Below are 288,358 nucleotides of genomic sequence, written 5' to 3' on the forward strand. Positions count from 1 at the left end.
GGAGTATCACCTTACTCCTCTTGGCGGACATTCTGTCCCCAAGCCCGTTCTGCGTGGCTGCCGGTTCTTTTCTGCCACTATCTGAAATAATAATAAATGATCAATAGTTTTCTCTTTTTTTTTTTCTTTGCTATACAGTGACTCAATAATATTGAGATGCACTGTACAACGCTGTCGGAACGATACTTCCTTGCGAGTATCTTGCTATATCTGCAATTTCACTTTTCTCACTTTCGCACTTTTAATTCACAACTGGTGATTTGAGAAAATCACCTCGCACTGTAGAATGGAAATCTACACGTCTCGTCTGTTCGCTTCGATGTCTCGGAGCGAACTCTGAACTACAGCTTGTAAGCTTCTCCATATAAGACAGGTCAGACCAGTGCTATGTGTGTGTGTGTGTGTTTGAGGTGAGGGAGAGGCAAAGCCTCTGAGCTCTTAGACCTTAGTGGTCCATTGTACTCGATTCTCCCGTCTATCCCGGCTTCGTTTATGTATCGCAGGATTTCCGTTAGTGGATGTGATGCTACTCGTCGCAGTTAGAGCACATCAGCATCAAAAATCTGATGTTTGATGCGTCCGTAGGCGGTGCACTCACATAGAAAATGTTCTGTGGATTCCGCTTTCTCATTACAGGATGGACACGTATCATCTTGGATAATTCCTCTTCCTCTTTTTCTGCAACCTTTGTCCCGTTAACAAGCGGGGTCGGCTCGTCGTGATCGGTTTCGCCATTTGGCACTAAATCCCCATCCAGCATATCAAGCCACCGTTGTTTCTGCCTCCCTTTTGGTCGTTTACCATTGACTTCGACGTTCAGACCATCCTTCGAAAACGCCCGTCCCGCAATTTCTCCACGATGGTGCAACCCCATAATGATCGCGGATATCCTCATTTCAGGGCAGATCACTGCCACTGACAGTGATAATGCCTATTTCATGGGGATCGGTCGTCAAAAATTCAGTTTTGTTTAGATTCAATCTGAGACCGTGTTGCATGAGGCGATCATTCCAATTTTGGACAAGTTGCTCGCGATCATTTTTGCTATTAGATGCTAGGAAAACATCATCTGCATAAAGCAGTGTGTAGGGCGCTGGAAGTTCGATGTCCCGTGTGACGGTATCCATAACAAGAACAAAGAGGAGTGGTGAGAAGACGCTTCCTTCATAAACACCAACCGAGACACGAAGTGGTTTTGATACACCCGCCGTACTTCGGATTTTACTTTTCAGGTCGTGGTAGAGCAATCGAATCCAGCGCACGAGTTCTTCTGGCAATAAGCGTTGTCGTAAAGCATTCCAGATTAGTTCTTATGGTGCACGGTCAGACGCTTTTTCTAGACCCAGAAATGCAATGCAAAGAGGGCGATGCTTCTCACTGTGTTTCTTTATGAGTAACCGTGCAGCGCGTATTGCGTCAGTAGTTCCGTAGTTTTTGACAAATCTGGCTTGATTCACGGTTATTTCTACGATCTACGACTATCAAACTCCCACTAGTGGGCGAACCGCAAATAACCGAGCTGTACTCACATACAACGGGAGTTCACCCGAAGTATGAGAGTCTAGGGGCTATCTCGGTTCCCATGGTACCAGCATACTCCTGGTGAGGTTTCGTGACCAATTTGCCACTTCAGATGAGTCCCCGTGCGGATTCGGGTCTGATCGCCCTGATTAGGCCTTTGGAGCATTCGCCTATTGCATTACGGCCGGCAAGCCAAAGTAAATACAGCGTTTCTCGGTGCCACCACTATGGAGTTTCTCCCCGAACACTTGGTTTTTGGTTCGGCCGACAGGGTTACCGCCCCGTCTTCCCCACCGCCACCTCTGAGCAACAGTTGCGCAGACAGGTGTAACTGGTCATAATGTCGGCAATTATTGTGAAAGTGGAAGATGAGCAAATTCTTCAGTCGAAATCTGCTTGAAGTATTCTCGCCATCTATCCGTTGCGGCTCGACGGCTGGTAATCAAATTACCGTTGCTGTCATTAACTCAACAGAAGTGTTCGATATCCTGTGTACGTTCGTTACGACTTTTAGCAAGTGGATACAGACCTCTCTCACCATCCGGAATATCCAGTTTATTGTAAAAATTTTTGTAATGATCCGTTCGGGTGACAGCGACAGCTTCCCGGTCGGCATTCCTATAAATTTGTCAATTGGCCAGTGTTTTATCGTCGAGAAATTTGCGGTTGAGACGTTTTTTTCACGGACTTTCATTTTAACATTCATCCCAAGGCAAAGTATCTCGGTTGATGTACCGCTTACCGGGCTTGGTGACCCCGAGGGTTGCAGAGGCCGCGTTGTGGATCGTGTCTTTCATTTGGTTCCACGATTCTTCCAAATTCGTAATAGTCGATAATCGTGTGAGTGAGATCATTTCTTCTTTGTTCTCACGAAATCGCCACCATTTAATGCGCTGCGGTTCAGTGAGTTCCTCACGCTGTTTTATCGGTGGCTTAATTCACAGGACGGCAATCAATGGCCGATGTTGAGGTGGGACGGTCTCATAGCGAACGGCTTTGCAATCAGTGACATTGGTAAAATGTGGGTGTCTTATGAGAATATAGTCGATTTGCGTTTTACTTGTCCCACTATAAAATGTAGAAAGATGAGACAATCGTTTGTATTCATAAGCACAAAGTCATGAGTGTCCGCAAATCGATTATACGCTCGTCACTCTCATTGCGCGCTCCGAACACCTTTCACCTACATGACCATTAAGGTCGCCGGCAATGATTATATAATCTTCAGCAGGCACGTGACAAGTCTTTTCGTCGAGAAGTTGCCAGAAGGTATCTTTCTCGGCATCAGGTCGACCTGTCTGTGGTGCGTACGCGGTGAAGAAGTGAATAGTGCGATCAGCTGATATAATGGTGAGCTTTATCAGCCGATCATCAAATAGTTCGACTTCTTTAATGGCATCACGAAAACCCTCTTAGATGGCAATGCCAACACCATATTGAGTGTGTGGGTTACCAAAATAGGGAAGTTTGTGGCGCGATCGCGCGCTTTTGGCATCAGACTATCGAGTTTCTTGGATTCAGGGCGCCTTTTCCGAAGGGCTCTTGCGAGTTCCTCGGTGTTTCCAATTAAGCTACCAACATTTAGCGTGCACCAATCTGTTCACCTTGCTTGTAATGACATTGTATGTATTTTCTTGGTCGGCTTGTCGCGGGACCTGTCATCAGGAAAGAACAGGTAGGATTTATCATAGTGGAATAACTGCAACTATACTCTGTTTATCTCTTTCCGTGATCTCAGCATTTTATTTTTGTTTTACTGAGGGTAGTACAAAATACGCTGCCTCAAACCTTCCTCCTTTACCTGCGCTTGGAACCAGCATACTATGTTAATAGCAAAGCGGAGTTATCTTTTATAATTCCAATTCTGAACATATGCCTAGCTAGTGAATTATGACCAGTCAGAATGTCCACAATACTTCGGCAAGTCTTCCTGCTTTTCGACTGGATAAACTTTGCAGGTTGTTTGTTTGCCCCTGACAGAAAAAGTTTGGTCTGGCTGGCAGGGTTAACTCTTCGCCACCTGTCATTATGGGAAGCGTGTTCCCAGTTTTTGATAGCAGCATCTGCCAATGCTACCGACACCCCAATGGCTGGTTCCGGTCCGGTCAGGGGGAAAGTTGAAGCCTCTTTTGCTAAGGCATCAGAGATTTTATTTTCCTCTACGTCACAAAGGTCGGGTACGCAGAGTAAATCCACCGTATTGAATCTAGAAACAGAATTCAATCGGTTTTTACATTCCTGACTGGTTTTGGAAGTAATCAAAGTACTACCCAACGCCCCTAATGCAACTTGACTATCGCTACAGATAGCGATGCCCTTCAACCGCTCGTCAATCATCCAGGTTGCATCTCTTAGGATCGCATACACTTTAGCCTGCAAGACCGTTGTGTATTGTTCGAAAGGAATGCCCACCTCTCGTTTTATTCCAGAAGTAGACTCTTGCTCCAGAACCATTTTTTGTCTTGGAGTCATTGGTATAGAAAGCGTCTGTATATCCTGATACGTATCCTTCTGGTTCTCTCCCTTTCAAGATAACATCATGTCTTCTACCAAACAGATGGATGGGGATCTGACAATCGAAAGGCATTACGAATACTAGATTCAGTTCTCCCAATGACTCTTCCCATGCTCTGTGCCCAGTCCATCTTTATTGCTTTTGCAAGCACGATTTAGAAGTCGTTTGGTTGATTTCCTAAGTCTCTGCAATCTCGGTTCCACCATGGACAAGCCTCTTCAAAGCACTCTAAAACTGTGCGATTCAGAGTTTTCAATTGATCTTCAATCGCCAAAGGAGTCCTTAGTCGGCTAGGAAGCTCAACTTTGTCGCCAAGAAGTTCATTGAACTTCGTCTAATATGTTTTCCTAGGATTCCGTCTTGGTATTACAGGCTGCTTGCCTGCAATAGTTAGACTAAATTCTAAGTAACGGTGATCTGAGAGTGCGGCTTCATCTAGCATATGCTAGTTTCTAATCAACTCTAAGAACTTTGAAGTGCAAATTGTTAGGTCAATTACTCCACTTCTTATTGGCCACACGAACGTGGGGGCGCACCCATCGTTCGCGGCAATTAGACCAGGTGAAGTGATAAAATCAAACAGCTTCCTCCTCAAGGATGGCTACTGCCCCAACAAATATGCTGAGTGTTCGCATCACAGTCTATTAAAACGCAACAAGGTCCTGGGAACAGAATTGTCTCAGCGTGGTTGCCTTTAACAATTTTGACATCAGATCGTGATCCAGATATATATAAGGGCAGTCCTACAACTTCGCCAGCTTTGCCGCCAGTAGATAGGAAGAAGCTTTGGTATGCTGTGATTTGACTAACTCTTATGTTTGTAGCCATAAGTGCAGTTTAATATGAAAACCGCTGTTAACTGCTCGCTTTCTTTGGCAGTGCCTTCCGTTGTCGTCGGCTAGAAGCCCTCCCAGGTTCACGGAGTCCGGGCTGCATGGATCTGTTTTCACATACCGGCATTAAATCAATTGCGTAAACATTACCAACTTCCATTTCTTCCCTTTTTCCGGGTACAGGCGGAGGAGAAGGTTCTGACAGGCAATCCTGCAGTCCCTTCTCCATTGCTGCTAAAGTTTCCTTCTACCGAGCCTTCTTCCCCCATATTTTAGAAGAGTCAGGCAATAGTGTCACCGACAGATTTCCAGTTCCTCTCATAAAAGGAATTGCTGTACTATCCTTTTAGGCGAATTGGGCCGTAAACTTCGGGTGTAGGTTTTCTACTGAAATGGAGAGCCTGTCTTCCACAGATTTCTCCTTGGGAGAACATGAATTAGATGAGGGTCCAAAATTCGTGCCTCGGTCACGACCTGATTTCTCAGAGTCACGAATGGATTCGAAGTCTGTGACTTCTTACCACTTGAAAAGTTATAATCCTTTGTTTCCATCTTCATGTCTTTGGACACCCTACACACTGCTACTATTACTACACTAGTAACTACTACAAACTCCCCCACCACGACAAGGTGGTGGCCGATTGGGAGCTTCGGGTATACAGGTTTTGTTTTCATCTTAAGTGGGAAACTTCTACGCACATCTTTCCGTCCGTATATAACTACAAATCCAACATATTCCTTCATATTTTTCCAAACTACAAGATATGCGTACATATTACAGACAAAGATATTATTCTCACCCTAAACAAACAAACTTCCTATTACCGAATACTCTACGTACTGTGCATATGTAAATTGATCGTAATTATATTTCCGGTTTACTTCATGCACAAAAGTATACATATGTACGTATATAGTACGTATATTAAATAGCGCCACATATGTCTGTCTGGAATAATTAATATTGTTATAGAAAAGGCCCAAAAACTTAAAATAAATTGTCTCTTTGCGACTCCCTTTCCCTGTGAGCTGACTTTGCTGTGGTATGGAAGATTGATATGGGATGATGACGTCATACAGGTGGTAGAGTGCACGAAATTCATAAAAATGGCAAAGTTTCACCCCCTATAACTTTGTTAATAATAGTTGGATGTTCTTCAAACTTCACAAAATTGTGCACTATGTTATCCCCCCATCTTCTTGGATGGACATAAGGGGGGTTGCCGGGTAAATTTCTAAAATGTGGAAATATGCTATTGTTTTGCACCCTCGAATCACTTGTATGGGGAGCCCCCTTAAAATTAACACAAAATGGTACCAGTTGCTGTATGTAAAGCGAACAACAGATCACACGCTCCTACCAATTTTTGTGACAGTCGGTCTAGCCGTTCTTCTTTTTATTCGAATGGGGCCCCATCCTGGCGAAACCACATCCTGTTTCTTCTGCTGAGTGGCGCAAACCGTGTGAGATCTCCTGCAAAATAAGATTTGTACCCTTCACTTGGCAAACAGTTTTGAAGAATAAAAGTGTAAGTTGTAAGTTGATGTAATATAATGATACCTGCACAATCTTTTAAATCCATCCGTTTTGATAATATGCTTCACGATTCCTGATCCAATCCGTCGCTAGTTACTGTGATAATAAAAAGTTCGCTTTTGCGTAAAAGGACATTTCTTGAATAAATGAAATATATTTAGTGAATTTAGGATTTTTCCTAATTTGCTTTTCCACCGCATCACAGAAACGTACTCCACTATGGCCTTAAATGGTAATAATAAACTTTCCTACGTTTTAATGTTAAGATTATTCCCGAGTGTCCGGATAGCTCAGTGGTTAGGGCACAAGGCTGTCGTACGCAAGTTCGCGGTTCAAATCTCACTGTTGGCAATGAGATTTGCGTCGTAATTTGACGTCGAATACCAGTCGACTCAGCTGTGAATGAGTACCTGAGTCAAACCAGGGTAATAATCTCGGGCGAGCGCAATGCTGTCTACATTGCCTCCTACAGTGAACTGTAGTGTACTGTTACGGTCACAGTTAGATACTAGACAGCTACCTCACTCCCCCTTGCCCCTCAAGGGGGGAAATCAGTGCGAGTACACACGATTTCAAATTGTTTTGCCCTTGAGCATGAGCGAGATGTACCGAAAACCCGATCAGCTGTGTTTGACATACCGCCCGGACTTGCCAATGTATTGGTGAGATCCGCAAGTTTTTGCTTATGTATAAGTGAATATGTGAAACAACTTTTTGCTATATGGGTGAGCACGCCGTAGTACCAGAATAGCAAAAGCTCACCGATCTCTCCCTTACCAATACGATTTGACGAAGATTATGCCTTTTCCTTGTTTAGCGTCTCTGATGTGTACAGATAAGCTTCTGCAAGTACATTTGCAAGTGGGGTCATTTTTGTAAGGGTACTGCCTATAGTAGATCTACTGTGGTTACGGTCTTAAATGAAGCGCTCTAACACACTTCAAGGCCCTGATCCAATATGGATTGTTGCGCCAACGATTATTATTATTATTACTCCCGAGTTATGATGATTTTAATAAATTACAGTAACGTTGAGAATCGCAGCCGAAATAATTGGATTCGTTATTATAATATGATTATTGCAACTGCTCTTTCGAATTACTAATAACTAAAAACCAATTACATTCAAGTGTTAAGCAATATTTATCAAAAGATCGGACGTAGCCTGTCAGGCTACTATTATTGTTTTTTTATTTTCTAGTACAAAATGATACAAAAATGTATGTATGTAAATGAGTTTAGTTGAGCCATTGAAAAGATAACTGATGCGAATAAACAGTTCATTATTTGAAGAGGAAATCTGCAACCAAACTTTTAGGACACCATGGTAATGATCAAGATGAAAACTCAGAGAATAGTCCGATCATTCCCGTTGGTTCCGATTGTTCTCAAAATGAAGAAAACGTGCCTCTCGCGGAATTATAATAATAGTCGTTGGCGCAACAATCCCATTAGATCAGGGCCTTGAAGGGTGTCAGAGTCATTCATTCAAGACAGTAAGGATACTGTACAGGATTACCTTACCCTATAGAAGGCAGTGTGGTCGGCATTTCACTTACTCCAGCTTATTACCCTGATTTGATTCAGATACTCATACACGCCGTCAAATCATGATACAAATTCCACTCTCACCAGTGCGATTCGAACCGTGACCTTCCATACGATAGCTTCGCAATCTAACCACTATCCGGGCACAGGAATTACGACGGTCAAATTTTTACTACGGGAAAAATGGCCAAAGGCGCCTCATAATGGTAGGGTATGTACACGTTCACTAATAACCTGACAGCTCATAATGACAAAGACCCTTTTGCGCATGCCACAACAAACTTTGACTTGGAGAAACCACAAAATCTCTAGTTACAGGATAAAATTCGCCCGTTAAAATAACCGATAACAGCTACGATGATGAAATCTGATACTGTTCCGCTCGAAATGTCTCATCATAGAGTCAAAGCTCTTACTGTAGAAGACTATGATCTTGCCAGTCCTTATGTATTCCTCGGAAACTTGGGTTCTAAGCAAGAAAAATTTCGAACTCTTGGCCGCGTTCGAGAAACGGATCCTCGAAGAATTTTTGGCCCCTACATGAGGATGGACGATTCCGTAGCCGACACAATGACGAAATCTATGAGCGATACCATGACCGTCCGGTTCTGGATAAAATTCGACTCAATAAGTTACGGTGGACGGGTCACTTAATCCGGATGGATGAGGATGATCCCACCCGGAAAGTCTATAAGGGCAATATCTATGGTAGAGAAAGAAGACAAGGCAGACCCTGCCTAAGATGGAGCGATGGCGTAGGCCAGGACGCCAGACATCTTTTAGGGATATTGAATTGGTGGACCTCGGCGCAAAACCGGGATATCTGGAGTTCTTTATTAAGGCAGGCCTAGCTGTCTCCTTTATTTTCTAGAAGTTTGTCAACAATTCTCAACTTGTATACAAATTGAATGAGTGCGTTACCGTAGATGAAATGTTAGTGAAGTTTCGCGGAAGAAGTCACATGATTTCATACATCCCAAAGAAACCTGGTAAATACTTACAGAAGATGCTTATGTGATGCAAAAAAATGCTTATTTTTATTTTTATAATGGATGCGTTTATACTGGAAAAGACTCTGATGGGGTAGTATCTTCTGTAGTCGTTAAGAAACTTCTCGTGCCTACACAGTGTGACCTCCCGCTGGCAAAACCACTCGAAGGAAGTAACCAAAATGAGATAGCTTATAACTGGGTCTCTACTGAAAAATTCTTTGATAAACTAGCAAAACGGAAGCCCAATAATGTAGGTATCATGAAAAAAAAATAAACATGTTTTGTGTAAAACAAAACCTTATTAAAATCGATTCAATGTCTGTCTGTTTGTTTGTCTGTCTGTCACACGCACTTTTCTTCAAAACGGCTAAACCGATCCAAACGAAATTTGGTGGACAGATGGGAACTATGAAATCCCACGCATATAGTGAGTGGGATAAATTTAGGTGGAGTTTAGAGGGGGGCTCCCTATACATGCAAAGGGGAGATTCAAACATTTTTTTCACCGGATATAGTTGTGTAGGGTATCAAATGAAAGGTCTAGATTTGTACTTTCCGAAACTGACATTAGTTTTGTGCATGAATTGTAAAGCGCGTGAGTAAGGAGTCAAAATGTACGCACTTAAAGTGATAGAGGACTCATTTTCGGAAACTACCCAACCTAAAAATCCGAAAAAAATCAGGGTGGTGCGTTTAGATGAAATCTAGGCCTCAAAATATGTCCCACTCCGATATCTGCTCAAATAAACTTACTAATAGTATATTACTACTTTTTAGAAGTTTACTGGAAAGTCCCCATTAAATTCATCCTAGGACTTCCGAACCGTACCAGCATAGAGGACAATATTTCGTATATACATGCTCAATTTCGTATAAATCTGACCATTAACGCCAAAGTTATAGCAGTTCAAACTTAACAATTTCGCGCGAATTTTCTGCCTCCAAAGCCATGCAAATAAAATGCTGACGTCATAATTATACGGAATAATTGATATTCGCGTGAAGTATCAAAGTCGCATTTATGAAGAATCTATTTATCTGCAGCCCTTTTTAAGGTTTTGTGTAAAACACTTATGTGAAATCTAATTTTCGAGAGATGTCCTATTCCGGTATCTGCTTGAGTAAATTTACTAATAGTATATTATCAACTTTTAGAAATTGACTAAAAAACTCCCCTTAACTTCATCATAGGTGTACTACTCCATTGGCTGATAGCATTGACTCGAGATATTTAAATCGCTCAATTCTGGGCAAGTTACTGCCATTGCCAGAACTGGGCGATTTAAATATCTCGGGTCAATGCTATCAGCCAATGGAGAACTGCTTTGTGCGCCTCACAAAGGGAAACACAAAACCTTTTATACCTGAAGCGTCAAGCTTCCGGTTTCCCGACTTGTTTATGTTAGCATCGGATTTCTCCAACTAAAATGTATATTGGAAGCGAAAACAGCAACGAATACGTAGGCGTGTAGGGGTATCTTCTGTATTTGTTTTATGTGCTGATGTCATGCAGGCGACAAATACACGAGATTTGTCTGATGCAGAAAAGGATTTTCTCTGAAACCTTTCCGACGTCTGATGCCGACTTAGAGATTTGTATGACTGATGTGTGAGGCAGACATTTGTCAGTTTGTTGTCTGAAGCAGTCGGAGACATTTTTCAACAAACATCTTCTTCTTCTTATCTTACCTCTCTTATCTTTCTTGAATATACATATATGAAATATTGTGCGTTGAAATTGTATAACTCAAGTGTGTTCAAAGTAACTACTTGAGATTAGCGATGGCTAAATTGCAAGCGATTTAAATGACTTTATTACTTTACTACATAACTTTTGCGCAATTTTACTATCAAAAGAAGAACTAACTGAAATAATAAAAAATTTTTTTTTTCTTATTCGCCAGTTTTGATATTTTTATTTTGGCAAATACCGATATTTCGGGAACCACTTGTTCCGTTCATCAGTGCTAAAAAGTCTGCTCATCAGTGGATTTATTAGCTATATTTATACTAATCTAAATCTATACTATCTACTATACTGTTCTAATTATGGCTAAATTAGTTTTTAAGGACTTATATCTAAATCCTGTAAATTAAGAAATATTTAATTATATTTTAAAGACTTATTTGTCTGTCCTGAAAGGAAAAGAGGTTTTCGAATTAGTTCTTTTAAAAAGTTTTTTAAATAATGGTGAATAGCAACTGCCTGGATCTGAATTCAACGTAGTGTCTACCGACTGTTTGCTTATGAATAAGCTTTCGTAGGCATCCAGTTGGTTAATTTTCCTTACCTGTTTTAACACTTTCAAATCGTCGGCGTTTATTTTATCGCCGCATTCCTTGATATGTTTAGCTACCATAGATTTTGTTGGTTTTCGGGAGTATTTGATAGCCAACTCTGCGCCCTTCGTATGCTCCCTAAATCTAGTAGTTACCAGCCTTTTGGTTTGTCCGATATACACCTTCAGACAATCTGAGCGAGCGATTTTATATATACCGCTCATCTGCTCTACCATTTAGCTAGTAGATACGACTTGATTCTACCAGTTGTATATCAAACCTTTTCAATGTCTGTTTTATATCATTGGACAGATTTGAGAAGGTGAAACTTGATCTTTCCAGTGCGGTAGAGGTCGATTGTCGGGTGTACAGTGTAGTGAGATTACTACGTTCTAACTTTCGTGTGTGTCTCCTGATCATCGGTCCTGCACCGTGTCCTTCTTAGGGATAAGGTAGGCAATCCCCGCAATGAGGAACGGTGGAAATTCCTCCGGCCGATTTATGACCTGATTTATGCTGTGTGCTAACCGACCATGTATAATGGTGAACTTTTTGTATCTGGAGTTCTGCACCTGATCTGGCATTATCAGAGCTGAGTTGAGTCAGCCTAGCAATATACTGCCTTAGTGAGTCACGCCGACGTTCCAGACGAATTTTTCACTTAAACCAATAATGCAAAAGCGAATCTTAACTGCACCACAATACACGAGTAATTGTAGTTGCAGCAGTGACATATCAGCACACAGTCGACAGCAAAGGATCCATTTCTGAGAATTATATACACGCTCTTTGCAAACTTCAGCGGAAACCTCAGCTGAACGGTGGAGAAGGGTGCTTCGGCGTGTACTGAAACTGTTGCCTGCAGTGCGGTGTGGGGTTGTTGATGCCGCCGCCACTGCCCCCATCGACTCTCTCACCAGTTTCCGCGATGACCTCAAGTTGAAAACGCCCCCTGATGATGCTAGTGATCGTGTCGCTGCGAGTTATAAAGCGGTACTGGTCTGCGACTCGCTGCACAGTCACGTGCGTGAATTACGGGAAACGCTCGAAGAATCTCTGGTGCAACAAGAGGTGGTAAGAGGTTGTACCCATCCCCGCTGTTATTTCGCAGTAGGAGCGGATGATAAAGGCGTTCATTTTTTCAGTCCACTTCATCCGCTGCCTACGCGAACCTGCTGAACCGAAATAGCTGCAGCAGACGGAGCAATGCTATTGGTCGTTGTGGTGCCTAGACGTCGAACCACCCCACAACTGGCGGTTTCGACGCCGTACTTTGCATTACGGGAGCCCGATCCAATCCTCAAATTTCTCCTGCCTTCCATTTTTAATGGTGCATTTTATCCGTAGCTGCCAGGTGTGGTGATAACTTTCTCAGTGAGTAATCTGCAAGACTGCGAAGTTCCTGTACTTTCCTCACCTACCCCCTGAGACGCTGCTGTGGCGTACAGCCATTCAGACTGAAGCTTTTCATCCCTCCTCCTTTCACAACCGGGCTTGGAACCGGCTACGGAGTTTCATATTATATTATTATAATTATCGTAATATATTATTAACTTTATTTGAACAGATATCGGTAGGTACCATGTAGTGGCAGCCTCCACATTTTTTCCAGCTTTTTCGGTTGGGTCGTTTTTGCGAATGAGTCGGTGAAAGAAATCATCAATTTCAAGGTCCACCCTCTCCACCTATCCAAAATATCAAATCTAATACCGGCTTCGGTGCTACTAACCGAGACCTTTCATTCGATACCTCACATGACTATATTTGGTGATAAAAAAACTTACGCCCTCTTTTTAAAATGTATGGGGACCCCACCCTCCTTAAATTCTATGTAGAATTAGGACTCACTACATGGGTGAGCGTTCACAGCTCCCACCTCTTCACCAAATTTGGTGTCGATCACTATAACTATTTCCGTGCGTGCGACGGACAAACAGACAGTAAAGCCATTTTAATAAAGTCTTGTTTTACACACAACCTCAAAAAGGGCTTCGGGCAAAGTGAATTCTTCACGAATGGAATTTTATTATTTCATTCGAATGTCAATTAGTCTAGTTAATTATGACGTCAGCATCTTATTTGCATTACTTAGGATGCAGTTAATTCACACAAAATTGATAAGTTTGAACAGCTATAACTTTGACAGTAATAGCCGAATTTCTGTAAAACTTAGCATGCATATGCGCGATATTGTCCTCTATGCACGTGCATACTCCTAGGATGAAATTTTAGGGGGTTTTTCTGTCAATTTCTAAGAATTGGTGATATACTATTAGTAGCTTTATTTGAGCTGATATCGTGCACCTTATATATATACATAATATAATCGCACCTTCCCGATTTTTTTTTTTGATTTTTAGGTTGAGTAGTTTCCGAAAATGAGTCCTGTGAATTGGTGTTATACAAATCCATTGATACTGCTCAGAATGAAGAAGACGCAGTTAATTATTCGAATGCATTTTTCGGAACACGGAGTGTTCATCGGTCATACTTCCGGTGAATAAATCAATGGAAATTTGATCGAAAGAACAATTCTCACCGGCAAAGCAAAAGAATAAGTTTTACTGATACCACGCAGCCCATTAATACCAACAGATGTCATTTCACTTCAAGTGTCTTCCATTTCCCATGCGTTTATCCTTTGCTATGACGGTTAATAAAGCTTAAGGACAAAAGGTTCAAGTGTATGGTGGGAGTATGAACCGCGATTTTCTCATGGGCAATTATACGTAGCATGTTCCATAAATATAAATAAATTTGTCATGACACCAGAGACTCATTTTTTGTAAGAAAATTAGTACATTACGTATTCAAAGATTCAAGAAAAATTAGGTTAAACGTCAAAATTTTGTGGGAGAAAAACGCAATTGCTGCCTCTGCAAATTTATTACTTACTAACCTTACTTTATTTATGCAAGTTGAGCGAAGACTTTCCTACGATTCAGCGTTTATTTCGAAACCCCAGTTATAATAATTTTTGAGTTACCTTGATTTTAGTATTTTAAATATGAATTTTATTTGAAAAACTTAAAATGCTTCTGGCAGCTAGAGGGTTTAGGAATTGAAAAAATTTAGCGTGTATTTTTTGCTTAGAATTATATGAGGCGTACCAGTTATCCGGTTGACTTAAAAAATCGTGCATCCTCTTCAATCTTTGTCCCTTTCACAAAAGAGTCCGTTCGTCGTAATCGATTTCGCCATTTGGCTCTTTCAAATGCATGATCTGGATGTAATCGCGATGGTTTGGAAGCCTCGCGGCGTCGCCCATACAGCGTATCGAGCCACCGTTGTTTAGGCCCGCCTTTTGGTCGCATACCATAGACTTGATGTTTCAACCAATCTTGGCAATTGAATACTCGTTAGCACGAATTGCGTGACAATTTCATCGAAGATGCCTCCTCGCAATTTTTCCACGATCAGTGCAACCCCATAACGATCGTCATTTCGGATGTGATCAAAACGTGTCACACCACTAGTCCAACGCAACATCTTCGTCTCCATTATCGCAAGACGCCATTCATTGTCTTTTATAGTCGGCCAATACTCAGAACCATAGAGAGCGACAGGACGGACGACATTGCGGTAAATTTTAGATTTGAGTGGTGATGTTACTTCATAACGCTGTTTTGCACTGGCTGGTAGCATCGACCCGAGGTGTTTAAATCGCTCAGTTCTGGGCAGGTCAATGCCGCTGACAGTAATTGTGCTTGTTTCATGGGGATCGGCCGTCAAAAACTCAGTTTTATTCAGATTCAATCTGAGACCATGTTGAGGCGATCACTCCATTCTTGGACAAGTTGCTCGAGATTCGCTTTGCTTAATATGAAAGAAAACAGAATGTGGTGTGTTCTTATAATGAACCTAGGCAAGTTTAGCGGTAAATTTCTAATACGGTATTCTCACGTTCACCAAACCTCAACAATTCGTCGCAAATTCAAGCTTGTGGATAGAGCGCTTGAGTTGGTTGTTTGGCAGAAATCAAAGGGAATATGGTAGCTTGCCCAGAACACACTATTGCTCTTGCAAACTTGTGGATGGCGATGTTTGGTTCCAAAATTCATTTCTGCTATTAGACGCTAAGAAAACATAATCTGCATAAAGCGGTATATATGGCGCTGGACGTTGGAAATCCCGTGTGACAGTGTCCATAGCAAACACAAAGAGGAATGGTAAGAAGGCGCTTTCTTGATGAACACCAACAGAGATACGAAGAGGTTTCGATACATCCGCCACACTTCGAAATTTACTTTTCGAATCGTGGATGGGAAAATGAGCCCAGCGCGAGTTCTTGTGGCACTAGGTGTTGACGTAGAGCATACCAGATGAGTTCGTGTGGCAGACTGTCAAATGTTTTCTCCGGATCAAGAAATGCAATGTAAAGAGGGCGATGCTTCTCACTGTGTATCTCCATGAGTAGCCGCGTAGCGTGTATTGCGCCAGTAATTTCACAGTTCTTAACAAATCCAGTTTGATTCACAGTTATTTCAACGATTTCGTGAATACGGTTGTCAGGTTTGCGTTCAAAAACCTTCATGGAATGGAAAAGTAACCGAATCGGACGATATTTTGAACATTCTGCCTTAACTACCTTTCCTTTTCGGTACTGGAACTGTAATAGTTTCTTGCCAGTCAGATGGTGTTCTACCTTCCTCAATAAGCCGATTAAAGAATTCACTGAGCCACAGTGCTGGGTCCCAGCCCTTCTCTTTCCAGAGCTTAGATGCGATATCGTCAGGTCCTGTGGCTTTTCCCGATTACGTTTATTTTATTGCCTCATCGACTTCAGTCGCGCTTATAGGTTGAACTGCCCGTACGGCTTTTGGCAAGTCGATACGGATCTCTCTCACCATCCTGAGTGTCCAGTTTATCGTAAAGATTTTTTTAATGGGCTGCTCGGGTGACAGCGATTGCTTCCTTTGCTTCACGGTTGGAATTGTTATAAATTTGCCAATTGGCCGGCATTTTATCGTCGAGAAACTTGTGGTAGAGGCGTTTCTTTTCACGGACCTTCATTTCAACATCGTCATTCTAAAGCCAAGTATTTCGGTTGATGTACCGCTTACCCGGCTTGGTGACCCCGAGGGTTGCAGAGGCTGCTTTGTGGATCGTGTCTTTAACTTGGTTCCACGATTCTTCCACATTCGTACTGGTTGGTAATCGCGTAAGTGGGATCATTTCTTCTTTCTTCTCATGAAATCGCCACCATTTAATGCGCGGCAGGCCAGGGCGTTCCTCACGCTGTTTTATCGGATGCTTAATTCGCGGGACGGCAATCAACGGCCGATGTTAAAGTGCGATGGTCTCATAGGGGACGGCTTTGGAATCAGCGATGGTGGTTAAATGTCTGTGTCTTATGAGAATAGAGTCGATTTGCGTATTACTGTTCACACTATAAAATGTAGTATGAGAAAATGTTGGAAGAAACATGTATTGATAAGTACAAGGTCATGGGTAGCCGCAAAATCGATTATACACTCGCCACCCTCATTAAAAAAAATAGTAAACAAGTCGGAATACGGGAAGCTCTGCGCTTCATGTATAAAGTTTTGAGTTCATCTATGTGAGCAACTCTCTATGACGTTTTTCCATTTATACAGAACTAAGAATGCAAAATATTCCGTCATATATTGCCAAACAAAATATGCGTATGTAGATACAAATTAATAATAATAATAATAATCGTTGGCGCGACAATCCATATTGGATCAGGGCCTTGAAGTGTGTTAGATCACTTCATTCAAGACCGTAACGGTACACTACAGTACACTGTAGGAGGCAATGTGGTCAGCATTGCGCTTGCCCGAGATTAATACCGTGATTTGACTACTCAGTGGTACTCATTCACAGCTGAGTCGACTGGTATTCGATTTCAAATCGCGATACAAATCCCACTGCCACCAGTGAGATTTGAACTGCGACCTTCCGTTTGATAGCCTTGTGCATACAAATTAAAGCCGTAAATATTGTGGGGAAAATTGATCTAATGCATACTCAGGCATTTCCACACATACATACACGTCCATCTAATTGAAGACTACCCGCAAATTTCGTTAGCACATAAATATACACACACATGCCTGTCTCTAGCAATGGATACTGATATTCCAATAACTACAAAAAGCTTAAAAAGAAAAGCGAAAGGGTCTCCAGGGACCCTGCCATGTATATAAGTTCACTTTATACATATGATGATGACGTCATGCACTTCCCAGAATACAATAAATTTAGGTGAAAAACAGTACTTTGCCGTCCAATAACTTCGTCAATAATAGTTGAATTGCTTTAAAATTTCCCAAATTATGTCCTATATTATCGCCTATGCTGATGCCAAACTTTGTATTCCTATGATAAACTGAAGGGGGGTTTTTGGGTAAATTTCCAAAATATGGCAATATACTATTATTACTTTATTTGTAGGGGTACCGGAACGAGATGTATTTTGAGGCTTAGATTTTGTAGGGACGATTTTTCGGTTGGGTAGGTTCTGAGAACGATACCTGTTTCACTTTTTGGGACGCACATTTTGAGCCTTCACTCCCCTACTTTTCACCTAATGCCAGAAATAAGGTGAAGATAAAGTACTAATTGAACCCTTTCATTTAATGTACTACATGACCATATTCTGTAAAAAAAATGAGCACCCCCCTCCTACATGTGTGGGGAGCCCCCTTCAAATTCAACACAAAATTGTGCCACTCTCTCCATGTAAAGGGACATATAAACCACATCTTCTCACCAAATTTGGTTAGAATCTGTTCAGCCGTTTCCGAGTAAATGGGTTGTGACAGACAAAGGGACAGACGTTTCACATAAAACCTTAAATATTGCGGTCTGCTGTCGCATATTTGAATGCCTGGTGAATATAACTCAGTTAGCGGGTAGCTGCAGGTCGGGCCGCTGTTCATCATTCAACCGCCGCGTTATATCAAACAAGTCGGGAAACCGGAAGCTGGATGCTTCAGGTACGAAAGGTTTTGTGTATTTCTTAGTACGTAGCACGTAATATATCCATATATTATGTGAGAGTATCCACTTTCGGGTGATATTGACTATGAAGTCTTCAATTTTTAAAGAAGCAACGAATTTGAGGTATTATAACTTTGTTAGTAATAGTGTGATTTCCACCAAACTTGGAAAGATCATGCTCTATATTATAGCCTATATCACTGCAAAATTTCATGGTACTAGGATGAACTTAAGGGGGGTTTCTAATCAATTACAAAAAAATATAGTAATATACTATTATTAACTTTATTTAAACAGATATCGGCTTGGAAGGTATTTCGGAGCCCAGGCACCATATAGTGACAACCTCCTAATTTTTTTCAGATTTTTCGGTTGGGTAGTTTCTGAGAATAGCCCCCTTAAAGAAGTGATCACTTTCAACCCCCCGCGCTCCCCACCCTTTCAACGAATGTCAAAACTAAGATCGGCTTTGAAAAGTGCTAATTGAGACCTTTAATTTGATACCCCACATGACTATATTTGGAGAAAAAAAATTGTACACGCCCCTTTTGCATGTATGGGGACCCCCCCTTAAATTCGACGTAAAAGAATGTAATTCACTGTATGCGTGAGCGTTCACAGTTCCCACCTTTCTACCAAATTTGGTGTCAATCGCTGTAACCGCCTCCGAGAAAATTTGGTGTGACGGACAGACAGACAGACAGACAGACAGACGGACAGGCAGACAGACAGACAGACAGACAGACAGACAGACAGTAAACCGATTTTAATAAGGTTTTGTGTTTACACAAAACCTTAAAAACTCCACTTTGAGGGCTATTACTTTCTAAGGGTGGATGGACCCACGAATTTTTATCAGGTTCCCCTTCATAAACTTTTTCCGAGGATGTGGTTCAATATGCAACCTTTACCCAACATTTTATTAATACTCCTGTATTAATATTCCCTAAATACTAATTAACAAGTTCAACTTTCTGCTTCCCACGAGATTTGTGTAGTTTGCAGAAATCCAATATGTAATAATTCTAAATGAGCCGGTCTCACACAGTCCTGGATTGTGTTGAGTTGCAAGAATCAAATATCGTATAAATGAATTTTATAATTATATTTGGGATTCGATTTTATAATAGAAAGTTTTTTGCCTCTTTTTCATGACTTCCCCACATTCACTGGCGATTGGCCCCGAACTACAACCGCCTAGTGCGTGCAGTCAAGTTGGCAGCTAATCGGGCTCTCGATTCAACCGCCACGTTTCACATTTTGTTGGGATCTAGTGCGTATAAATATGCGCGGCTACATACTAAAATCAAAAAGCGTCTGACCGTGCGTCTAGCTGCCTACGTGGTTAACCGCAAGTACGTAATCCTGCATTGTGGTACGGGCTATAACTATAACCGTTACTTAATTCCCTAATACCCACTTTGATTTTTTTGTCATCATTTCGCAGTTGAGATATTACCACGATTAGAAAGGTCGTTTTTTAGGCAGCCTTATTACCATCATATTGGAGCCACAAAAACAAAGTTGTGTGAGTAATTAAAATCTTTAAAAAATTGTCAAAAGATACCAAACGACCTCTTTAAGATAGTTTCCGTCCTGAAACCCAAGGAGCCTCCGACAGGTCAACTTAATATTATTCATTTACTTGTCTGGCGTACCCATTAAATGGAGACCAACGTGCTTACCAGCGTGAAGAATCCTGTGAGTCTTCTATTCCTGCCGCGAGAAAGCATGGTACGAGTATCAATGAAACTTTGAATAAGTCAGTCTACACTATGCTACCCGCAGGTTGCTGTCCGCTGAAGTGGGTATTGATCGCAATTTGGCAACAAAAGCAACGAAAGGCCTCAGGCACGGACTTTCATTAAATCCAGATAAAACTACGCTGGTATTATTTCCAAAACGGGAACAAATAAATGGTCTTTGCCTTCCAAAGATGCGGGGTAAAATTCTTCAATTCTTCGAAGAAGAGGAAGTTATTGTAGATAAGAAGCTTCTTCTCTAAGCCTCCAACAGATATATACTTTGACTTTATATATAAACTACTTAATCGTGTGCAAGTGCATTACACTAGCCATAAACGTGTAACCAAGTTATCAAGCAAGTTGTTGGTTGGTGCAAGATTGGACGTGTGTGGGCAAGTTGCGGTTGTCGCAATCTTTGAGCGAATAGTGCTTCGAAATTCCTCTACAGGAAGCTTGGTTGAAATACATGCACACATACATTTTTATTTTTTTGTTTCTGTTTTCATGCATGAGCTTTTTGGAAAATTTTTGATTGATCTAAGCCACTTACTCAAGAGCAGTGAAACGAATAAAAGTTTTAAATACAACATTGCAGTGTTATAAATATGGACTTGATTACTAAACTATTATATTTTACAAGTACATTTTAGAAAAAACATAAGTTTCATTATTGAACCAACTAAAAAAAGTATTCTTTTTTAACCCCGTGCAGTAAAAATAATTCCTCCTGCTTAGAAACCCCAAACTCCCAGAAACGTGCGATGTGAGTCGCAACTCGCTTGTAACTTAAATGTAAAATGAACATTCCACGTCGGCGAAGTTCGTTCCAAGCCGGCAAGGTTCGTCCACAACCTGCATTTCACACCACTCCTTCATTTTGCACACACTCTTTGATTGGTACCAAAAATCGACACTTCATCGAATCGGCGGCAAGTGCTGGCTGGTCAAATACACTATCCACACGTTTGCCTTAAGATGGTTTTTTGAGGTTTGGCAAGTGTGGGGATGCGCATCATCGCCTACAAACGCTAACAACCACGCCAAACATTTATCCACAATTTTCGTTTGCGACTTTTTCTTAAGGCTTGCAAACATGTGGACCCGGCATAAGGTTAAGACGAAATGAGTTCTCACAACATATAGGCTGTGTAGGCGATTGCCTTGACATGGGGGCTAAGCTCTCCTGGTAATGTGGGTATATGTCGCAATAATTAAGCTGATGATCGTCCATCTGCCCCATCTACCAGCTGGGCCTATTGAGAAGAAAAAGGAATCTGAGAAAGTACCCCTAGAAAAGATCGCTTAATAAAGGGAGCGAGCCAAACTTCAGGATACGTTAGAAAGAAGATTGCAAGGGATAGCTTATGTGCTCAGAAACTAGCCAAAAAGCGACTTTCGACGGAAAAAGTGCGAGTCGAAATTTGGAATGGGCGGAAAAGTATGCATATTAGACGCAACTCGCCTCCAGCAGGATAACGACGAATCTGGATTTAATTTGTAGATCGGCGAACTCTTTTTGAAGATTTGTATTGATAGAACCGTTAGGCAACGAGGTAGCCGAATGATTTGAGAATGTTTTATTTATTTATTTATTTATTTAATGAGGACAATACACAGAAAGCAAATTTCTTATTACATATTGTCCTCAGAGGGAGGAGCAAGTAAATGGCATATTTTGCGCTTAAAGCTAGGCAGGGACATAGAGTCAAATGAACCAAGCTGTAGGGCATTGTAGGACCGGCAAAACCTCGGGATCGGAGAGTGAAAGTAAATCTCGAGCTCGGCGAAGGGCACATCAAAAATGTCCGCATTACGTGTGTCATGAGACGAGGCGATACGGGGAGCAATATCCGAGTTGGCGGAGCAGTCCATCAGACCATTGCAGAGTTTGAAAAGAGTACACATATCAAGGAAAATACGGCGTTGCTGTAGGGAAGGGAGATTGAGGGTGCGGAGTCGTGACGGATAATCAACCCGTGGAAGGTTCTTTTTGTAAAAGAGGGTCCGGGTGAATTTGCGTTGTACAGCTTCAAGAGCGCGGCCGTCACGGATGCGGTAGGGGGACCAGACTATACAGCAGTATTCAAGGATGTTTTTGACAAGGGAATTGAAGAGTGTTAAGGAGGGCTGGATTGAGGTAAAGTCGGACGAGGAACGTAGGATAAAACCAGACATTTTGGAAGCTCTATTGATGATGTCAACGAAGTGGGAATTGAAACGAAGTTTATCGTCGAATATTACACCCAGGTCTTTGAAGGAGGTCAGTAGTGAAAGGGGTTGACCACTGAGAGAATAGGAAAAGGATGATGGGGAGGGTTTCAGGGAATAGCGCATCCAGTGGCATTTGTTGACATTCAGTGTTAGCTTGTTGACCGAAACACCAACGGGCTAAATTATCAAGGTTGGATTGTAAGAGAGCACAGTCCAATGGAGACGAAACAGAGGCAAACAATTTAAGGTCGTCTGCGTAAAGCAAATACGGACAGGTGAGGATGGAGGCGAGGTCATTGATAAAAAACAGGAAGAGTAGCGGGCCAAGTATAGAGCCTTGGGAAACACCAGAGGAAGGAGAGAAGGAACGAGATGAGTGACCATGAAAAGAAACTTTGCAGGAACGGTATGAGAGATAGGAGGAAAGCCAGGAGATGACTGAGGGAGGGAACTCTAGCGAAGAAAGTTTAGAGAGGAGAATGTTATGGTCAACGGTGTCAAAAGCTTTGGAGAAATCAGTGTAAACAGCATGTACCTCCTGTCGTGAATTCAAGCGTTTAGCAACAAAGTTGGTAAAGACCAGAAGATTTGAAGCCGTAGATCTATGTTTCACGAAACCATGCTGCTCTTTGACAATGAGGTGACCGAAGTGCGCGGTCAACCAGTCGTTGACGTATCTTTCTAGGATTTTGGAGCAAGAGGAGAGAAGGGAAATGGCTCTTGAGGATAGGAATGATAAGGGCCTCTTTCCAGAGACGGGGAAAGTAGCATTCGTCTAGACTTTTGTTGTAGATTATACACAGGGGGAGGGAAATGTGTTTTCTACAGTTAAGGAGGAAGAGATTAGGAAGCCCATCGGGGCCAGGTCCGACATTGGGGTCAAGGTTACCAATGAGGAACTCAACCAAGGAAGGCGTAAGAAGAGGAATGGCTAGTGATTCAGAGGAGTCTGTGGTTATGAAAGGTGTAGAGGGGGAAGGGCTCGAGGAAGAAAACACTGAAGAGAAGTAGGTGCAAAGAAGGTCGCAGGATTGTTGTGGGGAGTTGGCAGTGGAATCAGCGAAGCTGATAGAAGAAGGGACAGAATGAGTTGGATTACGAGAGTTGCGAGCGTGAGACCAAAAGAGTTTTAAGTTACCGCGGGCAAGGGCGGCTTCGACGCTCAATAGGTACCTTTTACGCGCCTTTCTGACCATTGACTTCACAGTAGATCGTATAGCTTTAAAGGTCGACGTCATTTTTAGAAGCCCGAAACTTCTTCCTCAGTGTATGTTTCAAGCGAATGTTAATATGAAGTTCCGTTGTGAACCAAGTTGGGAAAGAACGTAGGCAGGGAGGGGAAGAAGGGACATAACAGGAGAGGAGATCAGAGAGGATATTGTAGAAGGTGTTAAGAGCTTGATCACACGATGAATTACTTAATAAATGAACCCAGTTGAAAGACGCTAAAGCTGAGTTCAGACCGTCAAAATTGGCTTTGCGGAAGTTGAACTTAGTGGGTTTACGCTTGGTTTTGGGTTTTGAACGAGGGAGCTCCGCTTCAAATTCAACCGCGGGATGGTGAGCGTCGGTTTCTACATACGGGGATGTGCCAGGAAATAAAGAGAGGTGGCGCTCGGGGAGGTTGGAAAGGAAGAGATCGAGAGTGCGGCCCAAGGAGTTTTTGGTGGTGTTGAAATTCAGGGCAGAGCAAGTATACATAAAGGAAGAAAGTGGGAGGGAAGAATGGGAGAGGTTGTTGGAAGGAATTGGAAGACTAGGATGATTAGGCCAGTTGAGCATGGGGAGGTTGAAATCTCCACAAAGGAAGAAAGGGAGGGAAGGGAATCTGACGGTAAGGAGTTCAGACAAACTGTCAAACAATTCTTCATACAGGTGAGAAGGGCTAGCACAGGGGACATAAACACAAGAAACAATGAACGGGGGGAAGTTGGGCGGGGAGATACGAAGAGCAACACAATTAAAAGGAAAGCCAGAGAAGGAGAAGAAGAGTTCAGCGGGGAGTGAATCTTTTATAGCAATTAGGACTCCACCGCCAGTGGACTTACGAGAAGCATCCCGGTCCCTGTCACAACGGAAAGTGGAGTACCCTTCGGGGAGCTCGGAGTATAATATGGCATCGTCTAGCCAGGTTTCGGAGATACAGATGGCATGGTGTTGCTGAGCCAGCGCGGATAAATTGAAGGCCCCCAGCTTGGTTCTTAAACCCCTGACGTTCTGATAAAACATACGGACAGTGAACATGGATCCAGTTATATAGCTCGGCGAGGCAGGCGGGTTGCCCTGAAATTTACCCGCGAATTGGGGCGCTTATACGGCTTTATGAATACACCTTCAGGCCAGAAAGAAGGGTTGCCGAGGACATCAACTTCGTGTGGGTAAGTAACCTTGAAAGATGCAATGACCCGGTCGGTGTTGTCGTCTTTTGTGAGTTTAATGCAGGACAGAGGAGAAAGTAAACCAACTTTGCTCCTTATATACTCCAGAACATCGTCCGTAGACGTTGTGAACGCAAGCCTGGAGATGAAGAGCTGTTTAGGTGGGGACCCCACCTTTAACTTGGGGCCACTGGTATGGATGGTTGAAGTGCCAGGATATATGGCGGTAGCGGGAAGCGGAGCTTCGTTTGCGACTGGAACGATGTCAGAAAGCGGGGCGGCTGTGTTCCGATTCAAAACTTGCTGAGGAGGCTGCGGATATTGTCCCCTCGTAGGCGCGATGGAGCGAGACAGGATCGGAGGCTCGGTGGACCGTAATTCGTCGCATGGGGGCCGCTGGATTGGGGGTGTAGAGCCAGTGGAAGCAACCCTGATGTAGGAGGGCATTGCAGGCGAATTCAATACAGAATGAGAGGCCTGGTGCATAGACTCCTGAGACGATGTTGAGGCTACATTATTATGCACAGTAGAAAGCGCCTTTTCGGAAGCCACAGTCCCGTCTAACGGATTCCTGAGCCGTCGGGAACATGCAGATGACGACGTAGAAGAAGCCGCCGGTAGAGGGAATCCAATTGACTTCGGTACCAAAGCGGAAGTCTCAACGGCACGCTGAATGGCGGCCAAGGTCGAGGACTGTTTATTGAGCAACTGTATTGCATCAGACAGCGTGGAGCCATGGCAAGTGTTGCAGCGATAAGATATGTTCTTAACGATCTTTGCTCGAATCTCTAAGAATACTGCAGGAATACCTAGACATTTGATGTGGTAAGATTTTAAGCAGTATCCGTCGCAATCGAGGAACTTAGAGCGCGCGGATTCAGGCTCGTTACACTGTGCGCATCGGATGTTGTAAATTGGAGGTGACGCCATTATTCAATAAAATAAAATATAAAATAATTGCCTACAAATATGCAAATCGCAGGTGAACTATTATGCACAGACAAAAAGTTGCGTCGATTAAAATGAAAATGTAAACGGAATAGCACGCCGAAGGCGGCAGGAAAGAGTAATTTGCCAAAGAGTAATTTGGATGACGGAATTACACACTGCGAGATTGTTTGAAAAATAGAAATAAACAAGTCGGAATACCGGAAGCTCGCGCTTCGGGTATAAAGGTTTTGTGTTCATCTTATGTAAGAGACGCACATTTTTCTGTCCGTATATAGTTACAAATCCAACATAATCCTTCATATTTTTCCAAACTACGAGACATACGTACATATTACAGCCGTAGATGTTAAGATCACCCTAAACAAACAAACTGCCTATTTCCGAATACTGTACACATATATGCACGTATCTAAATTTATCGTACCCATATTTCCGATTTACGTCTTATATCTAACTGAATTAGGCACTACCCGCAAAGTTCATTAGCACGCATATATTATATACCTACATACACACATGTCTGGTTGACAAATAACTAAAAAACTAAAACAAAATAATTGGCTGCGACCCAATTCATAAGAATTCATTTCGTTGTGGTATTGACGAATTGATATGTGATGATGACGTCATGCGGGTTGTAGAGTGCACGAAATTCACAAAAAATTGTAAAGTTTCACCCCCTATAACTTTGTTAATAATAGTTGGATTTTCTTCAAACTTGACCAAACTGTGCACTATATTCTTCATTACACGCATGCCAATTTTGTACTTCTAGGATGAACATAAGGGGGGGTGCCGGGTAAATTTCTAAAATGTGGAAATATACTATTATTAACTTTATTTGTGCAGATATCGGAACCGGATATATTGTGGGGCCTAGATTTCGTAGAGATGCACCACTGTGATTTTTTTCGGATTTTTCGGTTGGATAGGTTCTGAGAACGAGACCTGTTACACTTTTTGTGGGTCATATTTTGAACCCTCACTCCCCTATGTTTCATCTAATATCAAATATTGAACCAGATTCGAAGGTAGTAGAAGTACTAATTGATACCTTTCATTTGATACCCTACATCGCTACATTCTGTGAAAAAAAAATTTGCACCCTTCATTCACATGTACGGGGAGCCCCCCTTAAACTTAACACAAGATGGCGCCACTTACTGCATGTAAAGGGATCACCAGATTACATACTCTCACCAATTTTCGTGACAATCAGTCTAGCCGTTTCCGAATAAATCGGGTGTGACAGACAGACAGACAGACGGACAGACGGACAGACAGACACCGTCTCGATTCTAATAAGGTTTTGTTTCACACAAAACCTTAAAAAGTTCAGGGCAGATTTCCACAACTTCGAACCGACGGCTCCGCGATTGAAAGGCAGACGCTCTCGCACTGAGTTATATATAAATTGTTAATTCCAATGCTTGCTGCACTTTAAAAAATGTCAATACGCAAGATGAAAAAAACCAAAATAGTAAGTCAGTAGTTAGTCAGACCGTTAAAGCCACTATTCCGACTGTAATTTTCAATTGAATTCACCAAAAGAAAACACCTTCACTTTGTTAATTACAAACCCGAAGTAGTTAATACCACGAGGAAAGTAACGAGTATGGAAAAATGTAAATGATAATATCAAATGCAATCAGTAAATAATTCGGAAAAAAATTAAATTAATTCGGAAGGAAGAAAAATCACAAGCACTCAGTTCACAGTCGAGAGAGTAAGAATCTGTCATGGTGTTGAACAATTAGCACTGATAGAAGGAGTGGTAAATGGAAGTGGTTACAAAAACATTCTGGCGAACCACCTGATTCCATCAATGGAAGGGCTCAATTCTCGATGAATTGACCCAATTTTCGAATATGATTCCGGGGCGTATATCATATCACCACTACAAACTGGTTATTGTCTTTTTCTGTTCATAATTTATTAGATAATCAAAACCAATAGTAATAAGATCTAACATTTTTTTCGCCTTTGAAGGATTACTCAAGAAAAGTCGGCAGTTCCACGCTCCACTGGCGTGAAAACAGTCCTGGTATGAACCGCTTCGAGAAGTTTTTGTACATTATAAAAGTGAAGGTAATGAAGTGGAAACCCAAATCTCTTGCTGAGCTAGACAAAGTGATAAAATTACACTACAACTTTTGCAGAATTTCATCAAAGGACAAAGGATGCTTTCGTTTGAAAAATTACAGAGAAACATCATAAAATATAATTTCCCCCGGTGTTGATATTTCGATGTCCGCCATTGTATGTCTATGGGTATTACCGGTGTTATGAGCACTACATGCGGCGCAGTTCTAATTGCATTACTCAATTTGCATTACCATGAAGTACTAGAATGAGATCAGCTCACAGACTAATTCGTTTAGGTCTATGGCGAAGCATCGGATGGGAGGGTCACAGGGCGTTGGAAGATTTATTGGGACAACTGAATTCAGTTTTTGTGATGTGTTCAGATTTTAAGATTCCCATAAAACTGTTTAGTAGCAGATATCAAGTTTTCTTTAAATATAGAGGAAACTGGAACGATCCAGAAAACTGACATCGTTTAATCCGGTGGCTCAAAAACCAAAGGGGTTTCTGTAGTGGAAGTGTACTTTTCGAAAGAGAAGTGGGCTTTTCCCTCAGACGTTATGCAACGGTTGCTCAGGCTGAGGCGTATATAAGCCAAAGTGCAGTAACCTGGGTGGTTGACGAGCGATCGAAATAGAGGCGCATAGTAATGTACAGCCTTAGTCAAGCTGTAAAATAATTCAGGAATGTAGAAACCTAACCTCTATTCTCTACTGAATACGGTGGAACTACTCTGGGTACCTGGTTACTGTGGTATAGAGGGAAATAAAATCTCTAGTGCCTTAGCAGAAAAGGATTAAATTCCCCCACGCCAGGACCGGAACCAGCAATTGTCAATAGCATTGGCTAATGCTAATGCTAATGCTAATGTTAAATGATACAGCCTAAATGCTGCTAAGTATACCAAATTTTTTCTTAGTAGAGCAAAACGAATATACTGTAAAATGTATTCTGTTGAAAAGGAGAAAGACTTATAGAAGCATTTTGAACATTCTGACTGCCCATAATTCACCAGCTAGACGTATGGGATTGTACATCATTGGAAACCACAGAACATTGCCACGCGAGTGCCGTGCCTATGGGTGTATCAAACATCATGAGTACAATGGTCAACTGAGGTCTAAGTGCTCCGAAGTGAAGCTCCTCCCCCGGAAATGCAGCATTTTGGAAAAGATAAGTTACACCTTTCTAGGATATGTTCAAGCCATTGAAGGCAATAGCGGAATATTAAACGTTGGGGGCGCTCTTTCACTGGAAGTCAAGAAAGAGTTGGAATGTGATATTTTCCGCCGCCTCGAATAAACAATGGAGCGAGTCAGAGCACTATTTGCAGGACGTGAATAGTGACGAAAAGCTACGAAGATAATTGAGGTACCGATTTACACGAAAAGGTTAATAATTCGGGGAACAGAAGTTGGACGCTTGATTTATGGAAGGTTTTGGGTTTTGTTATTTGAGGAACCCTGACACTTGCACATAGTTCAAAATGCAATATATCTCTAGAGTCTTACATGTGGAAAGTACCGTAGTGAACTTTCATATAGCACTGTATGCCAACTATCCTCGTTAATTATTACTTCAGCATCGTATTTCCATGACTTCAGATGCAGTAGGTTTGCACGAAAGACCTGAACGAATCTGAAGCAACTTTGTTACTAGTGGCAACGCCAAACTTTCTATGTGAATATTTCACCCTTTTTATAGCTCTCTTTTGGCAATAAAAAACGTAATCTTTTTAAGTATTATTACTGGAGTCTTGAATTATAAAATTTTTAATTACCGAATTTGATAATCGCTTCTATTTGCTTTCTCCGTCAGAAAAGGGTATTAACATTTTAGCTCTTAGAAAAAGCGAAAGTTTGAACGTTGTTAATAATAGTAGAGTTTCCACCAAACTTTCCAACATGCTGCTTGATATTAAAACCTATATGGCGAAATTTCACGAATGTAGGATGAACTTAAGGGGGCATAGCAGTAAATTTTCAAAATATAATAATGTACTATCATTAACTTTATTTGAGTAGATTTTGTAATGGAGAATATTTCATCGCCAAGAAACTATGAGCACGGACCACCACAACTTTTTTCAAATTTTTCAATTGGGCAGCTTCTGTGAACGGTCCTTGAAGTAATTGACCCCTTCCGGATTCCTACTCCCTTTTGCTGTCAATGACAAAACATACATGAAAAGGGAGAGTGTAACATTTTTTTTTACCGAATTTGGTCACATGGTCACCAAATGAAAGGGCCCGATTAATACTTTTCGAAAACCTTCTTAATTTTGATATTGGATGAACCATAGGCAAGTCATCATCATCATCACCGGTATCTGCTCTAGGCCTTCCTTAATAAGGCACTCCAGGCACTCCGCTTTTGCGCCGAGGTTCACCAATTCGATGTCCCTAAAAGCTGTCTGGCGTTATGACCTATGCCATCGCTCCATCTCAGGCAGAGTCTGTCTCGTCTTCTTTTTCTACCCTAGATATTCCCCTTATAGACTTTCCGGGCTCATCCTCATCCATAATTAAATGACCCGCCCACCGTAATCTATTGAGCTGGATTTTATCCACTACTTGACGGTCATGGTATCGCTCATTGATTTCGTAGTTATGTAGGCTAAGGAATCATCCATCCTCATGTAGGTGTCCGAAAATTCTCGAACGCCGCCAAGAGTTTGTAATTTTCCTTGCTAAAAACCCAAGTCTTTGAGGAATATATGAGAACTGGCAAGATCCCGTCTTGTACAGTAAGAGCTTTGACCTTATGGTGAGACGTTTCGAGCGGGACAGTTTTTTGTGTTTTTGAGCCTACTTTTTACCTAATGCCAGAAATAAGATCAAGATAAATTGCTAATTGACCCCTTTCATTTGATGTACCACATGACCATATTCTGTAAAACAAGTCGGAATACCGGAAGCTCGCGCTTCGGGTAAAAAGGTTTTGTGTTCATCTTATATAAGAAATTTCAACGCACATTTTTCTATCCCTATATAGCCACAAATCCAACATACTCCTTCATATTTTTTCAAACTACGAGACATACGTCCATATTACAGCCGTAGATATTACGTTCACCCTAAACAAACAAACTGCCTATTTTCGAATACTGCACACATATAGGCAAGTATATAAATTGATCGTACCCATATTTCCGATTTACTTCTTCTATCTACAGGGTGTGGCAGCATAACTTCCTTTTTTCAAAACTCAATAAAAACTATTGTATGCATCGGAAAATATTTATTTATTTTTTATAATGTAGGTACATGTCTAAAGTTTTTATTTACATTGTTTTGAAGATCAAATCTGTTAGGTGACGTCCCCCATTCTCCATATATTACGTAAACCGATTTCTGGCGTTTGTCATTGTCTCTAATTGAGATAAGGCGCTCTGGAAAGTGTTCCCTCAAAACAGCCATCGATGCTCTTGAAGTGTGTGCTGTTGCACCGTCTTGATGGAACCAAGTGTCCCCCAAATCCAAATTTTCTAGCCCTGGGAAAAAAAGATTCTGTAACATGTTTACATACCGGTCCGAATTCACTGTCACTGTAACCTCATTTTCCTCAAAAAACCAGGGACCAATAATTCCAGCTGAGGAAATTGCACACCACACTGTGACTTTGGGTAAATGCAAAGGCTTTTGATGCAATTCTCGAGGGTTGGTGTCAGCCCAGTAGCGCATGTTTTGTTTGTTAACCGACCCACACAAATGAAAATGGGCTTCATCGCTAAAAAAAACAATGGCACCCTCGGGAACGACATCAAGGAGAAGCTCACACGCGTTCAATCGAGAATTGAAGTCACGTTCTGAAAGTTTCTGCACTATCGCCATCTTATAGGGATGAAAATGAAGATCATCACGAAGAATTCTTCTCTCAGAACGATCGGATAGCCCAAGGGCAGATGCGTGTTTGCGCGCAGAACGCCGTGGCGATCGCAACATTGACGCTCTCACTGCTTCAATGTTCTCAGGTGATCTAATGGGCCGAGGGACTCCAGTTCTTCCTTTTGTCGCACTTGCAGTTTGTCTGAGTGTAGTGACCCATGTAACAATTGATTTGCGGTCTGGGACGGGAGCCAACGGGGCTAAATTTAAGCGATTCCGAAATGCACGCTGTGTTGCAATAACCGAACATCCGCTTGAAAAGTAAACCTCAACGGCAAAGGCACGCTTCTCACTACAAAACTTTACAGTATCCCCTCTTGAACGAGACCACTAGCACTCCGCTATGACATCAACTAACTGAGTGGCGCGCATTTTAAAAAAGGAAGTAATGCTGCCGCACCCTGTATTATATCTGAATTAGGCACTACCCGCAAAGTCCGTTAGCACGCATGTACTATATACCTACATACCCACATGTCTCGTTGGAATAATTGATATTCATATGCAAATGACTAAAAAACTAAAACAAAATAATCCTTTTCCACTCAATTCATAGGAACTTACTGCGTTGTGGTATTGACGAATTGATATGTGATGATGACGTCATGCAGGTTGTAGAGTGCACAAATTCACAAAAACTGGTAAAGTTTTACCCCCTATAACTTTGTCAATAATAATTGGATTTTCTTCAAACTTGACCGAATTGTGCGCCTTGTTCTTCATTACACCTGCGCTAATTTTTGTACTGCTGCGATGAACATAAGGGGGGTGCCGGGTAAATTTCTAAAATGTGGAAATATACTATTATTAATTTTATTTCTGCAGATATCGGAACCGGATATATTTTGAGACCTAGCTTTCATAGAGATGCACTACTGTGATTTTTTTCGGATTTTTCGGTTGGATAGGTTCTGAGAACGGGACCTGTTACACTTTTTGATGGTCATATTTTGAGCCCTGCTGCATGTAAAGGGAACGGCTGATCACGTACTCTTACCAATTTTCATGGCAATCGGGCCAGCCGTTGCGGAATAAATCGGGTGTGACAGATAGACAGACGGACAGACAGACCTGTGCGGAGTTGCTAAGTCTCCCATCAGGCGCGTCCCTTCGTGCGGATAAGGGAATGCTCGGCGGATGCGTAGGAATACGCACATATACGCATTTGGAGGTGTGCGATAATGGGCATGCTTATGCGCAGGCCGGGTAGGTGGGAAGTAAACGCCCGCCCGTGGATAAAAATTGGCTATGGGAAGGATACCCAGAAATAAAACCAAACATGGAGGAACAGAAGGAGAATAAAGTTACGGTGTAGGGCTTCGGTAACCCAGTACCGGCGGCTTTTGGGACTGGGCAAGCAGGCTGCCGGCCGTCGACATCCCTCGACTGCAGTGCCTCGGTGGTGGATTACTTGGCCAGCGTTGCATCAAATACTACAAGTAGCCTGGAGAAAGAGGCATTTAAAAGGAGTACACCACTCCCGAGAACGCCTGTTCAAAACACAAGAAAAGATGGGGCACAAACTGGTCAGTTATTAGCCCATAGCGGGGTTACTACACCTGGTCGAAACATGCCGCAGGAATTAGTGTTTGATCCATTTAAAAGAAGCTCGACGATCGTGCGATCTCCTTCGAAATCAACCTTGATGAAGGAAGGAAATCAGGGAAGCTTCCGGAAGGCTAATAAGTACGTAAACGCCCAATGTGAAAACCAAGCGGAGGAGCTATGTCAGAGTTCGGATGAATCATCGTTTGCCCTACTCGGAGGCAAAATAGTAGAATTGTCTGAATTTATTAAAGACAAACCCAACGTGCACCACGCCATCAAAAACATGGTCCGTACCATTCGGGTACTATACAATGGTGCCAAGGAAGAAAGAAACGCCTCGAAGACATCAAGCGTCACCCAGGCAACACAAGTGACACCCCCTCAAAATCCAAAGGGCGGTATACTTCAAAAGAGGAGTAGAGAGGGCGCGAACGATTCTTTCGGATCCTCACAGGACGCGAAAAGGCAAAAAGGCATCTCACCGGCAAAAGGCAAGGGAAACAAAGTTACCAACATCGTGGAAACTGCGGCGCCGGCTCCAGTTGACCCAAGGGAGGCAAAGCCTCAAAAAGGGACCAAGGAGGCATGGACCAAGGTTGGCGGTAGGAAAAATATGACGCACAAAAGAAGATTACCGCCCGAATTAATCATCTTCTCCAAAAAAGGGGATATGACTTACGGTGATATCCTTAAGAAGAAATCCAATCCTGAGCTGATGGACCTTGGCGAAAACGTCAGCCGAATCAGACGCTCCCAAAAAGGAGACTTGATGCTGGAGCTGAAGAAGTCTCCGGGCAAAACGGTGGAAAATTTCCCCGGCAAGGTGGAGAAGTCCTTAGGAGAAGAAGCTCAAGTACGAGCCAGAAACCAGGAGATTGTCATAGAATGTAATGACATTGACGAAATCACGACCAAGGAGGATATCCGTGATGCCTTAGAAAAGCAGTTCGGACCACTTGGCTTGCAAGATTCCGCAATCAGGGGACTGAGGAAGGCATACGGAGGCAGGAAAATGGCAACCATAAGCTTACCAGCTGAAGCAGCGTTCAAACTGCTGGCGGCTGGGAAAGTAAAAATAGGTTGGGTCGTTTGCCGACTCAGGGAGCAGGTGTCCCTTAAGCGCTGCTTTAGATGCCTGGAATTCGGCCACATAGCGGCGAAATGCACCGGTGACTGTGACAGGTCAAAATGTTGCAGAAAATGTGGGGGAGAAGGCCATATGTTCAGGAAGTGCAAGGCTGAGCTTGAATGCATGCTCTGCAAGGAAAAAAAGGGCGTCGACTGTCGGCACGTTGCAGGCAGCAGCAGATGCCCAGTGTTTAGGCGAGCCTTGAATGCAGTAAAAAACTGAGGTTGATACAAATCAACCTCAACCACTGCGAGGTAGCACAAGACCTTCTCTCGCAGACCATCTATGAGAAGGGAATCGAAGCTGCCATAATCAGCGAGCCTTATCACAACAATAAGAGCGGTGCCTGGACTGCAGATGAAACTGGCAAGGCGGCAATATGGGCATGTGGAAATCAGGCCATTCAAGAAGTGATGGAGTTTCGAGAAGTTGGATTCGTCAGAGCAAAAATAGCTGGTATCTATATATATAGTTGCTATGCTCCACAAAACGCGACGATAACAGAATTCGAAGGAATGCTAGGTATGCTAGTCTCGGATGCAAGAAGTCGAAACCCCAAGATCATAGCTGGTGATTTCAACGCGTGGGCCGTGGATTGGGGCAGTCGCACTACGAACACCAAGGGCCATATCCTGCTCGAGGCTTTCGCGGAGCTAGATTTGGTGCTTGCCAACACGGGAAACGTTTCCACTTTTCGTGGGACAGGGTCGGGCCCAATAGTCGATCTGACATATCTCTGACTTCTCGCAAAAAGGCGCTCAAACTATTGGTGGAATGAAGAGATCGCGGTGTTACGGGATGCATGTTTTCGTGCTAGAATGCTGCCAACGATCTAGAGCAAGACCAGACTTTGACGAGAAACGGCTAGCATATGTGAACCTTCGAGGTAGGCTTAAGCAGGCTATACGCACCAGCAAGCGAGAATGCTTCAAGGAACTTTGCACAGAGGCAGACCAAAGCCCCTGGGGAACAGCGTACAGGATAGTTGTGAAGAAGATGAGAGGGCGAACACCACAATTGACCTGCCCGCATCTTCTGCTCGATATCGTGACGGCGCTCTTTCCCCCGGATAAAGCGGAACGCAAACAACCCAAGCGAGCACTGGACGTCTACACCATACCTGCGGTAACTGAGGAGGAACTTACGCAAATTTGCCGGAGAATTGGTGATAACAAAGCACCCGGTCTGGATACTGTTCCCAATAGAGCCCGTTGTTAAGACCAGACCCGACTGGTTTATCAGCGTGTTTGAAACATGCATGATAGAAGGAGTTTTCCCCGACCGGTGGAAGAGGCAAAAACTAGTTTTGCTCCCGAAGCCGAATAAACACCCAGGACACCCATCATCATACCGACCGATTTGCCTTATCGACACGGCAGGAAAGATGCTCGAAAGGGTCATCTACAACAGACTGCTCCCTTTCATCGAATATAAGGATGGACTATCGGCGCGACAATTTGGATTTCGTCTAGCCCACTCAACGATCGACGTCGTAGACGTTGTTTTGAAGCTGGCAAGAGACGCGATGTCGTCTAAAAAATGCTGTGCCGTAGTGACATTGGACATCAAAAATGCGTTCAATTCCGCAAGCTGGGAGTGGATAAAAAATTCACTGGCTAAAACGGGTGTCCCTAGTTAATTGACTAAGCTCCTCAACAGTTACCTTTCGGAGAGGACACTGTGGTACGACACGGATGAGGGGTCCAAGCAGTACACTGTCACCGCAGGAGTACGACAGGGCTCAGTGTTGGGTCTTCTCCTGTGGAACGTCATGTGCAATGGGGTCCTTGTCCTTCCAGTGCCAAAGGAGGCCACGATAATCGGTTTCGCAGATGATCTAGCTGCGGTTGTCGTCGCGAAAAAACCTGATGACGTTGAAATGTACGCTAACGAAACCATTAGCGCCATAAAAGCGTGGCTGGAGATGGTTCAGCGGCAAATACCAGGGTATCATTAGCGCGGATGATGCCTAACATTGGAGGTCCAAGGCCGGAGTGGTTCGCTCCACACTATTATACGCGGCACCAGTTTGGGAGGAAGCACTAGTGTGTGAGAGTAATCGTAGGATAGTGAATATGACTTACCGCTTAGTGGCCCTAAGGGTGTGCAGCGCCTTCAGAAGAATATCAGGCGACGCAGCGTGTGTTATTGCGGGAATGATCCCGATAGACATTCTGGCAAGTGAGACACGCTGCCTGTACGAGACAAGGAAAGTGAATCCTCTTGAAAAGGATGCAGAATGCCGAAAGGCGGCAAGGCGAGAGTCGCTGGAGAAGTGGCAGAAACGGTGGGATGACTCGCAGAGGGGTCGCTGGATCCACACTTTGATTCCCCGTATTGAAGAGTGGATCCAGCGACGACACGGTGAGATTAACTACCATCTGACGCAATTCCTGTCAGGACATGGCGGTTACAGGGAGTACCTGCACCAATTCAGGCTGGATGATTCTCCCTTGTGTCCTGAATGTGGTTGCACACCTGAGGACCCGGAGCATGTCATGTTCCATTGTCCACGATTTCTCTCAGAAAGGAGGAGTCTGGAAGACTCCCTGAAAACCACTCTAAGTCCGCAGAACATCGTCGGGGAAATGTTGAAATCGGAGGGAAACTTGTGTGCGGTGAACACCGCAATCAAACGAATACAAGAGGAACTTGTAAGAGCGGAGCGCGCAAGGAGGACGCGAAGAACGGAAGGCGTGGTCGCGTGAAGCGCAGTCCACCCCGCAAAGTAATGCTTTGCGGCAGTCCCGCGGGGAACGAAAAAGGAGAAAGTGGGGGTGGTTTTAGTGGGTGAGAATCCCACACGCTGCTGCAACCTGGCGCGGCAGTGTCTTTGTAAGATTTCCACCTCCATCCATAAAAAAAAAAGGACGGACAGACAGACAGACAGACGGACAGACAGACATCGAATCGATTCTAATAAGGTTTTGTTTAACACAAAACTTTAAAAAATGTGCAGCCCTCTTGCACATGTGTGGGGAGCCCCCTTCAAATTCAACACAAAATATAAAGGGACATATAGACTACATCTTCTCACCAAATTTGGTTACAATCTGTTCAGCCGTTTCCGAGTAAATCGGTTGTGACAGAAAAAGGGACAGACGTTTCACACAAAAACTTAAAAATTGCGGTCTGCTGTCGCATATTTGAACGCCTGGTGGATATAACCCAGTTAGCGGGTAGCCGCAGGTCGGGCCGCTGTTCATCATTCAACCGCCGCGTTATATAAAAAAAACCCACCTTTGAGGGGCTATTACTTTCTAAGGGTGGATGGACGTCGCGAATTTTTAGCGGGTTCCCCTTTCTCCGAGGATGTGGTTCAATATGCAAACTTTACCCAACATTTTATTAATACTCCTGTATTAATATTAATTACGACAGCCTTGTGCTCTAACCACTCAGCTATCCGGACCAGTATTAGAATCGCGAATCATTTCACCACTTCCATAAAATACTTGGGGATGGTGATAGACAGGAAGCTCAGCTATAAGCAACATGTGCAGTATGTTTGCGACAAATCATAAACTGTAAGTATGAAACTGGCAAAGCCGAACGTGGGAGGGCCACGGCATGCCTCTAGTTTGCTTATAGCCAGGGTGGTGACCTCGATCATGCTCTGTGCAACCCTAGTTTGGAGCGAGGCGTTGCGGATGTCAGTTAACACTAGCAAACTGAGTTCACTCTACAGGAAGATGGCCCTGAAGGTATGCCCTGCCTTCAGGACTGTCTCAGATGATACAGCATTCGTCATCTCCGGAATGATGATGATTGACATCTTGGCAGATGAGATGGCGAGCATATCAATCCGAAGAAAATCTCTCCTTCATCGCGAACGGAGAAGATTGAGATGGAGAGATCCATAAATAGATGGCAAGAACGGTGGGAACGCTCGGGAAAGGGTCGGTGGACTCACAGGCTCATTCGTGCCATCAAGGAGTGGTTGGAGAGGCGACACTGTGAGATTAATTATAATCTCACCCAGTTTCAACTGGGCCAAGGATATCACCAATACTTGCACAGATTTAAATTGGACACCTCTCCCTATTGTCCAAATTGCGATGGAGTCCTAGAGAACCCAGAGCATGTATTCTTCCACTGTCCGAGATTTGTGCAAGAAAGGAGGAATCTAGAGGAGACTCTAGGACAGGTGCTGGTACCAGAACCACATTCAGAGAATTGGGATGCGGTCAACTCCATGATCGCATCTATCCAAAATAAACTGCGAAAGGCAAAGGAGCGGAGAAAAGCGCATTCACGTGCGCCGCGTATAGAAACAAGTCGGAATACCGGAAGCTCGCGCTTCGGGTATAAAGGTTTTGTGTTCATCTTATGTAAGAATTTTCAACTAAGATTTTTCTATCCGTATAGAGCTACAAAACTACGAGACATACGTACATATTACAGCCGTAGATGTTACGTTCACCCTAAACAAACAAACTGTCTATTTTCGAATACTGTACACATATAGGCACGTATATAAATGGATCGTACCCATATTTCTGATTTACTTCTTATATCTATCTGAATTAGGCACTACCCGCGAAGTCCATTAGCACGCATATATTATATACCTACATACACACACGCCCCGTTGGAATAATTGATATTCACATACAAATGACTTAAAAACTAAAACAAAATAATCCTTTTCCACCCAATTCATTCGTGGTGGTATTGACGAATTGATATATGATGATGACGTCATGCAGGTTTTATAGTGCACGAAATTCGCAAAAAATTGTAAAGTTTTACACCCTATAACTTTGTTAATAATAGTTTGATTTTCTTCAAATTTCACCAAATTGTGCATTATGTTCTTCTTTATACGCATGCCAAATTTTGTACTTCTGCGATGAACATAAGGGGGGTGCCGGGTAAATTTCTAAAATGTGGAAATATACTATTATTCACTTTATTTGTGCAGATATCGGAACTGGATATATTTTGAGGCCTAGAATTGGTAGAGTTGCACTACTGTGATTTTTTTCAGATTTTTCAGTTGGATAGGTTCTGAGAACGAGACCTGTTACACTTTTTGTGGGTCATATTTTGAGCCCTCACTCCCCTATGTTTCACCCAACATCAAATATTGAACCTGTTTCGAAAAGTACTAATTGAGACCTTTCATTTGATACCCCACATGGCTACCTTCTGTGAAAAAAAATTTTGCACCCACCTTTCACATGTATGGGGAGCCCCCCCTTAAACTTAACACAAAATGGCGTCAGTTGCTGCATGTAAAGGGAACGGCAGATTACATACTCTTACCAATTTTCGTGACGATCGGTCCAGCCGTTTCCGAATAAATCGGCTGTGACAGACAGACAGACAGACAGACAGACAGACGGACGGACAGACAGACAGACAGACAGACAGACAGACGGACAGACAGACATCGAATCGATTCTAATAAGGTTTTGTTTCACACAAAACCTTAAAAAGGTGACTAAGTTAGAGTGAGCTGACTCCGACCCGTGATGGAATACCTTATGATGGTTCCGCGGGGCAGGGAGGGAGTCGGGGGTGGTTTTAGTGGGTAAAAATCCCACGCGCTAGTGTCGTTTGAAGATTTCTACCTGCTAAAAAAAAAAGATAGACAGACGGACTGAGAGACAGGCAGACAATAAACCGATTTTAATAACGTTTTGTTTTACGCAAAACCTTAAAAAACGAAACGATCTCCTAGAACACGCAATCATTGATTAAGAAATGAACTTAACCATTGGTAAAGTATAAAATCCGTCGAATTCACCGACGAAACATTTGTGTCAATAAAATTTCATTCAATGATTGAAAGCATGGGTCTCTTGTTTTCCAATCGCCCATTTTTGTTAATCACGATTAACTGTAGTAGTTTTCGACCGTTGTACCAATAATTTTAAGAAGTTCCTAAACGTAGTTCATTTTAATTAATGTAAACTCATTTTCATAATTAAACCCTCTATGAGGTTATTAGAACCATCGACAATTTACTTGATTTGCGTCTTTTCGGTTTTCTCACAAATAACGAAACTCCACATTTGAACTCTTAATCGCCTCGAGGTGATTTTTCTATTCGTCAATTTTCGCAATTAATTTTCCTTCTTTCGAAACTTTTTGAAATATTTTTATCGGAACCCTGCGAACTTGGGATTTTCAACTTTTGTTTGCTCGAATCAAAGGACGGACGGGATTCACGATTTTACAATATTTCACTCAGTAGAACTTTTGGAAACGTTTCAAAAAGAACACTTCATCTTGCCGTAATGCTTAGCATTCTCTATAGGGCCGTGAACCTTAAGGAGGCTTAGCTTTCTAAATTTCTCCTTTCGTTTATGTTTTCAAAGCCAATAACAGCAGGTTTCATTTTTTTACTGACTAAGAAACCCACTCCGAGCACATGGTTTACTGGATGGCGGCTATAATATATGGTGTAGCGACTCTTCTCCAGGTAGCCAATCCCTGTTCAACGCATCTCCTGTAACACTGTTACATCAGCCCTATATTGGGACAGGGTATCGGCTAGCTGCTCACCAGCATTCGGTCTGTACAGAGAGTGCACGTTCCAGGAGAAAATGTGCGAATCGTTATTCCTTTGTCATTGCCGGGTTCGTCGTTGTGTGATCCGTCCAGTCCGAAGCTCCTGTTATGGCTTCGTAACAAGTTGTTTTCCATGTAGGGTTGTCAGCCCTACCCAACCCCCAACCTGGAGGACCAGTTGATAGAATTTTTGCCGGTTTTAGGCGCGGGAGACTCGCCTTCATCCTTCTCCGTCTGCAGCTTTTCGTTAAGAAAGAGCTGGTAGTAGAGCTGTTTGGTATTGGTTCAGCAGGCGCGTTTTATGCTCCATCGTGGGTACCAATACACGTGTCGCCCTGGGACCTATACTACGTTTTGACCACATAGGGAAATGATGGTTCAACTTTGAGCCTCAAAATGTGAAGCATGTCTTGTTCTCAGAACCTATCCGATAAAGAGATCTGAAAAAAATCACAGTGACGTGCATCACACAATTCTAGGCCTCAAAATACACCCTGTTCCAATATCTGCACGAGTTAAGTTACTAATAGTAATTAAAAAAACTTCTGCATTTCACGTAAATTTATTGCACTCTAAGATGTGTATGACGTCATCATCATATAAAGTGAAATTATCTGAACGGAGGGGTCATTTTTGTTTTTCCTTTTTAGCCGTTTTTAAGGTTTTGTGTAAACACAAAACCTTATTAAAATCGGTTTACTGTCTGTCTGTCTGTCTGTCTGTCTGTCTGTCCGTCACACGCATTTTTCTCGGAGACGGTTATAGCGATTAACACCGAATTTGGTAGAAAGGTGGGAACTGTGAACGCTCACGCATACAGTGAATTACATACTTTTACGTCTAATTTAAGGGGGGGTCCCCATACATGCAAAAGGGGGGTGTAACATTTTTTTCATCAAATATAGTCATGTGGGGTATCAAATTAAAGGTCTCGATTAGTACTTTTCAAAGCCGATCTTAGTTTTGACATTCGTTGGAAGAGTGCGGAGCGCGGGGGGTTGAAAGTGATCACTTTTTTAAGAGGGCCATTCTCAGAAACTACCAAACCGAAAAATCTGAAAAAAATCAGGAGGCTATCACTATATGGTGCCTGGGCTCCGAAATACCTTCCATGCCGATATCTGTTTAAATAAAGTTAATAATAGTATATTACTACAATTTTTTGTAATTGGTTAGAAACCCCCCTTAAGTTCATCCTAGTATCATGAAATTCTACGGTCGTATAGGCTATAATATAGAGCATGATGTTACCAAGTTTGGTGGAAATCGCACTATTACTAACAAAGTTATAATACCTCAAATTTGCTGCGTCTTCGAAAATTGAAGACTATGAATGTCAATAACACCCGAAAGTGGATACTCTCACATAATATATGAATATATTACGTGCTACGTACTAAGAAATACACAAAACCTTTCGTACCTGAAGCGTCCAGCTTCCGGTTTCCCGACTTGTTTAATTATCTGAATGTCAGTATCAATTACTCGTGGCAGGCATGTGTATGTATACGTTTGCGCTAATGAATTTACAGGTAGTATTCAATAAGTGGGGCAAGTGTGTGACATATGTAACATATGCTTTCGTGCATAGAGTGAAAATGCGCCAAGATGCGATAGACAGTTAAATGGAATGTTTGTTTATTTACCATGAACACAATATTTACATGTACCTTTGTATACAATATTTTATATTTTTAGCTTTGTACGAATGGACAAACGTAAATAGAGTGTTGCTCACATAAGACGAACACAAAACCTTTTACCTGAAGCGTCAAACTTCCGGTTATCCGCAGGCGGGAAAAACATCAAAATTATCAAAAGTTTAACAAGGCACCAGAAATTGTTATAATATTTAATTTTTTTAAAATCCTATCTTATTTTGCGAACCGTGGTTTACTCCACACGTGAAAATGCCGTTTATTAATTCCTTTAATATGGGCACAGCACCCTCTGGCCCTCTTTTTTGGGAATGTGTGGATAAGCTGCTGTGTACTTCAATAATCAGCAATGATATCGATTTAAAAAAGGTTGTCACGTATGCTCAAGATATTACTAGTTATATGGTGAAAAATTCGCATTCGCATCTTTATTCAGTTCTTCTGAAAAAATTCAAAAAGAGCAAACAACTCGGAATACCGGAGGCTCGCGCTTCAGGTAAAAAGATTTTGTGTACGGGAGAAATTTCTACGCACATTTTTCCATTCCTATATAGCTACAAGGCCAACATATTCCTTCATATTTTTCTAAACAGGCATAGATATTATCGTCACCTTAAATAAACAAACGTTGCCTATTACCGAATTCTGTACATATACATGCACGTACATAAATTGGTAGTACCAATATTTTCGATTTACTTCGTACACAAAAGCATACATAAGTACATATATAGTACGTATATTGAATAGCACTGGTTTAATGTACAAACACATTACCTGCAAACTCCATTAACATGTATATATACCTACATATACAAAATGTTTCTTTGCGACCCCATTCATATCAGCTCAATTTGTTGTGGTATTGATAAATTGATATGTGCTGATGACGTCATACACGTTGTAGAATGCATAAAATTCACAAAAAAGTTTCCCCGTCTGAAACTTTATTAATAATAGTTGGATTTTCGTCAAACTTGACCAAATTGTGCCAATTATACCACTGGCAATCTTGGTACTGTTAGGATGACTTAACGGGAGATTGCCAGGTCAATTTCTAAAATATGGAAATATACTGTTATTAATTTTATTTATGCAGATATCGGAACCGGATGGATGTTGAAGCCTAGAATTCGTAAAGAAGCACCACTGTGATTTTTTCCAGATTTTTCGGTTGGATAGGTTCTGAAAACGAGAAGTCTACCAAATTTCATCTTAGCAGGTGTAGCCACCTCTGGGAAATCTCCGTGTGACAAAAGGACAGACCGAAAACCTTTTTTAAGGTTTTGTGTGAAACAAAATCTTATTAGAATCGACTCGATGTCTGTCTGTCCGTCTGTCTGACTGTCGGTCTGTCTGTCTGTCTTTTTTTTGTAAAGAGGTGGAAATCTTCAAAGGACTCTGGTCTGGGCACGCCGGAGTGTGGGATTTTTACCCACCAAAAACCACCCCCTTAAGCCTGTTCTTCTGTAAACCGCGCTCAGTTTATATACATTGCTTAAAACCTGCAGCGCATACAGCGTGATAGAACTTACCACCCTGGCTATGAGCAGCCTGCAAGTATGCCGCGGTCCTCCTACTTTCGGTATCATCCATGCCATAGCCATACTAGTAGTGAATGCTTTTCGCAAGTATGCTCTATGTGCTGTTTAAAATTGAGTTTTCCGTCTATCATCACCTCCAAGTATTTGTTGGCCGGCTTGGAAGTGGTCGCCAGGGACTTTCATATAAGATTCCAATTGGCCGAGTTAAATCCATTCCTTACATCCAGGATCACCACCACATAGTATTAGCTAGTACAACCTCTTCTGTAAATTGCATTTTCGGCCAAGCCAGCAATCAATTTGATGGTATCATTAGTTGATCTGGATCTACGGAACCAATACTGCCTAACAGAAAGGCCCCTTAGCACTCGACGAATTGCAGATGTCCATCAGATTGTCCCTGGTGACAGTTGGAATCGGCATCACATTTAGGGGACGCTGGAAAGTGTTAGTACCCTTCTCTTGCTGGGAAAATAACCCCTCGATTATTTTCAACAAGAGCATAGGCACGTGATCTGCGGAGATGATCAGCTTCTGAATCGTCTTGTCACGGCTTTATAGGCGCTACCCCACGGATTTATGTCCGCTTCCAAACAGAGCTCCTTAAAACATTCCCTCTTACTCCGCGGGATGGCGAACTTGAGGTTCTTGCGAGCTTCCCTATAGGCATGCTCCTTTTGCCCTTGATTTATCCTACCTTTTGCCCTCTGAGCAGTTTGTCTGGCTCTGTGGCGAATCGATCGAAGGCTGGCAAGTTTACTATTCCACCAATAATTGGGTCTTCTAATGGGGAATAAGCATCTCTTAGGCATCGACGCGTCACATGCTTTAGAGATACTTTGTGTAACATAGAGAGCTCTATCCGTGGAGGTGCCTGCTTTGCTAGGCAGGTCTAGCCATACTTCCATGAATGTCTGCTCATCCATCGCTTTCACAGACCATCCTGGTGTTCTTTTGGATTTCGGCTTACAGGATGGGGGGTCTCCTGCCATGTGGCTCCGTTATTAGTTCAAATGTGATTGCCTGGTGGTCGCCCTTTCCGATAAGTGCTTCTAATAAGCACCGATTTATTCGGAAATGGCTAGACCGATTGCAACGAAAATTGGAGAGAGCATGTGATCTGTTGTTTCCTTTACATACAGTAAGTGGCGCCATTTTGTGTTAAGAATGGAGAGTGCAAACTTTTTTTTCTCAGAATGTGGCCATGTGGGGTATCAAACGAAAGGGCTCAATTAGTACTTTTCGATATTGAATGAAATATAGGGAAGTGAGGGCTCAAAATATGACCCTCAAAAAGTGTAACAGGTCTCGTTCTCAGAACCTATCCAACCGAAAAATCTGAAAAAAATCACATTGGTGCATCTCTACGAGATCTATCCATCCATCCGGTTTCGATATCTGCACAAATAAAGTTAATAATAGTATATTACCATATTTTAGAAATGTATCCGGAAACCCTCCTTATGTCCATCCATCTATAGTGCACAATTCGGTCAAGTTTCAAGAAAATCCAACTATTATTAACAAAGTTACAAGGCGTGAAACTGTGACATTTTTTGAGAATTTCGTCCATTCTACAACGTGACGTCAATTCGTCAATACCACAGAAGTAACAAGTAAGTTTTTATGAATGGAGTCGCAAGGAATTATTTTGTTTTAGTTTTCTAGTCATTTGTATATGAATGTCAATTACTTCAAACAAGCATGTGTGTATGTAGGTATATAGCATATGTTTGCTAATGAAATTTGCGAGTAGTGTCTAATTCATATATTATAGATATATTTGTACATTAAACCTGGCGTATTTAGAATACGCACTATATATGTACATATGTATGTTTTTCTGCACGAAGTAAATCGAAAATATGGGTGAGGATAACATCTATGGCTGTAAGATGTACGTACGTCTTGTAGTTTGGAGAAATATGAACGTATGTCGAATTTGTAACTATGTACGGTCAGAAAAATGTCCGTTGAAGTTTCTTGCATAAGATGAACACAAAACCTTTATACCGGAAGTGCGAGCTCCCGGTATACCGACTTGCTATATTTGTCTTTGTCGAGCCGTTTGTCAACGAATAGATGCAATTTCCAAATCAAAATGTGACAACCTGACCTCATGTGTGCGGTTAGGTTTCAAATATAGATGATCAAAGATCAACTTTAAGAATATATGTTAAGCAGTTCGAATTTTACGTAATGTCTACATTGTTCCCTAATTTTTCTCGAACAATGTAAATTTACATAGTATCAAAGTCACTTGGGCCAAAAATTATGATTGCCATGTACGCCAGGAAAAGCCTTTTCTATTTGCATACAGGGTTTTGATTGACACTTCTTTCTTACACCGCAAATTTCATTTACCCTTTAATTCAAGCAATCATGAGGGATCATTTGTATGCAGTAATATATTTGGGCATGTAAACATGGATATTCTTTTCATCTTAGAATTACTTTCATGCGCACAATAATATTTATGTTTAAAGTACCCTCATTTCAAAATCAACGTTATTGAAAGGGGTTTAAGCATTCCAGTGCTACCGGCCCCTGTTCCTCACAGCCATTGCAATAGTAAAAGTAAAGGAATTGAGTGGCACAATTGATTACCGTATATTTGAATGAGTTTACATTTGTTAGGTTTATTTATCATCAAGGTATATGTATATGTCTTTGAGTATAAATTCAAAATTATTCATGTGTAAGCAAACATAAAATTTATTGCCTACTTACGTTGTCTTAATGTCTTTGCTATGGTAAAGAGGGCAAATTTCTTGGATTATTAATTCCAAATTCTTCACTTCAACACCTCAGCGAGTTCAGATAATTTGATTAATCGCTGTGTATTCTCCGATGCGAGAACCTTTGTTAATTAACGTTTTTTTTAAGTTTCATAAATCAAACTAAGCTGGAATTAATTCAAAGCAAATTCGAAACCAATAAAAGCTCCCAGAGTTGGACGAAATCATAATCATGATTTCGGAGTTCCAGCGTAAATTGTAGACATTTGATTTGCTGGCACACAGCATTGACAGGTAAAGATCATGCCAACCGCACTATAAGTATGCTGCTATTTAATTTTGAGTGACAGTGTTGGAACTTGTCAAAGGTTACCCCCGGGAACTGTTTTGAATTTACTATTCCTCAACATTCCCATATTTGTCTCATACAAATATTGAAATCAGTAATCATACAAGAAGGTCAAAACCAGTTATAAATTTGATATTATTCTTACAAAACGCTTTTGCGAAATGCAGCTTGCTCAGGTCTTCTTCACAAGGCTACACACCTCCTTCATTGCTCTGCGTTTTGTGTTTCTGAGGCTACTCATTCGCCGGTCATCTTAGGATAGTAGATAGCTTTCGTCCTTCTCAATGTGTGATACATCCACTGCCATTTCCGTCTTCTTCTTAATTTGTTATTGTCCTGCTGCAAATTACTCCGTGAATCGATGCAGACAAATATCGGCTTAAAGCTTTCGAGTGTTTCAGTGTTCAGGCAAACATTAGACACCATCAGCAGGACATCTTTCGATGCGTCTAAAGATTGTTTCCTGCTTCCTTCCTTTCAATCTAGGACTTGATGTGTGAAGCTTGATGACTTGCTATGAGAGGGAGCAGATACCATTAGTAAAGTCAAATATGTGATGGTCTATTGAAACGTTTCTCGTTCTTCGGGAGTGGAGGCATGAAGATCGTCACAGATATTGAGAATAGTATCCACAATAGAATATAACCTGCAAGAACATGTAAGCGGAATATAAATTTCGCACTGACCGTTCTTTTCTATGGAATCTAAACAACAAAAAAAAAACACCCGCCCGGACTCGCTGAACTTCGGAAATAGAATGTAACATTTTTGAAGTTTTGTGTAACACAAAGCCATAATAATTTCGATACAATGTCTGCCTGTGGTCAAAGGGCGAAACATGGATTGGTACCCACGATGGAGCGTAAAATCTGGGAAACGCCTGCTGCACCAATACCAATAGCTCTACTACCAAACTCTATCTTCACCTCCGCGTGGTGACCGCTGGGAGCTCTTTCTTAACGAAATGCTTCAGAAGGAAAAGGATAAGGCGAGTCTCCCGCGGCTAAAAACGGGACGAAATTGTACCAACTGGTCCTCCAGGTTGGGGGTTGGGTAGGGCTGACAACCCTACACGGAAAACCGAAGGTACGAAGCCACAACAGGAGCCTCGAACTATCCCTCAACGACGAACCCGGCATCGGCAAAGAAATAACAATTTGCGCATTTTCTCATGGCACTTGCGCTCCCTGTACAGAGGTAAAGCTGCCAAGCAGCTAGCCGATACCCTGCTCCAATATAGGGCTGACGCAATACCGTTGCAGGAGATGCGTTGGACAGGGACTGGATTCCTGGAGAAGACACACCATATATTATAGCCGCCATCCTGTAAACCATGTGGTCGGAGTAGGTCTCTTAGTCAGTGAAAAAATAAAATCTGCTGTTATCGGCTTTGAAAACATCAGCGAAAGGCTATGCACTCTGCGCTTGCGAGGCAAATTTAGAAATATAAGCCTCATTAACGTTCACGTCCCTATAGAGGAGACGGAGAAGGATACTTTCTACGAGGCAGTAGAACGAAAACTCGAAGCCTGTCCCAGATATGATATCAAATTCATACTTGCGAATTTTAACAGCCAAGCAGGGAAGAAGCCTGTGTTCAGGCGATACGTTGGCTCCCATAGTTTACATAGGGATACCAATGATAACGGACTGCGGATCATTCAATTAGCAGTACCACACGAAATGGTTGTTAGAAGTACCTGGTTTGCGCGGAAAGCGGTCCACAAACATACATGGGCCTCTCCAGATGGGATCACTTTCAATCAAATTCACCACGTGTTTATCGAACGCCGCCACTTCTCGCGTCACTATCTCCTTGGCATGGTGTTTCGAGCTCGAATAACAATACCACCCAGAATCCCCTCTGACAATCAGGTGAGAGTTAACACTGGAGCTATCCACAACACAACCCTCCGCGACACCTATAAGAGGCAAATGGACACTGCAGTAATCGCAGTCAAGAGAGATCCTGGAGATGACGCATCAACAAATGATCTTCACAAACATACTTGGCCCCAGCCGCAAAAAGAGTCGGAACGGCTGATTTGACGATGAATGTAAGCTAGCAACGGAACAAAATAATGCTGCATACCGAGTAACGTTGCATTCTCAAGGAACGCGGGGACGCGCGGAGACTTATAACGAACTCCATCGAGCGGGGAAGCGAGTTCATAGACGGAAATAGAAAGCCTGGGAGAATCAACAGGTCTGTGAATTCGAAAAGTAGAGGGAGCAACCGCACCGGCGCGCCTCCATGTTCATCCTGCGAAAGATCGAAATCTGATTTCCGATAGAAATGGCATATTCGAGCGATGGGTTGAGTACTTTGATAAACTACTGAACTACCAGAACATCGGCGAGTTGAAGAACCCGCCAACTAAAGACGACGGACAAATACTGCGACCACCAAGTATAGAAGAAACAGTCCGTGCAATTCATCGGCTCAAACATCATAAGTCGCCAGGAGCCGATGGAATTACAGCCGAATTGGTTAAATATGGAGGCGACCAATTACACCAAGTGGTTCATCAATTTGTACTCATAGTGTGGGACAGTGAACCAATGCCTCACGACTGGCAACAAGGCATTATCTGTCTCATACATCAAAATGGAGATATCACACAGTGCAGCAATTATAGAGGTGTCACGTTGCTGAGTACCATCCATAAGATATTCTCCTCTATCTTGCTAGGCCGGATAGCCCCATGCGCTCAGGACATCATTAGCCCATACCAAAGAGGCTTCACTCCAGGCAAATCAGCAACAGACCAGATTTTGTCTCTGCGGGAAGTAATGGAAAACTGTTGGAGTATGAACATTAGTTACACCATCTCTTCATCGACTTTAAAGCCGCCTATGATAGCATAGCCAGGGTAAAACTGTACACGGCCATGAGAAAATTCGATATCCCGACGAAATTGGTAAGACTGACTAGGCTGACCCTGGCCAATGTGCGAGGCCAGATAAAAGCAGCAGGATCACTCTCAAGACCATTCGACATAAAAAAAGGTCTATGACAAGAGGATTCCCTACCATGCGTCCACTTTAACTTGGCCCTCGAGAAAGTGATCCGTGATGCTGAGGTAAATCCGAGGGGTACGAACCTCTTTAAGTCCACCCAATTACTGGCCTACGCTGACGATATCGACATCATGGGAAGAACCACCCGAGACGTACAAACTGCCTGCAAGATCACAAGAGATTTTGGCCTGCCCATCAATGAACGCAAGCCAAAATATATGGTGGCAACGTCTGTACAAAAACCAACAACATCAAACCGCACTGGTCAACCGGGAAGAATAAAAATAGGAGACTACAACTTTGAGACCGTTGATAATTTCTCCTATCTAGGGTCGAAAATCACAACCGATAACAACTACGATGATGAAATCCGCGCACGGTTGTTGGCAGCCAAAAACTGTTCCGCTCAAAACGTCTCACCATAGAGTCAAAGCTCTTACTGAACAAGACAATTATCTTGCCAGTCCTCATGTATTCCTCGGAGATTTGGGTTCTTAGCAAGAAGAATTGCGAACTCTTGGTCGCGTTCGAGAGAAGAATCATCCAAAGAATTTTTGGTCCCCTACATTAGGATGGATGATTCTTTAGCCTGCATACGGACGAAATCTATGAACGAAACCATGACCGGCAGGTTGTGGATAAAATCCGGCTCAATAGGTTACGGTGGGCGGGTCACTTAATCCATATAGATGAGGATGATCCAGTCCAGAAAGTCTATAAGGGCAAAATCTAAGGTAGAAAAAGAAGACGAGGCAGACCCTGCCTAAGATGGAGCGATGACGTAGGTCAGGACGCGAGACAGCTTTTAGGGATATCGAATTGGTGGACCTCGGCGTAAAACCGGGATGTCTGGACTTCCTTATTAAGGAAGGCCTAGACAGTATGCCGGTTGTTGCACCGTTGATGATGATGAAAGTTTGCCTGTCCATCTTTTTACCTTTTTTTATCATGCCATGTCGTCCATATTCCCTCCATTCTCTACACAGGAGTGCTACAAAATATTTCGTCGCGGGGCAGGATCAGTTCTTAACTTTGAGTCATTGTTGTTCCATCCCTTTCTTGATTTTTCGTAATTCTTCCTGCCTGAGCTGTCCATGAATAGTTTTTAACTCCTTTACAACTTGGTTCTAAGCCTCCGTTAACTCTAGCCTTATTCCACAAAGTTTTCGGGTGTCAAGGGTCTGCCTGCGGGAGCCGCTTGTTCAGTGCACAGTAAAGCTGGGGCAATGAAATAGAACTTGAACCACATTCTCGGCCATGTTACCAGATCTTAGGCGACAGGGTGACTCGTCGTAACCAAATTGGTGTAGATAAATAACCTTCATATCGACTTAACAACTGTATTAGCTGATATTTTAATTTCCCGTGGCTTTGTCTGATTCATTTTCACATGTCCGGAATGATGCGATATGTTCAACAACCTGTTTGTGACCCTGCTTCTGTTTTATTTTCGGAATTTTTCAGTCAGAATTGATCTCTCATATCGCTTTTTTTGCCTAGATTTCGATCTCGTTATCCGGATATCTTCCACGTAGCCAATGTTAGTCACGCTATAAGAACACTCCGTCATACATAATTAACCACAATAAGGGACCTAGGGCAGAACCCTGATGCACCCTTTAAGTTGTGGGGAATATTTGCAGTCCATTGTACGATGAATTTCAGGGCCTGTGCTTTGACTAGGGCCACGACGATTTTCTTCCATTAGATTCTTCATAAATGGAATATTTCATTCAAATGTCAATTAGTCATTAGTCATAACATCTTATTAGGTTGTTGCATATGAAATGGCCGTTTTGGAAATCAAGTGAAGTTAGTTATGATTTTGGTGTATCAAACCACCACCAGTTGGCGCTGTTGGTGTTGAACATTGAAGTATAAATACCACATTTAATCAAGAAGTCATTACATTTTTGACCATTATTGGGATAACACGGAATAGAAAGAAAAAAAAGGATGGAAAAGAGCCAAGACCGTATACTTTTCCTCGGTCATAAAGCGCATTAACAGCGCGTTTGGAACTGATACGGTAACCGAACGAACCACACGGCGGTGGTTTGAAAAATTACGGTCAGGCGACGTAAACCTTCAAAGCGAGCCACGTGGACATCCAGGACCATCGATTGACAACGACGAGCTGCGTTTGTTAGTCGAATCGGACACACGTCAGTCTGTGAGGGACGTTGCAGAGAAACTGGGCGTACACTATTCGACAGTTTCCCGGTACTTGCAACAACTTCGCATGCCCTTTTAACTAAAATAGTCCATTTCTTTGCAAACCACAATTTTTAGGTACACCGGAACATAGACTAGTTTTTTTACAATCAATACTCGATAGATGTAATAATTAGAATTTATTAAATTTTAATGAATCAGTAAGAGCAAACGACTATTTACACGTTAGAGGCAGAAGAGAATGATCTCGCTTTATGTGTTTCTTTCTGCCCCTAACTCATGGCACACTTTCCTCGCTAGTCCTCCACTCCCGTGGCGAGCTCTACAAAGTGGATAGTTCCGCGCCATCTATTTGTTCGCATTCGCAACATTCGAAATAAATTTCGAATACTGCGAATCCTGCTGCGCCACACCCTTACGGAGCGAAACATGGTGCTTCGAATGGAAGTTTGCAGTTCTCTACTCACCCGCAACAGAACCGATCCCTTTTTGCACAGAATAGTGACATGTGATAAAAAGTGGACATTATACGACAATCGTCGCCAATCAGCACAATGGCTAGATGCTGATGAGCCACCGAAGCATATGCCGAAACCGAGCCTCTATCCGAAGAAGGTATTGGTGACTGTTTGGTGGTCTACAGCTGGAGTTATACACTATTCTTTTTTGGCACCTGGCGAAACGATAAATCCACAGAAATACTGTGCCCAACTCGGGGAAATGCACCAAAAATTGAGTATTCGACGGCCTAGATTAATCAACAGAGATGGTGTGATACTCCTTCACGACAATGTACGACCTCATGTTTCCAGAACAACGGTTCAATAGTTGAATGAATTGCAGTACGAGACTCTGCCTGATCCACCATATTCACCGGACCTTTCGCCAACCGACTACCACTTTTTTAAGCATTTGGATCATTTTTTGGCAAAAAAACAATTTAGGAACGAAGAGGCTGTCAAAATTGCGTTCGACGAATTTATCAACACCCATCAGTTGGACAGTGGAAACTGGCATAAATGCTCTTGAATCTGTCTGGGAGAAGTGTTTTGAATCGACTGGAACCTATTTTGATTAAATAAATTTTTGTAAGCTTTACAGTCGTTTAAAATTTTAGTACAAAAGCGGCCATTTCATTTGCAACAACCTAATATTTACGTGCCTTCAGATGCGGTGAATTCGCGGGAAATTGATAAGATTCAAGTGTAATAACCTTGATTTGGATTTTTTTGAAATTTGGCGAAATTATCCCTGATAATGTCCTCTATGCTGCTGCAGAATAATACTCCTGAGGAGAACTTAAAGGGGTTTTTTGTTCCAATTTTGAAAAATTGCTAATATACTATTACTAAATTAACTTAGCAGATATGGAACTGGGTTTTATTTTGAGGCCTCTCTCTCTCTCTGATTGTTATTCAGACTTTTGGGTTATTCTACCCTATCCTAATAAAGATTTGTTTTATACAAAAATACAAAACTTTAAAAATGTAGTATCTAATAGCACGATACTTTCTTTCGATAAAAATAACCATTTTATTATCCAAAGGCGAATAATAAAAAATCAAACCATTAAATTTAATTGTGCACCATTTTGTGAAAAATGCACATTTTCATAAAACCTTCGAGCAGACTAGTTTCTAGTGTTATTTAACTAAATCCATCGATTCTCTTTGGTTCCGATGATCCAGTTTGTAATAAATTTGGTACCCGAAAATATGAACATAAAAATTTAACGGCCATTTGTAACATCATCATCACCATGAACGGCGCAATAACCGGAATCCGGTCTAGGCCTGCCCTAATAAGGAACTCCAAACATCCCGGTTTTGCGCCAAGGTCCACCAATTCGATATCCCTTAAAGCTGTCTGGCGTCCTGACCTACGCCATCGCTCCATCTTAGGCAGGGTCTGCCTCGTCTTCTTTTTCTACCATAGATATTGCCCTTATAGACTTTCCGGGTGGGATCATCCTCATCCATACGGATTAAGTGACTCGCCCACCGTAACCTATTGACTCGGATTTTGTCCACAACCGGACGGTCATGGTATCGCTCATAGATTTGGTCATTGTGTAGGCTACGGAATCGTTCATCCTCATGTAGGGGGCCAAAAATTCTTCAGAGGATTCTTCTCTTGAACGCGACCAAGAGTTCGCAATTTTTCCTGCTAAGAACCCAAATCTCCGAGGAATACATGAGGACTGGCAAGATCATAGTCTTGTACAGTAAGAGCTTTGACCCTATGGTGAGACGTTTCGAGCGTAACAGTCTTTGTAAGCTGAAATAGGCTCTGTTGGCTGACAACAACCGTGCGCGGATTTCATGATCGTAGCTGTTACCGGTTGTGATTTTCGACCCTAGATAGAAGAAATTGTCAACGGTCTTAAAGCTGTATTCTCCCATCCTTATTCTTCCTGTTTGACCAGTGCGGTTTGATGTTGTTGGTTGATTCGTCTTCGGTGCTGACGTTGCCACCATATATTTTGTCTTGCCTTCATTGATGTGCAGCCCAAGATCTCGCGCCGCCTGCTCGATCTGAATGAAAGGATTTTGTACGTCTCGGGTGGTTCTTCCCATGATGTAGATATCGTCAGCATAGGCTAGTAGTTGGGTGGACTTAAAGAGGATCATACCTTTTGCATTTACCTCAGCATCACGGGTCACTTTCTCTAGGGCCAGGTTAAAGAGGACGCATGATAGGGCATCCCTTTTCGTAGACCGGTGTTGATGTCGAAAGCTGCTTTTATCTGGCCTCGCACATTGGTCAGGGTCAGCCTAGTCAGTCTTATTAATTTCGTCGGGGTACCGAATTCTCTCAAGGCCGTGTACAGTTTTACCCTGGCTATGCTCTCATAGGCGGCTTTAAAGTCGATGAACAGATGGTGCAACTGTTGTCCATTTTCCAACAGTTTTTCCATCGCTTGCCGCAGAGAGAAAATCTGATCTGTTGCTGATTTGCCTGGAGTGAAGCCTCTTTGGTATGGGCCAATGATGTTCTGAGCGTATGGGGCTATCCGGCCTAGCAAGATAGTGGAGAATATCTTATAGATGGTACTCAGCAACGTGATACCTGTATAATTGCTGCACTGTGTGATATCTCCCTTTTTATGTATGAGACAGATAATGCCTCGTTGCCAATCGTCAGGCATTGATTCGCTGTCCCACACCTTGAGCACAAGTTGATGAACCACTTGGTGTAACTGGTCGCCTCCATATTTAACCAATTCGGCTGTAATTCCATCGGCTCCTGGCGACTTATGATTTTTGAGCCGATGAATTGCACAGACTGTTTCTCCTAAACTTGGTGGTAGCAGTATTTGTCCGTCGTCTTCAGTTGGCGGGACGTCCAACTCGCCGATGTTCTGGTTGTTCAGTAGCTCATCAAAGTAGTCAACCCATCGCTCTAATATGCCCATTCTGTCGGAAATCTGATTTTCCTCTTTGTCTCGGCAAGATGAGCATCGAGGTGTATAAGGCTTCATCCTGCTGACTTGTTGGTAAAACTTCCGCGCCTGGTGCGGTTGCTCCCTGTACTTTTCTAGTTCATAGACTTGTTGGTTCTCCCAGGCTTCCTTTTTCCGTCTGTGAAGTCGCTTCTCCACTTGACGGAGTTCGTGATAAGTCTCTGCGCGTGCCCGCGTTCTTTGAGTGTGAAACATTACTCAGTGTACGGCATTCTTCCGTTCCGTTGCTAGCATACATTCATCGTCAAACCAGCTGTTCCGACTCCTTTTGCGGCTGAGGCCAAGTATGCTTGTGACCGTATCCATGATAATGTTCTTCAGGTGATTGTGAAGATCATTTGTTGATGCTTCATCTCCAGGTCCTCTGTTGACTGCGGTTATTGCGGCATCCATTTCCCTCTTATAGGTGTCGCGGAGGGTTGTGTTGTGGATGGCTTCAGTGTTCACTCTCACCTGATTGTCAGGGGGGATTCTAGATGGTATTGTTATTCGAGCTCGGAGCACCATGCCAACGAGATAATGATCCGAGTCTATATTGGCCACCCTATATGTTCTGACATTCATCAAGGCTGAGAGGTGGCGGCGTTCGATCAACACGTGGTCAATTTGGTTGAAAGTGGTCCCGTCTGGAGAGGCCCACGTATGCTTGTGGACCACTTTCCGCGCAAACCAGGTACTTCCAAAAACCATTTCGTGTGACCCTGCTAATTTAATAATCCGCAGTCCGTTATCATTTGTCTTTTCGTGTAAGCTATGGGAGTCAACGTATCACCTGAATAAGGGCTCCTTCCCTACTTGGTTGTTAAAATCCCCAAGTATGATTTTATTATCATATCTGGGACAAGCATCGAGGGTTCGTTCTACTGCCTCGTAGAAGGTATCCTTCTCCGACTCTGCAGTCCCCTCTGTAGGGGCGTGAACGTTTATGAGGCTTCTATTCCTAAACTTGCCTCGCAAGCACAGAGTGCATTGCCGTTCGCTTATGTTTTCAAAGCCGATAACAGCAGGTTCCATTTTCTGGCTGACTAAGAAACCTACTCCGAGCACATGGTTTACTGGATGACCGCTATAATATATAGTGTAATGGTTCTTCTCCAGGAAACCGGTCCCTATCCATCGCATCTCTTGCAACGCTGTTATATCATCCCTATATTGGGACAGGGTACCGGCTAGCTGCTCATCAGCTTCACGTTCCATGTGAAAATGCGCAAATCGTTTATCCGTTGTCGTTGCCGGGTCTGTTGTTTTAAAATCCGTCCTATCCGAGGCTCCTGTTGTGGCTTCGTAACAAATTGTTTTCCGTGTAGGGTTGTCCGCCCTAGCCAATCCCCAACCTGGAGGACCAGTTGGTACAGTTTTTCGCCTTCATCCTTCTCCGTCTGCAGCTTTTCGTTAAGAAAGAGCTCCCAGCGATCACCACGTGGAGGTGGAGATAGGGTTTGGTAGTAGAGCTGTTGGTGTTGGTTCAGCAGGCATTTCCCAGGTTTTATGCTCCATCGTGGGCACCAATCCACGTTTCGCCCTGGGACCTATACTACCCTTTGACATAACTGTAACATAACTGTGAAATATTTCATAATAAATAAATTACAGAAAGTAGTTTAATGTATGCACTTTACGATGATATAATGAGAGCTCGAAAAAAAATTTTGTAGTTTTCTTAAAAGAAATTCGGGAAAATGAGCTATTCACCAATTTGATCATTTTCGCCTGTTGATTTATACAGCGGTCACGATTCACGTCAGTTACTATCAACGTTCACTATCTGGCCCTTTATCTATCAGCGAACCAGCTGAACCTATTATCACAAAATTTGGTGTAAGTGATTCCTTTTGTTTACATATAGAAAGTGACGCCATTTTCGGTTGAGTGTAATGGGTACTAGTATTATTATATTTTAAGTTTATCAACAAGTCGGGAAACCAGAAGCTGGGCGCTTCAGGTATGAAATTTTTCCCATCAGTACGTAACATATATTATGTGAGAATATTCACTTTCGGGTGATATTAACATTCAAAACCTTGAATTTCCAAAGAAGTGACAAATTTGACCTTTTGTAACTTGGTAGGATGAAGCTCCATATGATAGCCTACATTGCTGCAATTTCGTGGTACTTTTTTTTTTTTTTTGGAGTAGGGTAGGTGAATGCGTTTACGCACAGAGTGTTGGACTCCCGCAAAAGCACGCTGGCGGACTACCAACTAAACACCTCCCTGTCATCAGAGAACTAGCCTGGAACCGTTTGACACATTACTTCGGGCTAGCCCTCCCGCTCTCCCGGCTTTGGGAGCCTTCAAGTCAGGGAATTCCTTTCACCAACGGGAGGGGAGGGGAGGAAGGGAGTTGTTAGTTCAGGGAACCCCTTACCGTCCGATCCCTCTGCCGGTCGAGTTCAATCTTCTTCGTAGTAAGAAGAGCCCGAACATAATGCGCAATACGATTCCAGCTGCCAGCGCTCTTCAGCATCTCTCTGACAATGTTGTCTGGAGAGAGCTCCCCTGTGTCTGCATAAAGCTGCTGGCGGAGGCCATCCCACCTCTCGCCAGAGAAAAAGGTGTGTTCAGCGTCATCCGGCACTCTATTGCAGAACACACAATCAGGAGATCGCGCCTTCCCAACCCTGTGCAGGTAAGACTGAAAACCTCCATGCCCACTTAGAAGTTGGGTAAGGAAGTAATCAATCTCACCGTGCTTTCTGTTCAACCATGGGTCTAATTTGTCGATGAGCCGCGCAGTCCACTTGCCCCTTGGCTCATTTTGCCAAGAAACTTGCCACTCGTTAAGGGTGCGTTGACGTTCTTCACGGGCAACCACTTCTCTTAAGTTTTCGCCCTTACGGCGATAGATAGCTTTGCGCTCCTTGGCAAGGAGGGCAACGGGGATCACTCCCGCAATCACCATCACAGCCGGTTCGGAGACAGTGCGATAAGCAGACGCCACTCGCAAAGCTCCCCGCAATTTCGTGGTACTAGGATGAACTTAAGGGAGGTTCTGCAGCCAATTACTGAAAATTATAGCAATATACTTTTATTAACTTTATTTGAAGGGAAATCGGTGTAGAAGGTATTTTGGAGCCTAGCCACCATATAGTGTCAACCCCTTGATTTTTTCAGATTTTTCGGTCGGGCAGTTTCTGAGAATGGCCCCGTTAAATAAATGACCACTTTCGACCCTCCGAACTCCCCGCCGTGCCATCAAATGTGAAAACTAACAACAGCTTTGGAAAGCGCTAACCGCGGTCTTGCACTTGATACCCCACATTACCATATTTGGTGAAAAAAAATGTACACCCCCCTTTTGCATGTAGTGAGACCCCCTTAAATTGGACTTAAAAGAAGTAACTCCCTGCATCCGTGAGCGTTCAAAGTTCTCACCTTTTCACCAAATTTGATGTCAACCGTTGCTACAGTTTCTGAGAAAAATGCGTGTGACGGACAGCAGACAGACAGACAGACAGTAAACCGATTTTAATAAGATTTTGTTTTAAATGAACCATTAAAAAGGTCGGAGTTTCCAATTTCGTTTGAATGTACTGCCTAAAAGACATCATACATAGGATATGTATAGCGATATACATCAGTATCCTAATAAAGTGAACGGGCTAATATACAAAAAGCTTGATACGAAGAAGACATGATAACATCTTTTTTTGACTTCTTTAGTTATTTGTATGTCAGTTTCAGTTTTTCGAGCCGAAACATACATATGTGCCTGCATATGCATAGGAAGCTTATCCTTAGTGCCCAGGTATAGCAAGCATATAAATACCAATGTATATTTTCAGTGTGAGTTATATTGCCTTTTGAAGGTTTTGTGTAACACAAAACCTTATTAAAATCGATTCAATGTCTGCCTGTCTGTCTATCACACGCACTTTTCTCCAAAACGGCTAAACCGAACTCTTGGCCGCGTTCGCGAGAAGAATCCTCCGAAAAATGTTTGACCCCCTACTTAAGGATGGACGATTCCGTAACCTACACAATAACGAAATCTATGAGCTATACCATGAATAAAATCCGGTTCAATAGGTTACGGTGGGCGGGTCACTTAATCCGTATGGATGAGAATGATCCCACCCGGAAAGTCTATAAGGGCAATATCTATGGTGGAAAAAGAAGAGGAGGCAGACTCTGCCTAAGTTGGAGCGACGGCGTAGGCCAGGACGCCAGACAGCTTTTAGGTATATAGAATTGGTGGACCTCGGCGCAAAACCGGGATGTCTGGAGTTCCTTATTAAGGCAGGCCTAGACCGGATACCGGTTATTGCGCCGTTGATGATGATGGTGGTTAAACCGATCCGAATGAAATTTGGTGGACAGACGGGAACTATGAAATCCTCCGCATTCAGCGAGTGGCATAAATTTAGGTGGCGTTTAAAGGGGCGCTCCCCATACATGCAAAGGGGGGATTCAAACATTTTTTTCACCAGATATAGTCGTGTAAGGTACCAAATGAAAGGTCTCGATTTGTACGAAACTGATATAAGTTTTGGCGTAAATTGCAAAGTCCGTGAAGAAGGAATCAAAATGTACGCACTTAAAGTGAGACAGGACTCATTTTCGCAAACTACATAACCTAAAAATCCGAAAAAAGTCAGGGTGGCGCACTTAGATGAAATTTAGGTCTCAAAATATATCCTATTCCGATACCTGCTCAAATAAACTTACTAATGGTATATTACCAACTTTTAGAAATTGACTAAAAAACCCTTCATCCTAGGAATACTAAATTTTGGACCAGCATAGAGGCATAGAGAGTATTGTGCATACGTGCAAGTTTCATGAAAATGCAACTATTAGTGCCAAAGTTATAGCAGTTCAAACTTGTCAATTTAGTGCTAATTAACAGCATCCGAAGCCATGCAAATAATATGATGACGTCATAATTAATGAAAATAATTGACATTCCAGTGAAATATTAAAATTCCATTCATTAAGAATCTACTTTTCCTTAGCCCTTTTTAAGGTTTTATGTGAAACAAAACGAGCGAGTTCTTATGAATGGGGTCGCAAAGAACTATTTTGTTTTAGTTTCTTAGTCATTTGTATATGAATATCAGACATGTGTGTATGTAGGTACATAGTATCCCACAAGGAAAAGTGGCAAGGAATTACATTGGTAACTAGTGCTAGAATTAATTCCATTGCTAAGCGCTAGTAATTACTTCCATTTTGCATTGAAATTACATTAAATGTAATGCAGTGGGTAATGAGTTCGATGTTAGAATATGCTGCATGCGCGTGCAGGAAGTGTTATGAAATTATTTTCCGTTAGAAACATTTCTTATGCAATAATTACATTTCACGCGTTATTATTTTTCAGAGCTTTGCAAGTTAACAATCAACGTCGTCTTTAATAACATATTTGAAGTTCTGACAAGTGCAGGAAAGAAAGAAAGAAAATTATTATCTATTGAACGTAAGAAGGTACCAATTTAATACAAAATTAATAATTAGCTAAAATATAGTAAGATAGTAATTAACAGCAATGAATCGATCTGGTCGAAGTAAAAGAACTATGTCCCGTTTGATTAAGGAAAAAAGGGAAAGACTGCAACAAAAATTAGTAAATGATGGAGCAAGTGATTTTTCACATTTTAGTGAAAATGACATTGAAATTCGGGAAAGAGTAAGGGTTATAGAAGAGATCTCGCAAATTAAAGATAATCTAGAAGAAACAGGAACAAAATCGTTGAAAGATAATTTAAGGAGCTGGTACATAAAGTATTCACCATCAAGGCAGGCTTTTGATGAGCTGTTAAAAATTCTCAGGATAGAAAATTTAGATGTACCTAAATCTACTAAAACCATAATAGGAAATTCAACCGAAATTGTGGTAAAAGATGTACCTCCTGGGGAGTACTGGCATTATGGAATATGTCAACAGCTTCAAAAAGTAAAAGAATTGCTTGAAGACCGGGAAAAAGTCGTTTTGGACATCGGAATCGATGAATTGCCCTTGTATAAAAGTTCGAATAAAGGTGTATGGCCTATTCTTGGGAAAGTGGTAAATGAAAATGCCATTAAAGTATTCCTCATCGGGACATATCTTGGACCAAGTAAACCAAATAGTCTGAAACACTATCTTCTTGACTTTGTTACCGAAGTAAATAATTTGACGCAAAACGGTGTAGAAATAAATGGGAGAACCTTAAGATTTGAAATTAGAGCATTTATTTGCGACGCTCCTGCCAAAGCATTTATTTGTGGTACAGTAGGTCACACAGCTTTAAACGGATGCATAAGATGTACACAAAAGGGGAAATCTATTGAAGGAGTAACAACCTTTCAGACAGAAGTTGGCGAGATAGTCACTGATAACCACTTTTCCGAGAGAATCTTTCCAGAAATTCACAAGAAATGCTTTCGAAACATAAAAACACCACTGGAAAAGATTGGGGTTCGTATGATATCGCAGTTCCCATTAGATGTCATGCATCTCTTAGACTTGGGAATAATCAGAAAAATATTGATCCGATTATTTGAGAACAAGACCGCTTACAAGATCTGCAAAGAAAAGAAAAAAAAGATATCGGATCACTTGGTCTCATTGCGGCCCTTTATTCCAAAGGAATTTTCCAGAAAACCGAGAAGTATCCTTTCTGAGCTTCAAAGATTCAAAGCAACAAAAGTTCAGACAGTTCGGTTTATACACTGGAATTGTGGTTTTAAAGGACAATGTGCATGTCGATTTATATTATCATTTTTTTATTACTTTACTGTTTTTACCGACTTTTACTATGTCCAAAGAATTATCGGCTAAATATCGCAAATATTCAGGAGATGATTAATTATTTCGTACAAAACTTTCCTGTGGTATACGGACAAAATAGTGTTACATACAATGTTCATAGTTTGCTCCATTTACCAGATAGCGTTAGAGAACATGGAATCGTTTCGGATTATTCGGCATACAATTTTGAAAATTATCTGCAGATTTTAAAGAAGTACATCAAAAAACCATCCGGAATATTGCAGCAAAGAAACAATAAACAGAGACATGAAATTCCTATTCTACATCCAACAACCCCGAATTTTAAAAGTAAAAATGGAAAAATTATAAGCTATAGTTGCAGCTTATATTATTTAAGCTTACATGAACCCAACTGCTATTGCGCTATAAATCCTTATATACCCATAAAACTAACGGGTTTCATAAAAGAAAATGGAATGATGATGCTTACTGGAAAACGCTTCAAAAACCTGAGTGATTTTTTTACGGAACCAGTATCATCGAAAAATATCTTTAGTGTATGTCTTGCAGATAAAGAATTAAGTAATGATGAAGAGAAATTTGAAATAAAAGATATAAATTGCAAGCTAATTATCCTACCATGGCATGAAGAAAATTGGTTAATCATGCCGTTGTTACACAGTTGCGATCAATAACTACACCACTATCTACGTTATTAATTGTTTCAGAAGATGAGTACAGCAAAGGAAAATTGTCCACCATCTCCAGGTAAAGTCAGAAAATGCAATGCAGCTTTTGGAGAAGAATTTTTTTCGCAATGTAGGTGGGAATATCTGTTATGGAATTTTACAAATTGATGGTTTTATGTTTTCAGATAACCAAAATACCTGCGAATGCATTAATTTAAAAATGCAGTTAAAAAAATTAGAAGGTAAGATTTCCCTATATTTGCAGGTCTTTATTGGATAACAAGACCTATCTTGTTTCAGAAAAAATCGTAAAACAAAATCAGGCAAATATGGACGTCTTGGCATCACATTCAGTATTGCTAAATAAAATCTATAAAAATGAAACGATGCCCACCGAAGTGTCAACTGTTTTCCCGATAAAAACGGTGGAAGAATTAGAGAAACTGAATAACGGTATATCTGAGGAGGATATTCCTTTTTATGTAAGAGTATTTTCTAGTTTCTATAGAAATCCTTATAATTATAATCTTATATTACTAGGTTGCAACTGTTAAAATGAAGATAAAAGCTAGCGGTTTAACTAAAAATTTCAGCAAACTGATTTCCGAAGACATTTGTCTGAAGTACAATTATAATGGAACACACGGCAAATTGCCATTTTGCCAGTATTTAAAAATTAACGGCATTTTTGAAGGTATATGATGCGAAAAATACAATAGTGGATTATTCTATAAAAAGTGTTATTTCCTTTCAGGGGCAGTTGGTGATGAAAATTATACTTCACTGATCAAACAAGCATTTAAAAGAGCAAAAAATAACTTTTTTAAAAAAGAATCCCTAAAAAGAAAATAAATTTTGTTTTATTATATATATATGAATTAATTACTGTTTTGTTTGTTGAAATAATTTTGTTTTTGCGAAAAACGCCGTTAAATGAAACATATATATTTTATGATGTCAATCCATAGAGAGTGATGAGATAAGAAAAAAGTTCGACTACGAACATACTCAATTACCCCCCACCCCCAGTGTCGCAAAAACTTTATAACACTTCAAAAAATACTATCTTCTGGCGGACTTTCGCTGCGCCAGAGTTTTTTCAGCTTGCATTTTCGTGGAGTTAAATAGAATTTTCATTTCTTTACCTTTGATGAAGTTTCAAGAGATTTTTTTCTCATTAAGGATGGTTGAAGATAATAAAAGTTAAAAAACCGATCTAAAATACTCGAATCACAGAAGTCTAGTGCAATTGTATCCAACTGTAATGAATTGAAGAATTAATTTCCGAACTAGTTACATTATTTAATAAGAAATCGATGATAAACTAGATTCGTAGTAACCGATTACGGAATGGCTTCTTGGTAATCGAGGCTGGATCAATTGGTTACCGCCTATGACACGCAATGCTAAATGTAATGCGCAAAACGCATTTAAGTAAGCCAAATTAGAACTGCTTTTTGGTTCCAGAGAATCGATTCCGCAATTGATTATGAACTACTTCCATTTCCTAGTGGGATGTACGCATGTCTCGTAGTTTGGGAAAATATCAAGGAATATGTTAGATTCGTAGCTATATACGGATAGAAAAATGTGCGTTGAAATTTATCACATAAGATGAACACAAAACCTTTATTCCTGAAGCGCGAGCTTCCGGTATTCTGACTTGTTTATGGTTTTGCGTGGGTGTGTGTTATTAGAATCGAGTCGGTGTCTGTCTGTACGTCTGCTGTCTGCCTGTTTGTCTGTCTGACACACCCAATTTATTCGGAAACGGCTGGACCGATTGTCATGAAAATTGGTGACAGAATGTGATCTGCTGTTACATGCAGCAACTGACACAATTTTATGTTAACTTTAAGGGGAAGCTCCCCATACATGTGAATAGAGGGTGCAAAATTAAACGAAAGGGTTCAATTAGTACTTTTCGAAACTGGTTCCACATTTGAAATCGGGTGAAACATAGCGGAGCGAGGGCTCAAAATATGACCATCAAAAAGTGTAACAGGTCGTCCAGAACCTATCCAAGCGAAAAATTTGAAAAAAATCACAGTGATGCATTTCTACGAAATCTAGGCCTCAAAATAGATCCGGTTCCAATATCTGCACAAATAAAGTTAACAATATTTACCCGGCAACCCCCCTCGCTCTTATGAATGTGGTCTCAAAGAATTATTTTAGTTTTTTAGTCGTTTGTATATAAATACCAATTACTCTAAACAAACATGTGTGTATGTAGGTGTATAGTATATGCGTGCTAATGAAGTTTGCGGGTAGTGTCTAAGTCAGATAGATATATTTATACATTAAACCAGACGTATTTAGTATGCATTCCATATATGTACATATGTACGCTTTTGTGCACGAAGTAAATCGGAAATATGGGTACAATTAATTTATATACGTGCATATATTGTATAGTATTCGGAAATAGGCAGTTCGTTTGTTTAGAGTGAGGATAATATCTATGGCGGTAAAATGTATGCATGCCTTCTAGTTTATAAAAATATGAAGGAATTATGTTCAATGTTGAGCTATATAAAAAAATGTGCGTTGAAGTTTCTTGCATAAGATGAACACAAAACCTTTATACCGGAAGTGCGAGCTTCCGGTATTCCAACTTGTTTTATAGGTATAGCGAGAACATTTAAATGTGCACTATCAATCTAGATGCATGTATGTGTATATACGCACCACTAAGTAGGAATGGGTAATATTTATTGGTTTAGGATCAGCATAATATTTAGGTACCACTGGGTGAACATATATTGAAAGCTCCTCTCATAGCGGAAACACAAAGCCTTTTATACCTAAACCGCCCAGCTTTTGGTTTTCCGACATGTTTTTACAATAATATTGACGTAAAAAGTTTCCTTGAGAGAGTCCAAACTTTTCTATTACTATATTTACTACGCTTCCATGTTTCTTTTTCTGTAACCTGCCAGAATTTTTGATTGATTGAATGATATTTTATCGCTTTTACTGTGGAGTGCTTTGACCACCACGAGATCGTTCGATTCAAAATGTTGTTACTAGACGATACCTCCTTAAAGTGTTCATTATGACATAATTGAAAAAATTGTGAACGGAATATTCTAGAAATCTTCTATTCGAAGCAACGAAGGCCAAAGGTCTATCATAGTCGCAACTCGTGGGAATTTGCATTGTTTTATTTTCGCTTGGTTTGTTTTAATTATTGCTTTTATCACCAAAATGAGTTCGTTCAAAGTATAAATATCAAACAATGCCCATTTCCATAACAGAATTGTTTGCTCAGTGCTTGTAAGACCTTTAATACTTCTCCTAAATGGAAGTAGAAACAATGTGCATCGCGTCTTACATAAATGCCGACGTGCTTCTTGATTTTTCTCACCGAGTCATAACAGTAATTGATTCAAGCTTCAATTGTCGTCAGTTCAAGAAAAGGGAAACAATTCAGGAAGTAAACACAGTAATCGCTACTAGAATATGATAATGCATTGATAATGTTTGGTGTAAAAATTATAACTTTTAGATGCTCGCTTCAGTTGATTATGATAGTGAATGCGAGTATCAGGTACCGCAGCAGTTTGCAATGTATCATCGCTCATAGTTGTACATTAAATCCCTGCAACCGTTTGACCATGGCCAATCTTGTTTTGAATATCTTTCTAATAATCGGATTGTAATAATTGCCACGTGACCATGACTGATGTGTTTTTATTGCAACTGCATTTAGGCAATCCAAAATAACTCCCCTCAAGTCAAATCATCCACCTCGCAATAACTAACCAACGAAGTGGTGTATATACGTCACCGACTTCAATCCTAGAACACAGGGAACAAACCTGAACCTGGGTGTGACGAATAACGCTATTGTCCTTTCCCTTTTAACTCCGACCGTAAGGGCAATCAGTTGAGGGAATTCACTAGTTAACTCTTCCGAATGAAGCGACAAATGTGACAATTGTATTGGATAGTAAGGAAAAAATTGAGCGTAGACGAAAGGAGCCGTGAAATTGATATCTATTATGGATGGAAATCAGATACAGCAGCCTTTGATTGATCTAATAGAAAGCAAATGACTCCAGGAAAATTGTATTAAGAATATAAACCAAGCCAGTGTACATACAATTATTTTGTATATATGTATGTGCAGCTATAAATCATGATATAATTTTATTACCGTACACAATCAGGGGCGAAGACTTGAATTGTGTCAACTGGAAATTCCTAGAGAATGTTACTGTCTTCAAACAGTTACATTATAACATAATGTATGTTATACAGTGGGAATCATATATGTGCAGTATAATTGAGTGGCATTAGTTGTTAAAAGAATCTAATATCATAGTAGTACTTTTTTGTTTTCATATGGTCACAATTTTCGCTTTAGCTGAGTATAGCGCGTTAACCGCGAATACGTGAAAAATCACTGCTAACTTCTGGAAGTGTGTTTCTGCTCTTTTAACGATTTTCAAGCATCCTTACATTGTTGCTGCACTCTCCTCCTCTCTTTCTTTGCTTTGTTCTGCACCACATATTTCTAAGGGGAATTATTTCTCGACTAAGCATAGTGTCCGGATAGCTGAGTGGTTAGAGTACAAGGCTATCGTATGGAAGGTCGCAGTTCAAAACTCACTGGTGGCAGTGGGATCTGTATCGTGATTTCACGTCGAATACCAGTCGACTCAGCTGTGAATGAGTACCTGAGTCAAATCAGGGTAATAATCTCGGGCGAGCATGATGCTGACCACAATGCCTCCTATAGTGCACTTTAATCTTGTAGTGTACGATCTTGAATAAAGTGCTCTAACATCATATGTCGCTGGGATAATAGCCATTAGTTTTCCCGGAATGCCTTCCTGAGTAGAACATTCTAGATACACCATTTCGAAATCAATGAAGAATAGGTGAAGCAGGTATCTAAACTCTATGCATTTCTTCATAATGATCCTCAATGTCCGTGACCGAAGTGGCTACAAAGTGGAATTTGCTCCCTTATAAAAATTTAAAAACAAGACATGTGTCTGAAATATAACCAGGGCAAAGCCTAGTGAAATTTAGGCCTAAGCCGGCCGAAGCTAAACCAGATTTTGTTTGGCAATCTGAGGCAGTCTACTTGGCATCCACTTGATGGCGGGCCGGCCCGTTTGGGAAATAACTTACTTCCAACTCACTTGCAACTTCGGCGCTTTCCCTAGGCTGGGGGTTGGTCGACCACAACCGTGTGAGTAGGTTGCTAACCATCTGGGCCAGTCCCCCATCAAGTCCACCCAGGACTCTTTCTAACATTCCGAAAACGACCATTAACCTTTTTGTTGTTGTTTGCACATAAATTAAATGTTGTTGCATATTACGAAATAACTTACTAACACTTGTTTGTGGCCAAAGCAAAATATTACACATACGGCTACTGGAATCTAGCGGTACCCCCGTTGGGTGGATGTCGGCTCGAAAAAGGTCCACTGAGCTGGTGCTGGGCGGTTGATTTGAATCATTAAGGCAAATCGCTGACACTTTATCTTTTGTGGCAGGCAAGTAATAACCTATTCGTCATATTTTTTTTATTGGCAAAATCAATTCATATATTTTTGGTGTAAAGTAAGCGGTTAAACGGTTCCGCGGGAATCAAGCATAACTTAGGCAGTGACTTTGACTAACAATCTTCTGAAAAATTTATGCGGAAATTTGAATTCCCCATCACTATCGGATTAGCTGCACGGATTTTGTGAAGGCATCGGCGAATCATTGGAATCTTCAGATTGGCAGTCGTAATGATTGTAATGACTGGATGTGGTTTGTCGGCGGCCAAGACCGGCAAGAGGGGAGAGCTGTCCAAAAATATAAAAAAAATTTGAAATTAACTGGGAAGGTCCACCTGGAAAAGGCTAAGAACACTTTGATCCCTCACGTGTCATTTAATAGCATCTCCCGTGTCCTTAAGGGAGCCTCCAAAGAAAGGGGTTTTCAGAATTTTTCTGCATGCACATTTTTACATCGTAGCCCACAAGTAATATACCAATCGGTTGAGCAACTCTTCAGGAATAAAACCAAAAAAAAAACAAGATTTTTTGAAAGTCCTTCGCGGCGAGCAGTTGAATCACCTTGGATTAATTAAACTTTCTTGAGGAACTACATTCACACGCTAGTGAAGTACGCACGATTATAATTTTAGATTTTTTTCGCGCAATGGCCCTTCCACAATCATATTTGCTCTTACAGCTCTTTTCTGGGTGCTGTAATGTTAGAAGATAATTCACCTCGATTTCTCTAACTTTTGTAATAGGGAAAATACGCACCTGTAGCACCGAAACTGTTCCCTTGTACCATACCAACTGGGCTCCCTGTTCATCTTCCTATTGCCGCCTAATACCCCACTAATTTTGCTATATTGACCTCGATATTGAACTCGACATTCGACGTCCGCCCCAGTGGACAATATCGAACAGGTCTTATTCCAACAACAAAATTAATTGGCGTTCCCATATATCTCACTCTAGCCAGAAATAAGCTTTAGCATTATATTTCACAATATGCAACATGATGTAAAATTGTGTGTAAACAACAACAAACGTTAATAAAGGTTTTCCTGAAATGTTAGAAATTTTATATGTTAACCTTGAAATATATAAATCAAAACTTCGGGTGTTGCCGGAAATTAGAAAGGCGAATGGGCTCAGTAGATAACGTTACTACATGACCACCAAGAAGGTTTTGTTCGTGGTGGCTTGAAAACTGGCAACAGCAAGATAACAAAGAGAATGGCTTTGATGGTGCCAATAAGGTTCTGGCTCAGAAGAGGGGTTAAATAGATTTTCCTATGCGACGGTTTCCGGAAATCAATTCTTAATTGTATATATATTTTAAACGCCGAATATGTTGGAGGTTTTAGAATAAAATTCAAAATATTTACCAAGGTAAAGCAAATAGAAGAACCCGCGTTGAGGTGCCTACAAAACGAAAACTTTAAGCGCTTTTTCCCGAAACCACATTTCTTCAACTCCTGCGAAGCATAACTCAAATTTTATTGAATCGATCGATCTGAAATTTTAATATGTCAGTAGCTCTCGTCCGTACCACGGTTATGTATTTTCGTTAATACTCTGGATTTTCAATAAAAAATAGATGCGCTTTACGAACATTTTTTTTCCAACTACCCCATTTTAATGTTTAATAACATAAAAGTATATACAAGTATACAGAATTTGAATTTTTGATTCCGACTTACTACTGCGGAGATGTGCTTCCACCAGCCACCGACCTTTTATAGATGATTTCACAAGTTCTGCAAAAAAAACAAATACAAGTCGCGAAACGGAAGCTGGACGCTTCAGGTATGAAAGGTTCTGTATATTCCTTTTATAAAAACATTTGAGTGGACATTTGCACCATTAGTGCGTAGCACAAATGCGTATGCTCGTTAGTGTCGTCAATGCCTGTGCAAAATTTAGTACTCCAGGGATGAACTCAAGGAGGGTTTTTCTGTTAATCTCTCAAAGTTGGTAATATACTATCAATAAGTTTATTTCAACAGACGTCGGAATGGGATATATTTTGAGGCCTTTATTTCGTATAAGCGCACCACCCTGATTTAATATCATTTGATACCCCGATGACTACATTGGTTGAAATTTTTTTACATCCTTCCTATGCATGTATGCGCGCCTTTCAATTCTAACTCACTGTATGCGTGGGATTTCATAGTTTCCATCTGTCTACCAAGTTCGGATCGGTTTAGTGATTTTGGAGAAAATTGCGTGTGACTGACAGACAGGCAGACAGTGAATCGATATTAATAAGGTTTTTTTCGCATAAAACCTTAAAAATTATTAAAAGAATTTATTAGCAATTTCGTACCATAATTCAAGGCACCAATAATAACAGATACAAAGATTGAAAAAATTAGATTCCTCTTTATTGTCAAAAAAGTCTAAAAACAGGTTGAAATAGCAAGCGTTACATAGGAAAGCACCATTAATTAAAGACTCAGGAAGAGTGAATTTGAGAATTTAGTTTCTATTAGACTCCAATTAGTTCGAGATGTTCTTAGGGTGGGTACGCGTTTAAATTGAGAAGTTTAGTTGGACAGCGAATAAGCCCGGATGGATGGCGATGCGACAAACCAACCATTAACTCAGTGTAGTGCGGCTACATGGCTGAAACGTGACCTCGTTACGGGTACTATTTTGGTACCCGTTAATTGCATAATCCACGTTAGAAAAAGATTTTGAAATATATTCTCATAGCGTTGAGATTGTGCCCGTCTTTGTATCGAGTGCTACGAAATATAACTTGCAATGCTCGGGATGCCGGAGCTGGGCGTTTCGGGTATAAAGGTTTTGTGTTCATCGTATGTGAGAAAATATCTATGTGCGATTTCCCATTCGTACATACATATCAACGACATAAATACTTGGTTCATCCTAAGTAAACAAGCGCTGTCTATTACCGCATGACGATGCATACACATATATGTGTGCATCAAAATTGATCTATGATTCACCCGATATCAGAAATAAGATCAGTGCCAATCAATCATCATTTGACACCCGACATGACAATATTCTGTGGGAATAAAATTACACCCCCCTTTCGCATCTATGGAGAGCCCCCCTTGAAACTCATCACAAAATGACGCGACTCGCTACATGTAAAGGAACACACAAACTACACGTTCTCACCGAATTTAGTAACATTCATCGATGGACAGACAGACATTGAACCGTTTTTAAAAGAATTTTGTTTCACACAAAGCCTTAAAAGGAACAGCAAAAGCGGATCTAGCGTTGTTCGATGCGCCGCATAACATGAAGCTTGGTGCCACCATCGACTGAAATTACACTCCCAGGGTAAACCAACCGAGCTGATGTAGATAGGTAGAGTGAAATGACCGCCCACACTTGTTTTGTTGCAGTGATATTCAGTTCAACTCTGTTAGCCTCTCCTTCGAAATTCAGAGCCATATTACCAAGGCCCATGACCCGATGAGGACATAGATTCCGGTATATTCAACCGGTAATCTAACATCATACTACATCACTTGACGTGTGATTCCTACTTTATCCTTCATTAGTCGATTGCTAACCTATATGAATTCAGTTTTATGCTTCGTCAACTCCAGTCCATGTGACCGCAGCCACCAACTAACAGAAACTGATGTTGCACATTCTCATGTTACAATGTCGAGACATAGGACCCAATTATGCCCTCCTTTAACTTGACCACTTCCAGTGTTTTCTGCCATAATTTTCACTGGAAAAATATGTCTAGCTGCCTTTCAGGTTCCAACTTGGTTTTTTTGTAAAGGGGTGTATGTTATATTATTAACCATTATGAGAATGGTTAGTACGGTACATTCTCGCTGTACCTAAAGATCTTGGCTGTATTGGTATTGCTGTTGTTGATGTAGTTGACAGTGTTTCGTGAACCCAAACTGCAAACCATCATCTCTGTCAGAATGTGCAGTCGCTTTAGTCTGGCAAGGGTTTCACAATTTGTAGGTTAGGTATCAGTCAAGAATCTATCGCAACTGTTCCTATGCCTTGCTGTCTTTTCACGTAAATGTGGCCCTATGAAAATAATTTTTGGGAGGTTGGCTGTGCGTAAGAGTCGTTTCGACGAAATTTCACTTTGATATACTAATATGATATTAGATTGTTGCACATGAAATGGCGTATTTGGCAATAAGTGAAGTTAGTTGCGATTTTGCTGTTTCAAACCACCACCAGTTGGCGCGGTTGGTGTCGGATAATGAAGTATAGATACTCCTACATTTAATTAAGGAGTCATTTCAGTTTTGACCATCGTTGTCATAACAGTGAATAAAAAGGAAAAAAGTATAGAAAAGAGCCAAGAACGTATAATTTTTCTGTATGAGTTCAACGCAATTGGAACTGATACGGTAAGCGAACGAACCACACGGCGGTGGTTTGAAAAATTCCGGTCAGGCGCCGTAAGCCTTCGAAGTGAGTCACGTGGACATCCAGGACCATCGATTGACAACGACGAGCTGCGCTTGCTAGTTGAATCCGACACACGTCATTGCAGAGAAACTGGGCGTATACTATTCGACAGTTTCCCAGCACTTGTAACAACTTGGAAAGATGAAAAAGCTCGACAAATGGGTTTCGCATGCCCTTACGGAGCAAAACAAGGCGCTTCGAATGGAAATTTGCAGTTCTTTACTCTCCCACAAGAGAAGCGATCCCTTTTTGCACAGAATAGTGACATGTGATGAAAAGTGGATATTATACGTTATACGACAATCGTCGCCGATCAGCGCAATGGCCAGATACTGCTGAGGCACCGAAGCATATGCTGAAACCGAGCCTCCATCCGAAAAAGGTAATGGGGACTGTTTGGTTGGCTACAGCTGGAGTTGCACCTGGCGAAACCATAAATGCACAGAAATACGGCACCCAGCTCTAGGAAATGCACCCAAATTGAGTATACAAAGATAGTGTAATAGTCCTTAACGACAATGCACGACCCCATGTATCCAGAACAACGGTTCAAAATTGAATGTATTGCAGTATGAGACTGCCTCATCCACCATATTCACCGGACCTTTCGCCAACCGACTACAACTTTTTTAAGCGTTTGGATCATTTTTTGGCGGAAAAAGAATTTAGGAACGAAGAGGTTGTCAAAATTGCCTTCGATGAATTTATGAACACCCGACAGTTAAACTTTTACGAAAATGGCATACATTCTCTTGAATCTCCCTGGGTGTTTTGAATCGACTGGCACCTACTTTGATTAAATATTTGATAAAATAAAATAAAATTGTAGGCTCATATGCTATATATGCTTAATCGCCAACTAAATCACAATTCATGTCGGGATGTCAATGTTGCCACTTGCATTAGTTCACCACTAGGCTGGCTGGTGTCTGTCTATAGCTAGCATCTCGAAACTGTGAATCACTCTCTTTAAGAGTCGTTGAACCAATGTACATGACTCCGTACGTACGGCAGCAAATACATGTCATCAGTGTAATTAAATTATTTGAGGAAAGCTGACGTCATCCATTGAACTTCTCTACGTCGTGCAACCAGCGCAATACGGAGAACATCATCGGTAACGACAAGAAATGAGGTGTCAAGTGTCTCAGGCCACATGTTCCAAAATTGTCGAAAATAAGTTAGCATGGTATTGGATAGTCCATTCAAAACTGCATAGAATGGTATAAAAGCTTTTTCCGCACGGCTCTCCTTCATCGTGAAGTTGGCTTTCAATGTCAGCCGGAATGTTCCCTGCCGGACCCCACTTTGCAATCCTCCGAAATGTTGCTTGGATGTAGCAGACGACAATCTGCGCAATCATATGTTGTGAAAACAGATGTTTTCCCCGATTGCAGCCCTTATGTAGAATAGATCAGATACACACGCTGTTCCGGCTGTCGAAAGTTTTTTTGAAATCGATATATATATAGATATATATATAGATAGATATATGAACACATTGCTCTGCATTGATCCAAAAGGCATCAATGTGGTCGAGGCAAGTCGACCCAGGACGGAAACCAGCCTCCTCTTTGTCGATCAAACTTTAGGGAGTTCTGTGATACATTCCGAAATGGTTTTAACAAATATCTTCGCGTCAACAGGAAGCAAACAAACAGCGGTCCAGCTGTCGCACTCAAGACGGGTGCCCGTTTTATAAATCGAAACGATCATCTCTTTTTTCCATTTCCCAGAATGAGTGACGTAACAATTCTGCAGAAACTGCAGGGGCTGCGATGAATGATTCCGGAAGGAGATCGTCGAAACTGGTCAGTCCCTCGTGGTGCTCACTGCGCATCTTCAGTTTTTCATCATCCTGAATGGGTAACCGATCGTTAACGTCCTTAACCAGGCAATTGAAAAATACATACAACCAAATGCAAATTCTTTCGTGGCGCTGTATACGGTTGTTAAAACGGTATTATTTGAGACAGATCCTGTTTCCTTGACCAGTGCAATAGTAAATTTCGTTTCGTACGAGCCACACTATATTGCGCTTTTCGAAATCCGAAAGGAACTTAAAACGCTTCGATAGTAGCGGATAAGAGAGGTCTAAATTTTCGACTTTTGGGGTATATATTTCTGTTCCAATTTTTTTTTGAATATTGTCAATACTAAGGTGCCGATTATTCGGCTTTAAGGGGTTCAGGAGTAAGCAGTGACTGTAACATAAATTGTATGAGATAAGTGCTACCAATATGTGTACATATGCCAAAAATCGTACTCATATCCATGTGTACATAACAAATCTTTCCTTCTATTTGTCCATATTTAGCCTCCCCGTTGAATTCATTTTTTGAGGCAGTCTCACTTCTGATGCCATTCAGATGTAACTTGAGAGACAGACCAAGCTATGATGTCAGCAGGGCATGTTATGTTGTGATTCACTGTCCGGTGCGAAGGAGCACGGTAAATCAATTATTTTACAAGGAACCTGTGCTCACATATCCCTAATATGCCCACTACTTCTACCCGTTTTATCCGGGTTTCGGCGATAGCGTGAGCAAAAAATATTCCAGCCAGTGAATGAATTCAGGTATTTTTTATAATGCCCGCATCAATGGGTGCATTCAATTTGCACAACAGTCTCCAGTCTCGATTCGGGATTCGATGTGGGCCCTCCATACAAATTTCTCTCAATCTGCAAACGGCAATATTCCTAGGATGAAGTCCAGCGAAAGGTTCAGTCCCTGCTGCTGTTGGTATTGCCACTGTTTTTATTTCGGTATTGTTGATGTTTTCCCTTAGCGAATGAATATGCATGGAAAAGTTGCTGCCATGTGTGAAATGGGAATTAATTTTTCCATTTAAAGTCATTACCGCGTATGTAGTGACGGTGTCTATTTTCTCGTTGATGAGAAGTTGAATAACATTTTGGCTGGACTTTTTAATTATATTCTGTGCAGACACTTGATTTCTGTTCCTCTCCCCATCACACGGAGATGATAGAATGTACGGCTGCGGATCATGAAGAGTGCCCATCACTGTCGTACTTCTGTGTACGGCATCTTATTTATCTTTTTTCAACTGCTAATGCTAAGGTTCTCCTACGCCAAGTCTCCATCAGAACTGCAACAAATCTATAATCCGCAAAGGTAACTCTCAACAGATATAGCGCTCAACTAATTTCTAAATTTCTAAACAGTAGGAGGAAAATTTGACAGCAAAATATACACACATTTGGAAAATGTCTATTTTTCTTAGTTTTGCTGTAGTGGCAATGTGATGCTAACACAGGAGCGTCGATTTAGTTATAAGATTCGTTCAGCGAGTTTATAAGAAACTTATTTGACATTGTTCGGGATTTGAAGGAATAAAAAACGAATTGGAATACCAGAGTTGAAAGTAGCTCAACTACTTTGTCGTCTACCGCATATTCAAATTCTGATTTTGGATTGATAAATGTGGGCGCTTAGTTTCCCAGAACTTGGCTCTTTTGGCTTTATGAACGCTAGTGATCATTTCTAGAGTAAAACGAATGATTTATCACGGGTTCTGTTCTCCCTGTAAAGAAGTCCTTCGGCGATAGCGTACCTCAACAGTTTTTCCTGTTCTGTGTTTCATTGAAAATTAATTCGAAATAGGCTCAATTTAACGAATGTGCATTTGTGCTGGCTATTGGTAGTTCGGCTCAATATGAGAGCTAGTTAGTTTCTGGAGATATCTAAATTTACACGCCGGTGAGCAAAACAAGTCGAAATAGGGGAAGCTGAGCGTTTCAGGTATAAAGGTTTTGTGTTCATCTCTACTCACGTTTTTCATTTCGTATATAGCTAACAAGTCTGCATATATTTCCAAACTTAAAGTATTTTGAGGCCTAGATACCACGCGCATGGGCACCTCATATTTCTTTTTAAATAGTTGGGCTTGGTAGTTTCTGAGAACGGGTTATTGAAGTAACTGACACATTTTAGACGCTCGCACTCCTGCCCTTTGAAATGAATGCGTGTATTGAGACTGTCGGGTCCCACCTTTCCACCTAACTTCGTATCAATAGGAGTAACCGTCTCTGAGATAGAAGGTGTGACGGACAGTGAACCGATTTCAATAAGGTAGGATAACTAAGATATTCACTTCTGACCGGCCACTCATATGAGTACAGTTTATTAGATGATGACGTCATCTTCAATGCGTCTACTTATTTCCTCCTCACTTCCTAGGAGAACCTACATGGATCTATTGCCGACAATGTTGTGCGTATTTGCTTCCACTAAGCTCAAGTATCATTCGCTCAGTGATTCCATTAAGATCTATTTCCATTAATCGGAAATGAATTTTTAAGGTAGCTCTGCCTTTCGTCTCCGCGGAGATGTAGGCGTACTTTATTTCTATTTTTTTCTCCGATACTATTTTTCATGAAATCGACAACGTCTTTCATACTGCTTTGTTCAAAGGCATTTTAAGAAAAGGTTACGTGTGAACCTCGGGTCAATGCTATCAGCCAATGGAGAACTGCGTTATGAAATTGCTTCACGCATTAACGAAACCTGGATGAAGTGGCATTCCACAACTAGTGTTCTTTATGATCGACGTATCAACGAACGTCTCAAATCTAAAATTTACCGCTATACCGTCCGTCCTGTCGCTCTCTATGGTTCTGAGTGTTGGCCGACTATAAAAGACAATGAACGGCATTTTGCGGTAATGAAGACGAAGATGTTGTTTTGGACTATTGGTGTGACACGTTTTGATCACATCCGAAACGACGATATCCGCGGTCGATATGGGGTTGCACCGATCATGGGAAAATTGCGAGAGAGAGTTGTCTTCGATGGTATGGTCACGCAATTCGCACCAACGAAAATTGACTTTCCAAGATTGGTCTGAACATCGAAGTCGATGGTAAACGACCACAAGGCCGGTCTAAACAACGATGGCTTGATACACTTGATGGTGATTTGAAAGCCTCGCTATTGGCTAATGGCGAAACCTATCACAATGAGCCAACCCCGCTTATGAACGGGACAAAGGCTGCAGAAAAAAAAAGTTACGTGTCTACCCGTTGTTTATGGAATTTGAAACCCAAAATTAGCGAAAATCACAAACTCGTTCTTATCAAGACTGAAAAAACAAAATAAGTTGTAAATGAAATGTTTTGTCAACTTTTTCTAATAGCTCGTGGTACGTATCCACGAAGTATCCCAGATGGATCAAAGTGATCCTGGCACATGTGATGTCTTAGGAGACAATAAATTTAGGCGAGGGAGATACCTTTGATCTAAAACAATCTTTCTTGAAATAACAGAAATAACTGGTATTCAATCAAATTTCGGCAACATATTGGTAATATTCAGAGAAACTTGTGAGAATTTTTTGACGCTTTTAGACTAAAGATAAAAAGTTATGGGACATTATTCCACTGAAGGTCGAGACTAGAGTTCTCAAACTGCAGCACGCGTAACGACTCCAATTTTCATCCAGAAGGTTTTTAATTTTACATTACTAGCTTACTTTCTAAGATATGAATCTCAATGCAGTTGAAAAAAGGCAAAACCAAAAATTTTGTAGGTGCTCAAAAAATATTTCTAAAAAAGGAATCTTTAAAAGTATTATATTATATCAAATGTTGTCTCATATTCTTCGTAATTTTATGAAGAATCATACCTCCAATTCTAATTTCATAATGATGGGTTTATTAGTTTTCAAGCTAGAATTCCTGCAAATGTGAAACACGTTATTTTGAGAAAAACGTGTTTGAAAAACACTATTTGAAAAACCCTCTTTCGGATATGAATACATTTGTCACTCTCGATTAAAATGTAAAGAAACATAAATTTCGCTTTGAAATTTTTAGAGCTTTATAAATATATACTAGACTTCATTGGGTAAGTGGAAATATCATAGTATATCTACCAAGTACGAGCAAAGTACAAATAAGTAAAGTATTGTTTTCTAACCCCGTGAAATCAAAATATTTTTGATGCTTTCGTTTCGTGCTGGGAAACGCCAAACCTTCTCAAACGTGCGATGTGAGCTGCAACTGAAATGTACATACAATGAATATTCCACCTCGGTGGAGTTTGTTCCAAGTTGACAAGGTTCATTTACTCACTGCATTTCACACTGCTCCTTCATCTCGCACACACACACGCACACACCTTTTGATTTTTCCCAAAAAGCCGACATTCCTCGGATCGGTGGTAAGCGGTAGCGAATGTACCAGTCCACACATTTGAGTTACGACGGTTTGTTGAGGTTTGGCAAGTGTGGGCGGGTCAGATCGCCAAGAAGTGCTGGCAACCAAAGCTAAACACCCCATCCCCACGCGAACTGGATCATCCTCATCCATACGGATTGAGTGATCCGCCGACCGCAACCTGTTTAGCCGGATTTGATCCACAACCAGGTAGTCGTGGTATTGCTCATAGATTTCGTCGTTATGTAGGTTACGGAATCGTCCATCCTCATGTAGGGGGCCAAAATTCTTCAGAGAATTTTTTTCTCGAACGAGGTCAAGAGTTCGCAGTTGTTTTGTTAAGAACCCAAGTCTCCAATGAACAAATAAGGCTTGGTAAGATCATAGTCTTGTATGGTAGGAGCTTTGACCCTATGGTGAGACGTTTGGAGCGAAACAGTTTTTGTAAGCTGAAATAGGATGTGTTGGCTGCCTACATTCGTGGGCGAATTTCATTGTCATAGCTGTTATCAGTTGTGATTTTCGACCCTAGATAGAAGAAATTTTCAACGGTCTTAAAGTTGTAGTCTCCTATCTTCATAGTTTTCGTTTGATCAGTGCGATTCGATGTTATTGGTTCTTTTGGCCTTGGTTTTGGCGCTGACGTTGCTACCATGTACTTCGTCTTGCCTTCATTAATGTGCAGCCCAAGATCTTACGCCGTCTGCCTGATCTGAAAGAAGGTAGAGTGTATATCTCGGGGTGTTCTTCCTTTGATATCAATGTAGTCAGCGTAGGCTCTCGCATTTACATCGGCATCGTGAATGACTATCTCCAGGGCCAGGTTGAAGAGGACGCATGATAGGGCATTCCTTGTCTTAGACCGTTGATGATGCTGAATAGTCTCGACAGTGATCCTGCTGCTTTTATCGGGCCTCGCAAATTGGTTAGTGTCAGCCTAGTCAGTCTTATCAATTTCATTAGGATACCGAATTCTCTCATGGCCGTAGACAGTTTTACCCTGGCTATGCTATCATAGGCGGATTTAAAGTCGATGAAAAGATGGTGCAACTGATCCAACAGTTTTTCCATCGCTTGCTGCAGACGGCAAATCTGATCTGTTGCTAATTTGCATGGAGTGAAGCCTCTTTGAAATGAGCCAATGACGTTTTGAGCGTATCTGGCTATCCAGCCCAACAAGACAGCGGAGATTATTTTATTGATGGTACTCAGTGACGTGATACCTCTATAATTGCTCCACTGCGTGATACCCCTTTTTATGTATGGAACAGATAATTCCCCGTTGCCAGTTGTCAGGCATTGATTCGCTGTCCCATACTTTCACCATCAGTTGATGAACCACTTGGTATAATTGGTCGTCTCCATACAGAACCAATTCGACTGTAATTCTATCGGTTCCTGACAACTTATGGTTTTTGAGCCGATGAATTGCATGGACTATTTTTTCTATGCTTGGTGGTGGCAGTATTTGCCGTCGACTTCAGTTGGCGTGACCTCCAAGTCGCCGATATTTTGGTTGTTGAGCAATCATCAAAATACTCAACCCATCGCTCCAATATGCCCATTCTGTCGCAAATCGGATTTCCCTCTTTATCTCTGCAGGATGAGCATCGAAGTGTATAGCTGTTGGTAAAATTTTGCTTGATGCGGTTGCTCCCTGTAATTTTCTAGTTCACAGACTTGTTGATTCTCCCAGGCTTCCTTTTCCGTCTGTGAGGTCGCTTCTCCACTCGACGCAATTCGTTATAAGTCTCCGCGTGTACCCGCATTCTTTGAGAATGCAACATTACTTGGTATGCGGTATTCTTCCGTTCCGCACCCAGCTTAGAGTCATCATCAAACCAGTCTTTTTACAATTTGTACCTACAGATCTTTAATTTTTTTTTTTTAAAAGGAAAAACTACCCAATGAGTTAGTAGCTTAAGTACTGAGGAAAAGAGTAAGTAGCTCTCGAAATGCGTATATACAAACTATTGAAATATATTGTTTATATTGTATTTCTAAACTTAAGATATTCAACGTGCATTTTTACACAAAAACCAACAAATCAACGAGCTTCTGGTTTCCGGACTTGTTTTTCATTGGCTGTTATTTACTAAATCTTTCATAATTTCGTTATCAGTAATTAATCAAGTCTTAACAACTAAAAGCACAATATTCTAAGCCAATGCTTCCGGGTTAAACTTTTATTAACGAAATTTTCTTTGTACTTTTGTTTGAATCTGGACACTTCTTCGTGTAACGTCGTGATCTTCCAATCAGCAGGAAAGTATCCCGGGTGTATAATTAAGTTCTAGGTATAATTAACTTGAACACCCCCCAACATTTTGGCGTTACTGAGTCGTTTCTTGCGGCTTATTTGTGTTGAATTCATCCCGCATGAATCGCACCACCTTAGTAAACCTGAAATATATAAGTTTCCGTAGTGAAGGCTGACAAAATGGCTCGTCATTTGGAAGCAGCTCGTCAAATTGTTAAGAATTGAACGTATTCCAGTTCCTAAGGCATTCTGCAAATGCAGTCTTCTTCTCTTTATCACTGCGTGCTCAGGTGCCGTCAGACAATCGTATCGGAAATGCACGTTATATAGATCTGTTCGCTTTCCAAAGTGAATAGTAGCTGCTTGCTGAATTACGTGATATATTATCGCGGTAGCGTCCTATGTAGAGAGAGTTGGCTGCCAGTCACGTTTTAGTATTCTTTTCTTGCCTGGCAAGTTGTCGGTTTTTGCGATTTTTGCGCCAACGATTATTATTATAATTGGCAGTCGTGTCTGCGAATTATGTAAAGGAACATTTAACATTTGCGAACCGCTTCGGTCACGCTGCTCGCAGGGCAGAGTTGAGCAGCGTCTGACCATATGCCTAATATTCTTTTACAAGAAATACACAAAAACTTTCCTATCAGAAGATTCGAGCCACCGGTTTTCGACTTGATTTTACTTAACTGATTTTCTATTTCTATCTTTTGAACTGAATTTCATGGGACAAAAGGAGGATTTTTCCGCACTGAAATTACATTCTGAACAACTGTAGGAGTTTAAGGATCCCTGTAAGCTATTGTTATGAATGCGAAAATGCTGGAAGCATGTCAAACTAGAAACCACACTTAATGCACAACCATCAAAGCGCGGTTGACTTCCGCCTTATTGACAGTTCGTTTTTTAAAGACAACAGCTTGACGCTTCAATCAGTTATTTATAATAAGAACGATACCAAAAGCACTTACGATTTTGCAAAGGTTTCCCAATCATAAAGACTGAAAACGGTTTGATATACATAATTTCATCAGTAAAAAACCTTTATTTCTTTATCTTTTATACATGTTGTAATGGGACTATTTTTGCTGATCTGCACAGGGTTCGCAGGTTCCAATCTAAAATTAGTTGGCGAGGTTGTTGCCGTTGAAGCAATCCAGTCCCAGTTCGCCTTGTTCCATGATGTTATAGTTGTCACATCGCCCAGTTTCTAACCTAACAGAGCAAGTCAATACTGTTGTCTACCTGCTTGCGCTGAAATACAACCTAGCAGAGTTCATTTTATGGAAACTTTCACGGAGAGCCTGTCCTAACCTCCGCTCTGCAGCGCCCACCTGCACACAGCTCTTCATAGATGCATAGTAACAAAAAGCTTCCTTCAAGTCAATGATACAATGATCATGTAATACACCCGCCTTATCCATATTAATCTGAATAGGAAGACCCAAATCAGGCTGCCTCGAACACTTTTGAAACTATTCCCTTTTGTGTTTTAATATGATTTTAGTCCAAATAACCATAAATGACTTTGCATTGATTATAGACAATCAGTGAGGACATCGGTGTAGATACGAAGCAGGATGTGATAGGAAAAGAAACTCTGAAACTTAGGGCCTAAATAAGTCATCCAATTAAATATTATAATCATTAAGTTAAATTCTTAGATACTGTTACAATAATATTGGCGAAATCTATTTATAGTACAGATAACAAAGTCTACATATTTTGTTGAAGTGAATCCTTCTTTGGTTGGAAACTGCTGACCAATTGGAAGGTCAACTCCGTGTTCATCTGTCTTGTTGGTAAATACGTATCTTAAAAATGTTGGCACTACACGCTGAACGAGATGTGAATATGTAGAATGGAAAGAAATGAGTCTTTCTGTGTGACACTTACAAACGCAACGATTCCAGAACAAACCACTACACTTTCACTCCCTGCGTTACTTACTGGGCGCGGCCGTTAAACTGAGGTTCAACTTATTTACCCTCTGATATAATCCTCTATAGTGCAATATAAAGGTAATATAACCGACTTCGTTTGCCCTATTCATTTACTATAAAAGAAACATTTTCACTTTTAATGAGAAGCCAAAAGACAGGGGGTCCGTAAGTGATAAACAAAACTGAGGCCTCTGAACTCTTCATCTAATTGCTACGAAAAAAACTGTCCAAACCAACAGACATGCATCTCTGAAATATTCTCTAAGTAAATTTGAGCTCTACGTAATTCACGAATTTTTCATCTTTCTTTCTTTTATTTCCAATGCAAATCCCATTATTCCAAATCATCCTTTTAATCATATTCTCCCCTTCTTTTCCTTCGTTTTAATAAAATCAAATAACAATAAAATCATTTCGCTTCCGTGAATATCCTGTTTTCATCTGGACGTAAATTATTTTATCACCCAACAAATAACAGGCACTAGGGTGATCAGAATACTCGGGTCCCTTTCCTGCGCGACTATCCGCAGGACTGAAAAAGTCATATTTGAAACAAATATCCTAATAAAGATGAAAATTTTATTAAAAGATGTCGTCAACAGATGTCGTCTCGGGCAGCGGCATATAATCTTTTATCATCCTCTTCCCACATCGTGACGCAAAGAGTATTTATGTCCTTCGCTTTCATCCGCTGCCTTCTCCAATATTAGAATGTTTATGTAAGCGTGTAAATGCTTTTGTTTCGCCATATTGAAGAAGCAAAGCCCTTCTCTTGCCACCCCTCACTTTATGAGTAATTTCGGATAATGTGGAAATTTGAGTTCACCTCTCTTGTAAAGTCGAATTGTGTACATACCTAGATAACGCCGAAAATACACTTATGCACATACAGATTATTTAAAAAAATGTCTTAAGTCAGAATTTCAGGAACAGTCATCCTCACAATGGGCATTTTGTAGGACCTTAAACCGCTTAATCTCGTTTTGCTTCGTGCTTCATGGGCCGTTTCGTATCACTCCCAAGGGAAAAAAAACATTGACTGCTATCATTTGTAAGAATGCATATATATGTAAATGCAAAAATAATAAGGTAGTATATATCTATATGGTATATAATAATAATAATCGTTGGCGCAACAATCCATATTGGATCAGGGCCTTGAAGTGTGTTAGAGCACTTCATTCAGGACCGTAACGGTGCACTATAGGATTACAGTACCCTGTAGGAGGCAAGGGGGTCAGAATTGCGCTTGCTCGAGGTTATTACGCTGATTTGACTCAGGTACTCATTCACAGCTGAGTCGACTGGTATCCGACGTCAAATCACGATACAAATTCCGCTGCCACCATTGAGATTTGAACCGCGACCTTTCGACAGCCTTGCGCTCTAACCACGCAGCTATTCGGACACATGTATATGACTTGAATATATGTACATCGTTCACATCAGATAAATACAGAAAATTAATTTCTTTTACTCTAAGTCATTCAAGTGCAGCGAAACAGACTGCATATATTGCAATTAATATATTGTTCCCCTCGGGGATTAAATTGGCTTGATAATTGGAAAGTTATTTGTGTCCTTACGTGCAAATAATGACTCATGAGGATAAAATCACTACTTGAAACATACATACATATAGTATAGTATCTAAGCACATCACCTCCATTCGGTAGTTTTTACTTCATCACTTTTCCTATTCTATTGCATTCGAAGATTTCGAAAGTAAACGAATACGTTCCATCTTTCAACTATGTGTGGATGATTTCCTTTATCGAAGGAGACTAACGTCACATGGTAGCGCAACATCCTGAAGAGCCTAGCTGTCCCCAAATAGCAAAATATTCGACATATTGATGCTGTGCGGCTATAAGGGAACCGAAATGTTTTATTGAAAACCCGTGTGAGAAGGATGTTTATGTTTTCATTATGAGCGAGAACGGCGACATGAACAGCCTCACTCCAGTTTACGTCTACTCCCAGGTTCGTGCGAATTTCCTAAGCTGTTAGCCTTTAATGGTTTTTTTGTGGGGTCGTAAATTTCCCTTTCTTTGGCTGCCTCTTTGGACCTTTTGAATTGTATAAATTCGCACAATATGTTGTCAGAGCATTGTTGTAGGCTATTTTGTATCACTCCTGTGCCGAGGAAAGGCAACAAATGATGCTTCTCGAATACAAAAGCAATAGACACAGGTAAATTGTCCTTTTAACGGAGCGGTGTAGTGAAGAGTGAAAAGACTGAAAAATCAAGTGTTGGTTTGACATTTGTCGGGCGAAAGGGTTGAAAGATGAGCCTGAAGGGTTAACGTTTCGTATTTTCGGTCTGTATGTGACACTTTCATGATTTGATTAATTCTGACTATTCATTGGTACAATGTGAAATATCAAAAAGTTCGCATTCAACATTCAAGAGGTTGTCGATGGAATGAGTCTGAGCTTGCCTAGGTAAAACTGCAAATAATTTCAAGTTCATTTGATTTCCACAATTATTCCACAGCTTATGTTGCATTTGTTCACACAATTATAACTGTTGATTTATATGTTTACGTCTTTTTGATTTATTTGAAGCGTTGGAAATCCACCCGAAGGGAAATTACTTCTTACTAGTAACAATTTCACCTTAAGCCTACCTTCGAAATTATTCTGCTATAGGCAGTTAGCTGCATTAGGTTTTATTAAAAATGAAAGAAAAGAAGTAACAATAACGAACAAAAGAGTGGGGATGCCTTATGCTCTATAAAGGAATAGACAAAATATATCAAGGAACCATAAGAACTGTAACAGTTGATGAGTTCAAATTCGCCGTGTCCAAAAACAAGTGTCTTTTTCACGTCTAATATCCTTGAATGAATTTGTTTGTGATAATCGAAGCTAAACTCAGTAAAGTATATCGAGAGTGTCCCTGCCTATGAACGGCAATGCACTTGAGGCTACAAATATATTCCCCCATAGTAGAAGTGTAGTTTATCACCTATAGGTTTGAGGGTTTTTACCGTCAGGAGAGTGGAACAGTCTTAGTTAGTCTACCTGTATAAGCAATAATCTACTATATGGGAAGAAATGGACATATTCAACGGAGGAACGGCAGTCGGGATATACCATTTCGTATCTAATATTAGAAAATAAAGATGTATGAAAGTGAATAATTAATTCAATTCATTTCTCAGAGTGAGTCGTTTGCGTTATCACAAGCTGTTGAGATGCGTTAAAGAAGTTCTCTCCAGTTTCAAAATTTTACATTTCCCATCAAATGGGTATGTTATGATTTTAGTATTTTAACAATTAACTGAGAAAACGTTTAAGGTTTGCTGTTCCGGAAAATGTCTCCAGAAGCAAATTGAAATTATTATGCAAACGTCCACCTTTTGACATAGACTGAACTGCGAATCGTGTAAATGACGCTGCTCTTAATGGCAAAAATTAACCTGCTCTCAATTATGCGCATGCAGATCCAAAATCTTCCAAGAATTATTTTTTGTCAAATGCCATATCAGATAAACAAGTACAGGGCAAAAATTATTCACTGATAAAATTGATAATTATAATCGTATCCGTGAATATTTAGTTTAGAAGAAAGCGCATTAAAAAAGTTCATTCGTCCGGGCTTTATAATTTGTTTTCCCACAGTTTTGAAAACGAGCTCAACGCTGACTTCACGGATTTCAAAAAATTCAGTTGTTCGCGCTATTCCAATCAAACGTCGCAGACAAGTGTTGACGAAGGCTCGGAGCTTTTGAGTAACAACGGTGATCATTTTCCGTGTGCTGGTTCCATATAGCAAGACAAAAAGGACATAAGTCCAGAACAGGATCACTTTGATCTTGTTGTTGAGATAACTACATTTCCAGATTATAGACAACGCAACTAAGGCGGATCTGCCGCTGATAATGTATCGAGCGACATCAAGTTCGGCGCTACCGACGTTAGATACCACGTTTTCTAGATATACAAATGAATATTCCACTGTTTGCCTTTTGAATTTGCTCCATATTAAAACCATGTTTTCTCCCATTTAACGCGTAATATTTCTAAATTTACCATAGTTAAGTCCATTCGTTTTACAAAGCTGCTTGGGATTCATTGTAATGAGGCAACTTTTATCAACTTTGTAGGTTTATAAATTAAAAGTACCGTTACAATAATAAATACCGGAATGTAGGTAAAATATCGATTTAGAAATTTCTTTAAAATTAATCAGTTATATTTTCGAAGTGATGATGGAAAAGTATCCATTTATGAGAAATTGTAGGTAGTTTCCGAAAATGATGTCAAATCTGGGATTAAATGTTTGAGAGAGTGGGAAATTGTAATATTTTTGAGAAGATCAAGCTTTTTGACACTGTTCATGAAAAACGTCAAACTCTTTAACGGTAAAAGATAGAGGGCGCATTCCATGGAAAAATTTTCCTCAAACAAAGCACGATCTCCTGATTGTGTGTTCTGCAATGGAGCTGCGGACGACGCCGATCACACCTTTTCTCTTGTGAAAGCTGACATGGATTTCGTCAGCAACATTATGCAGACAACGTTGTCAGAGAGATGCTGGGGAGCGCTGGCAGATGGGGTAGTGCCCAATTCTTGTTAGAAGGTCGTTTTCCAAATTTCACTGGTGGTAGTGGCATTTGTATTGTGACTGGACGACGGATAGTAGTCGAATCGGCAGTGAATGAGTCAGGTTAGGATAATAATCATGGGTGAGCAACACATATCTGTAGTATACCGTTACGGTTTTGAATAAAGTGATCTAGCACACTTCATGACCTAGATCCAATAGGATTGTCGTACCAACGATTATTATTATTATTCTTCCTGTTGAGAAGAAGGTTGAGCTCGACCACTGGAAGGACCCGGTGGCAAGGGGTTTCTTGAACTAACATTTCCGCTCCTCCTCTTCCCCCCGTTGGTTAAAGGAATTTCCGGACTTGAAGGGTCCATAACCCTGGAGAATGGGAAGGTTAGTGCAAAGTATAGTTGCAGACTAGTTCTTTGATGATGGCGAGGTATTTATTTGGGAGTCCAATACTCTCTGCGTAAAGTCATTAACCTACCTTACTCTAAAAGAGACACAGAAAAAAACAATTTCTGGGAAGCGCCTAAATCAAATGCGCTACTGATCGCAATATAATCAATCTGATACACATTTTGGTTTATTTCCAAATCACACTAGGTTTGGGTAATATTATTCAAAAAATAATCAGTACACAACGAAACAGTAATTTTGCCCGACATACACACTTTTACATAGCCCTTTACAGCAATTAAAAAACATTTTTTTTATTGTGTTGGTCAGGAAGCACAGATAAGCAAAAGTTATAAAATTGGCAAACTAGGTTCTGTATAAGATGGAGATCTTAAGGAAAATATGAAACAATGCGTCCTTCCAGAATTCACTTTAAACGAGCTAGAGATACTTGCTATAAAACTTGGGTCTTCGGATTCGCCAAAATCTGATCTGATCTCTTAGAATGAGAAGTTTGTTCTATTTGCAAACAAGGAGCTTTGTCAGGGTTAATCTTCCTGGAAATATTCCTCGTATGGTATATGCGAAGGGAATTTATTTTCCCGCACGAAATGAACCAACACTTGACTCCTCCCTGGACCTAATTATAAACAATGGTCGATTTAGTAATCAGTACTTTGTAATTACAGACTACCTTCCCATCTAGATATTGTATTTCATCAATATTCTTATGCTTATTTAGCCTTTTTTACCACTCAGTAGCGGAGTCGGCGCTTGCCGATCACGGACTTGATCTTGGTAGAGTCGAGGGCTTCTCAAAATACCACCTAGCGCAGCAAGCTATCATTATTTCGAACCACCTGCTTGTTGTTTTCCATCGGTTGTTTCATTTTCCTCCTTTTGGTTTGTCTACGATCCAGCAGCTAGCATATCCAGCAGCTAGCATATCCAGCAGTTCAATGAATTCGTACTATCCGGCAGGTAGGCACAAAGAAATTCCTGCGTCTACTATGATAGTATTCAAATTACCCAGTAACAACACGCATTCCGAATCCAGCACGGAGCGGTAGACACGGTAACGGTAGACCCCCTCTCTCTGCATTAATTGATATGGTGGGAAAAATTTATGGCGCCGTTCGCGCATCCTAGTGGGACTCAGCGCAAGTATTTCGTTCTTGTATCAATGATTTCATCGATGAAAACTAATCAACATGTCGGAATACCTGAAACTGGATCTAAAAAGGTTTTGTGTTCATATTGTGTGAGAAATTTCCTATGCGAATGGAAAAATTCCATTGCAATGATGGCGTTTGTTATCAATGGAAATTATATTGGAGTAGCAATACAACAAGTCGGGAAACCGAAAGCTAGACGCTTCAGGTATGACAGGTTTTGTATATTTCTTTTATAAAGACATTTGAGTGTGCATTTGTCCCATTAGCATGTAGCATGTAAAATATGCATATATTATGTGAAAATATCCACTTTCAAGGGATATTGACATTCATGGTTTTGAATTTGCAGAAGAGCGACAGTTTTGACCTAATATAACTTTGTTAGTAATAGTGCGATTTTCACCAAAGGCAGGATCATGCTTTATGCTGTAGTCTACATCACTGCAAAATTTCGCGATTCTAGGAGGAAAATAAGGGGGGTTTTCCTGTCAATTACAAAAATTATAGTATTGTGTTTTTTTTAACTTTATTTGAACAGGTATCGGATGTATCGGTATGGACGGTATTTCGGAGCCTAGGCACCATATAGTGGTATATGCATATATTACGTGAGAATATCCAATCTTGAATTTGCCCAGAAGCAACAGCTTTGACCTATTATAACCTTGTTACTAATAGTGACATTTTCACCAAATTTTGTAGGATCATGCTCTGCTGCTGCAGTCTACATCAATGCAAATTTCACGATTTTAGGAGGAAACTAAGGGGGGTTTATCTGCCAATTACTAAAAATTACAGTACTATTATTATTATTTTTATTTATTTATTATTTTATTTGAACAGGTATCGATATGGAGAGTATTTTATTGGATGGAACAACTTTGGTACCTCGGAAGGCAAGTCGGAAGATTATGCTGGATGTCACCATAATCTTAGTATCTTGACGTCATCATGGTCCTTGATGCTTAACGGTGAGTTCGCCTTCCTGACAAAGTCAGAGATGGATTCCAGCAAACTATCGTGGGTTGCTGCCCATTTCTGTAATTTGAACTCACCCCTTTGCATTACTTTCATGAAATCTTGCTGCAGGGACTGCGCGTCCTTAACCGCCAATTAGGACGCCATCTACATAGAAATTTTTCCTTGATAGCTCGGCACGCTTTTGGATGGTACAACATTTCATCATCTGATAGTTGATACAAAGTGCGCAAAGTGGCCTTGTCATATGTAACTGTCGTCATCTTAAAATGACTAATTTGTTCGGATGGATGACTTTCCCACATAATTCCTTGATAATCCTGATCTTGAAAATGCACCCTTATTTGTCGGTACATCTTTTCTTTTTTTTCTCTTTTCTATATCAGCTGTCATCATGTACCAATGCATTCTCCATTTCACCAGTACTCGAATGATACTCTCCTGAATGCTGGGACCGATGAACAAGGTATCCTTGAGCAATTTTCCTGTCGATGTTGGTTGAGACGCATTGAACACGACGGCGGTGAGCGTGATGAGCAAATAAAATATTTGACTCTTAAATTTATCTGGCACTTCCACCATGTGGCCTATCTTAAGGTACTCCTCAATGAATGCCATATATTTGTCCTTTAAAGCGTCATCGTTGTTTAATCGTTTCTCCAACTGTGAGAACTAAATATACGTTTTCCCCACCATGCTTAAATGTGTGTCGTATAATGTGTCCGCCAGACTCGTCCGGCTTGGTGGTCTGCTGATACAATTCTATAACTGCCAGCTCGTCCTTTGCTACCTACTGCTACTTGATAAATCATCATCATCAACGGTGCAACAACCGGTATCCGGTCTAGGCCTTAATAAGGAACACCAGACACCTCAGTTTTACGCCGAGGTCCACCAATTCGATATCCTTTAAAGCTCTCTGACGTCCTAACCTACGCCATCGCTCCATCTCAGGAAGGATCTGCCTCGTCTTGTTTATCTACCATAGATATTGCCCTTATAGACTCTTCAGGTTGGATTATCCTCATCCATACGAATTAAGTAACTCACTCACCGGAACCTATTGAGCCGGATTTTATGCATAACCAGACGGTCGTGGTATCGCTCATAGATATCGTCATCATGTAGGCTATGGAATCGTCCATCGTCATGTAGCTAAAAATTCTTCGGAGGATTCTTCTCTCGAACGCGGGGAATTTTTCTTACTAAGAACTCAAGTCTCCGAAAAATAAATGAGGACTGGTAAAATGATTGTCTTGTACAGTAAGAGCTTTGATTCTATGGTGAGAAGTTTCGAGCGGAACAGTTTCTGTATGCCAAAATAGGCTCTGTTGGCTGCCAACAACCGTGCGCTGATTTCATCGTCATAGCTGTTATCAGTTGTGATTTTCGACCATAGATAGAAGACGTTATCAAAGGTGTCAAAGTTGTAGTCTCCCATCTATGTTATTCTCGTTTGGCCAGTGCGATGTGATGTTGTTGGTTGGTTGGTTAATATATTTCATCTTTCCTTCATTGATGAGAGTAGCCCAAGATCTCACGCCCCCTGCTCGATCTGGATGAAGGCAGTTTGTTTGTCTCTGGATGTTCTTCCCGTAATATTGTCTTCATAGACCAGTAGTTTGATGAATTTAAAGGGGATGGTGCCTCTTGCATTTACCCCGGTAACACTGATTACTTTTTCTAGGGCCAGGTTGAAGATGATGCATCGTAAGGCATTCCCTTGTCTTAGACCGTTGTTGATGTCGCATGGTCTCGAAAGTAATCCTGCGGTTGTTTTCTGACCTCGCAACTGACCTCAACCTTGTAAGTCTTATTAATTTCGTCAGGATACTGAATTCTCTCCTTGCCGTGTAACGTTTTACCCTAGCTATGCTATCATAGGCGGCTTTAAATTCGATGAATAGAGGTCTAACTGATGTGCATATTCCAACAGTTTATCATCGCTTACCGCAGAGAGAAAATCTGATCTGTTACTGATGATGTTCTGGGCGAATGGGGCTATCCGACTTACAAAGTAGCGGAGAATATCTTATGGATGGTACTCAGCAACGTCATATTTTTGTAATTGCTGCACTGCGTGATATCTCCTTTTTTTGTACGGGACAGACAATACCTCGTTGCCAATCGTGAGGCATTGATTACCTATCTTACACCTTAAGCATGAGTTGATGAACCGATTCGGCTGTAATTCCATCGGTTCCTGGCGACATGATTGTACGGACTGATGCTTGGTGGTGGCAAAATTTGTCCATCGTTCAGTTGGCGGACCTCCAAATCGCCGGAACCAGCCATTCCGACATTTTTTGCGACTGAGGCGAAGTGTCTTTGAGGCGGTCTCGATGATAGCGCTCTTTAGGTGGTTATGGAGATCATTTGTTGCTTCACCTCCAGGGCCTCTGTTAACTGTTGCTATTGCGTCATCCATTTCCCTCTTAAATGTGTTATGAAAGGCTGTGCTGTGAATGACTTCTGTGCTAACTCTTGCGTGATTGTCAGTAGCGGTTTTATGTGATGTCGTAATTCGAGGTCGGAGTACTATACCAACGAGATAGTGATCCGAGTCTATATTGGACGTGGTCAATTTGATTGAAAGTGGTCCCGTCTGGAGAGGCCCACGTATGCTTGTGGACCGCTTTCGGAGCAAACTAGGTACTTCCAACAGCCATTTCGTGCGACACTGCTAATTGAATAGCCCGCAGCCCGAAGTTATCATTGGTATCCTTATGTAGGCTATGGGAGCCAACGCATCGAATGAACACGGGCTCCATCCTTACTTTGCTGTTAAAATACCCAAGTATGATTTTGATACCATACCTGAGATAGGCTTCATTCTACTGCCTCGCAGAAGGTATCCTTTTCCAACTCTGCAATCTCCCCTATGGTGGTGTGAGGTTCATATTTCTAAATTTGCCTCGCAAGCGTAGAATGCATAGCCTTTCGCTTATGCTTTCGAGGCGATGACAGCAGGTTTCATTTTTTGACTGACTAATAAACCTACTGTGAGCACGTCAGTTACTGGCCACTATAATATATGGTGAAGTGACTCTTCTCCAGGAAACGGATCCCTGTCCAACGCATTTCTTGTAATGTGATTGTATCATCACTATATGGGCATAGGTTACCAGCAGGAGCGCACGTTCCATGAGGATCGTAATTCCGTTTTCGTTGCCGGGTTCCTCGTTGTGTTGTTAATCCAGTCTGAGACTCCTTTTGTGGCTTCATAACAAGTGGTTTCCTGTGTAGGTTTGTCAGCCCTACGCAACCCCCGACCTGGAGAACCAGATGGTGCAATTTATGCCATTTTTAGGTGCAAAAGACTCGCCTTCATCCTTCCCCGTCTGCAGTTTTTCGTTAAGAAAGAGCTCTAAGCGTGGCTACTGTGGGTACCGTTTCGCCTTGGGACATATACTACCCTTTGACCAACCTTGGTACATCATTGATCTCCTAACACCTCTTGAGTAGCTGGTCCGTGTTGTATTGAGCCCTGGAAAATGCAGCCAAATCTGGGGTTCACTGCGAACAAAAATCCCTTTTTAAATCCTGCTAACATGGTATTGTTGTTGATGTCTGCTCCAAGTAGAATGTCGATTCGTCCTAGTGTTCCGCATTTGAGATCAGTAAGTTTTCTGACTGATAATCCCGCTGACAGCTTAGCTGAAGTTTCGGTTGACAGGCACATAAAGTTATGTACGCAATCGATCAAGCTTCTCAATATTTCCTCTTTCTGCCGTACATAAAAGCAAATGTATATATACATACTCCTATAACTGTACGTAAATTGAATCCAGCTGATAATGGCTTGCGCATAACAGTCATAACTTCAAACTTCATTAGCATATACAAATATATGTCTGTCTCCAATAATTGATACTGATGTACAAATAACTAAAAAGAAGTCGAGGAAGCTCGACGCAGGTATGAAAAATTTTGACTATTTCTTTCTTAAAAGCATTTGATTGGACATTTGTCCAATAAGTACCTAGCACGCATGCGTATGCGCGATACTGTCCTCTATACCGGTGCAAAATTTAGTACTCCAAGCATGAACTTAAGAAGGGTTTTCCTGTCAATTTCTATAAGTGTAAGTATAGTAAGTTTATTTGAGCAGATATCGGAATAGGACATATTTGAAGGCCTAGATTTCATATAAGTACACAAAACCTTCAAAAGGACTAGAGAGAAGTAGTTATTTTATAAACGGAACTCTACTAATATCATTTGATACCCCAGATGGCTACATTGGTTGAAAAGTTTTACATCTCCCCTTTGCGTGTATGGATAGCCTCCCCGTAAATTTGTGTCACTCACTGTATGCGTGGGAGTTCATAGTTCCCATCTGTCCATTAAGTTTCGTTTGGATCGGCTTAGCCGTTTTAGAGAAAAGTGCGTATGACAAACAGACAGACAGTCAGTAAATCAGTTTTGTCTTACACAAAACCTTCAAAAGGAAAATTCCTCCGTGATCCGCTGCTCATTTGAGATCACTTTATTTGCTAATGACATCATACACGGCTTTGAATAAAATAAATTCACGTGAAACAGCAAATTTTGATCATCTATAACTTTGTTAATAGTATTTTAATCACTTGAATTTACTTCATTTAATTTGCTTGAAATTCGTCAGAATGATGTCTTATCTTATCATGTATACTTCTGGGTTGAAATTTAGGGGGGAGGTTCGAGTAAATTTCTAAAATATGGTAATATGTTAATATTAACGTTATTTGAGCAGATATCGGAATGTAATGAATTTTGAGGCATTTTTCGATTGGATACGTTCTGAAAACGAGATCTGTTTCACTTTTTAAGGCACACATTTTGAGCCCTCACTCCCCTACGTGCCATCCAATATAAAAAATAGAACCGTTTTCGAAAGCACTAATCGAGCCCTTTCATTTGATACTCCACACAGCCATATTCAGTGAAAAAACATTTTGTTTGTTTCAGTCGCTCAGTCGTGGTAAGTTGTCCTGCACCTATTTTGTTGTGGAACTCCGCTAAGTCGCTCGCAGACGACAACACCTCCACACTACACCACCCCCAGCTGATACTGGGCTTCGGCGACAAAACCCGACTCTTTACCCGCCAGTTCCAGGGACGCAGGGACGAATCTCATGCACCGTGTTACTGCCTTCTCCGAGACTTTAGTTTCGAGACAAAAGGCTTTAACCTGGACGCGGACCCGTCGACGTTGACATCAAGCTTAAAGATAGAAAGCTTGTGTTTCCTGTTGCGTGAAATGAGGCTGAGCCAAGATTTAACCAAGCAACATGTTTGCAGTCTGAATTAGAGTTCCCCTCGTTGAGTAAGAATATTATTAACAAGACAGTGGCCGCAGCACGCACAAATACACGCGGCAGAACAGGACAAAAGGTTCAACGTGCGGTAAGGCGAAGTAAGACGAGCGTTTCTGTCAAATTTTGGCCGACGAGGCACGCACACACTTAATCCAGTTGGTCGCTGCTCCATAGTGCTGGAGGGAGGTCATTTAATGTATGATATATTGACGACATAAAATTTCATGTCATAGACGAAATCAATTTTGGCATGATCTCTGTGGACTCTGCAAAAATGAGGGTTCTATGACGCCTCGTGTTTTTCGGATCGCCTTTAGGCCTTTTAGAGATTTCAGTAACTGCGGGACACTACCATTGTATGCTGTAATTGGAGGAATTTTCTCCTTTTTGGGCTTTAAGGCACTAGCAGAGGAAGCACTGACACTTGGCATTTGGGGAGCACTTAGACTTTTAGCACTCGCCTGTTGCTTTTGGTGCTTTCCTCAGACAGACGCAGTTTAAAGGGTCTTCTTGTTGCTCTTCTTCGATGACGTCAACGTGCATCTTTTTCCTTCGGGTCCCTCCTTTGGCTCACTTGCGGGCTCTTCTCGCGTTGGACGGAATGACGAAGTTGCTGTTTGACGTGGCTCGCGCGGTCAAGGATAGTCAGCTAGTAGTGCCTTTTGCTTGGTCAGGGCAACAACCTACTGTCCCACATTCATAGCGAGGTCCTAACTTCGCTGACCGTTTTCGTCATCAGCTCGATTTGAGCACGCCAATTCTCATTTTGTGGAGCTCGAATGTTTCCGTAGGTATTTGTTGCTGTTTTTCGAAATCATTGTCATCGGATGACACGTGTTACTCCGTTCTCACGTCATCCTCCGAAACGTCGTTAATACGCTCAGCATTGCTGATGGTTTTGCGGCGCTTAGGGCCGCTTTTCTCCGTACTCATTACCAGGAATTGCTAAAATTTACTTTAAAAAAGCATTTTCTTAGTATCTAAGGAAGGAAAGTAAACTTAATTTTGAAAATTGGTCGGCACAGAGTACCTAAAACTTTGTTGACGAGTCACAACGCCCGCGTCATGGGTGCGCTTTGGTAGCAGTCCACTTTCTTTGCGCCTGAAAAAAAATATCTGTTGTCCACTGCAGTGAGATGCAGAGTAAACTGAGCGACTTAAATTTCTCGGGTCAATGTGATCAGACAATGGAGATCTGCGCTATGGAATTGCTTCACTGGTCTGGCTTAGTAAATATCTCTACACACCAATTTGATATCCCTAAAAGCTGTCTGGAGTCCTGACCTATGCTATTGCTCCACTTGAGATAGGATCTGCCTCGTTTTCTTTTTCTACTGTAGATATTGCCTTTGTAAAATTTCTGGGCTGGATCGTTTTCACTCATATGCATCAACTGAACCGTATACCGCAGTCTATTGAGCCGAATTTCATCCACAAACATGCGGTCGTGTAAGAGGGCCAAAAATTCTTTGGGGGATTCTTCTCTTGAACACAACTAGGAATTCGCAGTTTTTCTTGCTAAGATTCCAAGTCTCCTATTAATATATAAGGACTGGCAAGATCATTGTCTTGTACAGTAAAAACTTTGACCCTATTGTAAGATGTTTGACGCGAAACAGCTTTTGCTAGCTCAAATAGGATTTGTTGGCAGCCAACAACGGTGTGCAGATTTCATCATCGTAGCTGTTATCGGTTGAGATTTGCGACACGACTGCACCTGTTGTGATTGCTAACTATACTTTTCGTGTTCGCAAATTTGTTAGTTCTTCTAGGCATCCTTTTTCTGTCTGTGGAATCGCTTCTCCAGAGCCCCCTTTGAGAGCCCAGCATTGCCGGGCATGCAGCATTCTTCTGTTCCTTTGCTAGATTACATTCATCATCGAACCAGTGGTTGCACAATTGGAGCCAAATATATGTGTGGCCGTATCAAGGATAACGTTCTTCAGGTGATTGTGAAGATCATTTGTTGATGCTTTGTCTTCAGGACCTCTGTTAACTGCGGTTATTGGGACATCCATTTCCTCCTTATAAGTGTTACGGGCGACCCTGTTATTGATGGCTTCAGTGCTAAGTCTCACTCGGTTGTCCGAGGCGTTTCGGGGTGGTATTGCTATTGAAGCTCGGAGAGCCATGTCAACGAGAAAGTAATCTGAGTCAATTTTGGCCCCATATATGTTCTGATATTCATCCAAACCTAAATGTGGCGGCGTTCAAAAAGTGCACCATATTTATCAAGTAGAACACCGTTTTTAAGATTTTGTATAAAATAAAACTTGATTAAAATCGGTTTACTGTCTGACTGTCTGTCACACGCATTTTTCTCGGAGACGGTTATAGCGATTGACACCAAATTTGGCGGAAAGGTGGGAACTGTGAACATTCACGCATACGATGAGTTACATTATTCTACGTCGAACTTAAGGGGGAGTTCCAGCACATGCAAAAGGGAGTGTAAATTTTTTCACCAAATGTAGTCATGTGTGCTATCAATTGTAAGGTCGCGTTTAGTTCTTTCCAGAGTTTAGTTTTAACATTTGTTGGAAAGGTGGGAATGCGGGAGCCGAAATTGATCATTTCTTTAACGGAGCCAGAAACTACCCAACCGAAAAATCTACAAAAAACAAGAGGCTTCCACTATATATATAGTGCCAAGGCTCTGAAATAGAAATAGATCATGATCCTACCAAGTTTGGTGGAAATCGCACTATTATTGATAAAGTTATAATAGGTCAAAGTTGTCACTTCTTTGCAAATTCAAAACTTTGAATGTCAATATCACCCAAAAGTGTTCCCACATAATATGTGCATATATAGTACGTGCTACGTACTAATGAGACAAATGCACACTCAAATGTCCTTATAAAAGAAATACACAAAACCTTCCATACCTGAAGCGTTCAGCTTTCGGTCTACCGACTTGCTATTAGGGGGGGCGGTCATCAAGGGAGAAAGGCTTAAGCATTGATTCTGGCTAATAATTTTCTGTATAATTTGAAGAAAAATCAGAAGCCCCTATCTGCATTGAATTTACTACGCGGCGGTGGTGGCGGTATTGGCGGACACTGTTCGTGGTGACTCAAAAACTGCCAATCACCAAAGTGGCGACTCAGAATTTAAATTCTAACGTAATTTCATTAATTAAGCATTCGGGAGGCGTGAATTTGGGTAGCAAATAAACGAGGTTGATGCGGGATCTAGTTACGTGTGCTAATTTCATCTTCGCGAATTGCGCAGTCACTCCTCCTAGTTTTGAGATTGTATCAATCTCTGAAGTTCAATGTTTCTTGAGGTTTCGTTATTGGGCCTTTGCATTGGGGCTTCGGGAATCTTTTTACGTCCTCGAATAGCTAAATCCAAGGATTTGGAGCTATTAGGGGTGAGGTGAATTTTGTGTCGGGTTGTTCAGAATTGAATTGAATTTAAAAGAAAAGTGATCAGAAAATTCACTACTTCCCATTGTTAATAGAAAGCGTGCAAACTACAAACTACAACTCCAGATTTGCCACCATTTTCTGATACAACATAATCTTTTGCATAAATTGATATTTATTTAATTACAGAGTTCACCGTTATTTCGTAGATATTACTGTTCAAACTTTAAAGAAACTTCTAAACTGATTTTTCACCAAAATTTCAAAATGCAGTATTGTCAACTAACAAAGTTGCAAAGTTGATAAAAGTAGCCTCAGATAGGATTAATTATGGGAATTTTAGGAACAACATGCTTTCAATTGGGAAAAAGGTAGTCTTGATGTAGAACAAAACTGTGATATAAAGATCAGATCATTCACATGTTTTTCTTGCATATTAATTTCCCATTGTTCGCAATCAGAACTATCATTTCTCGTAGACAGTAACAGGCTTATAGGGGAAAAGCATTTGGAACACATAAGAAGGTGGCGACATTGTACTTGTCTATACATAGTTTGTCAAACGATTGTCTCATATTCATACCTTTTTAGTGGAAACAGTGTGGGAAGGATCAACCTCCCTGTATCCCATATCTAGTTGTTGAGAGGCTGTTTGACCGGAAGCTCTGTCACTGTTCATTACCACTTCTCTTTGTTCCTGTTATGGACATCGTCATAGGAGACATCCATCCTGCACCGCTCTACATACCGCTCTATGTGTTCCTAGCGTCTAATAGCATCCTTGATTTTGAGCGAATTGTCCAAAAGTGGAATGATCACCTCACACTGAACCTGAATAAAAAAAAAGATTGAACCCCTCTCGCTCTATCACTGTGAGTGGCGGCAATCTGCCGACAACTTATCGATTTAAATATCTCGGATCAATACTATAAGTCAATGGTGATGTGGCGTTCCAAAACGATTGCTCTGACGGCCTCGTGACTGTCATCCCGCTACCAACCGATAGACGAGCCATTCAGGCGGGTGAGTTTCACTTAACTCTTCACATTATAATATTCTGATGCTGAGCTCGGACGAGTCCTGGTTAATCAGCTCGCAACTCCAGACCATCTTAGCATTCACTTCTCCAACAGAAAGCCACATTGTTCATAGAAAGCATCCTTCTCCTCGATATTGCAAAATTGTCATGTCCGTTAGCTTGGAGCGAACTCAGCAAAAAATATTCAATACATATATTTAAATTAGTGCCCAAAAGGGGCACTAGGTAAGATCTTAGCTTCATATGAATTGACTGGATGAGGCAATTCTATGGAAATTACAATACTAGTAGCTATTGTAGGATTCCTTGTTTCTATACTTATTAAATTAGGCGATCGCCAGCCAAGCCCGTGGTAAACCACCATGCAAACTACAAAATGCTCTATACAATTCAACACATACAAAAGCTAGGCTTCTTTGAGAGACTAAAATTTTACAGGATTTCAAAGAAAAAGTAAGAAAAAATAATATCGGTGCTGGTATCCCTAGACTACCTAATTACTGACCAACTGCTATTTTCGGGATATACGATTTTCATCATATCTAATCAGTGAAACAGAATTATTATCAAAAGAGATAAGAGCTACTACAAGAATTGAAGTCCTTTTTCTAAGGTAACCCGATTTTGCTAACACTTTTTTGTGGATATTAACGATCCTTCCTAGTGTTATCCCAATCATTCGTTCCAATCAGCATCCCCATAAAATTGGATATATAAAATAATATAAATAAATTTGGATTTTTGATATTAGCGTAATTGGATGCCTTATTTTCTTGCTTTTCTGCCATTTCAAGGAGCAGTTTCCACTTGTGTTTATCGATTAGCCAATATACCATTTCCCACATATAGGAAAAACAAATTTGGCCTAGAAGGATGTTACAGTTTTTCAATGTTCCCGCGGCATATTGGTTCTCGCGATTGCCTTGCTAATTTTTAAATACACTCGATAGTGAAGTAAACTTTTGTTTGATTTTGGCTTTCGTTTTAGTTTTTTTGAATAATTAGCATATTTGTGGATTGGTGATCTGAATTTGCATATGATTCGATGGCAATCATTCCTTTTTATCAATGCGTTCTTCCATATTTGAATGAAGCTTCTCTTCCCAACTTCCGAAAGTTATTCTGCACTGGAGCGACATTTTATAACCCTGTTTCTCATGCAACCACCAAAAAAAAGTTTCCTGGAGATTAAGACGATAAAAATAATTTCCATCTATTATTAAGGACAAAAATTGCACCAAAGGCTACGAAATATACTAACTAGAGAGTCAACAAATCTATCTCACTCAGCAACTTCATCTTCCAGCTTTTCAGATTCTATTGTTCCCCAAAGCTTTACATAGAACTCTAACGAAAGCAATCATTCGGAGCCAGAATACAAAGACCGGGACCATCAAGATCACCACTAAAAGAAACTATGCCCCATGTAATAAAAATCTTAAGTGCAGACAATGTAGAGTAATAAATAAACATATAAACGGCCCCGATTCACGGCATATTGTCGAGAACGTGTTTTTTTAAACCACGCCTTCCTTGCTCGAATAACGAACCAGCACACAGGGAAAAAATCCTGTACCCATGCATATTTCTCTTGTACTCATGTCCACAGTACGAAAACATTCGAAACACATAAGGATTAAAATCTTCATCGTTATGAATCACAACGATTGCGAGCCTGTGCGAAGAAGAATGAAAGCGAAACATCGCAAAAAGGGCGGAAGGACGAGAGTAGTCCACTCGGCGGAAAGCCAATTGTTCGCTTTGTTTTGTTCGCGGAGCCATTCCCAGGGAATGCTTGTCGAATTAACACCCGTCGAAAGGTCCTTGCACATTCGTTAAGAAACCTTTTTTGTGTTTGTGACAATCAAGCCGCAACTGCTACAGTCTGTATGAAATGAAGGTTCCGAAAGCAGCAAAGAACCAGGATACCGGACGCAAAGGTACACGCATGTATTTTCATCACAATAAGTGCATGTATGTACGTATGTACATGGACATAAATCTCAACACACTATATGCTGTACCAGTGTGTGGGTGATGTGGAAACATACGTACATAAAACACAATTTAATATTGCGTTATTCCAGCGAAGTAATTTAACCTACTTAATGTCTCAATATTTACGGATGAATCTAAAACAGGATATGGGAACTCCCAAGCCAAACCAGAAGCGCATGAGAAAGAATTTTGGCTCAGAGAAAATCTGTTTTCTGAAACTAGGGAGACTAGCAAACCTTTCCATCAACTCAAACCAAACCCATATTTGTCTAAAAATGCCAGCAAAACCTTAAGATCTTGACACCTGGAAACAACTCCTCCACGGAACATGACAATCAAAAATAGAACGTTTTCGCAAGGCAATGATTTCTACCACTATTTATAGGACCAGAACCTGGACTTGAAATTTAAAAATACACAGCTGTGTAACCACGAGGGCCTAAGAGAAAAAACAAATAGTCAACTAGATGTACTACTGCGTCCAAAAAGACCAGTTTTCAATTTAAATTGCGCAAATAAACCGCACAGCAAAAAATTTGTTTTTCGGAGTTGGCAACATTTTGACAGACACCTATGACAAATTTCATGTCAAAACATTCGTGATTTTTTGTGCTATTCCTTTTGGTGCTTTCAAAGGATCTGTCAATACTATTTTAAGAAATATTTTAGGCCTGAATCGTGTAAAGGGTAGGCTAATGTCAAACCAACTCTACAATCACCGCATTTGCCAGGTTTGCTACCCTGTGATTTACTTAACTTAAAAGATCACTGTAGGCAAATCATTTTGAGGACATTGAGAGATACAACGCGAATCGTTTCGCTCTGAAAGCCATCCCGGAAGGCGACTTATGGAATAGAAATTTTAACGAATGAAAGGGATAATACGTGGGCCCAGATAATTTTGATACAAAATTATATTTTTCTAACCATCTACGTATTCGAAGGGTTGCTTTTCGAACAGCAGAGAAATTTATTCGTTCAAATCAGTGTTAAGCTCTGGCGCTTCACTTTGGGTACGGCGAGTATTTCAAAAATTGAGTGACCTCGCAAGCTCAATCGAGAATATTGTGGATGACCTGGGGCGTAGAGAAATTGGACATCCACGAAACCGGAACGTAGAAGGTAAATCAATTTTTCTGTGTGACGGTTTCTAGGAATCGATTTTTTCCTTTATCTTTCTTTATCTTTCTCCTTTCAAAGCAAAATGTGTTGCGAGTATGCTATAGAAATTTTAGACAGAAATTTAGTATCCTCGCCAGGTTACAATAAATAGAAAAGCACGTACCAAGCAGATGTGTCTACAAAACAAAAACTTTAAACGCGCTTTTCTCGAAACAAAATTTTTTGAATTTGTGGGACGAACACAACTAAAATTCTGCTAAGCCAATGTGGCCGAAATTCGCGCTTCGTGGTTCGTATTCCGGCAAAAATTGTTATTCTGGATTTCCATAGGTTGGACTTTTGAGGATTTTTTTTCAAAGCTCCACCATTTTAATGAAACTGTGACGTAAAATTATAATGACAGTTTGGACGATGGAGGCAAGTATACCGAATAAGAAAACGTTTTAATTTTTGGTTCCAGATGGAGATAGAGATATGCTTCCCACCAACCACTCAAAAGGCAAATACAACAACCCGTTAATTCAAAAATTGTGTATCATAATCCAACACTCCAATAATAACATAAAAAGATTGAAAAGATTTCATTTCCTGTATTTTGTAGAATTCCAAAGAGAAGGATGTCACATAGGAAAACCCTTAAATGTATTCCGGATTTCAAGTATAATATTTATGACATATACTTTCACAGTTTCCATATCTTAACCGAATTTGGCTTTAATCCATGCAGCCGTTTTTGGGAAAAAAGACGGAAAAATAGACAGTAAACCGATATACAAACCCCATGTCCCTCGTCTAAGAAGTTTCCACACCCTAGAACGTTTAACCTTGTTGACGACTCCTCGGCTCCGTCTGATTAGAGTTTGTTCAGTTCTCTGCCACTAAAATAATATTTTGCCATTGGTGTATGTCACTGATAATTTTGACACCGCTCAAAAAATAAATTTTAGTGTAGCGGAATTCTATAATGGTCCTCCAATATGGGTGTACATATGTATATAAGACTTTTGGTTTACATAATTTGATCGATAGCTCCTATTTTGTGCCCAGTGTCAAATCTAGCCATTGTTTTATTAGAAAACAGTTCTTAAGCGCTCTTTCGGGGAAACGTTCCTTCACTCTACAGTGTTCAAACGTCCTTTAAATTACGTATTGTGAAAAATGCGTATTGGAAAGATCCTTAACCTACTACAATTGTGTTAGTAATAGTAGGATTTCCACCAAACTTTGCAGAACGGAGCCTAGATACCATGTGAATGGACCACCATAATTTTTTTCAGATTTTTAGGTTGGGTAGTTTCTGAAAATGGGTTCTTGAAGTAATGGACGTCTTTTAGACTCCCGCACTCCTCTCCTTAGCTTTCAATGGCAAAAATAATATCTGCTTCGGAAGTATTCCTTTCATTTAATATTCCGTAAGGTTATATTCGGTGAAAACAAATTCGCCCCCTCTTTTAGCTGTATGGAGACCACGCACTTTGTGCACTTTACGATTGTATTTTTTCGTGGAAAATCTATCAGTTTTAAGTAGTCTTTAGAGTAATTCCTATTTGGTGCCTTGTTTACATACTATATATTTCCTCTCTCCTTGCATTCTCATTGGAGGTACATATCATTCCTAAGTTATTACCGAAGTGAGTATATGGTATGCAACATATTCCATTAAGTATGACTTGTGGAGCAGTTCAATTAAAATAATATGCCACTGCCCCTCTGAGATGCATACACACCTAATGCCATGATGTAAATAAACCTTCGATATAAATTCGTAAACTTGTTTCCAAATAATATACCTCAACAAATAATCATTCGCAGCATGCAGCCTGCATCTCTTTTAAGCAAAGACTGTACCCAAATGGTGATACGAAACTTGAGATGAGTTGAGGTACGGCTTTTCCTTGCGGGATTTTTCCAAGGGGCGGGCGCTTATCGGGGGATGGGTTTGAATAAATCGTAAACGCTCTATTTCAACCCTCACCGGAATTTTCGAATCAGCACATAGTGTTATGCCTCCCTATCATAATTCTGGGCATGTTCGAATCTTGGTGAATCAGGACCTCCAAGCATTCATCAGTTGAAAAGTGGCCGTTTCGCTGTTTGTACATTTTGTGCGATAATGAGCAGTTTGATTCCTTGAATTCGAGTGCGGTAGATTAGAACGCGAAGTTTATAGTAAGCGATTAGCGAATTAACCAGGTGGATGAGAGGGAAGTGTGTGGCGAGTGGCTAGTGACCAATTATTGGAGTAATATGTCAACGGCTTTTCTGGTCGAGAATATCCTTAGTCATAAGGAGGAGCACGATACTATTCTGTCAGATTGTGAGTCTGAAGCAAACTCGGATCTGAAGAACTCGATGTACGATTCGCCGCGTGATGAGATCCCTAGCCGACATTCCTCATTATCGTCCAGTGATGAACGTGACCGCGAACGGATCTTGTTGAACAATACGGAGGAGCGTCAATTCGTCAACCATACCTTCACTATGATTGGCGCGAGTGGTCCTAGTGGCGACCGTGAACGTGAAAGGGTCGAGATGTGTTGTACAAAATGCGGCAACTATTATCCGATCATAAATAGAGCACACATGTATACAAATAGTGATGGTGGTGTCCTGGATGACTTCAGGTGTGAAAAGTGTGGGGGAAATGGAGAAATTCGGATCGAAGATTCCAAAGAAACTATTTTAAAAGATAATTCTAAGCCGGTGCTAAAATTTAGTGTTTCAGCTATCCTAGGTGATACTAAGGAGTGTGTAAGAGTTAGAAATGGTAAGGCTGGAATTGATTCGACAACATCCGTACACAAGCCACTTATCAAAATTGAAAAGCACAAAACAGTGCAAACTCTTTACGGGATTGTGACATTAAATAAGCACATCCACTCGATATTTGTTTTAATTTTTTTTTACAAATGAAGTTATTTTTCAAAAAAATTAGATGACTGGATAAATGGTTTTAATTTTAGTCTCATTTAAGTACATCGCGCGTATGTATTTATTTTCGTTGTTACCAGTTCTTTGAGCCCTGTCCCTACCTAATGTGAGCCTTCATCATTCATATTAAGATATATTCACTTGATTTGAAAAAAGATATATGAGCTCAAATGAGGAGACACCTATAAACGTGTGCCGTCACATGTTCGAATTATGGTGTCCGAAAATCGCGTAAAACTAGGTTTTCAGTTCGACAGAGTGAGCATCGTTTCTGTACAAATTTTGGAATCTTGGAAGACTCAACTGTGGTCAGTAATTGTGACGATCAAAACAATTTGCTGACAAAACTCAGATCATAAAACAATATTTATTCCAAACAAATCACTCCACAAACAAACGGAGATACTTTTAGGCTAATCGGAAACCGAAAGTGGGGGGTTTCGCTGTGAAAGGCTTGTGGGTCTCTTATTTAGTAAACGTTTGTGCGACTTTTTCAAAAGATCAGTTGATAAAATTTATCAATTACTGTTAATGAAAAATGTTTTACTGATTTTCCACATTCAAATATGGACCCGTATTTCTTTTAGTGAGGGTAAGGGAGATAGATTTTCCAGCAAATTTTCAAAACGTAGAAACATACTACGATATTATTATATATAATAATAATGATTGAATATACTTTGAGGACTGCATTACATATCAGAAACATTATCGTGGCTCCACAAATTTTAGGTTGCGTAGTTTTTGAGAATAGGCTTAATCTGTTCTTTGAAACCAGTGCAAACCTAATACCTGTTTTTAACCGTTTTGATACCACATATAACTACATTTGGAAAAAATGTGTTCACATCAATCTTTCCCTTTAACCGTAAATAAAAAGATGCAATTCGTTGTATAGAGGTTCAGACTTTGAACAGTGGTGCAAAAATTCGTAACATTTACTATCACACACAAGCTTGTTCATTTCATTTTAAAGACATTTTACAACAAAACTCAAATGACTTGCCGGAACTGATTCACGCCGTTGCATCAACTTTGTCAATGTGTCGCCTCGGCAAGCAATATCCTACTCAGAATACTGAAAGACTGTTACTTATTTTACAAACGAACTTCACACACCTTTGACTTGACGCTTTTATTTGGATGCCCAGGTTTACTTCGTCATATATAATAATGATTGTAAAGACCATATACCACATTATCTACCTACTTGCTGTGTGAACTATTATCTCCGTCTTACACTCTTCAATTAAACAGTCTGTGGGCGTGTAACCCGTACGTGGACGCATTTTTATAGGAAATATTGTATCAGGACATTGTATAGGCTTTTGTACTCTGGAAAGTCTAATGGCGGCAGACATGAAACCGATGCCAAACAATTACTGACGACTATCGTAAAACGCAATCTTATATCCTGGAAGCCGGTGTCCGACAAGACCTTCACTGCAAGATCCTAGCCAGGACAATCTGTATTGGAATTGTGCAGTGCTACTAACCTATTGAAATTCCCGGTATATGGGGGAAGGGGGCTTTCTATGAGCAACTGCTAGAAGCTTAGGAGTAGTTTCATAAAGTGATGGTAATGAGTGGCCTGGATTACATTATTATGGATTTCAGCGACTTCCACCCGCTCCTTATAGGCGACACGGGTACAGGGCTTGCCAAAGGAGCAGTCGAGTTTCCACTGACCGACAACGAATATTTAATCAGGTCAACCAATTGTGAATGCACTTAAAAAAAGGTATACATCAGCCTGAAATAGGGTCTTCGTCTGAGGTTCATTTACCTGGCTTATGCGTGTAAGGAACTGAGATCTATGCTAATGAACGAGCTTTGGCATAAAGGCAACACTCTAAGCCCAGTTTCCGCGAAAACGTAAGAATCTGCCCTAATATAGTATAGGCACATCTTGACAAAAAGAATTCCACCATAGCGCTCTTGAGAGAAGTGGAAACTGCCACAAATAACAGTGATTTCGTAATCTTATACCACATCTTGAAAGGGTTTGCAGGTAGTTGTCAGCTTTTCGATTGTTCTATGGAAGGCATTATCGCTAGGCTTCTCATTCACTATAGTAAGTAGCCGAAGAATTGAAAAGAACACTTCATCACGACTTGGATTTGGTTAACATCCGGTAAAATTTTACCTATTTTCTGCTCCGCTAGATAGAAGCAAGGTAATCTTTACCATCAACGAGCGCAAGTGTGGTAAGTGAGCTCAGTTGCTCGCCGGGTACCCCAAAATCGACAGCCTCTATGATAGTCAGGCTAGGAAATCACTTTAGTCATTCTTATGTCATTAACAAAATTTCAGGTTCGTTAGCGATCCCGACACATGGGATATATGATACGCGTAATTTCGTTACTAATATACGAGGAGTAGAAGGGTCAAAGGACCCTCTCCCTCCACATTCCCGAGTGTGTGAGCGCATATCGACAGGAAATTCAGTATAACTGCACTTAGGTGCTGGCGAACTCGGACGCACCTGTCGTGAGTTTCTTTTTAGATTGATTATTTGACTGCATGGATGATGATCGTTTTATCGAGTTTATTCATTACAATTCCCCTTTAGTCCTCTCTTCTTCTTAATAATGAAGTTAAAAGTATTACGGAGCCAGAATGCAAAAATCTAGTTACTCATTTAGGTAAACTTCTCGTGTTGTTTCAATGATTCACCAGATATCAATTGCTGAGGTTGAGGTGTAATGATCTCATAGGATTCGGACTTGCCGTCAGCGATGTGAGATCGCGGAAGGGTGGGGGCTTCAAGAGGTCATCATCCATAATAGTGATATATCACACCGCAGGTTTTTTTCTAAAAATTATTAGAAAATGTCTTTTTCTGCCTGCTCGTTAGGTGTTGAGTAACTTTTCAGGGATATCAATTACGACAATATAACACTATACCTACAGGAACCACTAAAGCAAAGTATATAGTTTATAATTGTTTTTGCCATAGTCCCCTAGGATGTCGCTTATATTTTCGCTTAATTATTCCTCAAGAACATAGATACCGATGCATCAGTAGGATCTCGCAATTTAAACGACTTTGAGAATAGAGACGAGGATAAAATTGGTGTTCATAGTTTCCTTATTTTTAAGTTTTTGTGGAAAACAAAGTGTCTTTTTTTAAGGAGGTGAACATTTTCAATCTTCTACCTCGTCTTTGAGAGATTAATACTAGCAGCGGAAGCCTTTTCAACACGTGTTGCTTATAACTGAGTTTTGCGTCTAATATCACTCTGAACTATATAATTGAGTCTGTCTGTCCGTTTGTCTATCCGTTACACGCACAACGGTTGATATGAGATTTGGTGCAATGAATTCAACTCTCAAACCACACAATTGTAATAAATAATATTATTCTATGTTTTAAAGAGGGTGTCCTAAACCATTCAAAAGGAGGGTGGAAAATATGGGCATGTGAGATATCAATTAGTACTTTACAAACTTCTTATACTATTTGAAAGAAGGTCGGAAAGAAGCCTACGCGAATTATTCTTAAATTAAATTGAATTCTCAGAATCGTTGGCGCGCCAGTTTGAAATCTGGGCCTTGAAGCGTTTTAGAGCATTTCATTCAAGACTGTAACGGTCCACTAGAGGACCGCGATAGACTCGAGGAAACAAAGTGGACAATATAGCGCTTATCCGCTTTCGAGCCTTTCTCAGAAATTACTTACACAAAAAATCTGGGAAAAAAATATTGATTCACAATAACAGATATTTTTATATCCACTCAAATAAAGTTAATGATAGTATATTGCTATTTTTTGCGAAGGCTGACTAGAAATTCAACTATTATTAATAAATCTACAGTGAACGTTGTCTTCTCCGCCTTTTCCAGTATACTTACACAATCCTAAGATACCAAATGTATATATGTAGCATAGTAGCACTCTATTAAAACGGTTAGTCTGACGCAGTTAGTACACTATGAACTTAATACGAATCCAGACAAATCTCTCGTATCTGAAGCGCCAAGCTTCCGGTTTCCGATTGTATGGAGAACCATTTCGTCGATTCGTCGCTTATCGCAAATTCGAGGATAACCTAGCTTTCTTTCAGCACGTCTCCCCTATTAATGCTATTAAACTAAGAGCTTTAATTTTTAAGGTTTTGCGTGAAGGTCTGTCGGTCACACCTGATTTACCCGGAAGTGACTGAACCAATTGTCACGAAATCTGGTGAGAACATGTAGTCTTTGAACCCCCTTTACATACAGCAAGCGGTGCCATTTTCTATTGAGTTTAAAGGGGGGCTCCCCATACATGTGTAATCGATGTGTAAATTTTTTTCTTCACAAAATATGGTCGTGTAGCATATCAAATGAAAGGGCTCAATTAGTACTTCTCGAAACTGATTACGTTCCGAATGAAACATAGGGGAGTGGGGGTTTCAAATATGTACCCCAAAACTGTAACGCTCTCAAAACCTATTTAACCGAAAATTTGAAAAAATTACAATCTTCTTTTTCTTCAGCCTTTTTCCCGTTCACAAGCGGGGTCAAAATACATCCCATTCCGAGATCTAATTAAATATGTCAAATTATGGTATACTATTATACTATATTTTGGAAATTTACCCGGAACCCCTCCTGGTTATAAGTAATAACATAGTGTATAATCTTGGAAAGTTTGACAAAAATGTACATATTATAAACAAAGTTATAGAAAGTCAAATTGGGTATTTCACGGGAATTTGTTGCACTCTAAGACGTGTATGATGTCACCATCATATAAGGTGAACTCATGTCAACGGCGGGGTTGGAATTGGGAAATACATTTCTATATTAAGGGGGTCACCCCGTGTGTCGGATTCGCGGAATCGAATTTTTTTTGGCATCAATTATATCTATTATAGATATAGTGTAGAATATATGGGCAAAGTGATTTTTGATATTCGGAGTCGTTCGGAAATTATAGTGTTAAACACGTGATAAGTCACATGCCAGATTTAAGTCGATCGCCGTAATAAAGCTCGTATATATCGATCCGAATGACTTCACTAAAAGGGCAGAAATTGAAGCCAAGGCAGTACATGTGTTTCCTCAAGAAACCTAAGGTTTGTGGATTAGGTGTAGCAGATTAATGGCCAGTTAAGGTTTTATGGCTAAAAATCGCATTCTATTTCTTTCTACGGTCCGCAAACTAGGATAATTGCGATTCGTTCAGCAGTTTTTTTTTATTCATTGAAGAAGCCGTGAAAAACAAAAAGTTTAACACGGCACCAAAAATTTAGCTTTTAATATTTTTCAATAATCCTGTATAAAATTACCCTGTATTTCAATAACCAACTATGCGATCGGGGTGAAAAAATTACTATGCACGCTCAAGCTATTAATAAATCTATGGTGAAGATTCGTATTTATATCTTTATCCAGTTCTTCACAAAAAATTTCGAAAAAAAGCCGAAAAAACGGCCTTCACACGGGATGACCCTCTTAAGGAATATTTTGGATTGGAGATATACGCGAATGCCAACCTGTCAAATGCCAGAAAGCCTTTATTCCTGAAGCGTCTAGTTTCCGGTATTCCGACTTGTATCCAATCTGACAACTCGTGACTGATTTTCAAAACCCCGAGTACACGACCTGTAGGTAGGGCGAGTAGATGACATCAGCGAAATAGAGGTGTATAGGCAGTGATGTTGTCCACTGCACTCTCTAATATCCTCTCGCCTGCGGTAGATTACAAGAAGAAATATTGCTGGGAGATTTTACCTTAATGTAACACATAGCACTTTGTCGGATCATATGCCACTTTGGGAATAGTTTTTACTTTCACTAGATTGTCTTTCCTCGAAACCTTCGAAAACCAGAAAGAATTATAAGAATAAAACACTATTACCCGTTTGATTATTGAAATCCTTAGTTATACTACCTACCTTCATTCCTTATGGAAGATCTTGGCTTTGGAATATTTCAAAATATAATGAAGTAGTAATAATAATTTTAATAAAATTACCCTTTCTGAGAAAATCTTGAGTTCCTTCGTCTTCTGAGTTCTTTCGTCTTCTGAGTTCTTTCGTTGAGTGTCATTTATTTTTATTTAAATACAACTCGCTTCGTTTCTAAGAAAATGCGGAGTTATTTGGGTTTCATGTAATTTTATTTTCATTTAAATACAACTCATTACTTTTCTCCACTCTATTACTTAAAAGCTGACATTCCATAAAAAGACAATTCATTTTTTTTCTAAATTTGTCATTTTTGTCATGGCCTGCTCCGCCACTGAGAACACCGATGGTGGCCACTGTCAATCGAATTAACAACATTCGAATGTTGTTAACCCTGCTGCGCCATAATAATAATAAAAATCCAATTTGAACGTAGGCCTAGCGTTTAGAGCACTTCATTCCGAGGCCGTGACAGAACGCAAGGCAATATGGTCAGCATTGCGCTCAACCTTACTTACCAATGTGCCCTTGAAGATGAGATGGATAAAGTACAGTGTTATTGAGGCGTTAAAATTAGAAAGGATTTCTTAAACTGAACCTAAAATTCTAGTTTCTAGTACAAATTCAACACCAAAAATCTCCCTATCTTCCTTCATGTAGACCTGGGCAAAATTAGCATTATGAACGATTCGGCAGAGTTGTCGAGGATCAGGAAGTACGAGCATTGCAGGCATATTCGATACTATTGTAAAGATACACGGGCGTCATAATCACAGGAGACATATCTTGGAAATCCTGATCTGTGTATCATGGGGTGGTGCTCGTTTGCAATTAGACACTTGCAAGTTTGCAGATTACCTTCCCAGGAATTTTTTTAACATCTGACTTTCAACTTTTGACGGCAAACAGAGAGCACTGTCAATAAAGTTTAAATGTTTTGAATTAATGTCGTCGCCTATTAGTAGGAAATTGTATATATGCTCCCTATTCCCTGTGGCGTCTAAATGCATTCAAACTATGTACTTATATGTATATGTGGTATGTACGAGTATATTCACCATAACTTGGGCTTCTACGAAAAAAAAACAGAAATATTGCTGAGCGACCGCTTTTAGAAACTTTGTACAGTTGTCATCTATCTACAATAGTTATCTATGTGACCAACTATCTGTTTCTAGAAAATAATTGCACATTAGCTGCACAGCGTCAATGAAGCTGTCGTTTAAGTCTAACGCATTTCTGCACATAAATATATCATTATTCATGACATTTATATCTTTGCAAATTAAGGCAATACATTGCAAATAAACTTTTCTCACTCAATATTGCGAACATCTTTACTTGATTTGGCAAACTCCATGAATACACCCGAAAGCATATCCCTAAGAAAATCTATAATCTGCAGATGATACGCGACAGCTGGAGTCCCACTTAAGATCAAATTCTACTGGGAGCAACTTTCCTTTTTTGCCCACAAACATCCCCATTAAAATGGTCTCTGTATTTGGTGTTACATTGTACTTCACTCACACAAAGATACCCCAATGGGCTTAGGAATATGAACACCACGGAAAGAACTGTTGGTTCTATAGACAAGGACTGGAGTGCAATAATAGGAGCCTATATACATGAGTAGCATGTAGAAATATCTCGACTAGGATATTTTTGGGGGTCTATCGTTTATATATCATACATACGTACCAGTGTATATATGGGTGTGGATGTGCACACATGAGACATCTTTCCTTTGGAAAATCGATAAAAATCTTAGGTTCACAGCGCTCAACACTGCTGTTATCCTTTCAGAAAGTGACTGCTATTTATGTGAATGTAAATTGCAACAGCTATCCCTGGCAGACATTTGTAGCTGGCAAGAAAAGCATAAAATTTATTGCACATCCCAGTTGATTTTCACGATTTTTTGATATGAATGATTGAAAACTCGTTAATCGACAAGCACATGTGGACGCGATATAATATGTATTAATGTATAATGAAGATAGTATGTATCTATGCCTCTGCATTTTTCTGTGCAAAACCAATGTAGGGTATCAGCATTAAGCATTAAGCGGTACAACTCAATCGTAATTTATGGGTATATGTTAAACAATAGGATGGTACTTAGCACTTAGGAACACCCTACTATACTATCAATAAATTAAAAGTCAATTACGTGAAGATGTTTTACTCACCAAAATATTCAACTTTCATTTTAGCCGATCTTTTCAAGTAACACTTGATAATCTGAATATATATAAATGATCGGCTCGTCTAAACACGGTGCGCCACTTCCCTCAACCGTAAGCCACCCATCTTTCGATAGTTCTACTAATGTGAATTCCTATAAGTACTTATTATGTGAAGTAGTGTAGTAGATCACAGTTTAAAGATTCACTTGTCGGTGTGTAACTCGACAGATCCTTGTTCCTTAGCATAGATTCAATTTCAATTCCCTGTAACCCAGGGATATTTCGTTTATTTTAGTTAGTATGCTTGTTATGCAGGAAGCACGCAAATATTTGCACGTAAATATCTGCCCAAGAAGCGCATCCAAGAAAGATCTTATTTTCATGATCATGAACGGCGCAATAACCGGTATCCAGTCTAGGCTACCTTAGAAAGGAACTACAGTTTGGCGCCGAGGTCCACGAATCCGATAGCATTGGGGGGCATCGAACATCGGGGGACTTGACAGGTCATGACACCCTTCTTATCTTCATTAATAATAATAATCGTTGGCGCAATAATCCATATTGGACAGGGCCTTGGAGTGTGTTAGAGCACTTCGTTCAAAACCGTTACGGTACACTTCAGGATTAGTACCCTGTAGGAAGCAATGTGGTCAGCATTGCGCTCGGCCGAGATTATTACCCTGATTTGACTCAAGTACTCATTCACAGCTGAGTCGACTGGTATCCGACGTCAAATCACGATACAAATTCCACTGCGACCAGTGAGATTTGAACCATCCTTGTGCTCTAACCACTCAGCTATCCTATCTTCATTAATGGGGAAATAACCGGGGCGTTGAACAATGTGTACATCTTGGTAGTATCTTTGCTGAAGGCGCTGATGCTAACACCGAACCTGAGTAGCGCTGAATCTGTCTCCAATGTTTTCTCTAATATTTGGATGTCCAGCTATCTCAACAAAAACATCAAGCTCATCACACAAAATAGACACATCTACTGTCGCCTTGTTAATAACAGTAGTATTTCCAATAAACTTTCCAGTACCACAGAAATGGTCTACCTTGCTAAATCTGAAAGTGGTTATGCATTGTTGTTAGATTTATTTGAGCATCTCCTTTTTAAGATTTTTGAATTGCACCCCTTTTTTTCAATACCTCTAAAACAGCGAACTTGATTGCTAGAACACTAATTGAGAAATTAAATGAAATAGCCCGCCTTCTTGACCATATTCAGGGAACGAATGTTTACGGTATCTCTGCATCGAATTATGAACGCTGAAGTGTGTTGAGAAAATTGATTTTTGGTTGTGAGGATAAATAAAACTATGTTGTTACCTTGATTTGTTTTTTCAGTACCTAGGTTGAGATATTAGAATTTAATTAGAATCGTTATTTACCTGACAGTCACTTCATTATATGGAAAGTCGTATTTTATTCTCGTTTTCAATATTGTTGATATATGTGTTCTTTCTCGCCCAAATCGAGAACGGAAGTTTCGAATAGTTACTTGTGAGATTTGTGGACTGTTTAACGGTGCTCGTGAATAAAGAAATTGATTTTCTTTTTACATATACACTTCGGTTTTATAATAACTGTAAATCAACAGAAAATGGGTAAGAAAGGAAATATTGAGGTAGAAGAAGAGATACCCTGTTGAAGGAGGGAAGGCAAGACCATGCAGTGATCGCCCTAAATATCGGTGTTTCTAAATCATCAGTGTATGGAATTGCAAGAAAATTTAGTATTGTTCGTGATGAATCAGAAGTTTTCCAGAGAAGTCGAATAAACTCCAAGGGAAAACGGAAGACTAATCATAGGCAACACCGACTTATTTTACGGAAGAGTCTAGATGCTCAAATTACAACCACCCAGAGTATTTTGGCTGACATGAGAAACATCTGCGTTGAGGTATACTATCATGCACAACGCAGACGTTTGTATGAAAACGAATTGAAATCCAGCAGGCCAGCTTAAGAGCCGAAGTTGACAGGAACAATGCGGCGACAGCGGTTGCTATGGGGCCGCTGGTACAAGGATTACAATTCGAGCTATTGGAGGAAGTTGAATTGGTTAAAATACTTTTGCAGGCTTCATTTCCGAATTTCAAGTTCTGCTTTTAAGGTTTTGGGTAAAACAAAACCTTATTAAATTGGGTTGAATGTTTGTCTGTCCGTATGTCTGCCTGTCTGTCGCACCTGATTCACTCGGAAACGGCTGAATAGATTGTCACCAAATTTGGTGAGAAGATATGGTCTGTGCGTCGCTTTACATGTAGCGAGTGGCGGCATTTTGTGTTGACTTTAAAGGGGGGCTCCCCATACATGCGAAAGGAGCGTATATATATTTTTTTTACCGAATATGGTCATATGGGGTATCAAGTGAAAGATTAGTACTTTCCGAAACTGATCTTATTTCTGATAACGGGTGAAGCATAGGAGAGATAGGGCGCAAAATGTGTGCCCCAAAAATTGAAATCTAGGCCTGAAAACATATCCCGACATCTGTACAAATAAAGTTAATAATAGGATATTACATACATATTAAGTACATCCCAGAAATGAAAATCAGCATAGGCGGTAATATTGGCCATAATTCTGAAAAGTTTGAAGGCAATCCGGCTTTCATTAACAAAACAAACAAAACAAACAACAATTTAAAAGATCAAAGTCGAGCATTTCAAATAAATTTATGCCACTCTGCCACTGACGTCATTATTATGTAAGAGAACTTATATGAACCGCGGGGTCCATGGAGGCGTTTTAGCTTCCTTTGTCTGCCCTTTAAAATAGGTTCAATGTCAGTCTGTCTGCCCGCCTGTCTGTCTGTCCCACGCACCATTTCAAACTACCCAACCGAAAAATCCGAAAGAAATGGTGCAGGTCCTTCTATATGGTGTCTAGGCCTCAAAATACTCTCCATATCGACATCTACTCAAATTAAGATAATAATAGTATATTACCATATTTCTGGGGAAATTAAATAAAAACCCCCCTTAAGTTTATCCTAGAGTCATAAAGTGTACAGTATAGAATTATACGAATTATATTGAGCGCAAATCCGCCTTTGTGACCAGAGCTTGGCCAGAGCTGAAATATTTGTTTTGAGAATGATGGGGTCCTAAGTCCGCATCAACTTAATGCTGGACCGGACCAAATGGGGAGCAACTTACTCCCTCTTTCTTGGTCCAGGGACCCCTCGCTTAGGGCTTGCACCCAAACTTTTTAAAAAAAGTCAAGCGACGACGGCTTTACGGTTTCTCTGGTCACAAAGGCGGATTTGCGCTCAATATAATTCGTAGGCATGTCGTGTTCTACGAATTATATAAAGGAGCATTCAACATCTGCGAGCCGCTACAGTCACGCTGCTCCCAGGGCAGAGGTGAGGCAGCGTCGGACGATTTGCCTCTGCCCTGGTAAGAAACCGTAAAGCCGTCGTCGCTTGACTTTATTGTAATAATTGATACCAAATTGAGTTTTAGGGAACACCTAGAGTATGCATGCCAAAAGGCAGCCAGTGCTACCACGACGCTGGCAAAAATGTTGCCAAATATTGGTGGACCGAAACATTGCCGGAGGTTGGTGCTAGCCGGAGTGGTGCGCTCCATCCTGCTCTACTCGTCGCCTGTGTGGGCAGAGGCGCTTGCAAACTCTCAGAGACGGAAGCAGGTGAACTCGGTTTACCGGCGGATGGCTCTGAGGGTTTGCAGTGCTTTTAGAACCACATCAGATGAGGCAGTATTGGTGGTGGCAGGCATGATCCCGGTTGACATTCTGGCCAAAGAAATGAGTGTCCTGTACAATGAAAGACATATGGAGGGGCATGCACAGCGTAGAAATGCGGCAAGGTCAGAGTCGCTTGATCTCTGGCAACGCAGATGGGATGGGTCTACGTAAGGTCGGTGGACGCACAGGCTCATTCCTAACATTAGGGTGTGGCTTGAGCGAAAATATGGGGAGACCAACTACCACATTACCCAGTTCCTCACGGGCCACGGTGGCTGCTACAGGCAGTATCTGCACCGCTTTGGGTTGGATGATTCTCCGAACTGTCCCAGATGCGATGGCATACCGGAGGATCCAGAGCATGTGATGTTTCACTGCCCACGATTTGCGATGGAGAGAAGGAGCTTAAACCAGGTGCTGGGCAGGAGCGGGACCCCGGAGAGCTTGGTTACTGAGATGCTGGAGTCCGAGGAGAAGTCGCTTGCGGTTGGCTCTGCAATCATCCAAATGCAGGAAGAGTTGCTGAAGGAACAAAGAAGGAGGAAAGCCGGAAATGGGAGAAGGATGAGTGCCTAAGAGCAAACCTACCCCGCGAAGTAATACCTCAATGGTGGTCCCGCGGGGCTGGGGCTGGAGAGACCGGGGGTGGTTTTTAGTGGGTGTGAATCCCACACGCGCCCGCTGTAGGTCCGCCGTTCGGGCGGCGGACGTGTCTTTCTAAGATTTTCCACACGCACATAAAAAAAAAAGCATGTTATCCCCAAGTTTGATCAAAATTATACTATTACTGACAAAGTTACAGTACTTCAAAATTTATTTTTCCATGTAAATTTACTGCAACTAAATATTAATGTCACACTAAAGTTTGTAGTCTGACATACTGAATGCATATACATAGCGGGCTACCTACAAATTGAAGAAGAAACAAACAAAACCTTTCTTGCGTGAAAATGCGTTAGATCAATTTATATACATGTATGCATCGTCATGCGGTAATAGACAATGTTTGTTTCTTAAGGATGAATACAGTATTTATGTGGTTGATATGTATGTACATATGTGTATCTTGGAGTTTGGCAAAATATGACGAAATATTTTGTATTCTGAGATATGTGCGAAAGGAAAATCGTGCGTAGAGAGTTTCTCACAAAAGATTAACACAAAACCTTTATTTCATTTTTGTGGGTCATTTTTAGCAACGTAACTGAGGTGGCAAATTGTTCGGAGAAGAAAGGGTGAACGCTTTTCTGATGCCTGTATGGTTAAAAGAACAAATATCCGCCAGCAGCAATGTTTGGAATTACATTTATTGAAGGTAGAATGCGATCTGGCCAGCACATTAATTTAATACGTCTTTGTGTCATATAGTGTATCAATAATATGTAGCTTCCACTTACAGAATATACCTTAATGCAAAATGGCGCATCTTGCCATACATCCAGAATTTGCACGAATTATCTAAATTCACTGGATGTAGATCTATCGCTTTTGCCGGTAACTCTGGATTAAGTCTGACAGAGAATTGTTAGGCTCATCTGAAATCTGAGGTATATCAAGGACGAAACACTACGAACCTAAATTTAAAAGATAAGATATATACATAGTAGTACAATAACAGGACAATTATTAGAAATTTTATTCTCAGTGTACCTAATAGCAAAAAAGATTCTTTGCTCTTTTTTAAGGTTTTGTGTAAACACAAAACCTTATTAAAATCGGTTTACTGTCTGTCTGTCTGTCTGTCTGTCTGTCCGTCTGTCTGTCTGTCTGTCTGTCTATCTGTCTGTCCGTCACACGCATTTTTCTCGGAGACGGTTATAGCGATTGACACCAAATTTGGTAGAAAGGTGGGAACTGTAAACGCTCACGCATACAGTGAATTACATCCTTTTACGTTGAATTTAAGGGGGGGTCCCCATACATGCAAAAGGTGGGTGTAAAATTTTTTTTCATCAAATATAGTCATGTGGAGTATCAAATTAGAGGTCTCGATTAGTACTTTTCAAAGCCGTTCCTAGTTTTGACATTCGTTGGAAGAGTGGGGAGCGCGGGGGGTTGAAAGTGAGCACTTCTTTAAGGGGGCCATTCTCAGAAACTACTAAACCGACAAATCTGAAAAAAATCAGGAGGCTGCCACTATATGGTGCCTGGGCTCCGAAATACCTTCCATGCCCATATCTGTTTAAATAAAGTTAATAATATTATATTACTACAATTTTTTGTAATTAGTTAGAAACTCTCCTTAAGTTCATCCTAGTACCATGAAATTTTGCAATAATATAGGCTATAATATAGAGCATGATCTTACCAAGTTTGGTCGAAATCGCACTATTACTAACAAAGTTATAATACCTCAAATTTGTTGTTTCTTTGAAAATTGAAGACTATAAATGCCAATATCACCTGAAAGTGGATACTCTCACATAATATATGGATATATTACGTGCTACGTACTAAGAAATACACAAAACCTTTCGTACCTGAAGCGTCCAGCTTCCGGTTCCCCGACTTGTTTAGAAATTTTTTGTGAAGAACTGGATAAAGATACAAATACGAATTTTTACCATATATTTATTAATATCTTGAGCATGCGTAATAATTTTCCCAGCCCGATAGCATAGTTCATTATTGAAATACAGAGCAATTTATACACCCATCTACAAAAAAAGTGTTTTCCTGCTGCCACGCTAGAGGGCGCTACGATCATCTTAAAGAAAAGATGTAAACGGAATTTCGCAAAATAGGATTATTAAAAAATATTAAAAGGTAAATTTTTGGTGCCGTGTTAAACTCTTTTTTGTAAATTTTTGGTGTTTTTTAAGGATTCTTTAATGAATTAAAAAACTACTGAATGAATGGCAAATATCCGAGTTTGCGGACCGTAGAAATATGTGCTAAGTAAGTCGTAAGAATTTCGTTGGATAGATTTGGCATTAGATAGATTAGGTGGCAGGAGATTTTCAATATGCAGTTTCGAGAAAAACGCATTTAAAAAGTAGAACGCGATTTGTAGCCATAAAGTCTTAACTGATCATTAATTTGGTATAAGTACTCTATAAACCTTAGGTTCCTTAGAGAAATACATATATAGCCTTGACTTAAATTTTTGTCCTTTTAGCGAAGTCATTGGAACGTCATTCAGACCGGTAAATACGCGGTTTATTACGGCGATCGACATAAATCTGGCATGTGAATTATTACACGTTTAACACTATAATTTCCAAACGATTCCGAATATCAAAAAATCACTTTGCCCATATATTCTACACTATATCTAGATACAATTGATATAAAAAAATCGATTCCGCGGATCCGACACACGGATAACCCTCTTAATCGAAAATGGGGGCGGGGTTACAAATATTATCAAACGATAAAGTCATATTTTGTTAATCTATATTCAAAATTTTGGTTTTTATTCCTGCAAAGTAACAACTTTGGATAATTTCTTAGCGTTCATAATTCAATGGATAGTTATTGCGCACCCGCATGTATGATGAGTCTCACCTTAATATTGGAGGATGATATATGTTCCATGCGAATTTCCCACAGTTTCCAAATTTTTGCTAGGAGAATGTTTTGACCTCAGATCGTTAAGTTTTTCTTCTGAATCCACACTTATATGCTTTTCCCTTCCATTTACTTTTTCCTTCAGCTTTCAAATCAGCTAAATTAAAATTTATTTACAGAACATACCTGCTCTAGCAACCAATCAAATTTTATAATAAGGCCTTACTAACCTTATAACAATGCATAATAAAACAAATTGTAAAAATTGACAGGCTGATCTGCCAAAATAAGTTGAAAGTTATGTATATATATATATATGAACAGAGTACGATAAAACCTACAGTTTTCTATCTTCTAATTTAAACATTAGCAGCTTTGTTGAGACGGGTTCAAATCTTTCAAATGTTTTATATTTTAAGACATAAAATAGATATATTGATGGAACTTTGAATGCATGTTACTGTACTCCGAAAGTACATTCAAAAACATTCTTTTGGAATTTCCCAGTTTGCTTTTTGCCTGCTACAAATTTTCAATAAAATATGAAAACTGACGAAGTTCATAATTTTGAGCCACTGGAACGTTAAACAAGTTGGGAAACCGTAAGCTGGTCGCTTCAGGTATGAAAGGTTTGTGTATTTCCTTTATAAGGACATTTGATTGTGAATTTCCAAAAAAGTGACAACTTTCACCTATTATAACTTTGTTAGTAATAGAGCGATTTCCACCAAACTTGGTAGGATCAAGCTCTATATTATAACCTGGTGGTGCTTGAATGAACTTAAAAGGGGTTCTGCAGCAAATTACTGAAAATCATAGTAATGTACTATTATTAACTTTATTTGGATACTTTGATACTTGATACAGGAGGAGTGCGGCGACTGGAAAGGTATCTTTTACTTGATGGGTTGATTGTCAGAAACTACCCAACCGGAAAATCTGAAAAAATCACAAAGCTGTCCCAATATCCAAACACTTAGCACCAATGTACCCCTTGTAGCTCATTCTATTTTATACGCCAACTCAAAAAACATTCTATTGAGAAAAAGGATTTTAAATTTTATCACAATATTTAAAGGAAAAAAAACATTTTGAGAAAAAAGTACACTTAATCTACAATAATACAAAAATAATAATAATCGTTGGCGCAACAATCCATATCGGATCAGGGCCTTGAAGTGTATTAGAGCACTTCATTCAAGACCGTAACGGTACACTACAGTAGACTGTAGGAGGCAATGTGGTCAGCATTGCGCTACAAATTCCACTGCCACCAGCGAGATTTGAACCGTGACCTTCCGTACGACAGCCTTGTGCTCTAACCACTCAGCTATCCTTAATCTACAATACGTACATTATATAGCGTTTTCCTTTTCCATCATATGGCTCCGCTATGTATAACATACATGTATCAAGCATAAGAGCAAGATCTAGTTCTTTTGAAAAAGAACGATAGAAAAATTAAGAGAAATATACTGAAAATTCGGACTTGACGCGGTGCGTTATATATACATCGACTTTCATATTATTAAAAACATATTTTCAGCGGTATTCATTATAAACCGTCACTTTCCCTTAAAATTCAACGGGAAAGCTGGCGATAGTTAATACTACGAGTATATGTATATTTGGATTCATAGTTCCTTTTCTTGATGACTGACTTAAAACTGGAAAGCATATTTCCTTTCATTTTATATACCGTTCACGATTAAAAGTTCAATTATACTCGTACATAGCACCTCGTTCTCCTATAAACATACCCATATTCGCGAAAGCACACGGATATGACTTTATAATCAATTACACAAATTTACCCTCTAATTTTCAAACCTGAACTGAAATACACCCTCAAGCTTGACATGAGGCGTCTGACAACTTATTACGGCTCGTCTAATCGAGTTAAACATGGCTTTGTTTTCACACAAACTTATCCCAAATGGCGCTTTAGGTGTGCCACATAAAAGCCTCTGAAATAATTATCTCACAAGATAAATAAATACGCCCCCACCCCTAAGGAGTTACTTGCATGGAAGTTCCTGTCATGGATCGTTACCTCCGTCAGAAAATGTGTAGAGCCATTCCTCTCAACCGTACCGACAAGGGATAATGAGTATCATGTGTGCATATCTCTCACGTTAGCTTAACTCTTTGTTCTTACTGTTTCGTACATATAATTGTATGTTTAGGTACATATGTACACCTATGACACGTATTTTAGGGTAAAGATTTAAGGAGATTTCCAATACTGTGCAATAACTTTTGGAAAAAGCAATTTGAAAGATTTTGACCGAATGTGGCACTTTTTGTATATTCATTCATATTATACCCATGTTTATATGTATATTATGAAAGTGGTGCAATGAACACAAACAAATGATATTATAAGCGGAATAACTTTAAAGGATGATAATGTAATCGATGGCCCGGTTATCTAAATCTAAAAATTCTCACTAAATTGTGCTTTAAGTGCAACACTTAGGCCAAAAGTACCTGCGAGTTTTCGTTTGATTTGAGACTAAATTAAAAGCGTCCCTTAAAAACATCCGTCCGCCCGTCAGTCTATTTGTTACACGCACTTTCCTCAGAAACGGTTATGCCAATTAACACGAAATTTAGTGGGATGGTTGCAACTATGAACGCCGAAGTATACAGTGACCAGTGCGAAATATAACGAGGTCCCCAAAATGGAATAGCAATTTTCTTTTTAACAGATATAGGAATGTGGTACCCAAATTGGCTTTCCCAATAATGAGCAAATTTATTTTATGCGCACCGCTTGAATTTTGAAATTACCCTGAGTTCATTTTATTTTTGAAAAGGAGTGCTATGCATAAATGTTGGCAAGATCAACCAAAATAAAACACTTTCATCTTGATCAGCGAATAATGACGGTCAAAGATTTTCTTAGTCAAATTCAGAAGTCAATTACCAAAATATCTTTTTGGAACTTTTGACTACTGGCTGAACTTCTTGGCAAATTTAGCATCAGTTTAAGTGATAATATAAGACCCAATTATGAAAAATTTTAAGTCAATCCAGTTATCATTAACAAAGTTTTAGAAGGTCAAAGTTTTGTATTCCACGAGAATTGAGTTTTCTTCAAGGCATGTGTGAGCATTTAGTTTACCTTGCTTGGTTATTTTGAGATATTTGTATATAAGTATAAATTACTCGGACGTTTATAAAGTTTGCGGGTAATACAACTACGTCCAGCTTCCAGTATTCCGATTTGTTTTACTTATCGGATAATGCTGAAGTCACATAACTCACCATCACGATTTACATAACTTCTTTTGAAAACTGTACTTGGGGGAGCCATTTCGTGATGAAAGTGGACTCCTCTCGTTTGACTTTAGTTCCGGCTGAAGTTCTTCGCATCAACAATTATTTTATTTAGGTAGCAGAAACTTGTAGAGTAAAGCTTCCGACCAGTTTGCCTAATTGGCGTTTCCCTTCCGGAAGCTTTCATTATAGCAGGTTTAGAATATATATTGGAGAACTTGTGCAAGCACCACTAACTGATTTCATTTTTCTACTCAACTTAATTTCAAAGGAATATCGAAGAATGTGCTAATAGGTCTTTGGGTTTTTTATGTTATTTATAGCTGAAAACTTTAACAGCTAGAATCAGGGGTTCTAAATAAAAACTAACTAACTAAACTCAACAAGCTATTAACGGGGTTGCCTACTTTCCTAATTTCAACAAATCATTTCTTTCCTTTTGTATATTTCTAACCTCGATGTTCAAATTGAACTTCTGTACGCCATATAAAGGATGAATGAATGAAAGAAAGAGTATTATCCTTTGCAAGTATGTGGAACCTGAAATACAGCCAGCGCTTTAGTGGCGTATAGAAGCTTCCTCCGTATAGGTAGTTTTTCAGATGTATATAAATCCTTTCCCAGAAGGATTTACCCTCCAGTTGTTGACAAACCATAAACAACTTTCGAAACAAAGAAGAAAAGGTGTGCTGTCCAAATACACTGAATAAATCATGAATGCCTCCAATCAAGTTTTTGATTTCTCAAAAGATGCCTTTTTCAACATTTTGGTAAAACTTCTGTCATTGTGTAATTTCAACAGATTTCAAAATAAGAAAGTTTGTTTCCCGGATACATAGCGATCATCACACCAATTAAAAACATAATTCATTTTCTTGATTTGAGTCGACAAAGATGGCCAAAGTTTTCATATAAGGTCGTTTTTGAGACTTCTGTAATGTCGAGGGTAAACTGTCTCAAGGTCGCATGAGCGTTTACTACAAAAAATGTGCTTATAGGGCAGGGCATGCACATACAAAGTTCCTTTGCAATTAACTTTTAAAAATAGAATGATAAATAATAGAAAGTAAAATAATAATAATATAGAAAGAGTACTGCAATAATTGTACGTCACTTCTTCCTTATAGTAATTTCAAGGGACGCACGTGAAATGATACAACGGTCAAAAATCGCCCAATAGGCACTTTTGTCAATCCTGCATGCAAAACGATATCCCACTTTCGTTCGTCACGCTATTTTACAATCTTAGAGTCTTAGAGATCTACAACATAACTGACCGAACGAAATTATTTTATACAAACAATAACAAGTTTGGGGTATGAAGGATTTTGTTGATTTTCTATGTAAGAATATTTGTGAATATTCATAGCTAAATATACCCAATATCCTATTCGAAGTGGTACAGACACTTTATCACTTAGGGAGTAGTAATTTGATGCGAAAAAGACAATTTTTATCAACTGCAACTCTGTTAGTAATAGCAGGATTTCCATCAAATTTCCCAGTATAATTCCCCATGTTAAAACCTATATGTAATTGTGCGGATCTGGGATGAATAATATACTATTATTAACTTTATTTGAGCGGATATCGCCCATAGCCTAGACTGCCATACGGACTATCATAACTTTCTTCGAGTGGGTACTTGAAATTTTGGCCCTCTTCGGACCCCTGCACTCCCCCCTTTACACCCAATATCAGAAGTAAGATCTGATTAGAAAAGTACTTGTTGAGACATTCCAGCTGATACTGCACATGCTAATGTTCGGGAAAAAAATTGCATTCCCTTAAGAGGTCATCCCGTGAGGCCGTTTTTTTCGGCTTTCCTTACAACTTTTTTTAGAGAACTGAATAAACATATAAATGTGAATTTCCCACCTTATAAATCTTGAGCATACGTTAAAAATTTTTCAGACCGATATCTTCGGCAATAATTGCCCATTATAGTGCGCAGCAACTTATCCACTCATCGTTTATGTACTACAGAAATATATTCTAAGTGGTGAAAATTTCAAAGAATTTCGTTGAATAGGTTTTTTTATTATGATTGCATCCGATTTTCAACATGCACTTTCGAGAAAAACTCATTTAAAAATTTGAATTATTAACTATTGCATAAAATCTTAACTCACCTTTAATCTGCTATACATAGCCCATAAATTTTCGATTTCTTCAAAAAACGGATGTAAAGCCTTGACTTCAATTTTCGCACTTTTAGCAAAGTCATTCGACCATCATTCAGAACGGTGAATTCGCGCTTCATTGCGATGATCGAGGTAAATCTGTCCCTGTACTGTGGCAAATTTCCATTTCCAAGATGGGCTGCAAATGTTAAACCTCAATGAAGTTTCTCGATCACAATCGACTCTAGAATGAGATTTCGGGGGAAATTTATAACTTGTGAAATGTCACGTATGCAGTAAGCGATGTCATTGTGTATTTAGTTGAACGGAGGAAGGGGAAGTTCACATAATATGTATCAAATAAGATATAAACCGTAAGTGTAAACAGTCTTATTCTCAAAAATTCATAGTGACATTCTTGCAGAACAGTGGCAGCGTTAAATTTCCATTTCAGTTCAAAAACTTATTTTTTGAAAAACTACGTCTTTCTTGTTGATCGGACGATTTTTCTAACCACAAAGTGGGGAAAGCTGAGTCTCTTGTCTAATGTTTAAAAAATAAATCCTAGGCCTTATAATAAATATTTACTCAAATAAAACTATAAATAATATTTCTGAAATTTTTAAAGTCTAGAAGAAAATACATTTCGTCCATAATCACGGGAATGACGTAAAGGGCAATCGTGACATGGTAGAAGTGATATAAGAACCTCTCAACTCCGTCTAAATCGAGTATATCACTGCGGGAGGTAGCATGGTATAAAGGCTGAAGGAAGAGAACGGGGAAAAAATAGAAATGTGGTGCAATCTTTTGCAATATTAATAAATAAAAGGTTGCTCTGATTACGTGTATATCAAAGACTATATTCCCAAAGTTTCTACATAAAAATATCGCAAATACTTACTTAATACTACTTAGCACTGCAAGATAGCTCTTAATAAATTATTTTCGCAACGTTATAACGATTAAATCTGCTATGCCCTAAAAAACTAATTGTAATCAAAACACATCATATGAAATATATGCGCTATCAAAACAGGTTCCCTTTTCAGAGCCCATGAAATAAATCCAGTCCTTAGAAACCCAACCAAAACCTTACTCAGGACCTCATTGAACACACTCCCTAAAAACGAACTAAATCTCTAAGAAAAACACGGTCCAAATCTTCCAAACACTAAACATAAACACGGGCATAATAGCTACCATTGAAAATGTATATTATGGAACAAATGTACATGCATACATACATGAAGACCGCATGGTAACATTAACAAGAATGTTACAGGATTTATCATTGTGGATATGTGAAATGAATAAAAAGGATGAGTGAAGGCTGTAAAAACATCACCTCCTAATCATCTATAAATTATTGTTGTGGCAATGCCTATTGACTGGTTACTGTATTAACGTCATGCCAACATAGCTAACGGAGAATTGTATCCTTTATATTGTTTTATTCCCCGGAGGGAACTGGGTAGATCAATGCGTTTTTGCAAGTAGGAGGGCCATTTTTTACTAGCTGCGATTATTATTATTAGTGGGTTGAGCCACATTGTCGATAAATGGGCTTACGTTTTATTAATGCTTTTCACTCCCATGAAGCAGTAGGTTCTTTGATATATACGGCAAGAGATTTTATGGGAAAATTTCCTATAAAGGTTTGTCAACAATGAGACAATTGCTACAAATTTTAACCATGCTTTCCGTCATCCTATAAGTTATATTTTGTTGGGTATTCGTCTAAAGTTGCTCCAATATTTTTCATGCAGTTTATCAATTCCAGCATATTTTGTTTGATTTTGTAATCAATCAGGATGTGGTTGCATAAGAAATTCCTCTTTTCAGAAACTATACAACCCCAACATATCTGGCCTTATTTACAACATAATTTTCTTCATCACTCGCAAATGAACCATGCTGCGTTCTTCGCCAATGGTAATATTTGTCAGCCGCAGACCACGTCGTCACCTGGCAGCACAATTAGTGATAGTGACAATCATTCAAATGGTCTTCACAACAACAACAATAGCAATAGTCAAGGCGAGGTGGCAGACGAGAGATTGCAATGCCGGGAGAAACAGGTGATAGCCAAGCCTTTGCCCAGCCGACCAACGCCGTTTCTCCATCACACCTTGAACCACCCGCACCTACATTCGTTACTGGCGCACTGCAGGAACCCATATATTGGAGGTGATTGTAAAAAATTGTTCTGTGCAACCGCAAAATCATAACGAGTAGTATTTGTAGTAGGCCCACCTCAAGTATTCCCGCTGCCACCGGGTCAAGGATTTCCGTGGGCGCACTCGTCTAGGGGCAAGCCGCGGCGGGGGATGATGCGAAGAGCTGTATTTTCAGGTGAGTACCATATTGCATATGTAATTACATTCTATTTCCCTAAAAAAACTATTCAGTATTACTTGCAATACAGATAAAACTAAAATAACCGATAGTCCAGCTAATAACTACAACTTTTAACTTCTGGAATGCTAAATCTGCTGCTTGCAGTTATAATTAAAACCCAAACGATAATATCTATTCAAGTAAATTTTTCAGTCATAATTTTGAATGCACATACCCCATTTCATATTTATACACATTTGTTTTGAATGTGCATATGTTCATATTACATTTCTGAAAAGAACTTGTGCTGTCCTAACTTCAGTAGACAATTCAACAACAAGGAAAATAACATTTAGCAAATACCTGAAATATACTGAAAACCCAGCGAAAATGCCTATTATAACGGCATAATATATTTATCTTCCAGGAAATGTGATAAAATGTATGTATAACGAAAATGCTAATACATTCCCCTTTTTATCAGATTCACAACGCAAAGGCTTGGAAAAGCGGTTTCAAATGCAGAAATATATCAGCAAGCCTGACAGAAAAAAGTTAGCGGAACGACTGGGCCTCAAGGATTCACAGGTAAGTTGAAAATAGTATGGATGTCGATAAACTTCAACCTAAGTATGCCATAGTCATAAATAGCAAATGCCACTTAATTTATCCACCATAAAAATAAGTGTTTTTCTGACAATAAAGATGCCATGAAAAGTCCTGAATGATATAACAAGGAGCATGGCCCTCTCCTCCGACTTGTCCTCGCTATGGTTGCGCAGAAATCCTCTGCAGACGTCCTTCAACAATAAAACTCCGCCTCTACCTAATGATTTTCTCAATAAAGTATATGGCTGTGTGGGTTTTTTCCTCCGATGGTGCGCTAAAATCCTGCTGTCGTTAGGATTTCATTCGGAACTCGTTACCACCCAACGTCTTATGTGCGCAGACTCCTTTTATCCTTCGCCTTTGCTTCCCAGAGAATGGAACGAGCATGTAGAACAATTCCAGATAAGGAGTTCTTAAGAGCGACTCACGTGATATCCGTCGTTCCACGTGACATATACTGGTAACAGGGTAAAGTTTATATACTCTCGTGAATTATTGCATTCGTTTGATTTGTTGCACTACTGTCCTGCGCTTTATGGCTATGGGAAATGCATTTGAAGTGGATATACAGAAAAAAAATAATTGACGGCATCTATGGTGCATTTCGGAAGCAGTTAATAACAATTTATTCAATATTGCTGGCGCAACGCTTAACCTACTTGTTAATGCTTGCCTGAGTCGCTCTTGGGTTGCCTAAATCTAATTGAAACGTGCAGTCGGAATCAGAATAAATCGAATTCTGTTGAAGTTGTATTCCCTTGCAATTTCAGCAACTGACTAATAATTTACACATCTTTTCAAAAGAATGAAATTTTACTTACAATAAGATAATGAAAGGTTTTGTGCTCTTCTTATATGAGAGAGTTTGACACAGTCAAAAAATTGATAGTGCTGTTTTAGATAGTGCTGTTTTAGATAGTGCTCTATCTTGGAGAGCCCACATATTAACAGCATTCACGACGAAAGTTCAACATCTGATTTGCAATTAACTAGAAAAGCAAGGAAAACTTTTTTAATCAATTTTCTAATTAACTCATAAACAAGACTTGTCGCCTCATATATGCAAGGTTTCCTGTATCCTTCTGTAGGAACATATGGGTGTAGAATTGTTCGATTTGCATGTAGCGCAATAAGCATGTCAATATTATATTGATATTGAGTGGCTTGGGTTGCAGTTAAACACAAGAGACAACTTCGAGTTACTATAAACTTGTGAGTAATAGCGAAATTTTCGCCAATTTTGGTAATATCATGCTCTATGTCAAAGCCTATATGTATTATCACACAATTCTAATTTCCTGGAATGAATTCAACGGGGTTTGCACTAGTAATATACTACTATTAACTTCATTTGAAGATGTATTGCTATGAAGTGTATTTTGAGCGCTGGGCACCATAAAGGTTCCGCTTCGTGATTTTTTTCATATTTTTCGGTTTGGTAGCTTCTGAAAACGACCAGCCTCGCACTCTCCCTCCCCTTTAAAACTAGTTTCAAAACTAACGGCTTCGGTGAAAAAAAAAGTTACAATCGCTTTCTTGCATGTATAGACGTATAAAACTTGTAGAATGATGTTACTCTCCGCGTGTGTAGGCGTTCACACAAAGTTTCGACGGGTGCAACCGTTTCTGAAAATAATGCGACAGACAGACAGACGGACATAAAAGCAGACATACAGGTTGACTGATAGACAGATAGATAGGCAATGAACCAATTTTAATAAGGTTTTGTTTTAGAAAAAGCTTAAAAAGAAAAAAGTTAAAGTTCTCGTACGGTACCTCACGGAAATATTACCATTCCCGGCAATGCTTAACCTCAGTGATCAATTTGCGTTTCTGCTTTCAGCGGCCTCCATGATAAAACAGCCAATGCTGCGAATATTAAGTCAACCTTCAGCTAATCACACACTGAAACAGTTTCAGTAATTTGTAATTTAATTTCGTTAGGCAATGCGTACATGTAATTTTTAGTTATGATTTTACTTGATATACCATCGTCACTTGTGCGGTGTTCTAGAGTGATTGTCCATTAGTTTGTAGCTAGCAAAAATACTCTCATCTCATATATGAACTTTGGCATAGTGTATTTTATACTATTTACGTGCTAACATCACACAGCAACAGCGATTTTGTTATACTATAACAATGTTAATAATATTGGGATTTCCACAAAACTTTTTATATTGTATCCTATGCTATGAATCTATTTTATAATTAATTAGAACGTATAAAATAACAAAAAGGGTCAAATATCCCTGTGCCCCTCCCTAGAACGCTTTACGTCTTTAGTGACTCATGAAGCTCGGTTAATCAAAATCTCTGGTTCCAAGTTTCAAAATTCGTTTGTTAATATAACCCAATCAAATATGGAAATCTTCTTTAGTAATCCTTAATGCAATGCAGAATCATACATGCAAAGTAATTGATAGTGTCGACACTGCTCAATAAATGAATTATTTTAAATAATAATAATTTGCAGCTAACAAAAATTACTCCCGTTATGTGTACATGCATATATTGGGTCTCAGTACTATATATTAGCCTTTTTACTTCGATACGAAGATATCAAGTTCTATCTATGACATCAACTATGCCCAGTCGCCATCGCAATCATTTTTCGATGCTGTGTCTCCCACCAAATCTCTCCAACAGACTTGAACTCCACTGTTGTCCAATCCATAGTTGTATAACTAAGGTTCATAACCCGACAATGGCCCATTGGTCTGTATTTTTGGTACTTCTAGCGAAAGTAAGTACAATTGTAAACACGATTTCCGTCGTGAGCCGAACATTATTTGCTTGGCAATATAGCATTATTTTGGTAATAGTATGTTCCCGAAATTCACAGACATATTTTACTGGAGAAGGGAACAAGTTGTTAACAAACTACCTTTATTTGGAAAATAAAAAATATTCGCCTAGCGATGAAAATGGTCTTTAAGATCGTAATTGCATAGCTATTAGTTTTTCTAGAATCCTTTTTTTTTTTGGAGAACACTCCATTACTCTCTGCTAATGCCGTCGGAAGCCTTCTCAGTGACGGGTAAAATGGTTCGATACAATATAACCCCTTCTTTCAGGATTTTTCAAAAAGTAGAAATATTACATAAAAAAAAATTGCAAGGAAAACCCTGGAAGACGTGAAGCCCGTTTGTTATTATTTCATTTACTAAGAGTGTTTCACGATTGAAAACCATGATAAATGATGTTTTACAAACGAAACCTTAAAAACTGTTCTTCAATGTAGTGCTGAAAATCCCTTCATTCCAGCAAAATGCGGTGGCCACAATGTTAGATCTTATGGAACACGCTATGCACATCCATATAAGAAAATATTAAGATGTACCACACTAGTATTAGAGAACTAATAGCGGTTTTTTTATAATACAAATTACGTCTTTCTATTGTAATAAGAGGCGTACTTGAATTTAGATTGAAGCTGTCGTCGTCTTCTGGGAAGTTTGGACCTTCCAGCCATGTTCACAACTATGCAGCTTACAGAACAATTAGGGGCATTTCCTCGTTTTTGTTTTGTTTTTAAAATCATTTTTATTTTTAAGAAATAGGTAACAATAGTATATAGATTGGAAAGATGGCACAGCAGCAGCTGCATATATCACTTCATTAGTTACATAGTGCTCATGGTTTGACGAAGCAGTCCTATTAAGCCCCGTGCAAGCACGCAGACATTTCCTTTCAAAGATCCTTATTTTCTCCATTTGGCTAGCACTCAAATTAAACCAGATAGCACACCCGTAGGTGAGCACCGGTCTAACCAAAGTAAGATAGTAAATAATCTTAACCTTCCGGCTAAGATGTGGAGCATAAAAGAGTCTTCGAAGCGACATGAATGCTCTGCGAGCGCTTTCTAGCGCGACTTTAATGTGCTCGGTAAATTGGAGACACTCGTCAAGACGTACACCCAGGTATCTAACGCACTTCTTATTAGGAATGCGCTCAGAACTATCCTCGTTCGCGACAATGTGGAAATCTCTCCAATTCCTGTTCAAGTTCCTACTGGTATACGCCAAGGAATTTCGAAACAGAATCGTTTCACACTTTTGCTCATTGATTTTCATCCGCCAACTGTTCGTGAAAAACTTAATATCATTGAACATCTTCTGAAGTTCAACTTGCGTCTCAGTTACCTTCTTGTGTGTCGTGTAGACTATCAGATCGTCAGCAAAAGCAACCAACGACCTTTTAGAAGATTTATTAAAATCGAAAGAGTTTAGTAATTCGCCGGTAAATAACGCAAAAAGTGTAGGCGCAGTCACTTGTCCCTTGCTGTAATCCATTCAGAACATGAAATTCTCTGTTAGTAGTGAGATTTCCGTCCGTAATGACAAAGCACTTGCCATACAGCATACTAGCACATCGTCTTCTGGGAAGTTCGGACCTTCCAGCCATGTTCACAGCTATGCAGCTTACAGAACAATTAGGGGCATCTCCTCGTTACGCATCAGCTCTTGGACGTCCTGAGCTCTCACTGAGCTCTTCCTTAAAGTCCTCTGCCTACAGTATGCTTGCCTTTCACTATCCAACTACAATGCTCTTAGACTCTGTTTTCTGCTATTTTGCAAAAACGCTAATGAACCTAAGTAAAACTTTTACCACGTTATCGATTATTTAATATAATATTGCCTTGTTCACAATAGGAGGACAATACCATTGGCCATATCATTTCCGTGTTATCTTCAAACAAAAATTCAAACTAAACGGTCTGATCAACTTTCCACCAATAAAGAGAAACTTCCACCTTAATTGATAATAAATTCGAATCGTTTATTTCCCCCTAAAAACAAATTCGATATAATCTTTAGTACGTCGTAACATATGTTTTTGATGGCACCACCAATTCATTCCTCCAAGTTAAATAATATCTTACTGGATAAATTGATTACTCCACTCCCACAACTTTTTCCTTGCGAGCGAAGACTATATGTCGAACAGGCAGACGGTTGCAGGGACCACCCTAAAGCAGTAAACACTAAACTTCTCGTCGGTGATATAACGGTCCCTTCATATTCTCCCCTCATCGGCTCGGAACATTTAAGAGAACATATTGCAAAATCACTTTGCCCTTTCGACAAAGGATTCAAGAGGGATCCTGGTCCTCTGCTTGCTCCTTAAGTCCCTTCAGGACAAAAATAGTCGACTGTTTATGATACCACAGATAAAAGAATAGGGTGTCAGCCGAATTTGCCTCAGAGGACCATTTAACCACAATTGCACTACGACAATGATTTCGTTTTGACTTAGTAAATAAGGATTGAAAATTTAAGTAGTTTAGTTACCAACAATGAACAAAAGAGAATTAGGGATGATTTAGAGGAAACACTGAGAAAGCGATGTCTTTTATATTGATTGCACATTCGCTGAAGGGAAGCTAATAGAGAAGCCGAAATGAATTGTTGAATACTCCTCTTTTGTAAGTGGTAAATATTATTTTCAAAATTAAAACAATATTCTACCACTCTTCTTCTTACAGATATAGATTTGACCTCTTTAGAGAAAATTTCTTCAAAACTCGAAAATGCCTACCGGAATCCTTAAGAAAGTGGGTTCTTTCACAACAATTTCCCCTTTCAAATGATTTAATCGGAAAATATGTTTTTTATGGGATTGAATCGAATTCACCCCCTAAAACTACATCAAAGTAGAAATGTCAACTGCAGGCGGATTACAAATCAAATCGAGATTGTATGACTTTCGCTTTGCGCTTGGTTATGCAGAGTAAAAGTGAATGGGGAAGTTTTTCCGACTCCGATTTTTCTCGGTTGACGGAAACTCCAAGTGGGATTTTTGTATTTTATGTACTCAATAAAATTGAATAAGCTTTACGCGGTAACGACTGGTATTTATTGATTTGTGAATGTTAAACAGATGCTCGGAAAAGTGGAAAGAACTCGCTCACAGCTTGTCAATATCGTATTCCCATTTAGGAAAGGTAAAGGCGAATGAAACTGAATTAGGCGATTAAGATGTAATTTGTTTGCGCCTTCACCCCATTTTCAAATATTTCCTATAAAAATTGTAGAATTACTACTTTGTGATTGGATTTGTTCATCATATAATGAACAATATTTGGATAAATTGAACAATAACGTGGCAATTGTAAAATAATGAAATTAATGTTTTGGTAGTGTAACGTAATCCTTTAAAAACTTTCTCAGATGCCTTATTTCCTACCCTTACGAATATGTGTCAAATTTTCCCTTGTATTCCGTATTGTATTATGTTCTAAAAGACTCAAAATCTTTCAAACTTAAATTAAAAATTGAAGTTGAAGAAGCACCTCAATTATCATTTCAATTTTCTTAATTATTGACGAACATTTGTAGCAATTTGAGTGGTAAAAGCAACTTTCCTAAAAATCAGCGACTCTTGTAAATGCAACTGACTTCTGTACAAGTATCTAAAACTGCAATGACATGCTATGTATGTATCTTTTGTACAAGCTTTTCCTATTACCAAATAATTTCATGCATTTTTAAGGTTTTGTTTGCAAAACCAATGTTCAATGTCTGTCTGTCTGCCTGTCTTTTTTTTTATGTGTTGAAAGGTGGAAAGGTTCAAAACCTACCGCTGGCTCCCGCCATGCAGTTATGTGAGACTTTTACTCACTGAAACCACCTCCTTCTCCTTCGCATATCCCGCGGGACTGCCATTTCGGTATTACGTCGTGGGACAGGATCAGTTACGAACTGCGCCTCGTGTCGTTATTTGCAACTTTCCTCCGAAGCTCCTCTTTCCTCAGCAGATTGTGGATCGCCTTCATTAATTTCTCCACCGCCCTCCATCCTCAGAAATCATCACGCATGTCGGGCAATATGGGGAGTCGTTATGCCCGAAGCGATAAAGGTATGCACGGTACCGTCCGTGTCTGGTTAGGAATTGAGTTAGGTGGTAATTAACCTCACCGTGCCATCGTTTGATCCATTTTAAGACATCTGGAATAATCCTGTGTGTCTAGCGTCCGTTAGGATCATCCCACCTTTTTTGTCATTCCAAAATAGATTCACTTCGTGCTAGTTGCCGACGATAGGTATAGGACTCACCAATCGCATATGATGGGTTATAGAGGCGTCGACCCTCGTTCGCCAAGATGTCGATGGGGACCCTGCTTGCTATCACACAGACGGCTTCGTCCGATGTTGTACGGCAAGCGCATGACGTTCGCAATGCCCTCAATCGGTTTTATGCTCGGTAAGCGTCGGACCAGCTTCCTCTAGTCAAGACCTGATTTCAAAAATTGCCTCGTTTGTGAGTACCTCGATCTCATCAATATCTTGTGCCACGATAGTCACTCCGATGTCGTCTGCGAAGCCAATGATTGTGACTCCTTTGGGCAGTTGCAATTTTAAAATTCCGTTATACTTTATTATCCACAGGAGAGGACCGGGGACTAATCCGTGTGGAACCCCGCGGGTTGTTTTATGCGTCTTAGGTCCATCGTAACACAATATTCTCTCCCGGAGAAATTCCATGACCATGTGCACCAGGTATTTAGGAGCGCCCAGTTTGGATAAAGCTGCAATTATTTTGCTCCACTTTGCCGTGTTAAAGGCATTCTTCACGTCGAGAGTAACTACCGCGCAAGATTTATTGGCGTCCATTGCTTTTTCCGCAATTTCCGTCACCGTGCTAATGGCATTGAGAGTAGATCTTGCCTTTCGGAATCCGAACTGCCTGTCTGAGAGACGGCTATACCGATTGACACGAAATTTGGTGTGAAGGTGGAAACTGTGAAGCCCAGACGTGCAGTGAGTGCAATCCTTCTACATTGAGATTTAGGAGGGCTCCCATACATGTAAAAGGGGGATGTAAAAAATTTTTCACCGAATATAGTCATGTGGGGTATCAAATGAAAGATCTTGATTAGTACTTTTCGAAGCCGGTCTTAGTTTTGAGATTTGTTAGAAAAGCAAGGAGTGGGAGGGGTGGAAACTGATGATTTCTTTAACGAACCCACTCTTGGAAACTACCCAAAATGCGGAAAAATTCATGAAGCTGCCTCTATACAGTGCTCATGCCTCAAAATACTCTGCATATCGATATCTGGTTAATTAAGTTAATAATAGTATATTTCCTTTGCATATTATCCCCAAGTTTAATCAAAATCATACTATTAGTAACAAAGTTACAGTAGTTCAAAGTTGTCTTTACCGTCTAAATGTATAACCCGAAATCTGACATACTAAATGCATATACATAACGGGCTACGTAAAAATGGGATAGTTCTACACTCAAATATACTCATCGAAGAAGCAAACAAAACATTTCATACCTGAAGCGCCCAGCTTCCGGTTTCCCGACTTGTTGAATTTTACAGTACCTATACCGGTACGATAAATGCGTTTTTAAACTGTCGCAATTGATGGCTGTTTGCGTTCTTCCTCGTGTTTGTCTCGCTGCTGTAATGTTATCATTCGGCCAACACCATCCTTAGCGTAATCATAATGAAACTGAAGGAGAATATAAGTGAAAATAAAATAGAGGGATAACTATATGGAGGAAGATAGTGGACTAACGCAAACAAAATTGAAAGCAAATCAAAAACAGAATCTAAATCTTTCTAACATTTGTTGTTTTGGTTGACAATTCTTATTATATTATCATATTTATTCATATTTTTTAAATTAAGTTGTATGCTATTTCATTCAGATCATTTACATCCTTGATACAGTTGACTTCTCATGTTGCGTCGCGTAAAGATGCAGTTGATAAACTCAGAAGCACACTTGGAACTAATTACAGCTTTCTTAACAATAGTGGGATTAATATTTTTTTAAGAATGATGGGGTCCTAAGTCCGCATCAACTTAATGCTGGACCGGACCACATGGGGAGCAACTTACTCCCTCTTTCCTAGTCCACGGAACCCTCGCTTAGGGCTTGCACCCAAACTTTTCAAAAATGTCAAGCTATGACGGCTTTACGGTTTCTTACCAGGGCAGAGGCGTCTGACGATTTGCTTCTGCCCTGGTAAGAAACTGTAAAGCCGTCATAGCTTGACATTTTTGAATAATGGGAATTTTTGCGAACTTTCTCGTATTAAATATTAAATATATTTCTTCTTTGGAATCGAGGCAGCCCTGAGTCCGCCATCCACTTGATGGCAGATCAGACCAATTGGAGAGAAAATGCATCTCACTTTTCTATCCATGGGCTCCTCGTTTAGGGCTTACACTCAAAGTTAAAAAAATTAACAGAAATGAAAGCAAAAATGCACATTTCCACATAACATACAATAAATGTGAGCGAAGTTAACTTTGCTCTGGATTTGACGAAACCTTAGTTTAGAGCGTTTTAGTAAAGTTCAATTACTAAAAATAACAAATCCAAAACAGTTTCCTCCTTTACTCAATATTTTTATTGTCTGCAAATATGTATATTTCGGCGACAACTTGCCGTTACATCAGTGCTTGGGTTTGAATGGATAAAGAAATCCAGAATAGTCCTATTTATTAATAATTTACCTTCTTTGGTATTGAGGAAGGGGGTAATTAAACCCTCAATCTCTCATTCCCCCTGATTACTTGTCTTGCCGATGGAACGGATATTATAATTGTGTTCCGGCCCGTCTCCTAATGAATTTAAAAGTCAGAAGTGTCTCTTGCCTCAGTTCCTGTTCAAAAGTTCGTCTTTCGGTGTTCTATAAATTTCCAGCCTTTGGCCCATGTCTAACTTCTTTGCCATCTCTTGCATGGTTCACTAACCTTACGTGCTCCCTGGAAACGATATAGTTATTTACGACAATATGTTCTTCTACCTTCGATCTGATGACCGTCATACCCTTTTTTCCGCAAACTCTGCTTCCTTCAGGTGATCTTCAATAGGTGTTTCTACGTTCCTTTTGGTTTATCTTATGTGTTCTTTCAGGTTTTGAGCCTGCTATTTTTTGTTGCTGAAAACGATATCCAAACCAGGTTTCCGCAGTTTTGGGAATGAAAATGGTACGGCGACTGTGTATAGGGACAGAAATAGCAAGAATGGGAAGAATTATAGTATAAGAATACTTCATATATTTGAAGATTTAGAGATGGATAAGGATGGCACAAAACTCTTGGTAAGCATTTCCGATATATAATCCTACATATATTCAAACCTCTAATTCAATTTCTATTCAATAATAAAATTTCGATTATGAAACTCATTCATATATTTGATTATCCAAATTCATTTAAATTTAATTTTCTGTACTTCTCGTGTAGTAGTACTATTCAATTCTTGCAACTCAACACAAATCCAGGTCTGTGCGAAACTAATCCATTTCTATTTTCAAGGTTTTGTGTACAACAAAACCTTATTAAAATCGATTCAATATCTGCCTGTCTCTCTATTACACCCGATTTGCTCGACTTCATCGCAGAAGATAAACACAAAATCTTTATACCTGATGCTCCCAGCTTTCGGAATCTCGGCTTAATTTCATTGTCGTGTATATCGCTAGTAAATATAGTATTTCCTCTTCACCGCTTGGTGGAGTATAGATCAACCACAGATGAAATTTGTAAGCTCACAGTAGCGAGGCAAACACAAGACGAGCACAGACACCCATGCCGGCTGGGGTTCGAACCCAGAGCAACGAGATTGGGAGGCTGACTCTCTACCTTTCAACCATCGCCCCATAAGCAGACAAGTCAAAAAAAGTACAGTCAAAACAACCCATTTTCGACAGTAAGCATTTTGAATATGGCGATTATATATAATGGAAGCGTCCATTCCATTTGTGACTAGCATGTGCATTGTTCGACAATCTAACGCCGGCACCCAATCACGTTTGGCAGTTTGCCGAGGCAATTGTGTATGAACCCTAAGACTGCTTTCCTCGATTCCCCCAATCAATTCGAGAACCGTCAGGCCCCACTTGAATTCTTGAGCCGATCTAGTGTCAAACAAATTTTACATATTCTGGAACTCCTTCACTAACTATTTGTTTAACTGACGCGTAGAAAACAATTTCTCTCATCTTCTTGCATGGTTTATGATTTTTTGGTTTGATGGGAGGAAGCATTGTGTTTGAGACGTTTAGCTCCGTCGACCTGTTTGTGGTAGAGGATCGGTTCTGGGTCCTCTGTATGATCAATTCTCCAACTTCCCTTTGATCCGGTTTTCTTAGTCCTCTTTGTCCAATAGTAAGTTCCTTTTTTACGCTTTGATGTGCGAACGTAAAAGGAAGAGGAAACTCCTCGAGAATCAATGCTTATTCTCCACCCTTACCAATCATTCCAGAACAAAAAGAATGCATGAGGGCAGCAACCGCGAGCGCCGCCAAGAAAAATAACATAAGGAAGACCACGAACATCAATAAAAAGAGGAAAATAATCAAGGAGCTCAGAGAGAAACTCGTTTATTTCATCAAAGTGTGCTATTTTCGCTAGAAACTACCTGCATTGGAAATATATACCACAGGCTTTCCCTTCGGCGTTTGCAGATTTTCAATGGTTAGCATGTCATTAGAAGGTTGCGATTGCCAATGAAGATTTCAACATATTTACCCATGCAAATTGCGCTTGCATGGCGCAACCAATTTTTTTACTTAATTTCCAACCCGTTTTTGTGGATTCAAATCATTCAAGATCTACCATCCTCCAAATGCTGTGACTATAGGTTTTAAAGCTTTTATCATGGGGTCATGAACATTCGTCACCCGTCCTTGCGGTATTAACCCTTATCTCGTTCACAGTAGGAGGAATGAGCAAAGTGAAATCCACATAGCCGAAAAGCCATTGAGTTCCTGAAAGGTGCTTCGTAAGGCTTATGTTCATCTACTCATTCGCTACTACTTTGCTTGAAAACATCTGACTCTCTCCATGATCTCCTGAGCTTTTCGCAAAACGTATCTCCTTTAAAAGCCCTCGCCGACCCGACGCACTTTAGTTCGACATAGAGGAGTACGGCCCCTGTCGGTAAAGTTCTGACTAATGCGTCAAATGGTTCACCCTGCTAACAAGCCATTCATGCTTAAGAGGTCCACTATAGAACCTAACCCTCTTCCTTGCGAAATATTCACCGAATTGACCAATATTCACCTTGAATATTTCCAACAGGAAAAGCTGTCTGACATACTTTACTCGTCTATACATGTTAGAATCCCCAAAAGCGAGTACTAGACTGCTCAAAGTCTTCTCATATTCTAAGAATATAACTTCAAGAATTCGAGCTTCCGTAGTGACAGGCCGCTGTTCCTGTGGCAGAGGAATTTGTATTGTGACTTAACTATACCAGACAACTCATCTGTGAATGAGTTCCTGCATCAAATTAGGGTAATAACCACAGGGGAGCGCAACGCTGACCATCTTGGCTCCTACATTGTACTGTATTATACTGTTATGGTCTTGAATGAAGTGTTGTAACAAACTTCAAGGCCCTGATCCAATTGGACTGTCGCACCAACGATTATTTTTGAATATGGTCTCAATCCCTCGGCAAGTTTTAAATAGGAATTTCAGAAATCTGTACACGCTACTCAACGACGATTTGGAGGAATGATTGCTTTTTCCAACTAGAGCAAGAATTCGGGCGATATCAAATGGATATAGTAAGCTTGATCTGGGACTCTGGAAAGTAATTTTGTGTCGGTAATGGGCTAATGCTGACAGCTACAACAAAGCATGTTCTTTTGAGCTGGACGCCGATTCCAGACAGGACTTTGAATGTGAGATTCCGATCTAGACTATGAAACAACACAATTATACGGTACTATTTACCAAAGTAGGTACAGAGGAGATAGATGATCTAAGTGCCAAGGTAGGCTCTGAAAAGTCTCGCTTACATGCATGATTGGGAAGCATGATGTTGAAGATCGTATTAGTGTCAATGAAAAGTTTGCTGACTTCTTCAAGTTTTACCACTCCGTCAACGGACATTTAATCCGGCAGACCATATTGAGATCAGAAATAAATTTGAAGGGCTGTCAACTGAATGTGTGTAAAAATGTGGTGCTGATATCGCCTCCGAAATGGACCATCACCATATGGTCGTAAACTTTCGCTTATGTGTCGCAGCTGCGCTACTTAAAGACAGAGCGAACAGCACGTTGCTTTCCGATTTAGTACAGACTGTTTTCACGATTTGATTATCATCCAGTGGTGGGAAACGGGAAGAGAAAAATCACACAATCCGCCCGAAAATACTGCTGAGCAGTGGATCACCATGAAAGGCGCTTTTATCTCTCACGTGGTTGAAATTGTCGGCCCTAAAAGTGGTGGCGGCTCGATATACATAAAATGCGACAGTGGAGCACTCTCATCAATCCATACATCTTGGCTAGACTGAAAATAAATACCAAAAATAACAAGGTTCTTAGTCTGATGGGTCTGTCATACTACTCTTATCTGCATTAATGAACAGAATATGCAGGGCAGTCGATCAATTCCGATACATCTTTCAGTGTTTCCAATATGAAAATCGGGTACCTTAATAAGCGCATGGAAAGTGACCGCCAATACTACACGAAAGCACGATAGCGCACCATGCTTCTCTCAATAGCGTATAGTAACCATATTGTGGAAGCCTTGAAAACCTCTCCCTTCGTAGTGACCACAACGATGTTTAAATATTCAGCCGTCTAATGTCTTCTAGCCCTAATATTCGGCTCCTGTGCTAAGAAATTTTGTATTTACATTAGGTGTATTAATGAGACACTTAACACTAGAAAAAGTATCTCAGTTTGTTTTTCATGTATGTCTTATTTATTATGGATGTAAATGAGTAATTCGTAATGTAATCCAATTCTTCCAGAAACGAAACCAACAAAGGGAGTGTTTTATTAAATTTTGTAAAGGTTGGAGGATGGGAGCATTGCATAAGTTTATTATGGTCAATTACACTGTGTAGACAATAATTAAAGCGAAATAGACAATAATTAAAAGTGAAATCCATTTGTCTGTTCTATTCTTGGAAAAATTGAGTAATGAAACTCGTTTTACTGATAATATACTACAGGTTGTATAAGTTCGTTATAGTTAACAATAATCTGTATTATGTAAATATACTTTATTCAGTTCCATTGATTAGTAGACTACAATAGTATTTGCTACGAAACGCGATACGTGAGTCCTGCAATCTCGAAACTGGAATAGTTTAAGAATCAAACCTATACATGCTATATGTATGTACAAGTTTCAGTAGCGAGGTGCCAATATTCGTGAAGTTGGTTGCATCCATTCTAAAGATGTGGGCTTTGGTCCAATGGCATCTATAGGTAAAATATTGTGGAGGTTTATAAACTTCTTTATCTAGGTAGCGTTGTTCCTATGATCAATATCACTGAATGTTTAAGAATTTCATCTTATTTCTTTTCTCTGAAGAACTAAAGAGTGTAACGATTCTTGAATCAGCAACTGAATACCATATATGAAAGTTGAATAAGCGATGCACTGAGGAAAAGCACTCAGATAAGTAAACAGTACATGCGGAAATACGACCCTTTCTAGGGGTTAACTGACTCCACCGCATGTATCAATCAAGTTTCTGAATTATGAACAAATAATGTAATTGAATAGGTTTGCGAATTTTCACATGTGCGCTAATTTGCCGAACCCGCCCCTTACACGTATCGAACAAGTTGCCTTGAGAGGCCATATGCGAACGGTGTCCTGTGCTAATAGTTGGATTGCATTGAAATCGGCTTCGGTTGCAATGCAAATAAAAATCGAATCATAGTGCATTTTATACGAATTAAAAGTTCCGCGTTGATTACTCTGTGCCAACGACTGTTGTTATAAATATAATGTCTATTAAAACAATAATAAAATTGAATTAAATTATTTATTTACAATTGCTGACAATTCAAATAAGGTGCATTACATTTCACTGCCTGCATTGTGTACCTTTTCTCCTACGCACTCATGCCTAACAATTAACTGGGTAAAATTCCATTGAAAGAGTCCATTTGTTAGTCCCAGCACTGTGAACTTTCCAACGGACTTTAAAGTTTGGTTCTATTAACATTCGAAACTAATTGCACATTCTACTTGACTGCAATGCACGTCACTTGATAGACTTACATATTCATCGAAGATTTAATCTTGCAGCCGATTTTCATCATTTGCAAACAAAAGCTTGACGATAGCCGTCATATTCCAGTAGTAATAATAATAGTATCAAAGGCAACTGCACTGCGTCCTAAAGAACTATTGTGCCCCTTTGTGGGTCATAGTGTATCTAATAACTATAGGGCATCGATTAACACTATCCCCAGCAAGAATTTTAGGATGTTTCGCACTTATGCATGTTTTAGCTTTGCGTCTGATAATAAAGCGTTATATCTGTTCACATTTTTTTTGTTTTTATTTTATTTGCTTAAAATACCCTAGAACATCCCCAAAATTCATAATCAATAACGTCCTTCTATAAAAACAGCAACAGATATTTTTAAAATAAAGTTATCTGCTGCAACTCCTAGGAAAATAACCGCATCTGAGCGGCTAAGCATTCGATACAGTAAAAACGTTGGATTCCATCCAAGATATGGCTGTTGAAGGGCAATGGTATGATGCTGCTTCTACAGTCCCAATTTTGTAAAAAAATGGTAACATAAAATTTTCCTTATTCCTGAAGAGGCGCTTATTCGGTTGGTACATTAGTTGGGGACTGTAATTTAATAGGAATTCAGAGGAAAATCTTGAACAGAAAACCTTTGTTATATTTTTCCAGGTGCATTAACCTATATTGTACAAGTGGCGAGCAATGCCTGAGGTATGAATGCAGGCTTCATTGATCTTCCCACAAAATATCATATGTAGGCAGTGTCCGCAGATATACCCAGCTTCCTTCCTTTAGCCTGCAGTGACCCATTAGTACGCCATTATGATACTAAGGCACACTCGATTGTTCCACTCCTGGTCGAAACTGTTCTTATCAGAACCAGACAAATATATTGCAAAGTTCATCCTGTCGGAAAACTGGTAGACTGGAGCTGGACATATGTTCAGAACAGGAATTTTCCGTAATGATATGTATCCATCCTGTAATGAGCAATCAGAATCCACGGAACATTTTCTATTTGGGTGTCTCTGTCTATCATCATTTTCCAATTGCAGTGGATAGCAGCATTTCCACTAACGTAAATCTTGCGATACATAAACGAATCCGGAATATTCCGTTTGACGGGGGAGTCTGAGTGCCCAGAACCTTAGCCTTTTCCTAACCCACTCACACATACTAGGCATTCCCATACCAGTCTAGAATTTCCCTGTCTGGAGCTAGGAGCCTCGATAGTTGCCTGGATGTTGGTTAGAATCGCAATATTCTGTTTCCTATATTTTCTATAATTCCTTTAGGTATCGGGATGGCCTAGTGGTTTGAAATATGTTTTATTTAGACCAGTTACACCTGCGCTCGCTCCTTCTGTTATGACGGACTTGTTACTGTGCTACGTAATTAAGTAGTAGGTCCCTTCCACGTTGTCCCATTCCGCCTTATTATGCAATCGTCTTCTAATTTTTAAATTGAGGTGAAACTTTATTGTCATAGGAGTTTTTGGTAACTATTATTCGGGATAATAACAATAATTGTTGACGAAATAATCCATATTGGATCAGGGCCTCGAAGTGTGTTAGAGCACTTCATTCAAGACCGTAAAGGTACACTACAGAATAGCCAGTAGGAGGCAATGTGGTCAGCATTGCGCTCGACCGAGATTATTACCCTGATTTGACTCAGGTACTCATTCGCAGCTGAGTCGACTGGTATCCGACGTCAAATCACGATACAAATTCCACTGCCACCAGTGAGATTTGAACCGTGACCTTCTGTACGACAGACTTGTGCTCTAACCACTCAGCTACCCGGACATTATTCAGGATACCATTTTGAAAGAACGCCAATTTTCTCCCTATTTAGGTAATTCCCGTTATTAGCTGCAAATGTGTTAACGATTACGCTCCTTGCCTACAACTGCATATGAAGAAGAATCAATGCCAGAGGGACCAGCAAGTTCAACATCTTCTCATTGCCCAACCGACACTCATATATTTCGTGGGCAATGATACACACAGAAGCCACATAGGTAAACATTGGCCTTATTTTTCCTTGATATGGACGCTGATATGTGATTTTCCTAAATATATCGTGGTGGTGTTTTCCAAAGTACCTCACCATCATCATCAACGGCGCAACAACCGGTATTTGGTCTAGGCCTGCCTTAATAAGGAACTCCAGACATCCCGGTTTTGCGCCGAGGTCCACCAATTCGATATCCCCTAAAAGTTGTCTGGCGTCCTGACCTACGCCATCGCTCCATCTTAGGCAGGGTCTGCCTCGTCTTCTTTTTCTACCATAGATATTGCCCTTATAGACTTTCTGGCCTGGATCATTCTCATCCATACGGATTAAGTGGCTCGCCCACCGTAGCCTATTGAGCCGGATTTTATCCACAACCGTTATGTAGGCTACGGAATCGTCCATCCTCATGTAGGGGCCCAAAAATTCTTCGGAGGAAGTCTCTCTCAAACGCGAACAGGGGTTCGCAGTTTTTTTTGCTAAGAACCCAGGTTTCCGAGGAATACATAAGAGCTGGCATAATCATAGTTTTGTACAGTAGACCTTATGGTGAGGCGTTTCGAGCGGAACAGTTTTTGTAAGCTGAAATAGGCTCTGTTGGCTGACAACAACCGTGTGCGGATTTCTTCGTCATAGCTGTTATCGGTTGTGATTTTCGACCCTAGATAGGAGAAATTTTCAACGGTCTCAAAGTTGTAGTCTCCTATTTTCATTGTTTTCGTTTGACCAGTGCGATTCGATGTTGTTCGTTCTTTTGGTTTTGGCGTTGACATTGCCACCATGTACATCGCTTGCCTTCATTAATGTGCAGCGCAAGAGCTCGCGCTGCCTGTAGATGAAGGTAGACTGCACATCTCGAGTGATTTTTCCCATGATGTCGATATCGTCAGCATAGGCCAGTAGTTGGGTGGACTTGAAGAGAATGGTGCCTCTCGCATTTACATCGGCATCGCGAATCACTTTCTCGAGAGCCAGGTTAAAAAGGACGCATGATGGGGTATACCTTGTCTTAGACCGTTGTTGATGCCGAATGGTCTTGAGAGTGATCCTGCTGCCTTTATCTGGCCTCGCACATTGGTCAGGGTCAGCCTAATCAATCTTATCAATTTCGTCGGGATACCGAATCTCTCATGGCCGTGTACAGTTTTACCCTCGCTATGCTATCATAGGCGGATTTAAACTCGATGAGAAGTTGGTGTAACTGATATCCACATTCCGGCAGTTTTTCCGTCACTTGCTGTAGAAAATCTGATTTGTCTGGAGTGAAGCCTCTTTGGTGTGAGCCATTGATATTCTGGGCGTATAGGGCTATCCGGCCTAGCAAGATACCGGAGAAAAACTTATAGATGGTACTCAGCAACATGATACCTCTATAATTGCTCCACTGCGTGATGTCTCCCTTTTTATGTATGAGACATATTATGCCTCGTTGCCAGTCGGCTGGCATTGATTCGCTGTCCCATACTATAGGCATCAGTTGAGGAACCATTTGGTATAATTGGTCGCCTCCATATTTAATCAATTCGGCTGTAATTCCATCGGCTTCTGGCAACTTAGGGTTTTTAAACCGACGAGTTGCACTGTTTCTTCTATATTTGGTGGTGACTGCATGCGTGACCTCCAACTCACCGATATTTTGGTTGTTGAGCAGTTAATCAGAATACTCAACCCATCGCTCCCATATCCCATTCTGTCGGAAATCAGATTTCCCTCTTTGTCTCGGCAGGATGAGCATCGAGGTGTATAGGGCTTCATCCTGCTGACTTGGTGGTAAAACTTCCACGCCTGGTGTGGTTGCTCCCTGTGCTCTTCTAGTTCACAGACTTGTTGGTTCTCCCAGGCTTCCATTTTTCTTCTTTAAGAATGCAACATTACTCGGTATGCAGCATTCTTTCGTTCCGTAGCTAGCTTACATTCATTGTCAAACCAGCGGCTGTGGCCAAGTATCTTTGACTGCGGTTATTGTGGCATCCATTTCTCCTTATAGGTGTTGCGGAGTAGTAGCTCGTGTCCGAGTATAATTCCACAGTATTTGGCCTTTGTTCCCTGTTTAACCAAGACAAGCAATCTGATACCTCTCAAGTCCTCAAGCTTGCGCTTGTCAGGGGAACTATCCACTACGGATACCGTTGCCGGATTGTTGCTTAGCTCTTCCTTCCTGCATATATCATCAATGTAACCCTGGGACTTTATTTTACTATTAATCAGCTGTTCAAGGAATTCGTCAACCACTATGCTTCACATTAGTGGTGAACTCGGGTTGTGTTCATGACAACAGAATTGTACCCGCTAGAAGTACCAACAGTACTCACTTGTTTTCTAATAGGTATTCTCTACATCCAGAAGATCAGAGTGTTCTTTTCGGATTAGGAAATTTTGTACTTCTTCTTACGTTGTGTTGCTGAAAGCGCCTTCGATGCCCAAAAACTTTCAGATCCTTCGAATGACATAGGGCAGTAAGGCATTACGCGTTAGAGCGCTAGTTCCCACATAATTGTCCAAAATCTTCTTCGCTACATATTTTCTGTACGAATGATGTCTGAGGGATTTACGATAAAAGGGTTATTTTTACCCGCTTTTCGAATGAAGATCACCTCCGCGCCTTTGGTACGTGTTGCAAGCCTATACTGCCCCTTATGCTGTCTAAGGGGCTGATTTCAACTGCTCCCCTTCTTCAGATAACGTAGGTACAATTTGGCCGTGCCTATTTTCTTTTGACATCTCATAGACTAACTTTAAGCGTACTTTTGTTTGCCGCGAGAGCAGGGGCCCAAAGGTTCGTATGCCGCAGACCCAGTAGTGCTTAAGGTCTGGTTTATTCAGGGCTCTATAGAGAAAATTCGAAAATTGTGCGTATCCCTTCATTATCCCTTAGCTTTAGTTATTTAATTGTATGTGTATCTCTATTCCAAACACTCATGTTTAGAAAATTACCTCCTTCTCTCCCCCAGGCCAAGTAACTTAAAAGTATGCACATTCTCCATGCATTTGGCATCATTCTCGCTCGAACTTAATATCGCTGGATATATTTTCTAAGTTGGAGGTGAATCCAATGTTGTGTTTATCATCACTCCCACATATCAGCCTGCTTAAAAGTGATGGTATGATGATGATGCCCATCATCAGTACTGTTCGACTCTGGAACTGCCGGAAAGAATAAACATCATGTCCAGGACTCTCCTGGCAATTTGGAAAGTTTCCGGACCCTGTATTAACCAGAGCAATTATTATCGGGTTCACAACTTGCTCCATAGGGTTAAACAGATGTACGGAACAGTAAGACGTTGGTTCACCTAAAGTTTTACTAGCTCTATGTACCAACATGTTCCTACCACAGCTAGAGTACTGGAAGCTCCCATCGGTAATGCTGCATGTTTCACACGACTTTATAAACGTGCCCCCTAGTTTTTACCGCAAGCTTATCAGGCTTACTCTCCGGACCTGAAGTTTTGTTTTCTCATATCCTCCTATAAATTTTCAGAGGTCTTTCCTTGATTAATGCGGTTGCTACTGTCATCTATCAAATCCCTCATACAAGTCGGGATCCCTGCTTTGGAAGGGGAACGTCCCTAAATGATCGTAAAATGAATGCAATTGATTGCTCTTATGGCTCTTAGGTAAACCGATTACAAGCAACTTCGAATTCGTCCACTGCTTTCAAGAATCCTTCTCAGTTTCTTTAGGCTAGTAATAAATTTACGAAATAAGGTAATATGCTATTCTTGACTTTAGTTGAGGAAATATCGGAGGTCTAAATGTCGCACGTGGTTATCACCATGGTTTTGTTCAATTTTGGGATGAATTAGTTTCATTTCATTTTTGTTTTCTCAAAACTAAGCCTAAGAGAAATGTACACCCTCCTCTCGCCCTCCGACCTCATGAACCCATGTGTAAGGTTGACATTTTCGCAAAAATTTCGTGTTCAAACGTGCAATCGCTTTTCGTTCAATAAATTGCATCACAAGTAGGGATTTTTGAATAAAAAGCAAGCTGGGAAACCGGAAGCTGGGCTTTTCAGGTATAAAAGTTTTTGTGAATTTCTTTCTTAAAAACATTTGAGTAAACATTGGTTCCATATGTACCTAGCACGTAATATTATGTGGAATACCCACTTTCGCATGATACCGACATTCAAAGTCTTGAATTTGCACAGAAGCAACAATTTTGAACAATTATAACTTTGTTAATAATAATGCGATTTCCGCCATACTTGAGAGGATTATGCTCTATGTTATTGCCTATATAGGTGCAATTTCATGGTCCTGGGATGAACTTAAGGGGGTTTTGCAATCAATTACAAAAAATTAAAGTAATATACTATTATCAACTTTATTCAAAAGATATCGATATGAAAGTTATTTAAAAGTCTAGGAAGCATATAGTGCCAGCTTCTTGATTTTTTCAGATTTTGCAGCTGGGTAATTTCTGGTAATTTGTCCGTGAAAGAAATAATCACTTTCGCCCACCGCGTTGCACACTTTTCCAACAAATGCCAGAACTAAGACTACTACTACTAAACGAGACCTTTCATTTGACTATATTTGGTGAAAGAAAATTCCCCCTTAAATTCGACGTTGAAAGATGTAACTCACTGTATTGTGAGCGTTTACAGTTCTCACATTTCCCCAAATTGGTGTCAATCCTTTTCGAGCAAAATGCGTGTAACAGGCAGACAGACAGAGCATACAGAGAGACAGGTGGGCAGCCAGACAAAAAGATAGTAAACCGACTTTAATAAGGTTTTATTTTATATCTATATGCGCATATGGTAAAAGGTAATTAAATTTGATGTTATTAGCGCTATTGTTGCAGTCGGCCGATATGGCCGATAGGCTAGTATGCGATTCATGTGGCTCCTCCTAATTTGCTACTACATCTGTGAAGCAGAAAAATGTTCTAAATGAGTATGTATGTATGCGTACTATGTTCATAAGTATATTGAGCTTGATTATTTCCACCACAAAAACTTAATTCGAAATTTTCCACAATTCTATTATCAAATTAAAAGAAGAAAACTTATTTATGCTGTCTATTCTTGGAAAAGAATACTCACCCCTTTCGAATAATTCTATGCAAATTAAAACTTTTCCAATTATAGCTTCTTCATAATGGGCCACATTCTGTGCCACTTCTGCCCTTGGTTTGCATGCAGGAATAAACGGCTTTGTCAATCGCATCCGGATGACTGAATAGAGCAGGAAAACTCCATTTAGAAATTTTCTCATCAACTATGCTCCTGCATAGAGTGAAATGGATTCAATCACTTCGATGCAGATCTCATTCAAGTATACATATCAGAATAACGCATTAAATGGGACAAATTTGCGTGAAAAATTCTGGAAGAACTTCAAATAAGAAGTCTGTCAAAATTCATCGATCATGTTTGCACTTAGCGGACAGAAACGGTTGCGAATGAATCGTTACTAGTGACGTGTAAATAGCCGAAGGTAGTCATCCTTTATTACAATGTGACACTATATCATCGATCATAATGGCCAATTGCAGTGAATCTCCGATGGTACTTTAATTTGCGTGAAGAAAAGGTAAACCGCCCCAATTTCGAATACCCATGCGTAGCCGAGCCAACTGCACAGCAAGCTACAAAAGTTTTTCATAATTGATCTATCATCTCGTGTACAAATCAGAAAAGTGATGAGGTCATAATTGTTGCAAGCGGAACCAGCACACCATCCATAATTTTAAAGATGTCATCTGGCGTTCATCCGCAGAGAAAATTTGAAAAATGACGAAATTTAAGTATATATTTTGATCATCGACTTTTAAAACTTGTGGTCAAAATACATGCATTTGCGGAGTAGGATTAAGGTAAATAAATTGGGTTGTTCATGAATAACCTGAAATTTTAAAAAGCCAGCCTCTTGAGGACTTTTGTCATGGTTCCTACCAACCATAATATTATATATCTTGAAATTCACAGGAGCTCGAACGATGCCACGTTTATATCACCGTTCATCATAATGGGTCAGTAAGGTCAGGTGCATTTTAAATAAGTCGGGAAACCGGAAGCTGGACGCTTCAGGTACGAAAGGTTTTGTGTATTTCTTAGTACGTAGCACGTAATATATCCATATTTTATGTGAGAGTATCCACTTTCGGGCGATATTGACATTCATAGTCTTCAATTTTCAAAGAAGCAACAAATTTGAGGTATTATAACTTCGTTAGTAATAATGCGATTTCCAAACTTGGTACGATCATGCTCTATATTATAGCTTATATCCTTGCAAAATTTCATGGTACTAGGATGAACTTAAGGGGGGTTTCTAATCAATTACAAAAAATTGTAGTAATATACTATTATTAACTTTATTTAAACAGATATCGGCATGGAAGGTATTTCGGAGCCCAGGCACCATATAGTGGCAGCCTCCTAATTTTTTTCAAATTTTTCGGTTTGGTAGTTTCTGAGAATGGTCCCCTTAAAGAAGTGATCACTTTCAACCCCCGCGCTCCCCACCCTTCCAACGGATGTCAAAACTAAGATCGGTTTTGAAAAGTACTAATTGAGACCTTTAATTTGATACCCCACATGACTATATTTGATGAAAAAAAATTGTACACCCCCGTTTTGCATGTATGGGGACCCCCCCTTAAATTGGACGTAAAAGGATGTAATTCACTGTATGCGTGAGCGTTCACAGTTCCCACCTTTCCACCAAATTTGGTGTCAATCGCCATAACCGTCTCCGAGAAAAACGCGTGTGACGGACAGACAGACAGACAGACAAACAGACAGACGGACAGACAGACAGTAAACCGATTTTAATAAGGTTTTGTGTTTACACAAAACCTTAAAAAGGAATTTGAGAATTTTTAGCAACTTTAATTAACGATAATAGATATGGGTTGCGGGCAATTACCATCGTTCACTTTGCTTAATAAATTATGTGAAAATGGCCTAGTTATGCAAAAAAAAAGGGAATACCAATTGTCCTAAGGCCTTAATGTGAAGGTATCAGGATCTCTATAAAAGCTACACTTAAACAAATTAATCAGATTTCCGACTGAGTTAGTTTTCATTTTCAAAGTAAATAGATATGTAAATCATAACATCCTTTTTGACAACTCTGGCCATATTTATTCTGCTACTGATTTCAAATATAAATCGTGTTTTTTAACATGAGAAGCTTTGGCATCCATTTGTATCTATTATGTATGTGGTTGAAAATTTCAATTGTGCACTACTTTCCAAGACCCTTTTACACAACTTATTCGTTCTAGATAGCTCTATATCTATAATTTGCGTTAGTATCTGATTCCAGCACGGGAATTAATGATTGTTGTACGTCGCTAGTAGGTAATACTGTATACGAACTTATTATGTCAGAAAAATGTATGTACATATTATACTTTAACACAAAAAGAGAACCAGGTGCCGTTGTCACAACCTATTCAACCGAAAAATCTGAAAAAGTTTAAATCCAGGCTTCAAAACACATCCCATTGCGTCCCCGTCTGTTCGTCCGTCCGTCTATATGTCTGTCTGTCCGTCTGTCCGCCGTCTTTTTTGCTGATGGAAGGGGGCAAGCTTAAAAAGCTACCGCTGGCTCCTGCCACCTGGTTATGCGGGACTCTTACCCATTATAACCACCTCCTTCTCTCCCACTCTCCCTGTGGTACCCCCATTTGGTATTACGTCGCGTGGCTAGATCACAATTTATTTTGCGCTCGTGTTGACATTCGCGTTTCTTTCGCGTTCATTCTTCCGGCTGGCTTCTTCCTGCCTTATAGTTCGGTTCATATCCCCTCTGTTTTCACCATTTTTTCCATTATATAATATTAAAACGCCCTCCGGTTGTAGTTTTCAATGTGAATCTCGTGCAATGAAAAATCATGTGTTCTGTGTCCTCTACAATATTTGGGCAGTTTGGGCAATATGGCGAATCTTCATGCCCAAAATCGAAACAGATAGGCTATGTGTCCGCTCAAGAATTGTGTTAGATCGAAACCTACTTCGCTGTGAGGTCGCTCGATCCATTTTCGGATATCCCATATGATTCTGTGAGTCCAGCGCATACTCGTTCCACTTCTTCTGCCATCCCGCAATAGTTTCTGTTCGTGTAAACTGGCGCCGACGGGCAGGAGTTTCTCCGATAAGATACGCTGTTGTTATTTTTCTTTCTCCAGAATCTAAATCAGGACCCTTTTCTATTACCACGCAAGCTGCTTCATTGGATATTGTTCTATAAGCGCAGCATGTTTGGATTACACTTATACGATACGAAACTCCAATCTTTCTCTTATTTGCTGTATTTTTCAGTGAATCTACCCATACTGAGGCTGCATACTGTAGGATCGAAATAACCACCTTCGAAATAAGGAGTCAATGGCTCAGCCTTGGGTCACCTATATTTGGTACCATTCTCGCAATCAGCGCTCTTATGCTATATGCCTTGGTCGTTGCACCCTTCACATGCAATCACAAGTTTAGCCTCTGGTCAATCATTACGCCTAAGTACTTAAGGGCAGGCTTGGAATGAATTGCTTGTGATCCAACTTTAATCTTTAGGGACATGCACTTTCTCCGCTTAGCAATTAGTACTACTTTCGCCTTATATTCTGTGAGCTGTAGACCAGCATTCTCTAACCAGGATTTAGACTTCTTCGAGAAGGCATGCAACAACCGCCACACCAATACCGTTCGCGAAACCAGTGGAGGCCAGTAGGAAAGTCTAACGTAAGTACTCTGTTATTCATAATAATCAACAAGAGTGGCCCTAGGATGGACCCTTGTGAAACTCCGCATGTCGTTTGGTATAATTCCATTCCTTCATCTGATTCGCAATATAGAAGCCTATCGATTAGGAAATCGGCAACGATACGCACCAGGTACTTCGGCACGCCTAAGTTGATTAGGGACTCAAGTACGCTGAGCCATCTAGCGGGATTTAAGGCGCTTCACATCGAGGGTGACCACTGTACAACATTTGTCCTCGTCAAGTACGGTCTTAGCTGTACTAGTCACTCGCACAACTGCATCCTTGTTGACCTTTTGAAAACCGAATTGATTCTCAAAGAGACTGCCGTCCTTTTCGCCAGTTAGAAGTAATCTGTTATAGATTACTCGTTCGAATAGTTTGCCAGTATTATTTGGAAGACATATCGGCCTCTAGGACGAAGCTTCATCCAAAAATTTGTTTGACTTAGGGACTATATTAATTTCTGCTTTTTCCATTGTGTAGGAAATGCCCCTTCTTTGGGGCATGTGCCGAACGCCCCGGCAAACATATTTGGAGCTGCTGCCTTGAGAGCTTTATTGGGGATGCTATTCAAGCTAGGTGCTTTATTTTGAACAACTTCGAGGACCTCCTTTTCACTTACTTCGGCGGTATCTATCTCGACAGTGGGATGGTTAGTGTTTTGATTAATGGTTAATGGTTATTCCATTAAGCGAGAGGCAGTAGTCGGGCAAGAAATTGGTGGAGAGCGTTTGCCTTTGACTTCCGATATTATTGTCTTATAGGCGCCATCCGAGGGGTCCGTGTCAGCTTTCTTACACAGTCGCTTGAAATGTTCATTTTTACTTTTTATTATGGCCACATGTAATTTCTTCCGAGCGTTTTTATCTTCTTCATGAAGCTGTTCGTATCCAGGTCGGTTTCTATTTCGCTGACTACGCCTTCTGCTTTGAGGCTGGCCTTGCGGCATTCTTCGATTTCAAAGTTCCATCAAAGGTTCCGAGCACGCTTCTGGGATACAACTAACTTTTCGCGAATCTGTAAAGCTTTATCTTCTGTGCTTCCTTCAAGTGCTGCAGAACTTCTTTGAAAATCTCCTCGTCAAACTTATGAGCTGCCCACCTTTTAGCTCTCGTCCAGGACCACTTCATTAGTGTACCATGTATGATTTCAAAAATGTTGGCCTGGCCGTCGTTATTTGTATATTCTCCACAGACGTACCCCTGGAGATCCTTAGCCAAAACATCGCTAACAAATGTGATATCTATCGGGGACTCCATTTCTCTCTTTCGGAAAGTGCTCACGCATCAGTGAAGAGTCAGACGAAAAAGAGCTTCGAGTAATATACGTCCTCTTGGGTTCATTTCTTGGCTTCCTCAGCCCATGCGTTGAAATCGCCAGCCACTATCTTAGGGCTATAGTCGTTTGCATCCAAAGCTAGCCTCTCCACCAAAGAACGGAACCCCTCTCTCGTAAGGCTTGGTGTCGCATGGCAGCTGTAAACAGATATTCCGGCTATTTTTGCTCTATTGAAGCCACTTTCCAGAATCTTCGCGGTTCTTTCTATGGTTCAATTTCTGCATGTCCATATCGCAACTTTCCGCTCTTATCCGTAACCCAAACTCCACTGTCTAGATTTGTGTACTGCTCGCAGACAATAGCAACGTCGATTTTGTTTTCCAATACCGTCTGGGAGAATAGGTCCCGAGCCGCTTGGCAATGGTTCAGGTTTAGGTGGAGGAACCTCATTTGCGCATAGTGTCGATCGTCTTCCTAAACACCGGACAGGTGCTGCTGCCTGTGATTTGGGCGCTGTCAACGTCATTTATTTCCCTGCGGTACAGACAATTGGGTTTTTCTTCACAGACTTTTGCAATGTGGTTTTTTCCCGCACTTAAGGCACAGGTCGGACGTATCGTATACGCTAGTACATTTTTTCGCCACGTGCCCAAATTTCAAACACCTGAAGGATCATTTCAGAGTTATCTGTTCTGGTAGTCGGCAGCCGAACCAACCAATCCGAACTTTACTCTTTTGGGCCGCTTCAAGTGTTAGACTTATGGATGCAGTTTGTGTGCCGTATCGTAGGTCATGGCAAATTTCTTCCTTCGTTTTAATCTCCTCCAAGTTACTCAATAAGTACCCTCAATAACCACGCGATTTTTACTTAGCTTTACTTCTGCAGCCTCGCCCAGTGACGACTGGATTTTTCTGACTTGTTTCCGCTTGGTTTAAATCCCAGCAATAGGTCACCGTTCTGCGTTCGGCTTATGCGGTTCACACTTTCACTTATCTCTATAACCGAGGTGTTTGTTTTGACCTTGCGCAGAATATCAACGTACGTAAGTTCACTTTTTTCGTTATTATTAGCGCATTGGGCCGGCTTCTCTTCTGCAGCTTTTTCTTCTTTTCCACTTTAGTCCAAGTGGAACCTTGGACGCAATTACCATCTTTCGGCGTAGGGACTGGTGACTTCGTGTGATTGGTTACTTATTTGCCACGGCATGCGTGCGTTTTCTGTATTCTCCGATTTTGGCTGCGTTGAGGAGATTCCGTTTCCCCGTTATATTCCCTCAGTCTTTTACGGAGCTCCGGAGTTTCCTTTGTGCCCAGTATACACCGTGCTGGTGCATTCATAATAGTGAAGCTCTTGGCGTTGACTGCAGTGCTGCAGTTTCTCCCTGTTTTTTATCATCACTACTTTCTTCTAATCCCTCTCGTACTTCAAGATACGCAGTTCTGCAGCGCAGCAAGATTCGCGGCATTCGAATGTTGCGAATGCGAGCGGTTAGATGACGCCACTAGCGCTCTCCACACATTTTAGAACTCGCCACAGGAGTGGAGTGCAGGCGGTGAAAAAATGCCGTGAGTTGGCGGCAGAGTGATGGAAGAAAAAGTAATTGCCATCTTCTGCCTCCAGCTTTTACTGCGGTCAGAAGTGTGTTTTTCCTCGTTATAATAGAAGGTTGTAATATAAAATTTCTTTGAAAAGCGAGTGTATTCCAATTTGAATTACGAGTTGTTGAAACTTACGTTTAAGTTATAAAACGTATTTATAAAAGTTTGAAAAGAAGCAAACGAAATAAACACGAGTTATATCCTAAATTTTGAGGGGTTTATTCTGTGTGACAGCTATTCAAGAGGACGATTACGGGGGCGCTTTTCGAGGCCCTTTTGGCATAACAGTTTACTCGGTTTGGTTGTGCGATTGTGGACGTCTTACAGTTTCCATTCAAAGTACAAGCAGCGTGATAGTTTCTAGGAACATCTTGAATCGTAACTAAGTCATGAAACTACAGTTCTAGTAGCACTCACCTGGTCCTTAATTGCGTGATAGATATTATGTCGAGCAGTGACATACTCCATAAGGTTTTCTGGCACCGTCCCTAGCTTTCGTATCCTCTCAAGCTCACTACTCGTGTCATACGCCGAGGCCCGTTGGCTGATTTTGTCAGCATTATTAGGCTTTGCTGTCGAGTATCGTATTACTTTATTACTTCTTTCAAATGCGTTGCTTCCAATATTTACTAGTGGTGTCTTCTCGCGAACCTGCTTGCTAGTGGGAACCAGGCTGGATGTCGTGTTGCCATCCGACGTTCGGACGGATGTCTCTTCTCCGGGTTAATTAATTTACCTTCCATTGTTTGTTCAAATAATCTACGTCTACAAATCAAGCTAGTTACCTACCGCTACACTGCATTCCATGGTGTTTGTGAAAATAATAAGCTGTAATTTTTTGACGAACAGAAGATTTAATTTATAATCTATTTTTCGTTTTGAGTGGGATCCAAACTCGGGGTGGAAATCGATTCACGAGAATGAGTGTCAACATAAGTGATACGCAGCACTAAACGAACAAAGCCTAGATTTAAGATGTTTATAAATATCTAACTCGGGGTCGAAACAGTCCTTGTGATTCACGGGCAAACATTCTTGCACCGCTCCACTTAAGCCACTAATCACTAATCCAGTTTGTAGCCGCCAACACATTCAATGAAGGGTAAGTTAATGTCCAGCTCAATACAGAGCGCAAACAAAGGAAATGAAAAGTGGACAAAGGAAAATTATTACTAAAGAGTGAATGATAAATTTCTTGAAAGGTATTCAGTCAACTGTACCCGTTTATTTGTCACTTTCGCTTTATTCACAAATTTTCACTTTGTGTAAAACAAAACCTTATTAAAGTCGATCCAATGTCTGTCTGTCTGTCTGTCTGTCACACGCATTTTTCTCCAAACCGGCTAAACCGATCCGAACGAAATTTGGTGGACAGATGGGAACTATGAAATCCCACGCATACAGCGAGTGGCATAAATTTAAGTGGAGTTTAAAGGGGGGCCCCCATACATGCAAAGGAGGGATTCAAAAATTTTTTTCACCGGGTATAGTTGTGTAGGGTATCAACTGAAAGGTGTCGATTTGTACTTTCCGAAACTGATATTAGTTTTGGCATAAATTGCAAAGTGCGTGAGTAATGAGTCAAAATGTACGCACTTGAAGTGAGACAGGACTCATTTTCGGAAACTACCCAACCTAAAAATCCGAAAAAAATCGGAGTGGTGCGCCTGGATGAAATCTAGGCCTCAAAATATGTCCCATTCCGATATCTGCTCAAATAAACTTACTAATAGTATATTACTACTTTTTAGAAATTTACTGAAAAAACCCCCTTAAATTCTTCCTAGGACTTCCGAATTGTACTAGCATAGGGGACAATATTTCGTATATACGTGCTAAATTTCATGGCAATCAGGCAATTAACGCCAAAGTTATAGCAGTTCAAACTTAGCAATTTCGCGGGAGTTTACTGCTTCCAAAGCCATGCAAATCACATGCTGACGTCATAATTACCCAGAATAATTGACATTCGCGTGGAATATTAAAGTCGCATTTATGAAGAATCTATTTATCTGCAGACCTTTTTAAGGTTTTGTGTAAAACACTTATGTGAAATCTAATCTTCGAGAGATGTCCCATTCCGGTATCTGCTCAAAAAATTTACTAATAGTATATTATCAGCTTTTACAAATAGACTAAAAAACTCCCCTTAAGTTCATCCTAGGTGTACTAAATGCACCGACATAGAGGACAGCCTTGTGCATACACATGCCAGGTTTCATGAAAATCCAACTATTAGTGGGAAAGTTATAGCAGTTCAAACTTATCAATTTCATGCTAGTTAACAGCATTCTAAGCCATACAAATAAGATGCTGACGTCATAATTAACGAGAATAATTGAAATTCGAGTGAAATATTAAAATACCATTCAAGAAGAATCTAATTCTCCCTAGCCCTTTCTTATATTTGATGTTGGTTAAATTGTTTTCATTCGCTAATAATATTAAACTGAGAGCGTGAAGCGTATGAGGTTGACTATTATCAACATAGGGCTTTCCATCAAATGATTTATTTAAATGTCTTTCTAGAAAATAGAGAGCAATGGAATTTTTAGCTATATTACACGGAGCTGCCGTGCACTCGTCGTTCCTCACATCTTTTTCTTTTTCTTCAGCCTTCAGTTCACAAGCGGGATCGGCTCGTGATGATCGGTTTCGTCATTTTATTTTATCAAATGAATGATCAGGATGTAATCGCGAGACCTTTAAATCCCCATCCAGCGTATCAAGTCACCATTGTTTTGGCTGGCTTTTTGATTGCTTACCGTTGCTTTCGATGTTCTGACCAATACTGGTTGTTGAATTCTCGTTAGCGTGGATTACGTGACCACACCATCGAAAACGCCTCTCTTGCAGTTTTTCCACGATCGATGCAAACCCATATCGATCGCGGATATTCTCATTTCAGACGTAATCAAAACGTGTCACGCCACCAGTGCAATGCAACATTTTCGTCCCCAATACCGCAAGACGGCGTTCATTTCCCTTTATAGTCGGCCAACACTCAGAACTATAGAGAGTGGCAGACGGACGACATTACAGTAAATTTTAGATTTGGGACGTGCGCTGATACGTCGATCACAAAGAACACCAGTTGGGGAATGCCACTTCATCAAGGTTGCATTAATGCGTGAAACAATTTCATTACACAGTTCTCCATTGGCTGATAGCGTTGACTCGAGATTTTTAAATCGCTGAGTTCTGGCAACGGCAGTAACCTGCCCTTCGAGATACTTAAATCGCTCAGTTCTGGCAATGGCAGTAACCTGCCCAGAACTGAACGATTTCAATATCTCGGGTCAATGATATAAGCCAATGGAGAACTACGTTATGCTCCTCACATAGGGAAACACAAAACCTTTTATACCTGAAGCGTCAAGCTTCCGGTTTCCCGACTTGTTTCTTTCTTCGCCTTCTTTTTTTGGACCCACGAAACTACTTCGATATAGTCTCCTTCAGGCATGTCGTCCTCTTTCCGCTTTTTCCCCAGTTCGCTTTGCAGTGGGTTATTTGCGGTCCATTTGACACAAGCAACGTTCTCAGCCGGGAGTGCGGCGGTTTCTGCTCTCCAATCGTCTTCCGCTGCTCTTCACGTTCGCCTATGGAAGGAGATGCGGTCCAATAGTTCCTCCGGTTCCATAAGCTCCTTTTTGACGCCTATCCTGACGTTCTTCTGGAGAAACGTTGCCGACCCCATACGCTTTACCAGTGCTGCGTATTTCCTGATGAGCCTTTCCTCTTGAATCCATCTGCTCAGGACTAGCGATTCTGACTGAGGTTTCTTCCAGAACAAGGGCGCAAAAAGATATTGGAGTTGTCATCTCCGCAGTCGCGCCACTTGATAAGGCTTCCTCTTTATTTGGGCGCCCCGGTATCACATCGGGTATGTCAGCCTTCGCTGCCTTTTTCGCTGATCGCTGCGGTGAACGACACATTTTTGTGCTCTGCCCAAACACACTCAGCTCTTCCTCCTTCCCTGTTGTTTTGTCGATGTTTATTCTCCATAAAAACTACCCAGCGCATGGAGAGTATTTTGGAGCCTAAGCACCATACAGTGGCAGCCTCCTGATTTTTTTTTTCAAATTTTTCGATTGAGAAGTTTCTGAGAATGGGTCCGTTAAAGAAATGATTATTTTTGATCCCGCGCACCTTTACAACAAATGTCAAAACTAAGACCGGCTTCGGAAAGTACTAATCGAGACCCATGACTATATTTGGTGAAAAAAAAAATGTACACCCCTGTTTTTCTTACATGGGTACCCAATTCGATATAGGATATAACTCACAGTATGCGTGAGCGTTCGCAGTTCCCCCCTTTTCACCAAATTTAGTATCAACCGCTATAACCGTCTTCGAGAAAAATGCGCGTGACAGGCAGAACGGACAGACAGTAAACCGATTTGAAAAGGGTTTTGGGCTGGTTAAAGGGCTGCGGAGAAATAAGTTCGTCATATATGGGACTTTAATATTTCACCTGAATATGAGTTATTCTGGTTAATTATGACGTCTACAGTTTGTTTGCATGATTCAGCGATTTCGCGCGAAATTGATAAGTTTGAACTGGTATAACTTTGGCGCGAAAGGTCGGATTTGCATGGAATTTGACATGCATATGCGAGGTATTCCTCTTTATGTTAGTACTCCTAGAATGGACTTAAGGGAGGTTTGCATCCAATTCCTAAACGTTGGCAATATACTATTAGTCGGTTTATTTGAACAGATATCGAAATAGGACATATTTGGATGCTTAGATTTTATATAAGCGATTTTTCAGATTTTTGCGTTAGCTGGCTTCCGATAATGACTCTTGCCTCACTTTAAGTGCGCATATTTTAACTTATTACTCGCGCACTTTACAATTCACGTCAAAACTAATGTCAGACTCGGAAAGTACTAATCAAGATTTTTCCTCTGATATCCCACGTGACTATAATTGATGAAAAAGTTTTGTACATTCCTCCTGTACATATATTTAGAGCCCCCTTTAAACTCCACCTAAATTTATGTCATCCACTGTATGCGTGGAATTTCATAGTTCCCAGATATCCGCCAAATTTCGTTCGGATCGGTTTAATCATTTTGAAAAAAAGTGCGTATGACAGAGAGACAGACAGACAGTTAATCTATTTTAATAAGTTTCTGTTTTAAACGAAACCTTAAAAATGGTTAAGTGTTGTTAAGGAATGAGAAATGACAGCTGTTCTGAGAAGCGTTTCAGTCTTTTACCCGCCACTTGGATCTGGCGTCGACTTTCGTTAGCGTTTTGCACAGTCAAAAAAAACTTGGATGCCAATAATTGGGTAAATTAGTATTTGGTGTGGTGACCATTAGCTTTTAAAACTGTGAGAAGTCTTCTTTTCATCGGTCCTACAGGTTTTTCGGTAACTTCCGTAAGAAAAGAGTTCCAAACATCCTTTATGTTATATTGTAAATCTTTTTTGTTCCTTATCTTCCTTTTTCGTAGCTCATTTTCGGCGTGTACCCACAAGTGCTCTTTCGGATTTAAATCCTGGCTCTGAGGTGGATGTGGAAGGGTTTTTAGACATGATAGAAAAGCCATTCCTTAACGACCATGGCTGTGTGTTATGGGTCGTTGTCGTGAATTAACATGATATCTGATGGCAACCCCAGCATCGCTATCGTAGCTGGTATGTGCTGTCTTAATATATTAAGGTTGCCCATTTTAGTGAGGTTTACCAAATCAGGGTAATAATCTCGGGCGAGCGCAATGCTGATCACATTGCCTCCTACAGTCTACTGTAGTGTACCGTCACGGTCTTGAATGAAGTGCTCTAACACACTTCAAGGCCCTGATTCAACATAGATTGTTGCGCCAACGATTATTATTTTCCGAGTTATCACAATCTCGGCAGATGCCGGATTTTACCTAATACTAGCACTAAGTGCCAAGCATTTAGGTTCGGACGATCCTACCTACTTAAAAACTAAAGGGGCACTGGTGGTGGCGGACGGTGGTAGGTCAGTGGGAGAATCCGTCGAGTACTCCCCGCAACATCGAGCACGTATGCAGAATGGTGTACTTGTGCATGGTTTGAACCAGACTGTGCGAAAGTCCCAGGACATCAAGGGAAGCCGTCAGGGATTTAGGTACAATACCTGTAGCTGACAATATTATGGGAACTACAACCACCCGCTCGTGACGCCAAATTTCTTTGATTTCCCGAGGAAATGGCTCATAGTTCACCTTCTTCTCCACGTATTTCCGTTCAATGTTGCTATTATGGGGGATAGCAACATCAATAATATACGCGGAGCGACCCGTCTTGTCAACTAACAGTACGTCAGGCTTGTTGTGTGCGGTATGGCGATCAATCAGAACTTGCCGGTCCCAATGCATGCTGTAAGCAGAACTATCAAGTACTGCTTGCGGCTCATATCATAAACCGGACATGTTCCCGTGATCAGCCCATGCTTATATGCAAGGTTTTGATGGATAACCTTACGTACAGCATTATGCCTGGTGATGTATTGCACCGGTACCATAACAGTACAGCCAGAAATGAGATGGTCCAACGTCTCTAACGCTGAACCACACATTCTGCTCTGGTCGTTCTCCACCCGTTCTTTCATGATGAGCTTTTTATAAGCTCGGGTGGCGACCGCGCTGTCCTGAATGGCACACATGAACCCCTCCGTCTCAGCAAAGAGCTCCGCAGTACACAGCCATCTGTTCGACAAATGCAAATCGACAAACGGCTGCCAAAGGCAATTCACATGTTTACCGTGCATTGCCTTCGACTTCCATTCATCGATCCGCTCTTGGTCCAACTTCACCCCACTCAGAGGATTGAAAGATCGATCCTTCAAGTTAAGTGGAGTCAGTCCACAGTCTGCCTTACAGACAGCCGCATGCAAGGGACTCGCCTGCTCTTTGCTGTAAAAATAAGCGCGCAGCGAGTCGACTTGGCGATGATGTTGTGCCGCCACGTCAACCACGCCCCTACCTCCGGACTTTGGATGATACATTCGAAATTGGGACATAGTTGTCCGTATCCGCCGTTGGACGTTTTCCAGATCGGTCTTCGTTCACGGCAATATTCCGAATGCATAAGCCAGTGAAGGAATAGCGAATGCATTCAACGCGCTCATTTTATTCTTCCCCGAGAGATGCGATTTCAGCACCAGCTTTACACATCGCAGGAATTCGGAATTATTATTATTATTATGGGAACCGAAAATGTTAAATTTTGACTCGTTGAAAAAGTAATTGTTTTCCAAAGCTGTTCTGGCTTATAAACCAATTCCTGAGTATATTTAAGCGCGATAATTGAAAGGAACTAATCATTGTAGTAGATACTAGGAAGCCCAGTACTTCTACACACGAAACATAACGGTTCTACATACGAAACATAACGGTACTCTTTATATGAAATGATAACTCGAAGTTTTTGTTTAGTTACGACAAAAGCTAACTTTTTTGTTTTTTAGAGACTTTTCTGTACAACATAAAATAATAAACGGTAGAAAAAACACATGAAATGTTGTTTTCTCTTCCATTGTGCGGCAGTATAACTTCCTTTTTTCAAAACTCAATAAAAACTATTATATGCATCGGAAAATATTTATTTATTTTTTATAATGTAGGTACATGTCTAAAGTTTTTATTTACATTGTTTTGAAGATCAAATCTGTTAGGTGACGTCCCCCATTCTCCATATATTGCGTAAACCGATTTTTGGCGTTTGCCATGACTCTTGTTAGCAGGTGTTATGTTGGCAATTTCTTCTTGGATGTTGGTCTTCAAATCTTGTAGGGTTCTTGGACGGTGCACATAAACACGGGATTTCAAAAAACCCTATAGAAAAAAAATCACAAGGGACAGATCGGGAGAGCGTACCGGTCATTCCAAATCGCCTCTAATTGAGATAAGGTGCTCTGGAAAGTGTTCCCTCAAAACAGTCATCGATGCTCTTGAAGTGTGTGCTGTTGCACCGTCTTGTTGGAACCAAATGTCCCCCAAATCCAAATTTTCTAGTCGTGGGAAAAAAAAATTCTGCAGCTTGTTTACATACCGGTCCGAATTCACTGTCACTGTAACCTCATTTTCCTCAAAAAACCAGGGACCAATAATTCCAGCTGAGGAAATTGCACACCACACTGTGACTTTGGGTGAATGCAAAGCCTTTTGATGCAATTCTCGAGGGTTGGTGTCAGCCCAGTAGCGCATGTTTTGTTTGTTAACTGACCCACACAAATGAAAATCGCTGAAAAAAACAATAGCACCCTCGGGAACGACATCAAGAAGAAGCACACACGCGTTTATCCCAGAATTGAAGTCACGTTCTGAAAGTTCTTGCACTATCGCCATCTTATAGGGATGAAAATGAAGATCATCACGAAGAATTCTTCTCACAGAACGATCGGATAGTCCAAGGGCAGATGCGTGTTTGCGCGCAGAATGCCGTGGCGATCGCAACATTGACGCTCTCACTGCTTCAATGTTCTCAGGTGATCTAACGGGCCGAGGGACTCCAGTTTTTCCTTTTGTCGCACTTGCAGTTTGTCTGAATGTAGTGACCCATGTAACAATTGATTTGCGATCTGGTACGGGAGCCAACGGGGCTAAATTAAAGCACGCACGCTGTGTTGCAATAACCGAACATCCGCTTGAAAAGTAAACCTCAACGGCAAAGGCACGCTCCTCACTATTCCAACGCATGATGGCGACTGAACTGTGTCGGGACAAAACTTTACAGTATCCCCTCTTGAACGAGACCACTAGCGCTCCGCTATGACATCAACTAACTGAGTGGCGTGCATTTTAAAAAAGGAAGTTATGCTGCCGCACCCTGTACTATTATTCACTTTATTTGTGCAGATATCGGACTGGGATTTTGAAGTTTTGATTTCATATAGTTGCATCACTGTAACTTTTTTTAAATTTTTTGGTTTGGGTAGGTTTTGAGAACAGGACCGGTTTCAATTTCTCGGGGCACACATGTTAGACACTATCTCCCTTCACCCAATATTAATGAAAAGACCAGTTTGCGAAAGTATTAATCGCCCTTTCATTTGACACCTCACATGACTATGTTCTGTGAAAAAAGAATTACACCCTCTTTTCGAATGTATACGGAACCTCCCCTTAAAATTAAACACAAAATGGTCCCACGTGCTACATATAAAGGGGCACACAGACCACTAAATTTAGTAACAATCGGTTCAGCCTTTTCTGAGTAAATCGGGTCTGACAGACGGGCAGATGGACACGCAAAACCTTACAAATTAGAATAAGTAAATAAGGAAATCGACCTTCTCCTTGATTTTACGATCCAACGCTGAGGTGTAGCCTAGAAAAAATAGTTCCTGGGAATTTTTTTTTTAACTAATGTATCGAATGTTTTGAAATTTTGAGGGTATAGTTTTGGATAAATAATGTATACATGGTGAAGTTTTGGATGGAAATATCTGACCCTCTACAAACTATCCGCGATCTTCGGAGCCTCTAAAAAGGAAAGTGCACCCTGCTGCATTGTTTGTGACTTTCACAGTACGTAAAACCTACGAAATAAAAAAAGTTGATTAATCTAAAAGGTATTGTTAAAATTGTGAAAAATAAATTAAATTTAACAAAATTGCCGAGTTGCAAAAAAAAATTAAAATTTTGAGCGGAAAATTTTTTGATTTTGGCATGGTAAAATTATATTTTTCATCCAATCAAAAAAATGGATAGTCATCGTATGGAGAAAGATATACCAATTATACGAAAACAAATGAAAATAATCGTGTTAGAACCGCAGCAAATTTGAAAATGTAATTTTGAGAAACTAAACAACCAGAACATCGGCGAGTTGGAGGTCCCGCCAACTGAAGACGACGGACAAATACTGCCACCACCAGGTATAGAAGAAACAGTCCCTACAACTCATCGGCTAAAAAATCATAAGTCGCCAGGAGCCGATGGAAATGCAGCCGAATTGGATAAATATGGGGGCGACCAGTTACACCAAGTGGTTCATAAACTTGTGCTCAAGGTATGGGACAGCGAATCAATGCCTGACGATTGTCAACAAGGCATTATCTGTTTCATCCATAAAAAGGGAGATATCACACAGTGCAGCAATTATAGAGGTATCACGTTGCTGAGTACCATCTATAAGATATCCTCCACTATCTTGCTAGGCCGGATAGCCCCATACGCCCAGAACATCATTGGCCCATACCAAAGAGGCTTCACTCCAGGCAAATCAGCAACAGATCAGATTTTCTCTCTGCAGCAAGCGATGGAAAAACTGCTGGAATATGGACATCAGTTGCACCACCTATTCATCGAATTTAAAGCCGCCTATGATAGCATAGCCAGGGTAAAACTGTACACGGCCTTGAGAGAATTCGGTACCCCGACGAAATTAATAAGACTGATTAGGCTGACCCTGACCAATGTGCGAGGCCAGATAAAAGCAGCAGGATCACTCTTAAGACCATTCGACATCATCACCGGTCTACGACAAGGCGATGCCCTATCATGCGTCCTCTTTAACCTGGCCCTCGAGAAAGTGATCCGTGATGCTGAGGTAAATGCAAAAGGTACGATCCTCTTTAAGTCCACCCAACTACTAGCCTATGCTGACGATATCTACATCATGGGAAGAACCACCCGAGACGTACACTTCATCCAGATCGAGCAGGCGGCGCGAGATCTTGGGCAGCACATCAGTGAAGCCAAGACAAAATATATGGTGGCAACGTCAGCACCAAAAACCAACCAACCAACAACATCAAACCGCACTGGTCAAACAGGAAGAATAAGGATAGGAGAATACAACTTTGAGACCGTTGACAATTTCTCCTATCTAGGGTTGAAAATCACAACCGATAACAGCTACGATGATGAAATCCGCGCGCGGTTGTTGTCAGCCAACAGAGCCTATTTCAGCTTACGAAAACTGTTCCGCTCGAAACGTCTCACCATAGGGTCAAAGCTCTCACTGTAGACTACAATCTTGCCAGTCCTCATGTATTCCTCGGAGACTTGGGTTCTTAGCAAGGAGAGCTGCGAACTCTTGGCCGCGTTCGAGAGAAGAATCCTCCGAAGAATTTTTGGCCCCCTACATGAGGATGGACGATTCCGTAGCCTACATAACGACGAAATTTATGAGCGATGCCATGACCGTCCAGTTGTGGATAAAATCCGGCTGAATAGGTTACGGTGGGCGAGCCACTTAATCCGTATGGATGAGGATGATCCCACCCGGAAAGTCTATAAGGGCAATATCTATAGTAGGAAAAGAAGACGGGGCACACCCTGCTTGAGATGGAGCGATGGCGTAGGCCAGGACGTCAGATAGCTTTTAGGGATATCGAATTGGTGGACCTCGGCGCAAAACCGGGGTGTCTGCAGTTCCTTATTAAGGGAGGCCTAGACCGGATACCGGTTGTTGCGCCATTGATGATGAATTTTGAGAAAAATGCGATTATGGATAAAATTATTTCATTGTTGTGAATCGATAAATATAAAATAACATACAATATAAGTAATATTAATATAATTACCTACTCATACATATCTGTGTATGAGGTCCCTAACCCAATTATGATTATTCATAAGGCCCGCATAGCCAGAGTTATTTAGCTTTCGACGGCCCCTCAAGTGGCCCACATTTATACCCGACGAGTAGCTGCTCTTAGGAGGCTCTAACTCAAAAACTATTTGAGATACAAATTTGAAAATGTTATGTTATAATCGATATTCTCGATATTCTCTGAAAATTTCACACTGGTTGTGTCTCTGACGGAAATTTTCCAGTAAATTTGAGCAAATATAAGAATATATTATTAGTAACATTATTTGAGCAGGCATCGATATGGAAGTTATCTTGTGGTCTAGATATTATATAGAGTCATCATCATGTTTTTTCTGGTTCAGAACTGACACTTGAAGTCAAAGGTACCTTGGAAAGTTGTAATCAAAACCTTTCATTTGATACCTCACACAACTATATTAGGTGAAAAAAAATAAGAACAAAACATTAGGTGAAAAAACACCCTCTATCTGCATGTACATATATATGTACGTATAACATTAACACATAGAGGGTAACTACAATTAAGTTGATTAGCGGGTAACGTATTCAGGATTTGATTGCATATTATAAGTGCAGAAGCATTATCTATTGAAATGATTATCCAATGTATTTTACCATAGTGAAGAAAATAACAAAAGCAGATTATGGAAGGCTGGCAATGGAGCTAATTCAACGAATGAGACGTACAAAAGTATAAAAACCCAATGATAAGTATAATATATATAACAAACCGCAAAGTGGACACTCCGGTTCTCATGAAAATGATGAATCACCTGAATTTACACTACACATAAAATCAAGTGCACAAGCCTCTTCGCGCGGATTGCATTTGCATTCCATAAAAACTGCTCATAAGTGCAGTTTGAAAATATGACTATATCCGGTTGTCGAAATGGATAGGTCATTTTATTTTTTAACCGATTGCAGTCCTCCATTCCTATGAGTGTAAATTTTACCGTCAGTTCAGTTTGATTTGCGTTGTTTTGGCTGTACGAACGAAGGAGTGTTGGGAGGGTTGCAAATTGTCCTGTAGCCCTAAAATCATTGTGCTTTTGTCAGCTCGGAATTTGAATTGACAACCGCAAATGCATTTGACAAATCACCTTCAAAAATTCTTTTATTTTCGGATGCACTACCTTGAAATGGGGATTGCAGTAACGTAAAATAAATGCCTTTTTCGATGCTGCACCCGGGCAGGATTCATTGCTTCAATGAGTTATTCTCAACTGGAAGATTCATAGCCCTTGGACATAGTACTTTGCGTTCAGTTTATTGGAGTTGTTAAATGACATTTCCAGGATGCTCGTAACTTAGGGCATGAATGATAAGTGAGTTGAGTTCAGTTGTCGATAATACTTGGAGTTTAAAATTCACTTCTATATTGAAACTTGAGAAATTTTCCAGTTCTTTCTTGTGAACTCCATGTGTTAAACATAAACATATCTGGTCAAAAACGTTCCGATTTTATCTAGTTTATTAAAAACGTCAAAAGGAAGTAGAGATGAATAATATTTTCGCGAATGTGAATATGTCAAAATATTCCGCAGTTACATTACGTGACATGAGTAATTAGAGTTTTTGAAGAAAATATACCTAAAAATGATCTAAGATTGAAGATCGGTTTCTTTCTTTGATATGAAATTATATACACTTGTGAGTTTTGCACACTTGTGCGGTTTTACCGCTGAACAAACTCGTAATTGCAAACAATCTTATGCAAATGCTGTGATTCCCAGTGGGATTGCCAATTCTACGCAGGTATTTCATGAAAATATTATGTACACTTAAATATGTATTTTGTAACTTCTCTGTTATGACGTATTTTCAAGATAGATGGTTCAGATGACTTCACAGATTGCGTGAGTGAAAAATGCTATATACGTCTACAGAACTATTCATTCTTTCCTGGAACTATTTGTCAACTTTTCTTTCTGTTTTCCACATTGTAATGCTTAGTTAAAATTTATTATTGGATTCAGGTTTCAAGGAAAAGAGTATGTTTAATTTCTGATGTCGAATCTACACAATCTTAATAAAGCACCGCAAATTCAAACGTGTGGATAGAGTGGCTTGGCTTGTTTATACATTGACACATATACGTTTAAACGCCCATTTGGAAAATTACATTTTAGTGCAAGTTTTAAATATTATAAAAAATAGAGTTTCCTGTATATTGTTAGGTTTTTCACAAAAAAAAAAAAAATTTTAAATAATTTTTATAACATCAAATTTTGCCACTAATACGTTTAAATGATTTCAAAGTTATTAATAATAAGTAGGGCTATCATATTTTGGGACAAATTCGAACATTCAGCTCCAATAGTGGCATTTTGTGTTTTCTGTCTCTTTTTTGCTGTTTTCTTAGAAGCGTATGAGAAGGTATTTTCGTGCTGATAAATACAGGCTTCACCCATTTTCTCATCCATAAAAGAGATAGGAGCTTCCTCCGGCATTTCATTGCACATAAGGGAGTTCATTTTTGGAGGAATGAAGCAATGAGACGTTTTTCCAGACGCTGGAAATGGTGGCCAAACCATAACAGTTCCCTCTCCAAGATTGTTTTTTTAATGTTTGAACACGTTTCTTTCTTATTTCATGGAAATAATAGCAGAAAGAGCCAGAATCGTCTGAACTAATTTATTTTCCATTTGAAGGAACAAATTTTCCCAGTCAATAGTCTACCTTATCGCTTCTTGTGAAATTTCAATTTGGGGTCCTTACGGTGCCTCCACTTAAGTTTTTTCTATTTCACGTGAGGAGTTTATTCGAAGGCATGTGCAATGTGTTGGGCTGTCACAGGAAGTTTCAATTTTTCTCGTTTTTGAATTGCGTTCAAATTATTGTCATTAGCTTCATACCTTACGACATTTATTAGGTTGTTGCACATGAAATGGTCGATTTGGTAATCAAGTCTGCGATTATGATGTATCAAACTACCACCAGTTGCGCTGTTACGTAGTTACCACTGTCAGATAATGAAGTATCAATACTCCTACATATAAGCAAGCAGTCAATTCAGTTTTTACCATCGTTGTGATAACAGTGAATATGAAGGGAACAAGTCGGGAAACCGGAAGCTTGATGCTTCAGGTATAAAAGGTTTTGTGTTTCCCTATCTGAGGAGCATAACGTTGGCTTATAGCATTATATTGAAATCGTTGAGTTCTGGGCAGGTTACTGCCATTGCAGAACTAAGCGATTTAAATATCTCGAGGGGCAGGTTACTACGATTGTCAGAACTCAGCGATTTAAATTTTTCGAGCCAATGCCATCAGTCAATGGAGAACTGCGTAATGAAATTGTTTCACGCATTAACGCAACCTGGAAGAAGTGGTATTCCACAACTGGTGTTCTTTGTGATCAACGTATCAGCGCATGTCCCAAATCTAAAATTTACTGCAATGTCGTCCGTCTGTCGCTCTCTATAGTTCTGAGTGTTGGCCGACTATAAATGACAATGAACGGCGTCTTGCAGTAACGGGGACGAAGATGTTGCATTGCACTGGTGGCGTGACACGTTTTGGGTTTCTTGGGTTTGCACCGATCAGTTTTGGAAAGTACAAATCGAGACCTTTCATTTGATACCCTACACGACTATAGTCGGTGAAAAAATTTTTGAATCCCCCATTTGCATGTATGGGGAGCCCCCTTAAACTCCACCTAAATTTATACCACTCGCTGTATACGTGGGATTTCATAGTTCCCATCTGTTCACCAAATTTCGTTCGGATAGGTTTACCTATTTTGGAGAAAAGTGCGTGTGACAGACAGACAGACAGACATTGAATCGATTTTAATAAGGTTTTGTTTTACACAAAACCTTAAAAAGGGCTAGGGAGAATTAGATTCTTCTTGAATGGAATTTTAATATTTCATTCGAATTTCAATTATTCTCGTTAATTATGACGTCAGCATCTTATTTGTATGGCTTAGGATGCTGTTAATTAGCACGAAATTGATAAGTTTGAACTGCTATAACTTTCCCAATAATAGTTGGATTTTCATGAAACTTGGCATTTGTATGCATGAGGCTGTCCTCTATGTTGGTGCAAAATTTAGTAGACTTAGGATGAACTTAAAGGGAGTTTTTTAGTCAATTTCTAAAAGTTGATAATATACTATTAGTAAATTTTTTGAGCAGATACCGGAATAGGACACTTGTAAGTGGCAGCTTCCGGTATGCCGACTTGTTAGATTTGCGCTTCATACAGTCCAATCCATTATTTGGGCCCCGTTTTTTTTTTGAGCACATAACCTGTCGAGTTATCTTTGCCCAATATTAGAAAGAAGATCATTTTCAAAAAGTGACCATATTCTCTGAAAAAAATATTTGCTCTCCCTTTTCGTATATATGGGGAGTCCCCTTAAATCCACCAAAGAATGGTTTACAGGCCATATATTCTCACCAAATTTGGTGAAGATTGCTTCAGTCGACAGACAGGCAAAGAGTAAAACGATTTTAAAAAGTCTTGCTTCATATAAAATCCTAAAAACAACAAACAAGAAATTCGATATTTTAGGTATTAAAGGTTTTATGCTTCCTTTAAGTAAGGATCTTTCTGTGTCAAAACAAAGCTCATGTAGTTGATCCAGACCGAAAAATATAAAAGGGCAATGCCTATACTAAAAAAAGGAGACGTAACAAATCGACCCGCACTTCCACGCCTCTAACCCGCTCAATTTGTAATGACTCGCAAGATTGAGGATTGATTGTCAAAATGACCTTCAAGGTTAACTATAGTCAACAAACATCCGGGTTAACCATAGACAACCAGCAAAATGGTTATTTTGGCTACCCGTGATTGATCATGGTCAACTGGAGTAGGCATGTATATAAATCCTCCCTAAATTTAATGTAGAACGATGTTACTCACCGCATAAGTGGTTGCTCATAGTTCCAAACTTCCTACGAAGTTTTGTGTCAATCAGTACAGCTATTTTCGTGTCAATCAGTACAGTTATTTTTTTGATAAAAATGCTTGCGTCAGTCAGGTAAATTGACAGAACCCAGAACAGGAAACTACTACGGGAGATCCGAGAAGGAGGAAACTTATGCAGCTGGGGCTAAGATTCCCAGTACCGGTGGCTTTTGGAATGAGCAAGCGGGCTCTCAGTCGTCGCTATCCCTCGACCGCAATACCTGGATGGTGGATAACTTGGCCACCGTTGCATCAAATGCTACAAGTGTATTAGATTTGGGGAAGGAGGTGTTCAAGCAAAGTACCACTTTATCGAGAACACCAGTAACAAAATCAAAGAAAGATGGGTTGAAGCAGATACCTATTCAAGGGTAGCGACAGCAGGAGACGGTCGCTAACTTTGAGTCATTTGCCAATGGCAAAGATAGTGAAAGATAAAACGTAATCAAGGGCAACTAACCCCAACGGTGAAGGGTTGTTTAAAAACCGCAATACGGGCGGTACTCATGGAGAACCAACAGATTTTCAGCAAGTTTCGAAGGATCCAGGGTGACCACATGTTTAAACCGACAAAATCCAGCTTGGGTGAAATTCATGGCTGTGACCAAATTAAGAAATCAATTACGGAGAATATCACAATACGGCTCAGAAATAAGAGATCTATATACACTGCAAGGATCTCAATGAAGAGACTTCCAAAGGAAAATTGCCGTGAAAGAATAGTTTACGTTGAAGGAACTTACCGAGGCGGAAGTTCTCCTCCACTCTTCGATTCTACTATCACATCCAACAAGATCTTAATATTCGAAGCCTAGAGACCCAATGAATTACGTGGTTTGAGTAATTTGAAATGTTTTATTGGTGTAATATTATATGCTAAGTTATGCGTGCATGCGATTGGCAATTATGACGTTGCTCAATATATGGATTTCACTTGCACGTAATTCTAGAATGACTGTCCAGTTGTTATTATTATTATGTACGGTGTATGTATGCGTGACTGCTTTAATGTGACATAAACATTCTAAAATGGCTTTTGATATAGAAAAGCATAGTTTTGGTGTACTATAAGTTTGTTAATAATAGTAGTATCTCCACACACATTCGGTAGAGCCGTGGACTTGAAATTAACTACAAATCGAGAAACCACAAGCAAGACGCGTCTGGTACGAAATGTTGGATGCATTTCTTTTATAAAAGCATTTAGGTAACATTTGTCCCATTAGTACTTAGCGCGTAATGTATGTCCAAGTTTATATCAGAATATCCACCCTCGCGTGCGCGTACTAATATTCAAAGAATTAAAATTTATGTTAAAGCAACAATTTTGACCTATTATCACTTTGTTAGTAATAATGTGATTTCTACCAATTTTGGTAAGTTCATGCTCTATATTATAGCCATATTGCTGCGAAATTTCGGCAGGAAGGATGAAATTGAAATGGGTGTTGCAGTCAATTACCAAAAATTGCAGTAATACTATTATTATTAAGTTTATTTGAACAGATATAGCTACGGAGGGTATTTCGAAGTCCAGCCACCATATAGTAGCTTCATGTTTTTGGGTTGGGTAAGTTTTGAGAATGGGCCCGTGCAAGAAATGACCACTTTTGTCTATTTATACGTCTGTCGGTCGTTCTGTCTGTTCGTTATACGCATTTGTCTCAGAGACGGTTGAAGGCTCCAAAAAGTGTAAGCAGAATCTATCCAACCGAAAAATCTGAAAGAAATCTCAATGATGTATCTATTTGGAATCTGTAAGGCCTAGATTTCGACATCTGCTCAATTGTAATATTAGCAAACTATTTGCCCAAAAACCCTCAAAGTTGCTTCTAGAAGTGCAAATTTTAGCACCAATATAGGTAATAATAAAAGACACAATTCCTGAAGAAAATCCAACTATTATTAACCAAGTTATGGAAGGTCCAAATTTTGTCTTTACGGTAAATTCATTGTACTCGAGGACGTGTGCGACGTCATCATCATATAAAGTGAATTCATATGAACGGGGGGTTGAAGTGTGGAAATTTATCAAGGAATATTTTGTATTTTTAGTCATGTACGAAGGAAAAAAGTGCGTAGGAAGTTTCTCGCACAAAATGAACATAAAACCTTTATTCCCGAATCGCCCAGTTTCGGTATTCCCACTTGTTTATGTTTCAAAATTCATTTATTGAGCCGACTAATTAGAGCTCTTTTAGTAATTGTTATTGCAATATAATGCCATGAGTATAGAAATGATAATTTCAACGTAAAATTATCGTCCGATAGTAGAAGTTAGTAAGAATGTGCTTATCATATATACATATAAGGGCAATATTTATTTATTATTTCTAATCCAATCAGCAGTCGTTGTTCCATTGCACTCGAAGTTTTTGTTTTTAAATAGGAAAAACACAACACATAAATATTTTAACGAAACTGACTTATTTTTCATTATCCTCTCACCTAAAGTGAGCAATTTTAATTGGGGCTACTTTGACAATTAATTACGTTAGGAAGATCGTGCTGGGAGAAATTAAGAAGTTTGATTTGCACTATGTAGTTTCCCCGCAAACACTCAGCAAGGTACACATACTTTTTACGTAGATGTTTTATTCAACGCTATTAAATGTATGACTTTTCCTATTTCACTTGAGCGAGTAACGAAGAAAATTTCGTAAAAATCGCCTAATACCCTTAAGTGGGGAAAGTAATTAATTCGCTTCATAAACAGACTTCGCGAACCTCATAATCATTAATCTAATCGCCGCCCTTTTAAGAGAAATCAATGACCGGGAATAAATGGGATTAAAAGTGGGCACGTGCTTATTTGAGTGGGGGAAGAATAACCGCGGGGCAAGCCACCTCTTGTATTGAGTCAGATGCATTTACTTTCAAACATTCTTCAGGCGACTAACGGAATTGTTGTTGCTTCCTTAATTATTATTTCGCTTTTCCCTCCAGAGCTGCACTGTGATTCCACAATTTCTTTCATTTTGCTTGGTAAGTGTGTATGTGCAGACCTACTGGAAATTGGTTGTTCCATTCCGGAGTCCTTACATTTAGCAATAACTCAAAAACAGTTCACGAGGATAATGCCCGCCTTTTCTCGTATCTGTCAGGAACAGACCTTTCTGCTACACTGTGATTATGTGCTGGCCCAGCACTCTCGAGCGTAGCTCTGAATATTGAAACTGTGGGATAATTGCTTCGTTCCTTATTCGCATCCGCTTTGAGGTTGTGCGTTGGAGATCTTCGGCAAAGTGGGCATTCATTTATCCAATGGATGTTATTTTAAAGCGTGTATGTATGTGAAATAACAGACATGGAGTGGACAATTCAAAGATGTACTAGCATCTAACATTCCACCTACATACGAGTATCTATCATTCAAAATTCACGATTTAAATGACGTTCATTCTTCTGAATTTATAATGAAACGTTCTAATTTCTTCGTGAGGTTTTTTCGGTGAACGATAACTGTTACATTTTTGACTATGTCATTTATCGATAAATTAAATCATTTGATAACATAGTTGATAGTGGCCTCGATGTTCATCGAGAATAGATCAAAGTCGTTACAGGTTTCACTGAGGAGGATATAATGTTGAAGAAAACAAAATCAGTTACATCTAGTCAAAGGGTAGTATAGGTCCCAGGATGGAGCAAAAAACTTGCGAAACGCCTGCTGAACCAACACCAACAGCTCTACTACCAAACCTTATCTCCACCTCCACGTGGTGACCGCTGGGAGCTCTTTCTTAACGAAAAGCTGCAGACGAAGAAGGATGAAGGCGGGTCTCCCGCGCCTAAAAACGGGACGAATTGCACCAACTGGTCCCCCAAGTTGGAAGTCGGGTAGGGCTGACAACCCTACACGGAAAAAACTTGTTACGAAGCCACAACAGCAGCCTCGGACTGGGCGGATTACACAACGAAAAACCCGGCAACGACAACGGAATAACGACTTGCGCTTCCTGTACAGAGATGAAGCTGTTGAGCAGCTAGCCGATACCTTCTCCCAATATAGGGCTGATGTAACAGCGTTAGCCAAAAAATGAAACCCTGCTGTCATCGGCTTTGAAAACATAAGCGAACGGCTATGCACTCTGCGTTTCTGAGGCATGTTTAGAAATATAAGACTCATTAAAGTTCGCGCCGCTACAGAGGAAACTGCAGAGTCGGAGAAGTATACCTTCCACGAGGCAGTAGAACGAACCCTCAAAGCCTGTCCCAGATATGATATCAAAATCATACTTGGCATTTTAACAGCCAAGTAGGGATGCAGTCCGTATTCAGGTGATACGTTGGCTCCCATAGCTTACAACAAAATACAAATGATAACGGACTGCAGATCATTCAATTAGCAGTATCACACGAAATGGTTGCTGGAAGTACCTGGTTTGCGCGGAAAGCCGTCCACGTGGGCCTCTTCAGACGGGACTACTTTCAACCAAATTGATCACGCCACCACCTCTCAGCCTTGATGAATGTGAGAACATATAGGGGAGTCAATATAGACTCGGATCACTATCTCGTTGGCATGGTCTTTCGAGCTCGAATAACAATACCACCCAGAATCCCCACTGACAATCAGGTGAGAGTTAACACTGAAGCCATCCACAACACAGCCCTCCGCAACACCTATAAGAGGGAAATGGATGCTGCTATAGCCGCAGTCAATAGAGATCCTGGAGATGAAGCATCAACAAAAGATCATCACACTCACCTGAAGAACGTTATCATAAATACGGCCACAAACATACTTGGCCCCAACCGCAAAAAGAATCGGAACGGCTGGTTTGACGATGAATGTAAGCTAGCAACGAAATGGAAGAATGCTGCATACCGAGTAATGTTACATTCTCAAAGAACGCGGGCACGCACGGATACTTATCACGAACTCCACGCGCGGAAGTTTTACCAACAAGTCAGCAGGATGAAGCCTTATACACCCCGATGATCATCCTGTCGAGACAAAAAGGGAAATCTAATTTCCGAAAGAAGGGGAATATTGGAGTGATGGGTTGAGAACTTTGATGAACTTCTGAACAACTAGAACATCGGCGAGTTGGAGGTCCCGCCAATTGAAGACGACGGACAAATGCTGCCACCACCAAGTATAGAAGAAACAGTCCCTACAACTCATCGGCTTAAAAATCATAAGTCGCCAGGAGCCGATGGAATTACAGCCGAATTAGTTAAATATGGAGGCGATATTACACCAAGTGGTTCATCAACTTGTGCTCAAGGTATGGGACAGCGAATCACTGGCAAAGAGGCATTATCTGTTTCATACATAAAAAGGGAGATATGGCACAGTGCAGCAATTATTGAGGTATCACGTAGCTGAGTACCATCTATAAGATATTCTCCGCTATCTTGCTAGGTCGGATAGCCCCATACGCGCAGAACATCATTGGCCCATACTAAAGAAACTTCACTCCAGGCAAATCAGCAACAGATAAGATTTTCTCTGTGCGGAAAGCCATGGAGAAACTGTTGGAATATGGACATCAGTTGCATCATCTCTCCATCGAATTTAAAGTCGCCTATGATAGCATAGCCAGGGTAAAACTGTACACGGCCATGAGAGAATTCGGTATCCCAACGAAACTAATAAGACTGACTAGGCTGACCCTGACCAATGTGCGAGGCCAGATAAAAGCAGCAGGATCACTCTCGAGACCATTCGGTATCAACAACGGTCTACGACAAGTGGGTACCCTATCATGCGTCCTCTTGAACCTGGCCTTGAAGAAAGTGATCCGTGATGCTGAGGTAAATGCAAGAGGTACGATCCTCTTTAAGTCCACCCAACTACTGGCCTATGCTGACGATATCAACATCATGGGAAGAACCAACCAAGACGTACAAACTGCCTTCATCCAGATCGAGCAGGCGGCGCGAGATCTTGGGCTGCAAATTAATGAAGGCAAGACAAAATATATGGTGGCAACGTCAGCACCAATAACTATCCAACCAATAACATCAAACCGCACTGGTCAGACGGGAAGAATAAAGATGGGAGAATACAACTTTGAGACCGTTGATAATTTCTCCTATGTACGGTCGAAAATCACAACCGATAACATCTACGATGATGAAATCTGCGCACGGTTGTTGTCAGCCAACAGAGCCTATTTCAGCTTACAAAAACTGTTCCCCTCGAAACGTCTCATCATAGGGTCATAGCTTTTACTGTACAAGACAATGATCTTACCAGTCCTCATGTATGTAAGGAGAATTGCAAATTCTTGGCCGCATTCGAGAGAAGAATCCTCCGAAGAATTTTTGGCCCCTTACATGAGGATGGAGTATTCCGTAACCTACATGATGACGAAAATCGAGGAGTCCATGGACTACAAAAGAGGAAGTAAGTTCCTTCCCAAGTTGTCCGCTCCAATAATTAAATAGTTGCTGACTATTAGAGGTCAATTTTTGTAGTAATCTTTCTTATATTTTTATTATTATTTACTCAATTTAGTGTTTGTGATACTGCCGGCTTGTCACAATTTTCGCTAATATCGGATTTTCCTTACTACTAGCACTAAGTGCCAAGAAATTAGTGACGGACTATACTACATATCCCAAAGAAAAGAAAACGTAGTAATTGGTGGTAGGTTATAAATCCACTGAGTCCTACAACAACTAAAGAAGCCGTAACAGATTTAAGTACAATATCTATAACTGATAATATGATGAGAACTGCAACTACTCTCTACAGAAGACAAATTTGTCAGATCTTCCCAACCAGCGGTTCACATTTCATCTTCATCTCCACGAATTTTCGCCCACTGTTGCTAATTTGAGGAGTGGCAACACCAATAATATATGCAGAGCGGCCTATCTTCCTCTACTTTTTTTGTACCCGTAAACGCGAATCTGCTGCCATTGTGAAATTATTACTGACAACTGCCGCCAGGCTTGCTTTCATGACTCGATTTCAATCTGGTCTAAGGAGCATCACAATTGCGCAGTACTACGTACTAGCGGTAATTTCCTTGACAAGAGGTGTCTTTAATGAGATATTTTGGTTTCTTGCTCCCCCATTTTGCAAAGTACGTTAATACTAGATGTCATTGTGGAAGACCTCATCGATACCTTTCATTGACCCCATCTGCTTTTTTAGATGGGGAGCTCCCTTTTAGCTCCACGCAAACTACAAACAATAAAATGAAAATAAAACTCGTTATCTGAATCCCCAACTCAGTGCTACATTCCCAAAAACGCTTAACTTCGGTATCCTTTCAACAATTGATAATGTAATATAATGTTATACGAAATAATGTTATCCAGGGTTTACAAAATGTATATAATTGGTAATTTTGATATTGGCTAATAAATGAACATCACTTGCTTGCGGTTCTAGAGCGCTTGTCTCCTTTTCCGCGCTCGTTGGGAGTTGGGGTTGTTTGGGGCTGGATAAAATTCTCAAAATTAGTAAAATTTACTGAAATAAGATAGCAGTCCAAGCAAACAATCCATTCAGAATCAGAATAACTTCTACGTGAAACCCATTCCTGTAATGACGCTTCCGCATTCACTGGCCAGTTAATATGGTTGATTAAATTTTGAAAATTCATAGATTCCAATGAAACCTACACTTCGCCAATGGGCATCAGTCAATACCGTAAACTGCACTTTACAGGTTTGGACAGAGAAAAGTTTGAATTGTGCTTGCGTCAAAACAACTTCATTACGATGAAATATTTGTATTTATGGACGTGGGCTAGAAACGAAATTTCCATTGCGAGTCATCAGATTTTACTGACAGTATTCCGAGTTCTCGGTTTTGCTCGGGAAAAGTTGCCTCCAAGCTACGTTTGGACTATGCCCGCATTAATTTAATTAAAATTGTATTCTTTTGTAGTGATAGGACGGGGTTGAAGGAGGTATTGTGTGTTTCTGAAAAGTTCTGATTGGTTTCGAAGAAGAGTTGTACTTGACGATTATCGGGTGTCATGAGCAGATCGGACGGGATTCTGCCAAATTCGGTTACGTTACGTTAAAAACTACGTCGTTTTCCATGATTAATTATAAAGTTGGAACGGATATGTGGCTATAATTTATGATTTATTTCAGAGGAATTGCTTCAGGGTAAGTTGGATTGACGTTGTAAGCTAGGCTGCGAGCTTTATGTGCAAACGTGGTTTGAAAACATAAATTAGACATAAACTAGAACAAGGTTTTGTGGGCATCTTATGTGAAAGACTCTATGCACTATTTTCCATTCGCTAAGGATACGAAATATTCCGTTATATCTTGCCAAACTCCAAGATACACATATTTGTGGCGCGGCAGGATCCGCAGCATTTGAAATTATTTTAGAACTCGCCACGGGAGTGGAGGATTAGCGGTGAGAAAGTGCCGTTGGTTGGGACAGTAAGGACCCCATGGAAATAAGCCGGGTCTTCGGTCTCCAACCTCGGCATAGAACAGATCGGGCCTGTGTTCTTCTAGAAACCAAATTGTTTAAGTGAAAATTAGAATACTTGAAGATACCTTGTATTTTTTCGTTTAAATCAAAAGAGTTACACTTCGGATATTTGCAGAATTGAATTGGTACATATTTGGTTGATGAATCGTTTTAAAACTAATCCATGAAATTTTGAGTGGAAGAATACTAAATTGGTGACCCGTGAACACGACCCGCAGCCACGCTCGTCGTCGCAGCCACACTCGCCGCCGCAGCCACGCTCTCCGCCGCAGCCACCAGAGACGCCGCAGCCATTCCAGTACGCCTAAATAAATCGAGGCAGCGCAGCCAAGACTTGAGCGACAGACGACATCATCAGGTGTTCCGCTCGTTGCGTATAGTGGCTAAACCGTGCCCCAGAAAGAACCAGACGCAGTGCTAATTATGTGGACGTGGCACCACGTAGTTGAATTCTGCCGAGGACGTCACGTGTCAGCGCCGACCGAAACAGGATAGTGCCATCGAAATTGCAAGCGCGAACTCCTCCGTGGTGCAACTCAGACCAGAAACGCCGCCGTTCCCAACATTAACAAGTGTGTGGATAGCCAGAGAGCATGGAACAAGTTTAGCGCAGAGCTGGTCTCACAACGTGTCTTTGGTTATGCATCTGCCTGGAGGTGCACGGGAACCACAGCAGGCGACTCAACAACCTCTGACGACATAGCAGCAAGCTATTCAACGTCATCTCCAATAGCAACAACAGAACTTAACACAGCAGTAGTTCGATCACCAGCCATCAAGAAGTGAAAGCTGACTTCGACGACGTCACCGTAGGGAGCCGGAGCAGCCAAGTTGGATCATCTGCACGCTCAGGAGCCCCAACCTCAAAAACGCCGTCAGCGCAGGCCGCCGCAGGAAAATTTTCTTTTCAAAATTCTCAATTTCAAAAATTTCAATTTTTATTTTCTTTTATTTATGATAATTATATAACGACTAATAATAAGAAACATCCGCTGCAAGAGACGGCGTCAAGGTGTTATCTCATCGCGGGTTCTCCATTTTCTGGGCGAGTTATTTATTTTCGGTCTGCGCTAGCGAGCGTCCGCTTCGGTCGTGTTATCCACTTTGTTCGCGCGGTCATTTGTGGGTGCGGCCTGCCGTGTCGGAGCAAATTCACCACGTTTTCATTATAAACTCACCGCGTGTTCATTGCAAACTCCTACTTTTTGTTACTCAAGATGTTCGACAGCAAAGACGCGGCAGGCCCATCGGACCCGCAAGTGACCGCCCTCGCCGTACGCGTTCCTCCGTTTTGGCGGCGGAACCCGGAACTGTGGTTCGTACATTTGGAAGCGCAATTCCAAATGTCCGGCATCACATCGGACGCGACCCGCTTCAACTACGCGGTGGTCAGCCTGGACGAAGAGTCTATTCTTCTGGTGTCCGACGTAGTGAAGTCGGCATCGTACTCGCAGCTCAAGAGCGAGTTGATCAGGCGCCTGTCGGCAAGCGAGTCGGCAAAATTAGACCACTTGCTGGCGGGTTTAACGTTGGGTGATCGAACTCCCAGCCAATTGCTTCGCGAAATGAGGCAATTGGGTGGGAGCAAGATCGGCGCAGACCTGATCAAGTCGCTCTGGCTGCGACGGCTCCCGGAGGGCACCCAGGCGATCCTAGCTTGCGTCTCCGGTTCCCTGGAGGAACTGGCAGCGACGGCCGACCAGGTGCAGAAGGTGTACGTTCGCCCAACCATAGCGGCCGTTCAACCACAGTCGGATGAGGTGGACGACTTAAGGCGCGAGATAGCCACTTTAACGGCCAGCGTGGCCGAGATGCGGGCGACGTTGGACGCTCAGCGTTCGGGTGCCAGATCGCGAGCTCACTCACGGTCTGCCACACGAAAAGGGCGTTCGGGTAGCAGGTCGTCAAGACAGCCGACGGACAAAGGTATTTGCTGGTACCATCGTAACTTCGGAGATAAAGCGACAAGATGTACGCTACCTTGTAAATTCGCGCCTACCGCAAAAAACTAGGTCCGCGGAGGGTCTTGGCGACAATTACCCAGAGCGCAGCGCCACGTCGCCTAACTATTTTCGACCCCCTCAGCAGGCGCAACTACCTCGTCGACACGGGTACGGAGGTTTCGGTTCTTCCCGTATCCCGGCATCATAAACTTTATCCACAGCCCCTGAAACTGGCGGCAGCAGATTCTTCCCGCATCAACACATACGGGTACAGGCAAGTGGACGTGAGTCTTGGCTTACGTAAGACGTTTTCGTGGCGTTTCATCCTGGCGGATGTCAGCTTCCCCATATTAGGCGCAGACTTCTTGTGTCACTATGGGTTGCTGGTGGACTTGCAAAATAAGTCCCTTATAGACCCCACGACCAACCTTAATTCGTCGGGCGAAATGGTATCTCACGCTGACAATAACCTTTCCGTTCTTTTGGAAGACATCACCGACTCTCGTGTTCGGACACTCCTCCAAAAGTTCAGCCAGATTACTACCGAGTGTAGTCTCTCGAAACCAGTGAAGCACAATGTGCAGCACCACATTGATACTACTGGTTCCCCGATTTTCTCGAAGGTGCGTCCTCTACCACCCCAGAAACTGGCTATTGCGCGGAAAGAATTTGAACAACTTGTTCAACAGGGTATCTGCAGGCCCTCAAACAGCTGTTGGTCTTCCCCATTACATATGGTACCTAAGCCTAATGGCGAATGGCGCCCCTGGGGGATTACAGAAGGTTAAATGCACAGACTTTTCCTGACCGATATCCAATTCCACTCATCCACGACTTTGCGCATCACCTCGCGAATTGCCGTATCTTTTTGACCTTGGACTTAGCCAAGGCTTACCACCAAATCCCAGCAGCTCCTGAAGAAATTCCAAAGACGGCAATATGCACACCCTTTGGACTCTTCGAGTTCACCCGAATGACTTTCGGATTGTGCAATGCGGCGCAAACCCTTCAAAGGTTCATTCACTCAGTCCTGCGAAACCTCGATTTTTGTTTCGTCTATTTGGATGATGTATTGGTCGCTTCTTCCACTGAGTCTGAGTACCCAGACAAGGTGGAAGCAATTACAAGCTTCCCACGTCCGAAGAAAGTGAGGGAGTTGAGGAGGTTCTTGGGTATGCTAAACTTCTAGCGTCGTTTCCTGCCCAAGGCCGCCCATCACCAGTCCGTCTTCAACGCGTACTTGTCTGGCCCCAAAACAAAAGACACACGAGAGATTGTGTGGTCTGAAGAGGCTGTCCGCGTGTTCGAAAAATCCCGAGAGCAACTGGCTGAAGCTGCACTCTTGGCATTTCCTCTGCAAGATGCACCCCTAGCCGTTTTTGTTGATGCCTCTGACATCGCAGTAGGTGCTGCCCTTCACCAAAAGGTGGATCAAGTTTTGCAGCCGTTGAGCTTCTTCTCGAAACAGTTGAATCCCGCTCAACGGAACTACAGTACATACGATCGCGAACTGCTCGCCGCGTACTTGAGCATCAAATACTTCCGTTTCTCCCTAGAAGGCAGGCCGTTCACAGTGTTCACGGACCATAAGCCTCTCACGTATGCTTTGAAACAAAAGCCCGACAAAGCGTCCCCTCGTCAGCTTCGACACCTGAGCTTCATAAGCCAGTTTACGTCAGACATCCAGCACGTGTCCGGCAAGGAGAACATAGTTGCTGACGCTTTGTCTCGTGTCTCCGAGGTTAACACCCCCGCCTCACTCGATTTCTCGGCTATTGCCAAGGCGCAGGAGGATGACGCAGCACTTGAGAGCCTCAAATCCAACCCCAAATACAAATTTCGGGAGTTGCCCATCTTCGGCTCAAACCTCTCGCTCGGCTGCGAAGACTCGGAAAAGGGACCTCGGCGATACATTCCGGCCACATTTCGCAAGGAAGTGTTCCACGCAGTTGACGACTTGGCGCATCCCGGCATCAGGACAACAAACCGGTTAGTCACCGGAAAATACTTCTGGTCCTCCATGAACAAGGAAGTCAATTCCTGGGCCAGAGAGTGCATCGCATGTCAGAAGTGTAAAATCTCCAGGCATGAAAGGTAAGAAGTGGGCTCATTCCCCCGCACTACCAAGCGTTTCCACACGATACACCTCGACATAATAGGGCCTTTGCGAGACTCGCACGGTTACAAGTATTGCCTCACAATCATCGACAGGTTCACGCGGTGGCCTGAGGCAATACCTCTGAAAGACATTACTGCGCAATCTTGTGTCGAAGCCCTCTGCCGAGAGTGGATACCTCGCTTTGGAGTTCCTGCAGTGGTCATCACTGACCAGGGAATGCGATTTGAATCCACCCTTTTTTCGGAGTTAGGCAAACTCCTGGGTTTTAAACGCCAGCGGACTACTGCATACCACCCGCAATCCAATGGGATGCTAGAACGTGGGCACCGGACGCTGAAAGCCGCCATTATGGCACCCGACGACCCGTCCTGGTCCCAAGTCTTGCCTCTCGTCCTACTCGGCCTACGTACAACCCGCCGAGAAGAATTTGCCGCGGAGCTGGTACACGGGGAGAGCCCAAGCCTCCCAAGCGATCCGGTCTTCGACAAGAGATCGGGTCTCACGGAGTCGGGATTGGTGCGCCTGCTGAGGGACAATCTCCGACGCATCAAAGCGCCACCACCCACTCGACACTCGTCCACACCTGCCTGTTCGCCCAAGGAACTGGACACATGCACGCACATTCTGGTCAGGACGGATGCCGTCCGGAAGCCGCTGCAGGCTCCATATGAGGGCCCGTACCGCGTTCTCGAGAGGGGAGAACATTTCTTCCAGCTCGAGATCGGTGGACACAAAAAGGCGGTCTCTTTGTCCAGACTGAAACCCGTGTGGGCCCCGAAGCAGCGTCGTGTCCGTTTTGTGGATTATCGGGGAACGGAGTTCCGGGATCGGTCACCGAAACCCCCTAGGTTCCGTCTGGGGGCGGAGTGATGTGGCGCGGCAGTATCCGCAGTATTTGAAATTTATTTCGAATGTTGCGGATGCGGACGGGTAGATGGCGCTGAACTCTCCACTAAATCATTTTATTATAGAACTCGCCACGGGAGTGGAGGATTAGCGGTGAGAAAGTGCCGTTGGTTGGGACAGTAAGGACCCCATGGAAATAAGCCGGGTCTTCAGTCTTCAACCTCGGCATAGAACAGATCGGGCCTGTGTTCTTCTAGAAAGCAAATTGTTTAAGTGAAAATTAGAATACTTGAAGATACCTTGTAATTTTTCGTTTAAATCAAAAGAGTTACACTTCGGATATTTGCAGAATTGAATTGGTACACATTTGGTTGATGAATCGTTTTAAAACTAATCCATGAAATTTTGAGTGGAAGAATACTAAATATGTGCATACATATTAACGACATAATTACTGTGTCCATCTTAAATAAACCAACATTGGCATGATGATGCATGCATACGCATGTATGTGGTCAGCAATTGATGTGTGAAAGCATGCATATATATGTTATGTACGTAAATTAAAAACCGTTGGTAACAAGGTACACGCATGTCTATTATATTCATTACTACCCCCAAACTTTATTAGCACATATACATGACTACCTGTAATAATTGACACCGATATGCAAATAACTAATAAAAAGGCAGGAAAGGGATACTAAAACGTCTTCATGGGCCTCCCTGTTCATATAAGTTCACTTTATATGATGATGACGTCATAAACGTCTTACAGTAGCATCAATTTACCTGAAATGCGAAATTATGTCCTATATCATCGCCTATGCTCATGCCAAATTTCGGGATGAACTTAAGGGGGGTGTTCCGGTAAATTTAAAAAAAATGATAATATACCATTATTCACTTTATTTTTGCAGATATCGGAATGAGACGCATTTTGAAGCCTAGATTTCATGTAGTCGAATCACTGCGGTTTTTTTTTTCATATTTTTCGAGACCTGTTTCATTTTTGGCGCACACATTTTGTACCCTACCTCCTCTACTTTTCACCCAATATCAGAAATGAGATATCATATATATCATTTGATACCCCACATTTTGTTTATTTTATTTTTTGATTTATTTAATGAAGGCAATACACAAAACAAATTCTTTAGTACACATCCTCCGATATTACATCCTTAGAGGAGGAGACACAGTCAAAGGACTTAAGCTTTAGGGCGTTGTAGGACCGGCATAGGCTCGGGACCGGGGAGTGGAAGTAAATCTCGATCTCGACAAAGGGTACTTAAAAAATGTCCACACTACTTGTGTTATGAGAGGCGGTGCGGAAAGTAATACTTGAGTTGGCAGAGCAGTCCATCAGGCAAATGCAGAGTTTGAAAAGAGTACACATATCAAGGAAGACACGCCGTTGCTGCAGGGAGGGGAAATTGAGGGTGCGAAGGCGTGACGGATAGTCAACCAGTGGAAGGTCGGTTTTATAAAAGATGGTCCGGGTGAATTTGCGTTGTATAACTTCAAGAGCGCGACAGTCACGAATATAGAAGGGGGGGGGGCTCAATTGAGGTAATCTCGGAGGAGGAACATAGGATAAAACTAGACATTTTGGAAGCTCTGTTGACGATGCCGACGAAGTGGGAATTGAAACGAAGTTTGTCATCCAAGGAGGTCAGTAGTGAAAGTGGTTGCCCACTAAAAGAATAGGAAAAGGATGATGGGGAGGGTTTCAGTGAATAGCATATCTAGTGGCATTTGCTGACATGCAGTGTTAGGTTTTTGACCGAACACTAACGGGCCAAATTATCAAAGTTTGACTGCAAGAGAGTCCAGCGGAGACGAAACAGTGGCAAATAATTTAAGGTCGTCTGCGCAAAGCAAAGACAGGTGAGGATGGAGGCGAGGTCATTGATAAAAAACTAGAAGAGTAGCGCCAAGTATAGAGCCTTGGGGAACACCAAAGGAAGGGGAGAAGAAACGAGAAGCGTAACCATGAAAAGAAACTTTGGAGGGGTGATGTGAGAGATAGGAGGAAAGCCAGGAGATGACTGTGGGAGGGAAGTCTAACTAGTAATCAAGTTTAGAGAGGAAAATGTTATGGTCAACGGTATGAAAGGCTTTGGAGAAATCGGTATAAATAGCATGTAAAGCTGGTAAAGGCCAGAAGGTTTGAATCCGTTGATCTATGTTTCACGAAACTATGCTGCTCTTTGACAATGAGGTGACCGAAGTGCGCGGTCAACCAGTCGTTGATGGATCTTTCCAGGATTTTGGAGCAAAAGGAGAGAAGATAAATGGGGCGGTAGTTCACAGCAAGGGAAGGGTTGCCTCTTGAGGAATGTTAAGGGCATCTTTCCAGAGACGGGGAAAATAGCATTCATCTAGACTTTTCTTGTAGATTATACTCAGGGAGAGGGAAATGTGTTTTCTACAGTTAAGGAGGAAGAGATTAGGAAGCCCATAGGGGCCAGGTCCGACATTGGGGTCAAGATTACTAATGAGGAACACAACCAAGAAAGGCGCAAGGAGAGGAATGGCCAGAGATTCGGACGAGTCTGCAGTTATGAGAGGTGTAGAGGGTGGAAGGCCCGAGGGAGAAAACACTGAAGAGAAGTAGGTTCAGAGAAGGTCGCAGGATTGTTATGGAGAGTTGGCAGTGAAGTCAGCGAAGCTGATAGAAGAAGGGAGAGGTTGAGTGGGTTTACGCGAAATGCAATCGTGAGAAAAGGGTTTCAATTTATCCGCCGACAAGGGCGACTTCAACGCTCAATCTTAAAATCTCCGCAAAGGAAGAAAGAAAGAGAACAGACAGGAGTTCAGACAAACTGTCAAACAATTCTTCATACAGGTGAGAGGGACAAGTAGAGGGGCGTATACACAAGATGCAATGAACGGGAGGAAGTTGGATCGGGAGACACGAAGAGCAACACAATCAAAAGGAAAGCCAGTGGATGAGAAGACAAGTTAGTCCGGGAGTGTGTCTTTTATTTCAATTAGGACCCCACCGCCGGTGGACTTACGAGATGCATCCCAGTCCCTGTCTCCCCTTCGGGGAGCTCGGAATTCAATATGGCATCGTCGAGCCAGGCTTCGAAGATACAGATGGTATGGTGTTGCTGAGCCAGCGCGGAAAATTTCAAGGCCCCCAGCTTGATTCTTAAACCCCTAACGTTCTGATAAAACAGACGGACAGTAAACATGGATCCAGTTATATAGCTCGGCGAGGCAGGCGAAATATACCCGCGAATTGGGGCGCTTGTATGGCTTGATGAATACACCTTCAGGCCAGAAAGCAACTTCGTGAGGATAAGCCACCTAGAAAGCCGCAATCACCCGGTGGTTGATGTTGTCTTTTGTCAGTCTGACGCAGGACAGAGAAAAAAGTAAACCTACTTTGCTCTTCATATACTTCCAATACATCGTCCGTAGAAGTTGCGAACGCTAGCTTGGAGATAAGAGCTGTCTAGGTGGGGATGCCACCTTCAGCCCGCGGCCGCTGGTATGGGAGGATGAAGTGCCAGGATATATGGCAGCGGCGGGAAGTGGAGCTTCGTTGGCGACGGGAACGATGTCAAAATGTGGAGCGGCTGTGTTCGGATTCGTGACCTGCTGAGGAGGTTGCGGATATTGTCCCGTTGACGGCCCAATAGAGCGAGACAGGACCGGAGGCTCGATGGGCCGTAGCTCGTCGCATAAGGGCTACTGAATCAGGGGTGTAGAATTAGTTGAAGCATTTCTAAGAGGTTAGATATTGTCTTCTATTTGTAGTCAAGTCTAAAATTGATAGACCAGTAGCTTACGCCAAACTACATTAGGGTAGATATATATTTCGGGAGCAACTTACCCCCCTCATCAGTACGAAGCTTTGTACTGATGAATGATGATGATGTTGCTGGAATATGTATCTACACTGTAAAATAAAAATTGTAGTTTGGAGTAAACTACTGGTCTATCAATTTTAGTTGAAGCAACCGTGATGTAGGAAGACATTGCAGTTGAAATCAACTCAGATTGAGATGCCTGGTGCACAGACTCCTGAGAAGGTGTTGAGGCTACATTGTTAGTCACAGTAGGAAGCGCCTTTTCAGAGGTAAAAGTCTCGTCGAACGAATTCCTAAGCCGCAGGGAACACGTAAATAGCGACGACTTAGTAGATCGTTGCATTTTTGGCACTGCACCAGCGTTGCGATTCATGTTTTCGGCGGAATTCTGTGATTCTGCTGAGTCACTGTGCTTGGTTAAGTCATCCTTGGCAGAAGGAGAAGTATAAATAGCTGAAAATGTAGTTTTAGAAGCCTCAACGGCGGAAGTAGAAGCCTCAACGGCGCGCTGAATGACTGGCAAGGTCGCAGACTGTGTATTAAGCAGCTATATCGCATCCGGCAGCGTGGAGCCATGGCAGGTGTTGCAGCGATAGGATATGTTGTTGACAAACTTTGCTCGCATCTCCAAAAATACCCAGGCATTTGATGTGGTAAGATTTCTCGTAGCAACCGTCGCAATCCAGGAACATAGAGCGCGCCGATTCAGGTTTGTTACACTGCGCGCATCGGATAAAATAAATTGGATGTGACGCCATATTCAGAAAACAAAATGCAACCGAGAATCAATAAAATATCTGCTTACAAATATGCAAATCGCAGGTGGACGATTATGTACAGATAAAATGTCTCGATTAACACGTAAACGTAATAGCACGCCAAAGTGGGCGAAAAAGAGTAATTTGGATGTCTGTTTCACACTGCGAGATTATTCGAAAAATAAAAACTAACTTGGAATGAAAAATAAAGACTAACTTCGAACCGCATTGAGCTACAAACAGCTCGTCAAGTGAAAACGCCCTGCTGCAGTATAAAGATATTTATACGCAAGAGGAAAAATTCAAAAAGACCCACCTACTGCTACATGCACCGACCAAGTTCTTTGTTTGTAATAGCATCAAGTTAGTATACTTAAATGATACGTCGCAAACAGGTGTTGATGAAGGTTCGGAGACTTCTAGGCACGGTGGCGGTCACTTCCCATTTGCTACTCCCATGTAGCAACAGAGAACATTGATCTTGGTACTAAGGTAACTGCATTTAAGGCAAGGCAGCAAAAGCGAATCTAGTGCTGTTAACGCATTGGACAACATCCAATTGGATGTCATCCTTAGTAGAACTACGCTTCCTAAATGTACCAACTGATCGATGTCTTCGATGCGTTGTCCATTAATGTTAGACTGAAAACCTTGATTTTGTTGGTGTTCATCTTCAGTCCAGCTCTACTTGCCGTTCTTTCCAATCCGAAGCTATTTGGTCTAGCTTCATGACCCGATGAGAGAGCAAGCGAATGCCGACAGCATAGCTATGATGTTCGAGGAAAGATGTCCATTGTTTCGCCATTTTGTCTGAACAAGGAAGCATGAAGAACAAGAAGAAATAATATCGGTGGCAGGATGCAACCCTGGCAGACTTCACTTTATACCTCAAATTCTCTGCGATTTTCCTCGATGAAGCACATGCTGGGCCATATGTCGCTTTGACAGTGGCTATTAGTTTCTCGGGAAGCCCCTCTTGCTAAAAGCATCCCATATATATTTCCTGTCAACATTGTCGAAAGCCTTCTCAAAGTTAGTGAATTAATTTCTTTTGCTATTTGCTCACGCTTCTTTCAAGAACGCAATTACGATACGTCGTAGTTTTGGGTTCGAAAATTTATGCTGTAACACATGTCCGTCGACTTTTGTGTCAAGTTACATTTAAGTGCGAATAGACTTCCACACCTATACCATTCAATAAATCATCATCAACGGCGCAACAACCGGTATCCGGTCTAGGCCTGCCTTAATAAGGAACTCCAGACATCCCGGTTTTGCGCCGAGGTCCACCAATTCGATATCCCTAAAAGCTGTCTGGCGTCCTGGCCCACGCCATCGCTCCATCTTAGGCAGGGTCTGCCTCGTCTTCTTTTCCTACCATAGATATTGCCCTTATAGACTTTCCGGGTGGGATCATCTTCATCCATACGGATTAAGTGACCCGCCCACCGTAACCTATTGAGCCGGATTTTATCCACAACCGGACGGTCATGGTATCGCTCATAGATTTCGTCATTGTGTAGGCTACGGAATCGTCCATCCTCATGTAGGGGGCCAAAAATTCTTCGGAGGATTCTTCTCTCGAACGCGGCCAAGAGTTCGCAATTTTTCTTGCTAAGAACCCAAGTTTCCGAGGAATACATGAGGACTGGCAAGATCATAGTCTTGTACAGTAAGAGCTTTGACCCTATGGTGAGACGTTTCGAGCGGAACAGTCTTTGTAAGCTGAAATAGGCTCTGTTGGTTGACAACAACCGTGTGCGGATTTCATCATCGTAGTTGTTATCGGTTGTGATTTTTGACCCTAGATAGGAGAAATTGTCAACGGTCTCAAAGTTGTATTCCCCTATCGTTATTCTTGTTCGTGTTTGTGTTTGACCAGTGCGGTTTGATGTTGTTGGTTGATTCGTCTTCGGTGCTGACGTTGCCACCATGTATTTTGTCTTGCCTTCATTGATGTGCAGCCCAAGATCTCGCGCCGCCTGCTCGATCTGGATGAAGGCGTGGCGTCTTCTGTAATCCGGCTACTCGGAGGTCGGGTTGTAGGATGACTTGAGGTCAGGAGTCTCTACTTAATGTGCCAAATTGTGTTGATAGGAGCATCCGCGCAAATACTTGCCATCAATATGGGTGCGGCGCAGGAGTTTCACGAGCACTCATGTTGGTGGTAACCAGAAATGTGGATAACGCTCCAGAATGAGATGTCATTCAATAAATATCACAATGAAAAGAGCTCTACTTTCCTGATTACCAAAAATCAACTCGCGGAATGTGTTAACATTAAACGAGAATTATAGGGTCATGTTATCACTCCAACCTAATTACTGAGCTCTACACAACATTTTAAGAATGGTGGATAAAAAAGGGGGACTTGTGAATCTCGCAAACAATAACTTTCTGGTAAATTTAGTCCACCACTTGAACATTTGAAGCTTGGATAAAATATATATACCTTGTTAAACTGAATAAGCTTCTATCTTTTCAGGTGAAAATTTGGTTTCAAAATCGTCGGATGAAGTGGCGCAACTCAAAAGAGCGAGAACTTCTAGCTAGTGGTGGATCTCGAGACCAAACATTACCAACGAAAAACAATCCAAATCCAGATTTGTCCGATGCACGTTGTGATCGACCGGCATCAATATCCCCACCTGCGTCTCCCACAGACCTCACGTCAACCGGTCTCCAATCTATTCAGCAGCAAAAAAGTTCATCGGCGCACCCATTGCCTGGACTGCAACAACAAACCCACTCAATGCAACTGCTTCCACAGCTAACAAGGGTTGATCCATCCAAATTCTCCCCAGAAGCTAACACAGATATCAAAAAGGACCCGTCTCAGGGAATCTTCAAAGCGGAATTGGATGAATCACGGCATAGAAGACTTTTCGGCAGTTTGTATGAGTCCGAAAGGGACTCCGGAGCTTTCGATTTTGATCAAGGACCACCGGATTCACATGACAACGGGAAAATGTATTACGACGATTACGACTCTAATTCGGACAGTGATGAAGAAATCAGTGTAACATGACTAGATAAAGTTGTATTAGAATAAAGACGATAACTTGTAAATATATTCCCGCTTGCTATAATTTCGCTTGTATAGACTTAGCTGCTAACTAATCGAACATTTTGAATTCTTTTGTATAAAGACCTTGGGCATATGTAACCTTAAATACAATAAGATAAATGTAAGTCCACTTGAAAAGTAAAACTTAATGTGAAGTCTGCTATCGTCTCTTTTTACTATCTCCATCTTCCATAGAAACTTTCCCGTCACCATTTTTGCTTTCACGCAGCCTACCAAAAAGGAGGAGTTTTCAAATACGAATCAGAAAGTTTATTTGTAGATTCCATTCTAAACTTGAATGCCATCCCTATGAAAAAAAAAATATTCCTTATTTTTATTGATAAGACTGTTAAATAACATTTCACAATCGGATGTTCAAATGTATTGCTTATATAATGTCCACCCGAATTGAAATGGTGCGTAAATTATCCTGTATTAGATCATAACAAAAATAGTGGAATATGCATGCGCCTCCGCCCACAATTTAGATTGAATGCGATCTATAACGGCATTTTCCAAATAAAGGGGGTGACCTCAGAGGTGGACATACACTTTAGGAACCGAATTTTTTATATTCTCATAATTTTGTAGGCCTTTTTGAGGCCATTCCCCGCTTGAAACAAAGGACAGAGAGAATTTTTCAAACTTTTGGAAGTTTATTGTCTAATTTTTTGTTTTTTTTTTAATAGAAAGCGTGGAAAACATCACACCAGTTTGAACAAGTTGGAGTACTGATAGCTGGACGCTTCGGGTACAAATGTTTTGTGTTAAGCTTGTGTGAGAAATTCTCTATGCATGCTTTCCCTTTCGTACCTAACTAGAAATTCAAAATATTCCTAGATATATTCAACTCTGCCCTTCATTTGAGTTTATATGATGGTGACGGTTTATACGTTTTAAATTGCAACAAATTCAGGTGACATACAAAATTTTAATTCTGTATAACTTTGTTGATAATAGTTGGATTTGCTTCCAACTTTCTTCCTTGTACCTCTGGAATGAATTTAGGGGTGGTTTTCGTTTAAATTTTCTAAATTATTGTAATTCGATATTATTAACTTTATTTGGCAGGTATCGGAATGGGATATATTTTGAGGCCTAGATTTTCTATAGGTGGATTTTCCGATTGGGTAAGTTCGGTTAGACTTTTCGGGGCTTACAATTTCAGCCCTGTGTTTTACACAATAAAATCAGTGATAATCAAACTGTTTTATTTGATGTCCACATGACCATATTCTGTGAAAAAAAGAAATGCACCACACTTGGCATGTATGGGGAGCGCCTACCCCCTTAAACACAATAGAAAATGGCGCCACTTACACTTACACCCAGGCGACATGTTCTTACCAATTTTTGCGACAATAGCTTTAGTGTCCGAATAAATTGGGTTTGATAGATGGACAGATATTGAATAATTCTAATAAGGTTTTGTTTCCCATAAAACTTTAAAAACATAATTTTGGGAAAACCGCGTTTAAAGTCGTTTTTATAAAAATTTTACCGCAAAAAATGTTAATAATTTTCTAATTATTTTCGGTCATTCTTGATGAATATTGAATCGGCCAAAGCTTTTACTTCGAGGATTTGACCCCCTTTCAATTGCGCTTGTGCAATGCGGCATTCATCGATTTGCGACAACCAGGCAGCTGCTGTTGCGACAATTTTGATTCCAATTGGATCTATTATTGCTCGCTGTATTCTCGATCCTTCATTGGATGCTATTCCCAACATCTTTGCCCGACGGTGCTTAATTTTTTTGTTTTCCAAATTTTGATGCAATTTTCAACGAAAGTTACAACAGATGAATTCTCTCTTAGATGGAACGATGGCGTAGACCTGGGCGCCAGCCACCTTTTAGGGATATCGAAATGGTGGACCTCGGCGCAAAACCGGCATGCATGGAGTTACTTATTAAAGCGGGCTTGGACCGGATACCACTTCTTGCGCCATTGATGATGATGATACAGTCTGAGAAGGAACGCTTTGCGTGTCGTGCACCGGTTTGAATAGAAACCGATTTCTATTCTTCTAGGTACAAGAATAGGTAAAATATAACTATTTATTCCCTCGGAATTTCTAAATTAAATCTTAGGAGGTAAAAAAAAGAAATATATAATCAAGTTGAATACCGGAATTTGAATTTTATGTAAAAATATTTGGCTACACGATGGTTCTACTCATATATAGCACGTAGTGATCATACCTGGAATATATCCGATATTCAATTCGATGTGGTACATTTTATCTCTTATGAACTGTAAAAGTAATTTGGCGCGAAAGGAAAAACTTTGACTTACTGTAACTTCATTTATAATATTAGGATTTCCACCGAACCTTCCAGAATACTGCTACTTACGAAAACCTGTATTAATACATTTTACGGATGTAGGCTGAATTTAAGGGACTTCGCACTAAACTTTCGAAATTTAATAATATACAATCGTTAGTATTTTCTGGGTAGACATTCCAAAGAAGAGTGTTTCGGATCCTGTATACCATGCACATGGACCACTTTTTTTCAGATTTTTCGGTTGGGATATAGGGGTAATGAAATCGGTGTAACAGACACAAAAGTCAGATGCTATGTGTCTAAGTTCTGCAATGACTTTACAAGCTTCAGAAACGCTAACTATCGTACAATAGCTTGACCCGAACAATTTCCAAGATTCTCTGTGGAGTATACTTATAATAAGCATAGTAATTTGCCCCTAAGTTGTAATTAAACATCATCATCATCATCATCATCATCAACGGCGCAACAACCGGTATCCGGTCTAGGCCTGCCTTAATAAGGAACTCCAGACATCCCGGTTCTGCGCCGAGGTCCACCAATTCGATATCCCTAAAAGCTGTCTGGCGTCCTGGCCCACGCCATCGCTCCATCTGAGGCAGGGTCTGCCTCGTCTTCTTTTCCTACCATAGATATTGCCCTTATAGACTTTCCGGGTGGGATCATCTTCATCCATACGGATTAAGTGACCCGCCCACCGTAACCTATTGAGCCGGATTTTATCCACAACCGGACGGTCATGGTATCGCTCATAGATTTCGTCATTGTGTAGGCTACGGAATCGTCCATCCTCATGTAGGGGGCCAAAAATTCTTCGGAGGATTCTTCTCTCGAACGCGGCCAAGAGTTCGCAATTTTTCTTGCTAAGAACCCAAGTTTCCGAGGAATACATGAGGACTGGCAAGATCATAGTCTTGTACAGTAAGAGCTTTGACCCTATGGTGAGATGTTTCGAGCGGAACAGTCTTTGTAAGCTGAAGTAGGCTCTGTTGGCTGACAACAACCGTGCGCGGATTTCATCATCGTAGTTGTTATCGGTTGTGATTTTCGACCCTAGATAGGAGAAATTGTCAACGGTCTCAAAGTTGTATTCCCCTATCCTTATTCTTGTTCGTGTTTGTGTTTGACCAGTGCGGTTTGATGTTGTTGGTTGATTCGTCTTCGGTGCTGACGTTGCCACCATGTATTTTGTCTTGCCTTCATCGATGTGCAGCCCAAGATCTCGCGCCGCCTGCTCGATCTGGATGAAGGCAGTTTGAACGTCTCGGGTGGTTCTTCCCATGATGTCGATATCGTCAGCATAGGCCAGTAGTTGGGTGGACTTGAAGAGGATCGTACCTCTTGCATTCACCTCAGCATCACGGATCACCTTCTCGAGGGCCAGGTTAAAGAGGACGCATGATAGCGCATCCCCTTGTCGTAGACCGTTGTTGATGTCGAATGGTCTTGAGAGTGATCCTGCTGCTTTTATCTGGCCTCGCACATTGGTCAGGGTCAGCCTAGTCAGTCTTATTAATTTCGTCGGGATACCGAATTCCCTCATGGCCGTGTACAGTTTTACCCTGGCTATGCTATCATAGGCGGCTTTAAAGTCGATGAACAGATGGTGCAACTGTTGTCCATATTCCAACAGTTTTTCCATCGCTTGCCGCAGAGAGAAAATCTGATCTGTTGCTGATTTGCCTGGAGTGAAGCCTCTTTGGTATGGGCCAATGATGTTCTGGGCGTATGGGGCTATCCGGCCTAGCAAGATAGTGGAGAATATCTTACTCAGCAACGTGATACCTCTATAATTGCTGCACTGTGTGATATCTCCCTTTTTATGTATGAGACAGATTATGCCTCGCTGCCAATCGTCAGGCATTGATTCGCTGTCCCATACCTTGAGCACAAGTTGATGAACCATTTTTTGTAACTGGTCGCCTCCGTATTTAACGCAAGGTTTTAATGGAGAATCTTGCAGACGACACAGATGTTATGTACTGGAGGATCTCCTCTTCACAGTTGCATAACCTAAAACGATGAACGATGATGAACGAAGCAACCTGAATTCAAATCAGTCTCATAAAATAGTAAAGCGTTAGTCAACTATTTGTTGGAGGCTTCGATGTCAATGCCTAGCAACAACAAATTTTTCATTTGACCTACGTGAATCGGTTTCTATTTTCCCATGTCGATCTTCTGTTGAACTGAAGTAACATTCTACATTCTTCTCAAGTTCAAAGGAGACAATTTATTATCTGCCATGACGGTAACCTGATGTGATTGGCTAGAGGATTTTTTCTTGACAAAAAACACACGAAGAGAATGCATTTGAACGCAGTGTAATGTTTTTAAGTTAAGTACCCCCTTCCTCCCTGATGACGTGGGATAGTAATCCTCAATTCTACATTAAATTTGTTGTGCATTTTTTTGTTTGCAAGGACTACCTATACCAGTCCATTGACAGATTCTAAATCCGTATCACACCGAGAGTATATAGAAGGACGGGAATGGCGAAGGTGTTATTGCCAAAGCTCAGCTTTCACGACAATACATATAGACGCCGTTCGAATTCCCCCAGCAACTTGGATATAATTATTGCGACAGCAATATGCCAAGGTATCTGTAGACGCCTTTCGAATCTACCAATCCCACAATTTGGATGTTACTATGGCTGTATCTTTCGTTTTTGGTGTGTTTCCCCGAACAATTGTTTTGATGCGACATTTCTCCAAATCCAACGATTGTTAGAAGAGACGATATAGACATGGTCATCTCCTCTATAAACAAAATTCATCATAAAATCGAGTTTAAACTAGAGGTAGAAAAGGATGAGTTTCTACCCTTCCTGGATCTAAATATCGTCAACTCTAATGGATAGCTTAAGTTCGAGATATACCGTAAGCCTACAGCAACGCAGAGAACGATATCAGTAACTTCACATCACACATTTTCCCAAAAAATGGCTGCCTATAATTGCATGATTCACCGACTGATCACATACCCTTTTCAAAACACGGTTTCAATAAGGAACGACAGTATATTATTGACACCGCTATTTAGAATGGGTACAAACCTCAGACTATTGAGAAATTGATCGGAAGGAAAATCAAGCAACACAATAGGCATGCCTATACAACACTATTTTCGCAGCAAAAGGAGGTAACCATTAGACGAATAAGTATCCCATATTCCTACCTATTTAACAACATCAGGAATTGGGTAAAAAAGTACCAACTGGAAGTCGTAGGTTCGAGTCGATCGTCCACCTTGCGGAATTTACTGGGAAGCGTCAAGGACCCTTTGGCAGCGGAGGAAAAAGCGGGATTTAGCGACTGTAATAAAATATAGGACCGACGAAACTGATGACTGATAACGACTAGATTTAATGAACACATCGGAAACAAAAGTCGTACATAAGATCATCAGTAGCAGCGCACATAGTCGAGGAAGCCCATACCATTCAACGCGAAAATCTATAACTCATGCGTCATACAAACCGAACGACAACTTTGGACCCTTGGGAAAGTCTAGAAATTCTGAAAGAAGACGCGACGCGGTTATTAAACACAGATTCTGGTAATTGCCCCTTAGTAATGTAATTAATAGATAATTAGGTTAATAATTGAATGTTTTTTACTTTTTTTCATTAAAAAGTAATTTAGGTAATTAGTGTTTTTAGTGTAAATAGAACCGTAGGACCGCAATTGTTTTCAGTAGCTTTGTACTGATGAAGGGGATAAGTTGCTCCCGAAATATATATATACATAATAAATTAAAATTGTAGTTTAGAGTAAGCTTAGTTAGTTAGTTTAGTTAACTGAGGGGAGCCGCAGCTCCGAGCACTCAGGCCATTATTAGGCTCATTGTACTATCCCCATAAATTGCCTATTCAATGGCTTCCCGCCTACGGTGTTCACAGGCTTTAGCGAATCTGAGAACATTCTCAAGAGGCAGAGAGTGTGCAGATTCTTCATTGAAGAAAACCTTGCCAAGGTGTCTTCGTCTAAGATCTGAGGATGCCGGGCAGCTGCATAAAAAGTGCAGGTTGTTCTGTACACAACCTGTTCTGTTCCAGAACCCCGACACCATTTCGCTCTTCTTCTGGAAGCCAGAGAAAGCACTTTTTGATCGATGGTAGCTCAGAAACCCTTTTTAAGGTTAGTCGCTCACCCTCCCACACATCGTTAAGGGAGGAGCAGTACTGCCTGAGCCACACGTTCGTGTCTTCGTCGGCAAAGTTCAGCCGTAACATTTTACGGTATACACCTACCGACTCAAAGCAAAGCTTAGTGCCCTGCGCGCACGCAGCCCTTACAGCTAGGAGGAGTTTCCTCCTAAGCTGTTCGCACTGCTCAGTATCGTAGCCGGATGGATTAGAGTCGTCATACAGGACCCATCCATCGGCTTCGATAGCCTTGACTGCAAATGAAGGCCTAGCCGTTGCCGGCCGAGCCCTCTTTGCCGCCTTTTGTGTCGGAGAGTTAGGATCGTCCGAGGACCGCTGCCGCTTCGGTTTCCCCTTAGCCGCAGGTGCCCCGAACGCTCCTTTCCCCTCAACCTCGGCACAGCTCTTTGGTTGTGCGTTGCCCGGAGGCGGTTTGCCCGAAGGCGGTTTTTCCGAAGGCTGTTTGCCCGAAGGCGGTTTGTCACTTGAATAAGTGGGGAATATGAGTCTGGACTCAGGTTCTCCATCGATGAGCTCAGGGTTGCCCCTTCACTCGGGGGCGTATGGGGCTATCCGGCCTAGCAAGATAGTGGAGAATATCTTATAGATGGTACTCAGCAACGTGATAGCTCTATAATTGCTGCACTGTGTGATATCTCCCTTTTTATGTATGAGACAGATTATGCCTCGCTGCCAATCGTCAGGCATTGATTCGCTGTCCCATACCTTGAGCACAAGTTGATGAACCACTTGGTGTAACTGGTCGCCTCCATATTTAACCAATTCGGCTGTAATTCCATCGGCTCCTGGCGACTTATGATTTTTTAGCCGATGAATTGCACGGACTGTTTCTCCTAAACTTGGTGGTGGCAGTATTTGTCCGTCGTCTTCAGTTGGCGGGACCTCCAACTCGCCGATGTTCTGGTTGTTCAGTAGCTCATCAAAGTACTCAACCCATCGCTCTAATATGCCCATTCTGTCGGAAATCAGATTTCCCTCTTTGTCTCGGCAGGATGAGCATCGAGGTGTATAAGGCTTCATCCTGCTGACTTGTTGGTAAAACTTCCGCGCCTGGTGCGGTTGCTCCCTGTACTTTTCTAGTTCACAGACTTGTTGGTTCTCCCAGGCTTCCTTTTTCCGTCTGTGAAGTCGCTTCTCCGCTCGACGGAGTTCGTGATAAGTCTCTGTGCGTGCCCGCGTTCTTTGAGAATGCAACATTACTCGGTATGCGGCATTCTTCCGTTCCGTTGCTAGCTTACATTCATCGTCAAACCAGCCGTTCCGACTCCTTTTGCGGCTGGGGCCAAGTATATTTGTGGCCGTATTCATGATAACGTTCTTCAGGTGGTTGTGAAGATCATTAGTTGATGCTTCATCTCCAGGTCCTCTATTGACTGCGGTTATTGCGGCATCCATTTCCCTCTTATAGGTGTCGCGGAGGGTTGTGTTGTGGATGGCTTCAGTGTTCACTCTCACCTGATTGTCAGAGGGGATTCTAGGTGGTATTGTTATTCGAGCTCGGAGCACCATGCCAACGAGATAGTGATCCGAGTCTATATTGGCCCCCCTATATGTTCTGACATTCATCAAGGCTGAGAGGTGGCGGCGTTCGATCAACACGTGGTCAATTTGGTTGAAAGTGGTCCCGTCTGGAGAGGCCCACGTATGTTTGTGGACCGCTTTCCGCGCAAACCAGGTACTTCCAACAACCATTTCGTGTGACCCTGCTAATTGAATAGTCCGCAGTCCGTTATCATTTGTTTTTTCGTGTAAGCTATGGGAGCCAACGTATCGCCTGAATACGGGCTCCTTCCCTACTTGGCTGTTAAAATCCCCAAGTATGATTTTGATATCATATCTGGGACAGGCTTCGAGGGCTCTTTCTACTGCCTCGTAGAAGGTATCCTTCTCCGACTCTGCAGTCTCCTCTGTAGGGGCGTGAACGTTTATGAGGCTTATATTTCTAAACTTGCCTCGCAAGCGCAGAGTGCATAGCCGTTCGCTTATACTTTCAAAGCCGATAACAGCAGGTTTCATTTTTTGGCTGACTAAGAAACCTACTCCGAGCACATGGTTTACTGGATGGCCGCTATAATATATGGTGTAGTGGCTCTTCTCCAGGAAACCGGTCCCTGTCCATCGCATCTCTTGCAACGCTGTTACATCAGCCCTATATTGGGACAGGGTATCGGCTAGCTGCTTATCAGCTTCATCTCTGTACAGGGAGCGCACGTTCCATGAGAAAATGCGCAAATCGTTGTTCCTTTGTCGTTGCCGGGTCCGTCGTTTTAACATCCGTCCTATCCGAGGCTCCTGTTGTGGCTTCGTAACAGGTTGTTTTCCGTGTAGTGTTGTCAGCCCTACCCAACCCCCAACCTGGAGGACCAGTTGGTACAATTTGTCCCGTTTTTAGGCGCACATCTTAACCCCTGTGACTATTCAGCCTTCGGCACGGTAGTCACACCTTGGCTTGGGGTTTTGATTACCGCTTGGCTTCAGGTGTCACCTCCCGTTTCCTGGAGGATCTTCCTTACTGAGCTCCCTCACCACGTCAAGGTAGGTAATCGTCGAGGGAGTTAGAGTAAGCTACTGGTCCAGGAGTAGAGATCAACCAGTAGCTTAGAGGAAGCTACTGGTCTATCTCCTTTCTCGACTTTTCGATCCCTTGGTTCTGGGAAACCAAAGGACTCCTCATTTCGATTCAGGATGCTTTGCGCATTGCTAGGTGCTATTGGAACATATGTCCACACAGATGTTTTTATATAAGAAATACTACTATAATAAAGACAGGGCGGGATAAATCCCGTAAATTGTACGTAAAGCACCGAAAACTCTCGATCTAAGGGCCTGCCACCCTAGAAACCTGTGCCCGAGGAGCCTGCAAGGTAACAGTCTGGCCAAGTGGACTCTGGTCTAAAATCACATTGTCTTCTTTTTACGATCAATATATCTTTGTAGCGGAGAACCGCCGCGTCACTGCTTGATGTGTTTGCGAGAGTCAGGGGTGCAGTAAATCATTTTCGCATGGTTGCGTTGAAACATATCATTGCTGTGATATGGAGTTTTGGACGTTGCTTTCAGTCCATGCTTAAGTTGGTCCCCCCACCTATTTTATAGTTTTTGTTATGGAGAAAAATTAAGATGCTTCTCCGTGAACAATGTTTGAGATAAAAAAACCGAAAAACTTTTGGTAACGAAATAGATGGGAGGCTGAAAACCATTGGAATACAAAGAATTCACGTGGAACACAAAACTTTGCCCTTCTATAACTATAGAAAGATAGAATAGTTGCATTCCCATCAAACTTTTCAGAATTAACTCTTATATTATCGCTTATAGTTTCATACTTCTAGCATGAACCTATATTATATGCTATTATAAACCTTATTTGCGTTGGTATCGTAATGGAATGTACTTTGATAGGCTGGGTTCTGAGAGAGAGACTTGTTGATAGCAATCGTTGATGATCGTTCAAGAGGGGATACTGTAAAGTTTTGTCCCGACACAGTTCAGTCGCCATCATGCGTTGGAATAGAGAGGAGCGAGCCTTTGCCGTTGAGGTTTACTTTTCAAGCGGATGTTCGGTTATTGCAACACAGCGTGCATTTCGGAATCGCTTTAATTTAGCTCCGTTGGCTCCCGTCCCAGACCGCAAATGAATTGTTACATAGGTCACCACATTCATACAAACTGCAAGTGCGACAAAAGGAAGAACTGGACCCCCTCGGCCCGTTAGATCACCTGAGAACATTGAAGCTGTGAGAGTGTCAATATTGCGATCGCCACGGCGTTCTGCGCGCAAACACGCATCTGCCCTTGGACTATCCGATCGTTCTATGAGAAGAATTCTTCGTGATGATCTTCATTTTCATCCCTGTAAGATGGCGATAGTGCAGGAACTTTCAGAACGTGACTTCAATTCTCGGATGAACGCGTGTGAGCTTCTTCTTGATGTCGTTCCCGAGGGTGCTATTGGTTTTTTTAACGATGAAGCCCATTTTCATTTGTGTGGGTCGGTTAACAAACAAAACATGCGCTACTGGGCTGACACCAACCCTCGAGAATTGCATCCAAAGCCTTTGCATTCACCCAATGGAATTATTGGTCCCTGGTTTTTTGAGGAAAATGAGGTTACAGTGACAGTGAATTCGGACCGGTATGTAAACATGCTACAGAATTTTTTTTTCCCACGACTAGAAAATTTGGATTTGGGGGACACTTGGTTCCAACAAGACGGTGCAACAGCACACACTTCAAGAACGTCGATGGCTGTTTTGAGGGAACACTTTCCAGAGCGCCTTATCTCAATTAGAGGCGATTTGGAATGGCCGGCACGCTCTCCCGATCTGTCCCCTTGTGATTTTTTTCTATGGGGTTTTTTGAAATCCCGTGTTTATGTGAACCGTCCAAGAAGCCTACAAGATTTGAAGACCAACATCCAAAAAGAAATTGCCAACATAACACCTGCTATGCTAACAAGAGTCATGACAAACGCCAGAAATCGGTTTACGCAATATATGGAGAATGGGGGACGTCACCTAACAGATTTGATCTTCAAAACAATGTAAATAAAAACTTTAGACACGTACCTACATTATAAAAAATAAATAAATATTTTCCGATGCATACAATAGTTTTTATTGAGTTTTGAAAAAAGTTATGCTGCCGAACCCTGTACAGTTTTGCACGATCCGGGTCACCAGGAGGCTTACGGGGGGGTTTGTAGTTTCCAACAGTGGGATGAATAGTTGTTAGTGTTATTGTCACTTTATTATGGATGCTCAAACTGTACGCTGTGTAATATTCAAGTCGAGTATTTTACAAATAATTCGTCATCATTTATAAAAATTAAGAATTGCCAAAAGTGAAACATCGATATCATCATCATCATCAACGGCGCAACAACCGGTATCATGTCTAGGCCTGCCTTAATGTCAGACATTCAAGCAACTCTACTGATTGGCAGTTGCCGTGCATATCTGGTTGATCTTTTTTTTGAGTGGCATTTGCCATAATTTTCAGAATTTAACGTCTCACCAATAACAATCATCATTTTTCGTGACAACTGGTTGAAATTTGGGGGAAGTTTGGGGCAGCACTAATTCACCGCTAGTTCGCGCTTCCTAAGGTAGATAGCCAACGTCCAGTTGGAGTTTTCCTTTCGCCATATGCTGCATCGTTTTCTTAGCCGGCTGCTGTTAGAAGTAATTTTGTTGAATAAAACCCTTGAATAAACCTCTTGTAATGATTCATTGCAAATCTTGGAGGTTTTTTATAAGAATTAATGTAGTGACGTGTGAGAAGCCACCAGAAGTTGATTCATTGCACTGCCATCTGCAGGAAAGTTACCACAACGTGGACAGCACCAAAATACTTCCTATCAAAAATTTGATACATATTGTAATATTCATGATGATCAGGTAAACGAGGCAGAAGTTGATCTGTCACAGCGTCATCTAGTGGCGAGCTACAACATCGTGGGTGCGACCAATATATATTCCATGGAATTTATATACATAAATTTTCATGGTAAACGGGTGAACGGTGTAAAAGTTTAAAAGTATCATAGTGCCACCTAGTGGCCTGTTACGGCAACTTATATAACGTAAAAGCTCAATTTACACGAAAGCGGCTGAACTTATTGTCATGAAATTTGGTGACAACATTTGATCTGAGAATCCCCTTACATCTGGAAAATTTCTCGAATTCAGCGAGGTAGCTCCCCATACATGCGAAGGGGGTGCATAACATTTTTTTCAAAGAATATGGTGATGTGGAGTATCAAATGAAAGAGATCGATTAGTACTTTAAGAAATTGATATTACTTCTGACGCTGAGTGAAACATAGAAAAGTGGGGCTCAAAATATGTACCCCAAAATGAGAAACAGGTATTGTTCTCAGAATCTATCCATCCGGAAAAATTTGAAGGAAATTAGCTTCTTCACCACTATTGAGCTTCTTCACCGCTCTCCAATGGGAATAATTCGTGGTTAGAAAAGCTGCTAAATTTTCAAGGAAGCACATTACATTCTTATGTTCTCCCTTTTCAATGCTTCCTGTAGCTTCTTTCTAACCGCTACCAGATTCTTTTTTGAATTTGGCCATTTAAACTGCTGCCATTCAGCTGTCGTTTTTAAAGCTATCCAACCGAAAAATCTGTAAAAATCATTGTGCTCTTTGAAATCTAGCAATCAAAATTTACCGCGTTCTGATATCTGCATAGTAATTACCATATTTTCGAAATTTGTCCGGAATGCGTTTACGCACAGAGCGTTGGACTCCACCAGCAGTACATCGCCGCACTATCAACGAGGCACCCCCTGTCTTCAGAGAATTAACTTGTAATCGCTAGAGACATTCATTTTGCTGAGGAGTTGTTAGTTCAGGGAACCATTTGCCATCGGGTTCCTTCGCAGATTAAGGTCAATCTTCTTCGCAATAAGTAGAGCGCGAACATAATGCGCAACACGACTCCATCTGCCAGCGCTCCTCAGTATCTTTCTGACAAGATTGCCTAGAGAGAGATCCCCTGTGTCTACGTAAAGCTGCTGACGAAAGCCGTCCCACCTTTCACAAAAGAAAAAAATGTGTGTTTGGCGTCGTCCGTCACTCCACTGCAGTACACACAATCAGGAGATCGTGCCTTTCCCATCTTGTACAAGTAAGGCTGAATATCTCTATGCCCATTTAGAAGTGCGATAAGCAGACGCCACTCGCAAAGTTTCCAGTCTCTGCAATTGAAGAAGGCGTTTACGATGTACCTTCTTGTCAAGGTCATCAGACCACTCCTTCGCGCCATGGAACAGCACGGACTACGTTTATCCTATAAGACGACGTCTCCAAGTAGATATAGGGCCCCTTACATTGGCGATTAACCGATTCAAGGTCGAGACTTTAGCTGAAGCCCCGCCCGCTGCTTTAATTCGCTCGAAGAAACTCATCTTCGAGTCGAGCATTAAACCAAGGTATTTAATCACTTTATAGTCAACTCGTCGATCGATATAGCAATCAGGATTGGGATTTTCTTTCTTGTCAAGATGGCTACTTCGGCTTTTTCAAGCGCACATCAATATACCAAATCTGGTTTGCTCCTGATCAACTGTGCGCCCGGCAACATGTGTCCCAACGTTGTCCGTATAACCAACCAGGCCAACTCTACCGGCAAGTAGAGTTTTACCAGACTATCGTAGAAAGGTCTCCAGAGATTGCGCCCTAGGAGTTGGACGTGATCTCCATACAATGGCAAGCAAAAATGCTCTCCTTCAAGTAAGCGTTGAACGCCCTGAGTAGCAAGTTTGGCTTTCGCCGGGATAACATTTGAACTTGGCGCCTTCTTATTTTTCATGATGAGAACCGTTGCTTCGAGCTCCCTTGTTATGAAAAGGAGGCAATCCTTGATACTCTCCGCGACAGTGTTAACTGCAACGCTTCCATCCACGAAGCGCCCTTCAGCGCAACTCTGACTGTTCCAAGAGCTCCAATGATCTTTCCGGTGTTCACCCTTGCGATAGTCCAGACGCAAAGGAAGCGCCGGGTTGGTGCACGCCGGCAAGTAACGTCAACCACTTCGAACGCGATGTACTGGAGATCACTTGTTGAAAAGCCTTCCAGGACTCCCTACCCGTCTACCGATGGTGCCAGAGATTTCGACGCAAAGGTAATATAAGGGGTGCTTCCTTCGCAGCCTGGGCACCAAAATGTGCGATGTTTAAAACTACGAAACCGGTTCTTGCCGCCATTTCCAGGATCCATTTCCCTCTGTAGTATAGCATTAAAATTTCCGCCTGCAGGATTCCCCTATCCGTATGCGAAACGGCGTCCTCCAAAACATCAAGCCGACGTCAGGTAAACGCTAAAAAACATTATCCCTAAACACCAAATCCGGACAAACTCATTCCCTCAGCTTTGGGCAAGAACACAGTCGAACGTCGTCCCAAAGCCAGATGGTAGTGATACTCGATAAGTCGAGATACCACAGATAGGGCCCCTGTTTCGGTATTGCCCCCTGAGTAGGACTAGATCAGTTTCTATAATACCTCCTCAGCGAACTGCGCTAGCAGCTGGGGGGCGGTGCATGTTAATTTGTAGGGCACGGATCATGCTAGTTGCGTGCCAGCCCTTTTTAGTTCCGCCCTAAATATTGGACACCGCCCCGAACCTGCAGTGCGCCTTCACCACGCGCCACGATCCCTGCAGAGAACGCAACTTTCGGTCTGATTGCAGGTCTTCAGTTGGTGACCTACTTGACCGCATCTGCTTCATGCTGTCCTCCTGTCGGGTCCCTAGCAAGATCCTGACGTGTGTCCATAGTTCAGACACCTATAGCACATAATGGAGATTATGCGCATTGGTGCCCTACATACTACCCATTTTCCCGCTGCTAAAGAGTTTCTTCGCATATTGCTTTCGGACTTCCACCACAGCGAGTTTTTGGTCCCAAGCATTTTCAGAGGCGATACCTATGCGGGCATTGGTTACCTCTGGGCATTCACGCTTTATGGCCTCCTCCCCTTCGACCTTTCGTGTAAGGTGATCAAGACCTCAGAGAGAACATAAGCTCTAGACAAGAAACCATAGCCTTCTTCCTCAGTAACCCCTTGACAGCTTCGCAGAACATACTCTTGTAAGTTGTCTTCGAGTCTAGTTCGACGAGGACCCCACCACCCTTCGTTTTTCGTCTGGAAGACACTTCTATTCCGTTGTTTTCCGGTTTTACCTTGTATCGGATTTCACTAAGGACTTCCGCAAAAGTCTTGCAAAGCCCACGGTCTAGTCCTTCTTCGTTTCTTCGCTTTTTATTATTGGTTTTTTGGTTTGTAGCCTCCCTGTTTTTGGATAGAAGGGTTTCTGGTGGCCCAGCCAGTTGCTTCCTAGTATCCTTCTTTGCCTTCTTTTTTTGAGCCCTATAAACTACTTGATAAAGTCCCCACCAGGTACGTTTTCCTCTTTTCGCTTTTTTACCAGTTCGATTTTCAGTGGGCTATCTGTGATCCGGTTGGCGCTTACAGTGTTTTCAGCTGGATGTACGGCTGTTTCTGCTTTCCATGCATCTTCCACTGCTCTCCACGTGAAGATGTGGTCCAGAAGGTCCTACAGTACCATTAGCTCGTTTTTGATGCCTTTGCTGACGTTCTTCTGGAGGAACATTGCCGACTGCATACGCTTCACCACTGCCGCGCATTTCCCGATGAGTCTTTTCTCTTCGGCTCCAGCCAGGACGTGTCTGACTCCACCTACACAGGACTAGAGTTTTTTTCCGAAATAAGATCACCACAGGGTATTGGAAAAGAATGGTCTACATCAACAACGCTCTACGACATGGGGATACCCTATCATCTGCTCTCTTAAACCTGGCCCTCGAAAAAGCGATCCGTGATGCCGAGGTAAATGCAAGAGGTATGATCCTCTCTAAGTCCCCCCAACTACTGGCTATGCTGACGATATCGACATCATGGGAAGAACCACCCGAGATGTACAAACTGCCTTCATCCAGATCGAGTTGGCGGCGCGAGATCTTGAGCTGCACATCAATGAAGGCAAGACAAAATATATGACGGCAACGTCAGCACCGAAAACCAACCGACCAACAACATCAAACGGGAAGAATAAAGATGGTAGAACACAACTTTGAGACCGTTGATAATATCTCCTATCTAGGGTCGAAAATCACAACCGACAACAGCTATGATGATGAAATCCGCGCACGGTTGTTGTCAGTCAACAGAGCCTATTTTAGCATTTCAGCTTATAAAAACTGTTCCGCTCGAAACGTCTCACCATCGGTTCAAAGCTCTTACTATACGAGACTATGATCTTACCAGCCCTCATGTATTCTTCGGAGACTTGAATTCTTAGCAAGAAAAATTACGAACTCCTGGCGGCGTTCGAGACAAGAATCCTCTGAAGAATTTTTGGCCCCCTACATGAGAATGGACGATTCCGTAGCCTACACAATGACGAAATCTATGAGCGATACCATGACCGTCAGGTTGTGGATAAAATCCGGCTCAATAAGTTACGGTGGGCGGGTCACTTAATCCGTATGGGTGAGGAGGAAAGTCTATAAGGGCAATATCTATGGTAGAAAAAGAAGACGAGACAGACCCTGCCTAAGATGGAGCGATGGCGTAGACCAGGACCCCAGACAGCTTTTAGGGTTATCGGTGGAATTGGTGGACCTTGGCGCAAAACCGGGATGTCTATTTTCTAGAAGTTTGTCAACAATTCTCAACATGTATACGAATTGAATGAGTGCGTTACCGTAGGTGAAATGTTAGTGAAGTTTTGCGGAAGAAGTCACATGATTTCATACAAGTCAAAGAAACCTGGTAAATACCTATGCTTATGTGATGCAAAAAAATGTTTATTTTTATAATTAATGCGTTTATACTGGAAAAGGCTCCGATGGGGTAGTATCTTCTGTAGTCGTTAAGAAACTTCTCGTGCCTACAAAGTGTGTCCTGCCGTTGGCAAAACCACTCGAAGGAAGTAACCAAAATGAGATAGTTTATAACTGGGTCTCTACTGAAGAATTCTTTGATAAACTAGCAAAACGGAATTCCAATAATGTAGGTACCATGAAAAACAATAAACATGCATGCATGCAAAATGTGTCCAACAAAATGGCACAGAATGACAATGTATGTGAGTGTCGGGTGTTGTGATTCGGTATGCTTGCAATGTTTTCACCCGCTGTGCAAAACCTTATTAAAATCGATTCAATGTTTGTCTGTCTGTCACACGCACTTTTCTACCAAACAGCTAAAACGATCCGAACGAAATTTGGTGGACAGATGGGAACTATGAAATCCCACGCATATAGCGAGTGGCATACATTTAGGTGGAGTTTAAAGGGGGGATTCAAAAATTTTTTCAACGGATATAGCTGCGTAGGGTATCAAATGAAAAGTCTCAATTTGTATTTTCCGAAACTGGCATTAGTTTTGGCATAAATTGCAAAGTGCCTAAGTAAGGAGTCAAAATGTACGCACTTGAAGTGAGGCAGGACTCATTTTCGGAAACTACAAAACTTAAAAATTCGAAAAAAAACAGGCCGGTGGCCTCAAAATATGCCCCATTCCGATATCTGCTCAAATAAACTTACTAATAGTATATTACTACTTTTTGGTGGTCAAAGGGTAGTATAGGTCCCAGGGTGAAACGCGAATTGGTACCCACGAGGGAGCATAAAACCTTGGAAATGCCTGCTGAACCAACACCAACAGCTCTACTACCAAACCCTATCTCCACCTCCACGTGGTGACCGCTGGGAGCTCTTTCTTAACGAAAAGCTGCAGACGAAGAAGGATGAAGGCGAGTCTCCCGCGCCTAAAAACGGGACAAATTGTACCAACTGATCCTCCAGGTTGGGGGCTGGGTAGGGCTGACAACACTACACGGAAAACAACTTGTTACGAAGCCACAACAGGAGCCTCGGACAGGACGGATTTTAAAACGACGGACCCGGCAAAGAACACGGAATAACGATTTGCGCATTTTCTCATGGAACGTGCGCTCCCTGTACAGAAATGAAGCTGACGAGCAGCTAGCCGATACCCTGTCCCAATATAGGGCTGATATAACAGCGTTGCAAGAGATGCGATGGACAGGGACCGGTTTCCTAGAGAAGACCATATATTACTACACCATATATTATAGCGGTCATCCAGTAAACCATGTGCTCGGAGTATGTTTCTTAGTCAGCCAAAAAATGAAACCTGCTGTTATCGGCTTTGAAAACATAAGCGAACGGCTATGCACTCTGCGCTTGCGAGGCAAGTTTAGAAATAGAAGCCCCATAAACGTTCACGCCCCTACAGAGGAGACTGCAGAGTCGGAGAAGGATACCTTCTACGAGGCAGTAGAACGAACCCTCGAAGCCTGTCCCAGATATGATATCAAAATCATACTTCGGGATTTTAACAGCCAAGTAGGGAAGGAGCCCGTATTCAGGCGATACGTTGGCTCCCATAGCTTACACGAAAAAACAAATGATAACGGACTGCGGACTATTCAATTAGCAGGGTCACACGAAATGGTTGTTGCAAGTACCTGGTTTGCGCGGAAAGCGGTCCACAAACATACGTGGGTCTCTCCAGATGGGACCACTTTCAACCAAATTGACCACGTGTTGATCGAACGCCGCCACCTCTCAGCCTTGATGAATGTCAGAACATATAGGGGGGCCAATATAGACTCGGATCACTATCTCGTTGGCATGGTGCTCCGAGCTCAAATAACAATACCACCTACAATCCCCTCTGACAATCAGGTGAGAGTGAACACTGAAACCATCCACAACACAACCCTCTGCGACACCTATAAGAGGGAAGTGCATCCCGCAATAACCGCAGTCAACAGAGGACCTGGAGATGAAGCATCAACAAATGATCTTCACAATCACCTGAAGAATGTTATCATGGATACGGCCACAAACATACTTGGCCCCAACCACAAAAAGAATCGGAACGGCTGGTTTGACGATGAATGTAAGCTAGCAACGGAACGGAAGAATGCCCCATACCGAGTAATGTTGCATTCTCAAAGAACGCGGGCACGCGCAGAGACTTATCACGAACTCCATCGAGCGGAGAAGCGACTTCACAGACGGAAAAAGGAAGCCTGGGAGAACCAACAAGTCTATGAACTAGAAAAGTACAGGGAGCAACCGCACCAGGCGCGGAAGTTTTACCAACAAGTCAGCAGGATGAAACCTTATACACCTCGATGCTCATCCTGCCGAGACAAAGAGGGAAATGTGATTTCCGACAGAATGGGCATATTAGAGCGATGGGTTGAGTACTTTGATGAGCCATTAAACAACCAGAACATCGGCGAGTTGGAGGTCCCGCCATCTGAAGACGACGGACGAATACTGCCACCACCAAATTTAGGAGAAACAGTCCGTGCAATTCATCGGCTAAAAAATCATAAGTCGCCAGGAGCGGATGGAATTACAGCCGAATTGGTTAAATATGGATTCGACCAGTTACACCAAGTGGTTCATCAACTTGTGCTCAAGGTATGGGACAGCGAATCAATGCCTGACGATTGGCAACGAGGCATAATCTGTCTCATACATAAAAAGGGAGATATCACACAGTGCAGCAATTATAGAGCTATCACGTTGCTGAGTACCATCTATAAGATATTCTCCACTATCTTGCTAGGCCGGATAGCCCCATACGCCCGGAACATCATTGGCCCATACCAAAGAGGCTTCACTCCAGGCAAATCAGCAACAGATCAGATTTTCTCTCTGCGGCAAGCGATGGAAAAACTGTTGGAATATGGACAACAGTTGCACCATCTGTTCATCGACTTTAAAGCCGCCTATGATAGCATAGCCAGGGTAAAACTGTACACGGGCATGGGAGAATTCGGTATCCCGACGAAATTAATAAGACTGACTAGGCTGACCCTGACCAATGTGCGAGGCCAGATAAAAGCAGCAGGATCACTCTCAAGACCATTCGACATCAACAACGGTCTACGACAAGGGGATGCGCTATCATGCGTCCTCTTGAACCTGGCCCTCGAGAAAGTGATCCGTGATGCTGAGGTAAATGCAAGAGGTACGATCCTCTTCATGTCCACCCAACTACTGGCCTATGCTGACGATATCGACATCATGGGAAGAACCACCCGAGATGTACAAACTGCCTTCATCCAGATTGAGCAGGCGGCGCGAGATCTTGGGCTGCACATCAATGAAGGCAAGACAAAATATATGGTGGCAACGTCAGCACCGAAGACGAATCAACCAACAACATCAAACCGCACTGGTCAAACACAAACACGAACAAGAATAAGGATAGGAGAATACAACTTTGAGACCGTTGACAATTTCTCCTATCTAGGGTCGAAAATCACAACCGATAACAACTACGATGATGGAATCCGCGCACGGTTGTTGTCAGCCAACAGAGCCTATTTCAGCTTACAAAGACTGTTCCGCTCGAAACGTCTCACCATAGGATCAAAGCTCTTACTGTACAAGACTATGATCTTGCCAGTCCTCATGTATTCCTCGGAAACTTGGGTTCTTAGCAAGAAAAATTGCGAACTCTTGGCCGCGTTCGAGAGAAGAATCCTCCGAAGAATTTTTGGCCCCCTACATGAGGATGGACGATTCCGTAGCCTACACAATGACGAAATCTATGAGCGATACCATGACCGTCCGGTTGTGGATAAAATCCGGCTCAATAGGTTACGGTGGGCGGGTCACTTAATCCGTATGGATGAGAATGATCCCGCCCGGAAAGTCTATAAGGGCAATATCTATGGTAGAAAAAGAAGACGAGGCAGACCCTGCCTAAGATGGAGCGATGGCGTGGGTCAGGACGCCAGACAGCTTTTAGGGATATCGAATTGGTGGACCTCGGCGCAAAACCGGGATGTCTGGAGTTCCTTATTAAGACAGGCCTAGACCGGATACCGGTTGTTGCGCCGTTGATGATGATGAAGATTACTACTTTTTAGAAATTTACTGGAAAGCTGGATACGTGCATACGGCAATTAACGCCAAAGTTATAGAAGTTCAACCTGCGCATTTACCGCTTCCAATGCCATGCAAATCAGATGCTGACGTCATAATTACCCGGGATAATTGACATTCGCCTGAAATATTAAAGTCGTATTTATGAAGTATCTATTGATCTACAGCCCTTTTTAAGGTTTTGTGTTAAACACTTATGTGAAATCTAATCTTCGAGAGATGTCCCATTCCGGTATCTGTTCAAACAAATTTACTAATAGTATATTATCAACTTTCAGAAATTGACTAAAAAACTCCCCTTAAGTTTATCCTAGGTATACTAAATTTTGCACCGGCATAGAGGACAATCTCGTGCATACATACGCAAGTTCCATGAAAATCCAACTATTAGTGCGGAAGTTATAGAAGTTCAAACTTATCAATTTCGTGCTAATTAACAGCATCCTAAGCCATACAAATAAGATGTTGACGTCATAATTAACGAGAATAATTGAAATTCGAGTGAAATATTAAAATTCCATTCAAGAAGAATCTAATTCTCCCTAGCCCTTTTTAAGGTTTTGTGTGAAACAAAACCTTATTAGAATCGAGACGGTGTCTGTCTGTCTGTCTGTCTGTCACACCCGATTTATTCGGAAACGGCTAAACCGATTGTCACGAAAATTGGTGAGAGTATGTAATCTAGTGTTCCCTTTACATGCAGTAAGTGGCGCTATCTTGTGTTACGTTTAAGGGGCGCCTCCCCATATATGTGAATGGAGGGTGCAAATTTTTTTTTATAGAATGTTGCCATGTAGGGTATAAAATGAAAGGTCTCAATTAGTACTTTTCGAAACTGGTTCCATATTTGATACCATGTTAGATATCGCCTTCTGTTTGTAGTTAAGTCCAAAATTAATAGACCATTAGCTTAATCCCAACTACAATTTTATTTTATTAAGTATATATATATTTCGGGAGCAACTTACTCCCTTCATCAGTACAAAGCTAAAGCTAATTATTAGCTTTGTACTGATGAAGGGAGTAAGTTGCTCCCGAAATATATATATACTTAATAAAATAAAATTGTAGTTGGGATTAAGCTAATGGTCTATTAATTCCATATTTGATATTGGGTGAAACATAGGGGAGTGAGGGCTCAAAATATGACCCCCAAAAAGTGTAACAGGTCTCGTTCTCAGAACCTATCCAACCGAAAAATCTGAAAAAAATCACAGTGGTGCTTCTCTACGAAATCTAGGCCTCAAAATATATCCGGTTCCGATATCTGCACAAATAAAGTTAATAATAGTATATTTCCACATTTTAGAAATTTACCCGGCACCCCCCTTATGTTCATCCCAGAAGTGCAAAATTTGGCATGCGTGTAATCAAGAACATAATGCACAGTTTGGTCAAGCTTGAAGAAAATCCAATTATTATTAACAAAGTTATAGGGGGTAAAACTGTACAATTTTTTGTGAATTTCGTGAACTCTTCAACCTGCATGACGTCATCATCACATATCAATTCGTCAATACCACAACGAAATGAGTTCTTATGAATTGGGTCGCAGAGAATTATATTATTTGTCAACCAGACATGTGTGTATGAAGGTATATAATGTATGCGTGCTAATGAACTTTGCAGGTAGTGCCTAATTCAAATAGATATAAGAAGTAAATGGGAAATATGGATACGATCAGTTTATATAAGTGCATATATGTGTACGGTATTCGGAAATAGGCAGTTTGTTTGTTTAGGGTGAGCGTAATATCTATGGCTGTAATATGTACGTATGTCTCGTACGTTGGAAAAATATGAAGGAATATGTTGGGTTTGTAGCTATATACGGATAGAAAAATGTGCCTTGAAATTTCTTACATAAGATGAACACAAAACCTTTATACCCGAAGCGCGAGCTTCCGGTATTCCGACTTGTTTATATTTGATGTTGGTTAAATTGTTGGCATTTGCTAATAATATTAAACTCAGAGTGTGAGGCGTATGAGGTTGACCATTATCAACACAGGGCTTTCCATCAAAGGATTTATTTAAATCGCTTTCTAGAAAATAGAGGGCATTGGAATTTTTAGCTATGTGACACGGAGCTGTCGTGCACTCGTCGCTCTTCACATCTTTTTCTTTTTCTTCAGCCTTCAGTTCACAAGCGGGGTCGGCTCGTGGTGATCGGTTTTGTCATTTTATTTTATGAAATGCCTGATCAGGGTATCAAGCCACCATTTTTTTGGCCGGCTTTTTGGTTGCTTACCATTGCTTTCGATGTTCTGATTGGTCCTTGAATTCTCGTTAGCGTGAATTACGTGACCACACCATCGAAAATGCCTCTCTTGCAGTTTTTCTACGATCGATGCAAACCCATATCGATCGCGGGTATTCTCATTTCAGACGTAATCAAAACATGTCACGCCACCAGTGCAATGCAACATCTTCGTCCCCATTACCGCAAGACGCCGTTCATTATCCTTTATAGTCGGCCAATATTCAGAACTTTAGAGAGCGGCAGACGGACGACATTGCACTAAATTTTAGATTTGGGACGTGCGCTGTTACGTCGATCACAAAGAACACCAGTTGTGGAATGCCACTTCATCCAGGTTGCGTTAATGCGTGAAACAATTTCATTAAGCAGTTCTTCATTGGCTGATAGCATTGACTTGACGGTCTTGAATGAAGTGCTCTAACACACTTCAAGGCTCTGATCCAATATGGATTGTTGCGCCAACGATTATTATTATTATTGACTTGAGATATTTGAATCGCTGAGTTCTGGCAATGGCAGTAACCTACCCTTCGAGATACTTAAATCGCTCAGTTCTGGCAATGGCAGTAACCTGCCCAGAACTGAGCGATTTCAATATCTCGGGTTAATGCTATAAGCCAATGGAGAACTACGTTATGCTCCTCACGTAGGGAAACACAAAACCTTTTATACCTGAAGCGTCAAGCTTCCAGTTTCCCTATTTGTTTAGTCATTTGTATATGAATATCAATTAAATGAAACAGGCATGTGTGTATATTAGGATATAGTATATGCATGCTAATGAAGTTTGCGGGTAGTGTCTAATTCAGATAGATATATTTGTACATTAAACCAACCGTTTTTAATATATGTACTATATATGTACATAAGTATGCTTTTGTGCACGAAGTAAATCGGAAAAATATGTTCAGAATTCGGTAATAGGCAGTTTGTTTGTTTAGGGTGAGGATAATATCTATAGCTGTAATATGTACGTACGTATTCCGACTTGTTTAAATTTTTGGGTAAAACAGAACTCTATTAGAATTGATTCAATGTATGTCTGTTCGTCTGTCTGCTTTTTTTCCGGAGATGGAAATCTTTCAAAGATACTGGTACACATTTTCCAGCGGCTGGGATTTTCAACCAATAAAACCACCCCCTAACTACAGGCCTCTTCCTCGTGGAACCGCCGCAAAATATTTCTTCGTAGGGTGGACATGGGTCTACCTTATTACTTTACCAATCGATTGCATTCGTGACAGGGCCTCTTTCGTCTCCTCTACCTCTTTCAACCTGCACTGGGTCAGCCCCACCATGTCGTTAACTGAATTTCAATTCCCCTGGTACGCAATTATATTTTGCCGGTGCTACAGTTCCTCTCAATATCTCCTCTGGACTCTTCCTTTCCTCCGTGAATCTAGGATAATGAAAGAAAACATGCTCCTGGTTTTCCGGAATTTCGTCGCAAATGGGTGAGCTTTCCTGTTTAGACCTATACAGGTATTTATGGCATGCACCATGTCCCGTGAGATCATAGTTTATATCACAATGTGGAATCAATCTGTGGAACCATTAACCCTTTTTCGCTTGCCCTGAGGAAAAATCGGATCCATCACAGATGCGCGTCATCTCATCGGCCAAAATGTCAGTCGGCATCACTCTGGCTACCGCGTAGGATGCTTCGTCTAAGATGCCCGTACAATCACAACATAATCTTACGGCGGTCATTCTACAGACGGTACTCATCTTTTGAGCATTGCACTCTATCTATCAGCCGCCTACATATGTTTCGCGAGCGCCCAACAATTGACATCATCCTTTCCAGGGTCATGCTAAAATTGGACGTCTTGGTGCAAACATGTTGTAAGTGCTGCCTGAAATTCAGTCTGGTATCTATCACACGCCAAGGTATTTGATTGCTGATTTGAAAGTAATGCTTCCCCATTCTGATTCGAGTGGTGGTTTCTTACCACCGCTTCGTGATAAGCCACGCCTCTGCTTTATTCTCCGCGAGTGCAAAACTTACGTCTTTCAGCCACTTCTTTATAGCAGTGATTTCTTCGGATGAATATAATTCCACATCCGCCAGATGTTTTGCAACAACAATCGCCGCTATATCATCGTCGTAACCCACTACTGTTGCCTCGCTGGCAACTGGTATGTTGGAGATAACATTATGCATGATGTTCCACAATAGCCGTCCAAGAACAGAGCCCTGTGGAACACCGGGGGAAACAATGTATTCTTTGGTTCCATTGTCTGTGTCGTACCAGAGTCTTAACCCCCCAAGCCTCCAAATGCTTCCTTATAAGGTTTCGTTAATTAATTAATATTTATTAGTTTGATTAGTATTTATTAAATTAAAACAAAACATTATTAAATTTAATTTTTAATGACAGTTTTCTTTTGCTTCCGGGAAAAAAATATTTTCTTTTTTTTTGTTTTTTTCCACGGCTTACGGCCCACTCCAATTTCCCGTCAACAGGTGGGCGAACCATTCAAGCGGGTGAGTTTCCAATCATGGTAAGTCTCGCTAACCTGCTGTCGAGCTCAGACGAATTTCCGCTAACCGGCTCCACACTACAACGCCTTCACCCCACCCCCAGTTGATACTGGGTTTCAGCGATAAAACCCGGCTATTGACCAACCAATTTTAAGGGCGCAAATCAAATTTCACCTGCGTGCAATTTTCTTCTCCGAGACTTCAGCACCGGGGACAAAAAGCTTTAGCCTGGACACGGAAATGTTCTTTGGCCAGCCGTCGACGTTAAGCCTAAAGAAGTGCTCCCTTTGTTCAACACTTCATAAGGACTCTCATATGGTGGTTGCGAGAACTTCTGGAAAACATCTACGCGACCTAGACGTGTATGCAGACGTCCAGGTGTTAGCCTTCATCTCACAATGGCGGGATGGCGGAGGTGATTTTAATTTGGCCACGGTGTCCCAGGGCAAGCGTAAAGTCCCAGTGGTGGAAAGGACTGATCTGGTATCGAACACAGGATCGCTGGGGTGCCTCAAATTCCCTCCGTATACCAACTCTGTGAAGCTGGCGACAAACTCCTCACGATGGGCTAAAACGAAAGGCAGGACTTGCGACCACGAAGAGTCAACGTGTGCCATTATAGTGACCTTCGGAGTCCTATACCAGCGATCCGGCATCCCATTGGATTGTGGGTTCTGCACAGTCGTTCGATGGCCTTTGAAAACAGGGTAGACTCTAACTGAATTCCATGGTCAGTAACGACTTCGACTAGAACTCCAAAACGTGGGATCCATTCCCGACAAAGGGCCTCGGCGCACGATTGTGCGGAAGTGTAGGCCAGAGGTATTGCTTCAGGCCACCGCGTGAACCTATCGATGATTGTGAAGCAATACTTGAAGCCATACGAATTTCGCAAGGCGCCAACAATGACGATATGGATCGTATGAAAATGCTTTCTAAACCGAGGGAATGAGCTTACTTTTTTCTGTACGTGCTTGGTGGGCTTACACTTCTGGCGTGCTCTATTCATTGAAGATCAGAAATATTTGCTTGTGACCAGCTGATTTGTTGTCCGAATGCTTAGATGTGCAAGATCGTGTACTGCGTGGAATACTTCCTTGCGAAAAACGGCCGGAATATATGGAGGATTTCGGAGGTTGAGCCAAAGAGGGGAAACTCCGGAAATTTATGTTTGGAGTTGTCACTGAGACTCTGAAGCATTGCGTCATCCTTCTGTGCCACGATTGCCGAAAAATAGTCATTGGCAGGGATTTAAGCTCTGAAATGCTGTATAATGCGTCTGCATGTCGGATGCGTCTGCATGACGGAATATCGGATGTGTGGTACGCGGCTATTAACTCACGATCATAGGTGCTGTAGTTCCGTTGAGCGGGAACGGGGGAAAAAGAAGCTCAACGGCTGCCAAATTAAGTTCACCTTTTGGTACATTGCAGCACCTACCGCAATGTCTGAGGAATCGATGAAAACTTCTAGGGGTGCATCTGATTAAGGGAATGCCAGGAATATAGCTCCCGCCGGCTGCCGTTTGGTTAGCTCAAATGCCTGGACGGCCACTGTAGATTACGCATTCACGCTTGAGTCTTCTGCCTTGGGTCCAGACAAGTTGGCATTGAGGATCACTTGATATTGTGCAGCTTTGATTAAAAAACGACGATTGAAGTTTAACATACTCAAAAAGATTCCCAGATCCTTGACCGTTTTAAGTTGTGGCAAATCTGAACCGTTGTCTGGATCCGGTTCAAGCTTCAACTACTTTTAAAGTAATTTGCACTGCCTCAAGGAGACGTTGAAAATGAATTCGAGATGTTGCAAATGCTCAGACTCTGAAGAAGAGACGACCAGAATATCATTCAAGTACACGAAACTAAAGTTAAGGTTTCATAGGACAGTGTGGATGAACCTCCGAAAAGTTTGCCGCATTGCCCATACCAAAAGGCATCCGTGGGAACTTGAAGAATCTGAAAAGTGTGCATATTACCGTTTTCGGAATATCTTCTGGAACTTCAACGCCGTGGCTTAGTCCAGGATCGTGAAAACACGGCGGTTAGCAAGGTTGTGCGCGAAGTCGTGGATGAGTGGTATGGGATAGCGGCCTGAAACGTTGTGAGCATTCAGATGTCTGTAATCGCCACATGGCTTCCATTCCGGGGTAATGGACGCCCCTTCGAGATGATATGAAAGCCAGTAGTGCGGGTGTGGTGCTGAACATCATGTTTAACTAGCTGCTAGGGTAGTTATGCTGCTGTTTTTCGAAGGAGCGCGCGAATGTGAGGGTCGGCTACTTCTTGAAAAATGATTGAAATATTGACAGTAGAGCAGGTGGCAAATTTTCCTGAAGGCCTGAGCGAAGTTATGGGATCTATAAGAGACCTATTCTGTAGATCCACTAGCAAGCCATAGTGGCCTAGAAAGCCTGCACCTAATATGAAATTACTGATATACGCTACAACACTACAACTACTAAATACCTGACATGCTAAATACAAATATAGATTACGGGTTACGTACAAATGGGATACTTCTGCATTCAAATATAATTTGAAACAAACAAAACTACTCATAGCTGAAGCGCCGAACTTTCAAACTCGTTTGTGTATGTCGTAAGTTAACTTTTTCGCATTTGCTAATAATATTGAACTTCTAGTCTTAAGCGTATGGGGTTAACTATTGTCAATACAGTGCTTTCCTGATCAAAGTATTTGTGTAAATGGTTTTTTAAAAAATAGAGGGCAATTGATTTTTTAACTATGCACATACGGAGCTATCATGCACTCATCGTTCTTCACATAGGGAAACACAAAAGATATTATGCCTGAAGCGTCTAGCCGACTTGTTATAGAATAGAATAACTGAATCAGGCAGACCTTGTTCTGCGTGTGAATATATAATAGATTTAAATCAGGTACTGGAATAAGTAAACCAATTTGATGATACTCTTGTGTTGTGTTTCCTTCGAATATGTGTATGAAATTATTATATTTTATAATATAATATATTGAAAGTATGCATTATATTTTCGAATGTACTGTAAAAAGTGATTTGATTCTTGAGGAGCTCCAATAATATGAGTTAGAAGTGGCTCAGGCGGCTCTGACTAATTGACCTTGTCAATTGAGGAACACATACTAGATATTTTTTAATGAAACTGGCAGTTGCCCTGCATTTCTGATTGATTTTCATATGTTGGAGAGGTTGAAAACTTTATAGTGGGGAGGAGGACAGCATTCGCACCGCAACCTATTAACAGTTCGAGACCATTTGATTCACCATACCTTACCAGATCCCTTAGTTCTTGCGTCGGTGGAGGATATAAAGGATCATAAGGTAAATAAACGAAGGCAACTATGATGTTTTTCCTCACGTCATTAATCTGGTATTTTACGATGACCATAAATGCTGGGAACAAAACTGTCTCATCTGGTTGCCTCTAACCGTGTTGACATCAGGACACAACCTCTCGGTCTTATGAATCTTTCATCGTAGAATATCCTAGCCATGCGACAGATTCTATTAAATCAAACCCAGGGCTCTTGCAATATAGGGGCAATCCTACAGCTTTGTCAGCCACGCTGATTTGACCAATCGTTATGTTTTTCGACATAAACTAATATGTAATGGAAAACTATTTGAAGCGTATGCCGTACACCGTATCGCCAGAAACTCGATCCCCTCGTGTTTGATTTCTCTGAGAAAAGAAGCATTTGGAAGTACAGCAGTTCCCATGTCCTCATCCATGAAAGGTCTCATCTCATCCCGCAGAGCATTCATCTGTTTTCCACTTAGCCTCTTGACTGGTTTGCGGTGTCTGGTTTGCATAGATTCGATTACTCAAACTGGTATCAAGTCAGTTCCGTTCACGTCTCTGGCTTCCCTTTCTTCCGCCTGTTCCATAAAAGGTCTAGGAGTTACTAGCAAGTAGGATTCTATAGTCTCTTCACCAGTGCGACCCCCATACGGGGGTCCACTGTATGCACTATCCTCCCCACGCAGCTCCATTGTGGGAGAGCGCACCGAATATGATGCAATTTGCTCTATATTGTGTGAGTCGAAGACCATTATTGTTCTTCGGTCTCAAAATGGAGGTGATGCTCTACTGTTTCCTGAACTGACTGACTGATTGAATTTCAGTCTATCTAGGAAAAAGTGGAGAACCATATGGTGACTTCCCCTGAGCACATTCAGACTCTTTTGGTTCAGTTCGAATACCAAGTTGAAACCCTCCACGTTTGTACATTTGTCCTTCCTGGCATTCATGAACTTTACCCATCAGTGTCCAAAGTCCATGCCCGGGTTCTGTTTACCCAACATGCGGATGATGTCATCTGAATTCCTTCGAAGGCCCAGTAACCAACATCCGACCATCAGACTCAAAGCCGGGATTACCTGCTGGAGCCACTTTAAGGCAACTTCATGAGTGCACTCCATATGGAAAATCCCATCGCAGAAACCTTGATTGTTAAATCTTGGCTTCGTTCCAGGTTCCAGCAATTTTTTCCACAGGCATTCTCTGAGGATAGTAAATTATCCCTCTGACATTTTGCCATGGAGGAAACTCCCACGGTAGCAGTCAGAACGGAGGCTGCAGCTTGCGTATACGTACTCCTTTCTCCCCCCTTTGTGTCCGTATTTCTATGGGAGGGACCAACTTCATTGATATTTCTCGCTGATTTGAGCAGCTCCCGGCCTATTAACCCCCGCAGGGGGCGTGGATGTATGCCCTGGCGCGGAGTATACTAAAACGTTGGCCACCACAGATGTTACCAGTTCATCCCCACTTTTCGCCGGAGATTCCGCTTTCTTGCGTCCGATTTCTCTGGACATATGGGGTATCAAATGAAAGGTATCGATTAGTAGAAATCTGATACTGGTTTTGACGTGAATTGTAAAGTGCGTGAGTAAGGAACCAAAATTTACACACTTAAAGTCAGGCAGGACTCATTTTCGGAAAATACCCAACCTAAAAATCTGAATCTGCTTATATGAAATCTAGGCTTCAAAATATGTCCCAGTCCGATACCTGCTTAAAAAACTTACTTAAAGTATTTTACCAACTTTTAGAAATTGATATCACATACAAATCCCTCTGCCACCAGTGACAAGGAGTACTCATGAAAAGTATAAGTATAGCTAACGTAGGTAAATAGGGCGATGTGCAGTTACAATTAGCTAGCTAGTAAGATAGTACATAGATATTAAGAATTAATAAAGTATTTTTTTTCTAAAAATGAAGTGGTTTTTCTTAATTGCTGTTACAACAATCGGTGAGTGATCCCCTTGATAATAACTTTTTCAGTCAGTTCAGGAAGACGCGAGTGGCAATTGTATTCAGGCAGGAATCCGTGCAGACTTTTTCCAACTAGCTGTTTCGTCCATCATAAGCGGGTCGTCGAGCCGGATCCGCTCACTGAGAATACAATTACGTAAGTCTTGTTTTTTCCTTTTTTCCATTCATTTCGTTAATTTTACATCTAATAAAAATAAATAAATCTGCGATATAGAATAATTCGTTTTCATAAAAATTGTCTGTAATTAAATAGCTAATTACTTCGGTGCTCTTTACATTCGTTATTGTGCAATCAAGTGTTGTGAATTGTGCAATTCTCGCTTCTGGCGCTAGTCCTTCCGATTAGTTTTGTGGCTGCAACGCTCAGCGTTGAAGGATAGTTCCCGTGCCAAGCTTTTTCAAAAAAGTATATTTTGCGCATTCTACTAGAGACGTTATTCTTTTAATTGACTGATGGTTTTCCAAAGTTAGTTGACGCCCAACAGAAAAGGGTGTTCAGGATAGAGGAGATCAGAGAATCACTTTGCAAGTGAAGGCTTGAGAAGCGTAGCTTTGAGCGATTCGAGGGCGCGTGGCACGAAATCCAGCAAAATTTTGCTGAGTTTCTCGAAAGGAATAAAAAACTGGCGCAGAATCCACCTTGGAATCTGGTGTATTTCCAGGAGGATAAACTGACGCTAATGCAAAGTGCCTTTTCAAGTGTCAGTACGGAACATGCGCAGTTAGTAACCGATGAACCTTCACTCCCTTTCGAATAGCATCTCCGGCCACTGGAAAGTGCTCTCAGAAGAGTACACACATCCCCTGTGGCAGGGTCCTTCCAGCCGTAGTATAAAAATAGGCGGTGAAAGTACTTCGAAGGAGGGGACAAAAGAGAAAGAGAATACCACAGGTGTGGAAAGCGAGGTGCCTAGGCTAGGAGCCCGGAAGAAGCTTCCTGGACAATATTGGTGTCAACTGGAGGTAATTGGGGAGCTCGCAGCCATTCGCCGAGGCACGATGGGTCGAGACCTTTAAATTATGGGGACTCAAGTAGATATCCGCCAATGAAAGCCTGGCTCCTTGTTTGCTTCAAGGAGATATTAGCTATTACGAATCTTTTAAGAGTTTATTAAATTCGGTCTACGGTGGTTCCAATTTTGGCTACGCGGAGCAAAATAAACTAAGGGGCGATGCAAAACGAGTAATTGACCACTTACGGGTCTATGGAGAAAATTATGCGCAAGTTTCGGATCTCCTGGATCGACGTTATAGGAATCGATGGGCCCTAGTAGAAAAGAAGATTCAAACGCTTATTTACCACCCTCAGATTTCGCAAAAGGATCCAAAAATGTTTGGGACGGCACTGGTTACAATGCGTTCTGTGGTCCAGAACCTTCGCAAGGCAGTATGTAGCGCAATTGAAGGCGTTCCATTCATCCCCTTTGTTCTTACACGGAAGATGGATATTTCGACATGCAGGGAGTTCGATACATCGTTGGGGAACTCCGAAATGCCCGTCACCCTCGTCAATTCCTTGAAAATAGATTCGTGTCTCCCTGTTGGGATGGAATAAGTTGTATGCAGTGAAGTGATGCCTTCAGCAGCAGAAAGAACGTGCAGAAGAGGTAACTCTTCTCGCCAATTCAAGCGGGGAGAAAACGTCGTTTTTAAAATGCTTCATAGGCGTGGGTCCCAAGATGGCAGAGAGCAACGAAAAAAAAAATCCTCCGTTACCATTCCGTATGCATTTTCTTGCTTCACATAAATACGAGAAAGGGGAGCCTTGCGAAAGCACAAGTATCCTAAATGTGACATTTTCAAAGGCAGTGGAACCCATCACGCCGAGAATTCCACGAATGTGTCAAGTTTGCGGCGAAAGATGGTCATGGAATCCCAGTTCGCTGTCTCATTGGCCAGGGAAGTCAAAGTAATTATATTACCGTAGATTTGATCCAAAGGCTTCGCCTGAAGAAGAGGAAAACAAATGAAGAAGTTTCTGGAGTGGGCGAGGTGTCAGCTGAAAAGGTCTCAGCAGTGGCTTGCGTCACTATCCAGGTGGAAAATGGGACCGACGTAAACACAAAAGCCCTGGTAGTAAAAAGTGTAACCAAGGGCTGATTTCCGCAAGTTCCACAACGAATAAAGTGTCTATTACGATGCAAAAACTGGCTGATCCTGAAAAAACTGCCTCCCATATCCCTGCGCTATTAGGATCGAATGTTCTGCCTCAACTGATTGTGGACGGAGTAGAAACCGTGCAGAGTTTCTTGCACCAAATTACGAGGCTGGGCAGATACTTCCACCCATGTATCAATGGAGGAGTTGGAACAGCGTTTGAAAGCCTTTTGGGACATACCTTTGGATAAAGAGGATTTTAGTTTTTTAGACGGTAGGGTTTGCAAGGAGTTGTTCAGGAGTAATCTTTACCGGACAAAGAAAGGTTGGTACGTAGTTCCGGCTCCCTGGAGCCAAGATGGTATAAAATTAGGAATATCGTACCATAAAGCGGTATACCAATTTCTCGCCCAAGAAAATAGGTGGTCCAAAAACGTCCAACTGAAGCGCTTGTCGTATGATTTCATGCGTGAATATTCAACTCTGAATTACATGGCGGAAGTTCCAAGTGAGTTGCAACCGGATACAAGCGGAGAGGTGTATTATATTCAGTACCTCAGTGTATTATGGCAAAATGCACATCAAGGAAGTTGTGAAATATATTCAATGCGTTGTGTCCGTCATCGAATAGGACCAGCCTTAATAATGTAATCCACCCCGGTCGAAAACTGCAGAAGAATATCTTTAATATTTTCACTCGAATACGGAAGTTTCAATTTGTATTCTCGGGTGACATTACGAAAATATTTAAGCAAATTCTGCTGAGACCGGAGGACCAGATCAAATTTAGAATTTTGTGGAAGTCGAGTTGCGAGGAGCCGATCAAGGAATACTTCTTGAGAACCGTCACCTACGGGATTGACTGCGCTCCATGAAAGGCCATTCCAAGGCTGCATCAAGCAGCAGAGGAAATCCAGTGGATTATAAAGAATGCTTTTTATATAGATGCTCTATTATATGGGGCATTCAGTGTGGAATAGGCCCAGGATACTATTCACAGAATTTCTGAGGCCTTAGGGAAGGCAAAGCGTCCAATGAATCTGAGGTTCTTTGATATATTGGCGAAAGTAGACAAATTGAATCATTTATGGAGCTTGAGAAATCGGAAAGAAACATTAAAATCCTAGTGTTGCTTTATAGGCCTAGAGAGGATTCTTTTTGCTAGAGCATGAAATATGAATCTGTGTGAAAAAATTGTCTAAACAAACGAAGAGTGTTGAGTTTGATGGCGTTAATATACGATCGAATTGACTGGTTGTTACTTGTAGTAATGAAGGTGAGGATCAAAATTCAGCGATAATGGCAGGCGGGTTACGACTGGGGTGACGTCATCACTGGAAACAATGACCCATTTAGCCGAGGAAACTACAGACCCAATAGCTCCAGCAGACTTCATCCAACGGTTTTCAAGCCTGTCGCGACTAACGAACGTTATCGCAAGTTGTTTTCGATAGAGCAGGGCCTATTCGGCCCTATTCGGTGCAGGAGCTGAATCGGGTAGAATGCGCTATAATCGGGTGTCAGCAAGCCCAACTCTTCGAGAAGCAACGAGATACGGATATTGAACAGTAGGTCGTTGTATACATTGGTGGACAACAATGACAGTTTAAAAACGCCAGTTGATATGCAAGCTGCTGAAACTATTAGGGAGTTGATAGCATTATATCAAGTTAAGAGGCTTCGAAGAACTCCATTAGTAGTGGGCGTGCTTCCTAGGAGCCTTCTGAAGCTGGGTACCAAATATTTCACAGGGTTGACAACAACCAGTGCAATATGGTACTTGAGTTATCTTGACATTGCCATTCGCAACGACTTAGAGGCAATGAAGCGTAATCACGCAAATATTGCTGCTTTAACGCTTAACGTGACAAAACTTGAGTATCACCAAGTTGAAGGACAAATCAATAGGTAATGGAGTGAGTAGCAAGGTGAATCAATGTTTAAAGAGGAGGTGGCAGAATCTTCGACAGGTGTCAAAGAAATATTGGAACAGATTGCAGCAAAGCACCGCCAATTGCTAAAGCTTCGGCCTATAAGCAGAGTTACCAGAGTATGTGAGTAAGATCAACAACAAAGTTTTCAATGTAATATTGCCAGAATTAGGGGAATCAGAGAAAATATTCGACGTTTACTTAATGACCGCATGGATTCAGGATGGGATGGCAAGTATCGATTATAAAATTTAAACGTGTAGCAGTCATTGCAACTCCTGATCGAGAAAGTAAGACTTGGGATCTTGGGGTACCGATTCCCTAACGAATATCATTTGTGGGTCCTGAAGAGGTTAAACTCTCCTTCGAGGAAGAAGCAGTGGAAATACTGCGCAAATCTATGAGCCTAGGCTGATGCGCACCGGCCATCTTGAGACGATACGCAGGATTGGTGTTCCCGAAAGGAATGGGACAGAAGAATTTTCTCAGAAGAATATCTCGGAACCTGTAGCTTTGTTTGAAAGGATATCTGTACCCTTGATGTCGCTTCCTTCGACGAAATTGCTTGTAATATGACGGAGAATTGGACTGAAATTTATGAGACAGTGACGCCGCATTTTAATTATTTATCAATGAACATCAGTTTGCTCAATTTTGGCGGGTCAGTTATCGAAGGCCTAAAGCCCCCTAAAGGGGGGTTATTGCTGGGTATTCTTCTGGGGGGAACACTGGGTTACCTGGCCAAGTAGAAAACAAGGAAAAATGGGGAGTCTTCCACGTTCGTAACCCACTTGTCTGCCGAAGACCGGCGACCGGGACATTGGTGGGAAGTAGGGCCAGAACCTCTGCCCTAATCTTGGTTGTCGAGGAAATGTACAGAGATCGGCAATAAGGTTGTTGGTTACTTGGTTACTTGTTGTAAAATAATATACTAAACGGCCTTGTATATATGTACATTTGAGATAGTTGGTGGTAGTAGATGGTAGAAAGTTATAATTAACAATAACCCATCTACAGTCCACATGAAATAAATACTTAACCGGTTTAGTCTTTTACTAGCAAGTCGTGCATGAGTATAGAATCATAAGCCACAAGGTCGTACAAAGTAAATCATCTAAATACACCTATCGTTCGGGGGCTGGTTCTTTAACACTGCATTTGGTTTTGGAAACACCAAAAACAACATACAAAATACATATATGTGATATGATGGTCATAGCTTAATATAAATAAATTTTGTAAAGGATTGTAACTAGGACAAAAAATAATAATAATAAATCTTGTAAACGATCGTAGTCAAAAACAACAACTGAGACTTATTAATATCTTGAATATACTATAAAAATGTGTCCCTATGGTGACCTAAAAATCTGAATTGCATTTTCAGAGATTTATTAATATCTTGAGCGTTCATAGTAATTATTCCAGCCCGATCGCATAGTTCGTTATTAAAATACAGAGCAATTTGTACACCCATCTCCAAAAAAAGGTGTTTTTCTGGTGCCACGCAAACTAGGATTATTTAAAAATATTAAAAGCTAAATTTTTGGTGCCCTGTTAAATTTCTTTTTGTGAATTTTGGTGTTTTTCAAGGCTTCTTCAATGGATCGCAATTATCCTAGTTTGCGGACCGTAAAAATATGTTCTCAATAAGTCGTGAAAATTTTAAAAGAATTTCGTTGGATAGATTTTGAGCTATGGTGGCAGCCAATTTTCAACATGCAGTTTCGAGAAAAACACATTTAAAATTAGAATGTGATTTTTAGCCATAAAAGCTTAACTGACCATTAATCTGCTATACCTAATCCATGAACCTTAGGTTTCTTGAAGAAACACATGTACAGGGTTGGCTTCAATTCTTGTCCTTTTAGCGAAGTCATTCGGACCGATAAATACGAACTTTATTACGGCGATCGACATAAATCTGGCATGTGACTTATCACGTGTTTAACACTATCATTTCCGAACGACTCTGAATATCGAATGGATCCGACAAACGGGATGACCCCCCTAACTTGGACCGGAATCTTGCAGCCAGAATCATGGCAGAAACTGGCCCCCAGGTCAAGAGAGCGCGTCCTGCGTTAGACTAAAATGGCAATATGATACTGGGTTCGCATCTGCTACAACTTGGCTTTCCGGTGTTCGAAACCTTGCCGGAACAGGGAGAGGTGAACTTTTTACAGTTTCGTCATCTTACTTCGCTTAAGTGCAGACTGTCCAACGTGCATCACTGGAATTCTCGTTCACACAGTGTAACCTAAGTAAATTTAAACTATAGTTCCCTCGAGCTCTTATTATACCCCAGTAAGAAAAAACGATCTTCTGTTTCTGTAGCCTTTATCGCGCCTGATAGCGGCGTCGGCTCAAATAAGGAGGAACTATACTGAAAAGCATTTTTGCAACGTAAATATTATAGTTACGGCGTATAAATGGTTAATATCATATCAATCACCTGTACAATCGATGGTTTACGTCTAATCCATCAACCTGCCGATACGTATTTCATTTGCGTACTGTTATTTTTGGGCAACATAAATAAGATTTGTACACTTTGATGTACGAACTATCAATAAAGGCAAAAGGCAAAAGCGTCTCCTTATTACTTCTCAGGAGGGCGAGTGCTGTGAAATGCCGAACGTATTTCGGTTCATTCGCTCTCCTATGAATTTTCTATTAATTACTGCATCCAGGGATGCCTTATGTATTTTCTACAGTAGATTATTTGCCGAACCCTAAAGAAGTAGCGCAGACAATAACCAAGAAGCTTTGTGGAAACGCTATCCTGGGTAGCCACCCAACGAATACAACCACCGAAGCCAATGGGACACAATCCATATTTCGCACGAGACTTCACTCAGGAGTGAACTTCGTCATGTTTGTGGATTTAAAGTGGACACTTCACGTCCCAATGATGGCGATGATTGGGAAGATGAATGTGGAATGTATACGAAGCCGTTTGTCCATGAGCCCAGTACACAGTGTATGATGTATTTATCACTCATCGAAAATTAAGCCTTTCGGATACAACTAGCAATGGGACATAAGTACATACATTAGGAATCTAGTTTTAGAGCAATATGGCGCAAAGTATTGCCCACTGAAGCTGATAGTGTTCAATATACCTGTTCTAACCATAAAACAATTGATTTTCATATCAGGTTTGTCAGTACTTGGACTTTTATATCATCGCTCATGTCGACGAATTATTGTGAGGTGTTCTGTAGTGGTATTGAACTAACATGAGTCAGAAACTGGAAAATAAACGCTTCTGGTATGAGGGGTTTTGTAATTTCTTTGTGGTGAACGACTGCTTCACTTGTAGATAGTTATATATTCAATTGTGCACCGTTTTCCAAGAACCATTTACGCAACTAGTGTGTTCTAGGAGGTACTGTATTGATGATTATCAGCTCCCGTTGATATCTTACTACACAGTTGAGCATTATTCAGTTAGTAATTAGAAGCGCACTTGAAACGGATACAATCATGTCGGGTGTGAAGAGTTTTGTGTTCCATTTTCATTTCATTTATTTTCAAAAAATAGTGTCCTCTAATACATTTTACTTACAAGTAGCTTAGAATAACCGTAGCTAGCTTAGAGTTATTGCAATGGGTGGCTATACATTGTTTGGCCTACCTGACCTTCTCTGTATTTAACCTTATTGCGTAAAAATCCTATAATTTTACAAAGTTCTTTATCTTTTCTATTTTAGCAAAATATTACTTAACCTGTTTGCAAAATGGCGTCCGCGCTAATGACGCGAGAAGGTTTATATTACTTACTCACATCTACCTTATTACTACTTATTTCTACTTACACAAATGCATAATCCTACTATTTACAATTGCACTTTACATTCATAAAGTACAGCCTCTTTGCACTCCTACCAGGCAAGGTGCGTCGAAGAGGGACAGGATTATTGGTTTTAAGTCAGAGTTAAGTATCTGGCACGGCCGAAGGAAAGTCGCTAGTGCAATTGTTTTTCCCTGTTCATACAGTGTTCTAATTTTTGGGTTTGGATGTTCTTCGAGTTTATTGACAAATCGCTCCGTAATGTTGAGAGTATATTCTCTAATGGGTTCTATCTTTGCTTGCCGGTATACTTCGGAGTTCTTGCCGCACTTCTTAGTCTTCCAGTTGTAAGACAATCCAGTGCAATGTCTCAGTACACGGCGTTCGAACGACATGCATTTATCCACGGCTTTCAAAGAGCAAGTGATCCATGCAGGGGCCCAAGTATATAGATTTCCTCCTGAAAATGCAGACTTTTGTCTTGGCTGAATTAATTTTATTATCCCAGCTATGGTAGTAGTAGCAGAGGTCAACCAAGCAATCCTCTATTTCGCTAATTGCCTTGTCTGTTCGAAAGTTGGTGAAGTAAACGATCGTATCGTCGGCATATTGCATAAGTTCTGTACCGACCTCAGGGGAGGGGGACATCAGCAGTGAAAATGTTGTACAGAGTGGGATCAGAAATGGATCCCTGCGGCACTCCAGACGTTACCAGCAAGAGATCGGAAATCTCATTTCCAACACTGACGTAGAAATGTTTATCCTCCAAGAAACAAGTCTGAACGTCAGGATTGAGAATTCATACTTGATTAGTCCAGGGCGCAGGCTACCGTAGGTTTATTGTTGACATTAAGTCTGCTAGCCACAGTATCGTGTAGGTAGCTCAGGGCGTGCTGTGTTCCTTGTTTAGCACGGAAACCGAACTGGTGGTCTGGAATGATATTATTAAGACTGCAATGTTTGACTAGCCCAATTGTCCATGCTCTCTCAAAAAGTTTCCCTAAGTTAGATAAAAGTGAAACGGTCTGAAGTTACCAGGTTCGTAGGAGGCGCCCCTTTTCCGAATGACTATGATTTTGGCTATTTTCCAGGTGGATGAGAAGTAGCCATTATTAATGTAGTTGTTGAAAACCGCGAGTAGGAACTTCGTAATTCCGTCTGGGCCTGCTGACTTCTTAAAGTTAAGATTATGGGTAATAGCTGTGAGTTGTGATAAACTCAAAAATTTGCCCGAATCAGTAAGCTTGTTGGAAGGGTTCTGCACAGAAAAAGAAGTGATTCTGTAGCAGTTCCTGACTGTTGAATCAACAGTTTCAGTGAGAGCCGTTCTGTTACTAGAATTCCGCAAGTGTTTTTGCTTTTTCGGCATCACTGCGGACTTGTACTTCGTCGTTTTGCGTTAGAACAAAGTTGCGAAATTTGTGTTTCCCCGTTAGCCTGTTGATATTTTGGAACATAGCAGCGCCAGGCTTAATGTTTGCAAATTTGTGGGTCAATTTCTTGCTACGGAAAGTCGCCACCTTACCACGGATTAACGTACTGAGACAGTTAATTTGAGAGAGTAATGCTCTATATCTCGCATTGATTTTATTCCCGTGTTCGCGAAATTAGCGTTTCAGATTGCACCTCCAAATCTGCCTAACTTTCAAGTGGAGCATTCTCTCATGTGGAAGAGAATTGAACTCGAACTTATCGACTTTCGTCAGCTTTGAGTTCTGCGTATAGCAGCGGCAGACGCCAAGTAAATAACCTCGTCGATTTCTTTTTCCGACTGATTGTGATTAGTTGTGAGCCTTTTCAAGTTGAGTTTCGGTGTTAATTCAGCCCTGAATGTATCCCAGTCAGTGTAGGCGAAAGACCTAATTATGGTCATTACTCTGTTTTTCAGAGAAGTTTAAGATTGACCGCGAAGTGGTCGGACATGTCTGGTAAGGTATCACATGGTATTACTTGAGAGCTTTGCTTCATTTCCATAGACAGAAGGAAGTAGTCTATTATAGATTGACTACTGGGCCTTGACGGTGAATCCAGTAAGACCATTATGAGAATGGTTGGCGAGAAAGGGTCGTGGATCCATTTGAGCAGGGGCAAGGTAATTAGATTTCAACTGAATATCCCTAAAGGCTTAAGTTATAGCTCAGTTCCTCATTTTTTGATTGGCATCTTATATAAACGGAGACTATGAATATCCGCTTACTATCTGCCGTTTTAATAAAACCCGCCGCAGCGGAACAAGTTAGAAGGTTATCTATGGCAACTTTCTCGAATTCATAAATTATTTTATTAATAGGGCGGCGCCGGTGTTGTTGTCCTCCCGGATGCTGTTATATCCGGTGAAGTTCACGTTATGCTTGCTTTAAAGATGAGCCTCCGAAACCAATAAATGTCTGCTTTCAGAGAGTCGACAAACACGTGGGCAGTGGCACGTTAAGTGTGAGATACAAGGGACGTGGAGTTAAAAGTAACGATATTCTCCATATCTTAAGAATGAGTTTGATGGCGGCGAATTGCCGCTGCTCGTTTGTGGTGGCTGAAGCGAGAACTTCAACCAATTTACGGAATGCAGCAGGATGGTTTGAGAAAGACGGTGTTGCTGGAGGTGCAGGAGCCACCCGGGGCAGTGAATGTTTCGTGGCTTGGGCGTAAGATACACCTGGTTTGGCCAAACCTTGAGACAGTTGTGCTACTGCCTGTTTGGTCTGCTGTGCCTCTTTAGTTTTGCGGGCTTTGGCAGCCTCTTTTCGGGTCAGCATATCTTTGATAAGAGCGATGATTTTGCCGTGATTCTCGATAGATTCGGCGAAAATGAGGGTCTTATGCACCCTCGTATTTTTTAGCATTGTTTTTATCTCTTTTGCCCTTAAGGCAATAGAGGGACGTTTATTAAGAATTCCGGTATCTTAGTTTCTTCGGTTTCTGAGCGAAGGTTGGGGTGATATTGGCTTGGGGAGTGCTTCCAGTAATCTTAACATTTTTTGCACTAACCTTAGATTTTCTCGGTCCCCGTCCTCCAAAGTTGCGGCTTCGATGTTGCTGACTTCAATGTTGCTGGCTTCCATGTTGCCGGCTTCCATGTTGCCGGCTTCGATGTTGCTGGTTTCTACTAATACGGCTTCGGTTGTCCGGTTTGCTGTTGCAGGTTTTCAATTTGTTGTCGTTCTTGTCTCGAGTCTCGCCTTCGAAAAATATAAAAATTTATGCTAACGTCGGTCGGCAAAATAGATCTTGAAAAGAAAATTTGTTTGTTCTGCTCGTCCGTCTCAGCTGACTGCCGACCGAAGTCGGTGTAAAAAGTTCCTGATATTGAAGTATCTTCTCATTGCTGCTTGCCACGTCCGATCGTGACCGCTGTCCCGACTGAATTAATGATGTGTTCCATTTAGAAGTAGTTCATATTATATGCATTTTGTATGTTAGGCCATGCGCTAACACCGCCAGCACGCTGCTCAGAAGTTGTGAAGAAGTGTACTTTTTACTAAACTAAGTAAAAATAAAATAAATGGCTGACATCAGAGAAAGAGATAAGAGAGTATAGTTGACTACAAAGTCTCGGACTAATGCTAAGGCGTTTACCACAGTCAACCTGCACTGAAGGGCCCTGGTCTCTTTATCAATGATTCTTGACGAAAGACGTAATCAAATTTATTCCTGACAAGTAAATACGTGCCTACGCGCGAAATATTGGTACCGTCACTGGTAAGACGGAGGAACTCGCAAGGGCTGTTCGATAGAGGCGTACTGATATTTGCGCTCGATAAGAATCTCGATTGAGCGGTACTGGAGCCTCCGACAAAAGCAAGAACGTGGTAAAAATGGTTATAAACTTCTAGCGCATGCACTCAATATGGTGCTGGTGTTGCCATATTTGAGGGTTTCTTTCATGTTACTAAAGAAGTCGAGCAATCTGATGGCCAGCTGATGAAACTCACCATTATATCAGCTGATCATACGATTCATTTCTCCACCAACTGTTGCTATGGGTTAGAAGTGTTTGGAGCACTCAATAAGGATGGCAAGAATGTAGTCAATTTTGTGGACACTTACGACCTTGTACTTATTAATACATGGTTTATCAAATGATTGTCTCATTTTTCTACATTTTCTAGTGGGAATAGTAAAACGACTGGAGATATCTTCATAAATTGCAGATATTTTATGGCCATCGCTCACTACAAAGTGACTTATGAGACGTTTTCCAAATCAAGCCAACGGAAAAACAGTGTGAGAAACTCATTAGTCTGTCGCAAACTAAATGGTGCTTACCAATCGACGAGCTGCGAAGGATAGGTGGCCCATCTGTCGGCGTTTATGAAGTTAAGGAAGCACTGTGGCTCAGTAAGTTCTTCAATCAGGTTATTGAGAAAGGTAGAATACAATCTGACCTGTAAGAAAACACGGCCGTTCCAATATGGAAAAAGAAAGGCAGACCATCAGAATGTGCGATCTGGTTGCCGTTCCATACCGTGAAGGTTTTTGAACGCATTCTTCATTAACCAAGCCAGCTTTGTCAAGGAGTGCGGAACTAGCGACTCAGAGCACGTTTCGCAGTTGGTCATGGAGAAATTCTATGAGAAGCATTGACTGCTCTACATCGGGGTGGGCTGGGTTATATTGCTCTACCGTGATCCAAAAAGTAAAGTTGGAGGTGTGAATGGGATATTAAAACCGCTTCGCATCTCTATCGGTGTTCATTAAGGAGGTGCCCTCACTTTTACTCTTTGTTCTTGTTATGGACAATGTCACCTGGGACATTCAACATCCGGCACCCTACACACTTCTTTCTGCAGATAGTGTTCTCCTAGGATCTCAAAGCAAAACTGATGTTGACTAACTTGAGCACCTCATGTAACACGGTCTGAGACTAAATCTGAATGAATCCGAATTGACGGTCAATTCCAATGAAACAGGCACTATCATTGTCAGTGGCATTGGGAAATTGCGAGAGAAGCATCTTGGTCTGGACATGCAATTCGGGTTAACGGGAACTCACTTACATTATACATCAAAGTTGATGGGACTAAAAGGACTATGGAGCATAGGGCAAGTGTGAATCTCAAAACCTGACCTGACCTGTGCCTGAATTTAACCAAAAAAATACCCGAACAAAAATGCGAATTTAAAAAACGAATTATCATTAACATTGAAGGACAAAGAGGATACTGTTTGAATAATATAGATGTTGATCTGGGGTGCTACTCTGACTGACTATGAAATCACCGGAATAGATAATATAGAAAGTGATAAGGAGGAGGTGGCGGACCTGACTCCCTTTACGCGAAGTTGTAAAATGCTACGCTTTTCACTAAAACACGTGTGGACCAACGGAAGACAGCTAAGATCAACGGCTGTTCCAGATACAGCAAGAATGAAGTGATGCGTCCCAACGTCGAGAGAATTGATGCAGTACTAGTGAAAGTGCGAATACAGGACGGTTACAGACTCCTACGCATTGCAGCAGGTACCTATTGTTACCAAAAAGATGAATCGAGCCACTCAAAAGAAGTAGGGAAGGAATGGACGATATGTGCGAAAAGTTACCAACAACAGAAAAAGTTGAAGATCCATAGAGCGAACAGAGACGGGAATGAAATATCTGTATAGCCAATCGGGTCCACAAATGAAATCCCATAATTGAGAAATCAAAGAACTACCATAACTTGGTAAGTTTATCCTTAGGTAAAGAAATCACAGTGAGACAATTGGCCCACGTCGAAATTACGACGAAGGAAGCATATTCAAATTCCGAACGGGAGTGTTGACAAAATAAAGAATTTGCGGAAAGCACGGGGCAGCGCCCAAAATGTAATCTTCAGCTTGCCATCTGTTTTTATTTGATTTTACTCCTACAAAAATCTCACCAATTTAGATTGGGAAAGTTACCTTGCTTTGGATCAGGCAAGGGGGGAAGCGCTTCGAGCCAACCGAGCCGCTGCAATTTAAAAACAGCATAGCTCCCAAAATCTTATGCAGTCATGCAAGGACCTCAACGAAATGATCACGCCTGATATTTATAAAATTGGAAGATCATCGTAATGGTATAACGAATTGGAGTTTGAGCGATATCTGGATCTTTGCTTGAAAACGGAGCTAGTCGGGAAAAATAAACTCATGACAATCAACACCCTCGTCATTTCTATCCTGCTAATTTATAGTCTGTCAACAAGAACATGCACAATAGAGCTGCAGAAGAATTGTGGATCATTATTCCATGTCATCAGAGTGGAAGCGAGCGTGAAAGCATTGCATTACAATCAAGTTCATTGTCTCCCTGAGTTTTCTAAGAGGAAGAATCATCTAGCCAATAACATCAGGCTACTGTCATTAAATTGTCTCCTTTGAACTTGAGAAGCATAGAATGGGATCCCATGTGGAATGTTGATTCAGGTCAGGATACTTTGCTCCCAACAAGTACCTTTAACTCCTCCATTAAGAAGTCTAGCTGATTTAGTAGCAAGCTACCGTCCTTATTTTAAGTATACTCCGCAGAGAATTTTGAAAAAGATTGGATCAAACTATTATAAGGTCACACCATTACCCTCGACTGCACAAGAAGATTGATCTAGTTCTGCTTCTCAAGCAGCTGTACAGCAATCAAAAATCCAGAACTGCTGAGAGTTTTACATAAAGCCATGAAAACATTTGGTGTAAGGCCGGACTATCTATGGAGATGCATAGTATAGTTCAACTAGTCCTGCCTGATAACACTCTGGGACAGCGGGCTCTATTTTCAATCTGTAATATGTACTACTTCGCATACGCCTTTAAAGGTTTCAACTGCCGCGTCACTGGTTAGACTGGTCGCAACAAAGTGGTGTTAGCAATACATTTTCATACGCGTTCAAACCATTCTTAATTTGTCGCCCCGCGGTCCAGTTGCCGGTTCTCTAGTCAAACTCATCTTTGTACAGAATTGGAAACGGTGATCCGCAGGATAAAGGGACTGAATTAGTGGCATAATACAAGCCATGAATAGCTTGGTCGTACAGTTGCTGTTTGCGTAGAGTTGTAAGCCTAGCTACTTAAAGAATATCGTTAAAATACGCTACATTCATTTATTTCAATCCAGAAAGAAAAATTGAATTTAAGAAAAATATACGCTTGTCTTAAGTTGATAATTCATATAGACGTCATCCCCATGGGTTACTTCAAGAGTAAAGTTTATTCAGCCAATCCAGTGAGAGAATATTATCGGAAAAGTAAACAGATTCTGGCAGATGTTTTTTTAAATAAGTTATGAAAGAAGAAACAATAATTTTGTACTAAAGCAGGACATTGGTAGACTGATTCAGATCAGCACTAGCAATTCCAGCAGACGTGTGAGAAATAAATTGCAGAGGGTTTACAGAAACTATGCTGTCCCCAGTGAGATACCTGTAGTTGAAATTCTGGACACACTTAAGCAGAAACTTCCTGTCGTATGCAGTCGGTTACGATGGTATGGTGAAAGTCACTCCAGATGGGTCCAGAATGCAACATACATGAGGAACCAGCGGAGCTTTTTGAGATCTCTTAACGTACTCCAACAGAGCGTCCAAACGGCACAGTTTTCGGTAACGGAAGCGTAAGAATACGGAAGTGGATTTTGGGGCTTACTAACCCAGCATGCTGAGCGGATCATCGCCGAAGGTGCTAGCCATGCCAATACGCCTCGCATGAATTTTGCGAATGTTACCGAAGAGGAAGTTCGACGAGCCATAAACAGCTCGAAGAAGGGGCCCAGGTCTGGATCGGTGCAGAACTTCTGGTACAAAAAGGTCACCAGAATATACCAGTCGCCGGAGGAATTTCCACGCAAAGAGCAACTCATTATCGACTCGGTAGTTGTAAAACAAACAGCTAGAGGCCAAAGAAACCTATTTAGTTGCTATATGGATTATGCCAAGGCTTTCGATGGCGTCCCGCATACCTGAATCGATGTCCTACATCTGTATCGCATCGATCCGAAATAAGGTTTTTGGCGACAGTCATGGAAGGGTGGCATACCACCTTATCAGTCCGTACATCTGAGGGTGCTAATACCTCAGAGCCCATCCGTATACGGAGGGGCATCTTCCAGGGGGATTCATTGAGTCCTCTTTGGTTTTGTATTGCACTGAACCTCCTTTTATGGCTACTGAATGATGCTAGAGGGCATGGTTTTGCAATAAAGTATGGCCTACGTGCTAAGTGCGAACTGACACACTTGATGTACTTAGATGACATCACGCTGTATGCTGGTACTGACGACCATCTTAGAAGTCTGTTGCGAATAATAGACATGTTCAGCCGCGATATTCGGATGGAGTTTGGATTAGACAAGTGTCGAATCCAAGCCATCCGTAAAGGTCATCACGAGCCGCATGCCGGACATAGCATTGGTGACCTCCACATCGAAGCTACAACCGAGATAGATTTCTGCAAGTACCTAGGAATTCTGCAAGGAACCCATGCTCGAGTTGATGATCTGAAGGATGCTCTGCTGTCCGAACTCCTATCACGTGTAAAGTTGGTGCTGAAATCGCATCTCTCGGGGAAGAATAAAATAAGCGCGTTGAATGTATTCGCTATCCCTTTACTGATTTATACATTCGGAATATTACCGTGGACGAAGGCTGATCTGAAAACGTCCAGCGGCGGATACGGACAACTTTCTCCAAATTCCGCATACGCATGAAGTCAGATTAAGAGCGGATCGACGAATGGAAGTCGAAGACAATGACGGTGAACATGTGAATTGTCTTTGGCAACTATTTCTCGATTTGCATTTGTGGAATAAATGGGTGTGTGCTGGGTACCTCTTTGCTGAGACGGAGGGGTTCATGTATTCAGGACGCGTGGTCGCCAACCGAGCTTATAAAAAGCTCATCATGAAAGAACGGGTTAAGAACGACCAGTACAGAAAATGTGGTTCGGCGTTAGAGACGCTGGGCCATCTCATTTCTGGCTGCATTGTTATTATACCGGTGCAATACATAACAAGGCATAATGCTGTATGTAAGGTGGTTCATCAAAATCTTGCACACAAGCATGGGCTAATCACGGGAACGGGTCCGGCTTACTGATATGAGCCCCAAGCAGTACTTTATAGTTCTGCTTACAGCATGTATTGGGACCGGCAAGTTTTGACTGATCGCCATACTCCACACAACAAGCCTGACGTACTGTTAGTTGACAAGGCGGGTCGCTCCGCGTATATTATTGATGTTGCTATCCCCCATAATAGCAACATTGAACGGAAATACGTGGAGAAGAAGGTGAACAATAAGCCATTGGCTCGGGAAATCAAAGAAATTTGGCGTCACGAGCGGGTGGTTGTAGTTCCCATAATATTGTCAGTTACTGGTATTGTACCTAAATTCCTCACGGCTTCTCGACGGATTCTCCCATTAAGCTACCGCCGGCCACTACCACCAGCGCCGCTTTAGCTTTTAAAGTAGGATTGTCCGAGATTAAATGCTTGGCATTTAGTGGTAGTATTAGGTAAAATCTGGCATCTGCCGAGATTGTGACAACTCGGAAATAAAAATGGCATTAAAAACTCAAAAAATGACTACCATAGTTAATACTTCAGATGGAGACTTTTAGTATCATATATATTCGCCACTGGGCAGTGGCATGGATTTGACCGAACAGTGGATATATTCAGGTGGAATTTTTCACCATTTTTCAAGAAGACGTTCCGTCAAGTATTTTTGGTCAAAATGGGACCTTCGTGAAGCTTACCGTCGACATAGTCCTACAGGTTCTCTATAATATTGTACTTCGAGGACTATGGAGAGGTTTTGAGTGACTTCGGACAGTTGAACAATACTACCTCGGAAGTTATATTGTTAATATTGCATTGCAGCCATAATTACAGGGCCTTTCTGAACCGCATGTTTTGACAACTCTTCTGGACTGCATAGGTCTGGCTACATAAATCTGAAATACATATATATGCATGGGCTAGTTTGAATAATATAGGAATAGGTAGTGTGGTATGATGTTTGTACACATGGCTGTGTGACAATTAAGAAAGAGATGTGATTTGATACGATTTGAGCTGTTAATAGTGTCTTTCTTCTGACATAGTCACTTATATTTAGCTAAATTTAGCTTAACTAACTTAACTTTATTACTTTATATAAAATTTGGCGTTTGTGCCGCGATGAGCGCGATTCTATCTGGCAGAATTGAACGCGCTCTTGATGCGCAGCTTTCCTGGCTATTTCAAAAACCACAGCCAAACTGCCTATTTGATAAATAACTGCCACTATTAATTACACCGGTGGACATAATCGGCTGTATATTATCCCCTCGAGAACTTTGTCTATTGTATTCACAAGGCACCTCAGAATCAATACAAGTTTTTGTAATTTGCCCTCTGTGGGAAAAAATTCTTCTTTCAGGTATTCTGTGAATACTTGTGCGAAAATGCTTGGTGTCATTCTCATTGCCAGTTTCAGCACCATGTTGTGGATTCGCCCCTGATATTGGGACTGCTTTATTCCGGAACCGTTAAACTGCTTCCGGAAGTTCTTCTGTACTTTTTGGATGTTGGGAAAATAGTGTCGAAACAATCTTCTACAGCAATCTCGGAGATACAACAGGAGGAGATCTTTGGGTCCGTTGTCGGTGCAGCTTATCTCTGGTGACTGACGAAATTGCTGTCACTTTCAGAAATCGCTGCGAGCTGTCAATGCCCACTTTGGTGAGGAAATAACCTCTGGATGGTTTTTAACAAGAGAGTAAACGAGCTTTGAATCGTCCTATCCGCTTCCGAACAAAACTCCTTAAAGCATTTTTTCCTGCTTAGTTGAATGGCGAGCTTAAGAGCTTTTTCCGGGCTACCTTAGAGGCGCATTTTTTTTACCCTTCAGCAATTCTAACTACCGCCCTCTGAGCCGTTCTTCAGGGTCGGTGGCATGCTAATTGAGATTGGCCCGTTGACTGCTCCACCAGTAGTTCTGTCTTCCACTGGGAAAGAGCATTTCCTAGGCATGGACGCGCTACATGCTTTAACGATGTATTGTGCCACATGGACCGCTCTTTCCGTATTATGCCTGCTTCATTAGAATGCTATAGCCGCACCTCTATAAAGGTCTGCTTTGCAGATCAATGCTTGAGATCACCGGCGATCACCTTTGGATTACGTCCTCTTATGTCGAGTACAGGATTGTCAGTACATTTCCTTCCAAATGACGAATGGCTCCTTCCAATATTCTGACGTTCGCCAAACACCTACGTGGTGGAATATCGAGGAAATTGACGTTGCAAAATCTGTCGAAGCTCTCAGAAGAGAGGTAAATCAGTGACAAAACCCAGGCTCAGACGGAAGAATTGCGACTATCACTGCAGCTTGTAATGCATCGGTTCCTGAAAGGAAATTGTGCCCCTGTTACCTGGATACTGGTGGATGGCTGAAACTTCAAGCCTACTAAGAAACTGCCTCACTCTTCGGCGGATGTTTAACGTGCAGGAGGCCAAGACAAGGTGATCCGCAGAATATAAGAGTGGAGAAGAGGAACTCTGCCACGAAATTAATAGCAAGAAGGCATGCTGCCGCCAGGAGCTAATCAACGACGTAAACAGAGAGCCACGGGTATAAGCTGGTTATCAAAAAAACCGGTGCCCGTCGGTCAAAATGGAAGAAATCGTGCAGGCCATTCCCTGCCCACCCAATCTGAATTGACGCTGTTGATGAACCAGTGAATACTAGAGAATCCCCCAACGAAGTGGTGGAACTCGTGTGTAATTATATGCCGAACTTGCTACTCAGCACGTTCTACGACTGTTTGACAGCGGGTGTTTTCCCTGTTGCTGGAAAGTTCCGAGACTTGCGCTGATAAACAAGCGTAAAGGGGATCCCGAAGCGCTGTTAACATATCGCCGGATGCTTATATCCCTTAGAATAGGTGAGTAGGGCGATTGGAAGGGAGGTATCTGTTGTTTGTGAAGAGAGAGCCCGTATTTTTTGCGCATGTAGCAACTCTTGGAATGAGAATTGAGAAGTAAATGGATAAAAGATGGATATAAAAGACGTGCGCGTGGTTCAATTAAAAGCACGGTGAGGTTGATTATTACCTAGCCCAGCTGGCCAATGGGCATGAGTGTTTTCAATTTTACCAGCACACAATCGAGAAATCACGGTGGCCCAACTACAGTTATTGGAAGGATGGAATGGATGATGCCTGCCACACTTTTTCCTTCTGCAAATATAAACTCGGACCACTATCTCGTTGGCATGGTGCTCCGAGCTGGAATAACAATACCACCTAGAATCCCCTCTGACAATCAGGTGAGAGTGAACACTGAAGCCATCCACAGCACAGTCCTCCGCGACACCTATAAGAGGGAAATGGATGCCGGAATAACCCCAGTCAACAGAGGATCTGAATCAACAAATGATCTTCACAATTACCTGAAGAACGTTATCATGGATACGGCCACAAACATACTTGGCCCCAGCCACAAAAGGAGTCGGAACGGCTGGTTTGACGACGAATGTAAGCTAGCAACGGAACGGAAGAATGCCGCATACCGAGTAATGTTGCGTTCTCAAAGAACGCGGGCACGCGCAGAGACTTATCACGAACTCGAACGACTTCACAGACGGAAAAAGGAAGCCTGGGAGAACCGAGAAGTCTGTGAACTAGAAAAGTACAGGGAGCAACCACACCAGGCTCGAAGGCGAAAGTTTTACCAACAAGTCAGCAGGATGAAGCCTTATACACCTCGATGCTCATCCTGCCGAGACAAAGAGGGAAATTTGATTTCCGATAGAATGGGCATATTGGAGCGATGGGTTGAGTACTTTGATGAGCTACTGAACAATCAGAACATCGGCGAGTTGGAGGTCCCACCAACTGAAGACGACAGACAAATACTGCCACCACCAACTTTAGGAGAAAAAGTCCGTGCAATTTATCGGTTAAAAAATCATAAGTCGTCAGGAGCCGATGGAATTACAGCAGAATTGGTTAAATATGGAGGCGACCAGTTGCACCAAGTGGTTCATCAACTTGTGCTCAAGGTATGGGACAGCGAATCAATGCCTGACGATTGGCAACGAGGCATTATCTGTCTCATACATAAAAAGGAGATATCACACAGTGCAGCAATTATAGAGGTATCACGTTGCTGAATACCATCAATAAGATATTCTCCCATACGCCCAGAACATCATTGGCCTATACCAAAGAGGCTTCACTCCAGGCAAATCAGCGACAGATCAGATTTTCTCTCTGCAGCAAGCGATGGAAAAACTTTTGGAATATGGACACCAGTTGCACCATCTATTCATCGACTTTAAAGCCGTCTATGGTAGCATAGCCAGGGTAAAACTGTACACGGCCATGAGGGAATTCGGTATCCCGACGAAATTAATAAGACTGACTAGGCTGACCCTGATCAATGTGCGAGGTCAGATAAAAGCAGCATAATCACTCTCAAGATCTTTCGACATGAACAACGGTCTACGACAAGGGGATGCCATATCATGCGTCCTCTTTAACCTGGCTTTCGAGAAAGTGATCCATGATGCTGAGGTAAATGCAAGAGGTACGATCCTCTTCAAGTCTACCCAACTACTGGCCCATGATGACGATATCGACATCATGGGAAGAACAACCTGAGACGTATAAACTGCCTTCATCCAGATCGAGCAGGCGGCGCGAGATTTTGGGCTGCACATCAATGAAGGCAAGACAAAATATATGGTGGCAACGTCAGCACCGAAGACGAATCAACCAACAACATCAAACCGCACTGGCCAAACACAAACACGAACAAGAATAAGGATAGGAGAATACAACTTTGAGACCGTTGATAATTTCTCCTATCTAGGGTCGAAAATCACAACCGATAACAGCTACGGTGATGAAATCCGCACACGGTTGTTGTCAGCCAACAGAGCCTATTTCAGCTTACAAAGACTGTTCCGCTCGAAACGTTTCACCATAGGGTCAAAGCTTTACTGTACAAGACTATGATCTTGCCAGTCCTCATGAATTCCTCGGAAACTTGGGTTCTTAGCAAGAGAAATTGCGAACTCTTGGCCGCGTTAGAGAGAAGAATCCTCCGAAGAATTTTTGGCCCCCTACGTGAGGATGGACGACGATGTAGCCTGCACAATGACGAAATCTATGAGCGATACCATGGCCGTCCGGTTGTGGATCAAATTCGACTCAATAGGTTACGGTGGGCGGGTCACTTAATCCGTATGGATGAGGATGATCCCACCCGGAAAGTCTATAAGGGCAATATCTTTGATAGAAAATGAAGACAAGGCTGACCCTGCCTAAGATGGAGTGATGGCGTAGGTCTAGACGCCAGACAGCTTTTAAGGATATCAAATTGGTGGGCCTCGGCACAAAAACGGGATGTCTGGAGTTCCCTATTAAGGCAGGCCCAGACCGGATACCGGTTGTTGCGCCGTTGATGATGAAATGATGGAAGGACGTTGCGTCCCCGGACACTATATGGAGGCCATGCTGCATAGCGAGGATGCGTGGAGCCGAATCGCGCGTTACAATCAACACATTCTTAAGGCGAAAAAGAGCGAGGTGGATAATAGGAATACCACGGTAGCTGAGACTCCCTGAATCCACGGGGCCGGCTCCTATATTAAGTAGTCCTGGCGTGAGATAATATGTGAGACGGTTCCGGGTTAGAGTCCTAGACTCTTCCGGGGGCATGTTTTAGTTGGAAGTCTGACCGAGATAAGAGTTCGGCACTTTGTGCGCAAATGCATTTCACCTCCCTACTAAAAAAACAAGTAGAAATGCCGAAAGCTCCGCACTTCGGGTATAAAGCATTTGTGTTTATCTTGCGTGAGAAATTTTCTACGCACGTTTTTTCATTCGTACATAGTTAAACATTCAGAAAATTTCTTGATATATCCAACTCCGTTGTTCATATGAATTAAATTTAAGTGATGATGTTATTCTATAAGATTGTAAATAATAGTTGTATTATTTTCAAACTTTTCAAAATTGTGTATTATATTATTACTTATGATGGTACGTTGTACCTTCCTTACCTTAATTTAAGGGGGGTTTTCGTGTAAACTTTCAAAATATGGTAATATGCTATTATTAACTTTATTTGAGCAGGTATCGGGATAGGATGTATTTTGAGGGCTAGATTTTGCATAGGTGAATTTTTGTGATTTTTTTTAAATTTTTCGTTCGGGTAGGTTCTGAGAATGAGATCTGCTCGACTTTTCGGGCATACATTTTCAGTCTTCATTCCCCTTTGTTTTCTCCCATACCAGAAGTAAGATCAGCTTCTAGAAGTACTGATAAAGTCTTTTCATTTGCTACAACAATGAGCCATATTATGTTAAAAAAAAATTACACCCGCCCCTAACCTCAACAAAAAATGGTGCCATTGTCAAGGTTTTGTTTGCAAAACAAAACTTTTTAAAATCGGTTCAATGTTTGTTTGTCTGTTTGTCTATCACATGCACTTTTCTCAGAAACGGCCATACTAATTGACACGAAATTTGGTGAGAAGGTGGGAAGTGTGAACGCCCAGACATGAGTAACATTTTTCTACGTTGTGACTAAGGGGGGTTCCCATACATCCAAAAGGGGAGTGTAACATTTTTTTTAACGAATATAGCATGTTGGGTATCATACTAAAGGTCTTGATTATTACTTTTCAATGTCAGTCTTAGTTTTGATACTTGTTGAAAAGGCGGGTAGGAGGGTTCGAAAGTGATGATTTCTTTAACGGACTCATTCTCGGAAACTACCCAATCGAAAAATATGAAAAGATCATGAAATTGGCTCTATACGGTGTCCAGGCCTCAAAATACTCCATATCCATACCATATCGATATCGGCTCAAATTGAGTTAATAATAATATATTACGATATTTTTGGGGAAATTGAGTAAAACCCCCTCTTGACATTGGCCGAATTCGAGCACATGCTGGACAGATTGCTTCTGGATGCAAAAAGACAGAAACCAAAAGTTGTCGCCGCTAATTTCAATGCATGGGACACAGAATGGGGAAGTTCATTGACGAATGCAAGAGGGCGTTGACTCTTCCAGGCTTTCGCGCAGTTAGATATCATATTGGCTAATGATAGTCAGGTTAATACTTACTGAAAAGGGGGGTCCGGGTCGGTTGAGGATCTGACTTTTGTTAGTTCTTCACTAGTTCGCGATATGTCCTGGAACGTCAGTGAGCACTACACCCGTAGTGGCTTCCAATATGGCCTCAGGGATCGTCAACGATCCTTCATGGGTCGTTTACGATACGGGGAGTGGCGTCCCCGAGGTGCCCGAGCAAGTAGTTCTGACCCCCTAGCTGGCATAATACTTGCGTCCTAGGTAGTAGCCTCGAGAAAGTTTCTCGGTGAAGAGCGAACTGCTAATGACCGATACACGCCGGGACACACTGGGAGTCCCCGGAGCCGTCGACAACTCCCTGTCGACGTCGATGGGATGATCTGAGCCTAGCTCTGCCAAGGTGGTAGTTGTGGCGTGCATCAGGAGCCAGCCCTTCGGGACCCTGGTCGGGTAGTGTGCATTGAACCGGTGTTAGTAGACCGCGTTGCCCTGAGCGAGCGCTGATCCGTCCGTGAATTCCGCGATTAGCTAAGCGTAGGTCAGGCCTCAGAGAACAGGGGTAGGGGCTGTGTCCCCGAGGGTATACCCGTTCTTGAATATTGCGGCCCGCTCGATTGCACACGATGCGCTGGTAAACAACTCAAATGGAGAATAAAAACGAACGAAACGAGGAGATAGTGGAAATGGAGAGTGAGCTGGCTGCGTTTATTCGCAGCACGAAAATGCGCCGTTCGCCCCAGCGCCCAGAAGGACGCAATAAGGGTTGAAATACCTGACGAGACATCGGGACGCGCAGACGGAGAGAAAGACTCGGAAAGTGATGCGGCACCTGCAACACAGATAGGAACCCAGACCATACCGTACAGTGCTGTAATTGGGGAAAGAGGCATAGTGGAAACTGCCGAAACTAATAAAATGGTTTCGAATATAAACCGAGTGGGAGAACTGTCGATTACTCTGGCGCAAGCGGAAGAGGAAATAATAATAATAATAATCGTTGGCGCAACAATCCATGTTGGATCAGGGCCTTGAAGTGTGTTAGAGCACTTCATTCAAGACCGTAACGGGTACACTACAGAACACTGTAGGCGGCAATGTGGTCAGCATTGCGCTCGACCGAGATTATTACCCTGATTTGACTCAGGTACTCATTCACAGCTGAGTCGACTGGTGTCCGACGTCAAATCACGATACAAATCCCACTGCCACCAGCGAGATTTGGTCGGCGACCTTCCGTACGACAGCCTTGCGCTCTAACCACTCAGCTATCCGGACGGAAGAGGAAAGACTTATTGAAAAATGCACGGCAGTTGTCAAGCACATGCGATCTTCGACGTTCCTTCAGAAAAACGTCGGTAAGGGAGTGAAAAACGAGCTAATGGGAGTACTACACGGATCGCTGACAGCCCATTGCAGAGTGAATTTGGTGAAAAACGAAAGGAGGAAGGGACATCTGAAGGAAACTTCACTCAGGTACTCTCCAGGGCTGAAAAGAAGAAGGCGAAGAGGATCAAAAGACAACAACACGTCGCGCCATCAGAAAAACCTCTGCCTAAAACTAAGGCGGACACGAAGGACGGAGTGCCAAAAGAAAAGGTGGGGAGACGAAGGAGGACTAGACCGCCAGCTTTGCTTATTAAGCCGACGGAAGGCAAGACTTTTGCGGAAGGCCTCAGCGAAATCCGTTACAAAATCAAACCCGAAGACAATGGAGCGGAGGTGTCTTCCATACGTAAAACGAAGGGTGGTGGAGTCTTAGTCGAACTAGGCCCGAAGACTATAAATAAAGTCACGTTGTGTGAAGCAGTCAAGGGGCTTCTAGGAGAAAAAGCTTTGATTTCTAGCCTGGAACCCACGTGTGCTTTAGAAATCCGAGACCTTGACTGTCTCACGGAAAAGAACGAGGTAGAAGAGGCCATCAAACGCGAATACCCGGAGGTAACCAATGTCCGGATTGGTATCACCTCCGTAAACTCCCGAGGCCAAAAACTCGCTGTGGTGGAAGTTACCGAGCAATACGCGAGGAAGCTTCTAAACAGCGGGAAAATAAGAATTGGTTGGGTAGTGTGTAGAATACGAATTGGGGCCGCCCCAACCAAATGTTACAGATGTTTGGATTATGGGCACACATCTCCAAACTGTCGGGGACCTGACAGAAGGGCAACATGCCGTAAATGCGGTCAGGCAGGCCATAAAGCGAACACCTGCAATGAAAAGAAAAGCTGTGTCCTATGCAGGGACCGTGGCGCGACTGATGAGAGCATTGCGCACACTGCGGGATCGGGGCGGTGTCCAGTTTTCAGAGCAGAATTGGAAAGAGCTAGGATACGGTCAACATGATTCGCATACTACAAATCAATATGCACCGGAGTGCAACCGCTCACGAGTTGCTAGCGCAGTTCGCTGCGGAGACCAAAGCTGATTTAGTACTCATCAGTGAGCAGTACCGAAACAAGGGCCCTGTTTCATGGCACCCAGACATATCAGGTACCGCTGCCATCTGGGAGTGTCACAGGCTCCGCCGCTTAGCGCAACGTCTAGGCGACCGGGAGGAGGCATGTACTATAATTATGGAGTACAAATCAGCAGAGGCTCCGCAGCGCAATAAACAAGAGCAAAGCTCGCTGCTGGCAAGATCTGATCGACGAGTTACAAACTTGTAACCCGAAAAATCGGGGCCCTGCGGAAACCCTGTTCACTTAAGGCCGAGCAGATGGACCGCATTGTGAGGGCACTCTTCCCTGCACACCCCATATGGGATGGTGACGTCGGCGCGGAGAGCCAGTCCTCTCTATGAAATACAAGAAGGCGCCAGGACCCGATGGTATTCCAGCAGAGGTGTACAAACTGGTATTCCAACACCGGCCAGACCTACTGCTCGGCGCATTCAACGCTTGCCTGAAAGAGGGCATTTTCCCTGCTCCTTGGAAAGTTGCGAGGCTTGCGTTGGTCCCTAAGGGGAAAGGCGATCCCGAACTGCCGTTTTCATACCGCCCACTATGTATGCTTGACACTGCTGGGAAAGCGCTCGAAAAGCTCATCAGAAGTAGACTCGCTGAAGCGATACGCGCTGCCGGAGATTTATCTCCCCGGCAGTTTGGTTTTAGGGCAGGGAGATCGACAATTGATGCTGTCATGCAGGTCGTGGACGCCGTTCGACGAGCAGAGGCACATAGCCGCCGAACTCGACGGCTGGTGCTCCTCGTAACGCTTGACGTCAGAAACGCCTTCAATTCCGTAAGATGGAAAGACATTCTAGGCACACTAGACAATACCTACAACGTGCCGAACTATCTCTTACGGATTTTGAGGGACTATCTGAGGAACCGCTCCCTGCTCTATGAAACACTGGAGGGTCAAAGGTGGATGGAGGTCACGTCGGGGGTAGCACAGGGATCCATCCTGGGGCCGGATCTCTGGAACGCTACCTATGATAGTCTGCTTAAACTCGACATGCCAGAAGAGTAGTGCCTGGTCGGCTACGCAGATGATGTCGCAGCGCTTGTTGCTGGACGCACTGTCGAACAGGCACAAAGCAGGCTCGGCATATTGATGCGACGGGTAAGCGGATGGATGACTACTCATGGTTTCAACCTTGCACTGGAAAAAACCGAAGTAGTCATCCTGACTAAAAAGAGAATTCCGACCCTGCGTCCCATATCGTTCGTGAGATTTTCTGAGCAAATCCAAGCAGCAGCAAACAAGGCTGCGGCTGGAGTTTCGGCGTTAAGTAGGCTAATTTTCAGTCTTACCTGCGCAAGATTGGAAAGGCGCGTTCTCCGCATTGTGTGTTTTGCAATGGAGTTGTGGACGATGCCCACCACACTTTTTTTTCTTCTGGAAGGTGGGATGGGGTTCGTCAGCAGCTCTATTTAAACACAGGGGATCTCTCTCCAGACAACATTGTGGAAGAGACGCTGAGGACTGCTGACAGCTGGAATCGTGTTGCCCATTACGTTCGGGCCCTTCTCGTTGCTAAGAAGATAGAACTCGACCGGTGGAGGAGCCGGACGACAGGGGGTTCCTTGAACTGACAGTTCCCTTCCTCCTCTCCCATCCCGTTGGTGAAAGGAATTCCCTGATTTGAAGGCTCCGCAAAGCGGGAGAGTTCGGGGGCTGGCCCGAAGTAATGTGACAAACGGTTCCAGGCTAGCTCTCTGACGATGGTGGAGGTGTTCAGTTGGTAGTCCGACGACGTACCGAATCGGGAGTCCACCACTGTGTGCGTAAATGCATTCACCTACCCTACCCAAAAAAAAAAAAATGTGGCCCTGGCAAGGATGATGTCAAATATTGGAGGCTCGCGATGCACTCGTAAACTGCTTATAGCTAGAGTGATGAGTTCCATTTTGCTTTACGCCGCGCCAATCTGGTCAACTGCGTTGCAAACCGCGTGCAATGCTCAAAAGATGAGCGCGGTGCATAGAAAGATCGTCCTAAGAGCGTGCTAAGGTTATAGAACCATCTCGGACGAAGCGGCCTATTCGGTAACCGGAATGATGCCAATAGACATTTTGGCGGATGAGATGGCACTTATCTACGAAGAACCCGATTCTTCCTCTGCTCGGTAGGAAGAGGCAAAAAAGGATCGATGGACCCACAAATTGATTCCCAGCATCAAGGTGTGGACGCAGAAAACTCATAGTGAGATAAACTATGATCTCACGCAGTTTCTCACGGGTATGCCGGTTACCGTAAATACCTCTATAGGTTTACACTGGACGACTCACCCAATCTTCCCAGCTGCAACGATATTCCAGAGAACCGGAGTATATTTTCTCCCATTGTCCTAGGACATTGGGGAGAACAGTAACATTGGAAAATATAATTGGAAATGCCAAGAGAGCTGGGATTTACTGAACGACATGGTAGGGCGGATCCAGTGCAGATTAAGAGAGGTAGAGGTGGCGAGAAAGGCACGGTTGCGAATGCAATCGATGGGCGAAGGGAGGGGCTAGAGCCATCTCCACTCCGAGACGAAATACTTTGTGGTGGTTCCGCGTAGAAGAGGACAAGAGTTGGTGGATTTAGTGGGTAAAAATCCCATACGCTGGAACATGTGCAGTAGTGTCTTTGGAAGATTTCCACTTCCTCAAAAAAAGACAGACAGACGGACAGACAGACATTAAATCGATTTTAATAATTTTTTGTTGCCAAATAAAACCTTAAATTGGCATTTCGACGCGTATATTTACACGGAAATCTACTTCACTTCGTTCATGAGAAAATTCTCAACCAAATGCGAATCATCTATTACCAGTCTCCTTACTTCTATAATGATATTGCCGGTTTCTTCGGGTTTGGCTGTCAAAAATTTTACTGTATTCAGATTCAGTATGAGACTGTGTTGCATGAGACGATCTTTCCTTTTTTGGACAATTTGCTTGAGATCAGCTTTGTTATGAGACGCTAGGAAAACATCATCTGCATAAGCCAATGTGAAGCTCAATGAACTTTGGATGTTCTGTGTAACAGTGTCCACAATAAGAACAGAGACATGAAGCAGTTTTGACATACAAATGTCTTCTCTATAGATCCAGAAGAGCAGAGAAGGCTACGCTTCTCATGGGGTTTCTCCATGAGTAGCTGCACAAATCCGACTTGGTTCACGGTTATTTAAGCGATTTTGCAAATACGGTTGTCAAGAATATGAATGGTATGGGACAACAACCAGTTCGAATGTTAATTTGAATATTTTGCTGGAGAACATTGAAACGGTCATGTTTTGTTGCCACTTTGGTGGTAATGAATGTTCCTCATTAGCCCGGTTGGAGAACTCATTGAGCCATTGTACTGGTTCCACGCTTTCCGCTTAGCCACGATGTCGGTACTTTTGTTTTTTTGGATTTCATTCATATGATTGCTTCCTCGGCTTCAGTCGCGTTGTCAAGAGAAATTGCTCCGAACGTGGGTATTGCTTATGGGAGCGGAGAATGAGCAAACATTTCTGTTGAAATGTGCTCAAAAAATTCCTGCCATTTCTTCGTCGTAGTTTACCCTGCTTGTCATTAACGCAAACGAAATCTTCGATGTCCTGTATCCGATTACGCGTCTTTTAACAAGTTGGTGTAAATCTCACTTCGCCACGAGTCTTTATCGTAAAGATCTTTGTAATGGACCACTCGGGTTATAGTGATTGCTTTTTTTGCCTCTCGGCCCGCACTCTATAAATATGCCAATAAGCTAGTGTTTTATCGACGAGAAACTAATGATAGAGACATTTCTTTTCATGAAATTTCATTTGGATATTTTCATTCCAAAACTGAGTTACTTGGTTGACAAATTGCTTACTAGGCTTTGTGACACCCGATGGTTGGATAGGCCGCGTTGGGGATCGCGGTTTTTGTTTTATTTTCCGTTTTAGAAGTTTGGCGCCAAACATTGTTAGACTCTTTGCATATAGGGTGTTGGCTGCAAAAAACCGAAGTAGTCATCCTGACCAGAAGGAGAACCCCGACCTTGCGTCCCATATCGATCGGCGAGTTGACTATAGAGTCAAAACCAGCGGTTAAATACCTTGGTTTAATGGTCGACTCGAAGATGAGCTTCTTCGAGCAAATCAAAGCAGCAGCGGTCGGGGCTGCAGCTGGAGTCGCAGCCTTGAGTCGGCTAATGGCGAATTAGCGGGGGCCCTATATCAACTAGGAGACGTCTCCTCATGGGAGCGACGCAGTCCGTTCTTCTCTATGATGCGGAGGTATGGGCTGATGCCGTTGATAAGGAGGTGCATCGTAAACGCCTCGCTTAAGTGCAGAGGCGTGGAGCTTTGCGAGTGGTGTCTGCTTATGGCACCGTCTCCGAACCGGCTGTGATGGTGATCGCGGGAGTGATCCCGTTGCCCTCCTTGCCAAGGAGCGCAAAGCTATCTACCGCCATAAGGGCGAAAACTTAAGAGAGGTGATTGCCCGTGAAGAACGTCAACGCACCCTTACCGAGTGGCAACTTTCTTGGCAAAATGAGCCAAGGGGCGGGGGGACTGCGCGGCTCATCAACAAGTTAGACCCGTGGTTGAACAGAACGCATGGTGAGATTGATTACTTCCTTACCCAACTTCTAAGTGGGTATGGAGGTTTTCAGTCTTACCTGCACAGGATTGGGAAGGCGCGATTTCTTGATTGTGTGTTCTGCAATGGAATGGCGGACGACGCTGAACACACCTTTTCCTCTTGCGAGAGGTGGGACGGCCTCCGCCAGCAGCTTTATGCTGACACAGGACAATATTGGCAGAGAGATGCTGAAGAGCGCTGGCAGCTGGAATCGTATTGCGCATTATGTTCGGGCGCTTCTTATTGCGAAGAAGATTGAACTCGACCGGCGGAGGGATCGGACGGTAAGGGGTTCCTTGAACTAACAACAACTCCTTTCCTCTCCTCCCCTCCCCACCCGTTGGTGATAGGAATTCCCTGACTTGAAGGCTCCCAAAGTCGGGAGAGGGGAGGCCTAGCCCGAAGTAATGTGTCAAACGGTTCCAGGCTAGTTGTCTGAAGACAGGGAGGTGTTCAGTTAATAGTCCGCCAGCGTCCTATTGCGGGAGTCCAAAGCTCTGTGCGTAAATGCATTCACCTATCCTATTCCCAAAAAAACAAAAAAAACGAGTGTTTATCGTAAAGATCTTTGTAATGGAACACTCGGGTTATAGTGATTGCCTTTTTTGCCTCCCGGCCCGCCCTCTATAAATATGCCAATAAGCCAGTGTTGTATCGACGAGAAACTAACGATAGAGACATTTCTTTTCATGAAATTTCATTTGGATATTTTTATTCCAAAACTGAGTTACTTGTTGATGCATTACTTACTTACTAGGCTTTGTGACACCGATGGTTGTATAGGACGCGTTAAGGATCGTGTTTTTTCCCCCTTTTTGAAATTTGGTGTCAAAAACTGTTAGGCTCTTTACATATAGGGTGTTTAAGGGGATCCTTCTCAAAAGGGTGGCGCAAATTTTTTTTCTCACAGAATATGATCACGTGGTGTGTCAAATGGAAGGGCGGGATTAGTCTTATTCAACACTGATCTCGGTTTTAATTGCAGGTGAAACATAAGAAAATGAGCGCTTAAAATGTATGCCCCAAAAAGTATTATAAAACGGGTCTCGCTCCCAGAACCTATTCTGCCGAAATAGTTGCGAAAAATGACAGCGGTACATCTATTACAAATCTAAGCCTCAAAATGCGTGCCATTCCGAGATCTGCTCAAAGATAGCACAGCGAGAAGATTGGTGCGGAGCAGCCCCAGCTATTGTTGAGACAATAGCGTTTCCTAATGTTAAACAAAATAGAGAATGCGCTGTTAATGCGTGGAGCAACATTAAGTTCGATGCCACCGTCGGCAGAAACAATGCTTCTTAAATATGCAAATTGTTCAACGTTTACGGTGTTCCGTCTATTAGTACAAATAAGAAGAGCCAGACTCAGAACCTTAGTTTTGGTCAAATTTGGAAACATTTGGCCAAAGTTCGTGACTGAATAGGAGAGCACACAAATATCGTTAGCGCAGTCAAGTTGTGGGAAGATGATATCGTCTATTGGACACCCTCGTTCCCAACCAAGACAGTATAGGGAATGCCACCGATAACGAGAGGAAAGAGTGTTATTGACAAAACGCAACTCTGGTGGGCTTTGCTTCCCCTCTTCAAATTTATCGGAGACTTTATCTTGTATAGCATGTGACAATTTGCGCCATCATATGTCATTTTAATAAAAGCTAGTAATTCCTTAGGAATGCCTCCCCTGCGTGGACGCGTGTGTCCCTGTTAACGCTGGCGATAGTTTTCTTGAAATCAATGAAGAGCAGGTAGACTAATAATCTAAACTCCCCATATTGCTTCAGAATGATCCGGATCCCTAAGATTTATGAATGAATAAAAGCAGCAGTTTTGCAAAGACTGGGGAGGGCTGTACGGAAACGTTCCTCAAGAAGACCTTCAAGGCCAGCGGCGTTTAAACACATTGGCAGTATTGTTTAAGCATCATAGTAATGATGGAATTCTTTATTTCCTATTTAGAGACCTAATTCGCAACCGCATGTTACTGTGACTTGTTATATCGTGCACAAAGAATGGAATTTCACTGGGTGTTATATCACCTGCTTATCATCCTGGATAAGAAGTCTGCCGGTAATATCGCTAACAGGGTTCTGGATACGGTACCGGAGTCGCTACTATTTGTGGAATTCCTATGGCTGCACTACGCTACGGGATAGGCTCATTTTAATTGGTTGGGGCATTTGGCTCGGTCAAAGGCTTAATCTGGATAGGTCAATGCGCCTCTATTCTCGTTTTTCCAATGAGGGTAACAATATTTAGCATGCTGACACGTATTTACTTTCATCATTATCATCATTAACGGCGCAACAACCAGTATCCGGCCTAGGCCTGCCTTAATATGGAACTGCAGACACCCCGGTTTTGCGCCGAGGTCCACCAATTCGATATTTCTAGAGGCTGTCTGGTGTCCTGACCTACGGCATCACTCCATCTCAGGCAGGGTCTACCTCGCCTTCTTTTTCTACCATAGATAGACTTTCCGGGCTGTATCATCCTCATCCATACGGATTAAATGACCCGCCCACCCCAGCCTGTTGAGCCGGATGTTATCCACATGGTATCGTTTATAGATTTCCTCGTTATGTAGGCTACGGAATCGTGCATCCTCGTGTAAGGGGCCAAACATTCTTCGGAGGATTCCTCTCTCGAACGCGGCTTGCAATTGAGGACTGGCAAGATCATTGTCTTTTACAGTAGGAGCTTTGAACCTATGGTGAGACGTTTCGAGCGAAACACTTTTTGAAAGCTGAAATATGCTCTGTTGACTGCCAACAACCGTGCGCGGATTTCATTGTGATAGCTGTTATCAGTTGTGATTTTCGGCTCTAGATAGGAGAAATTTTCAACGGTTTCAAAGTTGTAGTCTCCTATCTTCATTGTTTTCGTTTGACCAGTGCGAGCCGAAGTTGTTCGTTGTTTCGGTTTTGGCGCTGACGTTGCTACCATGTACTTCTTATTTCTTTCATCAGCCCTCTTAACTAGCCTTGGCACCAGAAGTAAATAACATGGCGGTGTTAAAATTGTAGTGCAGTAACTTACAATAAATTCCGTTCTGTTGTTGGGAGCCAATAAGGCCTTTAAATTCGACAGTCTAAGTTTTGTAAGGCCAGATCACCAAATAGTCCACGGTAGTAAATCTGGATGTGCAACCCTTTCAATTATTCGTAAATTCTTTCAAATCGTAAATCTCTGGCCTTCTCGCCTCTCCGCAGCTATTGTCAAGGGCTATTTACAAGAATGTTTTTTTCCGTGTATGTCCCACAGTGCTCCGAACTTGGTCGACTACTCTGGAACATGATGTGCAACGATGTAATTAATCTGCTAGTTCTAAAGAAGGCCAAGGTGATAAGCTACGCCGTCAATATAGCACTGTAGTCGTAAAATATCGAAAGGGTGAGTTATACTCATGTGAAGCAACCGCACTATTAACATAAACCTTGGCTTGAGAGTTTTGCTCAGATGTCTGGGGAGGAAAAAATAGACGCGGCTCTCATTCCCAATTGACCTTAAAGATACTAAGCCCAAATTCATATTGAGGATTATACCCATCACTTCCATCATTGACATCTTGGCAGATGAGAGGAAGAACATATACAAAGCGAAGTTAATCATTCCTTTATCACAGACGAAGAACGCCCGATGGGAGATCTGTAAATATATTTTAAAAGCGTCGGGAATGTTGGGAGAAGAGTTAGTCGACACCCAGGTTAATCTTTACGATCTAATGAAAACTTGTTTAAAAGTCCTGATGCAAGAAAATCTTGTGCAGTGAGGCAACTCCGCCCCGTGATATAATACCTCATGGTGGTTCCACGGGTAGGGGATTGGGTTTGATGGGTAAAAATCCATCCCACTGGCGTATCCAGTTCAATTATTTTTAACGATTTTCGCCCCCCTCAGAAAACCAGGCAGACGAAAGTTAATAAGGCTTTGTTTTGCACAAAATCTTAAAACTTAGAAAATTGTCCAGATTTTCCCTAACTGTAAGCCTTTATTAGATTGTGGAGCTGTTTAATAATGAACAATAAAGATTCTTCTTTTCCTTTCGCCCTTGCATTACTTTTCCATTGTTAGCACCAACCGTCCCGTCACATTTCCTTACCAATACGTAAGAAAAAGTAAATAACATTTTGATTGTAGATAACATTCGAATCAATAGGACATTCCCGCCGTTGCAGCAAATTAATATGATATTTTTAATGAATAAGAAAATGACGAATTTTATCCACAGAAAACAGTGGCTTGCATAGGAAATGTGCTTGCTATTTTTCTTCTTCAGCGGTTCAGCAGACCAAATCGGTCCTTAACCTCCTTGTTTGTTATTAACTGCTAACATTCATATCCGTAATTGCATCTTTTGAGAGTAAAAGTAATAGAATAAGTCGGTTCTGCCTCTGGAACGGAAATATCCAGAGCTAGAATATGGCTACGTGACTCAAATGCCAACTCTTATTTCTCTGAAACTAAGCCTTACAGCAAACACTTCTAAAAGTGACGTCGTGTGTACATACATATTGTATATTACCCAGTCGAAAAGGATTTCTCGTTATTTTATCTTCTTAGGATTTATATACTTTTCAGCAATTTTCTCCTAAGCACTAGAGGTAAGTATATCTTAATGGCGAACAATGCTCATATTTCAATTATTATTTAACATTCTTAACTCTTACTTGGAAATTGCGCCAGTTCAAATATATTTCTTGTACTTCTATAGGATTTTCAACAAAAATGTTCTTTGCTTGATTTCAATAAAAGAAGTTTTTGAAGGAACGTAATAAAAACTACTTTATGACAAGTCGAGAAACCGGGAGCTGACGCTTCAGATATGAACGGTTTTGTGTACTTCTTATATAAAAACATTAGTACTTTGCACGTAATGAATATTCATATATAATGTCAGAATGTTCACTCTCGCATGCTACTGATATTCAAAGTCTTAGAATTTATACTGAAGTGACAAATTTCACGCATTATAACTTTGTTAGTAATAGTGCGATTTGCACCAAACGTGGTAAGATCATACCTTAAATCATAGTCTATATTTCGTGATTCCAATATTTAAGAGGGTATACTATAACTGTACTATAAACTTTAGTTAAATCGGTATGGAGGGTGTTTCGAAACCTTGGTACCGCATAGTGGCAGCTTTGTGATTTTTCGGTTCTGAAAAGGGGCCTTGAAAAAAATGATAACTTTTCAGCTCCGCCCACCGCCTTGTGCATTAAATGTCAGAACTGTGGCCATTGAAGTAGTCATTGCGGCCTTTGATTTGGTACCCCACGTGACTATATCTGATGGAAAAAAACCCTTGCCCCTTAAGTTCCACGTAGAATGATGCAATGCATTGTATCTGTGAGGGTTTACAGCTCCCACCTTTCCACAAAATTTTGTGCCAATTGGTGGAAAGGTTTCTGAGAAAAGTGCGTGTGGAAAACAGACAGACAGTGAATCGATTTGAATAAGATTTTATTCGGCGCAAAACGGTAAGAATAGTTTTGATGATAGGAAAGGATTTTCAGAATGGCTTAAGTGGTAAGAGTGCTGGGCTGTCGTAGCAGAAGATCGTAATTCAAGTCTCGCTGGTGGCAGGGAGATTTGTTATCGTGACTGTATGTCGGATACCAGTCGACTCAACTATGAACTGGTAGCCGGTCTAGGCCTGCCTTAATAAGGAACTCCAGACATCCCGGTTTTGCGCCGAGGTTCACCAATTTGATATCCTTAAAAGCTGTCTGGCGTCCTGATCTACGCCATCGCTCCATCTCAGGCAGGGTCAGCCTCGTCTTCTTTTTCTACCATAGATATTGCCTTTATAGACTTTCCGTGCCGGATCATCCTCATCCATGTGGATTAAGTTACCCGGTCACCGTAACCTATTGAGCCGGATTTTATCCACAACCGGATGGTCATGGCATCGCTCATAGATTTCAGGATTCTTCTCTCTAACGCGGCCAAGAGTTCGCAATTTTTCTTGCTAAAAACCCACGTTTCCGAGGAATACATGAAGACTGGCAAGATCATTGTCTTGTATAGTAAGAGCTTTGACCCTATGGTGAGACGTTTCGAGCGGAAAAGTTTTTGTAAGCTGAAATAAGCTCTGTGGGCTGTCAACAACCGTGCGCGGATTTCATCATCGTAACTGTTATCGGTTGTGATTTTCGACCCTAGATAGGAAAAATTATCAACGGTCTCAAAGTTGTAGTCTCCTATTCTTCCTATCCTATTCTTCCCGTTTGACCAATGCGGTTTAATGTTGTTGGTTGGTTGGCTTTTGGTGCTGACGTTGCCACCATGTACTTTGTCTTGTCTTCATTGATGTGCAGCCCAAGATCTCGCGCCGCCTACTCGATCTGGGTGGAGGCAGATGAGCCCAATGCTGGCCACATTGCCTCATATAGAATATTGCAATCCTGCAGAATACCGTTATGACCTCGAATGAAGTACTCTAACGCACTTCAGGGTCCTGATCTAATATTGATTGTTGTGCCAACGATTGTTATTATTATTAAAACATTTATATCTGGAGTGTTTGTTTAATTTTTTAGTGGAAAAATATGTAGCGAGTTCCTCACATAAGATAAACACGAAACCTTTATATCTTAACCGTCGTCGCCGACCCTCCGACTTGCTTATGTTTGTTTGAAGAGAACTTCTGCGGACTCAGCAAAGGACTTTTTCTTCTTCCGCATTTGTCCCGTTCAGAAGCGGGTGGTTTGAATCATTTAGTGGTACAAGGAAGCTTCTTAACAGCGGGAAAGTCAGAGTTGATTGGGTAATATGTAAGATACGAATCCAGGCCGCCCCAACTAAATGTTAAAAATGTATGGATTATTGGCAGACGTCTGTAACCTGCCGGGGATCTGACAGGAGGGTAACATGCAGATGCGGTCAAGCAGACCATAAGGTATACCTGCAACGGATAGGAGAGTTATGTTGTATGCAGGGATCGTGGCGCGTCTGGTCGGAGCGTTCCATACACTGCGGGCTTGGGGTGGTATCCAGTCTTCAAAACAGAACTGTTGCCGTAGTTCACTGCAGAGATGAAAATTAGTATAGTGTTCGTCAGTGAACAATACCGAAATATAGACCCAGCTTGATGGAACTCCGACATATCCAGTACCACTACCATCTGCGTTCGTGACGTTAGCTACCTTAGGGTTCCTGCCCAGAGCCTAGAGGACTATTTTGCTTGGGTTCTGTGTTTGGAGGTAACGTTTTTCAGTGTCTATTTAACGCTGAACGAGATGATGCGGGACTTTCGATGTAGGGCTCATGCTCTGCTATCTTGGGCACAAAGGAGCGGATCCTAGTCGAGAATGATTTCACTGCCAGGGAACTTGAATGGGGTATATCTCACCCAGGCTGCAGAGGGAAACAAATTCTCGAAATGGCGGCGAGAACAGGACTTGTAATTTTAAACATCAGATCCACCCCAACATTCTGTCGCCCAAGCTGCGAGGGAAACATTCGCGAGGCAACCTTTGCGTTGGAACCATTGGTGTCGCTGGTGGACAGGTAACGAGTTCTGGATAATTTCTCGGCAGGCGACCACCAATATATTGCCAACGAAGTGGTTGACACAAACTCTCGGTGTGCGCCGCCTCGGTACTCTTTCTGTTCATGAAACGTCGAGGAGAAGAACACAGGGAGGTTTGTTGAAATTCTTAGAATAGGTGGGGTCGCACTGAAGGGTACCCTTGGGGGTGATGCTGCTGAAGCTGCTACTGTCGTAACTTCAGTTATGATCTCAATAACGACAGCCTGCGCAACTTCCATTCCCAGTAGGGCATCGAGATGTGGCAAACGTTCTATGTATTGCAGAATGGCGGAAATCGCAGAGCTCCGGAAGGGGTGTCATAAAGTCCACTGCTTAACACAAGGCCTAAACGACCGAGAGCAGGCATCTACCATATGAAAGAGTGCATGTGTACCATGTGGCAGAATACAGATCAGCCATAAGAAGACTTCGTAGCACAATAAACAGAAGCAAAGCCCGCTGCTGGCAGGATCTGGTGGACGTGGTGAATAGGGATCCGTGAGCACTTGGTTACAAACTGGTAATCCGAAAAATCGGGATCTGCGGAAACCCTGTCCACTTTAGGTCGAACAGATGAACGGGCACTATTCCCTGTGCAACCCGTACGGGATGATGACGTCGGCGACTTTCCTCTATAAAAGGGTTGGAAGACAAAAAAGGGCCAGGACTAGGTGTTACCCCGGCAAAAATACACAAACTAGTGTCGCAACATCGCCCAGATCTACTGCTCGGCGCATTTAGGTTCCCTTCTCGTTGAAAGGTAGGGAGGCTTACGCTCATGAGCAAAGGAGAAGGTGACCCTGAGTTGCGGCTTCATACCGACCAATGCGTATGCTTGGCATTGCTAGGAACAGCCCGAAAAAATCATCAGAAGTAGACTCGCTGAAGCGATACGTGCTGCCGGAGACTTATCTCCACAGCAGTTCGGCTTTAGAGCAGGGAGATCCACAGTTGATGCTGTCATGCAAGCCATACGGTTCATCAAGCGGAGGCACACTAACGCTGATAGTGATCCTTGTAACACTTGACATCAGAAACGGCTTTAATTCCGTAAAATGGAAAGACATTCTAGGCAGACTAGAAAATAGCTTTCACATTCCGAACTATTTCTTACGGATATTGAGCGACTATCTGAGTCCCCGCTCCCTGGTTTCTGAGACCCTAGAGGGTCAGTAGTGGGTAGAGGTCACTTTGGGGATAGCGCGGGGATCCATCCTAGGGCGCGACCTTTGGAACGTTACCTATGATAGTCTGTTTAGGCTTGATATGGCAGAAGAGTCGCACTTGGTCGGTTATGTGGATGATGTCACAGCACTCGTTGCTGGACGCACTGTCGAATAGGCGCAAAGCAAACATGATGCGACGGGCAAACGGGTGAATGATTGCTTATGGTTTTAACTTTGCACTGGAAGAAGCCGAAGTAGTGATTCTGCTGAAAGCAGAATTCCGACCCTGCGTTCCAGATCGATCGGCGAGTCAATAATCGAGTTGAAACCAATAGTGAAGTATCTTGAACTGGTTTTTGACTCAAAAATGAGCAATTCAAAGTAGCTGAAATTTCGGTCTTAAGTCAGCTAATAACAAAAACTTGGCGGTCCTACGTCTAGCAGAAGACGTTTCCTGATGACTTCATCGCAATCTGTTCCGATCTACGGCGCATAGGTATGGGCTGACGGTTTTGGCAAGGAGGTATATCATAAGCGTGCACAAGTACAGAGACGGAGGGCCTTGCGGGGCGCATCAGCCTTCCGCACTGTCTTTGAACCAGCCGTGATGGTGATCGCGGGAGTGATCCCCGTTGCCCTTCTTGCTAAAGAGCGTAAAGCCATATACAAACGCAAGAGAGATAATTGCTCGTGAAGTACAACAACGCACACTAGATGAACGGCAAGTGTCTTGGCAAAATGAAACTAAAGGCAGATGACTGCCCGGCTCGTTAGCAGCTTAGGAGCGTGGTTGAATCGGAGACATGGTGAGATTGACTATTTCCTTAACCAGCTCCTAAGTGGGCATGGGGGCTTTCAGTCTTACCTGCATAAAATAGAAAAGGAACAATCTCCTGATTTTGTGTGCAATGGAGTTATGTACGACGCTAATTACACCTTTTTTCTTGTGGAATGGGATTCATCCGCAGCTCCATTTAAGCACAGGGGTTCTCTCGAAGAGATGCTAAGGAGCGCTGTCAAGTGGAATCATGTTACACATTACGTTACGGTTCTTCCCATTGCAAAGAAGATAAAGCTCCACCGATGGAGGAGCCGGATGGCGGGGGGTCCCTTGAAATAGCACATCATCATAACATCTCCTTCCGTTGATGAAAGGAAGTATATTATTATAAACATAATGGGGAGGTGATTAGTTGGTAGTCCGGAGGCGGTAGAACGTCATTTCATCCAGTGTGCGCTAGTGCGTCAAGCAATTCCATAAAGCAGTTCACCATTCACTAGCAATAGCAGCAATAACATTGATCTGATATATTTAAATCGCTCAGCTCTGGCCATTGATAATGATAGTGCCTGTTTCATTTGGATCGATCGTCAAAAATTCAGTTTCAGATTCAATCTGAGACCGTGTTGCATGAGGTGATCATTCCATTTTTGAACATAGGTGCCCCATGTCACAGTTTCCATAACAAAAACAAGGAGGATTGATAACAAGCCGCTTCCTTGATAAGCTTCGTTAGAGACACGAATGGATCGTGGTTGAGCTTTTCAACCCAGCGCACTACTCCTTCTGGTACTAGATATTGCCGCAGTACATACTAGAAGGAGGCGATACTTCGCATCATGTTCCTCTACGAGCGTGTGTTGCCGCAATAGTTCCGCAGTTTTTGACAAATTTCGCTTGATTCACGGTTATTTAAAGGCTATCGCGAACTCGGTTGCCATAAATGCCATAGGGTAGCAACCGGATCTGATGTTAATTTGAACACTGTGCTGGACCATCTTCCTTTTCCATTTTGGGACAGTGGTGCTTTCTAGCAAACTGAATGGTGTTCTAGCTTCCAAAATAACCCGATTGAAGAATACTCAACTCTCGCTGTGAAAATAAGGTACCTATGTTCAAGAGCAAATATCGTGTACTCAAGGCTGTTCATCAGTGCCAATAAGTCTTGTTGAAGGAATTATATAATGAGTTATGTGAGATTGGGAGCGGATATTGGAAAGTGAGAGAGTCGTTGCCTCCATCCAATTAATGTCTGAGCCTTGAGAATGTCGCCAGTTTCTAAGTGGTGCAGCTTTGAAAGCAAAACTTCTGAAATCAGCTGGTTTCATCCTTGAAACATTCCAAAACAGTGCACGATCCTCAATGTTCAGCTCAGGAATTAATTGGCTGTACTGAAACCCACATAAGTCGCTTAACATGGGTTCAATGTCTGTCTGTCTGTCATATGCACTTTTCTCAGAAACGGCTATACCGATTGACACGAAATTTGGTGAGAAGGTGGGACGTGTGGACCCTCAGACATGCAGTGAGCGATATTCTTCTACGCTGAGATTAAGGGGGTCCCCATATATTTAAAAGGGGGGTGTAAAAATTTTTTCACCAAATTTAGTCATGTGGGGTATCAAATGAAAAATCTTAAAGATCACTTTTCGAAGCCGGTCTTAGTTTTGAGATTTGTTAAAAAGGCTGGGAGTGGGAGGGTGGAAAGTGATGATTTCTTTAACGGACTCATTCTCAGAAACTACCGAACCGAAAAATCTGAAAAAAATCACGAAGCTGCCTCTATATGGCCCCCAGGCCTCAAAATACTCTCCATATCGACATCTATTCAAATTAAGTTAATAATAGTAAATTATCATATTTTTGGGGAAATTGAGTAAAACCGCGTTTATCTCAGAGTTTATCTCAGAGTTATAAAAGTTGGCAGTAGTATGAAATATAATATGAAGCATGTGGCGCGGCAGGATTCGCAGCATTCGAAATTTATTTCGAATGTTGCGAATGCGAACAAATAGATGACGCAGAACTTTCCACTTTCTAGAGTTTGCCACGGGAGTGGAGGACTAGCGAGGAAAGTGTGCCATGAGTTGGGGGCAGAGAGAATCACATCGAGACGGATCGTTCTCTTTTGCCCCTAACCTTGCGATAGTCGGTTGTCTTGCGGTGCAGTTTTTGATAATTTAAACTCTTTCGTTCCAATTAGTGGATTTTTCATTCGTAATTAATTTAAACTCTTTCGTTACAAATAATGGAGTTTTAGTTTGTGCATAGAGAGTATCGACATGTATAAATAATTCTGATCAAGTATTTACGGTTGTTTTCGTATCCATCATTTTGGGCAATTTCAAAGCCAGCAATCTGCGCTCAATACAAAGTTAGCTAAAGTCAATACAAAGTTAGCTAAAGTGGTGACCCTGAAGAGAACGGCTACTAGAACGCAGCGCCAGACATCAGCACCGCAGCGCCAGACGTCAGCACCGCAGCCCCAGATGCCATCACCGCAGCGCCAGACGCCAGCGCCGCAGCGCCAGACGTCAGTACCGCACCCCCGGACACCTTCCAATTCCGACAGCGGCAGGGGTCGTCTTTTTGTAACCGGCACAACGGCCCGGCAGAAAAACAATAGCAGCACGAACAGCACTCAACCAAACACTGTAGCCGCCGCCATCATCACCGCCGTAGCCGATACCGTCGTAGCCAACACCAGCATCACTGCCGCAGTCACCATCGTTGCCGCAGCCACTATCGCTGCCGCCGCAGCCGCAGCCATCGCCACCATCACCATCTCAAACGCTGTAACCGCCGCCAACGTCACCGCCGTAGCCGATACCGTCGTAGCTGACACCAGTACCACTGCCGCAGCACTGCTATCAGGCAGAAGCCGAAGACTCCGCCACCATCGCTACAGCAGACGCCGCCGTTTCTTTTTATTCAAGATTAAAAACTAAACCGCCGCCGCCGCCGCCTTCACATCGACGCCGTCTTCACCATCGACGCCCTCTTCACCAAAGGCGCCGCAGCAGCGAATCATTATTTTAATTTATTTTAATTGAATTTTAATTTATTTTAGTTGAATTTATTTATTAAAAAAATCAATAAATATTATACCCGCTGCAGGAGACGGCGCGGAGGTCTTTAAAGTGCTCGACATCGTTGGTTGTCCGCTCTCTGGGCGAAGTTCTGGAAAGTGGTTTCGGTCTGCGCTTAAAAGCGTCCGCTTCGGTGGTGATTTCTTTGTGCATGCGTGCATTTGTGGGTTCGGCCTGCCGTGTCGACTAGAACAGTTTCACCACGTCTTCGCTTTAACACTCGCGTCGAAAAGAAGTTTTCTTTTTGTTAGTCAAGATGTCGATTGACAAGAAAGACGCGGCAGGCCCATCGGACCCGCAAGTGACCGCCCTCGCCGTGCGTGTTCCTCCATTTTGGCGGCGGAACCCGGAGCTGTAGTTCATACATTTGGAAGCGCAGTTCCAAATGTTCGGAATCACATCGGACGCGAACTGGCAGCGACGGCCGACCAGGTGCAGGAGCTGTACGTACGCCCAACCATTGCGGCCGTTCAACCACCGGTGGATGAGGTGAACGACTTGAGGGGCGAGATAGCTGCTTTAACAGCCAGTGTGGCCGAGATGCGGGCGACGTTGGACATCCAGCGTTCGGGCGCCAGATCCCGAGCTCGCTCACGGTCTGCCACTCGAAAAGGGCGTTCGGGTAGCAGGTCGTCAAGACAGCTTGGCTGTGCAAAAAGAAGTGAATTACCAACCTACGCACGACTCCAACAGGACAGGACGAGAGATTTTGTAAGTTGAGTTTGGAATTCCGTCCTGGTCAAAATGTAGGTGGGAAAACTCAATTTACACAAGATTTTCGTTTGTTTTCTGGGAGTGTTCAACTTGCACCCCGTTCACTTGAAGGAGGGAGTGCTAGCAAGTCCACGAGTAGTCTTGGAATGGACCCCGTCAAACATTTGTAAAATCACTGAATTCACTCAGCGAAAGTTCCGCTCATCCATAAAATAACGTATCGAACCAGTTATTCCCACAAACTGTTCTGGCGGTTCCGCTATAAGTACGCGAGGTGAAGTTTTAAATATTTTACGGAATCACAACGCAACTGGCAAATCACTCCACTACGCTCACGACCCTTCATGCACTCTTTGAAGCCGGCGTTCAACCCTTTCTTCAGCAAAACGTCACTTCCTTTGTCTTCGATCCCAAGACTTCCTATTTCCTTCCTTCGATCCCAAAAACTTCTTTGTCCTCTCCACTCCGCCAACAATCCAACCTCCGGTTATTTTTCCGCGCAACGCCTTCAAATTAATTCAATTCAAATATTCATATTTCACAAAACAAAATATACTATATACAATGAACTAAACTCACTTTCCAATCCACATTATAAATAAATTCTCCTCACTCAGCCAAACTCCTCGTTGTTTTCCTCCGCACCGTTTCTTCACCAAGCAACACTCTCCGCGTTCTTTGTTCGTGCACCGCTTCTATTCCCACTACATAGCCTTTCTCACTCGCTAGGCAATGTTGCGCCTGCGGATGCGGCAAATCATTCGCCTCTTGTCAAGATCAATTCGCTCGAATGCATTCAATAATGTGCAATCTGCCGCGGCAACGAGGAGGCATGTGCCATAAAGGCACAATGTAGATTAGCAAAAAGGAGACTCCGCAGCGCTATAAATAAAAGCAAAGCTCGCGGCTGGCAAAATCTTGTTAATGAGGTGAATGATGACCCGTGGGGACTTGGCTGTAAGCTTGTAACTCGGAAAATCGGGGCTCTACGGAAGCCCTGCATATTGAGCACCGACCAGATGGACCGCATTGTGCGGGCGTTGTTCCCCAGACACCCTGTACGGGTTGATGTAAATAGCGCGGAAAGCGTCGTGGATTGCCTCTTTTCACAATGGGAGAACGCGAAGAAGCGGGTCTCACTATGAAAAACAGGAAGGCGCCAGGTCCTGATGGCATCCCGGCTGAAGTTTACAAACTGGTGTTCCGCCAACGGCCAGAATTGCTGCTCGAAGCGTTCAACGCGTGCTTGAAGGAGGGCATTTTTCCTTGTCGCTGGAAAGTGGCCAGACTCGCGTTGATCAGTAAGGGTAAAGGAGACCCGGAGCTCCCGTCTGCATACCGACCGCTGTGTATGCTTGACACGGCCGGAAAAGTGCTCGAGAAGCTCATCAGGGGTAGACTCGCTGGAGCGATCCCTGCTGCCGGGGACTTATCCACAAGGCAGTTCGGGTTTAGAACAGGGAAATCTACAGTGGATGCTGTTATGGAAGTCGTAGATGCGTTTAATCGAGCCGGGGCACACAGCCGCCGATCTCGACGGATAGTGCTCCTCATAACGCTTGATGTCAGAAATGTCTTCAATTCCGTAAGATGGACAGATATGCTAGGCACACTAGAGAACTCCTTTCACGTGCCAAGCTATCTCTTGCGGATATTGAGGGATTATCTGAAAGACCGCTCCCTGTTCTATGAGACGCTAGAGGGCCAGAGGAGGATGGAAATCATATCGGGAGTAGCGCAGGGATCCATCCTAGGGCCGCACCTCTGGAACGCTTCCTACGATAGTCTGCTGAGACTCGATATGCCCGAAGAGTCGCGTCTGGTCGGTTATGCAGACGACGCTGCGGTACTTGTTGCCGGACGCACTGTTGAACAGGCGCAAAGCAGACTTGGCATATTGATGCGACGACTAAGCGGATGGATGACTGCTCACGGTTTCAACCTTGCGCTTGAAAAAATTGAAGTAGTCATCCTGATCAGAAGGAGAATCCCGACCTTGCGTCCCATATCGATCTGCGAGTTGACTATAGAGTCAAAACCAGCAGTTAAATACCTGGGTTTAATGGTCGACTCGAAGATGAGCTTCTTCGAGCAAATCAAAGCAGCAGCGGACAGGGCTGTAGCAGGAGTCGCGGGCTTGATTCGGCTAATTGCGAATGTCGGGGGCCCTATATCAACTACGAGACCTCTCCTCATGGGAGCAACGCAGTCCGTCCTTCTCTATGGTGCGGAGGTATGGGCTGATGCCCTTGATAAGGACGTGCATCGTAAACGCCTCTCTCAAGTGCAGAGGCGTGGAGCTTTGCGAGTGGTGTCTGCTTATGGCACCGTCTCCGAACCGGCTGTGATGGTGATTGCGGGAGTGATCCCCGTTGCCCTCCTTGCCAAGGAGCGCAAAGCTATCTACCGCCATAAGGGCGAAAATTTAAGAGAAGTAGTTGCCCGTGAAGAACGTCAACGCACCCTTAGCAAGTGGCAACTTTCTTGGCAAAATGAGCCAAGGGGCAAGTGGACTGCGCGGCTCATCGACAAATTAGACCCATGATTGAACAGAAAGCACGGTGAGATTGATTACTTCCTTACCCAACTTCTAAGTGGGCATGGAGGTTTTCAGTCTTACCTGCACAGGGTTGGGAAGGCGGGATCTCCTGATTGTGTGTTCTGCAATAGAGTGGCGGATGACGCTGAACACACCTTTTTCTCTTGCGAGAGGTGGGACGGCCTCCGCCAGCAGCTTTATGGAGACGCAGGGGAGCTCTCTCCAGACAACATTGGCAGACAGATGCTGAAGAGCGCTGGCAGCTGGAATCGTATTGCGCATTATGTTCGGGTTCTTCTTACTACGAAGAAGATTGAACTCGACCGGACGGTAAGAGGTTCCCCGGACTAACAACAACTCCCTTCCTCCCCTCCCCTCCCGTTGGTGAAAGGAATTCCCTGACTTGAAAGCTCCCAAAGCCGGGAGAGCGGGAGGGCTAGCCCGAAGTAATGTCTCAAACGGTTCCAAGCTAGTTCTCTGATGACAGGGAGGTGTTTAGTTGGTAGTCCGCCAGCGTGCTGTTGCGGGAGTCCAACACTCTGTGCGTAAACGCACTCACCTACCCTACTCCAAAAAAAAGAACAAGGAGCTAGCCGATACCCTGTCCCAATATGAGGCTGATGTAACAGCGTTGCAAGAGGGGCGATGGGCAAGGATAGGTTTCATGGAAAAGAGCTGCTACACCGTTTATTATAGCGGCGATCCAGTAAACCATGTGCTCGGAGTAGGTTTCTTAGTCAGCCAAAAATGAAACCTGCTATTATCAGCTTTGAAATATAAGCCTCATTAACGTTCACGCCCCTACAGAGAAGACTGCAGAGTCGGAGAAGAATACCTTCTACGAGGCAGTAGAATGAACCCTCGAACCCTGCCCCAGATCTGATATCAAAATCATACTTGGGGACTTTAACAGCCAAGTAGGGACGGAGCCCGTATTCAGGCGATACTTTGGCTGTCATAGCTTACATCAAAATACAAATGATAACGGACTGCGGACTATTCAATTAGCACTGTCACATAAAATGGTTCTTGGAAGTACCTCCAGGTCAGATTTTCTCCATGTGGCAAGCGATGGGAAAACTGTTGGAATATGGACATCAGCCGCACCATTTATTCATCGACTTTAAAGCCGCCTATGATAGCATAGCGAGGGTAAAACTTTACACGGTCATGAGAGAATTCAGTATCCTGACGAAATTAATAAGACTTACAAGGTTGACCTTTCCAATGTGCGAGGTCAGATAAAAGCAGCAGGATCACCCTCAAGACCATTCGACATCAACAACGGTCTACGACATGGGGATGTCCTATCATGCGTCCTCTTTAACCTGGCCCTCGAGAAAGCGATCCGTGATGCTGAGGTAAATGCTAGCAAACAGCCACGACGATGAAATCCGCGCACGGTTGTTGGTAGCCAACAGAGCCTATTTAAGCTTGCAAAAACTCTTTCGCTCGAAACGTCTCACCATAGGATCAAAGCTCTTACTGTACAAGACAATGATCTTGCCAGTCCTCATGTATTCCTCGGAGACTTGAGATGGAGAGGGGTTAATCAGGCATGTTTGTGTACCTCCCTGTTATGCTGAATGGTACTATGGTGCTCTTAGTTGCATTGATACGCAGCCTCGTCTTCCCGTACCACTAGTGATTCTTAGCCTAGTCCAGCTGCATGTATGGGAAGCTACCGTTAAACTTCACATAAATTTATTCCACCCACTATATGCGTGGGATTTCATAGTTCCTATATGTCCACCAAATTTATTTTGAATTGATGCAGCCGTTTTGGAGAAAAGTGTGTGTGGCAGACTGACCGACAGACGAGACCGTAAACTAATTTTAATAAGGTTTTGTTTCCCTCGAGACCTTAACAATCCGCGATTTTGAGTCCCAATATTCCACTGTAGCACGATAAACTAAAGTGCGCCCGGAATAAAATACATAAATATGTATACTACAGGGACACAAGTAGACGCAAGTGTAATCGAATCGTACATTTGTTCCAAAATTTTTGGAATAAATGTCCGTAATTTCTGGTATACATTTATTTCTATCCATCTAAATTCCAGTTGGTCCACTTGAAAGGGGTTTTCTTATGTGACGGTTTCCAGAAATCGATTTTCTGCTTTATATATATTTTAAAACCAGAATATGTCGGAATTATACTGAAGAAATTTTGGATCGAAATTCATAATATTCGCTTCCATACAAGGCAATAATGTACATGCGTTTTTCTCGAAACCACATTTTAAGGGTTTTGTGTAAATCAAAACCTTATTGATATCGGTTTACTGTCTGTCCGTCTGTTTGTCGGTCACACCCATTTTTCTCAGAAACAAATTTGGTGGAAAGGTGGGAACTGTGATCGATCACACATATAGTCAGTAACAATCTTTCACGTTGAATTTAAGGGCGGGTTCCTTTCACCAAATATAGTCATGTAGGATGCCAAATGAAAGGTCTTGGTTAGTACTTTCCGCAGCCGGTCTTATTTTTGACATATGTTTGGGAACTGGGGAGTGCGGGGGTCGTAAGAAATCATTTCTTTCACGGACCTATTCACAGAAACTACCCAACCCAAAAATATGAAAAATCAGGAAGCTACCGCTATATGGTGCCTAGGCTCCAAAATACCCTTCATACCGATATCTGTTCAAATAAAGTAAATAATGCTATTTTACTATAATTTTTAGTAATTGACTGTGAAAAATACACCCTCGGTCATTGGAAGAATGTATGCGCTGGGTCTTCTAGGACATCAACGTAATTTGGACAATCAGGTTAAGTGTAAAATTTAAACCTATTCAGGTATTGACGGCTATAGTTTTGGAGTGTAGTGGTCCTATCGCTGTTCCCATCTAATTATAGACCTCTTCCTTTCCATTTGGCAAGATGTCAATCGCACCATTCCTGTAATAACGAACGCTGCATCATCAGACATCGGAAGACAGAATACAGTGTTAGGGCTGTTCTTGTGAGGACCGCACTCAGTTTCTGTGCGTTAGATAAGATATGTAGCGCAGATTCCCAAACTGAGACTGCATACAGCAAGACGGAACTCACTACTTGTCTCTCTGTCTGTTTGTCGCATGCGATTTCGGAAACAGCTGCACCAATCGTCACGAAATTTGGTGAGAACGTGTGATCTGTGAATCCCTTTGGGCGGCAATGGATGGCATCCTTTTTGGGGAATGTAATATTTTTTCACAGTATATGGTCATGTGGATATCAATTAAAAGGGCATCAGTTAGGCAAACTGATCCTAATTTTGATACTGGTTGATACATAGGGGAGTAAGGGCTCAAAATGTGTGCCCTGAAATGTGTTACAGGTCTCGTTTTCAGATATTACCCAATGTAGAATTCTGCAATAAATCGCAATGGTGCATCTATATAAAATGAAGGCCTTAAAATATATCCCCTTCCGATATCCTCACAAATAAAGTCGAAAATAGTATATTATGCTCAACCTAAAAGTATACAATTTGCTACTGTTATAAGTGATAATATAGAACATAATTTTGGATAGTTTGAAAAATCCAACTATCAGGGCGCAACTAAGTCAAAATTTTGTATTTCACGCAAATTTATCGCGCTATAAAACGTGTATGATATCATCATCACGTAAAGTGAATTCATATGAACGGCGGAGTTGGGGTTTGGAATGAATTTTTAATACTAATAATAATCGTTGGCGCAACAATTCAAATTGGATCAGGGCCTTGAAATGTGTTAGGGTACTTCATCAGCATTGTGCTCACCCGAGATTATCACCCTGTTTTACTCATGTAGTAGATTTGACTGGTACCCGACATCCAATCACGTTGACAAATCCCTCTGCCACCAGTGAACCGCGACCTTCCGCTACGACAGCCCAACGCTCTTACCACTTGCGCCATTCGGACACTTTTTAGATTTAGGGAGACATGTACAGAAAATATCTCATACAAATTGAACATAAAAACTTTGTATCCGAAGCGTCCAGCTTCCGGTATTCCGACTTGTTTCAACTGGCGGGAAGCACAACTAAAATTCTGTTAATCCGATCAGGCTATTCTACACATCAGTGGGTCTAGTCCGAACTACGATTATGGAAATGACCATTACAAATGTGAAAGAATCGTGAAACCAAATTAAAGATCCGATCCACAAAACGACCTCTGCAACCGATGTTCAATTGAAGGTCCGTGAAAAAAAGCACTTCTGCCACAAGTTTCTCCACGATAAAGCGCTCGACTATTGGCAAATTTATAAGAATGCCAACCGGTAAGCGAAGAAAACCGTCGCTGTCACCCAAGCGGACCATTAAAAAAATTTTAACGATAAATTGGATACTCGAGATGGCGAGAGAGATCTGTATCGACTTGCCAAAAGCCGACACGAAGGCATACAGGATATCGAACACTTCTGTTGGGTTAATCACAAAAACGCCATTTTGCTTACCAACCGTTGATTCGCGACGGATAGATGGTGAGAATACTTCGAGCAGATTTCATATTTGGACCAGTTCCACCTGTCAGCGCAACAGAAGTCGAGGAGGCGATAAAACGAATGAAATCGGGGAAAGCCATAGGACCTGACGGCATCTTAGCTCTGGAAAGCGAAGAGCTGGAACCCAACACTATGGCTCAGTGAATTCTTTAATTGGGTTGTTCAGGAAGGGTGAACACCATCTGCTTGGGAAGAAAGTACTACAGTTCCAATATGGAAAAAGAAAGGTAGTCCAGCAGAATGTAGTAATACGAAATTTAGCATCAGGATAGGTGTATATAAGACACAATTCTGGAACGGCAATCCAACTGTTGCTAATAAATTTATAGAAAGTCAAAATGTTATATTCTTGTGAATTCAGTGTGCTTCGAAACGTGTGTGACATCATCATCATGTAAAGTGAACTGCAGCTGAAGTGCAGATGCATTCTTATTGAGAGTTATTTGTCTTTACGTTTATAAATATCCATCATGGGACCGATCCAATATGTGTCGTATTGACTAATTGGACATGGGAAAGTTTACAATAGAGATTCGAGACTTGGATCCCCAAGTGGATATTTAACCTCTCCTCTCTTTATCTCAAAATTCTCCGGAATTTTATTGCAATGCAAACTGTTAACGTTAACTTTAAGTTAAGTCATAGACATAAGCTATAATGTGAGTGTGATAAAATTATTATTGACAAAAATATCAATATTATTGAAGCTGTCACATAATTTACATTTTTATGGAATTTCAAAATGTTAATGTATTTCAGATTATCCATGCTGTTAAGTACAATTTGTACAAATAATCTGTTATGTAAAATTGTAGTTAGTATCTTCAGTGTAGAAAAATCAGTCAATGAATTTTGTATTTTGATTGATGGTTTGATTGCGTATTTGTACTGTGCAATTATTTATAAGATAATTTTAACCTAATCTTCATGTCGTCACAATAGTTTAAAAGTTTGTCATGTTTGACATTTTTGCAAATTATAGTTTCTTCGTCAATTCTTACAATCTCTGAGTCAATACTTTCCTTGAGTATGCAGCTATTTTCCGTAGTACAATTATTCAGTGGCTTCATAATTTAAGTTTTTATCGTAGGTATTGTTCCATTAATCTCTATAAAATATTCATCTTCTAGTACTATCTATAGGTTGTTTATATGAGGCATTGCCGTGATTAATTTATAATAATTAATTTATAAGTTTGTATGAATTAGGAACTTTAAGAGCTATGATTAATGTGTTCCCATAAAGTTTCAAAATTCCAGCCGAAGTTCATAGTAGCTCATGTTTATTGACTCTACGAACCCTCAAAAGCACAGATTAAAACTATGGCATACCTGGCAACGATCCCAAACATAAAGTTCATTTGTGCATATCGTGGCTATTTTATAATACCCGAAAACAATTCACTTCTCTGTACGAAGCCCAGGCTTGAACCTTGTAGAAAATTTATAGGACTTTCTTCTTCTTTCCTCTTTTTTAAGACTTTGTGTAAAACTAAACCTTATTAAAATCGGTTTACTGTTCGTCTGTCTATCTGTCTGCCTTTTTTTTGTATTTATGGATGGAGGTGGAAATCTTACAAAGACATTGCCGCGCCAGGATGTGGCAGCGTGTGGGGTTTCTCACCCACTAAAACCACCCCCACTTGCTCCTTCTTCCTTCCCCGCGGAACCGCCGCAAAGCATTACTTCGTGGGGTGGACTGCGCTTTAAGCGACCAAATCTTCCGTTCTTCGCGTCCTCCTTGCACGCTCTGCCTTTCCAAGTTCCTCCTGTATTCTTTTGATTGCAGAGTTCACCGTACACCAGTTTCCCTCCGACTTCAACATTTTCACGACGATATTCTGTGGCCTTAAGTTGGTTTTCAGGGAGTCTTCCAGACTCCTCTTCTCTGAGAAAAATTGTGGACATGGAGCATAATATGCTCCGGATCCTCAGATGTGCAACCATATTGAGGACAAAAGGAAGAACCATCCAGCCTGAATAGGTTCAGGGACTCCTCTGCGAGTCATCCCACCGTTGCTGCTACTTCTCTAGCGACTCTCGCCTATCTGCCTTTTGGTATTCTGCATCTTTTTCAGGTGGATTCATTTTCCTTTTCTCGTACAAGCAGCGTGTCTCACTTGCTAAAATGTCTATCGGGATCATTCCCGCAATAGCGCACGCTGTGTCGCCTGATATTGTTCTCAAGGCGCTGCACACCCTTAACGCTATTAAGGGGTAAGTCATATTTACCCTCCCCCGATTACTCTCACACGCTAGTGCTTCTCCCAAACTGGTGCCGCGTATAATAGTGTAGACCGAACCACTCCGGCAACAAGTAATCTGCGACTGTATCTTGGGCCTCCAATGTTAGGCATCATCCGTGCTAATGATACGCTGGTTTTTGCCGTTTTCTCGCACGTATAGTCCAGGTGTCCCTTGAAATTGATTTTAGCGTGAATCATCAACCTTAGGTATTTGATAACCGGTTTCGAAGTGATGACGTGACCACCAATATATATATTATATTAACCGTATTCCTTTTCCTAGGGTTGGTAATCAAGGCCACCTCCGTCTTTTATTCCGCAAGGTCAAGCTGAGCCATCTGCAGCCACGCTTTTATGGCGCTAATGGTTTCGTTAGCGTACATTTCAACGTCTTCAGGTTGCTTCGCGAAGACAACCACAACTAGATCATCTGCGAAACTGTTTATCGTGGCCCCCTTTGGCACGGGAAGGACAAGGACAGCACGTTCCATAGGAGAGGACCCAACGCTGAGCCCTGTGGTGTTGCTGTGGTGAGGGTGTAGTGCTTGGATCCCTTATCCGAGTCGTACCAAAGTGTCCTCTCCGAAAGGTAGCTGTCGAGGAGCTTAGCTGACTAACCGACACCCGTCTTAGCCAGTGAGCTTTTTATCCACTCCCAACTTGCGGAATAGAATGCACTTTTTATGTCGAATAGCACCACGGCACAGCATTTTTTAGATGACATTGCGTCTCGAGCCAGCTTCAAAACAACGTCCACAGCGTCGATCGTTGAGTGGGCTTATCGAAATCCAAATCGTCGCTCCGATAGTCCATCCTTATATTCGATGATAGGGAGCAGTCTGTTGTAGATGACCCTTCCGAGCATCTTTCCTACCGTGTCGATAAGGCAAATCGGGCGGTATAATGATGAATGTCCTGGGTGTTTATTCGGCTTCGGGAACAAAACTAGTGTTTGTCTCTTCAACCGGTCGGGGAAAACTCTTTCTACCATGCATGTTTCAAATACGCTGAAAAACCAGTCGGGTCTGGTCTTCACAGCGAGTTTAACAGTTCTATCAGGAACTGTATTCAGACCGAATGTTTTGGTATCACCAATTTTGTGGCAAATTTGCGCAAGTTCCTCTTCTGTTACTGCAGGTATGGTGTAGACGTCCAATACTTGCTTATGTTCTTTGCGCTCCCCTTTATCCGGGGCGAAGAGCGCTATCACGATATCGAGCAGAAGATGCAGGCAGGTCAGTTGTGGTGTTCGCCCTATCATCTTCTTCATAACCATCCTGTACGCTGTTCCCCAGGAGCTTTGGTCTGCCTCTGCGCAAAGTTCCTTGAAGCATTCTCGCCGCCTGGTCCGTATAGTCTACTTCATCCTATCTTGAAGATTCACATATACTTGTCGTTTCTCGTTGAAGTCCGGTCTTCCCCTAGATCGTTGGCAGATTCTTCTAGCTCAAAAATATACATCCCGCAACTCCGCCATCTCCTCATTCCACCAATAGTTTGAGCGCTTTTTTGCGAGGACCCGTCGCCTTGGCATAGCAGCATCGCATACTGTCGTTATGCGTCTCATCATTTCCTCTACCGTTTCTGCAGCGCACCACCCGGATTGTCACTTCCTAATAGCATCTCTATGAACGCATCCTCTTCAAACTTTTCGCGGACTAGCCTTGGCTTCAAGCTCCGCAGGAACGCACATCACCGCATGGTCCATGTTCGATCTGAAGGAAAATAGCCTGGTGATCGCTGTGAGTATAATGCTCACTGACAAACCATGCAATTCTCCTCACCAATTTGGTACTCATATATGTCAGACCGACTATTGAGTCCGACCCTGTCCCACGAAAAATGCAAGTATTTCCCGTATTGGCAAGTACCAAGCCTAGCGTAGTGCGACTGACCCAATCCTCAGCCGGGGCGTTGAAATCACCCACTATGATCTTGAGGTTTCGACTTCTTGCATCCGAGGCTAGCATACCTAGCATTCCTTCGAATTCTGCTATCGTCGCGCTTGAGAGAGCATAGCAACTATATATATATAGATATCAGCTATTTTTGCTCTGACAAATCCAACTTCCGGAAACTCCATCACTTCTTGAATGGCTTGATTTCCACACGCACATATTGCCACCTTGCGAGTAACATCTGCAGTCCAGGCACCGCTCTTATTATTGCGATAAGGCACGCTGATTATGGAAGCTTCGATTCGCTTTTCATGGATGGTCTGCGAGAGAAGGTCTTATGCTGCCTCGCAGTGGTGGAAGTCGATTTGTATCAACCTCGTTTCTTTACTGCATTCAAGGTTCTCCTAAACACTGGGCATCTGCTGCTGCCGGCAACGTGCCGACAATCGACGCCCTTTTTCTCCTTGCAAAGCATACATTCGGGCTCAGCCTTGCACTCCCTGAACATATGACCTTCTCCCTCACATTTGCTGCAATTTTTTGACCTGTCACAGTTACCGGTGTATTTCGCCACTATGTGGTCAAAATCCAGGCATTTAAGCAGCACTTGAGGAACACCTGCTTCCTGAGTCGGCAAATGATCCAACCTATTTTTACTTTACCAGCCGCCAGCAGTTTGAACGCTGCTTCAGCTGGTAAGCTTATAGTTGCCGTTTCCGTGCCTCCATATGTCTTCCTCAGTCCTATGATTGCGGAATCTTGCAAGGCAAGTAGTCCGAACTGCTTTTCTAAGGCGTCGCGGATATCCACCTTGGACGTGATTTCATCAATGTCCTTACATTGTATAACGATCTCCTGCTTTCTGGCCCGTACTTTGCTTCTTCTCCTAAGGACTCCTCTACCTTGTCGAGGAAATTTTGTACCGTTATGCCCGGAGGCTTCTTCAGCTCCAGCATCAAATCTCCTTTTTGGAAGCGTCTGATTCGGCTGACGTTTTCCCCAAGGTCCATCAGCTCAGGATCAGATTTGACCTTCCTGAGGATACCAGCATAAGGCCGTAATCTTCTTTTCTGTATCGTATTTTTCTTTTCGCCAACCTTGGTCCATGCTTCCTTGGTTTCTTTTTGGAGCTTTACCTCCCTCGGATGTATGGATGTCCGTGTATTTTGAACAGGCGTTTTCCGGAGTGATGTAGTCCTTTTAAATTCCTCTTTCTCCAGGCTATTTGTAGTATTCGATGCAACGGTGGCTAAGTAATCCACCACCGAGGCAGTGCAGTCGAGGGATATCGACGGCCGGGAGTCTGGTTGCCCACTCCCAAAAGCCGCCGGTACTGGAGTTCCGAGTCCCTGCACCGTAACTTTTTCTTTTCTTTCTTCCATATTGGTTTCTTGTTCTGGGTGTCCTTTCCATAGCCATTTTTGTCCACGGGTGGGAGTTTTTCTCCCACGTACCCGACCTGCGCATAAACATGCCCGCTTCCAAATGGGTGCATGTGCACCGCACAGATCTGTCTGTTTGGCTGTGTGTCTGTCCATCACACAGGTGCTCTGAAGTGGCGGGGAGGAAGACGGGGCGGCAACCCTGTCGTCTGAACCAAAACCAAGTGGCCGAGGAGAACCTCCACGTGGTGGCACCGGGCACCGCTGTATCGCATTGGCTTGCCGGCCGTGATGCAGTAGGCGAATGCTCCAAGGCCTAGCAAGGGCGATCAGACCCGAGTCTGCACGGGGACTCATCTGAAGTGGCTTCGGTCACGAAACCTTACCAGGGGTATACTGGTTCCATGGGAGCCGAGGTAGCCCCTGGACTCTTATACTCCAGGAGAATTCCTGTCGTATCTGAGTGCAGCTCGGTTGGTTACGGTTGGCCCCCTTGTGGGTGTTTCATGGTGGCTGTGGTTGCGCTCAAGCGAGAAGAGACCTTTGGGCCTCGACGTGGTGTTGCGTATCAACACGGGTGCCGTACTCCATAGTTCGGTAGAGATTTGGGTACTTCTTGCATCCACCAGTATGAATGCTAAGCCATGCACTTGGTATAGACTGGTACCGCTGCGCTTGTCTCAGCGGGGCTCTGATTACGGGCACAAAATCAATCCGTGTCTGAAGAGGACCGTAGGATTAAGTCTCAAGACAGGTACCTACGTTAAACATCGAGGACTTCACTGTCCATCACACACGTTTTTTCTCGGAGACGGTTTTAGTGATTCGCATCAAATTTGGTGAAAAGATGGGAACTGTGAACGCTCACGCATACAGTGAGTTAGATATTTTTACATCGAATATAATTTTACATGCAAAAGGAGGGTATACATTTTTTTTCATCAGATATAGTCATGTGGGGTATCAAATGAAAGATCTCGGTTAGTACTTTCCGAACCCGGTCTTTGTTTTGATATTTTTTGGAAAAGTGGGGAGTGCGGAGGGTCGAAAATGATCATTTTTTTAATGGAGAAAACTAACTACTCAATCTGCAAATAATCAAGAGGCTACCACTATATGGTGCTTAGGCTCCGAAACACCCTCTATACCGATATCTCTCCAAATAAACTTAATGATAGTATATTACCATAATTTTTAGTAATTGCAAAGCCCTTAAGTTCATTCTAGCACCAAGCAACAATATAGGGTGTAACATAGAGTATCATCCTACAAAGTTTGGCGAAAATCACACTATTACTAACAAAGTTATAATAGGTCAAAGTCGTCGTTTCTTTGCAAATTCAAGACCATGAATGTCAATATCACTCGAAAGTGGATATTACCACGCGATATATTACGTGTACATATATAGCAAATACACACTCAAATGTCTTTATAAAAGAAATACACAAAACCTTTCATACCTGATACGTTCAGCTTCCACTTTCCCGACTTGTTTAAGTATTGGAGAGAAGTCCCATCAGTAAGTTTATCAATACAGTTAAAAAATAATGGTAGAAAATACTCGATTCTTATGATTTAAAAAATTGTTTCAGTCAATGCAATCCCGACTACAGGTTGCCGTCAATGCGAATGGACAGCGAACTAAACATTAGGTGCAAATTGTTTATATAATAATTTTGCCAAGAATTAGTCGACAGCGCTTGATTTGCCTTAAGGTTTTCTGTGAAACAAAATATTATTAAACTCGACTCAATGTCTGCCTGTCTGTCTTTCTGTCACAGTCACTTCACTCAGAAGCGGATAATGGTAACATTTGAAAAATTTTTTTTCCAAAATTTATAATTTTTACTATTCTTATCTACATTGAGGTTCATATTCTAAGAAGATAAGTTAGTAATGTAAAGTTAAAACCTTCCTTGTTTATCAGTTAAAGAATTCTAGTTACGACCTTCATTGAACTAATGATGCGTAACTTTGTTCTTTTTGCCTTAAATTATTCAACGAAATTTCCAAAAGTTTTTCGAAATATAACTAACACAATGTCCAAATTAGATTGAATTCTAATTAATTCTTCCCACTAACAAAAAAACCACAAAAAAGTACGTGAAAACAATAATAACAATTAATAAGGAACTCCAGACATGCCGGTTTTGCGCCAAGGTCCACCAATTCGATATCCCTAAAAGCTGTCTGGCGTCCTGGCCTACGCCATCGCACCATCTTAGGCAGGGTCTGCTTCGTCTTCTGTTTCTACCATAGATATTGCCCTTATAGACTTTCCGGGTGGGATCATCCTCATCCATCCGGATTAAGTAACCCGTCCACCGTAACCTATTGAGCCGGATTTTATCCACAACCGGACGGTCAATTACTAAAAATTATAGTAATATACTATTATTAACTTTATTTGAACAGATATCGGTATGTAGAGTATTTCGGAGCCTAGGCACCATATAATAATAGCCTCCTGATTTTTTTTCAGATTTTTGGGTTGAGTAGTTTCAGAGAATGGGCCCATTAAATAAATGATCAATATCGACCCCCCCCGCACTCCCCACCACTCCAACAAATGCCAAAACTAAGACCGAATTCGGAAAGTACTCACCGAGACCTTTCATTTCATACCCCAAATTACTATATTTGGTGAAGAAAAATGTACACCTCCTTCTTGTATGTATGGGAAATTTGAGGTAGAATTATGTAACTCACTGTATGCGGGCGCTACAAATGTCTCCGAGAAAAATGCGTGTGACTGACAGATAGACGGACAAACGGACAGATAGTAAACCGATTTTAATAAAGTTTGTTTTACACAAAACCTTAAAAATGCTGGGCTTAATTAAAAATCAGTTATCACTTCGGAGTAGCAGTTCGAAGTTTGCAGTCCGAAAAATATCCATTTATACGAAATTTTATGTAGTTTCCGAAAATGGCATTAAATTTGACATTAAATGGTTACGGCAGCAAAAAATTGATATTTTGTTGGGCAAGTCAAGCTTTTTGATACTATTTAGGAAAAACGCTATAACGTTGAAACGGTAGAAGATGGAGTCGCCACTCCATGGAGCAATTTCAAACAAGCGGTGCCATCCACTATTAAAATATTATTATATTATATATATGTGGAGTTGCCAAATCTCCCATCAGGCGCGTCCCTTCGTGCGGATAAGGGAATGCTCGGCGAATGTGTCATGGCCATGCACATGCACGCATCCGGAGATGTGCGTGTATGGGCATGTTTATGCGCAGGCCGGGTAGGTGGGAAGTAAACGCCCACCCGTGGATAAAAATTTGCTATGGGAAGGATACCCAGAAATAAAGCCAAACATGGAGGAGCAGAAGAAGAATGAAGTTACGGTACAGGGCTTCGGAAACCCAATGCCGGCGGTTTTTGGGAGTGAGCAAGCGGGCTCCCGGCCGTCGATATCCAACGACCGAAGTGCCTCAGTAGTGGGAACCTTGGCTACTGTGGCATATAATGTTACAAGCGTACGGGAGGAGCTTGAACTGGCTCCAATGATGGATCTGTTCAGAAGGAGCTCGATTTTTTGCAGATCCCCTCCCACACGGGCACAAGCCCCCACGATCGCTATCCCCAGTGGGAAGCGTACAGCGGGAGTCTTCGATGAGGAAGAATCACTGACGTCGATTCACCCGAGCGATGTTTTGGGCAATGATCAGTCTGGAGCTGCCTTTACTGCCCTCGGTAAAAAGATCATGGAGCTGTGTGAGTTTATAAAGGAGCGCAGGAACATTCACCAAAATATAAGGGCCATGATAAGAGGCATCCGTTTGACGTACGGCAAGGCCCAGGATGAACGAGTAGGGAAGTCGCCGATTGGAAAAGTGAACCAGGCAACTCAAGTAACGCCGGTTCAAAACACAAAAGGGGAGAAACCAGGGAGGAGGCTGCGCGAGAAGCTGAATGACTCAACAGGCTAGCAAACCCCGAAAAGAAAAAAGGGCTCAACTCCCAAAAAGGCGGAGTTCATGAAAAGTACGTCTGAAGCTACCAGGGAAAATACTGCAGTGGCTACCTCGAGAAAAGGGATCGAACCTTCAAAGGCGGATGCGGAAGCTTGGAGGAAGGTACAACCGCGGAAAAAAAGTTATCGGAGGAAGATTAGACCGGAGGTGATTTTCATTTCCAAACGGGGCGAAGGGTCATAAGCCGACATTCTCAGGAAAGTGAAGGCAGACCTCGAACTCACCAATTTGGGAGACAACGTCAGCCGTATTAGACGGTCCCAGAAGGGAGATCTTATGTTGGAACTTAAGAAATCCAAGGATGTAACCGCGGACAAATTCTTGAGCCACATCGAGAAGACTTTAGGACAGGAAGCCGACATAAGAGCTAGCAGGCCGGAGATCACTATAATCTGCAAAGATATAGATGAAATCACGACGAAGGAGGAGGTTCGCGAAGCGTTGGAGAAACAGTTCGATCTTGCCGGACTACAAGAGTTAGCGGTGAAAACGCTAAGGAAAGCCTATGGGGGAACACAAACCGCCATCATCAGCCTACCAGTGGCGAACGCACTCAAACTGTTAGCAGCAGGGAGAGTGAGAATAGGCTGGGTTATGTGTCGCCTTAGGGAACAGGTGGCGTTAAAACGGTGCTTTAGATGCCTTGGCTTTGGTCACATTGCACTAACCCAAATGACAGGTCAAAGCAATGCAGGAGATGCGGAGTGGAAGGCCACATCAGCCCAGAAGGCGATTGCTCCACAGTAGGCAACCCAACTACT

The 288,358-nt window shown here is 41.8% G+C and overlaps 2 protein-coding genes and 1 long non-coding RNA gene across 3 annotated transcripts in view; 1 reads left to right on the top strand and 2 right to left on the bottom strand.

Annotated features, from left to right (window-relative positions):
- The window catches only part of LOC119648482 (putative uncharacterized protein DDB_G0274435), an 8,929-nt gene extending 8,055 nt beyond the window's left edge, over window positions 1–874 (bottom strand). Inside the window, exons 1-2 of the mRNA XM_038050244.1 lie at window positions 802–874; window positions 1–81 (exon numbers count right to left, since the gene is read on the bottom strand). The exon at window positions 1–81 is cut by the window's left edge and continues 428 nt beyond it. Of these exons, the coding sequence (XP_037906172.1) occupies window positions 1–81; window positions 802–874 (154 nt within the window). The remainder of the gene's footprint in view (window positions 82–801) is intronic.
- A 5,383-nt stretch (window positions 875–6,257) lies between these two features.
- On the bottom strand, window positions 6,258–40,373 carry LOC119650314. Its single transcript, XR_005249258.1, has 3 exons — window positions 40,128–40,373; window positions 6,431–6,502; window positions 6,258–6,343 (listed from the first exon to the last, which is right to left on the bottom strand). It is a non-coding gene; the product is annotated as an uncharacterized LOC119650314 (long non-coding RNA).
- Window positions 40,374–105,484: 65,111 nt separating this feature from the next.
- On the top strand, window positions 105,485–196,042 carry LOC119648483. Its single transcript, XM_038050245.1, has 5 exons — window positions 105,485–106,004; window positions 128,739–129,083; window positions 129,144–129,248; window positions 129,718–129,821; window positions 195,311–196,042. Exons 1-5 carry the CDS (start codon window positions 105,485–105,487, stop codon window positions 195,851–195,853), a joined length of 1,617 nt encoding a protein of 538 aa, XP_037906173.1. The 3' UTR covers window positions 195,854–196,042.
- The last annotated feature ends 92,316 nt before the right edge of the window (window positions 196,043–288,358 follow it).

Source organism: Hermetia illucens, chromosome 2, assembly GCF_905115235.1.
Source record: "Hermetia illucens chromosome 2, iHerIll2.2.curated.20191125, whole genome shotgun sequence".
NCBI lineage: Eukaryota > Metazoa > Arthropoda > Insecta > Diptera > Stratiomyidae > Hermetia > Hermetia illucens.

What these genes read in the sequence shown, in the direction of transcription:
- LOC119648483 (XM_038050245.1), top strand. Translation starts at nt 105,485, where the DNA reads ATGTCAACGGCTTTTCTGGTCGAGAATATCCTTAGTCATAAGGAGGAG. An exon ending in GCGAAGAGCTGTATTTTCAG is followed by an intron (nt 129,249 to 129,717) that starts GTGAGTACCATA and finishes CCTTTTTATCAG; the next exon opens with ATTCACAACGCAAAGGCTTG. An exon ending in TGGGCCTCAAGGATTCACAG is followed by an intron (nt 129,822 to 195,310) that starts GTAAGTTGAAAA and finishes CTATCTTTTCAG; the next exon opens with GTGAAAATTTGGTTTCAAAA.